Genomic DNA, 255,807 nt, shown 5'->3' with positions numbered 1-255,807 from the left:
ATGATATACACACACATACACACATACAGCCATATAAAATAGACTCGTGCACTGTCAAGCACATGGTGCACACACAGTCATAAAATAAAGTGTCATGCATTGTCAAGCACATGGTACACATACAGCAATATAGAATAAACTTGTATTCACTGTCCAACACATTGTACACACACAACCACGAACTTGTGCACATTCAAGCAATTGGTACACACTGTCATAAAGAATAAATTCATACAGTGGCAATGACATGGTAATTTTGCAACTATATACACACAGTCACATAGAATAAAGTGTCATACACTGTTGAGCACATGTTATGCAACTGTACATAGTCATATGAAATAAAGTCTCATTCACTGGTGAGCACATGATAATTATGCATCTGTACACAGACGGCCATAGAGGAAAGTTCATGCACTGTTGAGCACATGGTAATTATGTAACTACACAGTCATACAGAATAAACTGTCATACACATGGTAATTATACAACTATATGCAGACAGCCATTATTGTGCACTGTCAATGACATGGTAATTATGCAACAACATACAGCCATAGAATAAAGTCTTGTGCACTGTTGAACATGTTGATTATGTTGACTACACATTCATACATAAACTTTTGTGCATTGTTGAGCACATGTTAATTATGTAACTACACAGTCATACAGAATAAACAGTTGTGCATTGTTGAGCACATGGTGATTATGTAAATACACAGTTATACAGAATAAACAGTTGTGCATTGTTGAGCACATGGTGATTATGTAACTATATGTACACAGCCATTATTGTGCACTGTCAAGAACATGGTCATTATGGAACTGTGCAAAAACAATCATCATATAGAATAAAGTGTCATGCACTGTCAGGCATATGATAATTATGCAAATAAATGCACAGTCATTATTGTGCACTGTCAAGAACATGGTAATTATGCAACTGTACAAACACAGCCATATCTATCACTACAGTAAAACCTGTCTTGATAGACCACCTATTTCCAGAGACCAAGATCGCCATGCACTGATTTATTGATTATATAATTTGTGACCTGTTATGAAAGATAACCTGTTTTGAGAGACCATTATTTTTTGGCAAAAGGGCTGGTCTTTCAAAACAGGTTCTATGTTATTGTTTGCCAGTTAGGTCTGCCTACCTGATCAAATGTGTTGAGTTATGTGATCACATTGCACAAGTGGATTCATTATCATGTGCTGTAAATAGCTACATTTCCATAAATATCACCCTTGGCATTGTTTTTATTTATGCTGGCTTTTTAATAATATCAAGTGTAATCACAGTGTAGATATCATATTAGACTTTGTCTTACAGTTTGTTTTGAATTCAGTACAAACAATATTATGATACTCTTAATGTTGGGAGGATAGTTTTAAGTTGAACATGCCTGGACATACGGCCTAAGATGGTGGAAATGAAATAAACCTGCTGTTAACAATGGCGAAGTGTTTCCAATGAACCATGTATCATTATTAAAAGACATTTGACCAAATGAAAAATTAAAGTGGGTGTTCACTTTTGTGGATGAAAAGATATGTTTAAGGTGTGAGAATGTTTGTGTGTGGCAGTCACAAGCCCGCACAATTTGGATCTGGTCGGCTTCAACACCCTAGCTCAAAGATTTTCAGACTGTGGTATATGGTGGTCCACAAGCTCCATTCAGGGGTCTACTGAAAGTTTGCAGACCAGTCAAGAACCTGAATTTTGCTATAAAAACAACAAACATGCATCACTTTAGAATGGAAAGACTAATGATATTAACATGAGTTGTGTGCTTTTATTTGTAGAACTAAAGATGTTTTTTATTTTTTATGTGTAGCACTTTTATACACAATGTTTTGCAGCAGTTGGCTGTGAAACATTAGGAAAGATCATTAAGTGGTCTGCTGACCCTCAGCAGTTTTCAGGTGTTTCACGAAGCTCATTTAAACCACGTTTTTAAGCCCTAGCAAAATGTCTGTCAGTACATCAAACCGAGGTTTTTCTGAATTAATTTGATCAGTAGACTGGGTGCCTGAGCTGTTGTGTGTGTCCTCTATGTGTGCATACACATGCTGCATAAATAATGTAAATAAATGTGCATTTTCCTATGCAGACAATAAGGAATCATACTATAATCTTGCTAACCATATGAATATGTCAATATTTCCATTGCATCTGCCAATTCTACATCCATTCAAAGTGTAAGGCTGAATAAGATGGAAAAGATAAAAGCCTCCTGTTAAAGGTTTCTGGTTATTGAAAGCAAATGGATATCAAATTTACAGTCTCTTTTGTGTGCAGTCAAGTTTAAAGGGCTCCCTATGAAACAAGTAATGGCATTAAAAGTTGTCTTGTTGAATGAAGGTGGTTTTCATTTTCATTTATAAAGAAAGGCATATTTAAAGCATTTGTTTTCCACTCCATGCTTGCCAGAATTTGTCTTATTTTTTGGTTCTTTTAACTGGCAAAAAACCTTTTCTTGTCAGCACCCATTTCCTGTAATTATTCTTAAAAAATTGATCTCAGTATTTAAATGCTGCATTTTCTTAGCCCTTACTGGCTATCGAAGTAGGTTTAAATGGCAGTAATTAACATTGCTTGTAGTAGCATTTATACAAACCAAGTTAACCTGTATCACAATGACTACATCTTGTTTATATTTGCCTTAAAGTGGAAACTACAAGCAGACTTTCTTGTGCACAATAAGGGAACAAGGAAGGGGAATGATATAGGTCATTCATTTTATTACATGCACAATGGGCTGTTAAATAAACATAGATATTTAATAGTTTAGTGATCGGTAAAAATATTTGTAACTAATGCATTTTTATTTTGCAAATAGCATCAAGTTATGACACATACTCACTTGTAAGTCATGTCCTACTGCAAATGCACAGAACCCGAATTGTCATCGCATAATGTGCCAGCAGATCTGTGTCTTTGCAGTTTGTTTGGAGTAATCAGTCAAACAAACAACAAGACCTTGATGTGCCAGCACATTGTGCAATGGCAGAACATGATGTATGTTGTTTGCAGTTCGACTTGACTTATAAGTATTGATGCAAGTTAGGATATCATTTCCAGCATTAATGGTTCATCTTTACAGTCTAATTGCTTCAAATATAATTATGTATAATTTTGTCTTCTTAAATATAATGAAATAAAACAAATCTTCACATGAATATTTTACTGTGACAACTAGATTAACACTGAGAACAGTTTCAGCTGCTGAGTACTTATGATCTAAATTAGGCTAATATTAGAACCAGTCTAAACTGCGAAATATTTTTGATAGAATGATTTAGGTGATAGCTCATTTAGGATAGAGGTTAAAAAAAAGTGGCATACTAAGGGTAAATGGCGCTCATTCTGATGATGGCCCAAAGGGATTTTGGCCCAAAGACCTCTGGCACCAATGGTTTTGGTGACCAAGACCTCTGGCACCTGGGGCACCTGCCCTGTCTGACCCCCGCCCATTAGTACACTACTGAGGTTAACCAATATTTATATTAAATCAATGAAAACATTCCGTTAGGTGCTTTTTAAAAATGATGTTATTGTTGACGAGAACATTAGGATGCTGGTATATATTTGGTCACTGCGTTCCAGTCTAGAAATTGTTTTTCTTCACAATATTTACTGTATATACTTGCTTCTAAGTTAAGTCAAATTGAACACAACAAAAATCTTGATCTGCCATATCATAATGCACCTGCAGATTAGGATCTATATTGTTTTGGTCTACTGATTACTTCTAATAAACTAAACAGAACCATATCTGCCAGCACATGCATTGGCAGATCTGGGTCTTTGCAGTTTGCAGTTGAACTCATAAGCTAATATATATGGTAGGTATCTTTGAAAATTATTTAATTTATTAAATGAAAATAAAAATGCCTGGACCAGAGGAGACTAGACTACACCAGCAGATGGGAGGGACCACCTGCACATTTCTTCAGATTGTACTTTTTACTCGTCTATTTAGTGAATTTAGAAATGCATTAGATATGATGACTCTCAGAATGCACACAAAAGTTTGTAGTTTTAAAGAAATATATATATATGTAGATAGAAAGATATTTCACACTCTTTTTCTTTTTGTTGATTTTAACAGCACTTTTCACACATTATTGGTTATAATATGCTGATGAAATGGGTGCCAAGTGCCTTTCCCAAACACATTAAGGCAGCTGTCCTAAAACCCTTGGATTATGAAACCATTGTATCATCTGATCTAATACAGCTCCTTTTGCATATATAATCATCTTTATTTATCACTGTACATTATTGCATATAGAATTATCCTTATATTTTCATGTACATTTTTGCATATTGGATCAACCTTGTATATCCCTGCAGAATTTTGCATATAGAATGATCCTTATGTTTCCCTGTGCAATTTTGCATATTGGGTCAACTCTATGCATCCTGCACATTATTGTATATAGAATTATCTTTATTTATTCCTGCACCTTTTTGCATATAGAATCATCCTTGCATATAGAATCAAACATATAGACCTGCACAGTTTTACATATATAATTATCCTTGTATATCCCTGCATATATTTGCATCCTGCTTCATCTACACTAATTTTAAAATGTCATATTTGTGCTTCAAAAACTTATGACTAGATATTCAATTAAGCTAATGAATGCTTCTGTCATGGCATTGCACTAAGTACAAAATGAAACATTATGCAGTACAGTGCAGTGTGCCAGAAAAACAAGCCAAGCAATTTTGATATCTATGGATCCGTTTTCAAGGCAGACAACGCAAACAAATAATTATCACAAACAAAAAGTATAGAGTGAAAAAGGATAGAAATAGATGATAGTTTCGGCATTTTATTTGAATTACCAGTGATTTCCACTATTCAGTTAAATGTATGTCAGAGAGATCAAACAGGTCCAATATCCCTGGAATATACCCTGCTCAAGAGAAGAGAGAAACTGACATGTGCTGCAAACCAACTGACTCTCACCAGTGCCTGGTCTCAACCAACTGCCACCCCATACATGTAGTAAAAAATCTTCCTTATAGCCAATGTATTTGGACCAAACACATCTGCTCCAACCCAGCCACCCTTGAAAGAGATTTAGAGATCATTGAATACTTAGGAAGAATATGATACAGACATTGACATGGCTATGAACGAAGCTATTACCCTTTATCAAAATACCCACTTGAAATATTAAACCAAGAAAGCTAACAAATGCATCCCTTTAATGGTTATCAGACCCTGATGCCCCAAACTTCACAGCACATCATTGGAAGCCCTGGCACCAGATCATTTCTTCCATACATCTGAAAAGCCTGCATGTATCTGCCATAAATGGTATTAAAGTTACCAGTAATTGAATTATGTATTTTTCAATGAAAATTAAAAGCAGTGAAACCAAAAATTTAGATTACTGTTGCACAACCACTGTTGGGAACACAACTATCTTGTATGTTGGAGGGGTTAGCTGTATTTCAAGAAGTTCCAGTTGTTCTCAGAGACCATCTAGTATATACCATGGTTACTTTTGACAGGACCACAGATGCAGGCACATACAATTGTAAATACAAGTGCTGCATAATCTGCAAGCATATGATGGAGTCAAAACTAATCTGCAAGCATATGCCCGAGTCAAAGCTGTAATCTGCAAGCATATGCCAGAGCCAAAGCTGTAATCAATCTCATTACATGCAAAATGTGTGCCATCTATTGTAATATGATGGTGGAGTTATTTGACTTCGGAAAACAAAAAATCACAAGAGTCATATTTGCTGGACTCTCAGTACAGCCCCTCAAGACGCTACTGGCAGATCTAACCAAGGGTGTTGTGTTATTGGGAGAATTGATCTGAGTTGTCTCCCCATCAACAATTGTGCTGATGAGAACCTGATACCAACAGCAGTGGCTCGATACTCTAATATGCCTATAAGTGCTTCTCTACCATCAGCTTTTGCTTTTGAGAGAATTCTCTTTACAGTTTGAACTGTTTTCTCCGCTAGGCCTTTCAACTGAGGGTATGTGGGACACTGTAACATATTTTAAAGTCCCATTCTTTCACGCAGCTTGCAAACTCTCAGGATGTATAGCATATTTGACTGTTGCTAGCAATGACATCTGGTATTCTGAAGCATGCGAATATGCTTTTCATGGGATTGATAACAGTGTAACTTTTTGAGCTTTCGAGTGCCTTAACTTTAAAGTAGTAACTGAAATAATCTACTACAACAATATACTCTTTATTATCCCGTGTAAATAGGTCTATAGCAGCTCTTTGCAATGGGTATCCCGGTATGTCATGGGGGAGGAGAGGTTCAGTTTGGTTAGAATTTCTGCACTCCAAGCAGATAGAGCATTATGACACTGAATCAGAAATATCAACTGAGATTCTTGGCCAAAACAAGATATCTCTAGATCTTTTCAGACACTTCTCAATACCTAAATGTCCTGAATGTACAGTTTCTAGCATTTTCTGCCTGAGGACTTGTGGTATGACTATTATTTGACCTTTCAAGATTAACCCATCTACAATTGAAAGTGTATCACTATAATTCCAATAGTCAATTATCTCTGATTGACAGCTTGACCTCTTTCCAGGCCAACCTTCAATTATGACCTGTTTCAGTATGACCAGCTGGGGGTCATGTTCAGTAAGTTAAGTTGGTCAGTTTGAACATGTACCTTTCTCATGTATACATATTGATGGAACCATTTGCATCCAAACAGTATAGCGAACATTTCTTTCTCTATCTGAGCATAATTAATTTCAGCTGTAGTCAGTGTATTTGATGCATAAGCCACGGTCTTATCTTGCATTACAGGGGCACTGAGCCCATATTTTGACGTGTCAACCTGCAAAGTCAGAGGTTTTTTAGGGTCAAAATAGGACAGAACAGGTCCCGGGTTTATAGTAATTGTGTCTTTGACCTTTTGAAATGGGTCTATTTGCAGAGAATCACATGAAAACTCTACATCTTTTGCTAACAGTTGTCTTAATGGACTGGTGACCTCAGCTGCCAAATTTGGGGCAAATTTGGGCAAGGTAAGATAGTTAACCATGCCAAGAATGGTTTCTAACTCCATGCAGTTACGAGGGGGTTCCATTTCTCTGATCACTGCTACTTTGGCAGAGTCAGGTTTGAGACCTTCTGCTGACAGAATGCGCCCAAAATACTGTACTTCTGTGACACCCTACTTCTAGTTTTTCCTCATTTAGCCAGATTCATTTTTAAAGGGAACATTTGATAACATTTCTCAAATTTGCATCATGTTCATCGCGCGTGCATCCAAAAACTAGTATATCAGAGCACACCTCCCCACTGTTCTGTACCCTACACTGGCTATCCATTCAATCCAGAATCAAACACAAAATTTGTTCTCTGTGCTACGTTTCACTGTCGGATTCTAGTCCAACATACCTATCCAACCTCACCCATGTGTACACAACAGCAAGATACTTGCGCTCCTCCTCTGACAATCGTATACTCATTATTCCCACTATGAAAACAAAGTCATATGGACAGCATTCTTTTGCATACCAGGGCCCAGCAACATGGAATGATTTGCCCACTGAACAGACAGTGATTACATTCAAGAGGGCTCTCAAAACTCACTTATTTCGACTGCAAGAACAAACTTAAAGACCTAATAATGTTTCCTACCTTAAATATTGTCAGCATGTTTTTTAATGTTTTCTAATTTCATGGTATTTGTTTTTGTAATCATATCATGATATCTTTTTTATCTTGTAGGTGTTGTCTAATGTTGTAAAGCGCTTAGAGCTTCTAAAGATTAGGAGCTATACAAAGTCCTCATTATTATTATTATTATTACATGTATTATTATTATACCATTGCAAATCGAAACGATACCTTAAACCTTCAAAACTCTCATTGATCTGCCTTTGGAATTCATCCTGAGATAATTTCAAACCAAATGGGAGATGCAAGAAACAGTAACAGCTGTAAGGGGTGTTGAAAGTTAAAGGTATAAAGAGTCGTGTATCAGTTTTATTGCCCAATATCCTGTCTGTGCATCCAGTTTTGTGAAGTCTTTTGTACCTGTTGATTGGTATAGGATATTGTCTAATGTGTGCTTAGGGTAATAAGAGATAATTTATTAAGATCTTGTGGGTCAAGACATACCCTTAGTTTACCCGATAACTTTTCTACAACAACCATAGAATTTACCCATGCTTTAGGTGATGTAACCGTGGCAATGATATTTTCATTTTCCATGCGACCAAGTTCAGTTTTGAGTCTGTTTTGAAGTGCGACAGGTACTCACCGCAGAGGGTGTACTACAGGTATAGCCTTGGTGTCGACGTGTATTGTACATTCACCTGGGAAAAGACCTATGCCATTGAAGACTTCAGAATATTCCTTGAGAACAGCTGCCTTTGTGAGGGGTGTACTCTTGTTACATCATAAATTTGACATCTGTGTCTGAACACAGGTTTTTGTTTTTATAAGTTGTTTCTCAGCTGGACTAACAGCTTGATTAACTTGAAACATTGGGAAACAGTTCACACACACACACAACCATGTACGTCCGTGCTTGTGTGTGTGTGTGTGTGTGTGTGATATCCTTTCATGAGATTTCATGTAATCTATTGTAAATTGCAATGATCTAGATTTAAGTTATGTAAAGCTGGTATCATGTTTGATCAGTAATAGTAAATCCATCCAATCAAGTGTGTTTGAATGGAAAATTAAAACTTACCGTTTTCAGACCATAAACAGAGCAAATTGCAACAGTTGTAGTTGTGTTCTTTGCTTTATACCTCTCAATAGAATTATCTATCATTTACAAATTTAACTTCTGTAATGGAAGACCTATTTTCTTTTGTTATGCAGCCTTAATTGTTTTTTTCACAAATGTATCTCAGTGACCTTGATTTTTTTATCAACGCATACTGTCTTGAACTCAGCTTACAGTGCAGAAACCGTTATTTTCTTATTAGATTTACCTTAACCTTTGACCTTTTCACTCCAGAATCTATAGGGTTTTTTCTTACCCAAAGTGTAAGTAATTCCCCCAAAATTTGGTCAAGGAACTTTATGAAGAACAAATGTTACTATTTTTAAAGTCACAATGACCTTGATATTTTACCTTTTGACCACAAAATCAAAGGTTCTCTTCCTTGAGTGCAGATCCTACACAAACTTGGGTCAAGGCACTTGACTAAAGTTATTCTGTAAATGCCATTTTTCTTCAGTTACAGTGACCTTGATCTTGAGCTTTTATACTGAAAATCAATGGGATTATTATTTACTCGGAGTTTAAGTCAGCCACAAACCCAGATGAAAGCATATCGTCCGGAACTTAAAGTTATATGCAGAAACTTTTTTTAATTTTGACCCCAAAATTGATAGGTGATTTTCTTATCTCAAATGCAAGCCATCCACTTAGTTTGATAGGTTAGTTTTAGGAGCAGTAGTAATAGTAGTGTTTAATGGCATGTCAGCACAAAGCTGGCTATGTCGTGCCAATAGAAGTCAAGGTCTAAAAATATAAAGGTACAAATGTAAGTATAATGACTTTGACAAACAATTTGGAAGATATTGTTGTCCAAATCAGGAAAAATAGACTCATGAAGATGAGACTCCAACTGTCTGGAAAAAGATGTGCAACTATTGTCAGTGCCTGTTTCCCACAATGGCCAATCAAATGAGATAAGGGACACATTTTTTAAAGACCTGGAGTCTCTTATTGTTGAAGTGCTGAACGTAGACAAGCTTATTGTCCTTGATTAACATCATCAGCAAAATGGCTTTGGTAAATGCAACTATAATATTCTCGTCCTACTGAGGAAATGCAATTAACACAACTTCCTAATCACCAACAGTTATTTGCTTGCCAAGCCACAAAAAGACATCTTGAATGCATCCTCTCTCCAAGAACTGGCATCGAACTATGTCATCAACAGGAGAAGAAACCAGCAAGATGTCCAAGTAACAAAAGTCATGAGTAGTGCAGAATGCTGGACAGACCACAAGCTCATTGTCTCCAAGCTCTTTCTTCGGAAGCAGCCTGACAGACAACCACAAGGCAAAATATCCCTCCAAAAGCACCATGTCTCCAAATTAAAACTGGAAAATTTGAAATTGGTCATTTGTTGCAGAACTATGCAGTCAACTAATAACAACTGATGTGAACTCGGAGAATATCAAGGAAAACTAGGTATCCTTCAGAGAATCTGTCTACTCAGCCGCATTGAAAATCTGCCACATGTAAACACTGGTTTGCTGAGAACAATGCTGACAAATGGAGAGTATTGAACAAGAAGCACTCCAAAAAGCATGTTTAGAAGGTAGCACTTCATCTATGAAGGCAGCTAGCCTTCTATAACATCAAGAGGACTGAGCAACAAGACAGATGAGATTTAGGAATGACATGACGAACTTCAGTGATGATTTGAAGGTACTCTATGGGCCACTGCCATGATTTGGAACATGTCCAGTACTATATTGATGTCACCACACTGCTATCTGACAAATATCTGCTATCGGACACTGCTTGAGACAATGGCCATTTCAAAGCCCTGAGTGGCCGAGTGGTCTAAGGCACTCACCATTACAGATCCCATCTCACTTCTAACTGTGCATTTGAATCTCAAGCTCGGCCAACGTGGCTATATGTCAGAAAGCTTGCTGGTAGCTTCCTGTGGGTTGATTGTTCTTCCTTTAACATATATGCTAGCTGCCATGTATAATAGCCCATCATGTGTTTAAGAATAGCACTAAGCCCACAACACCAGGCCATTTCAAATTCAGCATAAATGTTGTTCAGTAATGCCGAAAGTCCTTATTTTATAAAATCTTAGTCCACTCATAATTCAAAATTGAATCATATTTCCCTCTCCTCCATTGAGTTGCATTTTCAGCTCTTCTAAAAAGTTAGAACTCAAAAACTTAAAATTGTTAAAATTGTCTTACAGAATTTAAAATTATCTCACTTTAAATAGCAGACTTTTAAAAAAAATAATTTAATCACAATTCCGTTGGAAATTTGATCATAACCAAACCATGCCATGCTTAATATTGAAAGATATCAATAGCAATAGCTTTGAGAGGGCTAGAAAAGATATATCCTTGATGCCTATTGATCGTCGTTTTGTTTTACAGGATGTATGTATACAATTGATATAGATTACCATATAGACTGACTACATAGTTATCAGTGTCCTTAAATGTTACTGATAACAAAGGCTACTGTACCCATTGGTTCATAGTTCATATGAGCCACCACCATTTTTGACTTACTTACCATTACAGTAAATATTGTCATGTGCCTTTGGAGATAAATAGCATTTCAATTATCAACTTTAAGGTATGGTTTTGTTTCTTGTCTTCTTGGAGTAAATGTTTAAACCCCATGTAGCTCAGCAAGATATTTGTGGGATAACTTATATCAAGTAAAATGTATATGATTATGTTCTAGAATATTGTTATTATTTATAATCAGTATGTCAGCTGTTAGCATATACATGGTTGTAGTATGGTTACACCTGACACTTTGGTTGATTTCAAATTCATTATTTTACTATTGAAATTTAATTTTGGAAAGTGTTTTAAATTTAAAGTTGCAAGAAAGTTAATATACTCTGTTATGTTTTGACAAAATAATTTGTAAAGTTTGAAAAAATAATTAAAATTAGTTCAAAATAATGTAACTATTTAATGTGAGCCACAGGCAGTTACATCAAACCTATAAGTTGAGTCCTTCTGCAAAATGCACAGACTCAGATTTGTTCTTGCATTATGTGATGGCAGAATTGGGTCTGTGCAGTTTGATGGGAGTAATCATTAGAACAAGCAACATAGACCCTGATCTGCAGGTGCATTATGCTATGGCACATCAGGATCTTTGTTATTTGCAGTTTGGCACAACTTATAATCGAGTAGATATTTTATCCATTGGCTTGTTGTGCAAGTGAAGTACCAACGTACCTTTACTAAGAGTTGAATGATACCAAGTTACCTTTGATTAATAAAGTTTGGTTTCACTCATTATTACTTCAGTGCCAATGAATTTGTACTTCCAGACCAGAATGACCTATCTGAGATTGTTGGTCTTGTCAATTGCCGTTGTGTATGTTCCTGTCATTGAAGGAGACCTAGATAAAACAATCTGTGACCCAACAAAACCTATAGCTGGTATGTACCAACTTAATGTCTTGATAGTTCATTTACCTATCTACTTACCTACCTACCGTTTCTACATATCCATCTGTGTGCCTACTTAGTTACCTTTCCACCTACTCACCAACCAATTTAGCCACACAACCACCTATCAACTAACTCCTGATTCTGAGTATGTATGTATGTGATGTGATTTTGATTTTTAACGTAGCTTTAACAATTTTTCAGTCATATCACTTCAATGTCTGCAATTTGGCAGTTTATAGTGATGTCTAGCACTGGGGCATCATGTCGCAGACATGTAGCATGATGTCCCACCCAGTCACATTATCCTGACACCAGGCCGACCAGTCCTAACACTAACCTCTTAATGCTCAACACCAAGCGAGGCAGCTGTTAGTACCATTTTTGTAAGTCTCTGGTATGACTCTGCTGGGGATTGAACCCATGACCTTCCGCATCTGAGGCGGATGCTCTAACCACAAGGCCACCAGAGCGGTCATATGTGTGTATGTATGTAGGTAGGTAGGCATGTAACTGCTTCTTGATTCAGAGTATGTATATAGGTAGGTAGGTAGGTAGGCATGTAACTGCTTATGTATATATGAATGTATGTATGACAACAACTATCAAAAACAACAATAAATACTTTATTTGATAGTGATTACTCAGGTACAATATACTATTCTACCCTGAGGCCCTTATGATGAACAAACTATTGTAAATACAAACAACAGCAACAGAAAAAGAGAAAAATATAAGAAGAAAAAAATAGTAGAGCATGCCTAATTAACTAGACTGTAAAGCATGCCTAATCAACTAGACTGTAAAGCATGCCTAATCAACAAGACTGTAAAGCATGCCTAATTAACAAGACTGTAAAGCATGCCTAATTAACAAGACTGTAAAGCATGCCTAATTAACTAGACTGTAAAGCATGCCTAATTGCTTTAAATATAAAAAGCACATAATATATATGATGTGCATTAACAGAATAAACTGGAGTACATGCATTTCAATAATTACAATGAAAATTCCTTTCAAGATAATGGTCATATTATTTTGTTTTGGATATATTCAGATTTGTTTCTGATCTATTTATTTCTTTGGATAGTTCATTCCATTAAATAGCACCAGAATAAGTGAATTATTATTTTTAAAAGTATTTGTTTTGGAATTAGTGTTCTGCAAAATGATCTTTTTTAATCGGTCTTTATACAGTAGGTCTTGGTGTTGTTCTTCTGACTTAAAATGAGACATACCATGCCAATATTGTGGTCAGCATTAATTCTTTACTTTGCACATTATTATGGATTTGGGGTAGACTAATCTGTATTCAGATTTCAATTCTGGGAGTAGAATTTAAATTGTGTTTATCACAATATCTGTGTGTGTTTGTGTGTGTGTTTGTGTTGTTGTTGTCATCAATCTGTCCTAACAATAGTTCATTGTTGTTCACCATTATACAACATGACACTTACAGTCTGGTCTTGATAATCAAATCAAACTGTGCAGAGCAAAAATGATAGATGAAAACGACTGTTGGATGGACAGGCTTACTAAACTGTTATTATTCTATCAAATTCCTGACATCATTTTAAACATATGGATGGGTGAGTATTTGTTGCATTAAATTAGACTAGACTGTGATCATTATTCTTTGTCAACTTACAATTTGTTAATTTTTATGTTTATCTGGGGTATTCATTGTATACTTGCAGTCTTGGTTTTGTGTGTATTGTATTCCAAGTTTACAATTAGAATGCAAAAGTGTGTTTGTAATCTTTGTAGGTCTATTATTTTTTGTGTGAGTGGGTTTCTTTATAGACTTACAATTTGTTGAAGTGTGTATGGTGGTCAGGGCCGGCGCCAGACTTAGCCAGACTATCTGGTGCCCTAGGCAAGGTTAGATTCTGGTGCCCCCCCCCCCCCCGGAAAATATCTATTTCAAAATTTATAAACAATACTTTTTTTTTTAAAAAAATGCGCCCCCTGAAATCAGCGCCCTAGGTGGCTGCCTAGTTTGCCTATATGGTAGTGCCGGCCCTGATGGTGGTATTCATTGTAGGTTTACAATATATTACAATATGTGGGGTATTTATGGACTATCAGTGTGTTAAAGTGTATGTGTATGGGAGGTTTTCTTAGATTTACAATGCATTATAATGATTGTAGAGGTATTCTTTGTAGACTTAGAATACATGTTAAAGTGGAAGTGTGTGGGTGTATTCTTTGTAGACCTACAATGTATTAAAGTTTGTGGTGGTATCCTTTGTAGACTTACAGTCTGTGTGTGTGTGTGTGTGTGTGTGTGTGTATTTGACCATGCATTGGTTTGATAAAGTGGCACATCATGCATTACTTTGACATTCAATTCATGCATAGGTTTGTTACAGTCTATAGTTGATGTTCATTTCATGCATATAGGTTTGTTACAGTCTGTAGTTGATGTTCAATTGATGCATATGTTTGTTACAGTCTGTAGTTGATGTTCAATTCATTCTAAGGTTTCTTACAGTCTGTAGTTGATGTTCAATTCATGCCTAGGTTTGTTAGTCTGTAGTTGATGTTCAATTCATTCATAGGTTTGTTACAGTCTATAGTTGATGTTCAATTCATTCATAGGTTTGTTACAGTCTATAGTTGATATTCAATTCATTCTAAGGTTTGTTACAGTCTGTAGTTGATGTTCAATTCATGCATATGTTTGTTACAGTCTAGTTGATGTTCAGTTGATGCATGGGTTTGTTACAGTCTATAGTTAATGTTCAATTCTTGCATAGGTTTATTACAGTCTATAGTTGATGTTCAATTGATGCATTGGTTTGTTACAATCTAGTTGATGTTCAGTTCATGCATAGGATTGTTACAGTCTGTAGCTGATGTTCAGTTGATGCATTGGTTTGTTACAGTCTGTAGTTGATGTTCAATTCATGCATAGGTTTATTACAGTCTGTAGTTGATGTTCAATTCATGCATAGGTTTGTTACAATCAATAGTTGATGTTCAATTCATGCATCTGTTTGTTACAGTCTAGTTGATGTTCAGTTCATGCATTGGTTTGTTGCAATCAATAGTTGATGTTCAGTTCATGCATAGGTTTGTTACAATCAATAGTTGATGTTCAATTCACACATAGGATTGTTACAGTCTGTAGTTGATGTTCAGTTCATGCATATGTTTATTACAGTCTATAGTTGATGTTCAATTCATGCATAGGTTTGTTGCAATCAATAGTTGATGTTCAGTTCATGCATAGGTTTGTTACAATCAATAGTTGATGTTCAATTCATTCTAAGGTTTGTTACAGTCTGTAGTTGATGTTCAATTCATGCATCTGTTTGATACAGTCTAGTTGATGTTCAGTTCATGCATGGGTTTGTTACAGTCTATAGTTGATGTTCAATTGATGCATTTGTTTGTTACAATCAAGTTGATGTTCAGTTCATGCGTAGGATTGTTACAGTCTGTAGTTGATGTTCAATTCATGCATAGGTTTATTACAGTCTATAGTTGATGTTCAATTCGTGCATAGGTTTGTTACAATCAATAGTTGATGTTCAGTTCATGCATAGGTTTATTACAGTCTATAGTTGATGTTCAGTTGATGCCTAGGATTGTTACAGTCTATAGTTGATGTTCAGTTGATGCCTAGGATTGTTACAGTCTATAGTTGATGTTCAGTTCATGCATAGGTGTGTTACAGTCTATAGTTGATGTTCAATTCATGCATAGGTGTGTTACAGTCTATAGTTGATGTTCAATTCATGCGTGGGTTTGTTACAATCAATAGTTGATGTTCAGTTCATGCATAGGTTTATTACAGTCTATAGTTGATGTTCAGTTGATGCCTAAGTGTGTTACAGTCTATAGTTGATCTTCAGTTGATGCCTAGGATTGTTACAGTCTATAGTTGATGTTCAATTCATGCATAGGTGTGTTACGGTCTATAGTTGATGTTCAGTTCATACATGGGAGGATTGTTTCAGTCTATACTTGACATTCAATCCATGCATAGGTTTATTACAGTCTGTAGTTGATGTTCAGTTCATGCATAGGTTTATTACAGTCTATACTTGACATTCAATCCATGCATAGGTTTATTACAGTCTGTAGTTGATGTTCAGTTCATGCATAGGATTGTTACAGTCTATACTTGACATTCAATTCATGCATAGGTTTATTACAGTCTGTAGTTGATGTTCAATTCATGCATAGGATTGTTACAATCTATACTTGACATTCAATTCATGCATAGGTTTATTACAGTCTGTAGTTGATGTTCAGTTCATGCATAGGTTTATTACAGTCTATACTCAACATTCTGTTCATGCATTGGTTTATTACAGTCTATACTTGACATTCAATTCATGCATAGGTTTATTACAGTCTGTAGTTGATGTTCAGTTCATGCATAGGTTTATTACAGTCTATAGGTGATGTTCAGTTCATGCATAGGTTTATTACAGTCTATACTTGACATTCAATTCATGCATTGGTTTATTACAGTCTATAGTTGATGTTCATTAAATCTGAGGATTGGAGGTTAGAGATTTGACTTTTGTTTTTGCAAAGGATTAATTTGTCTGTAGTCTAGGCTGTTAGCTGCCTTGTGTATTTTCAAATATTTAGTATATCACTCGAGAAATTGTTAATTTCCTATTGGCTGTCTATATGATTTTATTTAGAAAAGGATGTTTTTGCTTTGACCTTGAATTACTATATTTGACTATGTTCCAGCTGATACTATTGCCATTCACTAAATTTGACATCCTACATATATTTTTGTCTTTTACCTTTCTGTTTTAAATTGTTTTCTGGATGAATAGAATGCCGTCAAGAGAACTACAGTATATATGAATATTCTAATAACATTGATCTTATGATAATGTGATGGCAGATCTGGATCTTTGTTTTTCATTCTACTTATAATTATTAGTGACACAATAAAGAAGATCCTGACCTTATGATAATGTGATGGCAAATCTGTGTCTATGCTTTCCTAAATGTGCATGCTTTGCTCTTTCTTCTTTTTAAGCATTACAAATAAATGATACTGCTTACATGTGGATTTCAGTGTGTGTATATGTGTATAATGCCACTAAACTCCACTTACATCAGTGAAGATAAAGACTTAAATGTACAGCATACAATTTCAATGTTTTATAATTTTTTTATAAATTTGCAGAATAATAATCATACAGAAGTGTGGAAACATTTTGCTTTTCAGCACTGTTTCAGATTTATTAGTGAAAAATGAACATGTCTGAAATTAATTTTCAGATCCTGGCCTTCCATCCCCTCAGTTGTCGATATCCTTCTCCACATTCATAGAATGGAAAATTCTACACCTCAACAGTACAGTGAATATCCATGAGTATAATGATGGTATCAACCAAATTGGCAGTCAAATTGTCTATATAGAAGGACAACGCCTGCAAATTCTGTATGATTACCAGATGCAGCAGTATATTCTTGTTGATAGCAGTAAGTACAGTTATGAATGTGTACCACTTGTGAGCAAGCAATTGCCACATGTTAGTCACCAGATGTTTCATGTAAATTTTGGGTGAGCAAATTACAGTGTAACGTCATTTTTCAGACTTTATTTGTTTATGGTAAATTAGTACATTTTTTTTGTAGATTTCTTTTCATGATTGGGTCTAATATGGATTATATTGATTTTTTTGTTTCAAACCTGTTATAAAGATTACCTCATTTAAGCAATCACTTGTTTTTAGTAGCTTGATCATGATACATATTTGCTTCTACTGTATTAAGTAGACACATGTCCTAAGAAACCATTTTATCTACTTTTAAGTTGTGGTTTTTCACTGTATTTGAATTTTCATTGTCTTGTATTTGTTTACTTGTGTGCTTTCATAATGCTGTTACCATATGTACTTGCTTTTAAGTAAAGTCCAACTGCAATCTGAACAGACCCTGATCAACCATCGCATAATGTGCCAACAGATCTGGGTCTGTGCAGTTTGTTTGGAGTAATCAGTAGAACAAACAGTATAGACCCTGATCTGCAGGTACATTATAATATGGCAGATCAGGATCTTTGTTGTTTGCAGTTTAATTGGACTTATAAGTAAATACAGATGGTACTTGCAGGTGTGAATTACATGGAGAAAACCACAATTATATATTTGTCATGAAATTTCAGAGTATATATTGAGGCATAATAGGTTATAGATCTTATCAGAAATTTGCAAAGCATCTTGGGTAGAATAAATTGGAAGACAACATGATTCTATTTTTTATTTGTATATTCTATGACAAGCAGGTGTAATAAGCAATTTAAATCTTATATGCACTCAATTTTATGTTTTTTTATTTTCTTTGTTTTCTTAAATTATTATATCAGTAAAGACATGAAAGGATTATAATGTTTTTCTACAAATTGATACTGTGGGTAAAATGTTTGATATCACTTTGGATAATGCTAATTATGTATGTACCTGACTTAAGCTTATATCCTGAAGGGTGAAGCTGGACCAGAATGTGTTCCCTGCCAATGTCCTCTGACAGTAGAACACATTCTTGTAAAGTCAACTTCCACCCTGTGAGATAGAAGTTTTTTTGTGAACTCTTTATTTGTGGACACCTCACAGTTCTGCACCAGCAACTTTTTACTTGTTGAATCATGTCCTACATTGTCCAAAAATATAAAGGCTATTATGTCTGTTTTCCCTCTTCCATCCCAGGGTTTATTGTTTGTTGGGTTTTCCCTCTTCTATCCCATGCTTTCTTGTTTACTGAGTTTTCCCTCTTCCATCCCAGTGTTTCTTGTTTATTGAGTTTTCCCTGTTCCATCCCATGGTTTCTTGTTTATTGAGTTTTCCCTCTTTCATCCCATGGTTTCTTGTTTATTTAGTTTTCCCTCTTCCATCCCATGGTTTTTTGTTTATTGAGTTTTCCATAAAGAATACAAAGCAGACATTTTGAAAACAGAGTTTTGATTGATCATTTTTCCGTTCTAATTGTCATGATAAACTTAGTTGGGTTAACTTCCCCAACTTTCCTATCTAGATATGTTTTGTAAAATTTTTGAATTTTTGGGCTTGTACACCCCCACACCCTTATAGGATATAATCCCCTTGGGCGAGTTTCCTTGCCCCATATTTTTGTGCGTCTCTTCTCTTACTTTCATTTGCTCTGATAGCAACCTCTTCTTCCTACTGAAGAGCACAGCCTGCTATCATCCTTTTCAAGTGGTTGACACTAATTTTTTTTTCTGCAACTTTTGTCTTTACAGTGTGTTTTGCAATATTGATATTCCTTTTGTGCGTGGTGTTATTCTGCGTGTGTTTGTTGTTTGCATTTTTACTCTGTGTTGTTGTCACAGGACTGGCACTTAAAAAGGATTAGATTATTTAAAGTTGTATATTGATTTAAGATGAGGAAAGGAAAGGGTGAGACCGGTGATTTTTTTTAACTGTGGTGCACATGATAGTTCATTTAATGGGATATGCTTCTTAGTATAGCTGCCACAGCAGCCATGTTAAAAATTGTCTTATCTCTTCTTCTGAATGACTGCTCATATCAACATGGGGTTTCCACTAAAATATTTCCTATGATGTCTAGTTGGTTCTAAATAAAAAGCTGCTGATCTCCTGTCAAATATATCCACCATGGCACCCAACTTGAAAATCTTGTTATCACACTACTGTGTGATCCCATTTATCTGACCTCCTTCACAGATACAAATGATGATGTCACACTACTGTGTAATCCCATTTATCTGACCTCCATCACAGACACAAATGATGATGTCACACTACTGTGTAGTCCCATTTTTCTGACCTCCTTCACAGACACAAATGATGATGTCATACTACTTTGTGGTCCCATTTATCTGACCTCCTTCACAGACACAAATGATGATGTCACACTACTGTGTGATCCCATTTATCTGACCTCCTTCACAGACACAAATGATGATGTCACACTACTGTGTGATCCCATTTATCTGACCTCCTTCACAGACACAAATGATGATGTCACACTACTATGTAATCTCATTTATCTGACTGCCTTCATAGACACAAATGATGATGTCACACTACTGTGTAATCTCATTTATCTAACCTCCTTCACAGACACAAATGAAGATGTCACACTAATGTGTACTCTCATTTATCTGACCTCCTTCACAGACACAAATGATGATGTCACACTACTGTGTACTCTCATTTATCTGACTGTCTTCATAGACACAAATGATGATATCACAAGGCCTTTTTCAGATTTTTTCTAGAAACAGTATTTAACAAAAATTTTTATACAAAATCTGTACCTGTGTATAACATATATATGGTTTGTGTAAACCAGCGGTTCTCAAACTTGTTCGGGCCACTGCCCCTTTGGTTATCATCAGCATCAGCACACCCCCCTTCAGTAATCCCACTACCCACTTTGGTAACCACTGGTGTAAACCAACAACCAGGTCATGAATTTGGACAAATGAGGTTTGCATGTAATTGTTGGGGGTTTTGAGGGGGGGTATTTTCATAACATCACAACATGTCGACTTACAAAAATATGGAACTAACAGCTGCCTCACTTGGCGCTCAGCATCAAGAGGTTAGTGTTAGGACTGATCGGCCTGGTGTCAGGATATTGTGACTGGGTGGGACATCATGCTACATGTCTGCGGCATGATGCCCCAGTGCTAGACATCACTATAAACTGTCACACTGCAGACATCGTAGCAATATGATTGAAAAATTGTTAAAGCTACATTAAAATCCAAATCACACACACACACACACACACACACACACACACACACACACACACACACACACACACACACACACACACACACACACACACACAACTTGTCAGAATTGTTCACTAGATTGCAACTAATTGACTACATTGATACACCTTCAAGCTAAGATAGCCAACCAAATCATCCAAATTGCCTTATAGTGTCAAAATTTACACCCTTTTTCATCAAATTGCCATGAATTAAGGATCAAGACCATTAATCCTAGGTATCAGTAAGTAGGCAACTAGAATCTGTGCCAATGGTAATGCATCCAGTTTACGTCAGCACACACACTGGTTTGATATCAGGTTCTTACATGGTTTAAGAATGATTTCTGGTGAAATGTTGGTGCATTTATATTACATTTAAAGATTCAAATTATCAACAAATTTGGAAAACTGTACAGGTTGGTGTGCATTTTCTTGTGCTACACTTAGTTAAAATAATAGCAGAATGAGTTTTTAAAATTTGAACAGGTTGAAGTCAGAGATTCATGTAATCTAATATTAAGTTTATTATGGTGAGACAATTTTGTCATTACAATTCAGTTGTTGATATCAAAGTGGAAGTCTGATACAGAAAGGATGTACAGTTAATTTATGGCAGGTCACAAATGGCTTATGGTTCTCCAATGTGTTGTATGCTTTTTCTTTTACTGTCATTTTAAAAACTGTATATGCATTTTTATTTTTAATTACTCAGTAAGATTTGGTAATTGCAATCACACCTGCTAATCTCTTATTTCATAGTACTATGATACACTGAGTAACAAGTGCCATTATATCATAGACATTATGTAATGATCACATCATTTTGAACTGCGTTGTAAACATTGATTTTATAAGAGTGTTTGTCCTTGAGAGTATGTTATTGCCAGTCTGAGGATGAACTCTTGATTAAAATGGTAAAGGTTCAAACCCTTCCATCAGATTAGCCTGGACTAGTTACCATGGTGTGTCCTTGAGAAAGGCACTTTGCTCAGATTAGCCTGGAGTAGTTACCATGGTGTGTCCTTGAGAAAGAAACTTTGCTCAGATTAGCCTGGACTAGTTACAATGGTGTGACCTTAAGAAAGGCACTATGCTCAGATTAGCCTGAACTAGTTACAATGTTGTGTCCTTGAGAAAGGCACTTTGCTCAGATTAGCCTGAACTAGTTACAATGGTGTGTCCTTGAGAAAGGCACTTTGCTAATATTGCCTCAGCACTAAATAACCTACTTGTGTGACTGTGCACTGTCATAGAATGTTGACCCAAACCAATGCTGGTGAGTTCTTCTGGGTTGTCTGATTCTTCCACCTCAAATCCAGCATTTGTGCCATCAAGAATACCTTGCATTACATCTTAGAATTTTTAAGTCCAGTCAGCATAAAATAAAATGAATAAAAGTTCACACCATTAATCATGTGGGTATGAGCATCACAACCGAGTCCTCTTCAGTATCCAGCAAACACTTTTATCATTACTATATTTTCCAGTAAAATATCAAGCTTATTATTTTAAGAATTGCTATTTCTATTGTGTAATAAATACCATCTATACATGCATATAAGTCAACCCCATCTGCAAACTTCACAGATTCGGATTTGCCTTTCTATAATGCACTAGCATAATGCAGATCTGGCTCTATGCAGTTTGTTGGGAGTAATCACGTGAACTAACAACATAGACCGTAATCTGCCAGCACATTGTGTGATGACATGTCAGTGTCTGTGTTGTTTGAAGTTGGACTTAACAGTGTATATATACCAGGTACCATGAAAACAACTTAGTTACAATTTTATATATACATGTATTTGATACAGATGTTAAAAATACCATCTTCTGTCATGAAATATTGATATATAGAAATTGATCCAATTTATACTTTCTATTTATCACAGGGTTTATTGCAAGATTCACACTAATTTCTAAAAAATTGCGTGGATAAATCAATAAAATGTGTGAAAATCACATCTGATACTTTTTGATCCCTACATATATATCCAGTGAATCACTCCTATATTTAGAAAATGTGCACTTTTGTAAGTGGAGGAATTTTTTCTGCTAAATCTCTTTGATAACTGCAAATATGAATATTTTTATACAGATGGATGCACTACGAGGGGGCTAAGCAGTCTGGAGTTTTACCAGGATATGTTTTGGATTACCTCAACCAAAATTCTCTACAATACCATACAAAATGCACGTGTGGTAAGTTGACCATTCATAGTCGCACAGATGAATTTAACCACACTTGCATGCCCCTGTATTTTTCTCAATATGTCTTCACACATGACTACTGCATGTAGTCCCTTTAATCCCACCCCAGGGGTACATACAAATCTAAGCACCATTCTTCACATGTATAAAATGCATGCTTTTAATTTTCTTAATTTGCAACCGTTACATCATTTTAAGCTGAAAGGCTCTCCAACAGCTTCATTGAATTTGTCACTGTAAATATTTCAGTCAGTGAATTGATTTGTTCACTGAAACTGATACAAGAAATTCATAAATCTACAGTTTAATGAACTAAAATATCAGAATTAGTTCTTCATATGTAGAATGAGTTGTTTGAAATATGTGTTCAAAGAAAGAAGAGTGTATTGCAATTTTTTTAGCTCTACTGGTTAGTTGATCTTAAATAAAAATGGCGCCACTCAGATATTCAACATGTCCACCACTGTGGCCGGTTTGAAAATCTCATTATTGCTACACCTCCTGAATGGAAGTCATGTTGACATGGTTTTTTTTACCAGCAAGCATCTTATTTTATCTAATTGGTCCTGAATGAAAATGGTGCCACTCACAAATCCAGTATGGCTAACACTGCTGCCATCTTGAGAATCTTGTTGTCACTACTCCTCCTGAATGGATGATCATATCAACTTGTAATTTTCACTTAAAGACTTCTTATGATCTCTTGTTGGTCCTACCTGAAAATGATGCCACTCAGACATCAAATACTGCCACCACACTAGCCATCTTGAACATCACAGGTTCTCCTTAACAAATGATTATATCATCAGGGTGTTTTCACTGAAAGAACGTTTATGATATCTGGTTGTTTATAAATGAAAATGGTTGCCATTAATTCATGTATGTGTGCTACAATGGACATCATTAAAATCCTATATGGTTGGTTATATGAACATTTTGCTTTCATGAGAAGACTTTTTATAATGTCTAATTGGTTATTAATGGAAATGGTATGGATCCAGTAATGTTGCTGTTGCTTATCCAAAATGGCAAGTGATATCAATATGGGGTTTTCCTTGCTATAAAGTCTTGTTAGTCCTAAATTAAACTTGTGTTGATGTGATGTCCAATATGGCCACCATGGTGGCCATCTTGGAAATCTTGTTATTGCTACTCCGGTTAAATTGAAATTTATTTTGAAATTGGGGTTTTAGTAATAATAATTATAATAATTATAAGAATAAATTATTTAGAGAAGGTAACTCAATTAGTTAGAAGTAATCTATCTTGAGGTCTTCTGGCTGTTATGTACAACACATACAGCATATACAACATGATGTGAAAAATCAGGTTTGACACTAAATCAAAATATCAAGCCAGGAAATCAGAAGTCTTATTTGGTGTCTAGCTGGTCCTAAAAGAAAACAATGCCGACTGACCCTCAAAAATATTATCACCATGGTGGCCATTCTTGAAAATATTGTTATACCTACTCCACACAAATGGAGGGTTACATCAACATGAAATTCTTGCAAATAGATTTCATATGATACCTTGCTGATCCTAAATGAAAATGGTATAAATTGTACATCCAGTATGGTTACCATGATGGCTGTCTTGAACATCTTGCTGTTATATTGACATGGTTTTTTCACCAAAGGATTTTAAATGATGTCTCCTTGGTCCTAAATGAAAATAATACTAATTTGAAAATCTTGTTATCTTGTTATCTCTAAAGAATATGACTGTTGGATTCAACTCTCAGCTATTAAAAGAAAAAAATGGCCTTATCTTGAATTCCTGAAGCTTCTTTTCACTCAGTAGGGACTCTTTTTTTTTTTCCAAATTTAATTATTAAAAAATATGAAAAACAATAAAAGTATAGGACCTGATGGTATAACTTGCAAATTGTATGGACTCTTAGTCAGATATAAGAAATTATCTGGAAATTTGCAGAATCTTTCAATTTTTGTTTTCAGAGGGGTGAAATAAAACATTTGGACATTATTTCATTGATATTGAACAAGAATACAAATCTTACAGTAAAGCCATCACATTAAGAAGACACAGTCATTATCAAAAGCACATTTATGAAAGTCAAACTGGATTTATTAAAGGTTATTGTATTAGATAAACTATGGAGTTTTTACTTATTAACATTGAGATGGTAGAAGATAAGGATTCACCCACCCCTTTATTTTTTGCAGACTTCAAAATTGCTTTTGACAGTTTCAATCATCCATATGTTTAAAATTCTAGATTTTCTCAATTTTGGTACTGAAATCAGCATTTTCTAGAAAAATGCAAAATGGTGTGTATCAAACAATTGATATTTATCTGAATTGTTTCCACTGAACAAAGGTGTTTAACAAGAATATCCTTTATTACCATATCTGTTCTGTACTTTTTTCATTAAAAAGAATCCAGAATCGTAAGAATTGGATCTTGGAATAAAACTAATATATTCTTATAATAAAAGATTTAGCTGGACCCCTTCAAGGATGAACACTTTGGGAATCACTTTTCATTCAATTTCAGAACTCACCCATGAACCCACTTTTTCTCAAAAAATTAAAAAGAATGCATTTCTTGTTTGGAAAAATGCAAATGTAGGAATTTAATAATATTAGAAAGAAGTTGAGTTTTACAGATTTTTTACCAAAATTGATACTGCCATTAACTGTTTTACCCAATTGCAAAACTGAAACTCTCTAGGAAAAAGACATATTTATTACAATATTTATGGAAGGGGAAAAAGGACAAAATGACTTTATAGAAATATAGCAAAATATTACTGTGTAAGGGAGTTAAAACGATTGACATCACAACTGTCATGCATTCCTTAAAAATATAAATAAAGGAATTATTTATATATATATATATATATATATATATATATATATATATATATATATATATATATATATATATATATATATAGATATATAGATACTATTTTTTATCTTTAGATGAATGTAAATAAAAATTTGACAAAGACAAACAAGTCTTAATACAATACCATGTTTTAAATCTTCATTTTGAATATGTTGAGTTATAATGATCAAAGAAGAACAAAATGAATTAAAGGGTGCTCAATGTCAGATACATAATGGCCAAGGAGAACTACAACTACCTCACAAATCCAGCCCTCACAGGCTAAAACATTTGTGCTAAAAGGCTAAAAGTTATCGGCCCAGCTAGGTGGCAGTTAGAGTAAATTGGTACCAATTCCTATGAACTCTTCAGTTACTACTTCCACTTGTGCCAAGTAGCATGCTATCTACAGACAGAGAGGCCTTGCATAGTGTTGCTGGGCATTTCCTGCATACTGTGTCCAGCTTGGTGCCTCAGTGTCCAAGATAGTTTTCTTCACTTGTCCTCAAGCCTTTGCCAACCAAAGGAAGCCTATTCTTGGTGACAGCTTGAAAGTGACAGGACTTCATTTGTGATGTACTGTGAGCGTAGTGAGCCACCATTCTCAACTTTCTTCCCCAGCTATTTTGCAAGTAGCACAAGAATCATCAGCTTCACTATCTTTATTATAAGATGACAAAAACTTGCTCATTGGTTCCTTCATTATCGTTAGATCTAACTATGATGCTTGAAAACTAAGACTTACAGGCTTGGACTGAAGAAGTTTTCCACTTACTCCCATTGGAGTTATGTCTTCCTCTTTCCTCTACAACACCTGCATTGTCTATAGTTCCAACATCAGGTGATCATTGACTAAGAAAGAACTTACTTTCAGTTACTCCTACAGTCTGGCACAGTTACTGAAATTTTTGTCTGCTAACATCATCAGCTACAAGTCTCAAGCATCTATCAATGGTTTTGCTCGAAGACTCCTTCCCTCAAATGTAGTTGGCAGTTCTACATGCCCCACACACTAGTTTTCCATTTGGATGCCCAGCAATTGATGCCTAACATTGTGGCTGTCAGCTCAGTATTGGAATAGTATCAATGGTGATCTTTCAACAGGCCAAACACAGCTAAACTTCCTCCACCCTGAATCTCACTGACTCACTGACATTTGTGGGAGTCTGTTCTTGAACTGCCTACATCTTAAAAATAATAGCCCAACATACTCTGGTCAAGGCTGCAGCTGGTGAAATGGGATGTAGTGCTCTCTATTTCACCCTTTCTTAATGACCTAATTCATAAGGCAAAGCTACACTTGCAACCGTAAGCTTTTAATATCTTCTTTAATGATCGGGCTGATTGAATCTGCAAACTAGCTACCAAGGATACCTTCTTTCCCTTCCTCACAGTATCAGCAACAGCAGAGGGATTTGCAAGGCAGTCAACAAAAGATTACAGGGATGTCCCTGGAACACAGGACACTGGGAAGCAGTCCCACTGAATTCACAAATATCAGAAACCTCACCTATACTTAACTAAAGTGGACAAGAATCAGATGGTGAACATTTTTTCCAGCATTTATCTCCCCCATCGCAAACAATATTGATTCCAGTAGGAGAAATGAACTGATCGTTTGCTACCAAATGGGCAAGATTTACCATGACAATACATGAATCTAACGTCTGGTTTCTTATGGACTCGGTATCACTTTCAGTGCACCTCTTCCTTTGCCTAGAGTTCCCTCTTCTTCAAACATGGCACACTTAACTCAGTTGTCAAAATAATCACCATCGATCAATTCATTTTTACTGTTAGGTTCACAATGGAAAAAAAATCAACTGGTTCTAGATGCTGTCCATTAGGGAGACTACGCTATCAGCATGGATCTGCAAGATGTGTAACTTCATGTCCCCACTCACATGGCTTCCAGAAGTCTAGTAGCTTGGCTGCAAAAACAATAGGCTACAAAACAGCAGGCTAGTCATATCTTGGAGCAAGACATGGTATCACCTGTTACCCTCCTTCTCATTCTTAGTTTGCTTGTCAACAATGACATCTCTCACCTTTTTACTCCTTCAAGATTTCAGTCAACTAGGTCTGGAACTCAGCATTAAGGTAAACAGAGTATAACTCCCCCAGGAATAAAAATTCAATGCAATGGGGGAAACCTTGCCTTTACAAAACATTCCATCCACTAGAGAATTCTTTTGCCTGCTGGGTTTGCTCAGTGTGGCAGCAGACATTTAGTCCCATATTGCCTTCTTGGGATTCCATTACAATAATTCTGCACTCCAAATTTAGGTCAAACCTCAAACCTTTGACCATTGGACCAACTTTGACAATCTGCACAATATGAGGTTTCATCTTGAAGATAGGGAAACCTCAATGGGACTTGCATCAGGGATACCTCTGTATGTACAACCTCAGGCAAGGCCGATCTATATGGATGTGAACACACAGTGGGTGGGATTGCAAGTTTTCTATCATTACCAGATGCCAGTGGAATGTGTCCCCTTTTGGATCACTATTTACATATTAACATTCTTGAGATGAAAACTGTTCCAAAAGTCTTTCATTGGTGGCTGGAGAACCTACATGGTAATGAAGTTCTTATCCTGTCTCAAATGGCAAAGAGGAACCAAGGTCCCCAAACCCCCCTGTTTGGTGTTTTCTGAAATGGTGTCCTCAACAACAAATCCGCATCCAAGTTTGACATATCCTAGGCTGGCTAATATACAGCACTGTCCTGTAAGAACCAGCTACATGTACTACAAATAGAATGGTCTCTTCATCATTCAGTTTTCACTCAGTAGGTGCCCAGTGTAATCAACTTATGATGGACCTATTGACAACAAGGTGGAATGCCAAAATTCAGTCATTTTTCTTACCAGTCCCATATCCAAAGGTATGGATAAGCAAGGCTCTTATTACAGATTGGAACAGCAAAAGGTATACACCTTTTCTGCAACACCTCATGTTCCAAAGGTGATAAAGAAAGCAAAAGAATTGGATTGTCTTCTCATCCTGAGTACTCTCCTCAAATAGGAAATCTTGGATCAACTTCATCAATCTCACAACAGAATTGCCAGGAAATTGATATATTCCCTCATCTGCTTTCAGCAACCACAATGGAAGGTGTTTCATACCAACCCAGAGTTCCTGAACTTGTACATCGTTTCTTATTAAAATATGCTTTCATGAACAAACAGTTCTCAAAACCAGTGGTGGAGGAATCCCTCAAGTGTGATGGCCCCTCCACCTTAAACCTCTATGAATGCAATGGAATATATTCTCACAGTGGTGCACAGCAGAACACTTGATACCACTGCAGGCATCCATACCTTGATAGCTAACTTTGTATGGCTCTTCTGTGAGAAATGGCACCAATCATAATTAAAAACTACTATTCCACGATCACTGGTACACTGCATTATCCTTGAATATAGGAAATCAGACAAACCAAAGACCTATCCAATCAGCAATTCATTTGGCTGACAAAAAAGTGTATTTGGATTACATGTATCCAATGACATTGGATCATTGCCCAAGTGGAATGTATCATGGGTACTAACCTGGCTGAACAAGACACCATCTAATCTGCTCTCAAGAAGTTCATTGTTTCACCTTTAGTATAAGTCCTGCCTCCTTAAATCAATGGGGGAAAGGCTGGCAGAATTAGCAAAGACATGTCATATTGATGTATATGTCTACATGCAGTTCCAACAAGATATGTTAGTATCACTCTTGATGGCCCATGTTCATAATCAGACTTGGTAATAATACCTGTCTACTCTGGACACTTTGTCTCAAGGTCATCTACAGTACCCAGTGTGAACTCCAAAGTGGTTCATAAGAAAGACTGAGTGGTTCGAGGGAGATCACATAGGGAAAGGACAGTATATCAGCACAGACATTTCATCCTGGATAAAGTGGGTGTCTCATTCAGGATAGTAGAAACAATCCCACACCAGTGAATTTGCTTTGCACCTCAGCTCACAAAACTCACAAACATTGCATATGAGTGAAAGTGTTCCATTATAATCTATGCTTTGGGATGGAAATCTAGTGTTTTATCTCCGATGTTTGATCCTAAATGGCTCAACTTGATCTGGTGGGACCTATGGCTGTGGCACAAAAGGTTACTGTCAGAGGTTGTTTGACAGCTTCATAAGAACACAGCTTCATGACTTGCATTGAATTGCAGGAATTAAACATTTTCCATATTGAAGCTACACTTAACATATTGAGTTTATTTTCCAGTTGGGTTATCTAGAAGCTCTCTCATATACCTTAGGGGACTGGAGATGGTCCCTCCGGAATAAGGGGATTTTCTCCCTCCACCTCCTACCGATTATGTTTTGCTGAAGTCTTTTAATTTGGCAGGGCTCGATTTGCATGGTAGTAGTAGTTCTCGTGTATTATGATCAGGTATTTTCAAAGAAACATATTTTACTAGAAGAAATTAGTTTCTCTCTGCCTTACGCAGCAATAGGCATGCATCTACAGTGACTACAGTCTTTGCAAGCTAAATTTTTCCCTGATGAGAAAGGAATATCATGGGAATCAATAAGCAAACATTTTTTTTATCTTGTTTGTACTCACATCTCCAGTCACATTGTCAATATAACTCAAAATTGTGAATATGTCAAATTCAGAAGTGAGACAATTTTACCACTAGGGTAGTGGGTTGAAGCCATTCACTTGCTGGATGGTGGGAAAAGAAGTCCTGTTGTCAGAGCAAATATGAAAGTCACCTTTTGTGCTAGTGTGATAGGTGTAGCTTGCTAGTTTCATTTTTTTTGCCCTTGAATTCAAGTTTTTGTTAAAGTCAAAAGATTGTCTTTGAGAAGAGATATGAATTACATCCCTTTTCATTGAGGCCAGGGGCTATTTGGTATTTAAAAATTGTATGTAAAAACAGAACATTTTGGGGTTCTTGAGTAAAAAAAAATAACCATGTACATCTAATTTTTTGGTTCTCTATTCATCACAGGCTTTTCCCATCAGCTGACTGTCTTTTGATCTTGGCAAGTTGAGCAACTGGCTTATCCATATATTCTTTTTAAATCATGTACAGCTGTTTTAAAGTGAAACTTCACACGCCGGCTGACCAAAGAGTCAGTGCTCAGTTTTACAGTCATGTTTATGTAAGTTGTCAATCAGGTGAAATTATTGTTTTGTCATGATGCACAAAATGAAGATTGGTGATTACATTAAGTCAATGATGAATTAATATAATGGATTGATTAAAGTGATTACAATCCAATAATCATGAGTGAAACAAATTTGGGTGTAAAAACACATACACACATTTTATGATTATGTTTTTTAGTATAAAGAAATCTCACTACAGGTCAGTTTCACATATAATGCTATACACTGTTAACATTAAACAGAGTTGTTTTAAAGAATGATCACTGTAATTGTGACTTTTGCTGTAGCAAGGAACTACTTTGTCTAAATGTTATGATTCTCTCTGATTGTCTTACAGGTATATATTGGTGAAGATAAAATACGGTTTACCAATGTTAACCACTGGAACACCTGTATCTACCTATATCAGTGGGACACAACAATCAAAATTGACATCTACTTTTCCAGTAAGTTTGATATAGTCAAGGACAGGTACAGATATATATATATATATATATATATATATATATATATATATATATATATATATAGTGATACCCTGCATAAAGAAATTTGCCATGTATCAAAAGCTGATGTAGCTTTGTTTTATAAATTTCATATCTATATCAATCAAGAATTTATCCAAAATAGTTTTTACCTCATTTGACCAACAGTCCAAGTGAGCTTATTATCTTGCAGCTATGTGTTGTCCTTCATCAATTGCTATTTTTAACTTCTTAACTTCTAGTCAAAGACCACTGGACTAGTTTGAACTATACTTTACAGAGATGATATTGAAATAAAGTCCTTTCAAATTCATACTTTACAGAGATGATATTGAAATAAAGTCCTTTCAAATTCATACTTTACAGAGATGATATTGAAATAAAGTCCTTTCAAATTTGTACTTTACAGAGATATTGAAATAAAGTCCTTTCAAATTCGTACTTTACAGAGATGATATTGAAATAAAGTCCTTTCAAATTCGTACTTTACAGAGATGATATTGAAATAAAGTCCTTTCAAATGATGCTGATCAGCCATCAAATATGGGCTACTGAAATTAGAACTTTTCAACAGTTGCTTCACAAAAATAGTTCAGCTCAATTTAACAAAATTTTACAGCATTCTGGCTTAGTGGCTTTTCAGATTTGTACAAATGATGCCAATATACCATACAAATATGGCTGCCATTGCTAAAAGAGAGGAACCTTTAAACAACTTCTCAAAAACTGCTGAACAGAAATTTACTTTCACATAAATGCATTTTAAATCCATACAAATTGTGTTGATCACCATCTGATATGGACACCGTTGATGTGAATAGAAATATCTTTAAATGTCTTCTTCATAAAAACTATTGAATTTCAATTGTACCAAATTTTACAAAAAAGAAATTCTGGCATTCAAGACTTTTCACTTTTATATAAATGATGCCAATCTGCTGTCAAATGTTGTGAACTTTACTAAAATTAGAAACAAAAATTAATAATCTGTCATCAACTAAGGCCACTGTAATGAAAAACAGAAAAATCTTCAAATACAATGTAGTTCTTCCTGGAAACTTTGCAACAGTCTTTGACCTGATTTCACAGAAAACATTCAGATATGTGCAAACAATAACAATATGCTATAAAATATTTAAGAGATAAGTAAATATATAGAAGCTTTGCAACTTAAAACTGCTGGATAGAATTTTATAGGATTTGAAAGGAGACATTCTGGCAAGAATGCCTTTTCAATATTTTACAGATAATATGGATGTGTCATCAATTATGGCTGTTGTTACTAAAAACAGAAAAACTTTAGACAACTTCTTCAAAATTATTTTAATTTGCAGAATTAGACTAAATTTGACAAAAAGCATGATTGCATAAGAGCCTTTTAATTTTAGTTCACCTTTCCATCATGCCAAATTAGAGTACAGTCCTGCATTTGATGTGCCTTTGAATTTTAGTTCACCTGTCCATAATGCCAAATTAGAGTACAGTCCTGCATTTGATGTGCCTTTTAATTTTAGTTCACCTTTCCATAATGCCAAAATACGGTACAGTCCTGCATTTGATGTGTCTTTTAATTTTAGTTCACCTTTCCATAATGCCAAAATACGGTACAGTCCTGCATTTGATGTGCCTTTTAATTTTAGTTCACCTGTCCATAATGCCAAAATACGGTACAGTCCTGCATCCAGTGTGTGTTGTCTGTCATATGTCATCCATCAACAATTGCTATTTTTAGTTTCTTTTAAAGAACACTACTGTAAAAAACAAGCATGGCAGAAAGCATGAGTGATATTTATGTTTGTATAAAAAAAAATTATGCCAGTTCTCCATTAAATATATCCTCCATTAACAAAAATAGAAGAAAAAAATACTTAATGTCTTCTCAAACTTTGCCAACATAATTGAACAATTTAGACATCTGAGTTGCTATTTATGTACTTTTGACTGATTTTTTTAATGAAAATTTCCTTAGTAATGCATGCTATAATTCAATGCATTGATTTTATGTGCTGGGTCTTTATCCACAATAATGTAGCATGGAATCACACCAATCATTAAAGTGGTTGGTGTTTCTTTAAAACAAAATCCAGATTGTGGAGTGACAGAGTGAAGATTTCACTGTTGGTTATGGCAGACCTTTTTCTGGAGTCATGTTGAATTATGGACAAACGAACATTCAAATATCTAATTTCATTATTATCTTGATTGAAGGATTAGATAATTATCCTGTTATAAAAATTCGTTCTTTGAATTCTCACCTGAAATCAACAGAGCTGGTTGGTATGGAAGGTGTGTGTGTGTGTTTTGTTATTGTAGGCTAGGCATTTATGCTTGTACATCGATATTTTAAGATTACTATAAAACTGTTCATATTGGATACCACAATTAGAAACAGATAAGAAAGCTGGCATAGTAGTTAGTATAGAACCAATTCAAGAAAGGGAAACTTTGGCATGTTAATGAAAAATCTTATTTTGGAGCAGAGATATTCAATAGATAATATTCTGGAAAATTGTACATAACAACCATAAAGAACAATTTGGCTGGGTAAGCTACCTGTGCATATATTCTTTCATATAGCAAACTGTAGAAGGGGGTTCCCAGCACAGAACAATATTTATATACAGATTAGGAACAACAAACCATCAACAATCTAAAGCTTATAAAATATAGCGGGAACATCTTTTGAGTATTTTGATTTCAATATAGCTCTAACAAAGTAGAGCAGGAAGAAAGAGACATGGATATTTAAGTGTTAGGTACATATTGAACTATCAACACCCCCACCCCCACTTTTATTTTCTACTCTCCCCTTATTTTGTAACAATGGGGGAGTTCCTCTCTTTAGATAAATTCCCCGCAGCATCTCTGGATTTTTGGCAATTAATGTTGTGTCAAGCAATCATACTAATGTGTTCAGCATTGTTTCAGATGGTTGGGCAATGGCAGAATCAACCCCTACATTAATGATCCCAGTGAGGATAGAGATGCTGGGTCGCAAGTTCAATGGTACTGCAAATACCACATTCCATGTGGTGGGTGATTTCTTGGAGTTTCGACCACAGCCAGACTTTCCCCAGACAAATTTACAGGTTTGTTGTTCATATTAATGTGCTGCCCTCTCCACCTGTAATTACCTGTAATTAACTTTCTCTATGCAAGAAAAAAGTTAATTTATCACCTCATAATTAGGGCTCTGAATCAAGATACTGGAGTCCTATATCAATATCAATTTTTTCTGCCTGTATTATCTGTCCATCCATTCAGATTGATGAAAACGTGAGTTAGTTTGATTTCCAGCATTCCACAGCGGCAATTGTAGAAGTTTTTTCCCCGATTGCCCATTCTCCTGACTTTAGTCTGCACAGCATAAATTTACTACCAGTAAGCCTTGCAGAATTTCATCAAAATTTGGCATGCAGCTTCATGCTGATGAGATCTTGAATGAGTTTAATTCCATATGCTTCACATTATCATTCAGAAGAGTTATGGCCCCTGATTGTCCATTCCCCTGAATTTATTTTGTTAGGAATGTTGCCAATCAGCCAACATTATTTTACACCTTTGTACTGATTTAGACCTTGAATAATTTGATCTCCAGAAATCCATGTCATCATATAGAAGAGTTATGGCCCCTGAATGCCTATCTTCTCCAAAGTTTGATTTTCCGATAGAAGTTCTTCTATTTAACGTCCAGTTGAGCAATGTATAGACAGAAGGGCCTTTTGTGATGCCTGGCAAAGAGCTCAAGTTTAAAAAACCTCACATGATTAATTCCTTTTGCAAGAAAATTGTGAATATCAGCATTTTTTTGACTCATCAGTTAATAATAATTTAATTTGGTATATATGTTTGAACAGGTCATTGTTCTAACTCTGTTTCATAACCTTGCACATTGTTCAGAATCCAAGCATATGAAATAATATTCTGCAAACATTCAAATAATTCCCGGCGACAAAATTGTCAGGTGTATTGTTCATACAAGAAACATCATATGTACTTGCATTATGCTGCATACTTATAGCCTAGAAAGATCATACTGATCCTTTAATGTTTGGAAACCCCAGTTCATTGTTTCTGAACTTTTTTGAAGCCCTGCTTCCAGTGATGGTTGGGCTGCCACTGACAATTCCAGTTTTGGGAGTGTCTGCCCCATTAATAGGATCGTTCTGAAAAAGAGGCACTCTGCTTTTAAATTTCGGCCACTTGTCATTTTGCTGCTTTCTGTTGTCTTTTTTTGCAGCCTTTCGAGATTCACTAAGCCCAAAAAGCCAGTTAGTGATGCGGTTTGATGCAGTGCAGATGGGCTGATACATGTCAGCTCTGGTCTTATGAGCTCCTAGTGCTTAAAACTGAAGTTGTTGAACAGAAAGGATGACATTTTATAATTGTCTATGGCAAAATCTGTGACTGAATCCAGTGGTAATTCTCACACATTGTTTTTATTCTTCTTAAACAGTACCATTGCCCTCAAGGAGGAGACCAACATTTGCCCCAAACGAGTTTGCAGCTTTTGCAAAGATTTATCAAGAGTTTTGACATTGCATTCCAGACCTCAATATTAACTTGGGGCACCTTTAAAGTGTCACAATTTCCTGGCCTCAGATACTTCTCCTCCCATGGTTTGTCATGAGTTAACACTGAACATAGGCCTTTATTGTTCTAGGAAAAAACTTAAATCATCATCATTGACCTTGGCGGAATCTGAATCTGTCATAGTTAGCCCTGTGACATCCACCATCCAAGTCCATGTTCCCTTCTTTATGCATAGCGATAAATCCTTGTCAAAGTGACCAAGGGTTTGCCGTTCCTGCAGAAACTGCAGCTGATGTGCTTGGCATTTGGTTTTTACTAGCAACACTGGCCATGATCTCTTCCATTTTTATCAACGCACATGCATTTTAGACACATTATCTGCATTTTGTGTCTGCAACTGACACTGCATGGTTAATTCTTTATCCAGGGTAGCCATATTGGTGCTTTGGGCTGAAATCATGTGACTTGCACCAGTAGAGACAGATAATGATGTCACATTCTGTTGTTTTTGTAATGGCTGACTTAATGTCGCCTGTGCAGAAAACATGTGCCTCACATGGTTTTGCATGTATGGAGGCAGTTGCTGATGGCAAACACGCTCATTTCCTCATCAAAACCATAGCAAAAAATGTACTAATATCATCTGTGATGCCTTCCTTGTGTTTCCGACAATTTTTGAGCATTCACTCACCCCTCTAGGATCTGCTTGGGCAGTTTGCTCCCTTCGTTGTTCCAGTGAAAAGTCGTAAAATATGTGCAACCCAATTTGCAGAAATTACTGCTCCCGAATGCCAAAAAACAAAAACTGCAACAATTTTGTGCAGAAATCATAAATTATGCTGTTTGATTTTTTTCTTCTTTTATGATCTTGCTCACAACTGATACTTCCAATCAGCCTTGGTTCTGATCAGCCATGTGACCAGTGTCATCTCATAGGATCATGAGGCACTTATGGGGGAAGTGAAATTCATGTTTACCGTATTTGCCATATGTTTTCAGACACCATTTGTTTTCAGACACTGTTTTTGTGGGGGAAATATAATATTTAAATGCCTTGTAAGTTTTCAGACGTTGTTCCTCTATAATTTTTTCTACAATTTATGTTTTCGGACACAGTCTAGGAAGATCTGCTGTGTCGTTTTCATGTAAAATTCACAGCATGTTTGCCATTAATTTAACTGATACAAACTTTGCTTCATTTGTTCACCAATTATTTAATGTGATCATGAAGATAAATATTGATTGTGGGTGCTAAATGTTTGGTACATCGTGTGCTCTTTTAATGAAATCCAGATGGCTGCCTTTAATTTCCGAACTTATCCATCAAAATTATTACAGTACTAACAGTAGGCGAATCCGACCTTACTGAAAGATAAAAATTCGTCTTTCTCTGTCTATATTAATAGACTAAGATCAATAACTCTTACACATTGCCTCCCCTTGATGCCATCAGGTGTTGCCAGCTTTTAGCTGAATGAGATACTAATGAAGATGCTCACATAGCGGGGTGGTTGTGAGGGTTTTTAAGTAATGAGATTTACTTTAAAAATTTGCTTTTTTATCTCATCTTTTCTATAAGCATTAGACATTTGGTAGTAATAATAGACCACAAGACAGGGACTTTGTATTTCTGTTGAGGCAGCTTGTTAACTTAAATGATGTCAATATAAGTGGGTAGGACTGTAACCCTTATCAACTCTTGTGTTATAATTTTGCATTAGATGGGTCATCTTCACTCATCAGCTTGTGTGTTAAGTTATCATAAACAATGTAATGTATGATCTCATTTGGAGGAAAATTGTTTAAATATTTGTGAGACTGGGACAGATCATTATGTTAATCTTCAATACTTGCTGGTAAATCCCAATTTTTTTTGCACAATGACTGGAAGAATTGTGAGCAAAAAAGATTTAAGAATAGGTGACTCTTCAGCCCAGATGAATTAATGTAATATAAAATTGCATTATGAATTTTTGTTTCAGTTTTCTGAAATACCTGTTATATTTTCAGCCACCAGTAGGTGTATTTTGTCCAGGGCGTAATAATCGACAACCTATCAACAACATTCCTGAGAGCTTTGGAGCCACACTAGAGATCATTGACCAGGACTTTAAAACAATCAGATATGAAAATGTAAGTACATTGAAGTCTCACTGTAAAGACCCTTATTATATTTCTCACCCATTATAAAGCAGGTATGTCCACAGATTCTTTTAAATTGTTTGAATTTTATTTAGTCAGTGCTAATTAAATTATTTAATTTTATTTTAGTTATTGGCTTATGAAAACCAATTCTATTATGACTTCATGACTTCATTAAATATCCTAATTCTGTGATTTTGAATGCATCATTATAACATACCTTGTTGAAACATCCCTTAGTGTAAGGTTCCCTTATGACTAGCATGAACAGTGTGATAAATAAAGAGAAAACACTGACTCAAAGTTACCCAAATGGGACACCCTTTCCCCACCTCACTTTCCCCCATCCCCCAAATGAGAATAAGATAGATGCATTTTGTTTGCTGTTATATAAGACATTGGCAGATGAGGTCAATGCTTTTCACCTGATATCATATTCTACATTGCCAGATCAGGGTCAGTGCTATTCACCTGATATCATATTCTACATTGCCAGATCAGGGTCAGTGCTATTCACCTGATATCATATTCTACATTGCCAGATCAGGGTCAGTGCTATTCACCGGATATCATATTCTACATTGCCAGATCAGGGTCAGTGCTATTCACCTGATATCATATTCTACATTGCCAGATCAGGGTCAATGATATTCACCTGATATCATATTCTACATTGCCAGATCAGGGTCAATGCTATTCACCCGATATTATATTCAGAACAAATAACATTGACTCTGATCTAACAACTTTTGACAGCCAATCTGGGTTGATAATGTTGATAAAGGTGTATATTATATATTAGCATTTATTTTATACTCCAATATTTTTTCACCTAAGCAGTATACATAATTTTTAATGCATTATGTGTGCCATGGCTTTGTGGTATGATTCAATATTCACCGATACTGCCAAGCTGTCGGATTGTGGGTTTCATGCGGTAACACAGCATCTAAAGCATTGGTGGAAAGTTCACACAGATTATTTGCAGTTCCCGAAGTTTGCTGTACCCAGTGCACACTGGCTTTTATTTCTTTCTTTCTTTTTTTCTTTCAACACAAAAATTCAATATAAAGGTTTGTTAAATTAAGTCTTGGTCATCCGTTTTGTCAGTGATCTCAGTCAAACTATACTAAGGTAGATTTAATGTTTGAATACAAATATCTGTGTGACTGAGATCTGCTGAAGTTTTTGCACAGACTATCCAAGTGTTATGATTAATTGTCTCCTTGAGGAAAATTATATAACAGAAATGTATCGAGTGTAACAAGCAGCATGTTTTATGACTTGTCAAAATGAAAGATAATTGATTTCTTTATGGTATAATTGTCTGCTACAGTCAGTACTATAGAACAAGACGAAAGCTCTCATGTTCTGATGTGAACTGAAGATTTCACACAAACTGATGACACAGAAATAGTAGACACTTCATCCACAGCACATGTGGAATGGGAACTGGATACTGAAAGAAAGAGAAAAAAGGAAATGAAACTCCAAGACAACTGGTTGAGTACCTACAACTGGTTAAGGAAAGAACAAGAATGGGGATGTTGTCTCTTTTGTGTCGAGAATATAAGAAAGACAATCCATGTACTACTAACAGAAATGTTTGTACAAAGTTTCTAACTTTGACATGGTATATGGAATAAGCAGATCTTGTTTAAGTCCTTTGGGAAAGTGAAATGCCGAAATAATTCCAGTCTGCAGCAATAATCGTAGTTTCAAAAATGGCATTTAAAAGTGATGCTATCATTTTTTGAAAATTATGTTTTGAATATCAGGAGGACCAGTTCCCTAAATTGTTTTAAACTGAACAAAATTGCAGTGGTTCTCCCACAACAGCAGATTTTGAGAGGGGATTTAGTTCACAAATCAATTCACACTGCTCCGAGGAATGGGTTAGCATCAGAAACAGTGAATAACTGATGACTGTTCAGATATATATAGACAATTTCCCAATTTCAGAGTCTATGAAGAATTTACTAATAAAAAGCAGAGAAGAATATTTACCAATTCAGCGAACTAAATTTGGTATGCAGATACCTTATATATTTGTTGTCAAAGAAGTGATATAGAGTCTAAATTAAATGCTTGTCTTCAATTAGGTATGCATATACCTTATAATAATGTCACCAATCAGCTACTACTCTGCATTGTTACCCCCTTATTCCACCATTCTCTGTAGGTCATTATAGGGGCCATAACACTGTTAAGAAAATTTCTGGCAGCATCTTTGAATATTTTTTACATTATGGCATCATCCAACTCATCCGATATACTCATGCCTGTCGTGAATGAAATTATAAATGAAGTTGATTAAAAAACAAAATATCACAGCATAATTAATAAATATTTTAAATTTTCTCTAACAGTAATATCAGAGATCTGGTAACTGATGCTAATTATGAATAAATAAGAGGGTATAAGAAGTTATTGTTTGCATACTGTCAGATATGTCATGTGGACTCATTTTTGGTGTGGCTTATCAGCCACATTCTGAAACAACTTGTTCACCTGACATACCTGATAGAACACATGTCAATACAACTTGTCCACCTGACATATCAGACAGTTCACATGCCAAAATAACTTGTCTACTTGAAATATGAGACAATATACATACATAACAACCTTGCCAACTGACAGACAGTACACAAGCCAAAACAACTTGTCCATCTGACTATTAGTGCATTTGCCAAAACAATTTATCCACCTGACTTATCGTAAGTACTCATGACAAAAGAACTTGTCCACACAGCATATCAGATAAACAAATAAAACAACTTGTCCATCTGACAGCAGACATTACACATGTCAAGACAATTTGTCCATCTGACATATCAGTACAGATGCCAAAACAACTTGACAGTATGCACATAAAAAAACTTGTTGGCCAAACATATCAGACAGTACACATGCAAAACAACTTGTCTCCCCAGCATATCAGACAGTGTACATACAAAACAACTTGTCCACTGAGCATATCAGACAGTACACACATAAAACAACTCATCCACTGAACATGTCAGACAGTACGCATGCCAAACAATTTATCTGCCCAGCATATCAGACAGTGCACATACAAAACAACTTGTCCACTGAACACATCAGACAGTAAACAAATAAAACAACTTGTCTATTTGACATCAGATATTATACATGTCAAGACAAGTCGTCCATCTGATATATCGGTATAGATGCCAAAACGTATCAGTTACTATGCATATAAAATTTGTCAATCAAACATATCAGACAGTGCATGAACAAAAAAACTTGTTGACTGAATGTATCAGACAGTATGCATACAAACAGCTTGTCTACCCAACATATCAGACAGTGCAAATACAAAGCAATTTTACCACTGAACATATCAGTATGCATTCAAAACAACTTGTCCACTGAATATATCAGACAGTATGCATGCAAAACAACTTGTCTGCACAATATATCAGACAGTGCACATTCAAAACAACTTGTCCACCCAACATATCACACAGCGCACATACAAAACAACTTTACCACTGAGCATATCAGACAGCACACATACAAAACAACTTTTCCACCCAACATATCAGATAGTATGCATACAAAGCAACTTGTCCACCAACATATCAGACAGAACACATACAATAACAAATAAATATGATTCATTGTAACCTTTCTGTCAAGAACAGTTAAGGGACAAGATAAATTTAATATTTTATGGACAGGTGACTTTTGTATGACAGAAACTTCTGAAACTTTCATTTTATTTGTATTTTAGTAATTTTATTCAGAAAAATAATTACTAGACTTTACAATTGAAGTCTAATAACAATTAATATTAGTATTAATAATAACTATGTCCTATAATGTTTCCAGTCAGAGACAAAATTTATGAATTAAGACAAAGGCAATATGATATAAATCTGCATGCATTTCACACTTGATTATTATGGCACCTTCATGCTTTTGTAGATTTGGTTTAATGCTGAGAAAAAGCTTGTCCGGAGGGATTACAAACTGGCCCAGGGGACAGATCCTGACCCATCATCAGAGATCTATGATTTCAATCTTGGTAAATTTCAGTTACTGTTCATTTTAAACAGTAGTCCTTTTACATTAATGTTTGCTGGTAATATACATTAATTATCTGTATTGATTACAGCTAAGTTTTTATCTACAATTTTTTTCCCTATTAACAGCCTCATCCCCTCGGTCATGTCAGAAAGATGATAGTTTTCTCCTACAGACCAAAATCTAGGCCAATATAAGTACATGTACATATAATGTATAAACAACAACTATTCATTCTTATGCTACTGATACAATGAATATAGTGAATTATTTAGTGACACATATATGTTGACAATGGAATATAGATCAAATTAGGACTAGCATTAGTTATATTCATGTTATTTGTGTTTTCTAATGGGATGGGACTGATACACAAATACTTAAAGCAGGTATGGTAAAATATTCTGTTTGAAAACTAAATTTGCATCCAGTAGTACCCATAGAACGACTGCAAAAAAATGAAAATAGTTTTAGGTTTAAGCATACCATTGCATACTGTTACCCATATTTATGCTTCTTCTGAAACAAAATTGCTTTATTTTTTGTCCATAATTGTTTTCAGACAATCAGTGACCTTCTTCTTTTATATACAGCATTTAATATTCCATAATGTATAGGTTTCATAGCTAAGAAAGTGTTTAGTTGTCTCTCATTTATGGGTGAGAAATTGGTATTACATTCCAATGATAAAGGCAGCAGGAAGGATAAAAATGTAAATATCTCTCTTATGGTTTTAGAAAGTCATACACATCATGTATACTTTGTCTAGCATCTGTTGCAGACAAGACATAGGTTCCACAGAATCTGCAATCCATCTGACAACCACTCAACATGTGTAGTTTTCTCTGGTTGTCATTCCTTGAATACATGTCAGACTTGCATATTATGGACAGAAGTCAATGTGCAGCAATTCTTTGGGCACTAAAGGGAAGCGGAACCTTAAGGGACAAAAAATCAATTTGCACACAAGAGGGTTTGAGACCATATAATTTCCTGGGGTGCAAGATGAAGAGCAACAACAGCCTCAGTTACAGTCTCGGATATGAGAGCTACACACTGGCTACATGGATCAGTATCCAAGAACCCACTTTGTGAAACGAGTTATACAGCTGTTGAGCACTTCCTGCAGATGACACAAGTATATACAGGCACTCCCATAGAACAGTTTAACCTGTATAGTGCTATCAGGCACTTCCTGTGGATGATGTCCAGTTTATTAATGCACTCATGGATCAGTCTAACCCTCATAGTACCTCTGGTCACTTCCAGTGTACAATCTCCACCTTGGTGACACCTTGGAAGTAATAGGATTTAATTCATAATGTACTGCAAGTGTAGTGAGCCATTATCCACGACATTTTTTTCACAGCTACTTCACAGGTAGCACAAGCGACATCAGCTTCACTACCTTAATCCAAAAATGATGAAAACTGGCCCACAGGTTCCCATGTTGTTATTATACCATAGTGAAATTCCGCTTTGCAGGCTTGGACTGTAGAAGTTTTCCACCCACTTCTATTGGAGTTCTGTTATCCTCTTTCCTGTAATTCACCTGCCAGGTTTACATTTCCAGCATCAGTTGGCCATTGTCTATGGGAGAAGATACTTTCAGTTGCTTCCACAATCGGAAAAGTTACTAACATTTTGGGACTACTTTATTGTCAGTTACAAGTTCCATGTGTCTGTGGACATTTGTTTTATGACAAATGCCTTCTCTGTTGTCCATTTGTATACCCATGAGTTGATTCATATAGTTGTAACAGCAGGATCAACATTTCATCTAATATCTATAGCAAACTTTAATAGGCGGAACACAACTTACCTTCTTTGACCTTGAATCCCTACAGAATGCATGGGAGCATGTTTATAAAATGGTCCACTTCATAACATAGAGGCCCAACATAGTATGGCCATGGTCATAACAACAGCTATTAACATACAGCAGGTGGAACAAGATGCAATCCTCTCTACCTCCTCCTTTCTTAAATAAAGGTCATCATAGGCCAAGCTACACTCACAATCTTCATCATCTGATCTCTTTAATGATCAGGTTGATGGAATTTACAATAAGCCACCAAAGATGCCTTCTTTCCATCCCTCAGTCTCAGCTACAGTAAATGGATTTGCAAGACAACCAACAAAAGGGTCACAGAGATGTCCCTAGAACATGTGCCACTGTGAAGCAATCCTACTGAATCTCTAACCATCAAAAAGCACAGTTCTCCTGAACTAAGTGGAAAAGTCAAAGGTAGGTCAATTGTGTTTGCCAGCATTCCATGAGACTCTCCCTATATCAAATGACATACATCCAGTCCTCCCTTATGACAGGCCCCAGTAGGGAGAAGGTTCTAATATTTCATTTCAAATGGGGAAGATTTATCATGATGACATGTGAAGCAGAAAAATGGTTTCCTGGAAACTTGGTATTATGTTCTGTGAACCTCCTAAGCCCTTGCACAGAGTTCTGATACAAAGCAGCACTTATGACTTGATCATCAGCCTAAGTGCATTCAATTAACTCTGTTACGTTCTTTTGTTTTAATGTTGTTCATTGTGGAGACTGCACAATCAATGTGGACTTGCAAGAGGCATGAATTCACATCCCCACTCACATGACTTCGCGAAGTTCTGTGATTCAAATTCAACAGGCTACAAAGCAGCCAGCTAGTTATATTATGGAGCAATACATAATTTCATATGTTACCCTCCTATTTCATTCTCAATTTCCTTGTCAACATGACATCTCCGACCATGTATCCTTTCAAGATTCAGTCAGCTTGGTCTGGAATCAATTCAATAAAAAGAATGTTTACCCTAGGAAGGAGAACTGAATTCATGCAATGGTAGATTCCCTGTCATATACAGAGTGATCCATCTGCTAGAGAATTCCTTTCCCTGCCATATGTGGCAGCATATAGTCCTTGGTCTCTTTTTTGGGCTCCCATAGCAGTGATAATATGGTCCAAACAGTGGCCGAACCTTTGACTATTGGACCAACTTTCACATTCTGCACAATACAAGTTTGCATCTCGAAGGCAGGGAAACCATCCTGGACTTGTCCTGTAATCACAATCTCTATGGATGTGAATACAGATGACTATGGGGAGTAAATCTCCTACCATTTCAGGATTTCATTGGAGTTTTGGCCCCCTCAGGATCATTATTACATTTCAACATTCTTGAGATGAAAACCATTTTGGAAGCTTTTCATTGGTGGCTGGAGAACCTACATGGGAATGGAGTTTTCAATCTGTCTAGCAGCAATTCCACTGAGTTGATTTATCTCAAACTGCAAAGTGAAACCAAGTACCCAGACATTTGTATTATTCGTTTGTGATATTCTAACATGCTTTCCTCAACAAGAAATCTACATTTGAGTTTTCCATATCCTAGACTGGCTAATGTATAGGTGGTCTCTGTCTCTTCATCCCTCAGTTTTCACTCAATAGATAGTGGGTTAGACCCATGATGGACCTATGCCAAAAATCCTAACCTTTATTTCACCAGTCCAGGATCCAAAAGGCTTTCTTAATCAATGCTCTTTCTATAGATTAGAATGATCAAATGTATACACTTTTCTAACACCTCAGGTTCTGAAGGTGATACAGGAATCTGATCAGAGTGTTTCCTCATCCTGATTACTCCACTCAAATGGAAAATCTTGGACCAGCCTCATCAATCTTGCAACAGAATCACCAGGAATTGAGATATTCCATAATCCCACAATGGCGGGCATTTAATTGCAATCCAGAGTTATGGAACTTGCACATCTGGATCTTGTTAAATTTGCCCTTAAGAACAAACAGATCTAACAACAAATGGTGGAGAATCACTCAAGTGAGATGGCCATCCAACTTTGAGGCATGTGAAGGCAATGGAACATATTCTCACTGGATCGCACATTAGCACTTTATATCAATGTAGGCATCCATAAGTCAATAGCTGACTTCCTATGGTTCTTCGATGAGAAATTGTTAGCACTAATCACAATTAAACCTACCATTCAGTGATGTCTGGCACACTGTGTTATCATGGAAGAGAGGATATCAGATAAACCAAAGACTTATCTGATCTTCTGTTCATCAGAGGTCTCGAAAACGTTTAGTCAAGTATTTGGATGCCAAAAAAATTCTGGGACACAGAAAATTACTTAGGCGGGAGTCATCTGTATGCATGTAATAGGTGGGTGACAAAATTCAAAGACTTGCCAGACTTGTTTTAGCCATGTGTTGATCAATTAGCTGTGCTGATACTTACAATGACAGTTTTCAGTGGCTCAATGAGTCACTGATGTATATGTTTCCATTATAAGAATGCATCAAAAAAGAACATGATGCAGTAGCTGGGCAGCAAGTTCAAAGCCTTTGACTGGCAGCTGGGTGTAAAATGTGCTGATATTTACAGTGATTGAATTCAGAGGCAGAAAGACCCAGAGATGAACATGTGGTCATTTATAAGAGTACATCAAATGAACATAATACACTAACTGGACAGCCAGTTCTGGCTGCTGGGTGTGAAAATGTGCTGATATTTATTGATTGAATTTAGAGGCAGTAAGAGTGAGTAAGTAGTAGACCAACAACATTAGTACCAGTTATGTCAAAAAAAAGGAAGTGGAGACTTACTTGTTGGTCTACATTAGTAGTGCATGTGACAAGAGATGTTGAGATTTAGACAAAATGACATTTGTTAATTTGGATAAGTATTTTGGGGTTAAATGGCAAACTGGCAAAAACTGTAATGAGTTTCAGAAGAGTGCTTAAGTTGCTAGAACTGATACTTTGGATGGGACATTGCCAAGTATAAGGCAGTGTGTGATGCCTGGCTTAGTGCTTGGAATAAGACCTTTCCTTGGATTGACAAAATTCAGTCACACTTTGATTGACAAACAAGAGCTATATGTCAGTGTGATAAAGAATGTGGTAATTAAATTCAGTGACAACCAATAGTTTTTCTAATCTGCAAAGATCTTTTGGGGAGGGGACTGCAACTTTTGATGGTGGTACTCCAAGTTTCACCCAAATGGGAGCCCTGTACTCCTAGTTTTAAAATCCTAGTGTGACCTCTGGTTCATTTTGGAGTTCACCTGGCAAATGACAATGCATCATTGCCAAAGTGGATTTTGCCATGGGTATTTGCTTTTCTGAACAAGGCACCAATTGAACTGCTCTCAAGCGCTTAATTATTTCACCTCTCATATAAGTCCTGCCTTCTCACTGCTTTGGTGATTGTCAGACGAAACCAGCAAATGTATTTCCTATTGGTGGACCAGTCTACTTGCAGTTCTGACAAGATGAGTCAGTACCAATCATGAATCCCTCTGCTTTCATTACCAAGAACAGGCAACCATTCATTAAAAATTCCTGTCTATTCTGGACATTTTATTTCAAGGTTATCTACAGGACCCAGTGTGAGCTCTGTTATTCAGGAAGACTGAGCCATTGAACTAGGGAGATCAGGCCTTATTTTACATTACAAAGAGGGGAAGGATTCATCCTGAATAAAGTGGGCTATCAGTTCTGTATATCAGACTAAACCCACACCAATGAATTTGCTTCACATATTGGCTCACAAAGTTAGAAGAACAGTTGCCAGAAAAACTGCTTATGAGTGAAACTGTTCTCTAACTGTAATTGTCCATGTTGTGGGATGGAGATCCAAGTACACTTTTCCAGTTTTATCAGAGGTCTTTTATCCAAAAAGGCTCAATTTGAGCGGGAGGAGCCTTTACCCATGGTGCAAAAGGATACATTTACAGGTCATTTGACTTTTTGCTTCATAAAGATATGACTTCATGACTTCCACTGGCTTTTCAGGAGGGAAAATTCTCCCTCTTGAAGCTGCTCCCTGACATATGGAGTCAGGTTATCTAGAAGCTGTCTTGCATACTTTAAGGGACCAGAGATGGTGTATCCGGGGTAAGAGGATGTTATCTCCCTCCACCTCTTACCTATTCTCATAAGGTATTATGATTGGGTAACATATTTTGAAGAAGAAACCAATCTTTTGCTTGCAAAATATTTTTTTTCAATAATACTTCTCTAAGCATAATATGCATACACCCTCCCAGCCTCCCCGCAGTTAATCCATACAGAGAACATGCCTTCCTCTCTAGTAGTAACTGATGATTTGACTGGATTCTTGGTATCAAAGGGAAATGCCTCTATCTAACTGCTACCTGGGTGGGCGGATAACATTTAGCTCTTTAGCTAATACGTTTTAAGCTGGGAGGGCTGGATTTGCGAGGTAGTAGTAGTTCTCCTGAGGTATTATGATTGAAAAGTATTATGGAAGAAACATATTTTCCTAGATAAATAATTGGTTTCTCTAATTTTATAGGTATCCATTACTCCATAGACCCGTACACTGGAAGCTGTGTAGGTCCTTCTCTATCTAATATTGGAGACCTATTTGTGGATGACACATTGGGAAAGGATCTCATCAGGATGCAGTCTGCAGAGAGTTATTTCCACATTCAAGGAGCTCAAATACAATATGTTGGGAAGGTCTGTATTTTGTTACCTCATTCATAAATCAAGTCGTACTGCAAAAACAAGCATCCCGACCTGACATAACATATTGCACCTATAGATCAAGGTCTGTGTTGTTCATTCTACTCCTAACAAGCTGCACAGGCCCAGATCAGCCTGTGCATTATGTGACAGCAAATCTGGGTCTGTGCAGTTTGCAGTTGGACTAAACTTATAAGCGAATACATACGGTACATACCTTTAATCATCTAAAGATCAGCATCTCAAATCTGATTTTTCAAGCAAATTCAGTTAAATTTTACTTGACTCTTTTACTGATATTGCAGTTTATTTATTGAATTTTTCCTTGATAGATGACAAAAATGATTCTGTAAATAAAACCCAAGCAGTAACCTCCATACCATAGTCCCCTGCTCATAACGATTGTGTTCATTTGGTCCCTTCATATTGTTTGCTCTGTAAAAAAAATTTCTTGTTTGTAGAAGCCACCTGCTCCATATGGTTGGTTATTTGTGCTGAGGTGTGTATGAGAGGATAACAACAGTAAGGAGAAAAGTAAGGAGGAAAATAAGAATTTGAGCATAACGAATAACGCTGGAAAATGATTTGTTGATGCAGGCCATATAAGCGACAATTTTATTGAAAATAATATTATGATCTAACATGCATAAAAGTTATTTACAAAACTACATTAGCATAGTATGTGATAAACTACTTAGTTGAAATTCAGACCTGAATGTAAATTTATAAACCAGCTAAATATACAACCCATATCTCCAAGAATCCTTTTGCAAGTGACACTAAGAATGTTAGCCCATATATTCGTTCACCTTAAAACTATATTCTATTGGCTGAACGAATCACGTGACCCCATTCCTTGGTTTGGTTGGCCCTTGAGGGTCTATATTGCATTGTTTACAGTGCCCAACAAGACCCATTCACCCCACATAACAAATATCCTTGTACTAGCGCAAATAGTTATATATATATGCACTGTTGCCTAACAAAGCTCTCTGGTTGAACTTCAGTTTTCATAACTAGTTCTATTTCAACTGACAATACCACCTGCATTTCATTGTAATTCAGCTGGCAATACCACTAACATTACACTGTATTTCAGCTGGCAATACCACTTGCTTTACACTGTAATTCAGCTGGCAATGCCATTTGCATTTCACTGTAATTTAATTGGCAAAACCACTAACATTACACTGAATTCAGCTGGCAATACCACTTGCTTTGCACTGTAATTTGACTGGCAATGTCACTTGCATTTCACTGTAATTCAGCTGGCAATACCACTAACATTACACTGCAATTCAGCTGGCAATACCACTTGCTTTGCACTGTAATTTGACTGGCAATGTCACTTGCATTTCACTGTAATTCAGTTGGCAATACCACTAACATTACATTGTATTTCAGCTGGCAATACCACTTGCTTTACACTGTAATTCAGCTGTCAATATCATTGCTTTACACTGTAATTCAGCTGCTTTGATGTTTGCATTACACAAAGATTTTAAAAGTTTAATTATTAAAGGATGAGCAACTAGGTTTAGAAAGTAAATTCTCTTCTGATATGAAATTAAAAAAAACAGTTTTAGACTGCTTAATGTAATTGGAACTTTATCAGATTGTTAGAAGAGGTCAAATGATACAATATGTTATAAAGAGGTCAAATAAAACCATATATTAAAAAAGAGGTCAAATCTTTGCAAGACCCCCAGCATGTCATTCAGTTAGCTATAGATGACCCTACCCAATTTGCAGGTTTAGAAAAAATAATGATACAGGTTTGCAGATAGTGCAAACCAAAATTAGCTATATAAGTTTGTTCTTGTTTTGTTGAGAAGTTGCTGTTTATAGTAGAAGTAATAGTTGTTGTTATGTTCTTTGGTTTACAAAAAATTGGCCTTTTAAAACAAGTCCTAATTATGAGGGAGCAAATCTGCAGTCAACAAAGGTATTTGTTAATTCATTTAACATAATATAAACTTTGGCTGAATTATAATGATTATATGTTTTACCAACATGTGTTATTTGAAAAAAGGCTCTATAAATATTTCATATCTTTTGTTAGTCTCTCACATTAAATTTTGTTCTATTCTAATTAATAGGAATATTGTGAAGCATATTTAATCAGTTAGATCTAAGTCAATAAACTAGAATATTTAACACTATTATAAACTATACACAGATCTAAGTCAATAAACTAGAATATTTAACACTATTATAAACTATAGGTAGATCTAAGTCAATAAACTAGAATATTTAACACTTCAACATCACTGCTGCTTGAGTGCTTAGATCCAGTATTGCCTTCACTAACTGATGTTATTAATACCTTTCTCTCATTAGGGGAATTCCCATCATTTTTCAAAACTGCCATTGTAAAGCCTCTGCTGAAGAAACCAACACTAGACCATAATGATTTAAAGAACTACTGCCCAGTTTCTAATCTCCCATTCATTTCAAAAATCTTAGAAAAGGTTGTTCTATCCCAGCTTGTATCTCATCTAAATTCAAACAGTCTTTTTAGCAATTTACAATCTGCATATTGCCCTTGCCACAGTACTGAAACTACTCTTCTAAAAGTTAATGACATTCTCTCTGCGTTGGATAGCGGAAAGATTACAGTCCTCACCCTCCTTGATTTGTCTGCAGCATTTGACACAATAGACCATGATATATTACTTCACTGTCTCCAGCATGTTTTTGGCATTCATGATACAGCCTTACTGTGGTTCAAGTCCTACTTGGTCAACAGGACACAAATTGCATCTGAAACGGAATACACTCCAGCCCAGTTGATCTATGTTGTGGTGTTCCACAGGGGTCTGTTCTTGGACCGTTCTCTTCATTCTGTACACTCAGTCGCTCTCAAGTGTCATAGATCATCATCCAGTGTCTCACCAATTGTACACTGATGACACCCAAATATACAAATCTAGCCACCCAACTGAAGTTGATGCTACCATCCAAGGTGTAGAGAGGTGCATTTCTGATGTGAAATCATGGATGACTTGTAACAAGCTGCAGATGAATGATGATAAAACTGAGGCCATTCTGATCACAACACAAAGACTTTCTCATTCACATCCTTTACCTCAAACAATAAATATCAGCAACGCCAACATTAAATTCACACAATCAGTATGAAACCAAGGTGTTACACTGGACAGTACTCTCAAATTGCACCAACATGTCATGAACATATGCAAGGCTGCATATCTTGAGCTGAGATGCATCAGCTCAATTCGCAAATATCTTTCAGTTGATACCACTAAAACACTTGTATGTTCATTAGTACTTTCAAGACTGGACTATTGTAACTCAATTCTGTCTTGTTCATCTCAATATCTACTCCAGAAACTTCAAAAAGTTCAAAACACAGCAGCTCAGATCATACTTAGAGTACCACGATCAGAGCACACCTACCCGCTGCTCTGTACCTTACACTGGCTATCCATTCGATCCAGAATCAAACACAAAATTTGTTCTCTGTGCTACGTTTCACTGTCGGACTCTAGTCCAACATACATATTATACCTCACCCATGTGTACACACCAGCAAGATACTTACCCTCCTCTTCTGACAATCGTATACTCATTATTCCCACTATGAAAACAAAGTCATATGGACAGCGTTCTTTTGCATACCAGGGCCCAGCAACGTGGAATGAATTGCCCACTGAACTTAGACACAAAGACACAGTGATCACATTCAAGAGGGCTCTCAAAACTCACTTATTTTGACTGCAAGAACAAACTTAAAGACCTAATAATGTTTCCTACCTGAAATATTCTCAGCATGATTTTTATTTTTTAATGTTTTTCTAATTTCATGTTGTTTGTTTTTGTAATAATATTATTATGTTTTTTTATCTTATAGGTGTTATCTAATGTTGTAAAGCGCTTAGAGCTTCTAAAGATTAGGAGCTATACAAAGTCCTCATTGTTATTATAATTATAAACTATAGGTAGACCTAAGTCAATAAACTAGAATATTTAACACTATTATAAACTATACACAGACCTAAGTCAATAAACTAGAATATTTAACACTATTGTAAACTATAGGTAGACCTAATTCAGTAAACTAGAATATTTAACTCTATTATAAACTATAGGTAGACCTAAGTCAATAAACTAGAATATTTAACACTATTATAAACTATACACAGATCTAAGTCAATAAACTAGAATATTTAACACTATTATAAACTATACACAGATCTAAGTCAGTGAACCAGAATATTTAACACTATTATAAACTATAGGTAGACCTAAGTCAATAAACTAGAATATTTAACACTATTATAAACTATAGGTAGACCTAAGTCAATAAACTAGAATATTTAACACTATTATAAACTATACACAGATCTAAGTCAATAAACTAGAATATTTAACACTATTATAAACTATAGGTAGACCTAAGTCAATAAACTAGAATATTTAACACTATTATAAACTATAGGTAGACCTAAGTCAATAAACTAGAATATTTAACACTATTATAAACTATACACAGACCTAAGTCAATAAACTAGAATATTTAACACTATTGTAAACTATAGGTAGACCTAATTCAGTAAACTAGAATATTTAACTCTATTATAAACTATAGGTAGACCTAAGTCAATAAACTAGAATATTTAACACTATTATAAACTATACACAGATCTAAGTCAATAAACTAGAATATTTAACACTATTATAAACTATACACAGATCTAAGTCAATGAACCAGAATATTTAACACTATTATAAACTATAGGTAGACCTAAGTCAATAAACTAGAATATTTAACACTATTATAAACTATAGGTAGACCTAAGTCAATAAACTAGAATATTTAACACTATTATAAACTATACACAGATCTAAGTCAATAAACTAGAATATTTAACACTATTATAAACTATAGGTAGACCTAAGTCAATAAACTAGAATATTTAACACTATTATAAACTATAGGTAGACCTAAGTCAATAAACTAGAATATTTAACACTATTATAAACTATACACAGACCTAAGTCAATAAACTAGAATATTTAACACTATTATAAACTATACACAGATCTAAGTCAATAAACTAGAATATTTAACACTATTATAAACTATAGGTAGACCTAAGTCAATAAACTAGAATATTTAACACTATTATAAACTATACACAGATCTAAGTCAATAAACTAGAATATTTAACACTATTATAAACTATACACAGATCTAAGTCAATAAACTAGAATATTTAACACTATTATAAACTATAGGTAGACCTAAGTCAATAAACTAGAATATTTAACACTATTGTAAACTATAGGTAGACCTAATTCAGTAAACTAGAATATTTAACTCTATTATAAACTATAGGTAGACCTAAGTCAATAAACTAGAATATTTAACACTATTATAAACTATACACAGACCTAAGTCAATAAACTAGAATATTTAACACTATTATAAACTATAGGTAGACCTAAGTCAATAAACTAGAATATTTAACACTATTATAAACTATACACAGATCTAAGTCAATAAACTAGAATATTTAACACTATTATAAACTATACACAGATCTAAGTCAATAAACTAGAATATTTAACACTATTATAAACTATAGGTAGACCTAAGTCAATAAACTAGAATATTTAACACTATTATAAACTATAGGTAGACCTAAGTCAATAAACTAGAATATTTAACACTATTATAAACTATACACAGATCTAAGTCAATAAACTAGAATATTTAACACTATTATAAACTATAGGTAGACCTAAGTCAATAAACTAGAATATTTAACACTATTATAAACTATACACAGATCTAAGTCAATAAACTAGAATATTTAACACTATTATAAACTATACACAGATCTAAGTCAATAAACTAGAATATTTAACACTATTATAAACTATACACAGACCTAAGTCAATAAACTAGAATATTTAACACTATTATAAACTATAGATAGACCTAAGTCAATAAACTAGAATATTTAACACTATTATAAACTATACACAGATCTAAGTCAATAAACTAGAATATTTAACACTATTATAAACTATACACAGATCTAAGTCAATAAACTAGAATATTTAACACTATTATAAACTATAGGTAGACCTAAGTCAATAAACTAGAATATTTAACACTATTATAAACTATACACAGACCTAAGTCAATAAACTAGAATATTTAACACTATTATAAACTATACACAGATCTAAGTCAATAAACTAGAATATTTAACACTATTATAAACTATAGGTAGACCTAAGTCAATAAACTAGAATATTTAACACTATTGTAAACTATAGGTAGACCTAATTCAGTAAACTAGAATATTTAACTCTATTATAAACTATAGGTAGACCTAAGTCAATAAACTAGAATATTTAACACTATTATAAACTATACACAGATCTAAGTCAATAAACTAGAATATTTAACACTATTATAAACTATACACAGATCTAAGTCAATAAACTAGAATATTTAACACTATTATAAACTATAGGTAGACCTAAGTCAATAAACTAGAATATTTAACACTATTATAAACTATACACAGACCTAAGTCAATAAACTAGAATATTTAACACTATTATAAACTATAGATAGACCTAAGTCAATAAACTAGAATATTTAACACTATTATAAACTATACACAGATCTAAGTCAATAAACTAGAATATTTAACACTATTATAAACTATAGGTAGACCTAAGTCAATAAACTAGAATATTTAACACTATTATAAACTATAGGTAGACCTAAGTCAATAAACTAGAATATTTAACACTATTATAAACTATAGGTAGACCTAAGTCAATAAACTAGAATATTTAACACTATTATAAACTATACACAGATCTAAGTCAATAAACTAGAATATTTAACACTATTATAAACTATACACAGACCTAAGTCAATGAACTAGAATATTTAACACTATTATAAACTATAGGTAGACCTAAGTCAATAAACTAGAATATTTAACACTATTATAAACTATACACAGATCTAAGTCAATAAACTAGAATATTTAACACTATTATAAACTATACACAGATCTAAGTCAATAAACTAGAATATTTAACACTATTATAAACTATACACAGATCTAAGTCAATAAACTAGAATATTTAACACTATTATAAACTATAGGTAGACCTAAGTCAATAAACTAGAATATTTAACACTATTATAAACTATACACAGATCTAAGTCAATAAACTAGAATATTTAACACTATTATAAACTATACACAGATCTAAGTCAATAAACTAGAATATTTAACACTATTATAAACTATAGGTAGACCTAAGTCAATAAACTAGAATATTTAACACTATTATAAACTATACACAGATCTAAGTCAATAAACTAGAATATTTAACACTATTATAAACTATAGGTAGACCTAAGTCAATAAACTAGAATATTTAACACTATTATAAACTATACACAGATCTAAGTCAATAAACTAGAATATTTAACACTATTATAAACTATAGGTAGACCTAAGTCAATAAACTAGAATATTTAACACTATTATAAACTATACACAGATCTAAGTCAATAAACTAGAATATTTAACACTATTATAAACTATACACAGATCTAAGTCAATAAACTAGAATATTTAACACTATTATAAACTATACACAGATCTAAGTCAATAAACTAGAATATTTAACACTATTATAAACAATACACAGACCTAAGTCAATAAACTAGAATATTTAACACTATTATAAACTATACACAGATCTAAGTCAATAAACTAGAATATTTAACACTATTATAAACTATACACAGATCTAAGTCAATAAACTAGAATATTTAACACTATTATAAACTATACACAGATCTAAGTCAATAAACTAGAATATTTAACACTATTATAAACTATACACAGATCTAAGTCAATAAACTAGAATATTTAACACTATTATAAACTATACACAGATCTAAGTCAATAAACTAGAATATTTAACACTATTATAAACTATACACAGATCTAAGTCAATAAACTAGAATATTTAACACTATTATAAACTATAGGTAGACCTAAGTCAATAAACTAGAATATTTAACACTATTATAAACTATAGGTAGACCTAAGTCAATAAACTAGAATATTTAACACTATTATAAACTATAGGTAGACCTAAGTCAATAAACTAGAATATTTAACACTATTATAAACTATACACAGACCTAAGTCAATAAACTAGAATATTTAACACTATTATAAACTATAGATAGACCTAAGTCAATAAACTAGAATATTTAACACTATTATAAACTATACACAGATCTAAGTCAATAAACTAGAATATTTAACACTATTATAAACTATAGGTAGACCTAAGTCAATAAACTAGAATATTTAACACTATTATAAACTATAGGTAGACCTAAGTCAATAAACTAGAATATTTAACACTATTATAAACTATAGGTAGACCTAAGTCAATAAACTAGAATATTTAACACTATTATAAACTATACACAGATCTAAGTCAATAAACTAGAATATTTAACACTATTATAAACTATAGGTAGACCTAAGTCAATAAACTAGAATATTTAACACTATTATAAACTATAGGTAGACCTAAGTCAATAAACTAGAATATTTAACACTATTATAAACTATACACAGATCTAAGTCAATAAACTAGAATATTTAACACTATTATAAACTATACACAGACCTAAGTCAATAAACTAGAATATTTAACACTATTATAAACTATACACAGATCTAAGTCAATAAACTAGAATATTTAACACTATTATAAACTATAGGTAGACCTAAGTCAATAAACTAGAATATTTAATACTATTATAAACTATACACAGATCTAAGTCAATAAACTAGAATATTTAACACTATTATAAACTATAGGTAGACCTAAGTCAATAAACTAGAATATTTAACACTATTATAAACTATAGGTAGACCTAAGTCAATAAACTAGAATATTTAACACTATTATAAACTATAGGTAGACCTAAGTCAATAAACTAGAATATTTAACACTATTATAAACTATACACAGATCTAAGTCAATAAACTAGAATATTTAACACTATTATAAACTATACACAGACCTAAGTCAATGAACTAGAATATTTAACACTATTATAAACTATAGGTAGACCTAAGTCAATAAACTAGAATATTTAACACTATTATAAACTATACACAGATCTAAGTCAATAAACTAGAATATTTAATGCTATTATAAACTATAGGTAGACCTAAGTCAATAAACTAGAATATTTAACACTATTATAAACTATACACAGATCTAAGTCAATAAACTAGAATATTTAACACTATTATAAACTATACACAGATCTAAGTCAATGAACCAGAATATTTAACACTATTATAAACTATACACAGATCTAAGTCAATAAACTAGAATATTTAATGCTATTATAAACTATAGGTAGACCTAAGTCAATAAACTAGAATATTTAACACTATTATAAACTATACACAGATCTAAGTCAATAAACTAGAATATTTAATGCTATTATAAACTATAGGTAGACCTAAGTCAATAAACTAGAATATTTAACAATATTATAAACTATACACAGATCTAAGTCAATAAACTAGAATATTTAATGCTATTATAAACTATAGGTAGACCTAAGTCAATAAACTAGAATATTTAACACTATTATAAACTATACACAGATCTAAGTCAATAAACTAGAATATTTAACACTATTATAAACTATGCACAGATCTAAGTCAATAAACTAGAATATTTAATGCTATTATAAACTATAGGTAGACCTAAGTCAATAAACTAGAATATTTAACACTATTATGAACTATAAGTTGACCTAAGTCAATAAACCAGAATATTTAACACTATTATAAACAATAGGTAGACCTAAGTCAATAAACTAGAATATTTAACACTATTATAAACTATACACAGATCTAAGTCAATAAACTAGAATATTTAACACTATTATAAACTATAGGTAGACCTAAGTCAATAAACTAGAATATTTAACACTATTATAAACTATAGGTAGACCTAAGTCAATAAACCAGAATATTTAACACTATTATAAACTATAGGTAGACCTAAGTCAATAAACTAGAATAATTCCAATTTTTATAAATTGACTACATTTACTACGTTTTGATTGGATGTAAACGGTCATGTGATACTGATCTGGAATTTTTTACACATCAATAAATTCTGCGGACTACTTTTGGTTCCCTGTTACCAGATCATTTGATGTGAAGTTTTATCTATATCAACACCTTACACCCTAATAATATAAACAACAAGTTCCCACCCACCCTCTCCTGTGATTTCTGATAAAAAATGACAAGCCACGTCTTAAAATCGACCATTAGAAGTTAAAACAATGTAATTGCACAGGCAACCTTTTGATAATAGTGTGCCAAAGTAGGATTTCTAATTCATTCAGCGTGCCAACAACCTATATTCCTATAAGTCTACCTGCTCTACCATATTTTTATATATTATATAAGTACTTGTATATATGAAACTAATATTAAAACAAATAAAGTTGATCTTGAATTTATTATATTGATGTTTAATTAAAGAAATTGAACATAAAAACTTCAACTGAATGTAATTAATCTGTATCTCAATCAATGTGAGCCTTGTCCTTGCATGCTGTTGGTTAATTGTTCAATATCAGGTACATATTTGGTCACTTTCAGCTTCACACAGGCTTCTGAGTGTTCAGGTGTTAGGTGACTTCTTTGTGGACTTAAAACAGCTTTCATGTGAGAGAAAATCTGTTCACAAGTATAAGTTGAACCAAAAGCTGAAAGTAGAGCAATGCAACTTTCTTCAAACAGATGAATGCTTCAGGGAGGGATGTCCAGCAGTTGAGAATAGCAGCTGACTTTTCTAAGCAGTTTCCTTCCAGAGATTTCCGCAATTCGGCAAATTTTTATGTCCATAATTCTGCTGTCTTAAATTCGACATGCTGCATTTCAAAATCGTCAATATCAATCCACCTAAAAAGATCCAGATCTAATTGGGTACTAGTCAGATCAAGCAAGTCAGGCTTGATGAGGTATGAAAATATGGGTGCATGAATTTGAAAGTCTTGACTTTGTTTAGCAAACTCCACTTTGAGTGCTTCAGTGTACTTCTGAAGCTCATCTGTATTCACTGTAAATCGATCTGAATGAGCCTTCACATTTGGAAAGTACTTGAATGTTTTGGCATTGATATCATGGCAAAATATGTCCAGTTTCAACGCAAATCCTTTCCAGTAGCCAAAAAGTTCAAGTACTGTTTGACCCTGTCCTTGTAAATGCAAGTTCAACTCATTTAAATGTGTCTTTATGTCTGTCATAAACATCAACTACAACAGCCAGTCCTCATCATTCAATTCCGGAAAATGTTGTTCTTTTTCATCAAGAAACACCTTAATTGCTTCCAGACAAGAAAATAATTTTTTCAAGACTTTACCTCGACTAAGCCAGCGAACATTGCTGTACAACAGGAGATCTGCATATTCACTCTCAATTTCTTGTAGAAGAGACTTGAATTGCCTGTGAATCAATGAAGAGCGGGAAACTATAAAGTTGACTATCTTAACAACAGTTGCCATCACAGAGTGCAAGTCCAATGATGAGATCTTTGCACACAAACTCTGTATAATGCAATGGAAGTTTAATAGTCGACATCCAACGTGATTCTCAAGAAGTGTGACAAATCCTTTCTTTTTGCCAACCATTGCAGCAGCACCATCAGTTGTTACACAGAATAATTTATTCAACTCGATGTTCTGATTTTTGAAATAGCTTACGAATGCAGTCAGAATGTCCTCTGCTTTGGTTGTATCATAAAGAGCTAACCAGCAACACAACTCTTCATAAATACGATTATTTTCACAATATCGTGCGACTACAGCTAGGCGTGAGAAGTCATTCAAGTCAACGCTTTCATCAAGAGCGACACTAAAAATACAATAGCTTGATTTAATCCAGTCATTTGTTTAACTGTTAAATTTTCAGCCAAATCGGTTATGCGCCTGTCAATTGATGTTGCAGAAGCTGGTATTTCTCGAATCCGAGACAGTATAGTTTCTTTATTTGGTAAATCACTGAACAGAATTTCAGCACTGCTCAAAAAAAGTTTCATTGATGTACTCTCCATCTGTAAAAGGTTTGCCTTTCTAAGCCACACACTGAGCAATTTTGTAACTACATTCAGTAGCTTTATTCTTCATTCCAACTGCTTGACTCAAAATACCAGTTTGTTTTTTGAAACCAGAAGTAGCCCTTTTGATGGCTTCACGTTTCTCTTCAGATGTTTTAAACTTGGATTGATGTTTGGTTTCATAGTGTCTTTGTACACTAGACGTACGACACACAACACTTTCACAACAGAAAGCACAAACAGCACGATCCTTTTGTTGTATAAATCCATATTCTTTTGTCCAATTTAATTGAAATGGGCGTTGATCAAGTTTTTTGCCTTTTTTCGGCCATTTTAGGGGTACTGTATTTAATACAAGAACATAAGAAATAGCAATAAAACTATAAACGTTTAACACGTTGGCCGCATCCCTCAGTAGCGGCAGCATGCAGTGACTGGTGTGGTGCCGAAGGCGCCACACTAATATAGCCTGCTGCTGGCCAGTGAAAGCAGACATGTGGGGACACCTAGCTAATGCAAGAAATAATAAGAAAATGATATGGCGCCGTCCAGTGCACGCAGCAGCCATTATGCTGACGTATGTTGTTTTGACTTGCATTGAAAAACATCTTTTTTTCCCACTTATTACCTTTGTGGGGGGTCTTCCGCATGCCATTGAAAATCACTCTGCGTGCCAAGTGTGGCACGCATGCCATAGGTTGCCGACCCCTGGCACAGACCTTCCTGCACTCCAACACTCACCCCTTTTGCCAAAGAAGGCATATGGCAGGCTTTAGAAGCTAATCTTTGGAAATTATTGCATTTCACCTCGACAGCATGTTACAGCAGCGGTTATTAAAGGTCAGGGTCATGTGTCAACCAAGGGATGTCACTAAAAATGGACATGATTTTGCTTTTGAAAGATCAAAATGGGGCGAAAGTAACAAAGGCGTTGCTATGACACCACGTGCCATACGCAAGCATAATTTTCCCAAAAAAGAAATATTCCTAGTTTAACCATAACAACAGTTGTTTATATATTAAAATAATGATCATAACAATGTTTCACTGGTATGACCCACTATGACATTCTACCCTGTATCACTGTATAAAGAATCAATGAATCTTTGCTAGTGAAGATAGGGCTATGTATTCTGTTGCAGTTAAGAGGCTAATGAAAGAAAACTTCGATGTACACAAAAGTGAATGTTTCTTTGATTAAATCTGCTGATCTGATGTTATAAAGGAAGTAAATAGGAATTGTGAGGATTAAATGATCATGGTTGGGTATTTATCGATGTGTAAATTTTGCCTAATCATTTACAAAGTTTACATAAAGTCCTTTGGATTTTATTTACTTTGCAAGTGATTAGGTAAAATTGACACATCGATAAATACCCAACCATGATCATTTAATCCTGTAGTGGTTTAAATCATAAAATGCATGTATCTGTCCTTAGCCAACTTGCATTGTCAAGTATCACGATAGCTAGTAAAATGTATCTGTCTTTACCAGTATGTACTGTCAAGTATCCAAATAGCTAGTAAAATGTATCAGTCTTTACCAGTATGTATTGTCAAGTATCCAGATATCTAGTAAAATTGTATGTAGCTGTCCTTACCAGTGTATCTAAATACATGTAGCTAGTAAAAATGTGTATCTGTCTTTACCAGTATGTATGGTCATGTATCTAGATAGCTTGTTGAATGTATGTATCTGTCCTTATCAGCATATATTGTCAAGTATACAAATACATGTTGCTAGTTAAAATGTATGTCTTTACCAGTATCTATTGTCAAGTATCCAGATAGCTAATAAAAAATGTGTCTGTCCTTACCAGTATATATTGTCAAGTATCCAAATGTCTAATTCAAATGTGTGTCTGTCCTTACCAGTATGTATTGTCAAGTATTCAAATAGCTAGTAAAATGTATCTGTCTTTAACAGTATGTATTGTCAAGTATCCAGATGTAGCTGTCCTTACCAGTATGTACTATCAAGTATCCAGATATCTACTAATATTGTATATAGCTGTCCTTACCAGTGTATCTAAATAGCTAGTAATGTGTATCTGTCTTTACCAGTATGTATGGTCATGTATCTAAATAGCTTGTTGAATGTATGTATCTGTACTTATCAGCATATATTGTCAAGTATACAAATACATATTGCTAGTTAAAATGTATGTCTTTACCAGTATCTATTGTCAAGTATCCAGATAGTTAATAAAAAATATGTCTGTCCTTACCAGTATATATTGTCAAGTATCCAAATGGCTAGTAAAAATGTGTGTATCTGTCTTTAGCAGTATGTATGGTCAAGTATCCAGATAGGTAGTAAAAATGTATCTGACCTAACCAGTGTGTACTGTCAAGTATCCAGATATCTAGTAAGCATGTGTTTATCTGTCCTTACCAGCATGTCCAAATAGATAGTAAAAATGTTTCTATCTGTCTTTACCAGTATGTATTGTCAAATATCCAAATAGCTAGTAAGATGTGTGTGTCTGTCCCTACCAATATATTGAGATAGCTTGTAAAAAGAATGTTCTTATCAAGGAAGGAATACATATCCATTGCTTTGAAAATAGAGTTGTCTGCTCACTTCTCAGCTCTTCAACAATGCACATACATTGAAGAATCTGAACACTTATCATGTCAGAAATGGACATAACAAATAATGTCAAGCTTTTGTGTGATCAAGATGATTTATAGTAGGGAAAAAAGTTAAACTGATGTTTCTGATCAAGTAAAATACATTACATATATGAATGGAATGAAGAAAAAATACTGCAAGCTAAATTTTCAAACTTTCTTCTGGGATATTTCAAAGTAAAAAACAGGCATCCACCAACAGAAATTGGGGTCACCAGGCTGTCCTAATAAATACAGCAGAAAAAAGTATCCCAGTATTACGGAGTTCATAAAGTTTTCATTGTGGCTTGGTGGTGGTGGTGGTGGTGATGATGATGATGATGATGATGATGATGATGATGGTGGTGGTGGTGGTGGTGGTCAATAAATACCAAAGTAGACAAAGAAAGATAAATTGGTTTGATACACTTATTAACATTGATGAATATTCAAATCTGAATATATTCAATGAATATTCCAATAATAATATTTTTTTCCCAGCTCTATCTTTTATTATGTAATATCAGTTTCTAAAGAAAGACACTGTATCACTGAGTAGCAGGAATGAAATAGTTCTAATATAAATTTTATAAGCTGCCTCAGAATAAAAGCAGTGTTTACTTGTTTATTGCAGCGCTGGACTCGTGGTGTGGTATGTGACGTATGGTCTGGAATTTACTTGGATCCAGATGCAGGTAGAAATGTCACAGCTGAATGGTACTTCACAGAGGTGTGGAAAGAAACATTGATAGTTTATACTTAATTTGTGTCAATAGTATGACAAGTTATTGTAACCTATGCCACATTCTAGAAGTGCAAAATTGGTAGCCATGTACTTTCTGGAAAACCCCTCAAACCATATGTAGCAAAAAGCTGGCAACCATCAAAACGTCCATTCTTTTAAGTAAATCAAAAGTTGCTTGGTAAATATAATTTTAGTGAGACAGAAAAATGTTTGAATACACAACTTTGCTAGAAATTTAATTCTGTATCACAAAATCCAGGATTCCCATACTTCAAAGAAAACTAAAAAAATTTAAATAAGAATCGGTTTGTTCCTGACCTGGAAAAGCTTTTTTTTTTTTAATGAGTCATAGTCATGGAAAGGTAAGGACTTTTCAGAAGCAGCTTTTAATTGATCTGTTGCAGACAAAAAAGTTTAAAATTGTAATTTAACTATTTGCAAATTTAGTTGGTTGAGTTAAATTAATGTAATTTTTCATAGTTGCTGAACTCCTCAGACAGTTGCTTTATAAAGTTATGTATGCAATGCTCAAGCAGCACAATGTCCAGTCAACCAAGTCCTATACATTTTGGAAACTGCACAGAAGTACTTCTAAGACACTATGTCCAGTCAGTGGTACCTCTAAGACACCATGTCCATTCAGTGGTACCTTTAAGACAACATGTCCAGTCAACCAAGTCCTATACATTTTGGAAACTGCACAGAAGTACTTCTAAGACACCATGTCCAGTTAATTAAGTCCAATACATTTTGGAAACTGCACAGAAGTACTTCTAATACACCATGTCCAGTTAATTAAGTCCCATACATTTTGGAAACTGCACAGAAGTACTTCTAAGACATCATGTCCAGTTAATTAAGTCCCATACATTTTGGAAACTGCACAGAATTACCTCTAAGACACCATATCCAGTTAATTAAGTCCCATGCATTTTAGAAACTGCGCAGAAGTACTTCTAAGACACCATATCCAGTCAATTAAGTCCCATACATTTTGGAAACTGCACAGAATTACCTCTAAGACACAATGTCCAGTCAGTGGTACCTCTAAGACACCATGTCCAGTCAATTAAGTCCCATACATTTTGGAAACTGCACAGAAGTACTTCTAAGACACCATATCCAGTCAATTAAGTCCCATACATTTTGGAAATTGCACAGAATTACCTCTAAGACACAATGTCCAGTCAGTGGTACTTCTAAAACACCATGTCCAGTGAGTTAGGTCCCATACATTTTGGAAACTGCACAGAAGTACCTCTAAGACAGCATGTCCAGTCAGTGGTACCTCTAAGACACCACGTCCAGTTAATTAAGTCCGTACATTTTGAAAACTGCACAGTATTACCTCTAAGACACAATGTCCAGTCAGTGGTACCCCTAAGACACCATGTCCAGTCAATTAAACCCCATACATTTTGGAAACTGCACAGAAGTACCTCTAAGACACCATGTCCAGTCAATTAAGTCCCACACATTTTGGAAACTGCATAGAAGTACTTCTAAGACACCATGTCCAGTTAATTATGTCCCATACATTTTGGAAACTGCACAAAATTACCTCTAAGACACAATGTCCAGTCAGTGGTACCTCTAAAACACCATGTCCAGTCAATTAGGTCCCATACATTTTGGAAACTGCACAGAAGTACCTCTAAGACACCATGTCCAGTCAGTGGTACCTCTAAGACACCATATCCAGTTAATTAGGTCCAATACATTTTGGAAACTGTACAGAAGTACCTCTAATACACCATGTCCAGTCAATTAAGTCCCATACATTTTGGAAACTGCACAGAAGTACTTCTAAGACACCATGTCCAGTTAATTAAGTCCCATACATTTTGGAAACTTCACAAAAATATCCATAAGACACCATATCCAGTCAATCAAGTCCCATACATTTTGGAAAAACTACACAGAAGTACCTCTATGACACAATATACAGTCAATTAAGTCCAATATATTTTGGAAACTGCACAAAAGTATCCATAAGACACCATGTCCAGTCAACTTAAGTCCCATACATAAAGATAAAGTACATTATTTTATTATAATTATTAGTAGTTACAAAGTACTTTTTATTACATTTGTATAAGTATACAAGTATAATATGTTCATAATAACACTTTATTACATCCTATATTTTGGCCATATGACATTAAATGATGACATCCAGTATTTTGGCCACATGACATCAAATGATGACATGCTGTATTTTGGTGGTTGTTGTTGTTGTTGTTGTTGTGGGGTTTAACGCCATTTTTCAGCACACGATAGGCTATACATGGCGGCCAGTATTAATGGTGGAGGAAGAACCCGAGAAAACCCCGGAAAGAACCACCGACCCACGAGAAGCTACTGGCAAGCTTTCTCACATACCCACATTGGCTGAATCCTAGACTCGAACCGCCGCAGACAGAGGTGAGATGGCAGTGATCCGTAACGAAGAGCGCTTTAGACCACTCGGCCACTCGGGGCCCCCTGTATTTTGGCAACATGACATTAAATGATGACATCCAGTATTTTGGCCATATGACATTAAATGATGACATCCTGTATTCTGGCAGCATGACATTAAATGATGACATCCTGTATTCTGGCAGCATGACATCAAATGATGACATCCTGTATTTTGGCAACATGACATCAAATGATGACATCCTGTATTTTGGCCACATGACATTAAATGACGACATCCTGTATTTTGGCAACATGACATCAAATGATGACATCCTGTATTTTGGCAACATGACTTTCAGCAGTGACATCATTGTATTTTGGGTTTATGCAATACTGAACTTTAATAAAGCAAGCAGCCAGACTTTAAAAAAAAATCTTTTATAACATGATTCAGAATGAAGCTATTTCAGTTGAAATAAAGTATCAATATTGTTAGAATTTGTATGTGTGTCCTAAAGTGCATAATAAAAATAATATTTTTTTTTAGAGGAAGATAATTTGTCAGATATTATTTTGGCATCACAAAGAATTCCACTAAATTATTAATTTATCTGCATAAATGATTTTTTAAAATTCATATAAACATTTTTGGCTGAGTAAGAATTGCATGCAGAATTGACAGAGTGTGCTTCTATCACTATCTTTTCATTATGTCTAACATATGAAATATATGGCCTGTTTACAAAATGCTAGGTTTTCAACATGCCTAAAATATGAAATATAGCATGTTTACAAAATGCCATATCTCCAGTATTTCTAAAATATGAAATAAGACCTGTTCACATAATCCCTTATCTTCAACATGCCTAGAATATGAAATATAGCCTGCTTACATAATGCCATATCTCCAGTATGCCTAGAATATGAAATACAGCCTGCTTACATAATGCCATATCTCCAGTATGCCTAGAATATGAAATATAGCCTGCTTACATAATGCCATATCTCCAGTATGCCTAGAATATGAAATATAGCCTGCTTACATAATGCCATATCTCCAGTATGAATAAAATATGAAATATGGCCTGTTTACAAAAGTCCATATCTTCAGTATGCCTAGAATATGAAATATGACCTGTTTACAAAATGACAGAGACCTTATTGCCTTATGAGCTTTTTTGATGTTCATTTTATGTGGGCAAGAACAAAATTCAATAAATGCACATGTACTTTATTTACAGGGTCCCAACACTTTAAAACCAATAATTCATGGTATTTTCTAGGCGTTTCTTTGTTGAATTTACTATTTCTTTTAAGGCCACAAATACATACATCATTTGAATTGTACAGGATAAATATGCTATCTGGTACAGTTTAAATATGTTATCTTGTTGATGACAAACAAGTTATTTTGCACAGGATAAATGTGTTACCTTGTTCAGGATAAATATGTTACCTTGTACATGATAAATATTACCTTATACATGATAAATGATACTGTGTACATGATAGATGTTACCTTGTAAAGGATAAAGATGTTACCTTGTGCAGGATATGTTATCTTGTACAGGATAAATATGTTATCTTATACAGGAGAATTATGTTAGATTTGTACAGGATAAATATGCTATCTTGTACAGGGTATAATATCTTGTACAGAATAAATATGTCACATTGTACAGGATAAATATGATATCTTGTACAGAAAAAATATGTTACATTGTACAGGATAAATATGATATCTTGTACAGAATAAATAAGATAAAATTGTGTACAGGATAAATGTCTTGTAAAGGATAAATGTTACCTTGTACAGGATAAATATGTTCTGTGGATTAACTTGTTATCTTTTACAGGATAAATATGTTACTTTGTACAGAATAAATGTTACCTTTAATGATGAGGAAATTAGAATGATCAGTCATAAATCAAGACAGCAACATAAGCAACTAGAAGGAACTTGTTTTTCAATGCATTGGGCCATAACATCAGTTTAACCAAGCTGAAGTCCGTGGTCGAGAAATATGCATACAGCTAAACTGCAAAATTAATTTTCATTTCTTTGATAGTTATGCCCACATTCTTCAATGTCAGAATATGGGTAGAGTACTACTTCAGTATGCTTAGCAACTTAAAATTACTCTATACATGTATACCTGAATATATAAATATATAAAGTATGAAAATAACTCTACACTACTTCAAGTCAAATTTGTACATGAAATTAACTCAACACTACTTTAGACCAAATTACTACTTCAGGCCAAATTTGCACATGAAAATAACTCTACACTACTTTAGACCAAATTAGAACAAGAAATTAGCTTACACTACTTCAGGCCATATTAGAACATGAAATTAGCTCTACACTACATCAGGCCAAATTAGAAGATGAAAATAACTCTACACTAATTTAGACCAAATTAGAACATGAAAATAACTGCACACTACTTTTGGTCAAATTAGAACATGAAAATAACTCTACACTACTTTAGACCAAATTAGAACATGAAAATAACTGTACACTACTTTTAGCCAAATTAGAACATGAAAATAGCTGTACACTCATTTTGGACAAACTAGAACATGAAAATAACTGTACACTACTTTAGGCCAAATTAAAACAAAAATTACACTACTTTAGACCAAATTAGCACAGAAACATAACTCTATATTACTTTAGGAACAAATTAACACATGAAAATAACTATACACTACTTCAGACCCAATTAGCACTTTAGGCCAAATTAGCACATGAAAATAACTATACATTACTTCAGACCCAATTAGCACATTAGGCCAAATTAGCACATGAAAATAACTGTACACTACTTCAGACCAAATTAGCACATGAAAATAACTCTACATTACTTTAGTCCTAGTTTTAGCACATGAAAATAACTACACTACTTTCAGCCAAATTAGCAAATGAAAATAACTGTACACTACTTTAGGTTAAATTAGCACAGTTAACACATGTAAATAACTCTACACTACTTTACGCCAAATTAGCACAGAAAAAACTGCTCAGAAATATCTGTACTTATGAAATTTCATTAAGATAGACAATCTTATGAGTCTGATATCAAGTGGTCAAAAACAAAATACAGAGTGTCAAGGATGGGGAAACAAATGACAAGGGACATTATCACCAGATTACATCAAAAATTACTTATAAATTTAATAATGGAAAACATTTTAAATCTTATAAATGGGAAGCATTAACAGTTCTTGAGAAAATGTATATGAGGCCTGGACAGATTTTTAGTATATATATACTCTTAATGAATCATTTTCAAAAACCAGGAAAGAAAAGGAATCTTACTGGATATGCTGCCTTAGAACATTGAAACCAAGTGGTTTATACCAAGAAGACTAGAAAAAGACAGACATTCACAAATAAAATTACCTTTTTGCAGCTGGCATGTTCTCTTTTCAGTGATTCTCTAAATCTGCTTATTAGTCACCCAATAACCTATAATTATAACAATGAAATATCTGGGATATAATTTGCGCATACATAAATTTACATAAAATAACAGATGACGCTATGGCTCATCGATTTCTAGGTCAATATAAAATATCTTTCAGCATCTGCAACAAGTCATAGTTATGTATAGTTTTACAAAGACAACGGTTTGTCTGCTTTATTTGTTTGTCTTGTCTATGGTTTGTATTTGTCTTTAAAAAAGACTCATTAGGAGTCAAAAGCACTTAGGCTAGCTAGATACTAGTTTTGCACTGTTCATAGTCAGTTTATTACATTTGTTTCAACTCCTACCATACCTTATAGTAGATTAGAATGTCTTATTGACACTCATACTATATCTTATAGTGGATCATAATGTCTTGTTGACACTCATGCCATATTTAATACTGGATTACAATGACTTGTTGACACTCATGCTATATCTTATAGTGGATTACAATGTCTTGTTGACACTCATACCAGTGATCTTACTAATTGTGTCATATTGATAAAAATACATTAACCAAATTACGCTGTTCTTTGTTTACCTGATATGAGGAGTCTATGATTTTCAGCTGGTGCAAATTTGCTTATTCAGCTTTAATTTTAGTGACAGGTACTTTTATCATTACTGTTTTACATAATGACCCTTACTTGGGGATTCATTAACAAGAAAATGCAAAAAAAATTATTGTGATTTTGGATTTCTTATACCCTTAGCTATGTAAATATTGGGTGAAAAATAACATGTTAAATACCCCAACATTTCACAAGTAATATTTAAATATGGGACAATATGGTACCAAGGGTGCAACACAAAATACAAGGGATGTAATGTCATGAAAAATGCATCATGTACATAGATGATGTAGTTTCAAAAAACTGTTATGCCAACCCAAATATTATATTTTCATAGACTTTAAATGTCCCTTATAATGCAGACTGTTTTATCAACTGAGCTATGTGTAACAGACAACATGATCTAACAAATCCATAGATTTGGCTCCCATGCAGCTCACTATATATGCTATTGAATTTACACAGATTTTTGAAGCCCACATTATTGGACAATTAACTACCCACTAGACAATGACCATTTTTCAGTAGGTCTCATGATATAAAAAGTTAAGTTAGCATTGATTTAATAACTGACATGATCTTGCTTCAATCAGATCAAAAAGAATACAGTTATCAATCATAATGGCCATGGTACTGATAAACCAAATGACAGCTCTAAATATCTTGCAAACTGAATGGTTCTTCAGTGAGTATGGGTAATTTTGTGCTGACCTTTGACCCTTAGATAATGATTATTGCATTTTAATTAATTTTTTGTCATTTAAATTTAAAAATTATTTCTTGATGACCAGGATTAAAAATCATACTAGATTTTAGTTCATTAACATTTTTAATACAATTTTTGGCTAATTTATAACTTACCATGCATTTCATTCTTCAGTTTTAATGCTTCTGGATTCTGACATTTTCAGTGCTGGATTTTCATTCTTATTCAGTGTAATTGTTCAGTAAATTTTATAAGAAGGAATTTTGATATCCCAAAGAACATCAACTTTTTGGCTGTTTGAGCTATAAAGCAGATTGAAGATACTGGTTGTCAATATTAAGAACACCTTTCTGTAAAGAACAGTTTTGTCATTTGCTTTCATTGTCATTTATATACAGGTTTGACTGTATTTTAAAATGGATGGGAAAGTAAGAGATGGTATTGCATAAAGCAAACTTGTATCACACAGGCTGCATGCAAAAGATTTGTTTGACCTGGGGCAAATGTTTCAATTATTCGATTCTCCACTATATTTCAGAATGGCTGGATTGAGGCTGTTGACCTGGTCTTACAGCCAGGATCTCTATTCAGGATGGATCTGTGGCTGGTGGGTCATTTTATTCATCAAATATGACTGTGCATTTGTATACCTCTACATATATATACATGTGTATCGTCATCAAAGTGGCTTCTTTTATAAACTTTCTGCCAGTTAAGCACAGGTTAAAAATTTTTTTTTCTTTCTGGCATTGTCTTTGGCACTTGCATCAGCAATGTATTACAAGTTTAAAACCTACTGAAACCTAAATTCCCAAAGTAAATAAGGAATTATTTTTAAAAAGTTTCCAATACTCTGGAACTTTGCTCTGGAATAGTATTCCAGTTGAGATCAGAAATGCCCACTCTATTTCCTTTTTCCAAACTCAATATATCCAGTGTCTTCAGAGATGCAGCAGCAAAATAAATAAATTCCTTTGTATGAGGGCCTCAAGGTTCTTCAACTAATTGTGTTACCTCTTTAAAGAAAGTCATTATTATTAATTATTATTATTATCATTATTATTATTACTTTGCATACAGCCGCAAAAAGTAAAGTGCATTCATTCTGAGAATCAGTGATCGCTGCTTCCAAAAATGGTCAGAGGGATTTTTGTTTTCACATGCCATTAAATATTATTAGTTATTGCATTTATCTCCATTTCTCAGATCAGATTATAAAGCTGTTCTCTTCTTTGTATGTGTCTCCACTTCTTGGATCAGATTATACAGATGTTCTCTTCTTTGTATGTGTCTCCGTTTCTCAGATCAGATTATAAAAGATGTTCTCTTCTTTGTATGTGTCTCCACTTCTTGGATCAGATTATAAAGATGTTCTCATTTTTGCATTTACCATATTTCATGTATTTTTTCGTAACCTTTAATTTTGTGTATGCAATCCAGTTATCAAAATGATAATTATTTAAATTATCATAATTTTTTGTACATATCACATTGTATTTTTCGAATAAATCCATTAAATTATTGGACATAAAATTACTACAAAGAAGATTTACATTTGCAAAAAAGATTGAATATAGCATATTGCCATTTTGTTTTTACAAAAATTAATACTTAATTGTTGGTGAGAAAATACAATAATTGATGCACAAGCGTGGGCGCCCACAGCCTAGGTCAAGGGGATCATGTGCCCCCCCCAAATCATACTGCAAATTCTGATAAGTTTAATCATGCAAATGAAGCTGAAAATGTGTCAAAAGATTCTGTTCAAAATGCTTAGTAAATATTAGCTTTAGTTTCAGATAGCTTACTATACTAACTATCTTGGCTGTGACTGACTGCCCCCCCCCACATAAAATCATGCAGGTGCCCAAGTGCATAAGCTCTCTTTTTGTCATTACAATATCTACTGCTGCTTATTAACAAATTGACAAAAGACTTCAAAGATCATTCCTTTAAATATTATCTTTAGTTTTCCTTATTAAGTCTGTCACCGTAACAAAACGCCACATGCATTTTAAAATGAGTTCGGAAGACCTTTGATGTTTTCTTATCCAACAAAAACTACATCTCAGTACATGCTAAAGTGAAGACCACAGGCCATTGGTCAGTTAGTCTTATTGTTTCATTATATTCATACAAACATTAAATATAAAAACCTAGTCATTTTCTATCATAAATATGAAAGTCATGGACTCCGTTAATTCCAGTTGTATAAATACATATACTATCTTTTAAGTACTTGTTCTGTTTTGACTTGGATATGATTAACATTTTATTGCAAATCTATTCTGAGATACACCCCACTATTATCTTTATTGGTGAGTTCGAATAACAAGTAATGCATATGATTGCTTGTCATTATAATATCTGCTGTATGGACAACAGCTTCAATAGCACATTGACAGATTTTCATTTCCCTTTTTCATTTAACTGGAATATACCAAAGTGCTAAGCATGTTTAATTACCTTGTAAATAACACTGCATAGCCATGTGGTTGATGTGACAATATATATCGTAATTAAAACAAGAATGAATTGTTGATTTAGCGGTGTTTATTGATAATGGAATAAAGGCCATAATACATGAGGATTATCACAATCATCAGGTTACAGTCTTTTTTTTCTTTGCAAACACAACAAATAAAAACCATCCTGAATAAATAAGGTCTTGTACACTGACACAATTCTGTTTCCTCTCTCTCATACGCGCACAGACTCTCGCTCATTTACTAAAACTTGATTTCAAGTTCTTTATTTTTTATTGCAATTTGATAATGAGATTATTGCTGCTGTAAAAATACTAGTTGCACTTAATTTCTTGAGAATGTGTACTCGTATCGTTGTGTACAATTTACCAATAAATAATACCCATAACTAATACATGTTCAAACCATCTTAATCATTCTGCCAACATTACTCAACATAACAGCTACATATGCTCTAAATGCAGACAAGCTTGCACACAGAAACATAATCCTCTCTCTCTCGTTCACTAATAACAACAAAAATCTTTTTTATTTTTATTACAATTAGATTCTTGAGTTGAGAGCAGAATGAGACAGAAAATATATGTTTACTTTGTATGTTTGTACCGTTAGGTTGTCAAGTAGCATGTGTTCAGTAGAACATGTTCAGGTACAATTTCGTACATGGTCAGTACCACCAAATGATAATTATTTTTTTTACATATAATGTTTTGTATACTGAAGTTAATAATTATTATCTCATATACGAAAAATAACATGAAATATGGTATCTCCATTTCTTAGATCAGATTATTAAGATGTTTTTTTGTTTGTTGTATGTATCTCCACTTCTTAGATCAGATTATAAAGATGTTCTCATTTTTGCATTTATCTCCATTTCTCAGATCAGCTCATAAAGATGTTCTCTTTGTATGTGTCTCCACTTCTTGGATCAGATTATAAAGATGTCCTCATTTTTGCATTTATCTCCATTTCTCAGATCAGCTCATAAAGATGTTCTCTTTGTATGTGTCTCCACTTCTTGGATTAGATTATAAAGATGTTCTCATTTTTGCATTTATCTCCATTTCTCAGATCAGCTCATAAAAATGTTCTCTTTGCATGTGTCTCCACTTCTTGGATCAGATTATAAAGATGTTCTCATTTTTGCATTTATCTCCATTTCTCAGATCAGCTCATAAAGATGTTCTCTTTGTATGTGTCTCCACTTCTTGGATTAGATTATAAAGATGTTCTCATTTTTGCATTTATCTCCATTTCTCAGATCAGATTATAAAGATCTTCTCTCTTTTTTTCAGGGAGGCTCTACCAATGCTCAAATCAGCAATGTACTGCAGTTTAACTCGTATTCACCACCTCAGTCCATCTTTAATGTTGCTCCATGCTATCAGTCACAGAACAAAACGCGGGTTTTATTTCATTTTGTTGGTAAAATATCTCATTTGTGTTTAATTTTGTATCCTTTCCATTGAAAATTCTCAATCATTTTTTAAGTTATGCTTATGATTTAATCCATATACAGTGTGACCCCTCTGTAACACAATGGTTGGGGTCCATAGAACCCAACCTTGTTATAGACCAAATCATCTTATAACCAACCAAGTCAGTTAGCTAAAGAAAATTATGCATGTACTAATAAAAATGGCTGGGGTGGGGCATGGGAAGAAAATCTGGTGCAAAAATACGTGCTTTTAATTAAATGAAGACAAAACTAGTCTGAAGTACACTTGTCTACTGACAACTTACATTTGTGTAGTTCAGTCCATAATACATTAATTAATGTACATGTATATGAAAAATCCATGAATTCAAGTATAGATCACATTTTATAAAATTCATGTATCAGTCACATCTCAACAGTTTTATAGTGATGGGAAGTTGTGTATATATATCAAAATAACAGTATTATAGTGGTTGGAATCAGTATAGAAAAAACAATTTTAGAGTGATAGAAAACTACAATATTATAGTGATGGACAGTTCTGTATGTATAGAGATAACAGTATTATAGTGATGTCTGAGAGTGAGAAATTGTTATTTCACAAAATTGCTGAATTTACTAAATATTATAGTAATTAATAGATGCTAAAATTCATCAGTTGGTAGTCTTTGCTGTAAAAGAAAACAAAAGATTTTTTATTGCTTTCAAAAATTAATTTGTTTAAATTAAATTCATTTATTAATTTGCTTAAAGCTATTTAAAAGATGAATGATTTGACTAATTTCAGTATATGGCAATAAAACTGACCTGGATCAAGTCAGCCGAGAGTTTCTGATGGAGAAGCTTCATACTGAGATTATCAAAACAGCTTTCCTTCACCCACTGAGACTCACAGAAGCTTTGGTAAGACATGTTTCTTTGTCTGCCTGTCTATCATTGGATATTTTATTCTGTTTTTATTTATTTATTTATTTATCTGTTTTTCATCAAAATTTATTTCTGTTTCCCTGTCATACTTGCAAATTTGATAAAAAGATAGTGTTTGTTAGTGTGTTCTTTTAAGGGTTAGTATTGGTTTCATGTGTTTGTATTATTTGTTAATAAATTTTTCCCTCCACTCAAAACAAACTTTCTTTTGAAGGTCATGTGTATAAGATCCTTAAGTTAGGTTAAGTGTATATGATCCTTAAGTTTAGGTCAAGTGTATATGCTCCTTAAGTTTAGTCAAGTGTATATGATCCTTAAGTTTAGGTCAAGTGTATATGAAACTTAAGTTTAGGTTAAGTGTATATGATCCTTAAGTTTAGGTCAAGTGTATATGATCCTTAAGTTTAGGACAATTGTATGTGATCCTTAGGTTTAGGTCAAGTGTATATGATCCTTAAGTTTAGGTTAGGTGTATATGATACTTAGGTTTAGGTCAAGTGTATATGATACTTAAGTTTAGGTCAAGTGTATACTTAGGTTTAGGTCAAGTGTATATGATCCTTAAATTTAGGTTAGGTGTATGTGATACTTAAGTTTAGGTCAAGTGTATATGATCCTTAAGTTTAGGTTAGGTGTATATGCTACTTAGGTTTAGGTCAAGTGTATATGATATGTTTAGGTCAAGTGTATATGATCCTTAAGTTTAGGTTAGGTGTATATGATACTCAGGTTTAGGTCAAGTGTATATGATCCTTAGGTTTAGGTTAGGTTTATATGATACTTAGGTTTAGGTCAAGTGTATATGATACTTAAGTTTAGGTTAAGTGTATATGATACTTAGGTTTAAAGACATATATAGATTTTTTAAGACCCATCTTATCATTCCTGTCTTGAGTGTCATAATGATTCCAATGCCCACCTTGTTTCTCATTATCTCTATCTTTCTTTGCCACATATAAGCACATATAAGTTGAATCCAACTGGAAACTGCATTGACCCATATCTGTCATTACACAATGTACTGGCATATCTATAAGCAAGTGTGATATTTGTAGTTTTTGGTTTATGTACAGGTGCAGATAGTAGGACAGAATGATGTGTATTTTGCTGCCACCTTGCTTGACCAGTCACCAGTTGTCAATTCTAAAACGTATTATCCCACTGGAGAACAGCACTCCCTTAATCTAGCATTCGACTTTCTTAAGGCCACAATGGAAGGAGATTGGACAGTGACTGTGGTTAATACTTTGAATGAGGTATACCCATCATATATTGACATACTTATGAATGCCCTAAATGAATTGTACCTATTGTAGACACATTTATGAATGCCCTGAATGAAGTATGCCCATTATAGATAGACACATAAGCACCCTAAAAGAGGTATGCCCATCATTGATAGACACACCTATGAATGCCCTGAATGAGGTATGCCCAACATAGACATATGAATACCCTGAAAGAGGTATGCCCATCATAGATAGACACTTATGAATGCCCTGAAAGAGGTATGCCTATCATAGATAGACACACTTACGAATGCCCTGAATAAGGTATGACCATCATAGATAGACACACGAATGCCCTGAATAAGGTATGCCCATCATAGATAGACACACTTACGAATGCCCTGAATAAGGTATGCCCATCATAGATAGACACACCTAAGAATGCTCTGAATGAGGTATGACCATCATAGATAGATACACTTACGAATGCCCGGAATAAGGTATGCTCGTCATAGATAGACACACCTAAGAATGCTCTGAATGAGGTATGCCTATCATAGATAGACACATTTATTAATTCCCTGAATTAGGTATGCCCATTGTAGATAGACACCTATGAATACCCTGAATGAGATATGCCTATCATGGATAGACTCACCTATGAATGCAAGGTTTCTATAATAAAGAAAGATGTGTGCTATTGTCTTGACTAAAAAAAATTTTTTACCAAGAAACTGAGATAAAGTGTTTATATCACTGTAGCTGCTGCCTAAGTAAAAATTACTATTTTTATTGTTTTGGGCGTTTTATTTGTTCCAAATGAATCCTAATTCTTTTTATGGAAAAAAATATTAAATCCATGTTAAGTTTCACTGCATCTTGATCTGCACTTCACATCAGTTCGAAAATGTTGATCACTTTAATCTGTATTATATTGTAGTAAATTAATTATGAAATATTTTGCAGTTTATTCAGTTGTTCAAACACCATTGCTTTAGACACATTTTTTTTGTTGTAAAAACAGAACTTGCAATCATAAACTTCTGGATCTTTTTTTCCATAAATTGTTCAGTTATTTGTATTATATGAGAAAGAATACACTTTTCTTTTTTTTCATTTTTATTTTTATTTTTGACTGTGTAGATAGTTAGGAGTAAACCATATTAATTAAAATTTCCAGTTGATTGATTTTTATGTACAAAATATCTGCAGAAAGTCTTATTAGAATACAATGTTCTCTGAAAAAAAATTGTACAAGGCAAAGAGATCATTATGATATGATAGATTTTGTTGTGCCAAAGATTAGAGAATGCCAAATATGATAGACACAACTGGGTAATTCACAGTTCCATTTAGCTATACACTTTACTTGGAAGAAAACTGTTACTTCTAGGAGCTTGTACTTAAGTAACAACATCATTGAAAACCAAACAAGCATTCAAGTTTCTCCTTTGAATACATTCCCCAATCACATTACGTTGCACTACCATGCAAATCCAGTCCTACTAAAAGACAAAAATCATCTCATTGTTTATTTTTTAGATAGACAAAGGGCAGTAACTCTTGCCCATTACCTCCCTTAGATATCACCAGGTGTTGCCAGTTTTTAGCATTACTGTGTCCTGAGACATACCTAGTGTAATAGCCTCTGACAGTCCAGCCATTTTTTTATGTTCCTATGGACCCATCCAATGTTCATTTTGCATTTATAATGCAGATTTATCGATCTACTGCAGGTTTTCTAGTTTATTTTACAATTTCTGCCAATATTTTGAGAGATTTGTTACTTGTCAGGACTTTGTCTTGTAAGACCACCATCCCACCATGCTATCATTTGCTTTACACAAGGTTATTACAGGTTAGCAATTACATTTGACTTTATTCATGTACTCTGTCCACTACAGAACTCATTATTGTGAATTCTGAAGTGCTGCTTCATAATTATGCTTAATTTATTCCTATTTCATGCTGTTTTGATAGAATTATTATTAACCAAGTATGTAGGATAAGTTCTAAACAGGGCCATAGGCTTCTGCTATGACACTTCACTAATCTGTTAGTTACAATACTGTTTTTAGTGACTTAGTAATTTCCCACATTACTAGTTTCTGCTTTAGTTTATGTGTCTTGTGTCATTTTGGCATCTATCAATTAAACGTTCTACAGGCCACTTCAGAACATGGAAGTTTACCATGACTCCTGTTTTGTTTATGTTATGCATACATGGTTTCTGTTATGCAATATCCATAAACATGTGGTCATGACTGTTTTCTTTCAGCGACCTAGTAATTTCAACATATTACTAGTTTCTACTTAGCTGTGTTTCTTGTATCAGAACATGGTAGCCTACCATGACTCTGATAAAGTTTATAGTATGTACACATTGCCCCTTCTCTATTTACTTTGCATTGTGCTTAAGCTTAATATAGGACATACATTTATGATGCGACACGTTTACGGTTCTGTTCATTACAGCAGTGTTTTAGTGACCAAGTAATTTCAACCCTTTACTAGATTCTGCTTTAGTTTGTTGTGTTCTTTCCACAGAATATTTATTTAATCGATCTATATGCAATTTTGAAGCATGGAAGTCCGCCATGACTCCTGCTTTGTTATGTTATGTATACATTGTTTCTGATATACAGCATCTATATTATGTAATTTGGGCTACCGAGTTAGATGACACCGGCAGTCACCCTGACATTACCAGCAGTCCAGCTGTCCCAGCATGGAGACCTCATGACCAGAATGGGGCAACTACACAATGTTTATGGGGATCTCAGTGATACATTTGTCCATCTGGGTAGTCAGCAACATATCATTATTTCACCAGATATTTTGATGTGAAATCTGCTTAATCAGCCACAAATTTGGAGCTGCCAGCACATGTGCATGCTGGACCGACATGTACGCAGCAACAGTGCTGGAAAGGCTGGCAGTGCTGTACAGGCTTGTAGAGTGGCAATTCCAACAGTACGAGATACCGGCAGCGCTGGAAAGGCTTTCAGTTCAAGAAAGGCCGGAGATGCAGGCAGTGCTAGAAAGGCTGGCAGTGTAGCGATACAGGCAGTGCTGTCTTTACTGACAATGCCGGATATTAGAATACTCATGGTTTATACTCAAGGGATAGCTTGTGTCTTGCACAGATACAACCGAGCAGAGTCATCAAGGCTACCGGGCATGACTTACGCAGAGCTTTAAGTCAGGATGAGAACCCAATGCGCAGTAAGGGTGATGAGTCATCAACAGTCACACGTGCACCCACATCGACTCCTATCATGCAATCGTACAGTGGCTGTATGAAACCGATTTGAGCTCACTGGACCTCCCTGTTCCCTCTCGGGGGGAGGGGGTGCTGATCCAGTTCAGGTTTCATTCATCAACAATCCCCTCCACATGACAGGTACACCATCAGATTGGGAGATGGATGCTTTTTGATAACAGAGGATATGGTCATAAAAGATGAGGGAGCTTATGCTAAGGACACATTCCCCAATGAGTTACTCAAGACTTGCTTTTGGCATGCAAACAAAAGGTGGAGGCCCGTTATCAACTGGAGTCTTCTCACAATATTCAAGACAGGGAAGATGATGTCATTCCACCTTTCCATCAGATGGGACAAGTATCTGTTAGTCTTGATCTGACAGATGTATACTTCCACGTCCCTATCCACCCCATCTATTGCTAGTTTCCACGTTTACCACAACAGTGTTATCAACTCACCATTCTCTTTGGCCCTCATCAACCCCTGGGCTTTCTGTCACACTAGGGACTCGGCCATCTCCCCATTCTGGGTGTCTTTGTCTACATCAGTGGCAGCATATCTGGGCAGCATCTTAAAGAAACACAAGGTAAGTTCTATCCTTCCCCAAGGCAAAACAATCTCCCTTCTCTCTTTGATCATCCAGGCCTTTTCATGAACTAGGAAATTCAGACCTCCATACATCCCAGAATTTTACCATTTGGGCATGGACTTCTTAACCAACCAGTATCTGGCACGTACCCTTGTGTTCGTGCTTCCAGAATCATCGAGCTCATTTCCATCAAGACTTGGATTTCATTAAGAGTTCTTTTAACTTCTTGGCTATTATATGGCAGTGAACTTGACGCTACTTGGCCATTTAATTATGCGGGCCTTGCCAGCATATTGGCACCCCATTTTACATCCTCTTAATCAATCAGTCATGATAACACCTGAAATTCAATCATTCCCACATCAGTGGGGCAATCCAGGCTGGCTGACCATTTGAATCCCACTGAAGATCCCCAGGTGGAAATAGCAGAAAGTACTGCCGCTATTGCAAATGGTGGGAGTACCAAACTGTTGCTGACCATCACTACCATTTGTGACACCTGGGGAATGTCCTCTATGAATCAGTATCTTAGGCTGTCATCAGTACCTTTCATTTCTGTAAGGACTGATCCTGGGGGCAAAATGGACCTCTTTTGATCCGAACACACTGTGGTGGTGACCTATATCCTCAAATGGAGGAATCAGACCACTAGTCCAGTGTTCTGATTTGTAATTTATTTACTTGGGTGCAACAATCTCCATATCAACGTACAATTCAGACACCTGGCTGCATCAGTTGCTTTGCCAAGAATCAATCCATGAAGGGGTCATGTACTTAAAACAGAATGTCCCCTCCATCAGTTGGTCATCACTTGGATTCACACACTTCAAGGCATCCGATGATTGACCGCTTGGTGATAAGATGGAATCAACAGCTTAATCCACCTTCGTCCCCCCAGTTTCAGACCCAGCAGATTGGGCCATGAGATGCACTGTCAGCCATCTGGGAGGGGTTGTGGGCCTGTGCTATCCCTCCTACGGGGCTACAATTATGGGGTCAGAATGGCAGGATGAGGCACAAGCCCTGTTTCACCAGTCTATTTTTCCCAACGATAATACACCCAGGAAGATTCTGACCAACCTGAATCGACTGCCCTCTTCTTCTACATGCTCAGCTTCTACCAGTACAGCCTTGTGAATTAGATGATTCAAACCTTCCTTCGTGGAGAGAATCTCAAGAGTAACCATCTGTATTGCCCATCTGCGTGCCTCTATCCCTCAACTGGCTGACTTGCTCTGGTTCTGTTCTTGGAGGAGAAACAGTTGGACCCCAGTTATTACTAAAGGCTGCTCTAGTGGCCTAGTAGTTATAGCGTTCGCTTTGGATGCAGGAGGTCATGGGTTTGATCCCTGGCCAAGTCATACCAAAGACTTACAAAAATGGTACCTACAGCTGCCTCGCGTAGCGCTCAGCATTAAGAAGTTAGTGTTAGGACTAGTCGGCTTGGTGTCAGGATAATGTGACCGGGTGAGACATCATGCTACATGTCTGCGACATGATGCCCCAGTGCTAGACATCACTATAAATTGTCACATTGCAGATATTGTAGCAATATGACTGAAAAATTGTTAAAAGCTACGTTAAAAATCCAAATCACACACACACACATTACTAAAGTCTTTCTGCATCATGGCAGCATACTTGTGCGGGATAGAGACGTATTGGATCTTTTAGACAATATTGGTCTCCTTGACTAATTTTCCTTAATTGTCTCCAAAGAGATCCAATCAGGGTTTTTTAACATAGCTAGATTCAAACCCCTTCGAACTTCTAGCCTACACATCACTAAAGTCACTATCACACAGACCATGTTTACTGATAACTGTAGCTTCAGCATGCAGGATAAAAGGGCTGCATCCCTCTTGATGTTCACTGGAATTCTGTTCAGTTCAGATCAGAGGGTTCGGTGGTTCTAAAGATATCATCAGGATTCATAGCCCAGAACAGATTACCATCTGTTGGTTGTCAACCAGTGTCCCTGCTTGCTTTCTTCCATAGCCAGGTCAAGAACAGCGGCTATGCAAGATTCTGTTTGCACCCTCAGGGATCAATAATCTTCGACACATTCCAATTTCATGGCAGATGTGACATTGGGCATGATAAAGATCTCCAGCAACCAAATTCCATAACACTGTTTTGAAAATGGAATATGTCTTGAGTTCTTACTTGGTTAAACTCATGCAAGTTTGAACCTCTCACTCATGCTTTGCTAAAGTTCCTACCATACAAGACATGCTTCCTGATAGCTTTAGCTTTCACATGCAGGATCAGTGAGCTGTATGCCCTTTCAGTCTACCCAAACTATCATCTGTTCAGTTTGGATTGTTTGGTAGTCCTCCTTACACAATCAGGCCTAGTTGCCAAGAATCAGTAGCTGTCCGTAGGTAACCAGTAAGTCATCATTTGTCCTCTCTTTTCCATAGACAAGTCTGGAGAGCATTGCAAGATCATTTCTGCACCCTCAAGCAATACTTGAGATACACATAGACAAGTCTAGAGAAGCAGCCAAGCAAGATCCTTTCTGCACCCTCAAGCAATACTTGAGACACACATAGACAAGTCTAGAGAGGCAGCCATGCAAGATCCTTTCTGCACCCTCAAGCAATACCTGAGACACATATAACCAAGTCTTAGCATGAGCAACGTCTCTTCTCATGTGACTTACTGCTCTGAAGTTCAAGCAGTCTCAGTGAGACAGAACACATGATATCACGCTTCACACACTTTATTCCTGGCTGAAGCGGGTCAATCAGCCTTGTTATGATTTAAAATCTTACGATGAAGTGTACATGTATTTTACTATAATGCTAATTAGCCAATGAATTAATGAATTTAAAATATAACTATTATCACCTCAAATGGCTTAAATAAAACATGTATTGTAAATTCAAAAGATGATACACAGATCTGTAACAAAACAATGTCAGCTTTTAACAAAACAATGTCAGTGTTTAACAAAACAATGTCAGCTTTTAACAAACCAATGTCAGCTTTTAACAAAACAATGTCAGCTTTAGGTAGTTACCAATAGATGCAGTTTATGCTTTTGCTGTAATTATTTTGGGATCCAAGTTGCAATATGTTACAGATTAAATTTAGTTACAATTTTATGCCTTTCTGACTTGAGTATATTGTATGTATAAATTTTATGCCTTTCTGACTTGAGTATATTGTATGTATAATGGAATAGTTTTATGAGGAAACAATCCCAAGTATTTAACCTAATTTGTGATTTTACCTCTTTGCAGAATATTACACTACACAGCCAAGAGTTAAGAAGGATCGACTATTCCAATGAGTTTACCAAAACCACTCCTCAAACAACTACCCCACTAGCTCCTTTTATACCATCATTTCCTAGTAAAATACCTACACCACCCATGCTCACTACCACACCAGAGTTAACACCCCCTCCTCCTGATAATCCAACAGTGACTCCCAATTTGACTCCTCCCCCTCCTGGTAAATCCACATCTGCTACATCCAACTCCCCACTCCCCACATTTACATCTATACCCACAACATCAAAATCTACACTCACTACAACACAAGCTCCTTCCATGTCATCAAAATCTACATTCAAATCCCCACTCTACTTAACAAGCTCCACCTCTAACACTGGGAAGTTAACAGTTCAAACTTCAACTCCAAGTAAGTCATCTTGTAACACACATTAAAAATGAAATAAATAAACTTGTTATTATATCAATATAATAACATGTGAATAAAGAAAGTCAAAAGTATTTCTTGTCTTGGATGTAATATGTAAGCAAAATGCCACCAATACCTGTTTTCTTCCAATTCTAAATGTTATACATCCACCATAATGGTGCAATATATTGTATTATGATGTTGTCCATCTGTCTATAAGCTACCAATATTGTTCCTGCACAATAATTCAAGATGATCACTGTCTACAATTATCAAGCTTTATGTATGGCTTCCACTTGGGGTAAGGAAGAATCTATGGATTTGGGATCAAAAGGTTAATGGTCAAGGTCATTGTAACTGAAAGAAGAAATTTGGTTTCTGTGCAGTAACTCTCCAGCAGGTATAATTACCAAACTTTGTAGATAGCTTTTACTTGGAGCAATGAAGAACCCTACTGATTTGGGGTCAGGAGGTGAAAGGCCACTAGCTGAAAGAAGAAAAATATCTTCCACACAATAACTTTAGTTTTTGCAGTTGGGGTAAGGAAGAATCCTACTGATTTTAGAGTTAGAACTCAGAGGTCAGAGTTACTGTAAGTGAAAGAATAAAATATATATTTTGACACAATAACATTAGTTTGCATTATTCTCATTACTTGAATATGATAAATTCAGAACACATGTACCATTGTGTGATTCCAACATTACTACAGGAATTCAGCAGATGATAGGATTTCTGTCAACATTTCAACCATTGATCCAAACCATTTTTTTCCACAATAAGTTTTCACTTGATTGCTAGGGGCACCAAGTCTGGAAACATTCAGACATTGATACTAGAGTTTATTTATCATTAGCATTGTAGATGACGACTGTTACATCTGAAAAATCATCCATAATTAACATGCAAGCATTTGTGGGTACATGTAATATTTTTGTGAACAATGTGATTCATTTAAAGACTGTTGGAACTGAATTTCTACCAAAGGACTCAAGTTGGACATGCACTGAAACCTAGAATCTGGCAGTTTGATTGGATGAAATTTAAATTACCTTTCACCAATGAATTGTCTTGAGTATAGAATTAATCTGCTATACATATTGGAGAAACCAGGACCAGAATTTTGACAAATTAATACAAAATGCTAAAGCTTGATCAACAATGTAGAAAGGGGCAATTTTGACATTGTTTATGAGTATAAATTTGAATTTATCTTGTATCTGTTCAAATGTATAAGAAGTTTTTGTAACTTAATCTTGTTTTAATATTAAAGGTCGTACAACATGTGTACCATGTCCACAGACAACATCATGTCCAAATGTAATTACACCTACATGTCCACCTTGCCCAAAGCTGACATTATGTCCAACATTACTATCAAAAACAGCATCAAAGATAACCCGTCCTACAATACCAACACATTCAGGAACAGTGGGGACATCATTGCAGTCAACAGGTTCTTCCTCCACATCAACAAATTCAGTCAAAGATCCACAAGATCAGCAGCAAAAGAGTGGTAGCAGCTCAGGGATAAGTGGAGGTAATGTATTAAGCTTTCAAGTGGCTCTATTTTTCCCCACCTTTCCTACTTTCTCTACTTTTTCATTCCCCCCCCCCCATTTTGCTACTTTTCTTCAAATCGACCCTAATATCCCTATTCTACCAAAACTTTTTGCAGACATTAATTAATCCATTTACTATTTACTAACTGTCATAAAAGATTCCTTGCCTCTCAGAGTTCATTTGCCAGTCATTCCGTGCAGATTTAAAGGAATGTCTGATGCTTTAATGTGATGAATTTGCCTAGGCAGACTGGTCCTCTGTTTGTTGTGCTTCATGAATAAGAGAGTCAGTATATCAACCGTGTATGAACTGCAGTTTCAGGTAAAGGTTCACTGGTACAATGGGGATCTTGTTTATTCCTGAAGAAGAAAAAAACTTTTCAGGATTAGGATCAGGCACATGTACAGAGATTTGAGTAGAGATATGCATTTGAGTAGAGATATGCATATAGTAGGTGAACTGTATGATTATGCATTACTTTCCTCACTGATATTTCCTGTTTTTCCCTTCTTTCAAAAATAACCAGGGATTCACTAATTTTCTAAAAGTCAGCTTGCCCCAGGCAAACTGACTGGAAAATTGAACACACCCTTGGGAAAATTGTGCTTGCCCCAAATATGGTCAGGTAGAAAATAGTTTCAGAATAGCTTGATTTTTAAATGAGATAGAGAAAAAAATTGAAAGAATCAATAAGAAAAATAATGAAAACTAGATTCTTTGTAATGCTTAATTTTTAATTGCAACTGAAAGATTTGTGACACTGATTTTATCAATATACTTCACAATTATCATCTAGTCAGTTTCAGATCACCAACATGCATCAACATTTTGGACAAGCTAACATTTGAGAATTGAGAAAACTTATTTGTATCCATTTAATTGTTTGCCAAGATGTATTTATTTATCAGTCTCCTGTTAATTGCCACATCAACAATGGATCATACACACAGCTTGAGTGTGTTACATTTTCATTTCATCGATCATGCTTTGAATAAAACTGGTGGTTAATATTTAATGATGAGTGCCTTTTATTTCCAAACACACCTGACAATGAAATCTCGGAAGTTATATCATTAACAATTAGCACCTAACTCACCTTAAGATGGAGATGCATCAGAAGAATCTTTATACTCCACTAGCTATCAGACTTCCCAAGGTTAGCTGAGGTTAAGGGACCTGAATGTCAGCTAATCCTGGATATGTACAAATATTACTATTAAAATGTAACTAATAATTTAGACTAGCAGTATTTATTCCTTATTTTTCAACACTGGCTTCAGTTAGTAATGGAACACTAACAAACCCCAACTCAATTTTTGGGACTTGCCCATGGGAACTTAATTGGAAATTTGAGCCTGCCTGAGCTGAATTTGAGCTTGTCCTGGGAGTTGGGCAAGTTGATTTGTAAATCCATGAAATAACCCTTTTATATCTAAAATTTTCACAAAAGCCAGTACTTGGAAGCTTTATTATGAACAAATTTTGCAATAATGGTAATAAGAAAGCACATACTATGAAATAAAATGTAAAAGCACAGTTCATTTGGGATTTGAACATTGTACTATTGCATGACAGGTTGACATCCTTGTAACCACTGTATTATAACAGATGAAATTCTTCGACCATAATGTTACTGATGTCTCTTGAAAGTTACTGAGTAGAAAAATAAAACTAATAATTCACTCCAATGAATTATCAAAATTATTTCCCTTGGAAAATTCACAAATTTATGGACTTAGCATATTATGTATATAAGGTATAAAACATGACACATGGAGCTAATCTTTAGTAATGAAATAACACAAATATTATTGTAATTCATCACCCATTAGTGCCTCCTTTAGGAACAATCAATAATTGAAATATATAAACCTTGAAATAAGAATTTTATTTACTGTAATAAAAATATGCTCCTAAGCCATTCATTGTCAAGGATTTTTGCAAAAGTTAACATATCAAACAAAATTTAAAGGATTAGCAAGGACTTTGGTGCAGATGGGTAACATTCATTTTGTAGCTATGTAGTCCCAAAGTAATATCCATGGTTCAGGAATGAGTAGTAATCATTATTGATATGGGCAAGTTATTTTCCATCCAGGGTTACTAATTGTCTTCCTCAAATATGTTTTCTATTATAATGTATTAGTAGTATATCCACAACCAGACAGTCCATATCTGCCAAGCTAAAAAAGACATTACACAGTTCTTTTGGCTTGTTTAAGCAACAGAAGTGTTAAAAATTAATCTGTTTGCCACTATCATCTGTTACTTTTTCCATTCCTGCATGGATGTACACTCTTTCTTGAGGCCTTGCAAATACCAGATTTATTTATGCCGTTTCAACAGATGATGAATACTTTGATTCTCTCACAGGGAAATATACTCTAGCTATCTTGCAATTTCTTATTTTGCACATCATTTGTGTTATAACCTTGTCATAAGATAAGCATATGGGTGCCATTTTAATTGTTTTCCCCAGGTCAAGTACTTTCAGTTCAGCTCAGTACTTGACCGTTTTTAGAAATTCTGTTTAGTAGATGCTGTAATATTACACTGTCTAAGGTTATGTATATAATTTTCACCAGCATTTGGGGGAGTTATATATACTCCATATGCTAAATTTAATAAGACAATTCAATATTTCATCTGTGTATTCCAATGTTCTGCTCTCTCTCTCTCTCTCTCTTTACAGACATAAAAAAATTCAAAAGCCTTTGTAGATCATACCTTCCTAACACTCCAGAAAATGTTTCTAAAGTTTATACTCTTCAGATTGGACTGAGTGATTACCATGCTATTCTCCTTACATGAGAATCAAGCAACAGAAGTAATAAAAAGCATACCCACAAATCAGTTTCTTCAGATCTTTTCAAAATTATAACAACACCTACTTTCTGATGGACTTTGATCAGATTCAATGGGATACTATGTCAATATTTGCAGACATAGATGATATCTTAGATACCTGGACAGACTTGTTTTTGAATGTAGTCAATCAACATGCACCATTAAAAATGCATAGAATTTAACATGTTCATCAACAAGGCTAGATTCAGAGTGCAAATTTGCCACTGGTCTGATGCAGCTCATTTAACTATGGACTGGCACAAAAATTAGTAGCCAGCCCATCTTGCCAGTTTGATATTTAGGTACACTGAGAAAATGTAATCTGTAAATTGTATATTTTATCATATTGATAGAAATAATAAACCATGTGAAAAATAAGAAACAGCAGATTGTTTCAGATAATGATTTGCCCAATTTAGAGCATGGCAATGAGATCTGCCAGGTGAGATAAAAAGGAAAATATCTCACATCCAATCTATGCACAATAGATGCTTACAACTCCAGTTAAAAACTCTTCTGCATCTATTTGACGTCCAGTAACATATAACATCAATATATGGAATTATTTAGATGCTTAAAATTTCATAGAGTTGATCCTGTTGCTACCAGACTGTAGTGCTGTGCTTGGGAGAGGCTTGCCTCAAATGATGTCATAATAAACGACTAGGATGCATGCTAAGACCAAGATAATGATATTAACTGTTCGGGTGCATCATGATCATATGGGTGTATTTTGATCCAGTTCAAGCAACTCACTGCTGGAACTATTTTTCCACCGATTGAATTTCGTGGACATCTATAATTTAGAAATCATAGCATCATCTTTGGAGGCTGAGTCTAAGTTCTGATGCTGTCATTGATGAAAAGTCAGTGGATAAGGATCTTTAATCACATTCTGTGATTCAGATTGGTCATCAATGGCAGCATCAGATTCTTATGTCCAGCTTCAAGATGAGGTAGACAGTTAGGAGCATCATCTCGGTCTGTAAACAGTGTCTGTGTTATGTTGAGTTTAATAAATTTTAATAAATTTGATATATTATATAAATATCTTATTTTGAGTTTTTCTTTATTTTTCTGTTTCTCATTAAGTGGATAACCTGTTCATATCTACCAGCATTCACAGTTGAGTCACTGACTACATTTGGTCCTTTCATATCCTGAAATGTCAGATGATTTGGTTGTAAACAAGACCAGTAGCAGTTTGAGGTTACTGGTCTTGTGTGCTTGCTGAGTTTTTGGCAAGATTCACAAACTGGCTGGATTGCTTCAGAAATATTGGATGCGGTCAGAACAAGAGAATACATGAAAGCATCAGGTTATGAAGAGCATAAAATGTGGAAAAATAAAGCAAAAAGATTAGAACTGCAAAAAGGACACATGATCAAAAGGTTATTGATGAAACTAAGTTCAACCCAAAAACAATTTGGAAACTAATGAATTAGGAGTTGGTGAATCCAAGAAGACTAATATTCCATCTCTGAACATTACACTGAAGACCCTTTAGAAACGGAAACTGTTTTCAAATACTTTTTTGTCAATGTTGTCTCTAAGCTTGAAGAACCTAAAATTGTATCAGGTCTCTCATGTCTCAGAAGATTTTTTTGATCAAAGGTTATTATTAGACAAATTATTTAAAATTTCTAAAACAAGTTTAACTTTAGTTTTAAAATATTTACAAAGCATTAACATTATTACCACAGGACTTTACATAATAGTCCAGAGGCTTTGAAACATAGCAGCACCTGCTATTGCCATGACAATTGCATTCAAAATATAACCATAGACTGAAGACTGGTAAATCTCCACAATTATGGAAAACTGCAAACATAGCTCCACTCTACAAGGTGGGGGAAAAATATTACTTTAAATATTTTCAGACAATTTCTATCTTACCAACTCTTTCAAAATTAACTGAGAAATATGTGCACATGTCATTTATGACTTAGCTCAGTAACCAAAAACTTCTCCATGATATAGTCAATCTGGTTTTATGCACAATGGTTCCTGTGAAATGGCACTAATATCAATGGTTTACACATGGCTGCTGGCTTTAGATGAGGAAAAATTAGTTAAAGAGTTAGGATTGAGCTTCTAGAAGAAATCAAGATCTACCAATGTAGTGTAACAGTTCACAAGTTGTTTGCTTTATACTTGAATGACAAGAGTTAAAAAAGTGACTTTAAAAATGGACATGTATCTGAAAATTGTTATGTGCATCTGATTTAATTCATATTTATTTTAATTTAATTGTTTGTCAGTTTTAAATTTTTTATTCTTATATATGCTATTATAATGTAAATTTATTCACTAGAGATGATACTTTTTCAGAAAATTGTTTGACCTTGACTGTTAGTTTATAAACACCAGGTGTTGATCTAAATTCTGACCTTGTTTCAGAACTTGTAGCTACCTTTGTAAACAAGTTCTATTTTATTTTAAAATGATTGGTTGTTTCCAAGGTCATGATGGGACTACATGATTTAAGATGTAAACAATTTTTTTATTTTTTATTTCTTGGAGTAAAATGATTGGCTATTGTCAGGGTCATTTTTGGTGTACGTGACATAAGCATGATCATGTGACCCCCCCTTTCAATTTCACAATTCTGGTGTTTCCATTATGCGCATTTGTTAGTTTTAATAGAGATGCTTTGAGAGAGATTTCTCAGTTTGGGGCTTTTTATGCTGATGTCAAGTTATTTTGTTGTAACCAGATTTTAAGTTATAATTTTCTTCAGATCAGTTGGATTTCAAAAGGATTAATTCTTTTTCTCTGGAAATTATTTGAGGAGTGCTCACACAAAAATTTTGGAAAGATAATTGCTTACAAGTTTAATTTGGATTCCCAACACCGAAGTGCCATAATTTGTGTTTCTACAAGGAACTGTAGATAAGCACAGTACTGACTACAGCATACATCATCGTCATCCATCTTGGATTTTCCATCAGGATTCGAACTTGAAATTATTAGAACATTTATTACTAGGACTTTTGCAATTTAATTCATGGATTATTCTTAGATTTTTTTTGGACTTGATTCTTGAAACCATAAGGTCTTCTCCTTTTATAATTTTTACAGAATTTTTCCAGGAAAATAAATTATTTGTTAAATTTTAAAAAGCTTGTTGTTTTCACTCTTTCTGTGTTACTGTTTATTCGAGCCTAAACACGTAACAAAGTAAAAGAATAAACTGTGGTGTGCCACAAGGACCTATATTCTGACCATTTTTATTTGTTATTTTCATAAACAATCTTCCTGTACATATTGGAAGTACAGTTCATCATCTGATCTGTGTGCTGATGATACTACTTTCACTAATGAACACAGCTGAAGATTGTTAAATTGTAGAAGTGTATATTCCATACTGTGTGAATTATAGTCTTCTTGTTAAATTGTAGAAGTATAGTGGATGCTGTCAGCAATTTCTTTTTTTTTCTGGTTGAAGCAATTATCTGTGGCTGCAGTTTTGCATCTGCAGGAAGTACAATGTGAAGGATTTAATTGTTAGTCATCTCCACTCCCTCACTTTGACTTTTGTAGATAAAATTTCCTTTGCACAAGGAAATTGCACTTTTCTTCTTTTTTATTGACTTCCAGTTTAAGTGAAGACATGATGTTGGTGATGTTTTAAAAACATTCATGCAGTGCAAAACAAAGGGCATGGTAACCACTCCCACACTTTGAATTTTGTACATAACATTTCCTTTGCACAAATGGAGCAGCCTGCATGAAATGACCTTAAGAGTTTTAATATAATCACTGACACCTAACAGGGAATCTTGTTTGGAAGTACTTTTTATGTCTTGTGAGGGGTGAGAATAGCATATAAACATATGACAAGGCTATGTCTGTCTGTACTCTGCTTACCAGAAAGACAGTATGTCACAATATATTAAATAGCATCACCCCACTACTAAAGATGAAAAGACCATCCAGTTTGATAGGTGTATAGGTTGTACATCATGAATTTATCAGTGTGCATTAGAAGTGTATCATTTCACCCCTACACCCAACTATACAGGCTTTCATTGCAAAATGATAAGGCACTTCTAGGTTAAAGTGGTGAATACTACTGTTTATGAGAGTTTGAGCAAAAGCTGTTTGAACCATCCAGAGATTTAAACCGAATCAGGTGAAGGAGTAATATCTTCTATGTCTCTAATATTTATATTCAATGATTATTAGTATTCTTTTTTAAGCAAATGAACATCAGGTGCTATATCTTTGACTATAGTTACAGTTGCAAGCTATCAACTCAATATTCAAGGGATTTGGTGTTATAACTGGTGTTAAATAAGCTAATAGCTATTGCCATAATTAGTACAGTAGATTTATGAAAATATTAAGTTAGTGTAAGTGAAATTTAATAGCACATTATCAGCTATTCAAGAGAATTTTGGAAACCTGTTCAGAACAAAGGATTTTAGGTAATCCAAGATGGCTACCTAAGTCGATTAAGTTATATCTGAACTTTAGATGATATATCTTTTACTGCACTGGCACAGAATGAAAGAAATCAATCAATATTAACATCAGCCTATAAATATATGGATTCAAAATGGAGGATCTCTTTTCTTGTGTTTCATTACATTCAGCCCAATTTTGCTTGAAATATGATAACAGATCTGAAAGAAATAACACTTTTAAATTTTTACCACGGAAGATTCTTAAATGTATTGTGTTTGATTCAAGATACCTCACAAGAAGGCAGCAGCTTCTTCGGATTCTCTGAGAGAATTTACACTACTCCCACAAAACATTTGTCAAATGATGATGGTCATGATAATTTCTAAAGTACAACACAAACTCTCTAACTGTTTGTAATATAAAGCTTATATCAGAATGGCAGAACAAGCTGACCTCAAGATATGGTCAAGGAACTGATAATAAGCATAATGGCCTGATCTTAATTCTGAATTCACCAGAAAATCTGCAGTCCTACTAAGTTGTAGTGACTCTTTATAGTTCCACAGATACTTTACTTATTCAGGGGCCTAACTATCAATAATGGAACAGAAACTAATTTTCACCTCCTCACTGCAGAAATTTATTCTGAAACAAGGTATCATGGAAACAATCAGAATATTTTTGCATGCCAGTAGCACCCCAAACCAGTCTTTGCTAACCTCTCATGGGTCTGCTGTTCATTTAACAGAGGGTCATGTACAACTTTACCCTATTGGGAATTCAGACACAGAAATAAGTGCTGTTACACCAATTAACTCTCTGAAATTCACCTAAAGTCCACCCTTCCAGAAACTGAAAACCACAGTGGTGAGGAAGTTTCTAGCTGAGCTAGTTAGAGAAAGCAATAGTTTTGAATTGCTCCCCATGGCCAAAGGCAAAGACTGATGTCCAGTCAGATAGAGTTTATGAGATAGAGTTTCTGAATGGCAGGGTGAAAAATATGACAGCCCTAATGAGGCAAAACAAATTGCTACAACAGGAACTTGCACAAATGACAGCAAAGGTCAGTAAACTATCAAAGAAATGAGAGTCTTAAAAAACCAAACAGGAGTCTGCAAGGTATAAACATGAAAAATTTGAAGAACAGCTATCAGATTTCAAGACAGAATTTATAAGCCTTGAAAAAAACAAATAAAACCATCAGATGTGACCTAAGTAAGACATCAAGCCATAGCCTTATTCTGGAAGAGGACAACACAGAAATGAAAGAGGATGTAAAACATTTAAATAAAGACAAAGATTCGCTACTGTCAGAAATTATGAAGCTTAAATATGGTTATGCTGCTTCAAACAGCATGCGTCCTGATATTTTAGCAGCAGTGCAGGAAGACATTGTAAACATGAAAACAGAAATTGTCAGTACTCTCAAACAAGAATCACCAAAGCTCATCAGGGAAGTAAGTCAGCTTATGAAAATAAAAGTAAATACCCATAGATAAAATAATAATTTCAAACCCACCCAGAATATAGGGAAAACCCCTATAGTCCCTCAAGCTATAGTGGAAAACTGAGGCTCTACCACACAATGTCACAAACAGCAAGAAAAGTTCTTCATATCTCAGACATAACACCTTTAGATTTCATGATACACTGGATTCTATGAAAGACAAAGAAGAAAATATCAAAGAACATGATAATTCCAGAAAAGACACTCATAATTGGAGACTCCATTATTAAATATGTAAATGAAAGAGGTCTGAAACCTTGGGTTCAAGTTAAGTGCTTACCTGGGGAAGAAACTGGTCATATATTTGATGCTATGAGAAACTTACCTTTCTCAATTTGACACCATTGTAATCAGTGTTGGTGCAATGATGTAAGTAACAATGTTCATATTGACCAGATTTAAACCAACTTTTATACCATCCTAAACAACCTGTACAATCCTAATTGGTCAGTCTTCTTATGCAGTGCATGCCCAAGAATTGACACAGACATTCATGAGTTGAATGCTCTAATTGAATATCTATGTCAGGGGTGAAAATGATAGACATTGAACATGGATTTATGACCAAGTCTGGATTAGTTCTGGAATACTTAATAGCGAAAGACAAAATCCAACTAAATAAGAAGTGTTTATCCCACTTTCTCAATGCAGTAAATGAGATTTTGCCAATACTAAAGGACAGCACTGATGCCTCTAATAGAAATGTAGATCACAAACATAATTGGGACCATGCAAACTCTTTGAACCATCATCAGAAATCAATGAGATGTTTCTACTGTTTTGTATAAGGGCATGGGGGCCGTCCATTTAGTATGCATGCATGGAGGGGGAGAGGGGTTAACCCAAATGCATACACTTGCATATGGGGGGTGGGGTCTACTGATAATGTATGTATGCATTGGAAATGGGTGGGTGGGGGGACTCAATAATGATTTGTCTAATAAGTAACCTGTTTGACTGGATTCAGTCAGTGTTTGAATTTTAGCAGACACTAGACAAACTTTTTAAAGTTATGCAGCTTATTTCTTTGATGCAGTCAGACATTCAATGTTGGTGGACAATCTATTTACTAAACACCTTAATATTATTAATCCTTGATCGTTTCTGTGTGGATTAAATAGAGGCCATTCTATAGAATTTGGGAGGGGGGTGTCAAGCATACGTACGCAGGTGGAGGGGTGTAAAAATGTATGCATGTGTACGGGGGGGGGAGGGGTCAAGCTTTGCCAGATTTGTGCGTACATACTAAATGGATGGCCCCATAATGTACAGTCATGCAGACACACAAGCAAAATACAGTGTCATGACTGTCTACAATATGGGAATAAGGCAAAACACTGAAATGTTCCACTCAAATATTCAGTATTAGGAAAATGGCAATGAAGATGGGGTCATAAATTTAACAACCAAACACATTTTCCCAGAAACTTCAAAACATTCTATAAGATCTGCTAAGTGTAATTCTCCCTGTGATGACAGAAAACAAATTTCAAATACCCCACTGAGTGATGGAATTACCTCATGTGCAATCACATTAAGTGCCTCAATCACTGAAAGTGACCATAATGTGCTAACTGCTACTGACATAACTGTTGACTGTGCTCATGTTTCAAGAGTCATTGAAAAATCTTCTGAAACAAACAGTTGATAGTCATGATTTAGGATAATGTATAAAAGAAAGTTCGTACAACATGTGTACCATATTGATATGGAAAATATTAATTCAAGCAGCAAAATCAACCAAATTGGATTACACATGATATACTGAATGCTATTAAGACAAGGGGTAGATTTCATAAAATGAAAGATACTGACAATTACAGATTATGGAGAAACAGAGTCAAGTCAGTAATTCAAAAGGAAAAGAACACTTATTATTCCACTGAAATATTACAAAAAATAATCCTAGAAAACTCTGGAAAACCTTCATTGGTTTGATAGGCAAATCTGTCAATAACATGCTATTAACATGTTCTGTATTAGTTATGAATATGGTGATATTCAACAAGAACCTCTTGAAATTGCATAATATGCACTCAATGATTACTTTTTGAATATAAACAAAAACCTTGTTGATCTCATAGCTCGTAAAATATACTTCAGTGATGAATTAAATGAACATGTTTCTTTAAAACTTTGCAAAGAAGAGTTCTTCAAAATACTTAAAATAAGTCTTGAATTGATTTTAAATGAGTTAGACCAACTTGATGTCACAACAGCAACAGGCCTAGATAATATAAAAGCTAAATTCCTAAAACTTTCATCTCAGTTGATTGCACCTTCACTTGTGTAATTATCTTCAATCTAAATATTTCCACAGGTATTATTCTAAACAGGCTAAAACTAGCAAAAGTAGCTCCAATACATAAGAAGGGAGATCTTTCTGATATGAATAACTATTCACCTATATCAGTTTTATCATCACTTTCAAAGATATTAGAAAGGCATGTTTGTAATGAATTTATAAATGACCTGGAATCATTCACAATATCAGTAATCAGGCTTCCAGACTACACCAACTAGAATGGTGGATGATTGGTTAACAGCAATATATCAAGGTAACCTTGTAGGCACAGTGTTTCTTGACCGTAGAAAGACTTTTGACCTTGTAAATCACAAAATCCTGCTGAAAAATCTCAGCATATATCATGTTAACCATGAAAGCTTAACTTGGTTTTGATCCTGTCTTGAAGACAGGCAACAGGTTTCTTTTTTAAATAAACTTTCAGATAAGAAACTGATAAAGTCAGGTGTTCCACAGGGATCAGTTCTTGGACCATTACTCTTTCTGCTGTGCCTCAGTGATTTACCATATTACATTGAGCTATCCACCACCAACATGTCTGCAGATAATACAACATTATATAACATTGGATGAACAGGCCATGAGATCAGTATAAATTAAATAAAGATTTGATAAAAATAGATAACTGGTGTGAACACAATGGTATGAAGATAAATACAGCCAAATCAAAAGCCATCATCATAGGTAGTCAAGCAAAAGTAAAAGCTGAGAAAAATTATTTCAAAGTAATGATAAAAGGAATGGATATACAACAGTCTGAAAATGAAAAAGTACTTGGCATTATGATAGATAATATTGTGCTGGAAAATACAAGTTGATATGGTAATTAAAAAGGTTAACTCACTGCTTTATCTCTTGAACAGAATAAAATCTTATTTCCCTCAACAACAGAAATGTATTCTACAATTTATATGTCATGCCACACCTAGAATATTGTTGTTCTATTTGGGGTTATAGTAGTACAGAAAATCAAGAAAAATTACTGAAATTTCAAAAAAGAGCAGCTAGAGTTATTCTTGATGCTGATTTCAATATAGCATCAATAAATCTTGTTAAAATCCTAAAGTGGCTTCCATTTCAGCAGAGAACTCAATTTCAGAAGGATTTTATAGTCTATGGATACTTACATGGCTTGGCTTCTGATTATTTTAAATGTAATTTTAAATTTGTTAAAAATGTACATATGTATGAACTCAGATCCATCTTAAACAACAATTTATATTTACCTAAACCAAATTCAGAGTTTTATATGAAGAGTTTTGCTTTTTCTGGAGCCAAACTATGGAATTCCATGCAACCTTATATAAAGTCAGTTGACTCATGCCAAGCTATTAAAAAGCTTCTTTGTCAACATCTAAAGAAACAATAATTTGTATGATTTTGTTTATTTCAGTACTACTACTTTTTGCAGCATTGTTATCATGTACTAACCTATAATGTTTTCTGGATGTTGGCTACTGCTATTTTATGAATCCTGTATGTGCTCATCCTTGAAGCCTTATACATATTTTATTGTAGCAGTAGATCAGTTGTCTAGTTTTTAACAGTACTTGTTGTCTACAGACACCTCATCTTGTAAAAAGTGTGCATTATATATATATATATATATATATATATATATATATATATATATATATATATATATATATATATATATATATATATATATATATATATATACACAAATGTCACTACAGAAGGCCTCATGGAAGGTTGATCAGTTGATCACTGAGCCTCTTAAATTAAATTCATTATTATTATTATTATTATTATTATTATTATCATTATTATTATTCTGATGGATGTCAAGGCGGTTTGAGCAATCCCTGTTGTTACACCAAACTGGTATGATCTTTTGGACTTTCACTATAATCTTCTTCTTCTTCTTACTGTTATTATTAATTATTATTTTTCTTCTTCTTCTTCTTATTATTATTATTAGTAGTAGTAGTATTTTTATTATTACTATTATTATTATTTTCAGGTGAAGCTGCAGGAATCGCGATAGGAAGTTTGATTATAGGACTAATTTTAGGAGCTGTAATGATGATTGTTGTGAAATGGAAGAAAGGAGCATTGGGTAACCCCAAGACAAACCTACTCAGTAACTATTTTGATGATAACAACAAATACTGAAAACTGCTACACTGTTGTCATGGAAATATGTTCAGTTTTCTGTGAAGAAATACACGATCTAATGAACTGGTACTAGTGTCAAAACATCAGTGTAAAGAATATCTGTGAACCAGACAGTGGATCAGATGTGACCCTTGTTGATGAAATGATGCAATACCATCAATACCTTAATTAGCACTGTGTACATATATCACACTAACAAAGTTTTATCTCTTTACTGATTGGTCAGGGTTTGAAAACATTATTTTCTATTTCATATTCCAATGCACTCTGTGGTCATTTTTTAAAAAAGTAATGCAATATCCATGGTATCATGTGATTCAGCTAATAAGCGTAAACAATTTTCCATGTGTCCTGTAAACTTAATGTGTAGTGAGCTTGAGCAAAATAGAGGACATTGATAACATGGAGTCATACCTGTCAGCTTTTCAAAAGTCAAGTAGGGAGATTTAATTAAAATTGGGAAGTTTTTTGCAGCATTTTTAAGCCTCATTTTCACTAAATATTGACTGATCTTCCGGGTCTAAAACGTGAAATTCTCAAAGGATGTGTCATTTCTTCCTGTGATGAACCTTATTTTCCCCGAGGACATGTCCTTTTTTCATATTCTGGTCAGCTGTGGCCAAACTACAGTACCTTAAGGTTAGTCTCATGGAAATAAGCAAGAAAGCCATTGTGACTGATTGACAGTTAATCCTTATCATTGTAATTATTTTGTGAAATTGACTGACCCTCAGACATGATGCAAGGAAACCATGTTCTTCAGTGTGTTATGTAAGCACCAACAGTTGATTAGCAAATAAGTGATGCCCTATTTTGTTGTAACTAGCAATGCCTAAATACACAGTCTTGAGCTACCGTACTTGTGGCAACTATTTTTTCTTTGTTTTATATCCCACCTTATTTCCTTATTCTCAACTTGAAAGGCATTTAACTTTGTTTACTAAATAACATATACTCTGAATTAGGTTTTTGAGGGCACAAAAGAAGTGTGGTATGTTTCTTCATTCCTTTTTTTAATTTTATGATGGTAATTAACATTTATAGACATGGTAAAATAATGCCAGGTGTTCACTCGTGTAAGTTTCTTTGGTGGGATTGGATTTGGATTTTTTTTAACATAGCTTTTAAAAAAATTCAGTCATATTGCTATGATGTCTGCAGTGTAGCAGTTTATAGTGATGTCTAGCACTGGTGCATAATGCTGAAGACATGTAGCATGATGTCCCACCCAGTCACATTATTCTGACACCAGGCCGACCAGTCCTAACACTAACCTCTTGATGCTGAGCGATAAGTGAGGCAGCTGTTAGTACCATTTTTATAAGTCCTTGGTATGACTCAGCCGGGGATCAAACCCATGACCTCCTGCATCTGAGGCAGATGCTCTAACCACTAGACCACCAGAGCGGTCAGTGGGATTGGAGATGATACTGCATTCACTGTGATCATTCTTGGGATTGAAACTAACTGCTGACAATTTTATGGCTGTTTTTTTGTTTGTTGTGTTTTTTTCTTCTGATTTTAGTATTGTAGTAGGGTTAGAAACAATTTATAAACTGACATGAATAATGTTTAAACTTAAAATTCTATTTACTGATGAAAAAATTCCTTGTACTTTAATAATAATTATTATGTAACAACAGCATTCACTGGTGATAAAATAGAACATGAGTTCTGTGGATTGCACAAGTTATATCTGTTTAAGTAGGCTTTTTTTAAGCAGAAATGAAAATCAACAGACATAATGTAATAGCTGGGAGTTCTCTAAAACAATTGGATGGAACATGGCATGGAACATCCCCCCAAATCAGGGCTTTTTTTCTCCCAGTATGAGAGTTGACAGGTATGTGAAGTTTTAAAAGATATTTTTTAGATGATTCTGATCAAGAGATTTAGACAATAAATATTTATGAGACAAAATGTGTTACGCCTTAATTTGGCGAGAAGATTATTTTTGTTTAGCTTAAGTTGTATTTTGCTACTTTCATGTTAAAAATGTCATATAACAATTACGTCACTGTCACTTTACTAAATGCCATTTAAAGTTTGTTTGCAGCTTCAGTCAATACTGGTTCTCTTTATTCTAGAAAATTTCACATTGCTTTCAGCAAAGAGTCATAACTGTATATTATTACATGCTCATTTTTTTCCCTGTTAACTTTACATTCTCAGAATCGTTCAATATTCCCCGATACTGAATGCGTGCGACAATACACATATAGCATTCACGTGAATAAAGGAACTACTTTCTATTGTAAACAAATAATGACGCAGACGCCAGCACTTTTGATTTGTAAACAAGTCATATACACTCATGTAAGAGGCTCTTTATGCTGTGGTTGTTTAAATTTGTTTCTGAATGAACTAAAACATGTTTCGTGGACTGCAAAAAAACCCAGCTGTTTTGGCACATTCCGCGTTGATACAATGTTACGGATTTAGGCTAGCTACATTATATAAAAGACGGAAGATTAGGTCCTTACAAATAACATACAAGTGACAAGGCATATACTGTCTTCTTTATCTGGTGATAAGAATGGCAAAATAAAATACACTTACAGTTTTACATCCTGAATTTCCTCAAAATGTTTTTTCTTAATTCTGCAAATCCGTTTTACATGAGCCACATCATAGGTTTTCAGTCTGGATTACCCATTTCAAAATTGTGCTGTAATTTCGATGATAAGTGCAATTGCATCCTCCTTACTGCACTCAAAATGAAATAAGCATTAAGTTCCATAGCATCTTTTTGATAATTGCAATTGAAAGACTCCATATTTTTCCCACATTATGATTTCAAACATTCATTGACAAACAGAAACACATTTGCAGACGTAAACACACTTCTCCCGCGCCACTTCAATCCAATGTATTTCATGTATAATTTGCACAGATGAATCCAGAGCAAAATCACAAACTTTCATCGAATCGAAACAAAATACCAAAATATATTCATTCCAGATCAAATGGAAAAGTTGTTGCAATGTGCATTCATTCACAATATGACTGCAAATTTCAATTTTAACTAGACACGCCATTTTCTTTCAAAAGTTATGTCGAGCGTGCGACTAAGTTCATATTTATCTGGGCAGAGTTATGTGCGCATTAATAATGATGTCATTGTGTAATGACAAATCTGCGCTTGTGTATTTAGTTTGGAATATGGCATTCATTCATTTACGTTGTTTCTTGTAGTGTATTTTGTTTACATAATTAAACCTTAGGTAGAATAAAAAAATGAGCATATAATAAAAAGGTTACTGCATTTGTATGGGAAAATATGAAGTCGTTTTGTCAGAAGGATATACTGCACTCACAAGTTCGTGCAGTATTCCAGCCCAAAACTCGTTCATATTTTCCCATACAAATGCAGTAACCTATAAGTCTCAAATTCAGTTTTCAAGTCCAAATATTGACCAGATTAAATGAAAATGTGCAATACTTGTATAGGAATGTAGACAAGATTAAAATTATTCACAGATTATGATCATTATATCTCATTTTTTTATGTATCTGTCTGTCTTTCTGTCTAAAGTGAAACTTAACTAGCTGTTTGGACAAATTGTTTGCTGTTTTTAGGAGGTGGCCAGTATTTAGAGGTTCAGTTAGAACTAATACAGTCACCATGCAACAATTATATTTGGCCATCTGCATATAAGGCCTTTGTGTGTGTGTGTGTGTGCACAGCTGTCAAAAACAGCCACCCCATGGAAAAAGGCAAAACATGCCTTTGTACACAGGTTAACACTTCAAATTCATTGTTACAAAAATACCATGCATCAAATATCATCATTATCATTATTATTATTATTATTATTATTATTATATCAAGAATGTTTTATGTTCACTATTGAACAAAATCATTCAATATGAGTACACGTTTATGTTCCACACAAGATTTCTGTATCCTGCATCCTGCTCACTTTAATCCATCCTATAAATTAAATCATCTGTCTTAGAATGTTCACATATCTTAATTTGTTTTGTGCACCACAACAAAACAGTAATTTAACTACTGATTGACGGCTTACATATGACTGTAAAAAGAGGACCAGCTCTTTGGTTGTCCAACTTGTATAAATTAGGCTTGGAAACCAGAAACCAATGGAAATATATAATAATAATAATACAAGCACTATAGAAGAAAACCTTATTCTGAAGTATCATCTGTGACGTTATGCCAATATTTAAATATTGGCATATCTTCTAGGAGCTGAATTTCCATGACCTCATATGCAAAATTTCTGCACCTGTTTGGTTACTTTTCGGATGTGACATCATAGTAGCAACTCCAGAATTCCAACTGGGAGTTGCCAGAGTAAAAGACAATGCCATTTTGCGTTGCTTATGGGTGTAATAGCACATTAAGAAAATCCTGTGGACAACATTTTGTTTTCTTTTCCAAAAGATAAAGGCATAAAGAAAGTATGGATACATTATTACAAGCAAGTCGATTTCAAAGCAACATACAGCACTTTGTGCTCATTACATTTCTCAAAGGAATGTTACAAGAGGGATCCTGAAAAAATGGCAGCTCTAGGATATGCAAATGCTAGGCCTAGACTAAACGTTGGCGCTGTTCTAGACATACTGTTGGACATTTTAAATCCTGGGGAAAAGTGTAAAACGTGTGAGTTACGAAAATAGGCAGAAGGCTGAGTAAGTGACCACAAAATGCAACAATCAATTCACAGATCTTTTATCTACACCTGTAGTCCTAAAAAAATCTGATAGCTCAACACCTGGGGCCCCTCTGATTTTAGTTCGGGCCCATCCTGTATTCAGAGTGAAGTGTTTGTCGGGCTTGTTGAAACAAAAATTTTTTGCCTAAGGAAACTTTGATCATGCTGGTGAAATGAGTATATGTATTTACAAGATGTTGATATACATGCCTTAACACAGCAGAATTTAAATCAAATCCACCTCTGTCCTAGGTAAAATTGAGATCTGATTTTAATTAAATGGAAGTTTTGCTAAAAATAAGATTCTAAACCTGTCATGTTTCAATAAAACACAATTTTCAGTAATCTTTAAAAAAAAAAAAAAAACACCAAAAACTTTAATGCTATGCTGTTACATGTAGTATGTATAAACAGTAATCTGTAATGATTGGAACTGATACAAAACTATCCCTTGGGCAGTTTAAATAGCAGCAATTAAATGAAAAGAGGTCATGTATAAAATCAAAGTTTCACATTAATTGGCTGACAATAGAGATTGGGGAGGAGGCAAATATTGACCCCACTCCCTTGCCCCAATGTGCAAGCGCCCATGGGACGCGCCATTTCTCCCTGTGATATGCCTTATTATCCTCCAGGACAAGCCCCTTTTTTCATATTCTGGTCAACTGTAGCTAAACTGCAAAATAGCAAGTTTTGATTTAAGTACACAAACAATAAAGCCAGTGTGACTAATTAACAGTTAATCCTTATCTTTGATTTATCGTATGAAAAGGACTGCCCTTCAGACATACTTCGAAGAAACCATATTCAACGGAGTGTGTATGTAAGCACCAGCAATTGATTGGCAAATAAACGATGTTATGATGTGCTGTAGCGGACAAAAGCTAGTCCAATGAGAAAGTTGCAATTGAATTTTCGATAATGTAAGTCGATAAATCCAATATCACATGTTGGATCAAATTGCATGTCTTTAAAGTTCCATTTTCAAGATCGAGATTTTAGATTTTATATTTTGAATTATACAGTGGTGGTTTAAAGTTCTATTTCCTATGTCAATGTTATATAGTGTATATTTTGAATTACACCATGGTAGTTGAAATTTCAATATCATATGTTGAGAATACCTATTTCACATGTATGTAACTGTTTGTGATGAAAGTTTCATTTCATATGGCGAGTATTTAGATTTCATCTGTTGAATTTCACAGCAATGATAAGCAACCTCCTTGTTTAAAAATAATGCAGTCCCTTCACGAGAGCAACGTCTAATGGAGAAATTCATAGTAATTCTGGACATGTAAATAGTAACTTTCAAACTGTAAATGCATAAAATGTAATGGTGCCTCATAATTGAATACACGAATAATCTATCTTAATACTCTATATTATTTTGAATTGTTAAAGTGGACATTGTGTAATGTTACTTTTAACACTAACACATCATTTCACCATATAAAAATAACAGTTCTGATGAGCACAATAAAATGTCAAGTCACCACTGTGTAATTCAACAGATACAATATAAAAACTTAACATACAAAATGGAACTTTCAGCACAATCAGTATGACTCAACATGTTGAATTGAAACTCTCGACTTATACCAAAATTTCAAAAACTACCGTGTAACTCAGAAGATACAATCTAAAAACTTGCCATTGGACAGAATTTTCAACCAGCACTGTGTAATTCAACAGATGAAATCTAAATACTCAACATATGAAATGGAACTTTCAACATAAACTCGTTGAACCAATATGTAAATTAGGAATTCTCTATGTATGTCATTGAAATTTTAACCACCTCCGTGTAATTCAAATAACACAATCTAAAATCTTGACATAGAAAATATAACTTTGATCCACTAGTGTTTAATTCAACAGATACATTCTAAAATCTTGACCTAGATAATGGAACTTTAAGGACAAGCATTTCTGATATAACAAGTGAAATTGGAATTCTGGACTTATGACAGTAAAATTTCAACGGCAGCATTCTGACTGGACCAGCTTTTGTCCGCTATGGCGCCTCATAAAATGTCCTATTTTGTTGTAACTTACGATACCTATGACTTAATTTTAACAGTTCAAATCTGCAGTCACATGTTACCATACATTTGGCAACTGTTTTTCCCACATTTTATATCCCACCTTATTTCCTTAGTTTTAACTCTTGGGCATTTAAAACTGTTTACTGAATAAAATATTTATTCTGAATTATTTCTTTGGGAGCACATATACTGCATGGTATATTTTGTTTTATTCCTTCTGTTAATTTAATCATGGTAATTAAACTTTTCATATATGGTAGAGGAATTTCAGGTGTTAATTGGCCGAGTTTCTTTGGTGGAAATGGAGATGTGACTTTGTTTGCAGAGAAAATTACAGAGCATTCACAGTGATTATTCATAGGGTTGAAGCTAATTAGTGACAATTTTATTTCTTTAATATTTTTTTTTACTACAGTACTGTTGTAGTGGTTAAAAAAATCTGAAATTTATGTGAATAATGTTTAATCTTAACATTCTATTTACTGAAGAAAAAAAACCCTGTTGTGTGATATTAATTATTTCATCATTTCAGTATTCACAAGTGATAAAATAGAATATGACATCCGTGGATTGCATAAGTTATATCTATTTATGTATGTTTTTTTTCTTCTTCTGAGAAATGAAAATTGACAGACATAAAGTAATAATCATGAGTTTTCTGCAAAAAATCAGGAGATATCATGAGATCGGGAGGTAGGTGTGAACACCTCCCAAAATCAGGAGGTTTTTCTCCCGGCTTGAAAGTTGACAGGTATGAACTGTCCGGGCTTGTGGAATTTCAGTCAGGGCTAGTGAGTTTATTTAAGTCACCACCCTGGGGCCTGTGCCTAAAAACAAATTTCTTTGAGCACTGACCAGTACAATACATAAACTATTTATACCAGACATTTATATATTATCAGATTTGTCAATACACCAACTGTAGCCTGCATGTAAAATACACTGTAATTGAATCCTAAGAAGGAAGCTTCTTAATGTTTAAATTAATTACTTATGATTTCTGCTTTGCAGATTTATTTGTGGGGAGATGGGGGGGGGCTGTTGTTCTGAAAAATGAATGCATAAGTTATGACCAATGAAAACCGTTCTCAATGCCTTTTACACATACCCCATAATGGATATTGTTTCACAAAGTCTGTCCCCATTCTAGTCTCTTTGCTCAGAATTCAGTATTATCTCTCAGTGTTTCATGTATATTATCAAGATGTTAGTCCTTGGGGGGGTATGTGTGTGTTGGGGGTAGGTAATGAATATGTCATTTACATATAATACGATTGAACCTCATCCTTCTTATTTGAATTTATTGCATTGTGGCAAATTTTTAATTTTTCCACTGGGCACCATCACTTAATCCTTATCACATTTTTGCACAGCACACAATGCATAACTATTTATTTTAAAATTACATTTGCTTTTTTCAAATTCCAAAATATGAAATATGAACACCTTCTTACTGTTGTACTTTTCTGCTGTCAGGTCTTAAACACATTGTTAACACACAATTCAACAGATATAATTATGAGCATATCTCGGAAGCAGATTCAACTTTTGAATGTGCAACCCAAATCTGGTCTCTTTCTGTCTGTCTCGCTCGCCATGATTCTGTTTGTATTTGTAGTATTGCGTCACAGGACCACATGATCTGTTGTCATCAAAACTTGGAAAAACTTGGCAATTTACAGAATTGTGGTATCTTTCACGCAATATAATCACTACACACCTACGATATTTAATTTATAAACATTACAGTCTACTTAAAATTTGTAAAGAATTACATACATAAAAGGAAAAGTTTTATTTCTGGTCTCCTTTAATAATACCTTAAGTCAGAGTTCACCAAACTCACATTTCTGCTGTGACAGCTTGACTTCTTTATTTGCTGTGCAGCCAATCAAAATTGGTACATCCCTCTCCTGTAAGGATGCATACTGCCATCCATTCAGACCCAATATATTGACATGGGCTGACAGTGTGACTGGAGCATGTTGAGTACAAGCAAGATATGAAATGTTTACACATCAATTCACATGACATGCCTTTTCTAAACAATGCCTTGCTTATCAAACAAAACGTTTCTTTTGCATACTTATGGCAGTCACTGTTGATAGCTCCATAATCGACCACTGACTGCTTAAGGCAGGGAGAAACCACTATTTGTTTCATAACAACTGACCACAGAGGGCAGGTGACCGTTACATGCAGGATATTGATGTAGAAAATTTTTAAGGGGAAATTAGAATGACTTGTGATCAGGTGACATGTTAGGACAGGTTTGACTCTATATTTATACACCAAAATCAGTTATATATATTTAGTCACAACACATTGTAGTCGAACGTAGCCATTTTGAGATATCCCCTTGTACAATACAAGATTTTAAAATTAAATTACCTGCACAGATATTTGAAGATGAGAATAATATATTCAGGTAGGTTTGTCATGACTAATCATATTGTCTAATATTATGTTAAATTAGAAGAATTAAAACACGGAGTTGTGTGTATTACTGTCATGAGGTCAGGTTCCATCAGCATGGTCAATTTGGATTGGCCAATCAATTGCAATACCCACCAATTTATGCTTTTTTGTTTATCAGAATGCTTACACTTGCCAAACTTGTATATAAACAGCATCGTTGTTCCAAGTCAGAGACAGATGTGGGTAGGAAGATAAGGGGGCAGACGGAGAAAGGATAGAGGAAAGGACTGGTCAAGATTAAGTCCTAGAATAAAGATTTGAGAAAAAGATTGATTAAATCAGGAAAATTGAGAGAGGTCATTTTTAAAAAAGGAAAATTTTTAATTATAATTCAGAACTTAGATTTTGAACTACTAGTTTTCATAAGCAGACAAATTTTCTGCACACAAATTTCTGAATCCAAATTTTGATTCCGAAATTCAAAACTTATTTCAAACAACATAATTTGCCCACATTATATTTTTAACACTCAGGCTTATGGTTCTGTCCACTGTTATACTTCTATATGTAAAATTTGAATCTGTAAACTGGTACAAAGGGTGTATTTTTTTACAGATGAGAAATTACTGAATAAATCTGTCCTAAATTTGTAATCTTTCATTGTTGTTGTTTTATATCTATTGCTAGAGTCAGTTGAACCCTGGTAGCTTCAAGGTCTGAAAAAGAAAGCTAAAATCCTAAGTAATTTTCCAGACTCTTGAGGTTACAATATTATATATATATATTTATATACACCAAATCAGTTATTTTTGCATAGGAAGTGGATTCTGCCTGTGATAAAAGGAAATTTAAAACATCTTCCTGAATAAAATAAATTAAAATTCTATATTTAGTACCATTCTGACACCCAACAAAAAGGTAAAACATTTTTTTGACAAATGAAAGGAAGACTTTCATGGCTCAATTTCAAACAATAAGGTATAATTCTTACATTTTACATAACTATCTGCTTAGACATAAGTAATGGTGGCTAGAAGGAAATAGCACTTAATTACTCATTGGTTTGTACATAAGTATGAATTCGAAACCAACCAGGCACATCAGAAATAGTCAACTGTTCATTTTCATGACACTTTTGCAATCTTTAAAATTCAAATTTTTTCATTTATGGAGTTTCGGGGAGCCCACTAAACTATACATATTTTACAAACAAAAATTTAATCTACATTTTTTCTCTCAAACTTTGTATCCCATATTAAAAAGTAGTCACAGCTTATGAATTAGAACTACAAGCAAAATAACAACAGTATTTAAAGAGGTGTTAAGATGATACAATTTGGCACACAGAATTCAACAAGTTCCTCAAAGACTACATCTGCTTTTAATGGCAATCTACTTGAGTCTACTGCCAGTTCAAGTATTTTCCATTTATTTTCAAAATGTTGATGAGTTGGTCAATTATTTTTACTGTATGTATTCATGTATAAGTCGGGTCCAACTGCGAACAGCACAGACCCAGATATGCTGGCACATTATGCAATGGCAAACCCCGAGTCTACGCAGTTTATAGCTGGATATACAAGTAAATATGGCACATGTATCTCGACATTTATCTATTCATGTGACAATTTTGACCTGGGCAGTCATTCAGGTTCAATTGGCAGCTTCTATTAGGAAATTTCTTTCATTTTACAAGGAGAGTTTTTAGCTTTTACATTCTTTTTTGATTGCCTATTGAATTTCTTGTGCAAAATATTTGTACAACTCCCAATTAAAGCTTTGCCATTTTAAACTATTACATAAGGAACTCCAGGTGGCTGAGTGGTCTAAAGTGCTCCCCTTTACTGATCACTGCCATCTCACCTCAGTCCACGTGGGTTTGAGTCTTGGGGTTTGGCCAATGTCGGTAAGTGAGAAAGCTGCCAGTTAGCTTCCTGTGGTCAGTGTTTCTTATTGGGTTTCACCTGGGTTATTCCTCCACCAGTTATACTAGTCACCTTGTATAGCCTATCTTGAACTGAGAAAAGGCATTCAACTCCAAAACGAGAAGAAGAACAGGACACAATTAAATAGCAGAGTGACCTGCTAAAACTGCACATAATCAACTTGCAATAATGAACTCGGGTGGGTGCATCACTAAAGGAAGTTTATATCTCTGGGTTTTGATGTTAAAAATAGTGTGACTGACCATCCATCTGTTTATTACCATATCTCCTTCTAAACCACTTAGGGAAACTCACCAATATTGACTTCTTGTCCAAATGGTAAGCATGCATTATTCTTGGTTCCCTCTGCTGGAATCCTTAGAAGGGACTAAAATGTCAGCTGTACAAAAACTTATAATATTACAGCGAGATTTTAAAATATTTTTTTCACCAAATTTGGTCAGTGCAGTCCTAACAGGAAGACATCATATATGCAACAGATGACCAACTGTGTCACTGGTCAGGGCAGGGTGGGTGGAGGGGATGAGGAATTAGAAGGTCTACATCATTAATGTTTCAAATTGGGAATTATATCAATAAAAAGCATCCTGATTTGCTACAGCAAGCCATTTTTCTTCCATTTATATATCAATCATTTGTTGTGCACTTCCTCAGAAAGTTTAAATGCATGTGTATTTCACAAAAGTAGACACTTAATGTCTCCTTCATGGTATGTTATTCCACTTGACACATTTAAGGAAATGCAAGGTTGTTGTACATGAAATTTGTTTTTTTTTTACTACATTTCTCCAAAATAATGTCCTTAATTTACATTGTTTTATAACTTTAAAGAGTCATCTCATAATTATAATATCAATTACATTATACCAAGGCCAAAGAAGGAATTGTTTAAAAAAAGTTTTCAATATACTGGTCCACTGGTATGGAACAACATTCCCAGTGACATAAGGCAGGCTCCTAGCATTTCATCTTTTCACAATCAATGTCTTAAATGGATGAAATCTTTAGAAAATTGAACAGTTCTAGTACAAAAAATACTGCCTGCTTTTCTGTAATTTTACATCATTTTCATAGCTGAATTTTTCAATGCAGGATTATATTTTATGTTTTATATATGTTTATGTTTTCACCGATGCCTGTGAATGTGTTCCAGGCTTGATACTTTGAATTTTAAAATTACTTAATTATTTAGTGTCAAGCCAGACTCTTCACATCATGTTGTATATATTGTACATAACAGACAGAAGGCCTCAAGGTAGATTAGTTCTGTAACTAATTGAGTTACCTTCTCTAAATAAAGTCTTTATTATTATTATTATTATTATTATTATTGTTATTATTATTATTATAATATCATCATTATCAATAAAAACAAACTAGTCATATACTCAAAGATTTTTATTTTATTTTAAGGAAGACGGATATACACTATGCTCAGGACTAATTTTCTTTTTGTTATTTTGGGGGACTGCCACAATAATGGCATTCTGCTTCTTGTAGGGATCTTTACATGAACTAAATCTAAAACAATGACGTCTATACACAGCACTGAAAATATGGTTTGAAAACAGGATATGTATTACAGTGAAGTACAAACTTACTCAAGTTATACATGTACCATAATGTAAAATAAAAGTTTATCCCTTTGCCAAGTTGTGAAAAAATAGATAAACAAAAAATAAAAATAACAGATGGCAAATCAGCACATCTTAAACTATTTCCTACCATCTGCCTATGAAAAAAATGTTAATATATGAGAACCAAGTCTAGAATAAAAAACGAAATAAAACTGGGGGGGGGGGGCGGAAATGACCATTAACAAAATTACCACTGACAGTAACACATCCAAAACCGTATAAAAATTCTGTAACAAGTTTTTCAGTCCAAAATAAGACTGTTTTATCACTGAAGTGAAGCAAATGAGTGATGTGTTCTGAATTTGATTATGATGAAAGCTACTGATGACAAAGAACCTGCATTTAAAGAAACAAAAGTTCATCCATGGAATTGATGCTCTTCCAGCCTAAAAAATTTCCAGGAACCCAAAAGAAGGCTGTTTTTTCTGTCCTTATAATCTTGTTCCAAGAAATGAAACAAACTCTGGTATTCTTAAGACATTCCAATGTATCAAATTTGGTAACAAAAATATTTTCTTAAGTTTACTTGTTCTCATGATAAGTGCACTACAGAAATCTTTGTCACTGTCTTTGACCTTAATGGATATCATGGATAGAAATCACTGAACTTGTCTCGGACAATGTCAAGATATGACCACATGCTATGTTTGGTTGAATCTATATTTAATATTTGGGAAAAAACAAAGTTATTTCAGTGGTATCATTAATGTATTTGTTGAATACATCCATAAACTGGGTTTCATTAAAATTCATTAATACTTGTTTGTCTTATGCTCACAACCCAGTACAGCTAAAAACAGGAGTCAAAACCTTTGACCTTAAAATGTTCATCAAAATGAAGACTTTCAACTTGTTCATTGGAATTCAACTAAATACAAAGTTTGATCAATACTCACTTGTATAGTTACAAGTCACTGTGTTCACAGGCTCAAAGATGGACAAAAAATGCAAGCATGTCTAGCTTTCAAAACTCCACAAAAGTGGGGGTATATTAGTTGTTAGATCTGCTAAAGTTTCATTCAGAACGAATTCAATATTACAGTATATCAATCATATAAAAGGTGATACAAAAATGTTCAAGATGACCACCAGTGTCATGATGGATATCAGATTTGTACCATTTTCATTCTGATCAGCAACACATTACTTTATCTTGGGCAACCATTTTGGAGGTTAATTCAGCATCATTTTAATAAAGGAGTAGCTAAATACTGCATTAAAGATGGGGTTACATGTTGCTATGGCCATTCTATTAATGGTAGCTGCTGGAAGATTTGTCTAATTTGGAAAGGTCACATTGGCATCTTTTTCATTTAGGACCAACTACAAAACCACATGTTAATACTTCCATCCCTTTAAAAGAAGTAGTGATAACAAGATTTTCAAGATGACCATTATTCTTCAGGACCATTTTTAGATGGAACCATCTTGATATCAAAAGACATTTCTCAGCAAAACCTTTCATGTCTATTAAACCATCTGCTCTGAAGTAGCTACAACATGGTTTTAAATAATGCTACCATAACTGCCATGCTGTACATCTTATTGGCACCATTATCATTTAGAACCAACAATGCATTAGAATGCTTTGAGTGAAAACCTTGTGTTACTACAACTATCAATCTGGAGAAGTATTGATAATAATATTTAAAAGATGGCCATGACAATGTACAATTTTCCTTCATGGTAAACTAGACTTAAGTTTATAGAAAGTCTTACTGGAGGACTGAGTGGCAATATTTTCATACATGGCCAGCTAGACATCATAAATTTTTTTACTGGATGACTGAATGGCAATATTTTCATATATGACTAGCTAGACATCATAAAAAATCTTACTGGATGACTGAGTGGCAATATTTTCATATATGACTAGCTAGACATCAAGCCAAATCTTACTGGATGACTGAATGGCAATATTTTCATATATGGCTAGCTAGACATCATAAAAAAATCTTACTGGGTGACTGAGTGGCAATATTTTCATATATGACTAGCTAGACATCAAGCCAAATCTTACTGGATGACTGAGTGGCAATATTTTCATATATGACTAGCTAGACATCAAACCAAATCTTACTGGATGACTGAGTGGCAATATTTTCATATATGACCAGCTAGACATCATAAGAAGACTTGTAATGAAAACCTAATGATCAGCCATTCTTAAGTAGTGGCTTGAACAAGATTTTCAAGATGGAAACCATACTGGATGTCAGATTGACATCATTTTTTATGTAGGACCAACAAGACATAAGCAGTCTCACTGGATGCCTGATGGGCAACATATTTGTATCAAGATCAACCAGACAGTATATTAAGTTATACTGTGAAAAGCTTGTGTAACCACCAATACCAAGAGGAGTAGCTTTAATAAGATTTTCAAAATGGTGGATTTATTGGATGTCTCATGGGCACCATTTTAATTTTGGACCAACCAGACATCATAGGATGCCTTGTAGTGAAAATCCCATGTGAGTACAACCATTCACTCATGAAGGGTAGCAATAACAAGATGGCCACCATGCTGGCCACAATGAATGCGAGATCTGTACAGCTTTCAATTAGAACCAAGTAGACACTGTAAGAAATCTTTTGGTGGAAACCCCATGCCATTCATTAGAAGGGGCAGTTATAACAATATTTTCAAGATAGTCACTGTGGTGATCATATCATTTAAATTCAACTTCATGATACAACCATTCATTCAAAAGAAGTACCAATAAAAAGATTTTCAAGATGGCCACTGTGGCACAATGGATGTCAGAGCAAAATCATTTTATTCTAGGACCAACTTGACCTTGCTATGAATGTGTGTTCAGTTTCACAGCAATCTTCTGTGTAGTTCTTGCAGATAACACACTTGTGTTAATGGACAGACAGTGGACAACAGGCCACTGAATAAGGTCATCTAGTTCAGCTAAAATAATGGGGGGGGGTAGTAAAATTTAAGTACAGTTACACTGAATTAATTTGCATATTTTAAAATAAAATGGACATTCTCAGATTACTTTGCAGAAAATTCTTTTTTCAACTTGGCATGATCTGTTCTCTGACTGAAACAAAATAATGAAATCTTGTATTTATAAACACAGACTGCATTGTATGTATTTTAAAGAATAAACTGTAAAACTGCATGTACAGAATTAACTTGTGGTACACATGATCCACATGTGTATCCTCAATACCCTATAACATCAAATACATGTATGTATAGATGGCAATACTTAATACACAAAAATACAAATATAGCAATACTTAATATACAAATATTCCAAAATAAGTACAAATGTAATGAAAAGATGAGGGACATAACATAATATTGTATACAGTTTGAACTGATCAATGAAAATATTCATCAGGTTTTACTATAACAATAATGAGAAAATTGTAACCTGTATAAAAAAATGTTAATTTATGCATTAATGTGTTTTGAAGTACAAATGTAATTTGCTTTTTTGTGTAAATTTTATGAAATTATTATCCAACTGGAGTATGAAAAGGCTAAAGGCTAAGAAGTGGCTGGGACTGGATTTGTGTGTGTGTGAGTGTATGTATATATATATATATATATATATATATATATATATATATATATATATATATATATTATTTTTTTACTACATTATTGTTTGAGAAACCTGTCTAACATGGCAATAGTTTGTTATTCCTCAGCCAAATCATCTGTATAAAATATATTCACAGGAGTGAAAAAAATCCATACTCCTGGACCAATGTATATTTACATGTATGAATAATGATTAAAAAATGGCACAAATTTCACAACAGCAAAGGGTCATTCAATATAAAATTGCCAATGTTTTTATACAGGGAAGAATACAGATAAAATCCAAGATAATTCAATATAGTCCAAATACAAAAAATTATAGAAAACTAACATACATATAGCTAGTTATTTAAAGATTACTACCATGACTGTTGAACGCCTATTATGAAAGTGTTTTCAAGGACAAAATGTCAATATTCCACAAACAAATCTCCATCAATGAAAAAAAAGACAAGTTGATATTGCAAAGTTTTATCCTAAAACAAGCTGCTGGGTTTGATGAAAATTAAATTTGATTTAAATTCAAGATATATCTCTCAGCAGTACCATACATATTTGATTACAAGTCCAACCACAAACAACACAGACCATAATCCACCAGTAGGGTCTATGTTGTTTGTTCTATTGATTACAAACTGCACAGACCCAGATCTGCAACTGAATAATCAGTCTGTGCAGTTTGAAGCTGGATTTGTAAGCTAGGTTTATGTGTAAAAGGCATATTAAATATCCATTTGGCTGTTATGTACACCTTGCATTATATACACCCTGAAAATAATCATCTGGTAATATCTAATATCACAGCAAATTATCCAGAGGAATATCCAGTTTTCATAATACATTATTCAATTACTCATTACATCCTAGTCCAAGACAGCAAATTTTGAACAGCGCTGTACCATTTTTCTGAAAATCAGTTGAGAAGTTACAATGTCTTTTTAACTTGCTTTGAAATTGCTACAACAGGTGGAACAATGCTGTATCAGGCAATCAGAGAGTCTGACTGTCAGGGTATGCCTGTTTTAAGTGCAAGTAGTCATAAGAAATTTATGTGCAAAACAATGTTCTACATCAATGGTTTAGCCATTGCAATAACTGACTTTTTATGGCTTAAAGTTCAAAGTCATCAAAATGTAGACCAACAAAACCTGCCAACATATAAGAATGAAGGGATGTTAATTTTCAAGGCACAACAATAAAAATGAATTGTATTATCACATCAGTAACACACACACATATATATAAATGCCCCACATAATAATTATGAACACTACAACAATAATGTGACCTGAGTATGCATTAAAAAATAAATTGGAGTGATGATGCTCTTCGCTGTACCCTTTACTTCCATGCATCTACTCTTCTGTCCATTATCCACCCATAGAAATGTATTCAAGACAAATTTTTATTTTTAAAAAGAAAGTATAATTTACCTAGCAAGTATTAAACAAGGCCAGGGTCTGTATGTCAAACCCATGATCAAAGCACTGGCTAAAACTCTGACCATGACCAGTCGTCAACAATGGAAGAATGAGCATGGTACAAAATGAGTTGTCTTAGATTCATAAATAATTATCCCAAGTAAGACCCAGTTCCATCAATTGGTTTATAAAACATTAAGAAGGTAAAAATTTAAACCAAAACCATAACACAAAGTTTCATTTCTATAACCTTGATTCTTGGTCAAAATTTATTTTAGCTTTGTAATGATTTATCCTAAGAATAAAACAGATCCATCAAGGGGTTGAGGAAATATAAATGAAAAAAACTTAATCAAAACCTTAATGCAAATCTTCTATGAGTGTGACTTTGACTCAAGGTCATCGAAGTGAGAAAGCATGATGTAAAATTAACTGTCTTCACTTCAAAATGATTCCAAGTATTATGAGACTACCAATGAAATATTACCAAATGAAAAACTTTAACCAAACCGTTAGCACACGTTTCTTTTCTGACTGGGACCTGAGCCCAAGGTAAATTGGGTAAGGAAGCATGTCATTATCTTAACTTCATAATGATCAATTCCAAGTATGATGAGAATTTATCATGGGCTTTGTCAAATATATGCAGATGAAAAACTTGAACTAAAACTTAACAAGCTATTGATGACAATACCATCACTGTTGTCTAAAATGTAACTCCTGTATCACTTCCCATTTATGTGGGTTCAACAAAACTTTTAAATTTCACTTCATTTTCAATTCATACTGAAGGAGAAAGCAATATGATAAATATTTTTTTAACTTAGGATAAATGGACTGAAGGGAAGTAACTCCAAAAGTCTAGAGCAAGGAAAACTTGACCATAAAAAATAAAACAAAACATTAACAAAAAGAACAAATAGTATTAAACCAATCACACAAAATAAGGTAAGGCGAAGAAATAATAAAAGTAAAATATCTGTATACAAAAGTAGCACTTTGAATTAAATGCTCAATTTATATGCATACATCTATATATTTCATCAATGTTTATTATTAGCTATTTATTAAATTGCTACAACAAAAAAATCGCATACTAGTAGTCGAACTCACACACCATTAGTCAAACAAAAAGTCTTTATTTTGCATGCACAACATAAGACTGTTTCAGTCCCCTTATGAACTTTTCAGAAAAGAGGGACAAAAGGTGACCTGGAGCAAATTTAAGATTGCTCTAAATGTATGCCTCTGACTTCTTGTATTGCTGGCAAGGTAAACATCTTTACTTTCACTCAGTGTGTTTCAAATGGTCTGTGAATACTCTTCATTTATCAGGAAGGAGTCTTTAAACATACAGAAAGCATTTACTTTATTCATTCCTTTAAGATCCCCCCCCCCATTGCTTTTGTTTTATTCACTTAATATTGGGCAATAAAATATAGCCAATTACACATTCTAAATTCTTCATTGCAGCACCACATTCAATCCACAATCACATACTGAAAGCAGTCACTCTCCAGGCATAACTGAAAGTCAAATGCAATTAAAAAATCCTGTTCAAACTATGGCACAAGTATGAACACACGATGTGACATATTCCTGATTGGAATAAATGTGCACAATTAGTTCTAACTAAGAGAGATTTCCCCTGTAATGCTTTGTAAATGAATGCTAGTTTAGATCTGGTACAAGGTCAGAGGTTTCTTTTTAGCTGACCCCAATGGAGAGATATTTTTTTGTCTACCTACAATGCTGAAGGTCATTTTCCAGAGCACATGTTCAATAACTGAAGAAATGCTGTAGTGACCTATTAAGTTATGGTCCATTCTTCCTATAACTATCTTTAGAAAAAGATGAATCACAAACTGCTGGATCAGATGTCACTTTATTTGTTACCATTTCATGATGCAGATGGTCAAAGGTCATTTGTCTATAAAAAAGCTGCATGGCTGCCAAAAAATCTTTGCAATGAGCTCTTTATGTCAAAGTTCACAGCACTGGTAGATTTTATGTTGATTGTAGATTTTACGTTGATTATAGCCATGATAGTCCTAACTGCAAATCACTTTTTGGTTGATCTTCTTTTAATAAATGGATGCTGATGCAGTTCTGTAGCTGTGGGTCTCAAACTCTGATTCCTGAAGTGGAAATAAAGTGGATACATTTAAAATAGAACTGTTGTACTTAAGTACACCTCTCCCTCGATAACTCACGCACAACGGGGTCCACAAACATAGACCACACTATAAGTGAGGGACCTCCAAAACTTGAGAAAAAAAATCACTTTGACAGTTTAAGAATTCTCTGAAACTTGCTTGTCCACAATGGTCCGAATCTGTGAAATCAAACTCTTTATGTTATGAAGTATTCATTTCGCTTGGCTGCCTTGTTATCTTTGATCACAGTTATGAAAGAGTTGGTTAATTTAAGGCAGTTTATGTTACATAAACAATAACATTTAGAAGTGTTCAATTGATCAAATGAAGTTGAGTTCACCCGACATACGACTGGGGCCGCTAGATTTTAAGTTTGTAGGATTTTTGTGCCTTTTAACTTTTCTTTATTCCACCTCCTTTATTTGACATAATTAATGTGACAATACAAAGGAGGCCAGCTTTTAATTCACTGCAACAATACAATAAATACTTCCGCAAGTCAGTTATCAAAACACGGTCGGCACTTAATTAGGTTCTCTGAGAAACGCTCGCAGACATAGCTGTTATGGTAGATTGATGCATTTTACATTTAATTACAAGAGGACACATTGCATTTATGACGATTACACTTAAAAGAAACTAAAAGATAGAACCAGAACACAAATTTCAATTGATAAAAAAATTATTTAATTTTTATTTATTTATTAAAGTATGCCTTGACTCAGCGTGACATTTTTATTAATCAGAATTTCCTTAGATATCGTTAATTGCGGTGTATTAGGAATGTCATTTGGAATAAAAATGTAAAAAAATCGTATGACCTATTTTAAAATTTGATATTTCATAGTGTTGATTAAAATTTCCAGGTCCTATCTACCGTTTTTGACGATAAAACAAGCGATACATCAAACTTTCCATTACCAATTTTGATCACGATTTTCTTCAAGTTCAACAAATACGGATCAATTTTTGGGGTATTTTCTGGTTTAAAAAATGGGATCCACGCCTGACCCCACGTTATAAGCAAGTTCATGAATTATCAGGGGGCAAGTTATCGAGGGAGTGGTGTAATCTGAAAAATAAGGGTAAATAACAAAATCAGGCCATCTGCAACATATTCCCTAGCAAAAACGTTTTTAGCATATTTAATAATACTGGAAAATATCAAAGATGATACAGCCATTAAATTATTAAAGGTGCATAGAATAAGGAAGGAAGATTTTATTCAATGGTGGAGCAACAGTATATTTTGGCTTATTTTGTTTTATATTACACTGTGTCCTGTTTGTTTCTTTTCCAATACTCAAATTCAAAAATCTACCCAATTAAATTCACACAACTAATACTTTAACATCTCTGTTAAATTGCTGCATTACTAATTAAACAGTAGGTCAAAACAACCTACTTAGGATCGAAGGTAAGTAATACCATGTAAGATAAGTTTCTTCACTGTGACCTATTTATAAAACTCATTAAAATCTGCGTGATCTTCGACAAAGTTTGTGCAGGGGTCAGACAAATTTCTAGTGGGTCATTTTCAGATCTTTTACATCTGGAGCACAATTTTATTGGACCTGGACACTCTAGTGGCTAAACCACTTTGCCACTCTGCAGTTCTTGGTTACCTATGACCAGCAATTTTCTCCAGATTTCTTGGTTCTGCAGTCTTGGGCACCACCTAAATTCATTTCCCAAGAAAAGATTGAGTTTTTAGAGGGGGAAATTAGGATAATCTTGGACATCACACAAGAATGGACATTTCTTGTGAAATCATGCAAGAAACCATTGTTTACAATTTCCTGTAACCCGTGAGTGACAATGCAGCTAACGACCATAAACCTCAATCATTTTCTTAAGTCCCTATGTCTAGTTAAAGAAGTTCCAGATAGCTCATAGTGATTTGCTAACAGACCGTCTCCCTTCTCAAGTTTTGTCTAACTTCTGCCTTTCAAAGATATATTTTCATAACATATGATTAATTAAACTTTCAGCTCTTGAAGATCTGGCAAAGAAAGAGGGCTAATTAAGATGTTTCATTAATATTATTATCATATCTGCATACATGATTATTTAAAGCTGGGCAAACAAAATTACCTGACAGGTTTTTGTAGATATATAAATTAAACTGGTTGCACCCAAAGTATCTAATATATATCTGAGGAAATTATGCTTGCTTAATTCATAAGATGAAGTATGCAAATTATGCATCAGAGTTAGATGGATGCTTCTATTCAATCTCAAGAGCATCTAGTAAGAAAGACCAACATGAAAAGTCAAGTCAAACTGCAAACAATCATCCTGATCTGCCATAGCATAATGCACCTGCAGATCAAGGTCTATGATGTTTGCTCCACTAACTACACCTAACAAACTGCACAGACCCAGATCTGCCATAACATAATGTGCCAGCTGACCTGGGTCTGTGCAGTTTGCAGATGGACTCATCTTAAAAGTGAATATATACATATATTTTGTACGATATATGCTGTATAAACAATTACCTTGTAAGGCAGGTATTGACAAAATCCCTGGCCTCATGAGAAAACCTTTCTGGCAACTGAGGTATGGGCTTGTCAGATCCAATGGCAAAGATGGCTGCCATAGGGTTCATATCAGCCCTGGAAAGTAAAACAAACATGATATTATTACTGTGAGAGCTAAATTTTCTTTTGAACGATGATCTCATGTCACAAGATATATGATATAGTTACATATCATAATGACTGTGTCATTATTACTTTTTAAAATAAATGAAATTGCAACTTTTTCAATTAAATTATGTAACAAAAGAATTACAGGCCTTCGTTTCCAATAATATTAAGTTTAACAAGCTAGTCGACCCATCAAACTGATCCACTACACATTAAGACAATGTATACTGGTTTGTAAAACTTTATATTCACCTAAGAAAAGGTTGATAACTGTATAATAACATTACAAGGAAACCTGTTAATCATGAGGTTTGTTAAAAACGTTTTTGGGACACAGGCAAAGTATTAATTTAAGTCCAAATGATCATAAAATCCATTATTTTTCCACATTTGACAAAATTAAATTTTGATGAACAAATGTAAATGGTACCTTGGTGTTAGTTACAAGCAGGTTCCACTGTATTTGCAAATCAACAAAGAAAAAAAAAAACCTGATCAATTAATAACTTCACGAAGTAAAACAATGAAGTAATAATTTACATATTATGTACTACAATTTTGGATTCTGTCTTACTGAATATTTTCAAGCTGCACACTGTCAAATCAGCTCATTTTCTAAGTAGGTACAGCTCTCTTTCATTATAACAAAGTAGATGGTGTCCATAACCACCAGATATTGTAAAGATACTCAATTTGAAAATCTAGAAATAATTCCATAAATATTTGAAATTAAGCTGACTATGAAAAGTAAGCCTTCGTATAAAAACAAGTGGTTTTAATCTGAACATTTTTCAAAACTAAGACAGAAAAAAAATTCAGAGTGCAAAGTAATTTTCTTTAAATGGTTTAGGAACACACTGGAAGAGACAGAACCAATTTTGAGTGACTAAGAGGTAGAGAGCTTATTATGTGTCAGTTGAGAAAAAGAGACATGTATTTTTAACTTGTACACAATTTAATTAGTGATCTTTATAATGCTGAAAGTATCAATTCCTAAAAATTGTTTACTGGTATTCAAAAGATTGTCTAGAGAGTCTGTTTGATTTGTTTGGTTCATCTGTCACCACAAATATAGTTTTTCTCAATAAATATAAGTGAATCTATTTGTAAATGTATATCAGGTAGCCAATCTCAGTGAAATAAACCCAAACTTAAAATCAAATTTTACTAAAAAATTGTCTTATTTTTTTTCTTCCTCTATGTTTATCATTAAAAATAACGGTTCTAAGAATATGGTGTCTCACCTGTAATAAAAATTATTGTGAAAACATTTCTACTCGTGCAGGTGAGACAGGGAAACTATATGCAGGTGAAATGGGCGAACCCCAACATATCAGATGATAAACTTAAGGCATGTAGTAATACAGCAATGGATGTCGAGGAAACAAAATTTTAATAACTTGCAAAAAATTAATTACAGAATCTTAACATCGTTGATGTTGCCGCTGAAAAAAAGTGATACATACATCTCACAACTGTTATGTAAATTTAATTTATATTGTGTACTTGACCTTTGTCTGTGACTGAGGTTAGAGTTTTTGCCTACCTAATTTTTGTCATGATTCTAAGAAGTAAACAAGATGTTTACTTGAATTTAAGTTCAAGATCTGACCATGTTTATGATTTAGTGAATTTTTCCATTAGAGATGGACAGTTTACAGAACATTCTGTTGCATCATAGGTCAGGTGACAGTTTGTATATAAACAGGTTTTGTAAATAAAGTCTTCATTCCTGTTTTATATCAGTGAGAATCTATGATCAGAGTTAGAAGGTTGTGTTCAGCTATAATTAAAGAAGATTTATTTAAATTATTCATTGAAATTAAAAAGTGCTCATTTACAGTTTTGACTGAAACACTACTTTGGGACTATTGATGACTCATTCAAAGACATTCTGGATTATATCATTCAAGACTTTTGGAATTCATTTGGAGCATTCTTTGGACTTGTGAGAGGAAATTTAGGAACATTTGAGATACAATACTAAAGTACCTCTCAAATTTTACTTTGTAACTTTGTGACTTTGTAACTTTGTAACTTTGTGAAAAAAAGTTGTTGAATTTTACTTAAATTGTTGGTTTCACTTCCTTTCTGTTACATTTTTTAAGACCATAGAGTTGCAACACTATTTACAATGAAGACGAATATGAAGCCTAATATTGCTACGTACCATGGAGGCTTCCTTGTTGCCATCTCAAACACTGTACATCCGATGCTCCTAAAATATACATACATAAAAATTATGACACATACAGACTAAGCAAACCTGCAGGCCAAAAACAAGCCCAATACAAAGACTGACTCCTAATAAATCAATATTTCATGGAATATTAGAAATTAGTCTATATGATATGGATAAAGTTCAACATCAAACAGAGTCTATAAGCACCATCAAATTTTGTCATAAAATAGTGAAATAAAATTTAAGCTAGGTATTTTTAAGGTAAAGTATCAAAAAAGTAATTAGCTTTTTAATTTATGAAATCCTTCCAAAAACTGACTGCAAACAAAATTCATGATGGACATGACATTATGTTATGGATAAACATGGACAACATTATATTCATGATTGATTTGACAAGACAAGAAATATGGATGAATATGGGCAACTATATTCATGACCGATCTGACAAGACAAGACAATATGGATGAACATGGGCAACATTATATTCATGATTTATTTGACAAGACAAGAAATATGGATGAATATGGGCAACACTACAGTCATGACTGATTTGACAAGACAAGACATTATGGATGAATATGGGCAACACTACAGTCATGACTGATTTGACAAGACATTATGGATGAACATGGACAACATTATATTCATGATTGATTTGACAAGACAAGACATTATGGATGAATATGGGCAACACTATATTCATGACCGATTTGACAAGACAAGACATTATGGATGAATATGGGCAACACTACAGTCATGACTGATTTGACAAGACAAGACATTATAGATGAACACAGGCAACACTATAGTTATGACTGATTTGACAAGACAAGACATTATAGATGAACATGGGCAACACTATAATCATGATGGATTTGACAAGACAAGACATTATGAATGAACATGGGCAACATTATATTCATGATGGATTTGACAAGACAAGGCATCATGGATGAACATAGGCAACATAATATTCATGATGGATTTGACAAGACAAGGCATCATGGATGAATATGGGCAACAATATATTCATGATGGATTTGACAAGACATTATGGATGAACATAGGCAACATAATATTCACGATGGATTTGACAAGACAAGGCATCATGGATGAACATGGGCAACATTATATTCATGATGGATTTGACAAGACAAGACATTATGAATGAACATGGGCAACATTATATTCATAACGGATTTGACAAGACAAGACATTATGGATAAACATAGGCAACACTGTAGTCATGACTGATTCGACAAGACAAGACAGTATGGATGAACACTGGCAATAATATATTCATGATGGATTTCACAAGACATTATGGATGAACATGGGTAACATTATGTTCATGATGGAAAGAGTAGATATAACACAGTTTTCAAAATAGCTGCAGTGGTTGGCATACTGGACATCAGATTGACACCAATATCATCTAGGGCAAACTAAACAATACAAAAAGTCTTTTAGTGAAACTCACATGTTGATATGACCATCCATGTGGGAGGAGTATAATAACACAATTTTAAAGATGGCTGCTGTGGTGGCCATATTGTATGTCAGATTGGCACCCTTTTCATTTAAGACCAACTGGAAATCGTAATAAGATTTTTTAGTGAAAATCCCATTCTGATATGATCTATTCAGGAGGAATAGCAATAACAAGTTTTTCAAGATGGCCACCGTGGCTGCCATACTGGACATCAGACCAGTGCAATTTTCATTTAGGACCAACAAGACATCATAAGAAGTCTTTTAGTGAAAACTCCAAATCGACATGACCATCCATACAGGAGAAGTAGCAATTTACAAAATGGCTGCTGTGGCAACAATACTGAATGTCAGCACCATTTTCATTTAGAAATAAGATCATGAATGTATCTGTTAAGTTTCAAGGCAATTCTCCAAGTAGTTTAGGAAAAGCAGTGATAACAAACTTGTGCTAATATGGATTGACTACACATAATGGACAACAGACCACCACATAAGCTGTTCTATCACCAGTAAGGCTAAAAATAAACAAAATGTCCACACAAAAAAGTAAAGGAATAAGTGGCAAAAGAGGGTTTCTGAAATGACCCAAATGAAGAAAAACAGAATAGCACTGTGGCCTACAACAGTCAAAAAATATTCTTATATTTTATATTTACTGAGAACTATTGTGATAAATTCATCTTTATTAACAGCAAATAATTAAGATAACAGAAAGAAAAAATTCCTTTCTTTATCATAACTAAAGTAATCCATCGAATATTTTATCCAAAAAGAAAAAAATACCATATATCTGATTTCTTGCCATGTCCACTCTCGTTGACAACTTCAGGGGCCATCCAATATGGAGTACCCTTCATGGACTTGAGAATCTGGGACTGACCCATACTTAAGTTGATGCACAGTCTCTTGGCACAGCCAAAGTCTATCAGCTTGATTATCCCATTAGGCATCAACATAACATTACCTCCCTTGATATCCCTGCAAAGGGCGACAAAGATGGATAAAAGTATTTCATAACCATTCAAGACGGAAATTAGCAAAACATTCTAACACTGTTGTGTACATGTAAGAGGAAAGAAAATATATATTACTAAATACCATTATCATACTGCCATCCTTGATATCCCTTCATGGTGGACATTAGTATATTCTTACTAAGATGGTATCATCTTTATATAACCTACTTAATGTTTCCATAAAAAATGAAAATCTAAACTATACAAATATCACATTACCTATTATGATGTACCTGTAACAAAGCACAATGGACTATTTCCAAAAACTGGCTAAGAATTATGTATTGGTTAACATACTCTAAATGACAACATGCAAGTAATTCAACTAAACCACATCAAGTTATCAAGCCTGAGTGACATAAAGCCTCATTTTGGGACAATATATAATTATAATTTTCAAATTAAAAAGATCATCCACTGAAACTTAAGCTGGTATTTCAATTCCTATTAAATAGAGCTTTATTATAATCCCATTCATTATAACATGACTCTTGGTAAAACAAGGTCAAGTCACAGACCCCACTACAAATGTATAATAATAAAAAAATTCCAATATTTATTTGCTCGGAAATTTGTACAATTTTTTATTAAAGCTTTGCATTACCAAAACTTGATGTTCCAAATATTGCCTTTTCTATAATTAGTCACTATATTCGATGAGTGTCAAATACTTTATTTCTTCCTAGCTAAAAGAAAAACTCCCAATAGCATGAATCAAAGGTGACAAATCAGGATGCTGGCTAATAAAGCTGTGCATCCATAATATGCGAATTTCCAATGATGCGTTAGTTAACCTCCATGTGTTGTGGAGCAAGCCAATTGGCAATAAACAAAATGCATATTAGATAAGCATGTGTATAACTTGTTTAACCATCTATAAAAACTAGCTGTTAAAGGTTTCCAATACAACCTACATTATTCAGTCACCAGAGAGAAAATGATCTTTGCATGATGTACCCAGAAATTAAATGTCCATCAGCCATTTTGGGTCCAAAATCCAGTACTTGTTGCTGATACATGAAAAAGGCTACCAGTAACAAGGGCCTGCCAGTACCTGTTGCTGATACATGACAAAAGCTACCAGTAGCAAGGGCCTGCCAGTACATGTGGCTGATACATGACAAAAGCTACCAGTAACATGGGCCTGCCAGTACCTGTTGCTGATACATGACAAAGGCTACCAGTATCAAGGGCCTGCCAGTACCTGTTGCCAATACATGACAAAAGCTACAAGTAACAAGGGCCTGCTAGTATTTGTGGCTGATACACAACAAAGGCTACCAGTAACAAGGGCCTGCCAGTACCTGTTGCTGATACATGACAAAAGCTACCAGTAACAAGGGCCTGCCAGTACATGTGGCTGATACATGACAAAGGCTACCAGTAACAAGGGCCTGCCAGTACATGTGGCTGATACATGACAAAATCTACAAGTAACAAGGGCCTGCCAGTACTTGTGGCTGATACATGACAAAGGCTACCAGTAACAACATACTTCAAGTACTTGTGTCTGATACACAACAAAAACTACCAGTAACAAGGGCCTGGCAGTACTTGTGGCTGATACATGACAAAGGCTACCAGTAACAAGGGCCTGCCAGTACCTGTTGCTGATACATGACAAAAGCTACCAGTAACAAGGGCCTGCCAGTACATGTGGCTGATACATGACAAAGGCTACCAGTAACAAGGGACTGCCAGTACCTGTTGCTGATACATGACAAAGGCTACAAGTAACAAGGGCCTGCCAGTACATGTGGCTGATACATGACAAAATCTACAAGTAACAAAGGCCTGCCAGTACTTGTGGCTGATACATGACAAAGGCTACCAGTAACAAGGGCCTGCCAGTACCTGTTGCTGATACATGACAAAAGCTACCAGTAACAAGGGCCTGCCAGTACTTGTGGCCGATACACGACAAAGGCTACCAGTAATGAGGACCTGCTTGTACTTGTGTCTGATACACAAGAAAGGCTACCAGTAACAAGGGCCTGCCAGTACTTGTGGCTGATGCATGACAAAGGCTACCAGTAACAAGGGCCTGCCAGTACTTGTGGCTGACGTGTGACAAAGGCTACCAGTAACAAGGGCCTGCCAGTACTTGTGGCTGATGCATGACAAAGGCTACCAGTAACAAGGGCCTGCCAGTACTTGTGGCTGACGTGTGACAAAGGCTACCAGTAATGAGGACCTGCTTGTACTTGTGTCTGATACACAAGAAAGGCTACCAGTAACAAGGGCCTGCCAGTACTTGTGGCTGATGCATGACAAAGGCTACCAGTAACAAGGGCCTGCCAGTACTTGTGGCTGACGTGTGACAAAGGCTACCAGTAACAAGGGCCTGCCAGTACTTGTGGCTGACGTGTGACAAAGGCTACCAGTAACAAGGGCCTGCCAGTACTTGTGGCTGATGCATGAGAAAGACTACTAGTAACAAGGGCCTGCCAGTACTTGTGGCTGACGTGTGACAAAGGCTACCAGTAACAAGGGCCTGCCAGTACTTGTGGCTGACGTGTGACAAAGGCTACCAGTAACAAGGGCCTGCCAGTACTTGTGGCTGATGCATGAGAAAGACTACTAGTAACAAGGGCCTGCCAGTACTTGTGGCTGACGTGTGACAAAGGCTACCAGTAACAAGGGCCTGCCAGTACTTGTGGCTGACGTGTGACAAAGGCTACCAGTAACAAGGGCCTGCCAGTACTTGTGGCTGACGTGTGACAAAGGCTACCAGTAACAAGGGCCTGCCAGTACTTGTGGCTGACGTGTGACAAAGGCTACCAGTAACAAGGGCCTGCCAGAGTGGTATTATTATACCTCACTACCATACTGATTATTCCTCCATTGCAGCACAGCAAACACAGGTAGTAATGTCAGTTCAGTACAGCATCCTGAGTTCCACATGAATGGAATTTTCTGTTAATGAAATCCTGAGATCACGAGGCCATCATAACTTCAAAAGATGTAAATGTGATTCTTGCATTGCCTAAGTGCAATCATTAAAGTGAAGAAACATATGGAAAAAAGTCTTTTTTGAGTAATATAAATCCTATAGGACTTTTACTGACCTAATGAAGGGCAAGGACTGAGATATTTATGAAAACAAGGTGTCCCAGTTTTGAATTTAGATGTAAATACACCAAACACATAAGAAGAAAAGTTGCATATTGCAGTAATAATTCTATCTTTCACATGATGGCTTTATGCTTAACTTACCATCTATACTTGCTTATAGGTTGAGTCAAACTGCAAACAACATAGATCCTGATCTGCCATCACATAATGTACATGCAGATCAGGGTCTATGTTGTTTGTTCTACTGATTACTCATAACAAAATGTATAGACCCAGATCTGCCAATGGATTATGCAATAGCAAACCTAAGTCTGTAAAGTTTGCAGTCGGACTCATCTTATAAGCAAGCACATATGGTGGATTCAAAACAATTTGCTGAGTTGCAATCTTTGTCCAGACTGGCCTAAATAACTGCTTATCTCATTGAAAGGTTCCTACAACCATTATCTAATAGCATCTTTCTTTTGTACCAGCCAGCTTACTTTTGACCAGTCTAAATGTGCTCCTTGTGGTGAGCTGATTCATGTTTACAAGTGAACACCTTGCTAAAAATGCATATCAAGTTTGCTGAAGAGTGAACAGTATTTCCTTTACAATCAGTAGATCAAAATTAAGGCCCTTAAAGAGTATAAATAATGTATGAACATGCATACAGTCCCTAAACAATGCCCTCATTAAGACCCACAAAGGGTATAAATACTGTATGGACATACATACAGTCCATGAACAAGGCTCTGAAAGGGTTTAAATAATGAATGAACATACATCCAGTCTCTGAATAATACCCTCATTAAGGCCCCCAAAGGGTATAAGTAATGTATAAACATACATACAGTCCCTGAACAATTACCTCATTAAGGCCCCCAAAGGGTATAAATAATGTATGAACATGCATACAGTAGCTGAACAATTACCTCATTAAGGCCTCCAAAGGGTATAAATAATGTAAGAGAATACATACAGTCTCTGAACAATGCCCTCAAAAACGGCCCCCAAAAGTATTTTAATGATGTACAAACATATATACAGTCTCTGATCTAAAATGCATGTCACTGAGTGAAATATAATTTTATACAGTCACTGCATGGATTACAATTAATTTGCAAGTTTGACTTTATCTGAGTGCACTAATGAACCTGTCAGCTTAAGTATGAAATTGTACACTTGTTGCCCTGGTGATGTCAACAAAACTTTACAGATGGGAATTGAACTAACATATTTTATTGACAGACAAATATTTTTAAATTACTGAAATACTGCATTTATGATTAAAAAATATTTTGAAAAGATATCACAAAATGGAGTCAACAGAAAATGAAAAACAATTTGGGAGACCAATCATCAACAGCAAAGAGGGTGATCATGTACTATTATTTCATCTTCTTCATCACAATCTTTGGCAATCCAAGACAATCATTCTAGGACATGAGTGGATTTTTGTAATGATTCCATCAGTGGAAATGTTCCTAAAAGCAATGTCAAATGAAGATCAGAGAGTTTACGATCAGCAGATGCACTGATAGGTTGCAAACTGTTATTTCCCATCATGCATCATGAATTTTATGGCATAAAGAGAGGCATAACAAAAAAGATACTCTACGTTAATTTCCGAATTGGGAATTATCTTCCAAGAGTGACTATCAGGAAGACAACTGTCCAGCTCATGATGCTAGGATGAAAACACCATGGAAAATTGATAAAAATACTGATTCCACAACCTACCCATCACAGGCCACTGACCTCCATATTTCTAATAATGAATCTCAGATAATTAAATACAAGCTTAAATAAAATCTACATAAAATTAAACCTTGGGCTTATCTCATTCAAGTATGTTCTAAAACTGTAAAGATAAAAGAATTGTAAAAAAAAATAGTGAGACCATACACCCTCCTAATAAATGTGAACATGTAGTACAACAAGATGAAAGACAAATAATTAAGACTGGCCACAACAGACCCTGAGCCTAAACATTTTTTAGAATATAAGACAACTGGAAAAAGACTTCCTGATATAAAATCTTGAGGTGATCTTATTCATATTGCATTTGGCATCTGGGTCTCTCTCAGTCCTACACCATATAATCTTGTGACTTCACACCTAAGCAATTACAAGATTTGATAAGATCCAAAAGTTGAATTACCATTGATCAGATGTGTAGGTACCATTTTCTTTAACGTGTTTGTCAGTATATTCTTTAGAAATAATAACATCATTAGTTTTTCTAACTATTTATGACCAAGTACAATAACTTAAGAGAAAACAAACTGACAGTTGTGCAGTGTGTTGTTTCACCTGGTCCACTGCTGCATGGATCTAAAAACTTTCATATAGTCAAGCAAGAAAAGTAAGTTACTGCACCTACTTTTAAGAGTATAATAAATATTAGCCATTAAAAATATGCCTTTAAACTTATGTAATTACAAGCAACAAAATCAGAGATAAGAGGCTGCATGCATGGATTCCCACTTTACAGCAACAACAATAATGCCACATATGTTCTACACCAACAACAATAATGCCACATATAACTCACACGTTCTTTTAACAAGTGACACAATTTATAAAAAATGATGAAAATGTGTTCTGATCTTTACCTGTGGATGACATCATTAACATGAAGGTATTCAACACCATCCAGCATTTGTTTGGTGTATCGCCTGAAGACAGCCTCGTCCAGGGCCCCAAATCGAGCCAGTATGCTGGCAATGGAACCGCCAGGTACAAACTGCATGAAGATGTTCACCACACTCTCACCCTCATCTAGACTGGTACCAAGATATCTGCAAAAGGAGATATATGGAGCTCTAAGAAGCAAATCTTTGTGAAATGTTATCCCCCATCTACCATGGTGAAGTCACATAAGTTCACTATAATAAGATAAGAATTCAAATCTTTATTTCAGACTGCATGGTTGGTCCAGCCATCTAAATTAAAATATGTATGTATTTTAAACATTACAGATCACAAGCGTCCTTAGTACAAATAAACAAACACAAATACAACTACAGAATATGTTAGTCATTGTTGAAATTAAGTAAGACATTTAAAGACATTTGTTCCATCTGCCTATACTGCAGAAATTAGAATGATTATCATAGTTCCATAGAGCTTCCAATATATAATTCTTACTATTAGATATTCTTATCATCAATGAAAGCACGTACTTTCTCATTAATTCTTAAAACCTAACTAAATTATAAATTTAAAAAATTTGGCTTGATGGCAATCAACTATTAACTAATTTTCTTTTCATACACTGACTAAAATTTTTCCACAGAGGTACACCTGTGGCAATAAGATTTGAATAATTTAATTTTGATATTCAAAGAACATTCTCTAAATTATGTAAAAGCATTCTTGTTTGTAAAAATCTGTGACACCATCATAATCATCTGACAGAGTGGATTTTAAAATAAGACCAAATAAAGAATATTTGTTGACATATGCAAGAGCATAGCCATTAATAAGTACAGAAGAAGCAGATGGTATTCTGAAAGATGTTGACTGTAAAACCATGCATATTGATTTGTGTATATTATATATATATCATATCATTCTAAAATGCACAAAGTTCACATATCTTTAATAATTTCCTTAAGCCTGAGATAGAAGGACTTATCAATGACATATCATCAGGAAAACTAAAATTGTCAGGAAATAAATTATTTGGTTTTAAATGTAGCCCCATCTGACAGTGATCCAAACTATAATTTAAAACATCTAAGTAAATATTAAATAACAAAGGCAAAAGAATATCTCCCTGCATCATTCCATTAATTACATGGAAGGAACTGAATACAGCACTTCCCCAAGGTAAATTGTACAACTGTTTGTCATACTAGTTAAATAAAGTATAAACTATGTAGACAGGTATTTGATTGTTGAGCAACATTTTAGAAAGATTTCAGTGCTTGACACTATCAAATGCCTTACTAGCACCTAAAAATCATGCAAACATTGGGCTACCATGTTCTACTTAATAGTTAACAGTTTGCTTAATGGCATAATGGTATATGTTTGTGCCTTGTATTGTTGGAGATGTAGAGTAGGTCAAATGTACCACACTATGTCAGAGAGGTGACTTTTTGCCCTGGAATGCATCCTGTATGTCAATGAGGTAACTAAAAAAGGCAAACGTTTTACCCCAAGATGCAGTGTCACAGAAGTGACTAATAAAGGTAACATTTTTGCCCTGAGATACGTCCTGTATGTCAATGAGGTGATTAATAAAGGCAACCTTTTTGCTCTGGGATGCATCCTGTGTGTCATAGAGGTGATTAATAAAGGCAACCTTTTTGCCCTGAGATGCATCCCGTGTGTCACAGAGGTGACTAATAAAGGCAACCATTTGCCCTGGAATGCATCCTGTGTGTCATAGAGGTGACTAATATAGGCAATCTTTTTGTCCTGGAATGCATCCTGTATGTCATAGAGGTGAATAATAAAGGCAACTGTTTGCCCTGGAATGCATCCTGAGTGTCACAGAGTTGACTAATAAAGGCAATCATTTGCCCTGGGATGCATCCTATGTAGATGTTCTCATTGAAAAGGACTGAGCTGATATGCCATTAAACCCAGTGGTGTCACTAAATCATAGTATCATTTGCATGAAGTCCCCTTCCATAACAGACAATAATTTTTTTTTTATAGACAGTCATTTTGGTGTCACCCCCTTTGATGGTGTCACCAAGTGTGGTCAGCAACCCCGCCACACACCCCTTAGTGACGCCACTGATTAAAACCTATACATACATTCATACCTTCAAGATGCAAAAGTCTGAGAGGAAGAAGCATGGACAGAGAGGAGGTGGCAAGGATTAATAGCTAGTTGGAACAAAGGAAGTGCTAAACTAGTTGAAAAGGCTTGCATGTCCGATCTAAATCACACACTAATACCCCAAGATGACAACCTACCCAACAATATTCTTGTGATTGAGTGTCTTTAGAAGTTCTACCTCCTCTTGCACCTTCTCATATTCCTTCTTTGCTTTCTCTTTGCTGGTTGTGTTCAGCTCAATCTGTTTGACTGCAATCAACTGACCCTCACTAGTCAGCCCACACCATACCTGTATAAGTATGAAGAATACTGTTACTGTTATAATACTGGTGGTGTTAGCTCTATTTGTTTGACTTAAGACACCATGCCTACATGTGTGTGACATTTTTAAAAACATGCATTCATAAACATGACACTAGTACAGGAAAAGAATCGACTACAAAACATGTAAGCTCAAAGAACAACTTCAAAGATAGGGTGTGTGTGTATGTGATATGAATTTTTAACATAGCTTTAACAATTTTATTCATACTGTTATGATCTCTGCGGTGTGGCAGTTTATAGTGATGTCTAACACTGGGGCATCAAGCTGCAGACATGTAACATCATGTCCCATCCAGCCACATTATCCTGACACCAGGCAGGCCAGTCCTAACACTAACCCACAATGCTGAGTGCCAAGCAGCTGCTTGTATCATTTATATAAGTCTTTGATATGACTTGGTCAGGGTTCAAACCCACTACCCCCACATCTGAGGCAGATGCTCTAACCACTTAGGACAAGGAGCAGTTGAAAGATAAGTGAAATTCCTTTGGCAGAATAACTAACATGGGAAGTAGGAGATGCTAACTGTATTTTCTGAATAAATGTACTTTGCAAATTAAAATATGCATTAAATAAAGGATATTTGCAGTTCCTCCCAAACATATTCATCAGCTAAGTCTACTCTGAACTTCCTCTATTTACAATTTCTGCATCTGTTTTTCTGCTACAATGCAATAGATTTACCTGGTCTAACTTTCTTTTGCTCTGTAATAGTAGCTATTTGTGCAGGTACTGGAGACCATACTGAATTCCAAATTATCAAGGATTAAGAAAGAAATACAGCTCTAGCCACAAAAAGATTTTCTATTTTTGGGGTAAATATAAAAGTGTTTGTAAACTAAAGAATGACAGGTTTTCCATATGGCTGCTATGGAAACATCACAACTGCTAAACATCCTCCTTTTAAACAAAGCATATCCTAAAAAACACTCTTACCAAACTTAATCAGAACTGGTTCTGCCATTCTTGACAAGAAGCTGGAAAAAGGTTTTCCACCTGGTTGATGAGGAAGTGATACCATTACTACAGTATCCATCTCTGATAATATTTTGATATAGCAAATCCTGAAAAACATTTCAACCAAGTTTGATAAAGCTGACTTGGCAGTTCTGGAGAAGATGCTGACAACAGGATAACCATAGGGTCACTATGAAAATCACACCACTGCCATGGGAGCCATTCTGAACATAATTGTGGTATAGCATGTCCTGAAATACATACCTACCAAGTCTGACAGTAATTGGCCCAGTGTTGTTTATTTAGTAGATGTTTAAAATAGTAAATGACTGTTGATGGATAGGACAAAAGACACCTGTTGGGTGCAGGCCATACCAAAACTGATTTTGGTATCCCCGTGTGACTGTCATCACACCATACTGGTATTTTCAAGAAAATAACAGGTTGAAAGAACACCTCACATTTCAGAAATACATGCATACTATGGACTTACAATTCCGAATGCGCCTTTGCCAAGGATGTTTCCTTTTTTCCACTGAATTGTCTCCTCTGTAACAGAGTGTGTTGAACTGACGGAGGTACATGCACTGCCTGCCCTCCCAAAGCTGTCTATACAACTATACACAGTCTCATTGTCAGGAGTTGTGGCTCGTATGGCAGCTGCAAGCTCTTCAAACTGCTCAGACCCTTGCATACTTTCTGGCTCGGATGTCACAAAATCACCCTTGGGTTTGATTGCAATATCCTATGGACAAAGACAGATATAATTCATATAAATGATAAAGATAACTTCTCATTTCACATGGAGCTGTGCCAGGTTACAGGTTATATATGTATGTGTCACATCTCACATGGAACTGAGCCACATTATAGGTTTTACATGCATTTGTCATCATATCTCACGTGGATCTAAGCCACAGCACAGGTTTTACATGCAATGGCATCACATCTCACATGGAGCTGTGCCACAATACAGGTTATACGTATACACATCACATCTCATATGGAACTGAGCCACAGTAGTGGTTATACACGTACAGGAATTACATCTCACGTGGAGATGTGCCATATTACAGGTTATACATCTATAGGAATTACATCTCTAATGTATATGTGCCACATTATAGGATATACATGTGCAGGTACTTTTTGTCAAAATGTCAAACATTTTCCTTTTTCTTACAGGTTATACATATATGTGTCACATCTATATTATTGTATAGTTGATCATCTTGCAATTGAAAATCTTTAAAGTTTCACTTTATATGACACACTGATCATGTAAGCAATGATAGCTATATACCCAAAAGAGAAAGAAATATTTACAGTTACTTTTGTGACTGTTTAGCTTATACAATTTTAAAATTGGCATCAAACTGATGTATGTATATTACACATCAAGGAAGATCTGCAAGATCCACAGAAAATATTCACAGAAATATTGTCAAAAGTCAAGGTAAATTCATTAATAATTTGCCAAGACAACTTAATGGATATGAAACACTATAGAACAAATATATTAAACAGTGTAGGAAAAGCAGTACAAGGTGACCCTTCATTGAATAGCACAATACTGGTTTCTGTTGTACATGGCAATGTTGTATGGCAAATTTGTAGTAGATGAGACACCACAGTGTCGAGTTAAAACACAGGTTTTCAACACAACATTGACTAGTGCAATAGAAATCATCATTACAAAATCAATAAACAATTAGTTTAACGATGGTGCTACCTATCCAGCAGTATTGACAGTGGTTAACAAAAATTCAACACTTCCCTATGTGTTAATCATGTGCCCGCAATCAATGAACTGCTTCTGGCTACGGTTTTAAAAAAATAACCACTGGAACCTCAAATGCTACCCATGTCATAATCTGATGCCCACCTGAGGCTAACAGTGACATTAACCCCTTCTACCTCACATCAGTACTGCATAATCAACTGACAATACCCTGATAATAATCTTGGTGCACACGACACATTTTCAGATTTTCAGAAATGTTTATAAAGTCTGTAAATCCTTTGTTGAGTTTTTTTAAGCATGTCAAAATTTGTTTATGTATGGAAGTTTGTTTATGGTTCATTCAACTGATAAAAGCTACATGACTAAGGACTGGAATGTGACAAACAGGCCATTGCATGGAAATTAAATGATTATGATGTCTCTGCATCAGTATTATTATTTGCATCTGCAATATCTTTTATGGCTTTCAAATGCATATCGACTGCAATAAAACACTTATAAATAATGATCAAAATAATATCACCCACCCCCAAAACTGGATTTTTCATTTTTTTTATTTCTAAACTAAAAAAATTATGCATTTTTTATTTTTTGGGGAAGTTGTTCTGATAAAATTATTTTATATAAAGATATGGTGAAGGTTTCAAAGATTTTTTTCCAGGTTAATTCACAACAAAGATTTTTCCTGATACTAAAACAATGAAGAATTTTATACTGTATACTTTTCCATTCGATTTATTTTTCTGACATGATATACCAAGTGCATATAACCAAGTTTTTGCAATGTCTTTGCTGTCTAAGAAATTTTTTGCAGTTTTCCTATTAATAAAAAGGAAAAATAAATGAATATGTGACCAGTCTTTGACCAGCTAATGCTCACTACAGAACCACAAACGCAAAACAAATATGGCATTAGTTAAATTTCACATGTTCATTATGTTTCTCTGATTTGAATTGTAGGACATACTTAAATCTCAACTCACTGAATATTTCTTAATTAGCATGGACTGTCAGTGTCAACAAATACTAGTGATGCAGCTGATGACATCAGGATCTCAAAACAAGGTCATAAGAAACATGGCAAACAAATCAAAAATGGATAAGAAGTTAGGATGGTTGACAAAAGTGGAATATTTTCTTAAGATATTTCTGTATGTAAAATAAATGGCATATCTGCATAACACGGTATACCTTTTCAAATTCTTTTAACAAACAGCATACAGTAATGTAAAACTTTATAACAGAAATGAACATCCCTTTCTATACGGCTTTAGAGGACAAAAGAAATTATATTTGTCAATATTACTTTAATAGATAATGCATAGAATTAATTAAAAAAATAATTAAACAATTAATAATGAATAGATGATGCATTGATTTGAGCAGTATTGTAATAAAATCAAACCAATACAAGTTTTGATATAGATTTTTTTTAGTTCAATAGAAATAGGTTTCTGAGCAAGGCTTTACAAAATACAGATTTTTCTTGTACAGTCACATTGTGTCAAACTGAGAATTTCATTTGATTCAAATTTTAGATGTATAATAATAGTAATTATCACATAATAATCATTGTCATCATCAGTATCACTATACCACAACCACCACCACCATTATCATCATCACCAGCATAACCAAGACCACCAGTGCCATCACTATATTCATGATCATCATCATATGAAATGTATTAACGTACCTTAGGCATTGTTGGACTTGATGATCTTTGTGCCTGTGGAGCTGGACGGTTCTGGCTGTCCTTGATTTCTGTGAATCGCCCTGACTTCATCCTACTCCCTGCACCAGCAGAACTAGGTCTCCCTGATGGCGGTTTGTGATTGGATGAACTTGACTCCTGAAGTTCTTGAACCTGCTGACTCAGATCTTTTCTAGGGGTCTCCTTCCTAGATCCCTTTGAACTTCCTTGTCCAGGCCCTGCATACAGTTCCATCTGCTTAAAACTGTGCATGATTTTCAGCAACTGCTTTGCTTCCGTATCTGCAGCCATCATCGCCTTGACCTTTGACTCAGTGGCACCAGCATTCATCATGGCCTTGACCTTGTGACCAAGGTCAAATTTTTCAGCATGAAGTACCTTCAGAAAATCTGGATTAGTTTCCTGTATTGGGCCACATTCCTCATAAGATTCGGATACTCTGACAGTAGAACTTTTGGCGTGGAATGGAGAGGCCTCTTGTCTTTTGTTAAGACGGAGTAGCACATTTCTATCTATTTCTGGAAGTGTGCTGCTGAGAGCTCTAGCAGGAGATTCTTGTCTGGCCTTCAGTATTGATGATGAGGAAGGGAAGGTGCTATTTAGGATTTCATCCACAACACTATCCAAATCCTCTTCTGTTTCCTCAACTTTAGTCTCAGAATATTTCCTTTCACGCCTAGGTGTTTTTTTCTCAGTAAAGTCCTCATCACCAAGGTTTTCTTTCTTGTGTTCTTTCTCAGGTTCTGATAATAATTTAGGAAAATCATGTTCTTGTTTACACTTGGGTGTTGGTTCACTGCTAGCACAAGTTACCTGATCTGAAGAAAGCTTTTCATTTTCACTGTTGATGGATGGCTCAGTTTGAGACAGGATGTTGGTTGTGCTAACATTCACATTACTAGGTCTTTTAGAAGCTTCCCTCTTCCTTTTTAATGAAGTAGATCTCCTTAAACTGGACTGATTTTCATTACTCTGCAATGTTCCAGTTTCATTTGTGGTTGTTTGGACAGATATCGGACCACACTGATTGCCTGTCAGATTTTCCAGGGAAGTTTTTACCTCTGAAGCTGTCTGTAAATTTTTAGTTTCTTCAGCTTGTAATTCAAACTGCTGTGGATTTCTGTTTTTATCCTCAGCACTAGGGTTTCGTGAATCAAGGGACCTTGTGGAGGAATGATCACCAGAAGTGCTCTTCCTGGCACAGCTTGGACCAGACCTTGGTGCCTCATTTCTGGAAGTATGAGGACAATCCTCTTTCTTATCAGCTTTATTTAAGTCATTATCAGGGTCCTCACTTTCAGATTTTTTGGCTCCCGAGTTTTGTCTCTGAACTTTTCCTTTCTCTTTTCCAGAAGACTGCACTGGGGACTGATGAAACTTTCTGACAGACCCACTGTTCTGCATTGAATTATTTCGACTTTTGGGTATACAATTTTGAGTATTATAAACCTGTGAATTCGATTTGGAATTCACAATATTTTTGGCACATTGCGGAGATTCTGACAAGTGACTAGACTCTGCCCCTCTTGGGGTTATTCCTAGAAGTTTATTTAGGTCCTCTTCTTTTACACTGGCTTCAAAATTTTTGATGGCTGCAATAGTCTTGGGAATGAGACCAAGCTGAGTACTTGTGTGTGTAGCTGATGGAGACTCTGGAATGGGAGTTAGTTTCCTGATGAGAATCTCTTTAAGAAGGGCTGCTGTATGCTCATCAGTTCCCAATGGTGACACAAAATTCTCTTCATCCATTTCTTCATTCATCTGCCCTTGCTCGTCCTTCAAAAAAGCAAGAATGTTATTTATGTCATCAGCCACCAATTCACTTCTATAAGTACTGTCGTGAGTGGGTGGTATTTCCATATGTTTATGAGAGTTGGCTGCTGTGTTTTTAGTCATATCAAGATTCATAGGCTGGAAGCCATCATCTTCCATTACGGGCAGACCTGTCTGCCCATCAGTGTTTCCCCTGACCTCCAAGAAGCGGGGAGATGAAACAGCTGAGGAACTATCTCCAGCCTTGATGATCTGCAGGTGAAGTGTGTTCCGACTAGGTCTTCTGGAGGAGTTTAGCGCACTACTTTCCTCATCTGATGAATCACTAGAATCTAATGCTCTCACCACCACAGCATCAGATTTATCAATACAGCTAGTTGCTACATGCCATCCAATACCAGAAATTATAGCCACATCGGACTGCTCTGCCTGTTTGCTAAGGGATGAATCTGGGGAAGCCAGACGCTTCTTCCTTCTTCCCTTTTTGTTAGATTTAGGTCTAGCAACAGCATCCTCTGTTGAGATCTCTTTGCTACTGGCACCACGTCTTCTGCCCTTTCCACTTTTTTGTCGAGAAGGTCCTGCAGATTTAGGTTTTCTATCTTTTCCTGGCACTGATTTTTTGGCACTCTTGATATTTCTCTGTTTTAAAGAAGGCTGAGTTTTAGACCTCTCTGTGGTTGGCTTTTCAACTATAAATCCAAACTGAGTGGCCGGGATGCCTTTCCCTTTAAGACCATGGGTTTGGTATACTTCTGACTCCCTATAGTGCTCAAACTCCTCAAAAGGGTTGACAATTACTGGAGTTGTAACTGTTGCATGAACCTCTTCATGTCTGGGTCTTCTTATCCTTGGAGTTCCATCAGGGACAATCTCCACCAATGGTGGCTTTCCTGCACTGGCTGGTTTGTATTTGAACTGACGAGGGGAATCATCATCATTTGTGGCAGCTGCAGCAGCAGCATTTATATCTTTAGCTCCATCACTAGAAGACATCCTACTGGTCTGCAGATTGACATCCTCATCCTTGGCAGAGTCTTTTGATTTAGAATCCTGGAAGGTTGACATTGATGCAGATCTTGGAAGACATGGGCCTTCTTTCCTGGTTGCAGAGATTCTTATGGAATCTGCTTCTTTTTCAGATGATTTCTTTTGTGAAGTACTTGAGGCTAAACTTTTGTCTTTTCTTACATCCAATCTAGCTGTTGCTGAAGTCATTGGGGAGATAAGAGTGTTCCTGCCTTGTGCAAGTGAAATTTCCATCTGAGGTGGAGAGGCAGATTTTGCTTTTGAATTGCTATGTTTTGTTCCTGCACTCATCGTAGTGCTGTTCATGTTGTAAGATTTTTGTAATGAAGCAGATTTTGACACCCCTAAACTCATCTGAAGATCAGTGCCTTCCACTACTGATATATTTCCCTCAGAAGAATTCAAATTGCAAATATTTTGGGTAGGAACTTCAGATGATTTGAAAGCATATTTTACCACCTCAACTTCAGAGGGATTATCAGATTTATTGACAATTTCACCGTTACTATTCTTACTAGCAACATTGCTGTGAGACACTTTACTTATGTCACCTGATGCATTCTTCATTTTCTGCTCAAATACTTTGGACAACTGTTTTACATGACCCACACTCTTTGAACCTTCAACATTTTCTGCATTCATGGACTGATTTACAATTTTATTTCCAGGTTGAACAAATTCAGACCGACTCCCTGTCTTGCTAACTTGAGGATTTTTTATTCCTGTTGATTTTCCTAAAAGATTTTTAATTCCACCTGAATGATTGACAACATTCTGTTTAACCACTGAGGAATTATCTGCACCAGTCTTTGATGAGGTAGCAGATGACACGGATCCAGCTTGCAGTCCTGAATTTGACGAATTCTGCCTGCTAGTATTTCTTTCAGGTGCTAAAGCAGCTGTTCCAACATTAGAACAAATGTCCTTTGTGCTATTCCCCGCCTGACTGGCAGCTGGTGTATTTAAAGACTCTGACAGTTTATCTGAAGTAGGTACTGAAGCAGTCTGCATTTTGGAAGAAGCAGATGAAATATTTGTTGAAGAGGTAGGAGCAGCTGTAACATTAGTAATCAGCTTTGTTGGTGTGACACGCCATGGGTCTTTTGAAGACTTCTGTATGATTGAGGATTTGTCACTTTTGCTCTGCAATGGCACATTTACACTGGAATTTGTAGCATTTTTGGAGGTCTTGTTTTTATCACTGGTTTCAGTCTTTTGCTGTGTATTGTGCTTATTAACTGACCTATTTTGAGTATCTTTTATATTTCTAGCACAAGTGTCAGATGCAAGATTATCATTAAGTAGATCTGAGTGCATTGTGATCACATCCAATTTATGCTCTTGAGGTTTGTCAAAACCACTACTAGGCATAATTCCCATTTTATTCACCACAGGTTTGCAACTTACTTTTCCCATTGAGGAAGGCACCCTCTCACTTGTACTTGCTGCAGTTCCTGGCAAAGCTGTTTTTAACACAGAGCTATGTTTCTGTATTCCTATACACCTTCTGCCACCTGTGGCACTCTTTGATGCCTGAGCTGATGCTCTGTTCTGAAAATTCAGTTTAGTTTGGCTGGTTATCTGACTTTGTCTTTGTGTATTTAACTGAGACTGGTTTACTGTTTCTCTTGGTGTAGAACCATGGCTGCTGCTACTTGAGGAAAAAGTGTCACTACCCGAGGAATGCATGAATGGGTCTTTTGGCCTACTTTCTTCAAGAACAAATTCCTCCTTCAACAAGGACCGACTTCGTAGAAGTTCCATAGGATTTTCAAAGGCTAGCTTTAGCTGCTCTGGTTTATTTCCATATGCATCATCTAGTTCAGGAGAATTCACCTGTAATGGTAAGAGAAATTAAATGATTAACATAATCTAAACTTCACTCCATGGGTTGCATTGTAAAACTTCTGCTAATTTATAACTCTTTGGTCGTCTTCTTGTGAACACAAAACACATATCTGGTGGCAGAATTTCTTAATTTATTCCAGTTATTACATTTCTAATGTGTTGAACAAATGATGCTTGTATACATTTGTCTTGTCTGATAAAAAGGGGCCTGGATTCAATAGATATGTTTCCCATTCGAAAGGAGCAACATGCTGCTTGCTTGAAGTAGATTTTTTTTCAGCAGAAACGTTTTAAGCATTAAATAAAACAGTGTAAAGTACTGGAATGATTTACAATTTTACCTTTGCATTCTCAAAGCCAAAATCAGAGAATGATGGATCCAGTCCTGTATGGTTCTGAGTAATGAATGCAGGGATGAAAGGTGACTGCCCACTCTTCACTCCTTGACCTGAAATTGAACAATTTTAAATTCAGTCAAATATTCCAATCCTTTGCAGTTATATTTTCAACTGTGTAAATCTAGTGTGTCAAAATATAAATCTGCCCAATCATTTTATTCTCACTACTCTACGTCCCTAATACTTTATGGAACTATTAGGGTTGTATATTTTTGTTTGGACAGTATCATTTTTTTATGATTTCCCAAACTGTAAAGCATAGTGATCTGCACTTTAACTCATTAACCCCTGGCACCTCGTTTATGCGTCAGGAGGCAGTAGCCTATTTCCGAGCTCTTTAGCATCAAGGTCATTTAAGATACACTAAAGTGGGTGGTATTATAGAAAGGTAGATAGATGTAGCTCTACAATGATACCAAATAATCTGGACTTTCTAGTTGCACTACAAAATTCAGAGGAAAAAACATAATTTTTTTGCCTGGATTTTTTTCCACTAAATATTTGCTCATGGTCAGAATCCAATTTTGTGTCTGGATTTTAGACTTTTTGGTCTTAGATCTCTGGCAGATTGGTCTCAACTGTGCACAGACTGGTGAAACTTGCCAAAAGTAAGACAAGATGGGCATTTGCAATAAAAAGTGGTCTGGATAAGAAAATGATGGTTCCATTAAGCTGAATTTTTTATTTTAAAAAATCTAACTTCTACACTTCTGCTTACGAGCGAGTGAAATAGCCAATGAAAAATGATGTTTCTAACACAACTAGGCATTAGGTTAACTGGAAATCTCCTGGAAGTTGATGTATTAGGATGTATTCAGAAATAGCCCCCAAAACGTGTTTCCTACTTGCACTTCAGGCAAAAATGACAAAATCCTTCATGGGTTAATGAGTTAAATGATGCAACACCTAATAAAGGACATATAGGTACATCAAAAGATGTGCATATATGCCTTTCCATCTATCTGTCCACATCATGGACATTCATGATGGCAATAATGTTTATGGAAGACTGTTGTAAAAATGCTGAAAAGTCTTGCATAGACTCAAAACAGTTATGGACATTTATGATGGAAACAATGTATTTGGAAGATCTTGTTGTAAAACACTGAAAAGGTTTTGTATAGACTCAGTACAGTTATGGAAGCAAATAAAATTTGCAACAAGCATATATAATTTCCCAATACATAGCACTGAATGGAAAATATAAAAGCCATCATAATAGAATAGAATACCTATTATAAATGAAATAACATAATAAATGTAATTACTTGATATAAAATGCTATAAAGGAGTAAAGGTAATCACTTGATAGAAATGTTATAAAGAAATAAAGGTAATTACCCGAAATAAAATACTACAAAGAAATTTCCATCACCAACAGTTAACATTTCCCAAGGAAATCATACAAGTATATATTAACATGTAAAACAAAACATTATGATAACAAATGAGGTTAGGTATGTTTGTTTACTTTGTAAATATTTCCTAAAGTTAGTCTGTTAAATGATCCTGGTCACACAAGGTCAATGTAAGGATAATGGCATCAGAAACTGGGAAAATAATATGATATGGTCAAAAGCTGGCTGGGACATATTCAATATGGAAAGAAATTTGTACAGGCTTCAGACACAACAGTAATGACCTTTGTGATCTTGGATGCGATTGTAAAATGTCTCTGTCATGGAAAATACAGAATAAAGAGGATAGAGAAATAAGTGCAAATTTAGAAGTATACGTCAGATAAGGGAATCCATACTAAGATCTCAAACAGACTGCATGCTACACAATGCACTTTTGTGACACAAACTTAAAATGTTTGTGAAATAACTATTATTTCATCTTTAAACCCCAAAATAAGCTGCAGAATGTTAAATTTAGAAGTTTGAAATCTTAACTTGCTGTAGTACCAGATGAGTTTTGTTTTTATGGTCGCTGACTGTAGAAAAGCTCTGTAACATCTGCTGTACAGTGGATTCCAGTTAACTGGGACACATCAGGACTTGAATACTTTGGCCCAATTAAGCAGCTGCTCCAGTTAGGAGTTAAAAAGGTATACATGTATTATGTCCTTTAAGATTTGTCCCAAACAAATGGCTGCCCTGATTAAATGATGGCCCAATTAATTTACTGTGGCTACTATGACCATATGACAAGTTCAACTGTAAAGCCAAACAAATAATGATTTTATTACAAAATTAAAAGAAAACAATTTTCATTATATACAGATCTCACTTGTCAGACTGGTTACTAATTTATATCATCAATTTGCAAAATATGTCAGAATTTAGACAACACATTCTAATTCACTGCTCCCTCATTTTATTATTCCTGGACATCTCACAAACCTGCTTATAACATGGGGACAAGTATGGATCCAATTTGTTCATCTAGAAAATATCCCCAAAATGGGCCCCAATTGCTGAACATAAGCAAAACTGATCAAACTTGTCAACGAAACCTTGATATATCACTTACTGAATTAATGAAAATCAGCAGTTAGTGCATAGAAATCTGGAGTCAACATCGTGGATTTTGTAACGTTTAATAAACAGTCATACATCTTGTCAAAATTTGTTTTAAAAACAAATTCTAAATACACCATATATAACAATATACAACAAAATATCAATGAAATGCTGATAATGCCGACTAGAGGACATTGGAGGCAACATGTTTTGTAAAAAAAACAAAATAATTAAATTAGTCTCATGAAGTGATATTTTTGTTACAGATATTGGTTTCAGTGTCTTCATCATTTATGTGACGTAAACTCTTTGTATTCAAACATGAAAAGTGTCAATCGACTGTCAATGTGATGCATACAGGTGTTTCCAGGTGAACCTAAAAAAGTGCCATGTTTTGATATGTGACTTGCTGATGTATTTGTTGCATTTGATAAAATCAATTTAACACAGACCTGTTTTGGTATTACTGATATTAAAATGCTATTTATTCACAAGAATTCCCAACGTAAATATAAAATGAGTCTTTAAATACTGATCCATCGCAAACATCCTTTTCACTTTCAATATCTGTCACTTTCTTCCTTTTTCTGAGGTAACTCTGTAACTTGCCCCCGTACATATGCTGCAGTCTTTATTTTTGGACCATGTTCTGCAGGAGTTATTGAAGGCGAGGTGTATAATGATACACCTGCCATTTTGGAAGGTCTATCACCTCACTGGTACTAACTTATGACTACTATACGAACGGCTTCATTAGAATATTTATTACAGATTGGTTGTGTTTATGTCTTAAATGATGACTCATACTTTCTTGTAATCTGCAAACACCAAGTCATAACACATAAAAACTGCTTAAGGCAATTTGGGTGATCTGTCAAGTCATAACACATTAAAAATACTTTGGGCAAATTTTGGCAATCAATCAAGTCAAAATACACTAAAATTACTTAGGGCAATTTGTGTGAACATTCAAGTGAGATTTGACTAAACACACAAACAAAAAAACAAAAAAGTTACCTATGTTGATAATTCTGGGAGAGCTGGGTGTATTGGTGGACATTCGGCTCTCAGAACGGTATGAACACATACTTATGAGAGTCATCTCCCTTTCAAGGGGAGTGCGGATGGGTGTGAGATGGGATATTTCAGCTGGGTTTTCTGTTAGTGGGTTAGTTGTCACAGACACAGACCGGCCTGTTGGTTAGAAACAGAATTGAACATCATTAGTAGTGTAAATCTGTCAAAAGCTAGTTGTTAGCAAAACAAAGCAATATTTAGATAAAATCATTATTTTCTTTTCAAATAAACCCAAACTAAAATACCATATATACTCGCTTAAAAGCCAAGTCAAATCACAATCAACAAAGATCCTGATCTGCTGCATCATAATGCACCTGCAGATTAAGGTCAATGTTGTTTGTTCAACTGATTACCCCTAACAACTGCACATGACCAGATCTGCTGGCACAATATGCGATGGCAGATCTGGGTCTGTGCAGTTTGCAACTTGACTCATAAGTGATTGTATACGGTATACAATCAGACTTAACAATTTTGTTCATATTAAACTCCTGTTACAACTAAAGGTTTAGAGTCTTCCTGATTTCAGTAATTCTAGTTGAGGATGGATATTTACAGTCTGGCCAAGTTGTATGGATTTTTTGTTTCTTAAGATTTGGGTCTACTTCAAAAATTTGCATTCCAGCTCATAATTAATGATGCAACTTTCAGTCAGTACTAGATGCTGCCACTCTCAAAATTCATTTGAAACCATCTTAGGCAAACATTTCACCAAAGGAACTTTTATCTGGACTTAAATATAATAAATAAATTAAATAAATATACATTAAGGAATTCAAAATGGATGAAATCTTTGTTAGATTTTAGGTTGTTCATTAATTCACCAAAAGGTAACAAGGTCAAATTTGATCAAGTTTCATATTTCACAAACTTATATTAGCCATGTAATCAAATGGAATTAAAGGGTACATTATAAATGTATAGTACAATAAAATATTAAATTAACAAACTTAAGAATTTCAAGAATCTGTTGCAAAATAAAATTCTGGGGCCCCAAGTGGCCGAGTGGTCTAAAGCGCTCTCTGTTACGGATCACTGCCATCTCACCTCTGTCTGTGTGGGTTCGAGTCTTGGATTCAGCCAATGTGGGTATGTGAGAAAGCTTGCCAGTAGCTTCTCATGGGTTGGTGGTTCTTTCCAGGGTTTTCCCGAGTTCTTCCTCCACCATTAATACTGGCCGCCATGTATAGCCTATCGTGTGCTGAAAAATGGCATCAAACCCCACAACAACAACAACAACAACAACAAAAAGCAAAATAAAATTAGGATACAAAATCAAATTCTATTGATAAAATCAACTTCTACTGATACAAAATCAACTTCTATTGATACAAAGTAGAATTCTACTTCTACTGATAAAAAATAAAGTCCTGTGAATTCATTTATTTTCATGGATATCAATTTTCATGGTTTTGGTTTTATGAAAAATTGACTTTTTTGTTGGTACTTCAATTTGTGGTAAGGAAGAAGCAGCTCTCTTGTTTCTAAAAAATCTGTTAGGTTTTTAAATTTGTGGAAATAAACAGAAATTAGTCCCTTGCAAAAAATAGTGATTTCAGAGTATTTTCAAAAAAAGGATTTCCTTCATATTGTTATAAAATGTATATTTTACACAAATCTTTCCATGAGAATTGAACACAGAAGTCGAGTTGAAAACATTCACCCTAAACAGACAGACTAGCAGCACCGATTTTAAATAAATCAAGTTAAATGAAAAAACAATAAGATGTCAAAATTTCAACAAAGAAATAAACATGGTAAATGGACTGCTCCAGTGGCCTAGTGGTTGGAGGATCCGCCTCAGATGCGGAAGGTCGCAGGTTCCAACCCCAGCCAAGTCATATCAAAAAGACCTATAAAAATGGTGTTTACAGCTGCCTTGCTAGGCGCTCAGCATTAAGAGGTTAGTGTTAGGACTGGTCAGCCTGGTGTCAGGATAATGTGACTGGGTAGGACATCATGCTACATGTCTGCAGCATGATACCCCAGTGCTAGACATCACTAAAAACTGCCACACTGCAGACATAGTAGCGAAATGACTGAAAAGTTTTTAAAGCTACATTAAAAATCCAAATCACACACACACACAAATGGTAAACTGTAATTATCACTAATCTGATACTTCCACATTATTGCATATTTTGGTAAAAATGTGGTAAGCCATTGTTGTACTTATATATTACTGTATTGTTTTTGAAAATGTAGTTGAAGGATATAGCTGCTGGAAGTCTGACTTTTTGAAGTTTAATATAAAATCATTAAAAGAAGGTACAGCAGGTAATACAAAAGAACAGCAACATTACTATATTTATTTATTAAATGTACTAGAAAATGGGCCATTTTCACATCAGGTTACTGGATCAGATCTTAAAACATAATGTTTGAGGATGATTATAAAAGCTAGATGATGCTGTTAGTATCTTCTATCTAGGCTAAACATATTTTGTTCCAAAGGTCTTGTATGTTATGACACACTGCCACACAACAGAACTAAGAACAAATGGGGATTGATTGAATGCTGATTGTACAAAACCTGCCGCAAGCTTCTGACAAGTCCATGAGATAAGCTTTGCTTGTCTTGAGTTTTGTGGCTATATATTGTTTAAAGAACTGGGAAAACATAATGACTATTCCCTTGCTCAGGATAAATATATATCCAAGGTCTGACATATTAAGTCAACAAACAGGCATTAGAGCTCACTGTCAGTCATGTCATGATCCCCGGCATATCTCCTAAAATCACTGTGTCTGGCACAAGGTTTTGACTGGCACATACTCAGAGTAACCAGGCAACTCTTAAATAATCACCTTAACAAAGTAAAATTTAAAGGCCACTACTTTAGTTTACAGATTGAATTTTTGTTCAACAATCAAAAGAAGTGTTGCTCACTAAGCTTAATTCAAAGATGACTAGGTCTAATTGAATCACATTTCTCTTGCCTTACAAAAATAGCAGTCCTGACTAAACTTAGTTCAAAGATGACTAGGTCCAGTTGAAACACAGTTCCCTTGCTGTACAAAAATAGCAGTCCTGACTAAACTTGGCTCAAAGATGACTAGGTCTAGTTGAAACAATTCATTTGCTGTACCAAAAATAGCAGTCCTGACTGAACTTAGTTCAAAGATGACTAGGTCTAGTTCAAACACAATTCCTTTGATGTACAGCAAATTAGAGTCTTGACTGTCTGTTTAGTCATTATGTTTGTCAGGTGAAGTTATATAGTATTTTCTTTTGAAAGTAAAAATTTATAAATAAAAAATGATTTTGAGAGCAAACAGTGAATCACTAATACTAAAGCAGCAGCAAATCTGGATCCAAAACTTACACAATTTCTGATTCATTTAAATGTATCAATGTTTTCCTTTCTGTCACAACTTGTCATATCCCCCTTTCAATCTTTTTATATTAAATTCCACGAATATAATGTTGTCACATTACTTTTTACGAGTAAATGTCCAGCAAGAGTTATCAGCATTTCAGAATTCCAGATCCCAGATACATGGACAGTGTGTTATTTTCTTTTCAAAGCTGAGTTACATATGGAGTGCAATATAAGCATACTGTGCACATACTCAAAAAAGTATACACAAGTTTACACAGATATGTATTTAGTCTTATTTGAAAACATACATGTGCACTGTGTCATAATTTAGATATGCCACAAAACACAGCATGTTGCTGACATATGTAAGTAATCAAAGTAGAAGAAGAACTGAATAAACATAATTCACACAAATTTGATAATTATCATAGTCATTACTGTATTTTGCAAACAGTAAGAGTTATTCACCTTCCAAGAAATGAATGTAGATTAAGAAGTACCAGATATAGTAAAGACATACAGGTCATGCATGTACATTAACTCAAATTAAGTATAAATTGTTGTTTTAAAATAATATACTAATTTTTGCTTTAAGCAAAGTCTATTCAGTCCTGATTATTGAATGATTTGCACCTTAACTATTGTCAAGAAACTTCCAGATGAAAATTATTGATTGCCATGTGGACTTTTCAATGGTGGCCTTGTATTAAACTGTGTCAAGACAAGAGCACATTGAGTCTAAATGTCACAATGTAGGGTAATAACAAATTTGTTTATCAACATGTGGCATCACAGCACACTACATTCAAAACATATTATACTGGATCACACCTTCAAGTTGATATTGTCATAAAGGTTCACATACATTAACATTGATTTTGCTGCAGGTACTAATCAGGGCATGCTCAAAAATATGGATATATGAGAATTCAAATAAAGTGGATAACTGCCATGTAAAGATGTGTAGAATGAAATTCTAAAATAAAAATATAAATATTGACCAAAATATAAAAGTTTTGATGCATCGACGATAATCATTATGTTTAACTGAAAAAATTTGTAAAGTATGTGTAGACTTTATTTACCACTAGTAAAGTTGCACAAACACTAGTTCCAAACCTTATGCAGCTCAATGGCTTGTTGCTATTTCTCAACTTGATCTATTTCTTGGAAATTCTTTTCCATTTCACATGACGATGGTGATCATATCTCCCGCCACAAGACATACTCAAATTAGCAGTTCAATAAACGTAATTGTGTCCTTTCCAGCTTTTATTCACAAGAATCTGAATACTCCTTTTTATTCTTCTGTGTTGATTATTAACACTTTTCTAGATGCTTATTTTCCATTTTGTCTCAAACATGCATTGCTTTCTGGACACCATTTTTAAAAATTCTATAATCAACAGTTTGATCATGCAGACGCTTTGCATGAACAAATTGGTGCAGTTTAAAGAATCTGGGGTGCTGTTGCAAAGTTAGTCTGGTTCCCTGACTAATTTCATTAATTCTAAGATGAAACCCGGATCCAAATAAAACACGGATGAACCAATTATCCGGATTTTTTGGCAATGATCATTTTTCCATAGGTTTTGCTAGTATGCTGTAAGTCCATATTTTAAGGGTAATTTTCATAAAACTTACAGCAAAACTGTAAGAGTTGGCAGGTCTGGATCATCATATATAATATCAGCAGTGACCACTGTGTGGGTAACAAAGCAAATGTGAACTAGTCCTACAAATTACCTCTTTTAGTGAGATATGGATCACATGCACCAGCAATGTCCCCGATATTTGGCGAACCAGATGCAGGATCAGAGCCAGCACGGCGATGATGATTTCTGTTGCTATGGCGACTTGGTGTCGGGGATGGTCCAGGAGTCATTCTGAATGATGCAAAATTTAATAAATAGTACAAAATCAAACCGTGCTGCATGGGTTTGCCCAATTTAGAAATACAAATTGTATGAATCATAAAATTTATGTGACAAAATCAATTTACTGAATCAATGTGCAGAGAAAGGTTGTGCATAAATGTATATGAATTTTATCACCATGTGAGTTATAAGAACCACAATAAAAATGTTGACAGAGTTCAGCTATTAGGCCAATTTAATATGCAATTAAAAAATTCATGAAACATGCTGAATAATTTCAGTGTTTTGAATAAGGCTTAACAAGGAATGAAATTATTCACCAAGTGTAATAAACTTCACCTGAAACCTGCACTTCACCAAGTGTAATAAACTTCACATGAAACCATCATTTCACCAGTGTTATAAACTTCACATAAAACTAGCATTTTACCAAGTGTAATAAACTCAACATGAAACCAGTACTTCACCAAGTGTAATAAACTTCACATAAAACCAGCATTTCACCAAGTGTAATAAATTCCACATGAAACCAGCACTTCACCAAATGTAATAAACTTTCACAAAAAAAGCATAAATCTGATTCATGACATAAAAAAATTTGCTGATAGAAGTGTTCAATAGCATGCCTTGAACTATATTTGACACCTTTGAAGCCACGTATATATATTTCAGCTTGTCATCTCAGACAAATTTTAATATCACATTCAATCAGTGAATGAAGATTCTTAGTGGCTGTAACATCTTTATACTATCATACCAAGATGCTTTTTAGAAAAGTGGGTCTGTTTATATTTTTGAAATCACATACAACTTCTGAACACCATGTCAAACATTGTTATATGCATTATGGGATGGAGACCTAAATTACTGAATAAAGCATTCCACAGCCATTGAACATATAAATGTGAAAAATAAAAACAAATATAAAACTGTTTTATGAACTGTCATGCCAGTAAATGATCTCTTTGCAGCCATGTGGAGCAAGGTTGATTCTCATTTCCAACATGTGCCCATCCAATGCTGGTGGTTTTCTTTTGTGTCTCCAATTCCTGCCATTTCAATGACAGCCTAAAGTCAACATCATAGATACTACGAATATGAAGTACAAATTGATATAACTTATTGTTCAACTGCTTTAAAAGTTTAACAAATTTTTTCTTTAAGATGTTTATCAACATGGCCCACAGTGACAAATGTCCATGTTTGAATTGTTAATGAGCTATTTCTGTAAATTAAGTTTTGTCTTTATTATCATTGATAATGTGAACAATTATATTTGAAAAGCATTACAACAAGACAAATTTGAATTTTTAGACTGGTTCTTCCTTTGTACCTGTTGTCAAAGTCCTCCCCAACTGTTGTAATGGGCAGACTGGTCTCAATGACTGTTAATGGAGAAGCTCTCCTTCCTTTATCTGAGCCTTGTGTTGCACCTAAAATATGAAATATATATTGATCTATTCATGGTTCATACAAAACTGGTGTAGGTTTTTTGTTCTTGATGAACTTTAAGCATTTCCTAACTTTGTTAGAAAGCATTGTTTCCTAAAGAAACTGATGTTTCTATCTACTTTACTTATTTAAACACTTTGTGATACTGGTAGCTACACCCACCAGTACAAGAAAAACGTCACTAAGCTTAATAACTAACTTAATGATTCTATGAATTAAATTTATCCAAAAAATAAAAACACTTACTAAGGTTAAAAATTTTGCAGTTCAATACAATTCACTAAGTTATGGGAACAAGCAAAGATTTTTAAAAAATAAAAATATCAAGGATTTTTCGAAGATAAAACCCCACTTTTTGGTAATTGAAGGACTGGTCAGGCATAATACTTTTAGGTCTTTTCAAGGGTGCATAAACTACATCTATATTCCCAGTGTTGTGTGTTGAGGATAAGTTGCAGGATTTCTTCAATGTTGTGTAAAATTTCCCCAAAAGTTTGATGCATTAGAACTGAATGACTTTGTGCAATATCAGATTGCAAGCTTTACATGAATTTTTTTCAATTAAGCATCTCATAGATTACTTTGGAAGTAATTATTTTAAGTATCTGGCAAGGTGTGATGGCCATTAACGTAAACGGCATTTTATTCTACTGGTTAAAATCAAAGTGTTGATGTGGTCCTTCATCTGTCATGTAATCATCTGTCATCTGTTAACAATTGTTTGTTATTGCTACTAATTTTTAGCTACCAGAAGAAAGTCATGAAACATATTATTTTATCCTAAAGTCTAGTCAGTTTCAAATGACAATGGTGTCTCTTTAATTTCCAGTATGGAAGATTTTTTATTCTGCACTTATCTTGTGACCATGGTAACTCAAATATAAGAAAAAATATTTTTTACCCAATTTGCTTTCTTAGAGTTGATTAAAATATTTAAAATGATTTCAATTTTCCTAGTTAGAACAGATGAAAGGAGGGGAAAAGCACACTTCTTGTGAATTCCTACAAATTTGTTTTAGCCATTAAAATATCAGTCCCTTTTGGGGCATCAATCCTTTTTGAGGTATCAGTAGCTTTTGAAGTATCAGTCCCTTTTGAGGTATCAGTCCCTTTAGGGGCATCAATCCCTTTTGGGGTATCAGTCCCTTTTGAGGTATCAGCCCCTTTTGGGGTATCAGTCCCTTTTGGGGCATCAATCCCTTTTGGGGTATCTGCCCCTTTTGGGGTATCAGTCCATTTTGGGGTTCAAAGTTACTTGGAAATGAACAATGTTTTGCTGCAGGTATAGGTCCCACCAAGTCAAACTGAACCCTTTTGGGATTAAAGGTCTTTGAAGTAAACTCTTGAGAAGGCAATCATTCAATGGCTTGGATGATGTTCTTGAATGCTATGCTAGAGGCATTTTCCCAAATGCAAGGAGCCAATATGTGTAATAAATTAGCTGGACTTGGGTCAGTTCCTTGAAGTTTGAGTAGATAACCCATCATATACTGGATAATAGTCTGAGTGGAAATATCAAGCAAGATTGTCTGATGATTGGCTGAAATGGTTTCAATGAAGACAGCTCAGTCAAGACAAATGGCTAATTTCCTATTAGTGGGAGCCTGTTCTTCGTGTCCATAAGGGGCAGTAATAATAGTTCAGGTCAACAAACAAGGCCTGTATCTACAATGATTCTGCCAGCTGTAAGTTAAGATGAACTGGAAAGCTAAGGTATTGAATGAGAATTAAGTCAAGAAGGTTCTGGAATGTGGTTCAAATGGTACCTTGATCATCCATGCCAGAACTAAAAGAAGATTCCACTTTAGAGAAAGGACCACAATCTTTGATCAAGAAAGGTCAAAATTCACAAGAGTGTTGACAAGTGAAGAGATTTTTGCTCTGGGTTATATCCTCCCTTCTATGAGGCCCAAGCATAAAACAGATTATGGAACAGTAGCTGTTGATCATAATGGAAGATAACTTCTCTCCTCAAATCATAGGACAATGCTTTTTGTCAGTACTGAGTGTTTAAAAAGGAGATGTGCTCTCAAGTGGTAGGTGATCTTGTTCAAGCAATTTTGGCTCCAACATGTTCTGTGAAAATGTTACTTCCAGAGATTTAGGAAGATTGTAATCCATCATGTTTTCAGCTTGAGGTTGAGTCATCAAATCGTCCCTCTGATTCCCTTATTTTCTACAAAACTTTGGAAATTGAAGACATAACAGGAATACATGTTTAGCGAGATTGTTCCAGTTATGAAAAGGACTCTGGCGACCCAGGCTATGGATCTGAAGCAGGAAAGATAAGGGTCAGGAGCCTGACATTCCACTCATAACAAGGATGATTGCAAAGGGTAACCCCAGTGAATACAGATTAAAATAAGATGGAAAGGTGCAAAATCAATGGATGAGGAGTTTGACAGGAACTTGAACACTGCTCTGATGAGTTGGAATTAAATGTGGATTTGTCTAAGAGGACACCACCTGAGAAATTCACAAATGGGAAGACAGAGGCCTGGGGACAGGTTTTTTCTCTTGCCTTCTGAAATTATAGCCAACATTTGAGATGATGGGAAGAATGAGAGCTCTGATTCCAGAAAAGATCTGCTGCAATCAAAAGACATTCTCTATAACCTTCATCTCCAGAAGGTTAATATGTATGGAGTACTCATGAACAGGTTAAACACCACTTATTTCACAGGAGGGCAAGAAATGGGCACCACAGCCAGTCATGACTCTCCAAGGGGAGGAGGACACCATGGAGGTGATAAACAAGGAATGTCCAAGCAAGAGACAAACTCAAAGCCAAAAGGAACTTTTGGACCCCATGACTAGATGAACGAAGAGCTGGGACTGAATAAGATAGAATCAATCCTTGCCGATAAGGAATCTGAGACAAAGCAAGAGTGAAAGAAAGGAGTTCATCTTTAGCTACAAATGGGAGTTTATTATGTGCTTTTGGCCAGTGAGGTCCCCCATCCAAATGGCATTAGAAACCGTTATCAGAGTATCCATGCTGAACTTGGGTGCCCGAAGATGTTGGCTGAGACAACTACAATCCAGCAATGGCCTTGATTAAGATCATGATGGTGATGTTGGCAAGGAACCTGGCCACTCTTTTCATGAAAAGAATGTATATTTGGGTAACATCCACTGATCATCAAAGCTGGGTGTCTCATATTCTGTCGTGTGAGGCGAAGACTTCCCGCACCAACTATATGAGAAAAAGGGTAACATGGACATGGCATCCTTTTCTGTAAATACATGAAGCTGAGTTAAAACTATGCATACCCCTCCCCTCCAATGTTATGTACTGGTCAGTGCAAGGTTTGCCCCTTGGGTGGCCATGAAGACAGAAGATGTGATCTGAGGATTTGTGATCATCTTTTAGCACATGGACACTGATAGAGTTACATCTCTTTCCACAAGCTAGAGTTTAATGAAAATAGCTATAACTTCTAAAAGCAAGCGTTGAGCTACTGCCTACTGATAATGCAAGGTGCAAGTGAGACTGACTCCCAGATATAAAAGGGTCTATGTTTAGGCTACTGACATATACCAATCATGACCTTGGGAAGCATGAAGCCAGCAGTTACAATGTTGGGAACCAGTAGCTCCATGTCGAAAAAGGTTTAAGTCCATGCACAAAGAAAAAGGTTTTGACAATAGATGCAACTTCAGTGTAAAAAATCGGCATTTGCGTCCTGTGAAAGATGGGTTAGAGTTTTATGGCAGTTGTTGTTGCAAAAGAGGGTCTTTTGATGCCTTAGGTCTTGAAGTTGCCTTTCCAACGTGAGCATAGCATTAGCAAGTCAACATTACCACAGAAGCTGTTTTTAAAAAAGTTTTTCCTTTCGTTTTAAGAGATCAATAACTTTATGAGTTATTGAGATGACTGACAGAGCAGGAGGAGATAGAGGCTGTAAGATTCTTTTGGTCTATCCACAGAAGGCTAGGTCTTCCCTAGACAACATTAGATCAAGGAAGGAAGCTGATGTTTGTGAGTGCATGTTCTCATGCAAAGGAAGTGATAAATAAACTGGGGAAGCAGCTATTGGGGATGGTGATTGAAACTGGGAATGCATCTATACTGTGACATGGTAATCTCCAGGCATTCGTCTGAGTGTCACCAAAACGTTTAAGGTAGGTACCAGGTGTCCAGTAATTGGAATTCACCATAGCTAGTACTGGTAGCCAATACTGAATGATGACATAGCTGGGATCAGTGATGGTTTACCAAATCTGGTGCTGGTTATGTTTGATGTCCAAAACAAAGCCAGGACTGGACAAGGCATAACCTGGTGCTGGAAGCTGTCTGCATTTTGGGATTGGAACTGGGTTTACAAGTAAGTTCTTGTGGTAGATGGCATAGGTAAAGGTTGTGCTAGAATTGTAGACCTGGTCTGGGGCCAACTGATTTCTGATGCCCAAGTCCAGTACTGGCTATTAAGGAAATTGCCAGTGCCAGGATATGTACAAGGTGATGGAAAAGCCAGGAGTGGTTCAGGTAGGCCACCATACCATACTGGAATTGAAGCCAGAACTGGATGTACAAAGAAATGTGATCACTGTACTATGTCCTGGAAGTCAAAATTTTAGGTCTGTGCTGAGCCAGAGCTGGTGTGGTCTGTGGACAGATGGTGTCTTGTGACAAGGTCCAGTACTGGCTATCCCAAGAATGATAACCACTACTATTTTCCACATGAGTCATATTGGTTGGTAAGTAGTGACAAGAAGATCTGTTCTGTTTACGGTGTTGATGGCAATGGTGGTGTTGGTGCAGTGGGAGATACCTGTGATAGTGGGGATTGCTAAGGCAATGGTGCAGTAGGAGATACCTGTGATAGTGGGGATTGCTAAGGCAATGGCGATGTTGGTGCAGTGGGAGATGCCTGTGATAGTGGAGATTGCTAAGGCAATGGTGATGTTGGTGCAGTGGGAGATACCTGTGATAGTGGGGATTGCGAAGGCAATGGTGATGTTGGTGCAGTGGGAGATGCCTGTGATAGTGGGGATTGCTAAGGCAATGGTGATGTTGGTGCAGTGGAAGATGCCTGTGATAGTGGGGATTGCGAAGGCAATGGTGATGTTGGTGCAGTGGGAGATGCCTGTGATAGTGGGGATTGCAAAGGCAATGGTGATGTTGGTGCAGTGGGAGATGCCTGTGATAGTGGGGATTGCTAAATTCTCTTCTGAATTAGTAACTTTTCCCACTTCAGTCAAAAGGAAACTGGAGATGGAGTTGGCATTGGTACCAGGACTGATGGTGTCCACATTCTTAATCATGATTTTCAAAGATCTCTCATTTCCATGAGTTGCCTTAATAGCAGTAATGGCTGCCCATACATCCCCAAATAAATTTAAACCTGTCACATCTATGACCTGAACAAAACCCCATACAATTCATACACTCAGGTAAAGTGACTGTATTCAGCCACCTTGAAAAAGCTTACATCCATGCAAATTATCCTGCCAATTTTGCTTACACCTGTATATAAATAGAAGTACAACACTATACACAGGTGAAATCAGCCATGTATCACACTGAACTTATAGTAAATAAAGAAAAATCTAAGGGAAATTACAGGAAATATCTAATAAAATCAGATCAGATATCTGACAGAATTCCTAAGTAGTAAGTTGAACTGAAAGTGCTACAATCTACAGTCATATGAGCAAAATGAAGTGCAAAGTATTTGTATGTAACGAAGATGGTTGTTTGGTTTATAATGGCAGTTTAAACACCTTATAGGCTATATCATGCTAAGATCAAGGTAGTTATTTGCCATCCCAAAGCTCACAGGGCAGTCCATGGCAGGTAAAGAATCTACAACCATTGGATTACAAGTCCAAACCACTTAGCAACCAGTTACTTTTCATGAGGACAGAGTAAAAAATAGTCAGAACATGAGTCTAGTAAACAGCACATTATATTCCTGTTCAGTCTTCTGTACTCCTCTAATCAGGTACTAGCGGGTATGGTGGACTCTGGGGACTACTGACCAAAGGGACTCAATAATCTTGGCCTTAAATTAAAGTAAATGTCCATACCGAACTACTATAACACTCAACATTACGGATTACTGCCATCTCACTTCTGTCTGCATGGGTTCGAGTCTTGGGCTTGGCCAATGTGGTATGTGAGAAAGCTTGCCAGTAACTTCTCATGGGTCAGTGGTTCTTTCTAGGGATTTTCTGGGTTCTTCTACCACCATTTTTACTGGCTGCTACTTATAGCCTATCTTGTGCTGAAAAATGGCATTAAACCCTATAACAACAACAACATACCTAACTAGCTATTTCCTAACTCTGTAAAAACTCCAAAGAACCACTCAACTGATGAATCGGCACACATGAACTAGGTATATGTCGCCAAGCTGCTATAAAAAAGCAACAGTAACTGCTGGTTAACAGGACATGAACACTCTTGCCTGGGGCCCCGAGTGGCTGAGTGGTCTAAAGCGTTCTCCATTACGGATCACTGCCATCTCACCTCTGTCTGCATGGGTTCGAGTCTAGGATTCGGCCAATGTGGGTACATGAGAAAGCATGCCAGTAGCTTCTCGTGCATCAGTGGTTCTTCCTCCACCATTAATACTGGCCGCCATGCATAGCCTATCATGTGCTGAAAAATGGTGTTAAACCCCACAACAACAACAACACTTTAGCCAAACTTCTACCTTGGCCAAAAGACGAACATTTAGCAATGATTTGGCTAAAACAAAGCACAGTATATGGTGAATGTCCTTGTTTGCCAAGAGGTTGTGGATTTACTCCTAACATAACATATTAAGATCAGGTAAGTATTTGAAGAAGAAACATGATATAATGTTTGCAAATATATCTACATATGTATAAACCTGGACATGTATACATGAACATTAAACGTCTACGTGTTTATATTAAGTCATGCATGCATGAACAGTGATTAAATCTTAACACCATGCAATCTACCTTTAGCTTGTTTACCATATGGAATTGGAGAGTCATGATTATGGTTGAAAGACAGAGGTGACTGTCTATTGCGATCACTACCAAAGCGGTCAGGGCTTATGGCAGGTAATCTCTCCATACTTCGTGAGCTGGTCTTGGGAAGTGGAGTAGGCTTGTTATGTTGACCTCTCACTAACCCCAGTCTCCTTACTCCATTCCTGAGGAAAACAAATAAATACAATAATTTTTTATATACCCTGCAAATACATGAAACTAGTGCTAAATTCTGAGCACAAATGTAATGTATATGTAAATACATGTAAATGTATATGTAAATATACATTTACAGAACAAAGCTTGCAGTCATGATCTTTCTTTATTCTTGTAACTTATTCCTTAAATATATGTCTTTGTTCTAATTACTCTTCAACTGGTAACCAACTTACTCTTCCACCCACAATAATCAGGATCAAACCTGGGACCACAAATATGCAAAGCATCCACCTTATTGTTATACTCCTAATGTGTAAAATTATTGCTTACTTAACATAAGGAGAAGGTGTAAAGTTGCCGTTCTCAATGTCCTTTGTCATTGTCTCCTCTGCTATATTTGCCTTTTCCTGTAGACTCAAATGACGGGTTAATCCTTTTCCATCTACAATAAGGGAGATAAGAAAAAGAAATCACTTAAAATATCTGTTCATTTTGGACATTTCTTTAACTGAAAACCAAGAAGCATTTACAGGTAACAAGCTTATGAAAAAATTAATCAAATCTGTCTTAAGCAGACACCTCAGGTAAGTGAATGAAATGGCTTCTATAAACAGCTGGTTACATAAGAGAGGTTCATTTCTGCAGTAAAGCAGCTTATAGGACCATAACAAAGTGGCTGTTTAAGACAGATGACTGCTTAGTACAAGTGACCTTTAAGGCAGGTTTGAACATAAATCATAAACCAAATTTGACAAGATTTACTTTCATATCAACAATCTATGTTCTAGGTTTGTAACAGAATAAGAAATTAGTTGTGGCATTTTATTTTTATCCCATATCACATCCAAAACATGGAGTGTGGGAAATAGTTAAAAAGTTCATTTTTTTACACAATAAAACCCAATTAAACTTACAGACCTTCTAAATATTCTCCATATTTTTTATTTTAAAAAAATACAATGTTAAAAAGTACTAGTGTTGTAGCTTTAACTTACTTTTATTTTTTCCATCCCCTCTTGCTGATGGAAATGGATTATCAGGTATACCCTGCAAAATGAAGTTTATTTTGTCACTTAATTGCAATTGTTTATTTTACTGTATAATGCCAGAACACATGATTTCCAAGGTTTTTTTTTACTTCAAGAAGATACATGTAGCAAAGAGTTAAAACATATATATATATATTTTCAAGTACTTGCCAAGTCACCAAAATGGCTACACGTGGGTACCTTATTCAGCCAGAACTGATCAACTGTGTTTTAAATTAGACATTATAAATTACACATTACAGAACAAACTTAACTCCTATTGATTAAACATTCATAACTTATTTGACTGAGGCAAATGTCAGGGGTAGGATACTCATAATTAATCACCAGGGTAGGCATACAAACTGCTGTAAAATTTGATGCAACTCAAAGTGTGAACATAAACTAGACTGAGTATCTATTAAATTTTACAAAACAATACCCAACAAGACTAAAACTTTGAGAATATAATAAAATCTGATGACCAGTCTCATCCAATTTCAAAAAAAATACATAATATAGTCATAAAACACACACATGCACACAAACTGCACCGAATTTTTTTTTAACTTAAGAAAACACAATAGATGAAACAGATGTACTTGTTGAAACTAAATCAATAACCCTTAAATAAGTAAAAATAGCAAAACATTAGCAACTAGATTTTTGCTTGTAAAACAATTATACCCTCAATGCAGACTTACCTACTTCAAAAATTAAATTTTTTAGAAAACTAGTTGTAAATACAGCTATAACTTCATTAAAATCTACTCATGTTATGTACACATGCATAACAAATTCTGTCTTGTTTCATTGTGCAAATGAGAATTTTTGTTCTTCATAAAGTACAAAAAGCTCACAAATGTGCAAACAATTAAAAATTGCTGTAATTAGCTGAAACTGAATCAGATCATCTACATATAACCCAATTTCATTTCTCTACCTCAGGTGATTTTACTTTATTGTGACAACAAACTATTAAATAATTTAAGAGATTGGAATAATTGCTGAATGGCCCAGAAATCTCAACACACTTGGCAAAATTCATCCTGTTTACTTCTAGTGCTTTCTGTGCAATCTTGCCAACAAGCTTCACAGGATAGATAGAAGGATGTATGGATGAACATAAGTAAAGGACCACCTCAAGATGCCACCTCATCTCACCTCTCACCCACAAAGCAATGGAGGTTTGGTGGGGATAATACTGTGAAACACATTGTTTTCGTGGGTTTTGAATTTCATGGTTTTGTTAAACAGCACATATCTGTGAGTGCCTAATTTTGTGGATCTATCATTTAGCAAATAAACAAATGGATGAATATGTTTCTGTAACATATACAGTAAAACCTGTACCGAGAGACCACTGCTATGAACAACCACATGTCTTGCAAGACCACATTCTCTATATACAGATTTGCTGACTATATAGTGTTATGACCTGTCATGAGACCATCTGTCCTGAGAGACCATTATTTTTTGGCAGAAGGGGTGGTTTTTCAAGAAGGGTTCTATTGTATCAGCATTCAATTCCAAGCAATTGTGAGCAAACACATGTCATGTGTACTGCAGTTATTAAGTTCATTAACTGAGTGGAATCAGGTCTCGGTTAACGCAACATCATCTACCCCTATGCCAATCCACATCATCTACCCCTATGCCAATCCACATCATCTACCCCTATGCCAATCCACAGCATCTACCCCTATGCCAATCCACATCATCTACCCCTATGCCAATCCACAGCATCTACCCCTATGCCAATCCACACTAAGTGACTGATCTGCACACAGGATGAAGTAGCACTTTGGAGAGGCCTGATTAATATGAGCTTTCAGAAAGCTGGACAAACAAATCTGCTGATTGTTTATTTAAGTTAAATGATATGTGCAAAATGTATATATACATATATATATATATATATAACTGGGAATAATATGTACCTTGGAAAATAAAGAAGGACACGGACAGCAAGTAAATCTGCAATTATTACTATACATCAGGTTGAGTCACTAAAACCTTAAATGATTTTTCATGCTGATGAAATTTTGCAAACAAATTAAACTGTATTACATTAGTTCCAGTTTTTTCATCATTCATGTACTTATCCTAATGCATATTTCACATTCTTAGCACTAAAGATAGTCAGGATCAGCTTGGTCAATATTTCATTGTATCTTAACTTCACGGTCTAGCTCACCAGTAAAAACCATGCAATCCCATACAAAGTGTTTCACAGTAAACACATAGATTCAGTTTTCTGACAAAGAATTAGTAGAGTACACTTCCTAAAATTGCCATAAAGGTGAACAGTACCATATGAAATCTAACACAACCCAAGCCATTTCTCAGGTGTTTATTCTTATTCCAGACTTCCTTCTAAATTCAAAGCAAAAGTGCTATCATTATATGTTATTGTCAGATCTGAGAAAGATATAAACTAAAAGCTGTCTACTACAGAAAAACAAGTATTTACAACTAATCATTGTCAATCAAAAAAGACTAGTTCAGTGAAAGATGAAGTGTTAGTCTGATTGGTTCCAAGTGCTAAAAATGTTTTAAAGCAAATGGTAAAGATTTAGCTTTACTGGAAAGACAAGCTAAAAAGGACAGCATTATAGTAAAACATCCACCAAAGTTTCTAATCTTAATTCTCTTTTAACAATAATACTTCTAAAAATAACAAATCAGTCATAAATATTAAGTCTGGGTGAACTCATTATTGATCTAAATTCCACTGCTACAAACATATTATTAATGACCTTTCCTTTATAACTTCTACTTTTACACACTACCTGTGTTGACAATTTAAACTGCTGGACCAAACGCTGGAATAGATTAAAAGTATCCATTTAAAGCTGAACTAATAAAATACATCAATCAAATGCTCTAAATTTAGAACCAAATTCATTATTCAGCGACTGATTTTAGAATCAAAGACAATGAAGCCATACTAGAGACAATCAATAATCCTGGAGAATCAATTTCACACACAAATTCAATTTCATCTGATATTTTTTTTAAAGCAAATAACAATGCTGCTGATTCTATTTTTAGTCATTGGTGAAACTGATTACTACAACTGGGTTCTGAAGTAAAGGAGTATGGCAACCAAACTGAATTGTTGGTGATTTCGAGTCTAATGTCATACAATGCTTAATGCCAACCATTTCTTCTTTTTGTGAAAACTGATGTCTTCTGATCCCTTCTTGCTGTAGAATTAATGGAAGACGCCATAGGTCACCACCTTGCCATCTATATCTATACTTGGATCATAAATGTAAATATGCAGATCACCACTCTTCAACCAATATTTGAGTTTTCTAATCAAACCATTGTCAGACATAAAAGGAAACTGACCAATGACATTTTCTTACAAATCTTTCTTAAATCATCTATGTTTTTTATGCAAAAGTGGGGAGAAACTTCTTAGAAAAAGCTTTATGTTCATTCAAAAATAAATTCATCAATATGCAAATTTAAAAGCAAAAATAAAACAGAAAAAAGCCTGTAATTTTTATATTTTGTAGAAAATAGTAAATGCAGTATAGAATATTGCCTTAAGCTGACTATACCAATGAGCAGAGAACATATTCAGAATCTACTGGCAAAGAAAGAGACATGTAAGCTTATTTCTTTTGCAAAACTTTGGAATATTTATTATTGTAATGTCTGTTCAGCAGATAGTATCAAAATCTACATGAAAATACTCACATCAAATATGACTTCTCCTTTCCGTTTCCTCTCTTCTATAGATAATCTTGTATCTTCTCGACTGGGCGCTCGTACTGGTCCCAGACTGGTTGCTGATTTTCTGTTATTAGCAGCCTCTTCCCAGGCGACCTTCAATATATTCCTGATCTTCTTAGATTTGGCAAAATCCAAGGCTGTGAGTCCACGGTCATCAGTAATTGTGACATCTGCTCCATTTTCAAGAAGAACACTGGTGGCTCTATCATGGTTATTGTAAGCCTGCAAAAAGTTTTTATTCTATTATTATTGTTGCATGTACAAAGAAATAGGAATCAAGCATGAAAAACATCACTGATTGTTTGTGCTTCTTCAAGACCACAGTTTTTCTTTGAATGAAACATTTCTTTGCCAATAATTTACTTTTTTCTGCATGCTTCATTGGTCAAAAACACCACAGTGACTTCTGACTGAATCAAAATCCTGAAATAAGTACATTTAACAAGAACTGGTTTGGTATTTATGGCACAGCAATACAAATAGGTTATTTAGTGCCAAGGCAATTAGTGTTAAGTGTGTTGCCAAGAACGCTGCCTGAGCTGATGGTAGGATTTGAACATGCATTGTTTATCAGTCTGGCATGCCAATCACTGAGCTTGAACAATAAGAAACTTAACTGTATAGATAGTTGGATGGACCATGGTACCACTCTATGTACTTACCTCACTAGTAGCAGAAGATAAATGCTAAATTTAAACTTTCATCTATTTTTTCACTATACACATTTTATGATGACTTACTGTAATATGCAGTGGTGTGGACCCTGCAAAGCCCCTGGAGTTAACACTGGAACCCCCTTCCAGCAGAGCCATTATACACTGAACATTTCCTGACAATGAGGCACAGTGGATTGGCATGAAGCACCGCTTGTCTCGACAATCTGAAATACAACATTAAGTCCCATTTGCATTACAATTTTAAAAATGTAGTCTGGTTCAAGCAACCTATCACAAAACTCTAATCAGTACATTACTGTGAATAAATGATTAAGGTTCAGTCAAACTGTACACAAACACAGTGCACAAAATATATCCATCTAATGAACTAATGAATCAGTTTTACTCATTACGATTTTTAAAACTTTTTGTCAAATCTTTTGATAAATTAATAAATATGTAAACATTTGCATGAATCATACTCCATCATTCTGATCCCTGAAGTCATTGAAAATTAATATATGAAATTAAATCATTAATTTTAACTGTTGCATAAATATTTACAGCAGTAAAAATAGCCTTTTCTACACTAACATCGTCTCACCAGTCAATAAAATCATTGTTCTATGTTTTAAATTTGTAGAAGGCCTTGATCTGCACTGAAGGCTTTGAACTGCATTAAAGGCCTTGATCTGCACTGAAGGCCTTGAACTGCATTAAAGGCCTTGATCTGCACTGAAGGCCTTGAACTGCATTAAAGGCCTTGATCTGCACTGAAGGCCTTGAACTGCATTAAAGGCCTTGATCTGCAATATCAAGAGAACTTTATCTTTAAATAAGACTTATTCCACATAGATCTCTTACAGTCATGTACGAGTCTTGCTGGGCAAAACAATTACAATTAATTATGTCAAGAAGTACATAGCACTGGAATTTAAAGTCAAAATGACTGCAATCTTTGTAACTGTTTGGAATCAGAAAAATATGCTATGTAATGTGGAGTGTTAGTCCATCAAACAAATTTCAAACTTGGAGATGATGCTAGGACAAGTACTTAGGAACCATAATTTTACTACAGCTGATTAATTACAAGTATCGTTTTGCATGGCCTGAAACTGAGGTCTTCCAGACTTTTTACTGTGGACTATTTGTTAATATAGTTCAGGTAATTCCTAGTCATACGAACAAAAATAGTTAACTAATAGTATGATACAAAATGAGACCAAAAGCTTATGCATGTTTATAACTGTAGCCATGCAATACCATAAATACTCACTTTTAAGTTGAGTTCAATTACAAAGACCTAGATCTGCTGTCACATAATACACCAGCAGATCTGTGTCTATGCAGTTTGTTAATCAGCAGAACAAACAGCATAGACCCTGATCTGCCAGCACATTATGTGATAGCAGATCAGTGACTATGTTGTTTGTCAACTTACAAGTGAGTACAGACAGCAAATAAAGTCTCACAACAATCATTATTACAGAGAGACATGTATGGGAGGGAGACAACCCTTCTGATAACAAAAAGTGGTCTCCCATGATGGGTGCCATTATTCTCAGTCAGTGATGCACATGAGTGGTCAGATTTTGCATCAACAGAAGTCCCTCTAGTTAAACAGTAAACAGCTCAAATTAGTTATGTTGAAGTATTCATATTTATGTGGTTTAAATGCGCAAGTTTTTGTAAGTATGCAAAATGAGGCATGAATGTCTATTTGATTGGTGCTATGTATATTTGATCTAATTTATATCTGATTTACTTGTTTGTAAGTTCTAAAATCTTTTTATTTTTTAATTTCATTATATGTCAAAATAATGTAGTTCTGTTTACTAGGAACTCATACTTTTTCCAGAAAACAGTTTGACCTTGACTGTTCATTTTAGTAAACATTTGAGGCTGACAAGTTCTTTTTTTAAATTATTTTTATTGTGGGAATAATAAGAGTGAGATCGAGGCTGCATTGAATACATGACCATAGGTTTGTAAATAGCTGTAGTGAAGTAAACAACATTTTTTTTGGAGTAAAATGATTGGTTTTTATCAAGGTCATAGTGGGGCTATGTGATTTTTTATATGTAAACATAAGCACATGATCATATATTTTGCAATTAGGCATTTCCAAAATTGTGCATTACTTAGTTTAAATAGTGATGTTTAGAGACAGATCTCACAGTCTGGGCTTGAAAATGCTTGATGTCAAGTCATTTCCTTCTGTTGTAGCCAGTTTTTGAGTTATACGTTAATTTTTCTTTAGATTATTTGGATTCTAAAAGATTAATTCGTTTCTCTGGAAATATTTTAGTGCTCATACAGAATTCTTGAAAATTTTATCTGAATTTCCAAAACCAGAGGATTATTTCTTGCATTTCTACAAGGAACTGAAGACAACAACATTGAACAGGCTACAGCATACATCATCACCTTCCATCTTGGATTCTTCAATGGGACTTGAACTTGAAATCATTAGAACATTTCATTATTAGGACTTCTAAAATTTTATTCGTGGATTATTCTCGGATTATTTTTGGATTTCATTCTTGAAATGTAAGTTCTTATTTTTTTTTCATTTTTACAGTATTTTTCCAAGGAAAAAAAATGTGTTAAATTTTTCAAAGCTTGTTCTTTTCACTCTTTCTTGTGTTACTGTTTATTCAAGCCTAAAAACGTAACATAAGAATTGAGTAGCTCATCCCGAATTTTGAATTTTGACTAGAATATTTCAGAAAACTTTTTTCTGAAATTTGAATTCCCCATATTTTTGAAATCTTTAGTGAAATCGGCAAGCTTTTTCTAAAATGTCATCAAAAGTGAAAATGTTTCTTTCAAATCCTACCCAGGAACAATTAGATCTTTTCAAAAAAGATGAATTGATTCAACTTGCCAGAAAATACAATCTTCCTGAGGAAAAGGCTTCCTTAACGAAACAAGAAATAAGAAATATTTTTGCTCAGTATTTGGTAGAAAAGAATGTTTTGGATAAAAGTGCTTTGGTTTTGATCAGTAAATCTGTATCAGACTCTGAAATTAAAGTGAAGGAATTAGAATTAAAATACAAGACGGAATTGGAGTTGAAGAAGCTGGAGCTTCGGAAAGAAGAAAAAGAAAAACAAATGCATTTACAAGCAGAAGAAAAAAGAGAAAGAAAGACAAATGCAGTTACAAGAAAAATAAATGCAGGTGCAATATGAGAAAGAGGAGATAGAGACAGGCAAGAGAGAAAGAAAAACAAATGCATTTACAAGCAGAAGAAGAAGAGAAAGTCAAATGCAATTACAAAAAGAACAAATGCAAAAGGAAGAAAGAGAGAGAGATGCAAATGCAAAGAAAGAAGGAAGAGAGGGAATATCAATATAGAATAAAAGAAATGGAGCTGGCAAGTGAAAAACATTTCCACTTGAAATACAAATTTAAGTTTTGATCTTGCAAAGAAAATTAGATTAGTGCCCCCTTTCAGATAAAAAGAAGTAGACAAATATTTTACTCGTTTTGAAAAAGTTGCTGAAAATTTAAAAGGACCAAGGGAGCATTGGACTCAGTTATTACAATGTGTACTCACTGGTAAGGCTAGTGATATTTACAATTTTTGTAAAGGTTGTGGTTAATCCACTTGTAAATGGCAAGCCTTGCTTGGATCAGAAAGTAGAACCAACTGAAAAAGAATTCCCTGATTTATTCCCAGTTTGTGCAGTTACCAGAGCTATGGCAAAGAAAGCTCTTGAAAATGATGTTGATAAGGAAAGTATTCCTTTAGCTGACACATGTTTTGGTCAGGCTTTTGATTATTTGGATTCTAAAAGATTACTTTGTTTCCCTGGAAATATTTTTGTGCTCATAAAGAATTCTTGAACAAAGACATTTCTTTAATTTTATATTGATTTCCAAAATCGGAGGATTATTTCTTGTGTTTCTACAAAGAACTGTAGACAACAACAATCAACAGGATACAGCATACATCATCGCCTTCCATCTTGGATTCTTTGTCATGACTCGAACTTGAAATCATTAGAACATTTCATTATTAGGACTTCTAAAATTGTATTCGTGGATTATTCTTGGATTATTTTTGGATTTGATTCTTGAAACTAAGTTCTTATTGTTTTTCATTTTTACAGTAATTTTACAGGGAAATACAAATTTGTTAAATTTTTCAAAGCTTCTTGTTTCCACTCTTTCTTGTGCTACTGTATATTTGGGCCTAAACACATAACATAAGAATAGGGATAACAATGTGTTTATAAATACCCATGTCCGGTCCTCCTGATATGATGGCCTGTACAATACTTTTGGCTATCTGGGCTCGGGAATGGGAAGCATGGTGCAAGCAGCTCTTGCCATCACCATCTAGTGCATGGACATCTCTGAAACAGCATAGAATACACCACTCCCTTAATCCATACCTGGGTAACTCCCGAACTTGCTCAAAAAGTGATAAGGTCTAAAGATCCCATATTTTAAAAGTTAGCAACAAGTCAAAATAAATGAACAAATCTGTTTTACAAAAGTTCAATTATACAGAATGTCTAATAGATACACATTTAAACTGTTAAGACATCTAAACATTTGTCCATATTTATGAATGGGGAATAAATGAGAAATATATGAACCTAGCATAAACACATTAAAACTGATACAAACTTGTTTAGCATCATGTCGAATGACTATGGCATCAAAACATTGAGAAATCAAAAGGATAAGAAAGCTGATTAACAAATTAATTGCCTCCAGCCATTTACGTTATGTGAAAAGTGCCATCAATGACATCCAGGTGTAGGGTCAGCCTATTTTCTTCAAATTGCATGCTGTAGACAAGTTTTTCCCACACTATAGACAATTTTTTTTGCTTTGGCAAATCTGTAGATCAGTGGTTCCTAACCCCTAGGTCATGACCCAAATCAGGGTCATCAGAACGTTCTAGAGGGTCATAGGAAAGTGTGGCAAAGCTTATCAAAATGTGGAAACAGAGTTGTGAGACTCAAAAGAAAAAAATACTTTTTAGGGTTGTGGACAAAAAAGGCTGGGAACCATTGTTGTAAATTGTTCTTTAAATTAAACTGAGATGTTTAAAAATAACATGGAAGTTCTAATCAACACACATTTTGTTGTCTTTTTTCCCTTCTTCAACAGTCAATTTCTTTCCTATCCAGATGTGCTTTTTTGGGATTGTGTGAATGCCACATGCTGTTTATTAGTACAACTGTACTCAGAGATTGCCTTGTGCTATCAACAAAAAGTGTATGCCAACATTTAAAATAATAATAATAATAATAATAATAATAATAATGCTTTATTTATAGATGTTGACTCATTAGTCAAGGACTATTCTCCCCTGATGCCCTCTTAAGGAGAGTATAACAATGCACATTATATGAAGATAGCAATAATTGCTGTTTAACATTTTTAGTATTAAAATATGAAATTCCATTATCTATTAGAAATGCATACATGCTCATGATACCTCTTCTTAAATACTCTAATATTTTCAGCAGATTTTACATACAGTGACAGCTTGTTCCACAGAAATGTGCCAGAGTATTGGACACTTTTTATAAATTGTTCTGTTTTTGGTTTTGGAGCTAGAAGGTTTCCATGTGATATTGATCTCAACTGGTATGGTGTAGAAAAAGGCCTGAATAAGTCCCAAAGATACTCTGGTGCAGTTCCATGTAGACATTTATATAAAAGAACTGCCTTGTGAAAATCTATCCTTTCATATATTGTGTACCATTTGAGTTCTGTAAATAATGCTTTTGAGGGATGATCAACAGATGCATCCAAAATTATGCGTACTGCTCATTTCTGAAGTTTATAAATCCTGCCAAGCTCAGATTTCCCCATACATATGAACAATAATCCATTGTTGGAAGAATATATGACTTGCAGTATAGATTGCGAGTTTTCAAAGGGTAAATATTTCTTGATTCTGCTGAGTAGGACAATTTTGGATGACAGTGTTTTACAAAGCTTATCATTATGGTCATTCCATAATAAATTATTACCTGTGGACACACCTACAAGCCTTTCATGTTTGACATTTTCTAACGGATGATTATTTATTGCAAGATTTTTTTGTTGTTGTGGGGTTTAACGCCATTTTTCAGCACATGATAGGCTATGCATGGCGGGCAGTATTAATGGTGGAGGAAGAACCCGGGAAAACCCCAGGAAGAACCACCGACCCACGAGAAGCTACTGGCAAGCTTTCTCACATACCCACATTAGCCAAATCCTAGACTCGAACCCATGCAGACAGAGGTGAGATGGCAGTGATCCATAATGGAGAGCGCTTTAGACCACTCGGCCACTCAGGGCCCTGATTTATTGCAAGAGATAGTTCTGGGTTTCCTGACTTGTGTAGTTTTTGTGATGTCCCCAAAATCATACATTTTGTTTTACCTTCATTAATTACCATCCTATTTTGTTGTGCCCAGTTTTAGACACTAACAAGGTCTGAGTTTAATCTTGTTTGGATAACTTCAGTATCAGAACTAGATGTATACAAGGTTGCATCGTCTGCAAACAAATCTGTATTTGTGGATTCATTATTTAATGGTAGATCATTGATACAGATATTTAGAGGAGAGGGCCTAAAACTGAGCCTTGAGGGACCCCTGAATGAACAGTGCAGGTCTGAGAGCTACTATTGCCAATGCTTACTTGTTGAGACCTTTGGTTTAGGTATGATCTAAACCAGTTTAAAGAAGGATTGTCAAACCTGTAACAGTTCAACTTTTGCAGCAGAATTTCATAATCAACAAGATCAAAGGTTTTCTTGAAGTCAAGGAAAACAATCTCAGTCATATGTCCATTATCCATTTCCTTCAGCCAAAGATCAATTAATTTGGTAAGTTCTGTTTGGCACAAGTGGTACTTTCTAAATCCTGATTGTGCTTTATGAAAGAGAGAGGATGTTTCCAAAAATGTATAGACCTGAATGGCTACATGCTTTTCAAATAATTTTGACAATACAGGTAGAATTGATATTGGTCTGTAATTCCCTGGATCCTCCTTTTCTCCTTTCTTAAAGATAAGTGTAACCTTTGTATATCTCAGTTCTGGAAAATTACCACTCATTATACTTAAGTTTATGATATGCGTTAGTGACTTTGTTATTACTGGTGCAACAATTTTAAGAATTCATGGATCAGTATCATCCAATCCAGAGGATTTATTAATATTCACCTTAATTAGCATATCAAAAACATCAGCTTCACTAACATTAGCTACTGAACAATAATCATCATCAGGAATTTTAGCTCTTATAAATGATAGAAGAGCATCATGTTCAATTGGGATGTTAGTCTGGTTCTGAATACTGTTACTGGAGATGCTTATGAAGAAATTGTTGAACATTTCCACAATGTCTTGTACAGATGTTGCTATATCATCATTTTGCTTAAGTCTAGGGGGAAGACAACTGTTCCTGGGTGGGTTCAGCTCTTTTAGATGCTTCCACAATGTCTTGGTACTCTTACTTTCATCAATAGCCTGTTTATAGTAGTTCTCTTTTGCCTTATCTATCAGGTGATTAGTTTTCTTCCTCCACTATAGCTTTTCATGTCTTTTTTATTGTGGAAATTATCTCATTAATCTGAGGGGTAATCCACTTGGGTGTGATATGGTGTTTAACCCTTTTTTTTAAATTGGGGCATGCTTGTCTAAGGCTGCATTGAACATCTGATGCCATTTGTCAAAGGCAGTGTTGAAATCAGCTATATTGCAGACTGATTGGAAGGGTTGGAAGGGTTTTGCAAATTAAATCATTTAAGAACATTTCCTCATCAAACTGTTTAAAGTCCCTATATTGTATTTCAATGTGTTGACCATTTTTAGATGACTTCGGAACATGTCTAGTTATACAGACTGGGTAGTGGTCACTCAGTGCATACACTGGCACATTAATTTCACTTATGTTTTCAGGTTTATTAGTATAGAGATGATCAATGATAGTAGCACTTTTATCTGTTACTCTAGTTGGGGTGTTAATTAATTGAGTAAAGTTGTAAGTTTCAAAGTTAATTATCCATGTTAATGGTGGAGTTTTCATGTAGTCAATGTTGAAATCACCTAATATGATAGTTTCTAAATCTTCCTTTAGTAATGCTTTTTGAATTTGCACTTCAAATCTATCAATCCAATCAGCTGTGGAACTAGGTGGCCTTTAAACTGAACATAAGAGTATTGGCTCTGATTGAGCAAGGGTTACTTCGATCCAGATACTCTCTACCCCAATAGTCTCTAGATCAACATGTCTTTTATAACTAATGGAACTGTCTACATAGAGAAGAATACCACCACCACTCGTGGATTCCCTATCTTTTCTTTCAAAGTTGAACCCCTATATTTGGAGAGCCAAATCATCAGTACCATCAGAAAGAAAGGTTTCACATAGACCTAGAATACCGACTGATCTAGTTTGCTGTAATATTAACTTTGTCTCATTCAGTTTAGGGAAGATGTGTTGAATATAATTAGGCTGATTACTTGCAGACCTCTTTTGAGGAGGCCAAAGACATGACAATTTTGATCAGAGGATTGATTTTTCAGAAAAGGTAGTATGCAATGTATTGTTTTTAGACTTGACAGATTTCTTTTCATTGCCTTGATTATTTACATAAACACATGAAGAAGATAACATACAAGATCCATCTGTTGTACCATGACCACATGTAGTGGATACATCATCATCATCATAGAATGTTCAATATGAGACTGACTTACATACCTACAAGAAGACATTGATATATTAGACACTTGAGGAACCTCAGAGGGAGGAGTAACTTGAACAGTATCACATAGTCGTTTATTTATTAAAAAGTTGCACTTTGTGCACAAATCAGATAGTGCCTGAAACCTGTTTATAGAATTATAATTATTACATTGAAAAGTATACACATACTCTAACGCATTTTGTTGCTGGATATGTGTTGCGTAGGCCTGTACATCATTGCCTTCTACCTACTGGTGTGTGCACAAATTTTGCTTATGTCCGAGTTCGTTGCAAAGATGGCACTGAATCTGTTTTCCATGCAGACACTGCTGTGTTACATGACTCTTAAGGAAGTATCCAATGCAAATGTATTGATGGTTTCAGCACCAGCAGTATTTTTAGTGTAATTCTAGGTGGAAGTTTTAATTTGTTTGTATTTGTTGATAATTAATACATATATGCTAATTTTGAAGGAGACAAATCCAACTTTCCTAATACATGACGCGAGTACTGCTTGTAAACCTGACTTGTAACCTGTCAACAATTTACTGATTTTAATTTGTTTCTTAAGATCTAATAACCATTTAAATTTAATTCCACCAGTTGATTTGTGTAGGACAATCATCTCAAACTATAATTCTCATTGATCAATGACAGTTTCTGTCATCCCAAGCACCCCTTTCACCCTAAATGGCATCTTCCTCAGTATGTAAAAATCTTGCTTATGCCACAGCAGATGTTTAAGGTCCTCATGAGTTATTCAGGAACAGGTATATTCTAGAAACCCACATCATCTAACAAAATCCATGACTATAAAACCATTTTCTGATTGGCCAATTAAAATAGAAATGATAAGACATGGTAATGGCATGGCGTAGTGTTGTTTTGCATCACAGAATTAAATCTGACCAAATGTTTTTTTACATTTGAAATTGTGTGTACCATATATACTCATAGGTCGAGTCAAACTGCAAACAACAAATATCCTGATCTGCCATAGCATAATATGTTTGTTCTACTGATTACACCTAACAAACTGCATGGACCCAGACCTGCCAACACATTATGCACTGGCAGATCTAGGTCTGTACAATTTGCAGTTGGACTCATAAGTGAGTACATACAGTAACATTTTGTATTTGAGGACTTGAAGAAATTAATAACAGTTTGTTTTTACTGTTTTAAATAGCTAGCTCAATTCCAAATGTGTCAGCAGTAATATCATCTCACAAAAGAACCACATAATAAATAATAACTGCATTAAAATGTCCCTAATATTCTAACTTACGCTCTGTGTGACAGCAACTCATCAACAACCTCTACTGGGCTGTAAGTTCTGTTTAGCTGTATAGCGAGTCTTTCAAAAAGTAGGATGTCCCGTGTCACCAGCAGAAGTGGAGTCAGGCCATCAGCGTTCAGACAGTTTATGTCCTTGACCTTATTGTCCCCCTGAATTCAAAAGAAAGAATGCAAGTTTTACTAAAAACAAAATGATACGATATACCACCATTGTATCGGACTTGCAAAACCTTTAGCAATTCAGACTCGGAAAGTTAACGATGCCATCAGAAATAATTCCTATGTTGGTGCAACAATAATATAAAGAAAATGCTCAAAAGTATCATCAACAAGATTTTAGATATGCTTCTATGAATGAATATGGTGTTTGTAATAGAATTTTTTAAATCTATACAATTTACACAAATATTGTTGAAAACATATTAGGCCAATCAAAAACGTTCACAAGTTTTATGTGGATTATGCAGATCTCACTTGTTTTAGTCCACATTCTTATAGTATGATTTTGGATACAACATGGTATCGTTATGGTCTCTATGAGCAAAATTATATAAATTAATCAAAAATCTATGAATAATAAAGTTGGAAAGAAAACAAGATGAAACTCAGTATTACATCTTTATTTTCTGTTTAAAATAATAACTGACACATTTTGCAGTTTAGTACACAGGTGGTTTTCACTGTACTGCAGTTTTCTACATGATGCTGTTCTTGCTATGTATTGTGGTTCGGTACATAACATGGGCAGCAGTGATGGACCCCAACAATCATACTATAACAAGGGGAAGCTATACTGTCATATGTAAAAAATAAAAAAATCTAGATGCAAAAAGTGTACATGGAGATATAACAATGCATTATACAACAGCAAGATTTTCAGTACATGCTAAAGAAATCGGAATTGATGGATACAGGCATTTCAAGAAGACCAAGTCATCATGGAGGTGGTGTTTTATTATATGTTATGGAAAACCTTGATATAAATAATAAGGAAATCTCAATTCCAGACTCAAAAATAGTTGCCTTGGAGTAAAACCAGCAAACATATGTTGCTAGTTAGATGTTCATGCCCACCAATTCCTGTACAGAATGGTATGAAACTTTCTGAATCAGCAATGGAAGAGTGTAATACAAAAAATGGCAATCTAAATGTGATGGGAGTGATTTCAATATTGATGAAATTAAACTGTACAAATTAAAAAGACATGATGAATACTTATGGGATTTATAAATTAATTACAAAGATAACTCATGAAATGAAGAACATAAGCATATTAATTGACCATATAAATGTCTGACATCAATCTGCACATTGATTGTGGAGTTATTCCCCTTGGTATATTGAGTTTAAACGAGGAACAAGATTGAGCAAATCACATTTATGTGTGTGTGTATGTGTGTGTGTGTGTGTGTGTGTATATATATATATATATATATATATATATATATATATATATATATATATATATGCCAAGATTTCAAAATCCTAGATGAATGAAAAGTTCATGAAAAATTTTCTGGATAACAAAACTAGATAAAATTCTGAGAAGTGGATAAATGATGTTATCTTACTGTCCATACATTCCTAGGATTTCCTACAGAGCAAGAAAAAGTAAATGTAAAATTGACTGGAAAATTACTGGGCTCCTAGAAATAAGGTACTTGTGAAAATTAGAGTTGTAAAAAGTCAATTAACAAAAAGAATGATGAAAGATTTGACCAATTTTCTACCGTCATCAAAATATCATTCTTGTACTGATCTTCCCAATGTTGATGAGGAAGTCAGTACTCACCAATCTGACTGATGACTGGTTAATGAATACTGACAGGAAATTAACTGGAGCTTTATTCTTTGAGCTGTGTAAAGTTTTTGATCTGCTAATCATAAAGTTTTACTACATAAATTATCACCATATACATGTAGTGTCAAAAAGCCATTTTCATGTTGTCTTCCTCCTGCCTAAATAGCAGATTACAAGCTGCATGTTGGAGAAGTACTATTGCAGATTTTAAAGAAATTTTAAATGCAGTACCACAGGGATCAATTTTAGGCCTTCTCTTTTTCATTTTAAATAAAAATTATTTTCCAATTTTTTTTAAAGATTCTACTGTGTCTGTGTGTGCAGATAATAAATCATACTATATTAGTGGAAAAGATATAAGCACTGATGAGAGAAAACTCCATGAAGATTTACAATGTGCTATGAAATCGATATATAACAATAAAATTAGATTACTTAAATTGACAGAAAATTCAGTTAATGCATACCTGCTCAGAACAACAGGCAGCCAAATGTAGTGGTTTGGCTTGGTTGGATTGGTGTTAATGACACTTTTAAGACATTATAGGTTATATCATGATGGGAAAATGGGAACTAAGTGCCTTTCTCAATGAAACACTCGACTGCCAATCTGGGCAGGCCAGGGTAGATATCAAACCTGTGACTCTTGGATCATGTGTTCAGTGCTCTACCAACTAAGTTACCATGGCAGCCAAATGTACAGAATTGTAGCTAGATGTAAATTATTCAAACACCTATACAGTACTGTTAATTGTGCCAAACTCCTATACTGTGAACTGAGCAGACCAGGATCTGTCAATGTATAATTCACACTAAAATATAAACAGAGTAGACCAAGATCTGTCACTGTATAATTCACACAAAATTGTGAACTGAGCAGACCAAGATCTGTCACTGTATAATTCACACTAAAAAGTAAACAGAGTAGACCAAGATCTGTCACTGTATAATTCACACAAAAAATTGTGAACTAAGCAGACCAGGATCTGTCACTGTATAATTCACACTAAAATGTAAACAGAGTAGACCAAGATATGTCACTATACAATTCACACGAAAATGTAAACAGAGTAGACCAAGATCTGTCACTGTATAATTCACACAAAACTGTGAACTGAACAGACCAGGATCTGTTACTGTATAATTCACACAAAATTGTGAACTGAGTAGACCAAGATCTGTCACTATATAATATACACTAAAATGTAAAAAGAGTAGACCAATATCTGTCACTGTTTAATTAACACTAAAATGTAAACAGAGCAGACCAAGATATGTCACTGTATAATTCACACTAAAATGTGTCAAAAGAGCAGACCAGATCTGTCACTGTATAATTCACACAAAATTGTAAACTGTGCAGACCAGGATCTGTCACTGCATAATTCACACTAAAATGTAAACATAGCAGACCAAGATCTGTCACTGTATCATTTACACTAAAATGTAAACAGAACAGATCAAGATATGTCACTGTATCATTTACACTAAAATGTACACACAGTAGACCAAGATTTGTCACTGTATAATTCACACTAAAATGTACACAGAGCAGACCAAGATTTGTCACTGTATAATTCACACTAAAATGTACACAGAGCAGACCAAGATTTGTCACTGTATCATTTACACTAAAATGTAAACAGAGCAGATCAAGATTTGTCACTGTATAATTCACACTAAAATTTGTCAACAGAGCAGACCAAAGATCTGTCACTGTACAATTCACACTAAAATGTGAACAGAGCAGACCAAGATCTGTCACTGTATAATTTACACTCAAATGTAAACAGTGCAGACCAAGATCTGCCACTATATAATATATACTCAACTGTAAACAGTGCAGACCAAGATCTGTCACTATTTAATTTACACTCAACTGTAAACAGTTCATACCAAGATCTGTCACTGTATAATTCACACGAAAATGTAAACAGTACAGACCAAGATCTGCCACTACATAATTCACACTAAATTGTAAACAGTGCAGACCAAGATCTGCCAATATTTAATTTACACTCAACTGTAAACATTGCAGACCAAGATCTGCCACTGCATAATTCACACTCATCTGTAAACAGTACAGACCAAGATCTGCCACTATATAATTTACACTCAACTGTAAACAGTGCAGACCAAGATCTGTCATTGCATAATTTACACTAAAATGTAAACAGAGCAGACCAAGATCTGCCATATCATAATTCACACTCAACTGTAAATAGTGTAGACCAAGATCTGCCACTATTTAATTTACACTCAACTGTAAACTGTGCAGACCAAGATCTGCCACTATATAATTTACACTCAAATGTAAACAGTGCAGACCAAGATCTGCCATTGCATAATTCACACTCAACTGTAAATAGTGTAGACCAAGATCTGCCACTATTTATTTACACTCAACTGTAAACTGTGCAGACCAAGATCTGCCACTATATAATTTACACTCAACTGTAAACAGTTTATACCAAGATCTGTCACTGTATAATTCACACTAAAATGTAAACATTGCAGACCAAGATCTGCCACTGGCATAATTCACACTCAACTGTAAACAGTACAGACCAAGATCTGTCACTGTATAATTCACACTGAACTGTAAACAGTGCAGATCAAGATCTGTCATTGCATAATTTACACTAAAATGTAAACAGAGCAGACCAAGATCTGCCACTATATAATTTACACTCAAATGTAAATAGTGCAGACCAAGATCTGCCACTATTTAATTTACACTCAACTGTAAACAGAGCAGACCAAGATCTGCCACTATATAATTTACACTCAAATGTAAATAGTGCAGACCAAGATCTGCCACTATTAATTTACACTCAACAGTAAACAGTGCAGACCAAGATCTGCCACTAATTAATTTGCACTCAACTGTAAACAGTGCAGACCAAGATCTGTCACTATTTAATTTACACTCAACTGTAAACAGTACAGTGCAAGATCTGTCACTGCATAATATAATTCATACTAAAATGTAAACAGTACAGAACAAGGTCTGTCATTGCATAATTAACACTAAAATGTAAACAGATCAGACCAAGATCTGTCACTGTATAATTCACACTAAATGTAAACAGTGCAGACCAAGATCTGCTACTATATAATTCACACACAGCTTTAAACAGTGCAGACCAAGATCTGTCACTGTATAATTTACATTCAACTGTAAACAGTGCAGACCAAGATATGGCACTACAAATTACACTCATCTGTAAACAGTGCAGACCAAGATCTGCCACTACAATTTACACTCAACTTTAAACAGTACATATCAAGATCTGCCACTGCATAATTCACACTAAACTGTAAACAGTGCAGACCAAGATCTGTCACTGTATAATTCACACTCAACTATAAACAGTACGGACCAAGATCTGTCACTGTATAATTCACACTGAACTGTAAACAGTGCAGACTTGCAATTGTAAACAGCATAGATCCAGATCTGCCATTGTATAAATCCTTAGCAGACAAGGACCTACACTATTTGCTTGAAATTATATGGTAAAGACAGGTAATTTTGGTCACTAACTTTGCAGACGCTCTGACCACTCAGGCTGCCAGAGCATTACAAAGTAAATATTTAATAAAGTGGATAGATAGATAGATAGACAGATAGATACACACACACACACACCGACAAACAGAGAATTTAACACATTTCTTAGGAATGAGAAGGGCAAGAAGATTGAGAAATATATCAGTCCTGCTTAATTTTCACTAGTTCTTCCCACAAAAAAACAATGTCATACACATCTCAAGATTACCAATCCAATGGACTATTGAAGTTATGGAAATACTAGTCCAACATGAAACTTATTATCTTTTGGCTAGCAGACTATCACTAATTTATATATCTATCTATCATATACATATATATATATATATATCCTTCTTCAATTACTTTTGAGAAGCACTTGAACATTCATTTGATTCTTGAAAGCACAAAGCAAATACCCTTTGTCAAGACTGTACTGTAAAATGCCACTAATAATTCATCAATGTTACCAACTAGATATTTCTTGGTTATCAAAGTTATGGCTTTATAATTTGGCACTTGTCTTTTTTTTAACCAGAAGCTGAGAATGTTTACAAAGCAAAACTATCTTTTACTTCATCTCAACAAACAAAGGCTGATACACTAAATCTAGTTTTCTCTCTGGTGAGGTCAGATTTATTTTCCACTCATGAAGGTTTTGTGACATAAAAGGAATTCAATGCAGTCTCAGGACTCCAAGCAATGCAGCCTCTGACTCCAAGATAATAATAATAATAATGAAGACTTTGTAAGGCGCCTAATCTTTAGAAGCTCTAAGCGCTTTACAACATTAGATAACACATATAACATAAAAAACATATATAATGATATGATTTCAAAAAACAAACACCATGAAATTAGAAAACATAAAAAACATGCTGAAAATATTTAAGGTAGGAAACATTATTAGGTCTTTAAGTTTGTTCTTGCAGTCAAAATATGTGAGTTTTAAGAGCACTCTTGAATGGGATCATTGTGTCTTTGTGTCTAAGTTCAGTGGGCAATTCAATCCACGTTGCTGGGCCCTGGTATGCAAAAGAACGTTGTCCATATGACTTTGTTTTCATAGTGGGAACAATGAGTATACGATTGTCAGAAGAGAAGCGTAAGTATCTTGCTGGTGTGTACACGTGGGTGAGGTTGGATAGGTATGTTGGACTGGAGTCCATCAGTGAAACATAGTACAGAGAACAAATTTTGTGTTTGATTCTGGAATGAATGGATAGCCAGTGTAGAGTACAGAGCAGCAGGGAGGTGTGCTCTGATTGTGGTACTCTAAGTATGATCCGAGCAGCTGTGTTTTGAACTTTCTGAAGTTTCTGGAGTAGATATTGAGATGAACCAGACAGAATTGAGTTACAATAGTCCAGCCTTGAAAGTATCAGATCAGAATCTAAACTTGAAAGTCCTTTCTGACATCAATGGCATTGTTTAGAAATGTACAGCAAATAGAACGGAACTAATTCTGAGACTTTAGCATGATACAATCTGTCTAAAGGGCATTCAATGGACTACAATGTGTCGTCCTTTAAAATAATAATAATAATAATAATGTGTGTGTGTGTGTGTGTGTGATTTCGATTTTTAATGTAGCTTTAACAATTTTTCCATCACATCACAAAAATGTCTGCAGTGTGGCAGTTTATAGTGATGTCTAGCACTGAAGCATCATGCCACAGACATATAACATCATGTCCCAGCCAGTCACATTATCCTGACACCAGGCCCACCAGTCATAAGGCTAACCTCTTAAAGCTGAGCGCCAAGCGAGGCAGCTGTCTAGTACCATTTTTTTAAGTCTTTGGTACCACTTTTTGGCCAAGGTTCAAACCCGTGACCTTCCACATCCAAGGCGGATGCACTAAATAATAATATTCACAATAATGATAATAATAATGTCATTATTTAAAGATGATTTGCAGTTTCATGGAGCTAATCTGCCATGTGGTCATCTATTCTTTGCATATTGTCATATATTGTACATAGTTGCTCACAGAAGGTATAGAAAGGCACATAAAAACTCTTAATTCCTTCTAGTGGAAAAAAAAGCAAAATAAAACAGGTTTATACCAAGAACAAAATGACACATGTCCACTATAGTCAGGTAAAGCATGTGACTGCCTTGAGAAAAATGGATTCTAAATGTTAATTATTCTTTCTGAACATGCATCCTGTATAAGAAGGTGACTGGTGAGACAGGTTTCACTGTAATTCTTTTTTTCTTCTGACAAAAGTTCTTGAAAATCAAAACTTTTGAATTTCATGTCTAAGGTAAAAATGCTATGCTTAACATGTTTTGTGACTAAAAGAAAATGTCACTTGTACTTCTCCAGCAGCTACACCTACCAATAACTTCTTGATGATCTTTATGTCGCCTTGCCAGGCAGCCTGCAGAAGCAACCGATGTGATGCCTCTGTTGCCCCACCTATGGAATCCAAAAGAATGGTCTTGATAGCAGGGGAGGCAATCTCCACAGCTGTCTGACCTTCATAGTTCCGTAATGTGACATCTGCACCATGCTTCAGCAGCAACTGTACAATCTGGAAAAGAAACTGAACTGATATGACTGACACATTTTTACATCAGCTTCTGTACACTGATGTGAACTAATATAACTGACACTATTACATCAGATTCTGTACATTGTGTGAACTGATATGACTCACAAATTATTACAACAGCTTCTGTTCATTGTATGAACCAATATGACTCACAAATTATTACAACAGCTTCAGTACTTTGTGTGAACTAATATGACTGACACATTATTGCAACAGCTTTTGTATTTTGAGACATAAAATATGATAAAATAATAAGCATTTATTAAGAACCAGTTCAAAAACTTTTGAACCTCAGAATTTTTCTCAACCTGTTAGAGTGTTTGCAGTTCAATGTAACTGTTTATGGAACCAAACATTTCAAATGTGAACATCATTACCTTTATATTAATTAAGAATGATTATGCAAAAAAATGAAAACAAAATTCATCTGTAAAGAATAAGTTTTAAAAATTCAACCATTAGATTTGCGTAAAATCAACATTTTTTAAAGAGGAATTTTTAAAACTTGTAATATTTAAGCCTATCAAATTTTAAGTACAATAACAAAAACATTTCCAAACTTGTATTGAAAAAAATGGTCCTTCTTAAAGAAACAAGAATTCTACAGTTTACTTAAATCTTCAATTTTGAACTCAAGTGTAGGTAATGCAACCAGAAGCACAATCAATCCTTATCCACATCATCCTTACATGGCATTAAATTCAACATCATCCGTACATGGCATTAAATTCAACACCATCCTTACATGGCATTAAATTCAACATCATCCTTACATGGCATTAAATTCAACATCATCCTTACATGGCATTAAATTCAACATCATCCATACATGGCATTAAATTCAACATCATCCATACATGGCATTAAATTCAACATCATCTGTACATGGCATTAAATTCAACACCATCCTTACATGGCATTAAATTCAACATCATCCATACATGGCATTAAATTCAACATCATCCTTACATGGCATTAAATTCAACATCATCCTTACATGGCATTAAATTCAACATCATCCTTACATGGCATTAAATTCAACATCATCCTTACTTGGCATTAAATTCAACATCATCCTTACATGGCATTAAATTCAACATCATCCTTACATGGCATTAAATTCAACATCATCCATACATGGCATTAAATTCAACATCATCCATACATGGCATTAAATTCAACATCATCCTTACTTGGCATTAAATTCAACATCATCCTTACATGGCATTAAATTCAACATCATCCATACATGTCATTAAATTCAACATCATCCATACATGGCATTAAATTCAACATCATCCTTACATGGCATTAAATTCAACATCATCCTTACATGGCATTAAATTCAACATCATCCTTACATGGCATTAAATTCAACATCATCCTTACATGGCATTAAATTCAACATCATCCTTACATGGCATTAAATTCAACATCATCCATACATGGCATTAAATTCAACATCATCCTTACATGGCATTAAATTCAACATCATCCATACATGGCATTAAATTCAACATCATCCATACATGGCATTAAATTCAACATCATCCATACATGGCATTAAATTGAACATCATCCATACATGGCATTAAATTCAACATCATCCATATATGGCATTAAATTCAACATCATCCATACATGGCATTAAATTCAACATCATCCATACATGGCATTAAATTCAACATCATCCTTACTTGGCATTAAATTCAACACCATCCTTACTTAGCGTTAAATTCAACACCATCCTTACATGGCATTAAATTCAACATCATCCTTATAATTGGCGTTAAATTCAACATCATCCTTACTTGGCATTAAATTCAACATCATCCATACATGGCATTAAATTCAACATCATCCTTACTTGGCATTAAATTCAACACCATCCTTACATGGCATTAAATTCAACACCATCCTTACATGGCATTAAATTCAACATCATCTTTACATGGCATTAAATTCAACACCATCCTTACATGGCATTAAATTCAACACCATCCTTACATGGCATTAAATTCAACACCATCCATACATGGCATTAAATTCAACATCATCCTTACATGGCATTAAATTCAACATCATCCATACATGGCATTAAATTCAACATCATCCTTACATGGCATTAAATTCAACATCATCCATACATGGCATTAAATTCAACATCTTCCATACATGGCATTAAATTCAACATCATCCTTACATGGCATTAAATTCAACATCATCCATACATGGCATTAAATTTAACATCATCCATACATGGCATTAAATTCAACATCATCCATACATGGCATTAAATTCAACATCATCCATACATGGCATTAAATTCAACATCATCCTTACATGGCATTAAATTCAACATCATCCTTACTTGGCATTAAATTCAACACCATCCTTACTTGGCTTTAAATTCAACACCATCCTTACATGGCATTAAATTCAACATCATCCATACATGGCATTAAATTCAACATCATCCTTACATGGCATTAAATTTAACATCATCCATACATGGCATTAAATTCAACATCATCCATACATGGCATTAAATTCAACATCATCCATACATGGCATTAAATTCAACATCATCCATACATGGCATTAAATTTAACATCATCCATACATGGCATTAAATTCAACATCATCAATACATGGCATTAAATTCAACATCATCCATACATGGCATTAAATTCAACATCATCTTTACATGGCATTAAATTCAACATCATCCTTACTTGGCATTAAATTCAACACCATCCTTACTTGGCATTAAATTCAACACCATCCTTACATGGCATTAAATTCAACATCATCCTTACATGGCATTAAATTCAACATCATCCATACATGGCATTAAATTCAACATCACCCTTACATGGCATTAAATTCAACATCATCCATACATGGCATTAAATTCAACATCATCCTTACATGGCATTAAATTCAACATCATCCATACATGGCATTAAATTCAACATCATCCATACATGGCATTAAATTCAACACCATCCTTACATGGCATTAAATTCAACATCATCCATACATGGCATTAAATTCAACACCATCCTTACATGGCACTAAATTCAACATCATCCTTACCTGACATTAAATTCAACATCATCCTTACTTGACATTAAATTCAACATCATCCATACATGGCATTAAATTCAACACCATCCTTACATGGCATTAAATTCAACATCATCCTTACTTGGCATTAAATTCAACATCACCCTTACATGGCATTAAATTCAACATCATCCATACATGGCATTCAAATCTAGTAATGCTAGTTACCGACATTAATCAAATATGATAAACAAAGCTTTTAAATCTATACTAGAATTAAATTATAATCGATTTCTTCAACTTCAGTTGATAATTATATGTCCATATGTAAGTAATCCTGCCTCCAAACTTATATAGTATCTGATCAAATGCCTTGTAGGATTTATAAACAAAAAGCAACCCAAAGAATGGAGACGTGCTCTTTGTTCCCTTGATTAACATGTGTGGCCTTAATATAATCCTCAACACACTTGGCTTATTGACAAATCTGCCTCCATTTGCTTTCTCCAGACCATGCCAATATGGCAGAGTTTATCAATGTGTACTACACTGGTATAACATTGCCTTTGTTACCTGCACAAAGACATACTGGCATATTTTCTCATGACTAGGACACCCATTTCAAACCAATTTTCTACTGTATACAAATACCCATACGTGACTGTGTTCATGCTGTAACTACCTACCCAGCATATGAAAAGAGGCAACAGGGACACTCATGGAAGAAGTTTCAGAGAAAGGTTCTGGGATTCAACTGAATCCACCTTTTCCAGTTAAAAAGCATAATTTTTAAGGCAAACCCCCTACCCAATGAAAATATGTTGTTCATTTTAAGCAAAAGAAGCCAGTCAGTGTAAAAAGAAAATATGTGAATGATGATTGGATGTATGAACAAATGGATGAAAACATTTAAAATATTGAACCTGTACAATGGATAAACACCAATAATCTAATAAACATACCAAATTTTACTGGGACATCTTAATTGGCATGGGATATTCCCCAGAAATTAAAGTGGATAATAGATGGACTGACCACTATTTAGTAAAATATGTATGCACAAAGTATCAGAGATATCTTGAATGGTTTTGGAGTTCTTCGACAAAAAGTGAGACCAATTGATAGCTTGATGAATAAAAGGGTGAAAACATTAGAAATATTAAAACTGAAGAATTAGGAACAGCTGAAGGCACATCAACATATATTGACCTAAATTAAAACAGATACCTTGAAAGGGTTTGTCATTTTGCCCCAGTACTAAAGTATGGATAATAAATCATAGGCAAACATAAATAGATTAAAGCATTAAAGACATGGAAACTGAAGGAAGTGAACAGCAAAAGGTACATCTGGACCACTAGTCTAATGTATGTCCCAAGTTTCAAAAAATACCCTGAGAGCTCTTTGGAGTTTTGCTCACGAAACAAAAGTGTGATGGAGAAAATGATGATTAAATTTGCCAAAAAATATTAAAAATACTGTTTGGTTTTGAAACTGAACAAGTGTAAACAGCAAAAAGGATATCTACACTATTAAACTAAGTACAAAATGTTAGTGAGACATCTTAAACAGTTTTGCCCCAGAAATGAAGAATGGATAATATGGATGGATGGACAGACAAATGGACAACAAAAAACTGTAAAACTGAAGAATTGGGAACAACAAAAGGCACATACATACCACTGGTCTAATATGTGTAACAAGTTTGACTGAGAGATTTGGAACTGTTTAAGAGTTATATTCCAGACAAGAAACTGTTGAAGGTCAAGCAGACATACACATGGACAGACACAGACACAGCAATAGCTTAATATATACCCCCATATCAAATACTTTGGATGGGGGTGGGTGAAAATGTATATTTACCTATCTGTCAAAATGCAAATATTGTGCACTTGTTAGTCTGCTTTTTACAGTTACTGTCACCAATACACATCTGGCTATGGTAGTTCTTCCAGTAGAAAATCTATGTTATGTATTCAGCCCCACAAGTTATTCCCCATACAGCATGAATACTGTCAATATATAATCCTCATGTCTGATTAGTCCTGGATAACAACAAAGGAATAAAGACTGGACTACCTTTCTCTACCCCCAAAGTTTGAAACCAGTCCAAACAAGACAGTTATTTAGTATAGTCGTACATTATATCAATGTTTCCTTCTAAGAGTAGCAGTCCCATACATACTGAGAAAATACCATACAATTAAATTATGCCAAGAATATTTTTCAGAATGAAAACTTCCTTACAAGAACCATTTCTTATGAACCTGTTTTTTTTTTTGCTTCATTCAAGCTGCAGAAAATACTGTATAAAGAATGCTGTATTATCCCATGAACAAAGTTTTTTGAAGTATAATTTGTAACATTAGCAGATATCAATATTTTGATCCATAAACAACAGCAACCATTATTCAGTCAACTTTTTAATAAAAGAAATCTTATTATTGTTTCTTTCTAATTCATTGAAGAATATATACCAGTAAGATGCAAAACTTTTTGAAATTTAATGGAAAGTGGAACAACTCTGAAAACAGTGTCAAAACTGATCTACCCTTCATTTTGCAAAAAAGGTCGTTTGAAGAAAAGAGACAAAAATGGAACCCTTAAGGTCCCTTTTTCAACAAACAATTTATAAAAGGGGGACACTGGATACTTATCACATGTATGAACAGTATCACATGTATCATTATTGATAGTGTTTAAAATTCTATCAGTCACAAAATGTTGTTTATCTACCAGTATCACATTTCAAATCAAAAGAGAACTTACATGATCAAGTTCATAACCAAGCAGGTACAAATATCAAGAATGAGGATAATGATAAAAATGAACTTTTAACCTGAATTTTATTAGCATCTGTCCAATTAATTACAACTCAAAACTATAAATATAATAAAAAAATTGATAAGACCTGAGTACATTCAAAATGCATCTTACCTTTAGTTACATCCTTTGTTGATAAAAATGTACTGCAATGCGTTTAACATCTTCTTTTTATTTTATATAGGTGACTGACCATACCACTAAAAGTCAAGTCAACAAATATTATAATGTAAAGTCAATGTTAACATTTGAACTTAGTCTATAATGATATTAATGGACAATATGACATGTTCGAAATCAGCTGACTAAGGGTGTAAGTTCCAGTTTTCAATAACATCATACCTGTTTGTACCAAGGTGCATGCATTTTGTGAGATAGGTACCAATAAGAGTTGTTTTTAACAGCACTAATAGCACTTTGTCTTGCTATGTCATGCCAAGAGAAAGCTAAGTGCTTTTCCCAAGTACACACTGAGATAGCCGACCTGAGCTGGTCTGGATGGGTATTGTATGTATCCTGGATACTTATAAAAATGTATCTGCAAGCTAGATGTAATAAAACATATCAACAATGGATGCATTCAGTGTTTCGTTAAGATCTGTACAGGCAGAAGAGAAAAAAAGGCAAAAATTGTATTCTTTTTAAGCAGGAGAAAAAATCATTATCAATTGTGAATTCTGCTTTTAAAGAGAACATTGTAAATTGTGCAAATACAAAATGCACTAGGTAACTTTAATTCAAAGTATTTAAAAAATATCTGAAATTTACAATGCTGTACACAAACAAGAATCCCTCGAAGGGACTGACACTCTAATGGCTAAAACAATTTCCACAATTTCAAGATAAAACTATTTCTTCCTTTTAACTGCAGACAATTGAAACCATATTTAATATTCTTTAGCTATTACTAGATTTTCAAATTAGCTGCTGTGGTGGACATATTGGATGTCCACTTGGCACCATTTTTTTTAGGACCAACAAGGCACCATAAGTAGTATTCTAGTGGAAACCCTATGTTGATATGACTTTCTGTTTTGGAGGAGCAATGATAGCAGGAGTTTCAAAATGGATGCTATGGTGGCCATATTCGATATCAGATTGGCACCATTTTTATTTAGCACCAACTAGATAACATAAGAAGATTTTTGGTCAAAACAAAATGTCAATATGACCAACCATCTAGAAGAAGCACTGATGACAATATTTTCCAGATAGCCATTGTGGCAGTCATATTATAAGTCAGATTGGTACCATTATGATGTATGACCAACTAGATATCATTAAAAATCTTTCAGATTTAATGATAAGATTTTCAAGATGGCCACTGTGGCAGGCATACTGAATGTCTGAATGGTACCATTACAACCAACTAGACATCACAAATAGTTGTTTAGTAAAATCCCCATGTTGATATGACCATTCATTCAGGATGTGCAGTGAGAACATGATTTTCATGATGGCCAATGTGGCAACCATTCTGGACATCAAATCAGCACCATTTTCATTTAGGACCACCCAAACATCCTAAGAAGTCTTCTGGTGAAAACCCCATTGCATTGTTACATTTTGTTCAAGAGAAGCAGCCATAACAACATTTTCAAGATGGCCTCTGTTGCAGCCTTATTTAACAATATATTGGCACCATTTTCATTTAGGGCCAACCAGACATTATAAGACGTATTTTAGTTTTAAAAAACCCACACTGATATGGCCACTCGAAAAGAATAAACCACACCCCAAATTATTATACGATGGACTGAATATGTTTGCATCACACTAACATGTAATCAGATTCTCCAACACTCCATGTCTACGTTAACTAGATAGGCTGGATTTAATTGTGGAAAATCCTGTACAGTACATAAAATAAAGCCTATTTTTAAAATAAAATCTGGAATCAAATAAATATGTTGCTTTTATTGTAAAATTGTTTGAAGATATGGCACACCATCTTAAAATCATCTATAAGACTACAAGTACATCATGACTTCTAAGTTGCCAGTACTATATAAATCACCCGTTATCACTAATTATTACACAGCATACTAAGACAAAAAGTGAAGTCACCCAGAACTTGTTCTTCTGGCAATTTACATTGCAAAACATTTTCTTTCTTCACACTCAAGCCAGCTTTGAAAAGGTGATATGCATGGTAAATACATATTATGGTACGAGGAAAATGTTGTTGAAAATTCGTGTGACTCACTAGGTTAGAAATGGGATGTGTATTTTGGACAAAGACTTGGCACACAGTCAAAATCAATCTTGAAAAGATTAATTTTCAGCTCAGCTTTCTCAGCTTAAATACACCTCTGTGACATGGACAAAATAGCAGAACAGACTATCACACAATTTGTTTTCTAATGTATATATAATTGGGTATAATATAATGATACTCTTGAGGAAAAAGGTTATGATCTCTATTTAATCCATGAACACAAAGCCCTCTTTAGTAGGCCCAGAGGATGGCTGAAGATCTGCCTATATAAAGCAAACTAAACTGGTCTGAATGCAAGTTGATTGAGAACAGTAGATTTTCCTGCTATACCATTTCTACTATATTTGAATAATAAAACTGGTCTGAATTCAAACAAGCAGATTCTTTGAAATAAAAGCTTCAGTCATTGTAGTGAGTAAACTTGAAAGAGCTTCCTTTACACTAGTGAGTAAACTTGACAAGATGCTCATTTTTCTTAACAAAGAGCTTGAGTTATGGTTGTGAGTACACTTGACAAAATACTCATTTTTCTTAAATATGAGCTTGAGTTATTCTTGTGAGTAAACTTGATAAAATGCTCATTTTTCTTAAATAAGAGCTCAAGTTCTTGTTTTGAGTAAACTTGATAAAATGCTCATTTTTCTTAGATAAGAGCTCGAGTTCTTGTTGTGAGTAAACTTGATAAAATGCTCATTTTTCTTAAATAAGAGCTTGATTTATAGTTGTGAGTAAACTTGATAAAATGATCATTTTTGTTAAATAAGAGCTGCATTCATTGCAGTCTTTAAACTTGACAAGATGTTCATTTTCTTAAAAAAGAAACAAAATATGCAAGTAGATATAGTCTAATCTTTTTATTCCAACTTTCTTATACTGGAATTTAATATGATACCATTTAAGGGAATAAAATTATCAATGATCAATTCAAACTCAGTTACTTCATTCAACAGCTGTGTAAATTCAGCACTGGAAATTTTTGCATCTGGTTATAAGAGGAACTGACCTCGATCTGCCTTGGTATTTTATGGCAAAAGCAGGTTATTTAGTGCCAAGGTAATCAGAGTAAACTGCCTTGCAAAATAGACATGCCATGGAAGCTGACCTGGGCTGATACAATGGTAGGATTCAAACTTTGACCCTTCTGGTCAGGAGTCCAGCATACTAACCAATGAATCAACATTATAGCTGGCAAATACTGTTTCCTTTGATGAGGGAAGCAGATGAAGTTTTAAATCATAATAAAACACAATAAGTCATATTGTTGTTGGGGGTTGGGGTTGGGGGGGGTTAACACCATTTTTCAGCACACAATAGGCTATACATGGTGGTAAATATAACTGGTGGAAGAGGAACCAGATAAAACTCTGGTAACAAACACTCATGGGAAGCTACTGGCAAGCTTTCTCACATATCCACGCTGGCCGAGATGAGATGGTGGTGATCTGTAAAAGGCAAGCACCTTAGACCGCTTGACCATTTGGAGCTCCTCTAACAAGTCTATTAAGTGTTTCATTATCTGCACAATGACTGAATAAAATTAATTATATTCGAAGGCAACAATAATAAACAAAAAAGAACAATAACGCCACAAAAATTCACTAAGTTTGTAATACTGGAAATAAAGTGTAACATAAGGACTAAGGCAAAAGCAAGAGAAGTTTTTAACATCCCGTCAAGGCCAGTCACACTCAAAACATGAAAAATGTACAAAATGAGAAATCCACACAACTTCAACTTATTAAAGAATTGTCTGTAGCACCTGAGCATCTCCTGCCATTTTTTTTGCTATAAAAAGATTATTTCTAACACATCCAATAATCTAACACATTTCCTGATCAATCTAATGTCAAAATTTAAGATGTTAAATACAGATCCTGTTCTATCAGACAGAACAAAGTTATTACTGGTACAGCTCTTCAGCCATATGGTTTATTTTTTTAAACAGGAATGCATTATAGGAGTCATGGTACTAAATTCAACTCACAGCAACAAAGCTTTCAGGATTCACGGTACTAATTTATCTCTCCCACGTTAAATCTATGCAAACACCAAGATATTAAAAATTTAATAACTTTAAATTAATGAATGCTTATAATTTAACCTATATTTATCAGTAATAACAGCCTTTATGACAGTTTCTGTGTAGAAAAAACCATGAGCCATGTTATATTTTTTTTATCTACATGTGTCTGAAACACAGTTACAATTTTGCACCAAAGATTCAAGTAGTAATTTCAGTAATGACTTTTCCACACTGAAGTCAGTTTGTGTGTGTGTGATTAGGATTTTTAACATAACTTTAACAATTTTTCAGTCATATTGCTACGATGTCTGCAGTCTGACAGTTAATAGTGATGTTTAGCACTGGGTCATCATGCCACAGACATGTAGCATGATGTCCCACCCAGTCACATTATCCTGACACCAGGTCAACCAGTCCTAATACTAACCTCTTAATGCTGAGCACCTAGCGAGGTAGCTGTTAGTACCATTTTTGTAAATTTTTGGTATGAACTGAAGTTAGTAAAAGGACTTAAATTCCATCAATAAAACACTGTACCTGGGGTTTTTTTTTCAGTTACAGATAGGATAAGCTTACAAAAGATTCTTTTTACTAAAATCTTACTTTCATGATCAACTAATCCTGGCCAGCCAAACCAATATATACTCTATTTTATGTTCACCATTTTTAGACTGGTTCCCATTTTTCCATATCATATATACTGTGAGTTCTATAAATTTACTAAGAAAAATGTCCACTTGGGTATACTTTCTTTAAATGAGCAAGAAAATTCTCAGTTAAAAACAGACTGCTACCCAAAGATTTTTCCTGCTGCAAAAGTATTTGGTTCTCAATATATTATACTGATTTTATGTCAACCTATTGCTATGTAGTTGCATGTTCTTAGGCATGTCTCTATGGTTACGGCTCAGTATAATGTACAGATACACATTAATGTGTCACAATGAAAACAGGTTAGCCTGCATCCCATCACAGCAACAGGTACATAACGGATGTACTGGGTCTGACCCAATGTCTGGAAGCAGGCTATTAAAATCCACAATAAACTGTTGTAAAGATTGCTGATGTATTTTCATGCTATGATGATTCAAATGACATAGCACAAGACATAATTATATTTAAGATAATTACCATATATATTATGGTCATTAGCCAGGTCCAACTTTAAACGGTAAATCTGCTGTTGCATAATGTGCCACAGATCTGGGTCTGTGCCATTTGTTAGGAATAATCAATAGCAGAAACAAAAGAACCACACATTGCTGGCACATTATGCAGTGGAAAATCAGGGTCTATGTCGTTTGCAGTTGGACTCTACTCAAAAGTAAGTATGTATGGCAGTTTAAAAATATTTTGGAAAAACAAATTGTTCCAACATGGATACTGATAATTTTAATGATTTCTGAACATTGATAGTGGTGTTACTCTCACAAATATCCCTTTTACTGACTCCATTGATGCCTCACTGGACAACTGGAAAACCACATAACATTCTCAAATCCCCAAATACAAACAGTTCACTCCTAACTGATTCTCACTATAAACAAGAGTTCTGTGTGGTTCCAAATTGAGCCTAATAAAGTAAAGCCCTGGGAAGAAGTAAAAAATAATCTTTATTGTTTAAGTATAAAGCAAACTTTAACCTGGCATGATAGAGCCATTGTTTATACTGATAACAGTGCAATCCCAAATGTCTTGCTTGTATACACAGGACATGAATCTTTCTGTAATAAATTACTAAATACAGTTAAAGTTTTCTAACATGCTTTTGGTTTGCGTTTTTTATTTGTTTTACTGCAGAGAAACACAAGTAGGTTATTTTGTGCTGGGGAAATTCAAGTATAGTGCCATACCCAAGCATCATAGTAGCTGACCCAGGCTGATCCAACAGTAAGATGTGAACCTGTACCATATCGACAGAGGTCGTGGGTTCGATCCCCGGCCGAGTCATACCAAAGACATACAAAAATGGTACTAACAGCTGCTTTGCTTGGCGCTCAGCATTTAGATGTTAGTGTTAGGACTGGTCGGCCTGGTGTCAGGATAATGTGACTCGGTGGGACATCATGCTACATGTCTGCGGCATCATGCCCCAGTGCTAGACATCACTATAAACTGCCACACTGCAAACATCGTAGAGATATATGACTGAAAAATTGTTAACACTACGTTAAAAATCCAAATCACACACACACACACACACATACACATATAGACAAGACTCCAGCATGTAAACCAATGAGCCACTACAACTCTAACCTCAATTAGAAGCAACTGATTGCAACATCCAGGAGGACACATCAGGCCTGCTGGTGGTTCTTAAAACAGATACAAATATGGGACCTTAAAGTTTGGCCATTAAATAAAGTGCAAACGTTTGATCCACAATAGAACAACTGACGCTGGCAAAATTATGTGACCAGTCTGCTGAAGTTACAATGGACTGGTTTATAGAAGTTTCACAGAGTAAAATGCCTATATGTATACAGGACTAGAAATGTCTTGTGCATAAAAGATTCAGTGCTTCATTCATATTAATATAAATTATGCAGTGTATAGTTAAAGCAAGGGACTACTACACTTAAAGTAATTTATCAACATTATGACATAAAGTGAAACAGAAATCCTTTCTTAACCCATTACAGTACAATGATGCATTCTGACAGCAACCGCTTTACATGTACTGAACAACAATAACTTCTGATGCATTTATTGACAGATCTGATTAAGATGCATTATACTACCAAAATAAAGTCTTTACACCTGTAACTGTCACTTGTATCACTATGGGTATGAATCCAAAGTAAAGTCTTTACACCCATAACTGTCACTTGTATCACTAAGAGAATGAGTCCGAAATAAAGTCTTTACATCCATAACTGTCACTTGTATCACTAAAAGAATGAATCCAAAATAAAGTATTTACACCCATAACTGTCACTTTAATTGTATCACTAAGAGAATGAATCCAAAATAAAGTATTTACACTCATAACTGTCACTTGTATCACTAAGAGAATGAATCCAAAATAAAGTATTTACACCCATAACTGTCACTTGTATCACTAAGAGAATGAATCCAAAATAGTCTTTATACCCATAACTGTCATTTGTATCACTAAGAGAATGAATCCAAAATAAAGTATTTACACCTGTAACAGTCACTTGTATCACTAAGAGAATGAATCCAAAATAAAGTATTTACACCCATACCTGAAAACTTGTATCACTAAGAGAATCAATCCAAAGTAAAGAATTTACACCCATAACTGTCACTTGTATCACTAAGAGAATGAATCCAAAATAAAGTATTTACACCCATAACTGTCACTTGTATCAGTAAGAGAATGAATCCAAAATAGTCTTTATACCCATAACTCATTTGTATCACTAAGAGAATGAATCCGAAATAAAGTATTTACACCCATAACTGTCACTTGTATCACCAAGAGAATGAATCCAAAATAAAGTATTTACACCCATAACTGTCACTTGTATCACTAAGAGAACGAATCTAAAAGATAATATGTATCAAATCGTTGATTTAATCACAGGTTTTGAGCAAATGAGCAGTTGAATCCACACTTATCTGTTTGATACAACAGCATGTCCACCATTTGTAAAAATGTGCTCGTTATCACATGGCTGCAATATATTCATCTAGTGTTGACAACGAATTTCCCAATATAAACAAAATTATTATTGCTCAAGAAGTAAATTCAAAAGCGATGCTAATTAATAGATAAAACCTATGCAAATCAGACAATAAGGGATGCTAATTAATGGATAAATCCTATGCAAATCAGGCAGTAAGGGATACTAATTAATAGATAAATCCTATGCAAATCAGGCAGTAAGGGATGCCAATTAATGGACAAATCCTATGCAAATCAGGCAGTAAGGGATGCTAATTAATGGATAAATCCTATGAAAATCAGGCAGTAAGGGATGCTAATTAATGGATAAATCCTACGAAAATCAGGCAGTAAGGGATGCTAATTAATGGATAAATCCTATGAAAATCAGGCAGTAAGGGATGCTAATTAATGGATAAATCCTATGCAAATCAGGCAGTAAGGGATGCTAATTAATGGATAAATCCTATGCAAATCAGGCAGTAAGGGATGCTAATTAATGGATAAATCCTATGCAAATCAGGCAGTTCAAGTTCCAGACTGATGTGCAGTAAAGCGTTCAAGATAGTTATAAATTCTAAATGTAATCCAGAATACAAACTCATTCAAACCCGTTAATATATCTCTGATAAATAGTTATTCCTTTCTATTTTTAATTCAAGCAAATGATTGGGTCATTTCATATCTCTCAGATTTCTTACTTCATTGTTTCCTTTTTCGTTTCTTCTTTCTTTCCTCCTATCTATTTTTCAGAATCATTACTTGAACTAATCATTTTTCTAAATCAATTTAGTTTTTATTGCTCATTTTATCTTTTGTGCAACTAGATAATTATTTTTATCAACTGTACCACAAGAATCAAATTTAAATCTTGACATATCATCTACCAGATGTATTTTCATTCATCAAACCAAGAAAATAGAAACTTACTTTCCACCCGAATCAAAATATAATGATATTAAAACCATGTAAATCTTTAGTTCATTTTCTTGTCAATCTCCATTAAGCACACATGAAAATATCAATTAATCATACATCAACTTCCAGATCTGCAGCCAACAGAGATCAATTTCATGTTCTTTATATTGAAACTACCATGGTCTACTTTTGTACAACAGTTATCAACAAAAAGTATATACAGCTCTTTCAATTTTGATTATAGGCTGGCTATACATGTGAACTGTGAAAAGAACCATATAATCTGCCTGTAAATAAGGGCCCATACATGTAGGCAGCAGTATCAACTGACACAGACTGCATCTAATGTGACAAAAATATATATACCCTTAAGTCTTGGTGGAATAATGTATCAGGGATGATGGCAGTGAACAGTTTTAATTCTTTGGAGTAACTCAACTCATTTTAGGAACCAGTTAATAAAGTGTAAATATTTTGGAGTAACTGATTTTGAAATACAGTACTTGTTACAAAACTGCCCATGAGATAGAGTATATCACAATAAAGTGACACCACTTTAAAATAACATACATTATGTAGTACTCTCTTATTACAGAAAATATCACATTATAGTGATACCACTTTAAAAAGACACACACTATGCAGTAATCCCTTATAATAAACTGTCCATGGGGACCACAGGGAATATCACATTATAGTGACTCCACTTTATAATGATGTACACTATACAGTACTCCCTTATTATAAACTGTCCATGAGGACCACATGAATTATGACATTATAGTAACACCACTTTATAAAGATGTACCCTATAATATGGTACTCCTTCATGAGAATGTTGTACATAGGAACCATAGAGTATACTGCATTCTAGTGCACTATACATATAATTTTACTATTACATAATAAAATGGGATCTATGACCATACCAAGTTTATAACAGAAAATGTTTGAATGAAGGACTCTATACATTTGAATTTGAGGGACTGCTGTATTTTGTTTAGAATTTGGACTAAAGACACTAGGGACTTTGTTTTACACACAGGGGATGCCTTAAAAATCCCTGAGAGTTAAAGGCCATAATTGGTTAAATCTGGTCACAGATCTGAAAATGTCTCAGTGGTTTTTATGCCAGTCTTGTGACTGAAAGGGAACAGGTTTGAATCCTACCACTGGATCAACCTTGGTTATCTACCAATGGTTTGTTCTTGAGTAAAGTACTTACTCATATTATCTTAGCACTAAATAACCTACTTTTATTTCATTGCCATAAAATAGAACTACTAAATTTTAAACTGCATGAGGTTCCTTTAATGCCCAAATGTATGAATATAAATGGGATCACCCATTATTTAAAAGATGTATTGCCCATGCCAGTTAACACTAATAAAAAAATAAGCTATGACAAAACAGTGTAAGACATGAAGATTCTAAGTTCTGTACTCATGACAAATGAGTGCAAGACACAAAGATTCTAGGCTCTGTACTCATGACAAGAGAGTGTAAGATATGAAGATTCTAGACTCTGTACTCCTGACAAACAACACTATAAGACATGAAGATTCTAGACTCTGCACTCATGACAAGAGTATAAGATGTAAAGATTCTAGACTCTGTACTCATGACAAAACACTGTAAGACATGAAGATTCTATACCCTGTACTCATGACAAATGAGTGTAAGACATGAAGATTATATACCCTGTACTCATGACAAAAGAGTGTAAGACATGAAGATTCTATGCTCTGTACTCATGACACAAGAGTGTAAGATGTGAAGATTCTAGACTCTGATCTCATGACAAAACACTGAAAGACATGAAGACTCTAGACCCTGTACTTGACAAAACACTATAAGACATGAAGATTCTAGACTCTGTACTTGACAAAACACTATAAGACATGAAGATTCTAGACTCTGCACTCATGACAAGAGTATAAGATGTAAAGATTCTAGACTCTGTACTCATAACAAAACACTGTAAGACATGAAGATTCTATACCCTGTACTCATGACAAAAGAGTGTAAGACATGAAGATTCTATGCTCTGTACTCATGACACAAGAGTGTAAAATGTGAAGATTCTAGACTCTGATCTCATGACAAAACACTGAAAGACAAGAAGATTCTAGACTCTGTACCTGACAAAACACTATAAGACATGAAGATTCTAGACTCTGTACTCATGACAAGAGTGTAAGATGTAAAGATTCTAGACTCTGTACTCATGACAAAACAATGTAAGACATGAAGATTCTATACCCTGTACTCATGACAAATGAGTGTAAGACATGAAGTTTCTAGACTCTGTACTCATGACAAAAGAGTGTAAGGCATGAAGATTCTAGACTCTGTACTCATGATACAAGAGTGTAAGAGGTGAAGATTCTAGACTCTGTACTCATGACAAAACAATGTAAGAGATAAAGATCAAAACTCTGTACTCAAGACAAGAATGTAAAACAAGATGATTCTAATCCCTGTACTCATGACAAAAGAGTGTAATACATGAAGTTTCTAGACTATGTACTTGTACTCATTCTTTGTGTTTTTAAAAAGAACAGTTTCTTCTCCTTTAAAAATTTCAAATTAAAATGGCCACATATTAGATATAACAAAGTTCAGTAGTGCTGATTCCGACATATTATCTGGATATGGATATGTTATAATAACTCTGTACTAGAGAGAGCTTCAAATAACAGTGACACCTTAGACTGGGACAATGATGGCAAAGAGCCAAGTCATTGTTCAATGGTGAAAACTAAAAGAATCCTTGTAGCAAACTGCTGGACTGTCAATAACTTAATAAGCATCACTGGATTTTTAAGAAAATAATTGCTTTTAATATCTAGTTTCACTGATCTAGTGGTTATTGCTAATTAAGCATTTTTACAAATCTTTATGCCATATCATTTTTGATGTGACATGCAATGAGTGTACTCTAGATCTTCATATTGGTATGCAATGTACCAGAAGATCAAGGTTTACACAGTTCATTCTTTGTATAATTTCAGTAAAGTAGGTTGACTTAGATCTGCTAGCACATATTTCTTCTGTATGGTACACAGACTGGGTCTATGCTGTTTGTGGTTGGATGCTGATACATGCAAATAAATAGGGTAACAAGTGACCTAATAACCTAGTAAACCATATTTACAAAATTCCTCAACTTGCATGCACATTCAGACTCAATTTTTTCACTTGATTATTAAAATCTAGAGATTTAAACACTGCTCTTTACATACATCATGAATGTTGTCAAACTTGCAGAGATATTTTTGGAAAATTTAACAAAATATGTAATCCAAAGAAACTATACTGGAGTTTGAGTGTGCACTCAAGTTCAGAAGATCAATGAATATGGGGTCTGATAAATGGGGGTGGGTGGGAGGTGACATTCAACTCATTCTGTGGCTCCAAGAGAGCTTCACCATACAAAGATCTGGAGAAATAAACAGTTTTTCTCATATTGCTAGATCAACACTTTACCAAATTTGGAAAAGCCATTTCATTGGCTGATAAGATCAGGTGATATCTTACATAACTGTGACGTAGAACTGATGTCATACATCTGCCCCAGCATTTAGTAGAATTTTTAAGCATAACAAAATACATACCTTATTATGCCCCCTTTTTGCTGCCCATATTAAAGGGGTGTTCCCTGTTCGTTTGTCTTTTACATCAATACTGAATATGACATCACTTCGTCGTTGAAATATGTTCTCAATTCTGTCATAGTCTCCATCCTGAAAAGCAAAACAAAGCAGTAATTAACAATGTAATTCATAATGTGTCAAACTATTTTTAAAGTAAGTCACTATCCAATGCAAGGAAGAATTATATAGGTGAATATACATGGAATGAAAATCTCAAAAACTTCTCTTACCCAGTCAAGTAAGTACTAACAATTTCTACTTACCAAGAATAAACTCAACTAGCCGTTATAAAAAGTAGTCATGATGATGATAACAATCTAAATTGACTGTATAAAACACTCTTTTCCTGAATTTAATCTGTGACCCTTCTAAGTTCTAACACCACTTGCGTGTAATTATAAACTGAGTCCAGTCTGATCTACCTCTTGCAAGTGTTTATTAAAATTGAAGAGTGAGAATGAAGTGCTTGCATCAGCTTGATCAAAACAAATGGAAAACAAACTTTTGATAGAAAGTATAAAGTTGCAGTGAGCAAAGTGGACAATACTCTCAACAAAACTTCAACAGAACTTCCTTTTCATCACTGAGAAATACTAGTCAGCCCTGAATAAGAACTGGGCAAGTGACTGGAAAATTTACTTAACCACAAGAAATTTTCATTCTCAATTTCCAGTTGGGCAGTGAATTTTCAACCCCTGATACCCAGTAAAACAGGAATTATCTGCATTCATGCAAATATCTTGATTATAATTAGTTGATTGTTATGATCACTGTTAAGAACAAATTGTATGACTTTTTGACCAAGTTATTCCTGAAAATGGGATGATTTATACCAGCATGAAAATGCAATACCGGTACAACATAAAAAAGGGCGACATACACCATCTAAAGGAGCTACGTCTGTAAGGACTGTTTTAAGAAGAAAAAAAATTGGCATCAATATTTAAAAATTGAATAGATGTCTTAGTAAAGAAGTTTTTCTAAAAACTCAATAAAGACTGGTTCCTTCTCATAACTGGCTAAATTTTGCAAGTTTCATACAAAGGGACCTCAAGTGACATGGAATAGGAAACTATTTTGCATCATCCCGTATGTCTTAATAATATAAGTGTACTTCACTGGTCCTCATTCTACAGTGAAAAGAGATGCAATTGTTGCCAATTCATGCTCCTTGGCTTCCTCCACTAGTATTCAGGTTGCTTCCTTTTGACTGTATTTATCCAATGCTAAGTCCATGCTCAGTAATAGGCCCATACACCTACCATTTTTAAAACATTTGGCAAATTAAAATTTAGTATGGACAGCTTTGCCTAATAGTAAGCCAAATCCACTACTTTTTGACACATTTATTAGCATGGCTCCCTAGTCTTATGACTGAAGAAATACCATGCTTTTTATAACATGATTATATTAAAATGCTATGCAAACTGCAACTTTCCATATGAAGACAAGAACTTGACTGACATGGGACATAAGCCTGTCCAAAATGGAGTAGATGAGAAATTAAACCCATACAAGGTACAGGTAAGTCTATGTGATAATATTCACACTAAAGTCAATCAGAATATTTTGAATGGTTCTTCATGTTGGTTTCAAGCAACATCCAAAAAAATTAACGTAACTTGCAAGGGCCATCACTATTCAAACTGGAGTTGAGACAAAACAAATAAAAGGCACACATGGGTCTATGAAATAATTATGTACCAAATTACATCAGAATGTTCTAATTGTTCCTGATCTATAATGGTTACAAGAGACATTCCACGCGATGATATGAAGTTAACTTTCAAGGGCCATAGCTCATCCAAAAATGGATTTGACAAGATAGGACCCATAAAAGACACATTTAAGTGTGAGAGATAATATTCATATCAAATTGTGTCGGAATATATTGAATGAATCATACAGCAGTGTCAGTAATAAGCAACATCCCAAATGAAGATATGAAGCCAATTTTCAAGGGCCATAACTCTATCCAAAGTGGCATTGAACTGACAAAACCTGCAAATGGCACATCTATGTCTACAAATCAATGTAAACAAATAGGTGTCATGTTCAATGGTTCCTGAATTATAATGGATCTCAAGTTCTGCTGTAGTGGAGACTAAAATGAACTAAACAAGGGCAATGACTAAATCAAAACCAGATATGTAAAAGAGAAACCTTTAAAAGCACAACAAAGCAGTTATTAACAATGTAATTCATAATTTGTCAAACTATGTGTTAATAGTCATCTATGTGCAATAGACAATTCACCTACCATGTGAATAGGTCAATTATGTGTAAGGGTTGCAGAGCTTTTTGATGGATGCAAGAAATTCTGAATGGATGCTCAGCTAGACAATTAGATTGATGAACAGACAAGCAGACAGACAGATAGAAAATGAGATTTCTAAAATGACCCCACATCACAATGCTGGGTCCTAAAAAACTTGAGGGGAATGCAGATCACAGCTCTGAATGCTCAGTCCACAATCTTAGTATTGAAAATAATTATTTCATCAGAAATACAATACACATACTCTTAGAGAAATAAAAATCAATAGATTAAGTGAATCCACTGCCAATTAATGAACTGATTAGAAATTATCTTGGCATGCAGTAAATCTACAATGTCATCTAATCAATTAATTTGAAATCTACAATCTCTTCTAATCAATTCTTTGGAAAATGAGCAGCCAAAAGCATAAAGTACTGAAAAAACAGGTATTGAAAATTTAAGTCTTCAAACAAGGTATTCAAAAAAGTCGAGAACAAAATGGCAAAAAGTACAATGTCTAAAAAATAAACAAGTCACATTATCCTTATACCCTTAAGAGAAGTTCCCAAAGGATCATTTCTTGCATTATGCAAATCTCCAGAAAATATTTAAGTCATAGGTGTCTGCAGCAGGTTCTCGCTGCATTCAATCCATACCCCGCATACATCCAATGTAAATGATTAACTGTGAAGCCTTCTGGTGAGAAATCAGCTGTTGAACTAACTAAAAACATAGTACAGGTAAATATGGCTTTCCTGTCCTTGCATTGTGTGCCACTTGGCATGGTTCCAATCAAGTGAGACAAAATATACATGTACTGAAAATACAAGGTCATGGGTGTATGGAGTAGTGCTATCCAACTACCCAGGGAAAACAGTCAATATACTGCAATATTTACACTTAATTGATTCAATCTGGTGTTCTAATATGTGCCCTCAAAACAAAAATATGTGTATTCAACCTGGGAGTGGAGATAAATCAAGAGTCCTGTGAGGGACAGCTTAGGAGTTGAGCAATGACTTGTAGGTAGTTAGAGGGTTGCTGTTTCAAACCTCATTGTTGATGGGAAGTTTGAAAACCCTTGAGAAATGTAATTAGCTTCTGCTCACCATGTCAGAACCATCTTTCCTGGCAAAAATAGCTGAGAAACAGCTAATGTTACTTGTTGAAAATTAAAAGTCACATTAAATACAAATTAAATGTATTATTAAACTGTGCTGGAATCAATTTTGTAGAGAATGAGATACTTTTTATATATATAATAAGCCATTATTTTCAAGATGCGTTAAGTAATCAAATTAGCAAACAAATTTGATTTCCTCTGATTCAAACGCACTATAAATTCTGAATAATAAAGACACAGTCCATGGCAAATGGTGATCTTAAAAGTGGAGGAATTTAGTGACACTGTCACAAATTGTCAGCATAGTTTATTGTCATCGAATTCATCACAATAACTGTATTGGGTCAAAACTATAAATTGGCTATATCATATTAATTTGAGATACACACACACACACACACACACACACACACAAATCCATCCAATTCACTGCAAATACTAATTTAGTATATTTTTCTCTTCCATAAAAATCAGCCATGACCTCAGCATTACTTAGTTTCAACTGAGATAAGTTTTTCAGATTAAACAGCAACAGTATACACTATACTTTATCAGTGAGGATAAAAAGCACTGGAATTTTCCATGACCTGTAACCTTCGTGTTGGCACTTGGTTTGGCATGTGTCTTCTTTTACCTTTTTGGAAAATTACTAATTGCTACATAAACAGTGACATTATAACAATGCCAGTGTAGCAAGAATCCCTAGAAGAGACTGATACACTCCTGACCAAAAAGAATTTCCAGGAATTAGTTGTGTTTTCTTCTAACTGCTAAGTGTTGAGACTATCTGGTGGCCCTAATAGATGCAAGCCTGGCACCATTTAAACTTTGGACCAACTAGACATCATAAGAAGTCTTTTGATAAAATCTCATGATATGACTATCCATTCAAGACGAATAATTACAAGATTTTCAAGATGGCTGCTATGGTGGCCATATTGCATGTCATATTAGCACCATTTTCACATAGGGCCAACTCAACATCATAATTAATCTTTAGGTGAAAGATTTATGTCAAGGTGACTGTCTATCCAAGGGGAGTAATGATAATAAGGTTTTCAAGTTGGATCCCATGGTGGCCAATTTGGAAGTAAGATTGGCATCATTTTCATTTATGACCAATAAGTCTTTTACTGAAAACTCCATGTCAATATAATATCCAGCCATGAGGATTTTCAAGATGGCTTCCATGGTGGTCGTATTGGAGGTCAAAAAGGCACCATTTTTTATTTAAGACCAACTAGACAACATAAGAAGTCTTTCAGTGAAAACCCCATTTCAATAGAACCACCCATTCAGGGTCAGGATTGATAAAAAAATGTTCAAAATGACCAAAATGGCAGCCATACTGGCTTCAGATCAGCACTATTTTCAATTAGAAACAACTAGATGACAAAATGCCTTGAAGCAAAAGACTCATGTTGCTACGACCATCTGTTTAGGAGTAATAGCTATAATAAGCCTTTTTTTAATGGCTACTGTCACAGCCATACTGACAGTCTCAGGGGCACCATTTTATTAGACCTTGTGATGAATGCGTCTATAAAGTTTGGTGGCAATCCTCATAGTAGTTTAGAAGAAGTATCAATAATAAAATGGTACTTATGGACTAGGGACAATGGACTCAGGACAATGGACTTGGGACAATGGACTCAGAACAATGAACAAAAAGTTGCTACATATGCTCTTTAAGTCTACGAACAGCAGAGCTAAAATTATATAGCAATATCACAGCTCCCAATAACATCCTTGCACGACACCTGAGTATTTATAAAATTACATTAACCATGGATTCCATTGACAAATTTACAACTGAACAAAGCTTCTAATGGCATAACACATTATATTCCCCATGACATATTAAATCCATGTTTTTTAATCTTATTTCTGCTGTTTTTTTAACTGATAAATATAAAATAATTATATCCCCAAATTACTGAGTGAATTGAGACATAAAGAGAAATGATGTTATTGTGTAAGAAAAATGCTTTGCAGAAGCGGATATCCTATCTCTCCAATAAGAAACCAAGATATCTTCACAAAAGGAATAATAGAATGATGAGTAATTTGCTCACATAAATATAGCCCAACCTCTGCTGCATCAAACCCCTACCCCAAGATGGAGATCAAAGTCTATACAAAAAAAAACAACAAAAAATAACTCTTTTAAAAATCCTGTTAGTAAAATGACTGGTTAACATGCATATCTTCTGATGATACAAATAATCTGTACTAAGTTTCACAACAACAGCAGCTGCTGCATTAGCAAAATTCTGCCATACATTTCATCCAGTCATAAGTCAGAAAGGGTAATAACTATTACAAGGGAGCACACAAATTTGCTACTAAATGCAGAATTGTAAGAATACAACCTGTATAAATTTATCTCCTAAATTTTCTATCATGTTGATTTTACCCGTTTTACCATATCCCAATAAAAGTCCCTTCTAGAGGTATGAAAAATATATATGATCTCTTGCACATGATCAAAGTCATCCAAGATCTTGATGATATAAACCTATTTATGTCCTGCTACTGTATAACAAGGATTAATAACAAGTGGTTCTACAGGACACAGGCTGTAACACAGGTCCTACTACTGTCTCACAAGCAAATAACAAACAGTTCAAAAAGATACAGGATACATTATGTCCTGCTACTATATAATAAGAAGTAAAACAAATAATTGTGCAGGACACTTGGTATATATGTCCTACTCTTGTCTCACAAGGAGTAATGTCAAATGGTTTTGTATTACACAGGCTACATTATGCACTCCTACTATCTCACAACAAACAGTTTTGTATGACACAGGCTACATTATATCCTACTATTGTCTAACAAGGAATAATGACAAACAGTTTTGTACGAAACAGGCTACATTATATCCTACTATTGTCTAACAAGGAATAATGATAAACAGTTTTGTATGAAACAGGCTACATTAATTCCATTAGTGTCTAACAAAGAATAATGATAAAATTATTTTTACAACACAGGCTACATTATGTCTTACTACTGTCAAACAAGGAATAATGACAAATGGTTTTTGTATGACACAGGCTACATTATGTCTTACTACTGTCAAACAAGGAATAATGACAAACAGTTTTTGTATGACACAGGCTACATTATGTCTTACTACTGTCAAACAAGGAATAATGACAAACGGTTTTTGTATGACACAGGCAACATTATGTCTTGCTACTGTCAAACAAGGAGTAATAACAAGGTTTTAAATGACAAATGGTTAGACAGGACACAGGATCCATATGTCCTACTAATTGTCTAACAAGGAGTAATAACAAGGTTTTAAATGACAAATGGTTAGACAGGACACAGGATACATATGTCCTACTAATTGTATAACAAGGAGTAATGACAAGGTTTTGAATGACAAATGGTTAGACAGGACACAGGATACATATGTCCTACTATTGTCGAACAATCCAAATTGTCCCTTTAAAGTAATAATAATCAAGGTTTCTACTGACTGAAATTATTTATCACAATTTGTAAGTGCATCAGTACAGTAATAAAAAAAATTAATGACTGCAATAATAGTAGTAATAATATCAATAATAATCAGAAGAAGAAGTAGAATTGTAACATACCCTTGCTGCAGCTATAAACATTTCCTCCAGATCTGAACCATCCTTGCCCAGAAGCTGAGTGGCAATATCATAATATTTATGGCCAGCCGAGGGAACACGCTTCCTGCCTCCCATCCCAACTCCTCCCTGACCCTCTGGGGTCTGTTCTGGTTCAGTGCTAGGGTTCTCAGGCATGTTTTCATGGCATCAGATGTAGCAATATATCCATCTTGGCTATACAGACCCACAATCTGAAATGGTCACATTAGTAATTATTACAATCATGTGATATACACATAATAACTATACATAATTTGAAGCCAATCACAAAACAGCACAGATGTATATCTACCACACATACTGTGGTGGCAAATCTAGGTCTATGCTGTTTATCATGCTAATGATTTCCAGCAAAATGGGTAGGTCCTGATCTGCCACTCTAGAATGGAACAGCAGATCAGGATCTACAGTGCATGCTGTGCATCTCACTGATCCGTTCAAGCATAGAGGGCAGACTATTAAATACCACTATCACATGCAGCAGCATAATGGGTCTATGATGTTCATTCTACTCATTAGTTCAAGCATACACGGAAACCCTAATCTTCCACTGCAATATGTGACATCAGATTAGGATCTATGCTGATGATTCAACTTATTATTTCAATATTACTGGGTAAACCCTGGTCTGACACCACAGTATGCAACAACAGGTCAGAGTCCATTCTGTATAAAATTGTTTACGTTTCTTACAGAAGCAAATGCAGTTAGCTTATTTACAGATGAGATTGTGAAATTCTGGGTGACTTTGATAAATTGTTATCAGTTGTGTTGTTGTAATACAGAAAAAGTAGGATGACCAAATAAGTCAGACTATCAGGACCAGACTGTATTTAAATATATATTACGCTAGAAGTAGTGGTGAAAATTGGTCAAAACTTAAAGGCATGACTGGGTTGTCATAAGCAATCAAGCATCAATTATAATCATCTAAATATATTTTCTATATCTTTTTATAGGCAATAGCATTTTACACATACATGTACTTAGTAAGAGTTAAGATGTCTTTGCCCCATCAAGATGAATGGTTTTACCAGCATATTTCTTGTCAGCCATGTTGTTGGTGCTGTACTAACAACAAATGGTTATATTAACTGGAATCTGTTATTCATATATTTTAAAAATAATTGTTCATATATCTGACTTCAGAAAGCCATAATCAAATATATGGTCATTTGATTTTTTCCAATGAATCTTCAAATACTTTTATTAAACACCACACTAATAACAGTTACTAAATCAACCAATCAATAACATGCTATAAATATTACTAGACTCCAAAGATCTAATTTTAAAATTGAAATTGGAGTACAATAGATGTATCACTCTGAAATGAATATTTAATTCTCTGACCGATTTATATCTTTTGTAATGGATTCCACATTACAAATATTTTATATTTTATGACTGGTATTTTATATATATATATATATATATATATATATATATATATATATATATATATATATATATATATATATATATATATACATATATACATACATACATCTGAAGAAAATATTTCAAATTTGAAAATAAGTCCCTTAAAATATGTACTCTCTGGGTTTATCTAAAAAAATATTCCATTCTTGAAGATGAGCAACTTTATTACTCAGTATATATCTTGTTACATATGTTGTTGTATGTATCAATATATACATACATCAATACATACATACATATTACTCAGTATCTATCTTGTGACATATGTTGTTGTATGTATCAATACATACATACATACATACATACATACATACATACATATTACTCAGTATCTATCTTGTGACATATGTTGTAATTGTATCAATACAAAGGTGGAAAATGAGGCAAGCATGCTATTTACAGAAACACAATTAATTATTCTATTAAACATTTAAAACAGAAAAAAAAACCACAGTGAGTTCATAAATACAAATTCTACAAAATTATATTCACATATCAACACATGCCTTAATAAATGCAAGCCAAAACGGACAAAAATCCCCAACTAACAAACATTCTTGATGTCTCATTGGGGGTAAGCAGCTGTTACAAACTACCTAGAATGTACCACTATACATGTCTAAGTTGTCTCCTTAGCTTTAATGAGTTAAATAAGTCTGTTAAAAAAAAAAAAAAATCAGATCATACATATGAGTTTTGTGGTAATATATGGTATTAACATTCTGTTACTACAAAAGATCTGACAGTTACAGGTCATCTACAGTCAGCACCAGGCCTCACCCTATATGCCTTATGACAGCATTAGCATGAGAAACTAGTGTGCACGTGTTTTCACTGTTGTGGTCAGTTGTTGTTGTGGGGTTTAACACCATTTTTCAGCACACAATAGGATATGCATCCATAATAGTCACTTGTATCACTAAGAGAATGAATCCAAAATAAAGTGTGTGTGTGTGTATGTTGTGTGGTTTAATGCCATTTTTCAGCACACGATAGGCTATACATGGCGGCCAGTATTAATGGTGGAGGATGAACCTGGGAAAACCCTGGGAAGAACCACCGACCCACGAGAAGCTACAGGCAAGCTTTCTCACATACCCACATTGGCTGAATCCTAGACTCAAACCCAAGCAGACTGAGGTGAGATGGCAGTGATCCGTAACGGAGAGCGCTTTAGACCACTCGGCCACTCTGGGTCCCATGGTCTGTTGTAATCTAGCCATTAAAGTAGTTAGACCAAACCATGTTTTGTGTTATTTAGCAAAACATAACACATAACATAACCAATCATATTCAGAGAAATAATCTACCCTGAAAGTGGAGAACCTAAACCAAAACAAAAGTTACATAAATTTGATGGCGACACTGTTTATGATATTGTTTGGTCTGTTTGTTATTATGATGAGCTTACGCCTCATGAAATTTACTCAGAATAATAATTTCTTACATTAAATACTGATATTACTGTACCTAATTCCAACAGCAAACCACATAGATCCTGGTCTGCTATTGCATAATGTGCAAAAAGAAGAAGAAGATTGCACCAACCCAGATATGCCTGTGCATGATACAAAGGGTGATCTTGGGCAGTGTAGTTTGCAGTTGGAATGAACTTATAAGCAAGTATCATATTCATTAACTATTACTGAATGGAAAGGTTATGGATTTTGAATTGTTTTCGGTTCTTGGTTAAATGTAACAGCAGTTTTTAAGCTACTCAACAATCATACTGTGCATCAACAATCATACTGTACATCTGCATTGTCATACTGTACATCTACCCATTTATTTTACTTGATGATTAAAGTCAATCTCGGATATAAGCCTTACTTGATAATAACCCAAACTAAAATTCCTAAAGATTAATATAAACCACAGATTATTTTCCTAATTAAAGGTTTCCATAACACCAGTTCTGCTAAACAATTTGGTTTTAAAACTTAATTTGTGACAGTAAATTCAAAATTAATATTTTCAATTGTGAGAATCTTGTCCCATAAATATAGTCTAACTCCTCCTTCTTCAACTAACCAATCCTTCAGTTACTTGAATAGAATCAAATGAAAAATAATAAATTTATTAAAATTCATGCAAGATTAAACCATATTATCACAAAACAGGATTTATCCGATATAACTGCAGCAACAATTCAAATCACCTGGGCAAGAGTTGACTATATTACAGACGCCCTCAAGTCAAGCTTTGTTGTTCTCATCAGCCACACACAACTTGAGCAGTGAAAAAGCAAAATTATTGGGACAAAAATTCATCCATTTCATGCTATGTTACATGTTTTATTAATCAATGAAACAGTTACAGTGCCGTGGTTTCATTGATTTCATGCTATTGTTAGGTGTTAGCAGGACCTTTATTCTGCCATCGGTCAGGATTTACAATAGACATTCAATGAATATCCACGACATTTGCAGCAACCACTGAACTGATCAGTGAATCATGGGACAGCTACCTTGCTTTTCCACCAGAAAAGAATTATCATTCTCTGTTCATAAAGAGACAGAATAACAAACTGAAGTTTTTGCATGTTACTTGGAAACAAAATATATTTTATTATACATGTAAACCTATAGTTTTCTGGACATTTTTTTTACATACAAGTAAATATTTTCTTTTTAACTGATACACACAATTTCTTGCACAGAAATATAAACAGATTTAGTTGACTATTACCACATCTAATACATTTAGACTGGAAGATAAGACACAAACATATACTCCCTTATAAGTGGAGTCCAAGTGCCAACTCCACTTACCTAGATCTGCTGTTGCATAATGTGCTGGCAGATTTGGGTCTGTGCAGTTGGTTAAGAGTAATCAGTGGAGCTAACAAACACACACCCTGATCTGCATGTTGCTACATATCAGGATCGTTGTTGTTGTTTGCAATTTGACTCCACTTATAAGCAAGTACATATGGTATTCATGTTTATTGATTATAATGTCAAGACATGAAATGAAACTAAAGCAGTACAAAAGGTCAAATAAAGTTCAATCCAAGTTCTTATCTGACCTCTGTAAGGCTATATAACCTACATGTAAATCTGACCATAAAAACTGAGTTGACTGACAGTATGATATTCAGTTCAAAGCAAGAGTTTTGTGTGTGTGTATGTGTGTATATATATATATATATATATATATATATATATATATATATATATATATATATATATATATATATATATATATATATATATATATATATATATATATACCCCAAGTGGCATGACAAAAAAAAAGGGATTAAAAATTAGACAAAACTGAAAAGACCTCCAGAGCCGCATTTGGCAAACAATTGAGGCTTCAGCCACAACCATTTTATTTCTTGATGGACTGCCCCTTCATAGGACCAATCAACAAACACACAGCCAGGCTGTGCAATGAATAGAAGTTTGATGGACTGCCCCTTCATAGGACCAACCAACAAACACACAGCCAGGCTGTGCAATGAATAGAAGTTTGATGGACTGCCCCTTCATAGGACCAACCAACAAACACACAGCCAGGCTGTGTAATGAATAGAAGTTAGATGGACTGCCCCTTCATAGGACCAACCAACAAACACACATCCAGGCTGTGCAATGAATAGAAGTTTGAAAATGGTAAATACCATCAAGCCTCAGCTAATACAGCTGGTAAACCAAACACAAAATTTGTTCTCTGTGCTACATTTCACTGACTGTCTCCAGTACAACATACCTATCCAACCTCACCCATGTGTACACACCAGCAAGATACTTATGCTCCTCTTCTAACACTTGTATTCTCATTATTCCCACTATGAAGATTAAGTCATATGGACAATGTTCTTTTGCATACCAGGGCCCAGCAATGTGGAATGAATTGCCCACTGAACTTTGACACAAAGACACAGTGATCCCATTCAAGAGTGCTCTTAAAACTCACCTATTTTGACTGCATGAACAGACTTAAAGACCTAATAATGTTTCCTTACCTTAAATATTTTCAGTATGTTTTCTGTTTTCTAATTTCATGGTGTTTGTTTTTTAACAATCATATCATTGCACATGTTTTTTTAAGTGATGTCTAATGTTGTAAAGCACTTAGAGCTTCTAAAGATTAGGCGCTATACAAAGTCCTCATTATTATTCATTATTATTATTAAAGAGTTCCAAAGGGGAATTAACCTTGAGGGGAAAAGTTTGTATTTAAAGACAGATTGTATACTGACTATATTTCAGAGAATGATTTGGTCTTTAATTAAAAGATGCAGAGAGAAGGAATTTAGTGTTTAGATGTCTACAAGGTTGTTCATGAATTTAGTATAACATAGCAAACTGTTGTTTGGTTCTCCTGGTTTCCACTGACTGCCGGTCAACTTATTCAATGACCTCACTAACACTGATTCTACTGTGGTATTTTGCACCATCTTAACTTTGCACTTATCCCAGTCTCAACTTTGCACTTATCCTGGTCTCAAATTTGCACTTATCCTGGTCTCAAGTTTGCACTTATCCTGGTCTCAAGTTTGCACTTAACCAAGTTTCAACTTTGCACTTATCACAGTCTCAACTTTGTACTTATCTTGCTCTCAAATTTGCACTTATCCTGGTCTCAGATTTGCACTTATCCTGGTCTCAAATTTGCACTTATTCATTCTGGTTAGTGTATGACTGCAAACAGTAGCACTGTACGCTACACTGGAATGGATTAGTGTAAAAATGCTTTGGCTTATCAACTAAAACTTAAATAGCACCAAAGGAACTGATTTTTTTCAACAAAATGAAAAGGATATCCAGTTGAATGGAACAACATTCCCTGAGACAAATTAGGCTCTTAGCGTTTCTTCTGTTCATAATCAGTGTCTCAAACGGATGAAATCCTTGGACAGTCAAACAATTATAAATTATAAAAATAACTCCTGCCATTTTCTGTTCATAAATTTTTAATACAATATTTTGTATACATGCTTGTGTGCCAACAGATGTTTGCTTGTGCATGTGTTTTGAGCTTGAGTGTTTGATTGATTTTGAAAATAATTTAATAGTGTCAAGCTAAATGCATCATATTGTGTTGCATATCCTGCATATATTATAATCACTTATAGGATGAGTCAAACTACAACTGCACAAACCCAGATCTGTCATCGCATACTGGACTGGCAGAGTATGTGCAGCTTACTAGGAATAGTCAGTAAAACAAAATAACATAGACCCTGATCTGCAGGAGCTTTATGCTAAGGCAGATCATAATCTTTGTTGTTTGCAGTTTGAATTGACTTATAAGAGAGTACATACAGTACTGCACAAAACTGTGGACCTCAGGGTAGCTCAGCTCTCTGACTGATTCATCTTCTTGAAATATACATGCGGTCATCAGTATTATTGATATTATTATTATTATTATTGTCAAGAAATCATCATTCATCAATATGCTTTAGTAAATAAAACAAGTATATACAGTAATTCAAATCAGTTAATATTTTAATCAATGTCAAGTTTGTTGTGCAATGTATCAAGTAACAGTGGCAATGAACTTGATGGGCATAGTAAACTCTTCTCATACTCTCCAACTTACCATATATATTCACTTATAAGTCAAAATATGCTGGCAGATCATATTCTATGTTTTTTGTTCTCCTGATTACTCCAAGAAAATGCACAGACCCAGATCTACTGGCACACTATGCAGTTTGCATTTCAATCTGACTCGTACATGCACATTTTTAAAAAAAAAATGTTGTTCTATATTTCCATGCAAGACATAACAAAAGTATCATAAAAGTATAACTATACAATGACATTACATTGTGGATTTTAGGGTACATTGTGGATTTTAGGGGAAGTTAAACTGAGGTTACATAATACCACACTAAATGCATTAAGCACATTGTGATGTGCTTAAGAATTATCAACTGCACAATGATGATATCAATAAACAGTGTCCCCATAACATGCACATATTAGAAGAGTTAGCTCCTTTTATCTGTCTTGAGTGATCTCCACTTTGGATTCTCTCTCTCTCTCTCTTTCTCACACACACACACACTAAAATGTGCAAGATCGGGGTGGGGGGCAGATAAATATTCATTAAAATCAAACGGTAACCAGCCAAAAGGCATGCATGATGGTACTCTGGTATCCATGGCAGTGGGTACAAATATTTACCATTCTACAAAATCAGTGGAGTTGACATGGTGCCACATTTGTGCCAAATTACTGTACTTCTTTCATGATAACCCCCTAAACCCAGCTGAAACTCACTGAAAAAATTGAGAATGGGTGTACCATTGGAATTACTTTCCTCATATCAAAATTTCAAGTTGGGCTGTCTTGCCATAAAAAAATGGGCCTATCATTGGAGAAATGCAAAAGTTAAAAGAACCTGTAAGCTTCTAGTAAAAGTTGGGGTTTGTACTAGCTGGAAGTTGGACATTTTAAGTAAAGAAGTACAGCAGCCAGGACCTACCAAATATATTACCACAAAACCTGCTGTCCAACCCACGGCTTGATTTTAAATGGCTCACCAGAGCTCGAGCAGCTATACAGTCATTACTTTTCAGTTTTCTGCTGCGTCCCTCGGCTTCAAGAAGAAAAAAAATTCCATGGCCCATGGTATCAAAAAGGTTGGACAGCACTGCCTTAGCCCATATATTATAGGGCTAAATTTAGTTATTTCAGGTGCTATGGTATTTATATTAGTTTTAGAAGAGAAGATATATTTGTGTATAAATTTTCTAAATTCTCTACATAAATTTAATAACAATATAATGTCTATGATAGAGGAGTAACTCTACAGTCACTGTTAGATTTAGAGGCAGAGATTTGGGGTCAATACTATGTTATCAGCAGCTATTCAAATGATATGGTGTCAAGTTACAGTCCAGAGAAATTGAAACAAAGGAGTCAGTAGGACAGTTGGAAGATGTGTTTGTAAAGCTAATTAAAATCAATTATAGCAAGTTTGCCTTAATACTTAAACATTAAAATTAGTGACCAGCTGAACGGAAATTTGAATCTCTTTTAGTAGGTATAAAGTGCTTAAAATAGAGTTGGGTAGTTATAGTTTAATTTTGAATTAAATTGCTCAAAAAGGATTAAGTTTAGAAGTAATTTCATACTCAAAATAATATTTCTGTAAATTCTAACACACAGCATCAGTGGGAAAAGAGTGTGTATGGAGAGTACATATAATGGCTTTATTGGTATTTTGGATTACAAAATTTAGATTCTGTGCATTTTGATATGTAGATTAGAGTTAGATAAAGGGACTGCACCTAACACAATCAGACCAGAAGTTTAGTTTAGAATAGGTCTTCAGGGAATGTTTTCTCTGAAGTCTGCTAGGATTGTTTAAAAAGCCAGGTCAAACATAGTGCAGGTTCTTCTTTTGGTTTATGAAGTCCTCTTTTGACAAAAGCTCTATCCACAAAATCCTAATCTGATCCTCTGATTACCACCATCAAAATTCAAAACCAAAAAAAAAAAACTAACAGGATACAAAAAGTATACAGGGTACCTGATGCCCAGCTGATTGGCACCTTTTCGGAAAAATAAAAGTACACCATGTACACAAAATTCCAATCTTTTGTTAAAAATAATAAAGAAAATTATACAACTCGAACAATTTGGAAAATTACATAGGTGGCTCACATATTATTGGGAAAGTAAGTGTCCAATAGTAAAACTGGAAGAAAATGTTATCGTACGAGTCTCAGCGTTCCAGGGCATACCAGCATCCAATGGCTCACAGCGTCACGGGGGTCCCTTTCCTCTTTGCCTCGCCTAGACATGTCCAAAATCTCAAAATTAAGGAGTGCAACATTGCACATAAAAACGGGGCTGTGGTGGCACAATACCCACAGACCCGACTAATTAAGAATCCTGACCTTCAGGACTTAACTGGTCACAAAAGCACTAGCTGTGCAGGCAGGCGATCTAAATTTATTATCGTATCGTAGTGCAAGGAGTCACCATGAAGAACTAGAGGTAACAGAATTCCATTAAATGCAGAAAAGAAGAAACCCTCTTGCTTTTGACTAATTCCCCATAGCACAGTTACATCAAAAAGACATACATGGAATTTCTTAGTTACGAAATATTGTACTGAAAACTCCTCCAACCCAATGCTGAACTGACAAATAGTCAACAATAATTATTGCAAGAAGTCTTAATATGTCAATAAATGCATGAAAAACTTGAAATACCATATATACTCACTTATAAGATGAGTCTCATATCAAACTGCACTGACCCAGATCTGACACAGTCTAATGCACTGGCAGAAATGGGTTTGTGTAATTTGTTAGGAGTAATCAGTAGAAAAAACAACACAGACCCTGATTGGTAGGCACATTATGCTGCTGAAGATCATGATCTTTGTTGTTTGCAGTTTGACTCAACTTCTGAGTGAGTATATATGGTATAAGTCAGAAGCGAGTCATAAAGGATCAGATAGTTCAGTTAGTAAGCTGGTTCCGCAGTGCAGAGTGAGTCATTTAAGTTTTGGAGTGGAGATAAAGTTGAGTTAAATAACTGAGTTCAGCTCATTAATCTTTAATGAATGACTCATGGTACTACTTCAGTTCCAACAGTAAACTTATGGAAACAATTTTTATTTAAAAATTCAATAAATTTATGCTTCTTAATGCTCATAATTTAACCTATATTTATCAGCCTTGATGACATTTCTTAGGACACACTGATGCAATGATGTCAATGAATTAGCAATAAATTATACTGAATTCATGAGCATTGAATTATCAATACATTATATTGAATTCATTCATTATAATGAATTCATCAACAATGAATTATCAGTACATTATATTGAATTCATGAACACTGAATTATCAATACATTATTCTGAATTCATGAGCATTGAATTATCAATACATTAAAATGAATTCATAAACACTGAATTATCAAATACCATATACTGAATTCATCATCACTGAATTATCAATACATTATACTGAATTCATGAGCACTGAATTACCAATACATTATACCAAATTCATGAATATTTCAAATACGGTACTAAATGCTGTAAAATTTATTCCAGAAATGAAGCATAATGATAAATAGATTTTCTATCAGCCATAATGTTTGTTTTTAAAATGTTTTAAAGCTGATAATAATATATGTGAGTATGTGTGTGTCTGATTTGGATTTTTAATGTTGCTTTAACAATTTTTCAGTCATATTGATATGATGTCTGCAGTGTGACAATTTATAGTGATGTCTAGCACTGGGACATCATGCCTAAGATATGTAGCATGATGTCCCACCCAGTCACATTATCCTGACACCAGGCCAACCAGTCCTAACACTAAAGTCTTAATGCTGAGCGCCAAGCGAGGCAGCTGTTGGTACCATTTTTGTAAGTCTTTGGTATTACTCTGCCTGGGATCGAACCCACGACCTACCACATTGGAGGCCACTGGAGTGGTGAGCACCAAGTGAGGTAGCTGCTACTGTACTACCATTTTTACAAGGCTTTGGTATGACTCGGCTTGGGATTGAACCCGCAGCCTCCTGCATCCAAGGTGGATGCTCTAAACACCTAGACAACTAGACTGGTGTCAGATGATAATACATGATACATCAAAAGATGCACATGATAATACTTGATACATCAAAAAATGCACATGATAATAGATGATACATCAAAAGATGCACATGATATTGCATGATACATTAAAAAATGCACATGATAATACATGATAATATATGATACATCAAAAGAGGCACATGATATTGCATGATACATTAAAAGATGCACATGATAATACATGATAATATATGATACATCAAAAGATGCACATGCACATGACAACACATAATACATCAAAGATGCCCATGATAATACATGATACATTGAAAGATGCACATGATATTACATGATACATTAAATGATGCTTATTATTCGTGTCCACAACGAATACACAATTAATATGTATGTATGTATGTATTCTTTATGCTGCATTTTTAAAATTATTTGTTTACTGTTGCAATCTAACATTCTGAGCATGGCATATATAAAATCCATAATTTTATATGATAAGCATCAGAAATAAAGAGACCAATATGTGTATGTTAAACACCTATCTTGCTCATTACTCATTAAATTTGGAAGGTGCTTACAATAAATGCCAATCTGATTAAAATCTACTTATAATAGGTTCATATGACTCTCGCTCTAATGTCCTGCTGACCTTTGCAATTCCTGGTCCAGGTATACGTTTTGTAACCCATCAGATAAAGCATTGCATTTCATATTAGAGAGACTTACCAAGTATTATTAGAAATAATATTTTCCAAATTAAGTTTTTTACTTTCATCATTTTAAAAGTTTTAATTTGATATTTGAATTGAAAGGTCAATAGATCATGACCTTGTATCATTGTCCATCACATATCTGTTGTGTTGGAGAACAATAAATAATTTAAAAATTATGTTACTCCAAAGAAAATTAGATTTTTTTTATACAATTACTATCTTGTTTATAAGTTAGTTAGTTGATGATTCTGACAGGATCTCATTTATTTAACACAATGACCTATATATCATATTCATTCATTCTCCAAATAAACTGCCAAAGTTGCCTTCAGTCCAATAGTTCTTCCACTACAAAAATGTATATTTTTTGGTAAATTATAAGTTCCATCAACATTTATTATGTATTATCTATATTTGAGAAACATAAACAGAACTACTGCCTTTCATTTTCTTGTTTATTCATGATTTGGCCAAGCTAGATGCAGGATTTAATTTAAATCAATACTTGTTTCCATACCTCTACAAAATGATGAGGTTAAGTACTGGCAATAAGAAAGGAGCCATCACACTAATAATTAATACAAACTCTGCCATATCAGTTAATAATATAATAATGCAATCTCTGAAAACATTAAGGTTGTGACAAAAGATGTTTCTGAAAATACGTATGCGCAAAAACGCAAAATAAACGAAGCCAAATGTAAACAATTTTAAGAAAGCTGATAAAAAATAGTTGGTCTCTTTAATGAATAATGCACGTGTACCTGTTTATTTTGGAATGATTTTTTTCTTCTTCTCCAAAACAGGACTTCATTGATGTGTATGACCAATGAAGGGATACTATAGTTTCATACTGCCTTTGCAAAATTCAACTTGCATATTGCTTTTGCAATATTCAGCATGTTAGTGTATTTGTAAAAAAGTATATAACCACACGTCACCATAACACCTTTCAATTGCATTACATGTTACCATTACTTATGTAAACCATGTTCTCAATTCTGCTACCTGAATTGTCAATAATACTAGCTGGAAGAAAAACAGTTCAATTGATCTGGTTGCTGTCCCTGGAATAAGAAATTCCTTTTCATGTGTCAATTATCATCACACTTGGGAACAGGTGCACATTCATTGTACAAACTATATGCACTGCAGATGGAAGGTCAGTTCTGGGCAAGTCTGTTCCAACTGTCCTATATGCTAGCTTATAAGTCGAGTCCAACTGCAAACAATAAAGATCCCGAACTGATTTAATTTGATGCACCTGCAGATCAGGGTCTATGCTGTTCTACTAGTTACTCCTAACAAACTGCAGGGGCCCAGATCTGCCAGTGCATTATGCAACAGCAGATCTGGTTCGGTCTTTCTTTTACTTGGACTTGACTTATAAGCTAATATAGATGGCATTCATGTAATCGGCTGTAATGGTATCAACCAGTAATCTGGTGTGTATTTTCTAATAATAACTGCAACATTTTACAAAGAGTAAAGTCATGTTCATCCAAGGTGTGTTCTATTCTCTCTCATTTTCATTGAATGCCAATAAATTAGAAGGCATACAAATACCAAACCTAAAAAAAGAATTAAAAATGCTCCAACATGCAGATGATTGCACCAACTTTATAAGACTGGGGAAATGCTATAAGCATCTAGTAGAAGAATTTGAAAAATTTGGTAAAGCGTCGGGTTCCAAAATAAACATCGACAAGACCAAAATCTTAAAAATAGGTAACTGGAGGGGCAACCACCCTAGATTACCCCACCTACTGAGAGACACAGTAAAGGCTCTAGGTGTTTACTTTGGTAAAAAAGAAGCTATAGAAAACTATAAACATATTATCAACAAAATAAGAGAAAATGTGAACATCTGGGCCATGGCGCCATTATGTATCATGGAGCGGGCCCAAGTGGCTAAGACTTATTTATACTCAAATATTAACTATATAATTAAATCCATAGAGATGGATAATAAAATTTTAAACAAAATAGACTATGAAATATTAGATTATATATGGAATCATAAAATGCATTATGTTAAAAAAGAGACATTATATAGGGCCAAAAGAAGAGGGGGCTTGGGGTTGCCGAGCCCCCTACTACTAAAATTAACTAACATAATCAATAGATTAAAAAAATTACAATCAGACCCGGCTACAGCATGGGAAGAACTGTACATCTACTGGTTCGACTTCACCTTGAGAAACCGACCAGAGATATACAAAAATAACAAATTAAAAAAACAGCAAACTTCACCAAACTACATACGATTGCCCAATGTGATAAAACATAATAGGATAATGTTAATAATGGAAATTTGCAAAAAATATAAGTATAACAAAAATGACATTTTATTCATAGAAGTAGACTACGAAAACAAAATCGTTCTAAAAATTATAGACTATATAGTGACTATGATGATATCCTGTGGACAGGTGATAAAGATTTTTAAATAAGATACGTGGTACAAATAAGAATATTAACCACAATACGAACTGTCTACATCTTATGACGAACAGATACTTATGTCAGGCTGACATAACACAATTTATGTTGGAATTGGGGGAGAGAGGGGGAGGGAGGAATCGGTATTACAGACTGAAGGGTCGAGTAGCGCAATTGCAAGCCGATGCCATACCCATACCCCCACCTCTCAACCCACAATAGCCATATTTCAAAGAAAATTATAATTCAAATATTTCAATAAACCCAGATAACCTTTTTAAAAAAAAGAAAAGAAAGAGAAAAGGAAAGAAAGAATTCTTTAATTAATTGTTTAATTTTTTTTTTTTTTTTTTTCTGAAAGAAATTCTAAAGACATATATAGTAAGGGATACAGGGAAACTATATGGGGAAGTAAAAGGCGATAACATCATGGGGCTAAGTCACATGGCGCTACGCGAAGTGGACAGGCTCATGAAAGAGTTTTTGAAAACACCCCATGTAGAACATAAACAGACAAAACAGAGACACAAATACATACTGGATAACACTTAGTTTTAAAACCCTACTAACTTCTTCTATATCTTAAAAACCATACCACTCCCGCACTGTATGGTTGACCACTACACAGTAATGTGGTCTCATAAACAATTTTGGATCTTTCAATAAAGAATAATCAGATAAATTAAATAAAGGAGGCCTAACTCAACCCAGGAGAAACACATAGAGAATAAAGAAGTGTGGACCTTGGATCGAGCGTAACCTACCTATCAGCATCCTTAAAAACTATTACGAGAACGACACATATTATCACTCGAATAATACAATAGGAATTTTTTAAATAACAAAATCTAAATAGTACAGTGTACCGTCGTCAAAATTCAAAAACCATAAAACAATTTAAAAGATAAAATATAACATATCATAATGGATCTTAAATCCAAATTAGGAAGAAATACAACTGGAAAAGATATTTGATCTATACTTGCTGTCTCAAACATACAGAAAATATAACATACACACAATATAGCACCACTACATATAGCAAACACTGAGACCTAGGCGACCTCTAGCAAAGGTCACAACAATTTCAAGGTAAGGAACTTCGAGCAAGGTGAGGGAAACCATGTTCGGACGAACTACCCTTTAGATAACACTAAGGAAACATAAATACCCCATCAAAAATTCTAAAAACTAAATTTTTTATATAAAATTTTGTTTTTAAATAAAACATACAACACATCTGAGGGGGAAACACACAAACATAAAATAATTTTTATTTTTTTGGAAATGGATGGGCATCTGTCTGGTGCCCCCCCCCCCCCCCAAGTAAATTCGAACTTACACAATCATAAAAATGTTTATTTATTCAACTGTTGAATTGGGCAATTTTAATAGTAACAGTTTTGTGTAATGGACATGGATTATGCATTTATGGTTGCACATTTGAAGCATTTATATAGAAATATGGTAGTTCTAAAAGATTTGTATTTACAGCAACTCATGTATAGCTTCCAGAAAAGGACAAAGTTCATAGAAAATTCCATTTTATAACTATACATGGAAGACATTATTTTATGAAAAGAAACAGCTGAACTGGGTTGTTGTTTTTGTTGTTGATGGTGACAGTGATGTTACAAATAATGAATCCAGACTTTCTCTTATGATTATAAAAAAACACAATTCTAAACAATCCAACAGCAGAATCTTACTCAGGAGCAGATTTTGAGAAAGCAATGAAGTTGGAAATCAAGAAAATGTAGCCAAGTTTAGTGAATGATTATGCAGTGAACAAAGGAAACAACAAAATGGAATGAAAGGGTCTGAGTTTACAGCCTATACAACTCCTTGTCTCCATCATGTGACTAAGATGTTATTAGTAGTTTTATTGATAAAAGGGATCATAAGAGAACAAAAAAACCTAATTAATTGTAGATCTGAAAATGAAACCTGCTTTATGGAGCAAATTTTGAAGGGTCAACTGTGAGATGGAGGAACTTTAATACACACACAAAGGGAAAATTTTGGAATGTATGACTCCCTATCATCCCTTTCCTAGCCATCTAGTCTATCTCCAGGCCAGTTGACCTTTATGTTTATTACATAAAAATCCATGTTCCTAAGGAGTTGAAAACATTTTAAACATTTTAGGTAAACAAACAAAGGGGTTATCAGTAATCACAGGGAACAAAGAAATCTAAGTCTTCAGAATTTAAAGTCTCCAGTAACTGATGCATTATTTTCAACAAGCAGAAAGCCAACCTCAACTGTGACTGATAACTTGACAACATTGTTCTGATGGGTATAATGGATTCCTAGCTCAGTGGTTTCTGGTGATAACATATCCAGACATTTACCATCAACATGGGTTTCTAACATAAATAAAAAGCATTATTTTTGATATTATTCACATGCAAGCTTGAATTTCATAAAGAAACTTTGATGGAAACACTTGGATTGCAGGATATGATATACAGGTTGTCCTTGTTGCTGTGGGTTTAATGCCATTTTTCAGAATATAATAGGCTATATATGGTAGACAGTAGATCCAGTGAAGCAAGAACCCCAGAAAAAGGCATGAACCCATGGGAAGTTACTGACAAGCTTTTTCACATACCCGAAGTGGCCAAACCCTGAAAGACCTGAATAAACCCCAACAGAGGTGACATGCCAGTGATCTGTAAAGGCAAGTACATTAGACCACTTGGCCACCTGGTCCATCTGTTATACAGGTAATTAAAGATGAAGTTCACAGAGGGACTGGGTGTCTATCAATAGAAGAAGTCTGAGTTAACTTGTATGGCATTGTTCCAATGAAATAAACCAGACCCCAACCAACCTTGACGTTTGATATGCTGTATAAGTAACTAGCCAATATTCATTAAAGCCTGACAAAAATGTGCTTGCCAGACTGGATTTCTAAGGCATCAAAATAACTTTATCAGTACATCCTAAATACTAATTATATCATGTTACTTAATCTTCATCAGGATTTAGTGCAACTAATAATTAATACCTGAAGCATTAAGACTGCCATCTTTAAACCTGACTCAGACTTAAACATAAGGCTCAAGGCAATTAAGATATCAAATAATAGTGTGTAACATTACAGACAAAAATAATGAAGCAAATCTATTTTTGTTGTTGATGTAAATCAAGAATAAAGCTACCCAAGCTTCATCAAAAAGCAGGAAAATATCAAATGGTCATATTAAGATAAACTTATACTGGTACCATAAATACCAGCTTATAATTCTAACCGCAAACAACATAGACCCTGAACTGCCACAGCATAACATGTTAGCAGATCAGGATCTATATTATTAGTTTTACTGATTAATCTGTCAGAACATTACGTGACAGCAGAGCTGGGTCAGTTTAGTTTGCATCTGGACTCTACTTATGATTAAGTATAGTAGGTATATATGCAAATAAGTTGATGCCCTGCTGATAAAACCTGTCTCATTACCAACATACACAAGAAAAAAAACATTTTTTCCAGGTAACATCAATTAATATCCCAAAACATTATATCAACGCTTCTATAAAGTAGTTTCTTAAATAGGTATCCCTTTTTCAGCATTTAATTGTTAAAAACTTGCATATAATTTAATTAAATCAAAACCATACTACCATAACATGCAGTGCCTTAAAAAGTAAAAAAATCTCTGGAAAAATAGAGAAAAATGTGGATCAAAATATCAACTTAATACATAAATCAGACTTCACTTATAGCCCCCATGTTGGAGGCATGTGTCATAAAACAAGTTATGTTCTCAAAGTTGTTTTTTTCTGAATGGTAAATGCACAGTATAGAGAAGTGAAGAAACTAGGCTCAGTTTTCACCTGCTTTTCTACCATGACATGTTTTAGTTCTTCTAGACAAAGGTGTATGTAGATACTCTAGAAAACAGCATTCAAATGCAGGGGAAATTAATTTTTGGAGAAAGGCCCCAACTTCCTTTTAACAAAATGTCAAGGTCTATAATGACCTTAATTCTGTAGTGAAATAAGTACATGCCAAACCATTTCATATTTTATACGATGAAATGATCAGTTCATCGGTTTGTTCTCAAGAAAATATCCTTGAAGATGCATAACCCTTCAAAAAGATGGCTCTGCATTTTACATCCTACATTTATCAAGACAACACTACTAGTGCATGATCAGTGATTAATGGTGTGAAAATGTAATTAAGCTTGCGACACTTTGCAAAAGTCAGCTACATAATTTTTTCTTCTTTTATCCCAACATATTTTTTTGTTCAGCAAATATGATGGGCAGAATTAGTTCTTTCTTAAATTCTACAAATCAAAGCAGGATTATGTTTTTTTTCCAGCTGTTTGTTGTCAGTACAATATTTTCCAAACAATCTAAAACCACCCCCAAATTAAATGGCCATTCCCTCAAACAGTAAACTTGTAAACAACTGATCTAATAAACAGTCACTGATTATTGAATATAAATGAATTTATAGTGCTAAATAATCCATGCCCTGTCAAAGGTACAGACAGACAGCAGACTGGTTCAGCATAAATCTTATAATAGGCCTTCTAACTTTCTGAATGTGAAATAGATCAATCCAGGTCACATTTATTGTCTGACTTTAATCTGGTCCAGAACAGCTGATTTATACTGGCCTGATGCAAAGACACATGAAAACATGACTGGCAGAAGTTGTCGTCATTGTTATAGGGTTTAACATCATTTGTCAGCACAAGATAGGCTATACATGGAGGCCAATATAATTGGTCAGAGGAAGAACCCTGGAAAACCCCGGAAAGAACCACCGGCCCACAAGAAGCTACTGGCAGGCTTTCTCACGTACCAACGTTAGCTGAGCCTGAGACTCGAACTAGTGCAGACAGAGGTGAGATGGCAGTGATCCGTAACAGTGAGCGCTTTAGACCACTCAGCCACTCGGTGGAAGTGTAACACAAGAAGAATCTAAATCCACATTTTTGTGTTTAGCAATTTTCGGTACTGAACATTGATCATGCATATTTTTCCAGCTGCAAAATTCTTGTTGCATTTGTTGATTTACAATGATGATTTCTAAAACAAAAAAAATGTAAATGCAAGCAAATAAATAAACAATCTTAAAAATAACTCATTCTTCTGGGTAAACTATTAGTTTTATACCTTTGTTGTGAATAATTTTTCATGTATGGCTGTTATTTGTTCATAGGCAACACTTAATCATGTAAAAAATAAATGCAGTAGATGACGATCACTGGTTTTAAACAATGAACTGCTAATATTTCCAAACTGATTCCTCCTCACTTTCATGCTTGCATTATTTTCTCCATATTTAATAATGATCACCCTGCATGCATTTTTGGACATGGTTTACAAGACTATTTTCCTTGGTATTTTCCTTCAAATTTACAGCAAAAAAGCAAATTAGTTATGTATCTATGCAAAAAGTGGACAGTGAATTAACTACATTGTTGAGCAATACTGACAAACGAGTAAAATTAGGTCATGCAACCATAGTTCACTTTTGGAAAATGGTGGGAGACAACGTTTCTAACAATATTATTATTTCAAGTTCCTCATTTACTGAATTACAAGCACCATACTTGGTATCTGGGGTGGTGGCTGGGTAGTTGTTGTGGTTGCTGATGAAATTGTGGGGTTAATGCCATTTTTCAGCACATGACAGGTTATACATTTCAGCCAGTAAAACTGGTTGAGGAAGAACCTGGGAAAACCCAGCAAGAACCACAGACTCACAGTAAGCTACTGGCAAGCTTTTACACACACCCAATGCAACTACAGGACTGTTGATCATACAATGATTGATCAAAACATGTTGATCACAAAGACGAATGATCACAAGTCTATTGATATCACGATAATAATCTTAACAGTTCAATCACTCGATGTATGCAGTAGAAAAGCAATGCCTTGAAGATTTTTTTACCACATCGGCATAACCATAAACTGATAATTGCTCTAACAACTCTTATCATGCAGTGCCATGTATTGTTCTACACAAGTCACTCCTTGAAGAAAAGCTGCTCATTGCTTCATACTGTCATTCATTAAAGTATTCAGGAATTTCCACATGGCTGGATCAGGACAAATTGAAAGAGGGAAAGCAGCATGTAAAGACATACTTCGAGTGTGTTAGTGGTACATGCTAGTCCATCTGCAGCAATTTTTCATTGATTCAATGAAGGAATTGGAAATGTACCCATATCAACAGCAGCATCACATTTATGTTTGTTCACAATAGCTTAAGAATCTTACATGTGTTCAAATGATGGAATCAATTCTACAAGTAAATCAAAAGGCTTCAGGAATATCATCTTTTGATATGTGTGCTAAAACAGTGAGACATCTGACCTAGTCACAAATCATATCATTTATTTTGCACTCCACTTTTATTCCAATTTCACTGACTTTACAACTGATGCTCTGTGACAGATTAAAGTAGCAGTGAGTTATTGTTGTATTCATGAACTCCTCGCTGAAGGCCCCCACTGAAGCTGTTTTGAAGTCAGTCAAATTCAGATTTGGTTCTGCCACTGATACCAAATGTTTGACCTCTTTTAACATAAAGATGTTAATAGCACATATTTAATTGGGCAGAAGACAGTACATGGATGCTGGGTTGATGCCAGTCACAAACTGGAAATGTTTCCTGTAGAGCTCGCTGAACAAATCAGGAATGAACTTGAACGTTCTATCAGCTATCCAGATGGATGCTAAGCAGGGTCAATGTCCAGTTAACTCATGGCATCCCATTATATGTATTATAATATGATTGGGGCATGCACCAGAGTCATACAGCATATTCTTTACAAATTTCTCTGAGATAGTAAACAATATGGAGGAAGCACTCAGTCAGATGCGAATACTTTCTGTTCATAATGACACAGATGTCTGTTCACTGTCTTTGGACATAAGAATACTATCCAGAAGAGTCAATGCTCACCGTCTTTGGACATGAGAATATTATCCAGAAGAGTCAATGCTCACTGTGTTTGGACATGAGAATATTATCCAGAAGAGTCAATGCTCACTGTGTTTCACTTCGACTTGCTAGTTTCTTGGTTAAATACTCATTTATCTCATGGCTCATCAGACAAGTACTGTTGCAACGTTCCCCTAATGTCTGTGCCCTGAGTTGTGTTGCTCAATGATTCGTGTTCTTTCAGATATGATAGTAGCTCTGCACTTACCTATTCAATAGTTACATCAACACCATTGTCCTTCAGTGGTGAGATGGTGATTCCACAATCTGAAGCCTCCTTGTATTAAAATCTTCTTTAGTTACGGCAAAACTCTGTATGTTCCTTCTTCCATTTCTTTAATGAATGTAGTTAATATGGGCTTAACAAAACTCTATTTAAACAAGACAGATTCAGTGTCATACTAACGGCTTCAAAGATAAACAACCATATAAAAATATAAACATGAAAAATGACAACCTACTGTCAAAGCTATGTCCGCAACATTTCTGTAAAGAACCAATTAAGTGCCAACCATGTTTTGATCTCTGACCTGCAAAAGTATTTGTTCTGTTTTTAAACTCAATTTGAAGCAGATCTTCTTTTAATTATTACATTAAATATGTCTTTTGTATCCAATCAAATAAAGGGTTGGAATAAAAATGGTTAATGAGATATGATCAAACATTAAATTACAATCAGTATTCATATGATCAATAACTTTTATGATCAAAAAGGTTATAACCAGATGACCAATGATCTATGATCAAAAAGGTTATAACCAGATGACCTATGATCTATGATCAAAAAGGTTATAACCAGATGACCTATGATCTATGATCAAAAAGGTTATAAACAGATGACCTATGATCAAAAAGGTTATAACCAGATGACCTATTATCAAAAAGGTTATAACCAGATAACCTATGATCAAAAAGGTTATAACCAAATGACCTATGATCAAAAGTCCAAATGCTATTCAAGCTGTTCCTTTCCCATCATGCAGCATCATTTGGGCATTCTGTCCCCATTCCATGCATCTTACAGACATAAATTACTGTATAGTCACTCAGCAGTTCTGCCTTGACAATTCTGTCATTCGGTCATGGTGTCAATTCTGCCTCATAGATACATGCTTCCCTACCATCTTATCACTGCTAACCTCATGCAGCAGAAGGTAAGACCCAAGAAATGCCACTGATACATAAATATATACTATTCAATCATATAACAGTTGTTTTTTTGTCTTTTTTCTTTAAATAAACTACTTCTCGTATATTTCTTCATACACTATAATGTATCTTATGTACAGATCACCTGTCTGTCAGTCCATCAAGCTGTACCTGGGTACTGAAGGAATTATGTACAGTTTACTTGACAGTCCATCTAGCTGTACTTGGATACAGAGTGATTTATGTACAGTTCACCTGTCTGTCAGTCCATCAAGCTGTACCTGGGTACTGAAGGAATGACGTACAGTTCACCTGACAGTCCATCTAGCTGTACTTGGATACAGAGTGAATTATGCACCGTTCACCTGTCTGTAGGTCCATCTAGCTGTACATGGGTTTTCAGTGAATTATGTACAGTTCTTCTGTCTGTCAGTCCATATAGCTGTACATGGGTTTACAGTAAATTATGTACAATTCACCTGTCAGTCCATCTAGCTCGACACATTTGTTGAGTGAATTATTTAGTTTTCATTTCATAGGCCACCTGTCAATCACCCCATCTTTTTAAATTGTGTAAAACCACTATGACTGAGTACATGGTGTGAAGCCTGACAATGGCTCTGAAACACGACAATTCAAACTGCAGGAGAGGGGGGATTCCGGTTGCAATCAAAGCTACCACTGTTTTTGCTGTGCATTATTTTAAAGCCATATTTATGAAATGAAAGGTAATACTCTACTTTGGTTGTACATTAATATAAAGCCCTGAGACAGAATTATCCACTTTTGACACAAATGCACTAGGAAACAAAAACAACAACAAACAACAACAATAATGATAATACATTTATTATTATTTTGTAAACACCAACTACACATTATTTTTTCATCATCATTATGAGCTGCTGCAGCAACAACAAATACATATTAAAATACTTGTAGCTTAAACATTTTTCATGAAATTGCATGCAATTACTCAAAATTAAAACTAATGGGAGAAAAATCTGTCAAAATAAAAGAATGATTTATATGATAAGCTATGCCAATGAGTTGTCAGAAATAATTCAATTTTTAAAAGCCACTGCAGAAAGCAAAAAAGGCTACAGTGAGTATAAATGCAGCTTGAATACCTGTTACTTACCTCTCACACTCACAAATGTATATGCTTCTGAAACCTTCATACCAATTTTGACAACATCTCAGTAAAATACAAGAACCAATTAACAGTCATTACCAGGCTTGATTTTAGGCCAAGACAAGAACCTATCAACACAACATGCAAAACAATAAAAATAATTACCCTTTCATAAGTCTACCATACATGCTCCTATCTAACTATTGTGAAGCTACTGTGAGGAAATTCGTTTTCCTAACAGCTGAGATCATTTGATAATTGATATCTCATAAACTCATTGATGTCTTTGCATATGGCAGTGATGATGCCAGGCTCTCCATCACAAAACTTAACTCCAAATCTTACTAGAACAAATTCAGACCAATTAAAGGGCAATATCGGTACACTCTCTGAGTAAGAGTCCAAAGTCTGAAGTAACAGTTAATACTGAAAATGTTGAGTCAACTTGTATGGTGGAGGTGTCGGAGCAATTGGGGACAAGAAAATCTGAATATTTACTGGCTGCAGATTGGTCATGGGAACACTACATAGTGGCATAGGACAAAAATGGTAAACGATGAGAAGTATGAATTACTGAAATCATTTTCAAACAATTTCCTGCATTTATGGATGAACTTTTGTAACCTTTATTGTTATTCAAGGAAAATAATGTCTTGATGTGAACAAAACACAAACGAAAATGCAGGTGGTTAGTTTTTGTTACTCAAACAATAGAGCCTCCAAAAGAGATGTAATTACTCACTGAATTACCTACTCAACCAGTAACCTTTGGCAGGATATGCGTATTAAGGTCTAAATCTCCTTTGAATAAGTCTTTGTCACTTTGGTACATACACTTGGTCGTACCTTTAATAGCCAAACAAGGGGATTTACAAGTATTTGGAGAGAAAACAAATTAAATAAAGTTCTTCATTATAACATGATTCTGGAGACAACAAGGTAACGCTCTTATTTTAAACAATAAAATGTAAAAAAAAATAAAAATATTATACAAAATTTAGGATTTGTAACATACTGGTGCCTCAGCTGAAAATTTTGGCCAAAACCATCAACCTAAACTGAACATGGTTTCACAATCTGCCTTTGTCTCAAACTGGCCAATATCAAATTCTCTCAGTGTATGATATTGTATTCCTTATATAACTATTGAACAATTGAAACTATCTATGTCTCTAATAAACCACTCGACTGCTCCAGTGGCCTAGTGGTTAAAACGTCTGCCTTGGATGCAGGAGGTAGTGGGTTCGATCCCTGGCCAAATCATACCAAAGACTTATAAAAATGGTACTAACAGCTGCCTTGCTTAGCGCTCAGCATTAAGAGATTAGTGTTAGGACTAGATGGCCTGGTGTCAGGATAATGTGACTGGGTGGGACATCATGCTACATGTCTGTGGCATGATGCCCCAGTGATAGACATCACTATACACTGTCACACTGCAGACATCGTAGTGATATGACTTTTTTTTTTAAAGCTACATTAAAAATCCAAATCACATCACGCACAAATAAACCACTTTGTAACTGACCTGTGTCAGCTGTTTTATATAGTAACAGTACCAAGGACAGTCGAATAAGCCTCTACAGCCACTCCATCAGGTCTCTAATTATAAGCCACTGTAATTGATGTTTCAGCTGTTGTATAGAGTAACAGTACAAAGGACAGTCAAAGCAGCCTAAACAGCCACTCCAACAGGTCATGCAGATACAGCTAAATGCAGCTAATCTCAAATCCCTGTTATATGTTACCATCCATGTGTCATTAAATAATGGCCTACAATAATGATTTTTTTTCTATGTATCCATCATGCAAAACTAGTCACAGGAGTGCTTCAAAGCAGCCCAGATTGCATTATCCAATCACCAAACAAAAAGTGCATGGCAGCCACTCCAAGATGCTCATTTTCATAAAGTAGCTGCTAATAATGTCAATTAAAAAATTACAAGTTATTTAATTGTGAAATTTGCAAGATTCAAGAGCTAATTCAGATAGTGTCAACTGTTTATTTATTACCTAATAATGAAACCATACAGATGTACGAGTGAAATTTGGCATATAAGCCAGGAATAGTCATGCTCTGTGGCTTATTCTCTTTTAGATTAGTAATATTTCAGAACAACTGTATTATTTTTTTTACATCACTTGATTTAAAATGGATTACATTTGTTATTTCTTCTATTGTATTCTTTTGTTTTCAGTGCACTGTGTGACACCATTCAGTGTCATCAATATATTCATCAATATCTTTGTTTGTGCTCCTGGGAAAGAGTGATTTAAATGACAAACATAATTTGACATTACTTGTGACACTTTTCCTTGACAAATATTAAGATGTTCATTAATTTACCTGTGAAATGTGTCCTGATGTAATGAATACAGGACATTGTGATTTTAATTAAAAAGAATAAAGTTCTTAATGTCAGAAAGTGTTGGCCTAAACTTTATAATGACTGGAATTTAATCACATGATTTTCATAATTTTAAATTACTTGATGACAATGAAATAGTAGATTAGAAATGAAGACTGACAGGTATATTTATCAAAGGTATGTGTTACATCATTATTTTAATATAATCCATATCATCCGAGCTGGCGGATGTACGAAAATATAGGTTGAAAAAAAAAGAACATGGGGCTTACTGTTACATATCTTTCTTTCCTTTTAAAACATTACATTATTTAACAAAGTGAAATTATATGTGATTTATATCAACTAAAATTACTACCATACATTTGACTGGCATTTTTTATATTCCACACCCCACCCAACCCCACCCCATCCCCAGAGACAAACACACACATATATTCATCAATTATTCTTGCAATCAAGTGGTTTGGTACATAATGCACTCTGCAGTTATGGACCCCAGCTACCATCATATAATAAGGGAGAGCTGTAAATTTGTACATTTTACTATACCCACCATAAGGCACAACATATTATGATGTGCTGTCTGTCCATCTATCCATTCATTTGTCCCCTATTTTAATTTTGCACAATACCGGTATTGCTTTAATATGATGTCATATGTATCACAATTTATTACAGATCATGGAAATTTAATTTATCCGACAGTCTCCAAAATTATTCAAAGATACAGAAAATGCTATGTAATTTTGTGTCAATCAATTTGTTTTTTTTGTTGTTTTGTTTTGGTTTTTTTAAACAAAAGATGAGGTTTCCATTTGCTCGTAAGTTCTCTACCCCCTCACACATGTGGGTCCATGTGCCCTCTTGCACATCATAAGCAGCAACTAATTTGATGGCAGAAGTCACATTTACTCAATGGTTATAATGCCAAACTGGCACTGAAAGTGTGCAGGTTTGAATCCCACCACTGGATCAACCCAAATCAGCTACCATGGTTTATCCCTGGGCAAGGTACTTGAATATAACTGCCTTGTCTCTCTACCCTAGTTGCACTGCAATGCTATAAAACACCAAATCAAACCAAAGTTCTCTGACATTCCTCTGTTGAGGATGTTGGGCCAAATGTCATCATAGAAAAACATTTTGTTCTTTGTTTTAGCAACCACAAAACCCACCAAAACTAGCACCCTTAAATATTAATTAAATTCACAAACTGCAAACACAGTTATTTTCTTTTAATTGTCCCTAATACACTGTGAAATGTTCTTATGGTAGCAGTTCATTCAGATAAAACTGCACCTGTTGATACAATATTCACAAGGGGCACAAAAAAAATGATGAAGCTACAAGCAAAGCTGCATGGAATTGGCTTTTTAAACCTTGACAAATGCTGCCAACATCTTTGCAATTTGACCACATTTAAAGTTCATGCCTTTAAAAATTAGCAAACACTGATGAAGAAAAAATTCAGAAATCTTATCAAATATTTGATTACCTACCTTTTGGCATGTCACCCATGTTGATCCTCACACTATTATTCTGGTGAGAGATTTAACATCTGTGACCTGAAAACGTGGATCAACAAATGATGTCAGATAAACTGTTATCATTACAGGTGATAATGTAATCAGCAGGTGAGATAAATATATACCTGCCTACTTATCCTTGTGTGCAATGAACCTCTTTCTCAGTTGACAAAACTGATCAAACTGTTCTTCATCTTCATATCCAAAGGTTTATTTATTGTTGTTGTTGTTGTAGGGTTTAACGCCATTTTTCAGCACACGATAGGCTATACATGGCGGCCAGTATTAATAGTGGAGGAAGAACCTGGGAAAGCCCCCGGAAAGAACCACCAACTCACGAGAAGCTACTGACAAGCTTTCTCACATACCCACATTGGCTGAATCTGCGACTTGAAACCCACGCAGACAGAGGTGAGATGCAGTGATCAGTAATAGATATCGCTTTAGACCACTCGGCCACTCGGGGCCTCAAAGGTTTATTTAAAAACCAACTCTACTATAACGACTTAAAAATGAACATGCAATTACTGAAGGCAACACAAAATAAAATATACTTCTAAAGTAAAGCTCATGTAAAATCTAGAAGTACAAAAGACAATATACAAAGAAGATATCATCAAAAATATACATAACTGAAAGATTATATATATATATTAGGACCATGTGCAACTTTCTTGAAATAATTCAGATATTAAAAAGAAATAAGTAATATGTTTTGGTCATTTACTAGCACATGTTAATGTGTATAGTACATACATTCCTTTGTAAGACTGCAATTCATTCCAAGATTTTCACTTGGGCACTTTGTAGGGAAGACCCAGGGGACGCGCTGGTCTAAGGCGCTTGTCTTTATCGCTCACTACTATCTAGTATTAAAAGATCATGTTTTCATGATCTCATCTTCCCAGGTTTCTCCTCTACCTGATAATTTAGCTGCATGATATTATGCATAGCTTATCATGTTTTGACAGATGATATTAAACCCACAACAACAACAACAAAAGAACTTGTTTTCATTTTGAATTTTAAAAAGTTTCTCAAATCCACTGAATATTTTCTCATTTGTTGAGTAAGTGTTTATTATAGTTATTAGCTCACGATGATAAATAGATTGCCCAGGTGTTGGTATCCCACTCAATGTTTCCATGCCTATTATATCAATAGTGTAGGTTGTAAATTGTAGATTTCAATGTCAATGTTTCTATTTTTATCAACAAACTCTCTACTGTCCTCACAATGCCTTTCACAAAGTGTCTGGTATAGTGTAAAATTTATCATCCCAATTAAAATATAGTTTTTAGATTATAACTTATACAACTATTAACATATACATAGCAAATTCATCTGTTATTCGGTGATTTTGTGGTGGTGGTGGGCTGCAAAATTTTTTTGAGCTAAAATTTTCTTCTTTTATCACAGGATAATTTTTTTCTTCAAATAATGCATTGGATATAATATGGAGTTATTCTGCTATATATCAGTATAAAATATTTTTCCACCTATGGACAGAGGGAACATTTTTAAAAAAGAAATGTCAGGCTCCTGTCCCAGAACATCAAATTGTTGGTCCCTAAGTGCAGTATACTGTAGTATGTATTGCTGCAGGTTCAGAAATACCACAGTATACCGTGGTAAAAAAATTCTGTGGTACCAACTCATAGTGTTGGTTAAGTCTAATTCTCTTTAGTGACAAGTCTGACCACTATTACAAGCATGCTCCAGTGTGTATTATGGAGATCATTTCAAAAGCAGTTATTAAAATCAAACAAAAACAGATTTCTATAAAAACCTTGCTTAATAAATGTACCTTTTCCATCTGCATATATAAATCAATGTATGGAAACATGATGAGAATTTCTTATGACAGAGAAGAAAACTTTCTTTAAAACTAAAAATGTATTTAACAGCTGACTTTACCTTTAACATAACCAGGTTCTGTCATGTCCTGAAAACAGGTCAGTTCCTGTTGCAGAACGTTAAACATGAAAAGAATTTATTATGAAGGTAAAGAAAGCAGGTCCATTTCTGGAGCAGAATAGTAAACAATACTGTATGTAGGCCTATAGTGTGTGCTAAGTAAGTGGACTCTCCCACCTTTATTGGGAGCACATTTTGGCAAATTTTCATACAGATGACAAAGAATAATATTTTTGTTATTAATTTATGAAAACATTCAAAACTTATGTGTAGGTACATACTGGCATTAGTACAACCATTATGATCCTTAAATTTTGCTTCACTTAGTGGATTCTAAGAAATAAAAATGGGCAAATATATAGCTGGAATCAAACTCTACCTTCAAAATTTTTACACAGTTGAATAGTGAGGTTAGCAAAACATTCTGTATTTATGACTGCACAATAATAATAATAATAATAATAATAATAATAAAGACCTTATTTAAAGAGGGTAGCACAATTAGCTAAAACCTAATTTACCTTGAGGCCCTCATACAAAGGAATTTATTTTAGCTGCATCTCTGAAGCCACTGGATATTTTGGGTTTGGAAGAAGGAAATAGAGTGGGCATTTCTAATCTTAACTGGAATACTATTCTAGAGCAGGAAATAAATTCCATAAATATTCTTTAGATCATTTAGATGGGTAATTAAGGTCACTGCATACCATTCTTTAAAGTATTCACAATGGTAATTAAGGTCATGGCATACCATTCTTTAAAGTATTCACATCAGTAATTTAGGACATGGCATACCATTCTTTAAAGTATTCACATTGGTAATTAAGGTCATGGCATACCATTCTTTAAAGTATTTACATGGGTAATTAAGGTCATGGCATACCATTCTTTAAAGTATTTACATGGGTAATTTAGGACATGGCATACCATTCTTTAAAGTATTCACATCAGTAATTTAGGACATGGCATACCATTCTTTAAAGTATTCACATTGGTAATTAAGGTCATGGCATACCATTCTTTAAAGTATTTACATGGGTAATTAAGGTCATGGCATACCATTCTTTAAAGTATTTACATGGGTAATTAAGGTCATGGCATACCATTCTTTAAAGTATTTACATGGGTAATTAAGGTCATGGCATACCATTCTTTAAAGTATTTACATGGGTAATTTAGGACATGGCATACCAATCTTTAAAGTATTTACATGGGTAATGTAGGACATGGCATACCATTCTTAAAGTATTTACATGGGTAATGTAGGACATGGCATACCATTCTTTAAAGTATTTACATGGGTAATGTAGGACATGGCATGCCATTCTTTAAAGTATTTACATGGGTAATTAAGGACATGGCATACCATTCTTAAAGTATTTACATGGGTAATTAAGGACATGACATTGCATAGAGCATTGCATACCAAAGAGTCTTTCAGATAGAGGAAGTAAGAGTTCTAAATGGAAGCCATCATATGTAGATAAGAAATTACTAACCACTGCAGGGCCTCTGGTGGCCGAGGGGTCTAAAGTATTCACTTTTATTAACCACGGCCATTGCACCTCTGTCTGTGTCAGTTTGAATCTCAGGCCTGGCCAATGTTGGTATGTGAGAAAGCTTCCCATGAGCCAGTGCATCTTATCAGGGCTTTTATGTGTTCTTACTCCACCAGTTACTCTGCTGCCATGTACAGCCTATCGTGCAATGAGAAATGGCGTTTGACCCAAACAGAACAACCCTTGGACTTATCCGTAACAGAATTTAGTCCAAGACCAAAAATGTAAGAGAGTTTGCCAAAGTAAACCCCTTGATTTGTACTGTAAAACAAAATAAAGCAAACATGTGTCTAAAACATCATCAAAATGGACAGGTTTACTCAGAGCTAAACCTCACTGTAACACTGCACAGGGGACCTAAGTGTGTACTGCATTATAGGTTCGAGTCTCGGATTCAGCCAATGTGGGTATGTGAGAAAGCTTGCCAGTAGCTTCTCATGGGTCGGTGGTTCTTTCCGGGGTTTTCCCGGGTTCTTCCTCCACCATTAATACTGGCCGCCATGTATAGCCTATTGTGTACTGAAAAATGGCGTTAAACCCCACAACAACACATTAATTCTAAATATGGAATCTAATGTCTATATTACATGAGGGGATGAACTATACTGAGATGCCTTACAGTGAAGGACCACTGTACTGTTAAAAAAAATCAACAAACATCAATTTATCTGAATGACGCAAATATGTAATATTACACTTACAAATTTTAGTGCCAATAAATTAAATAAAATGTTAAAAAATATATAGTACTTTATTCACTGTTCCAGAAAATTCTAAACATAACCAACTCCCTGCCATGGTGTCATGAATGAGCTATCTCATTGTGCCCTGGCACAATCTGAATTGGAAATGATCCAAGGTGAAATTGGTCTTTGTAAACATGACCATTCTTGTGTTGTCCTTTAAGTTTCATGGCAGTACTGAATGTGTTTAAGAATCGTAAAGAGTATACTTTGCCAAATATTCATGACCAATTAAGTCTATGTACCTATTTTCACCATTACACCATGTATTTAGGCCTGACGACTTCAAATGAACACAGCAGAAACTATAATTGTAATTAATTATATCTGATAGGAGCACTTATATTACATTATTGTAATGATAAACAGGTCAAAATATTTAATCAGCTGATACCTCATCATCTCAAGCCATGGGTGATAACTCACTGTTCTGCCTGTGCAGTTTTCCTCATTTTAATGAGTACACATTAAACAAAAATATATTATCAACAACACAATGTAACAATCTCCTACACATTATTGAAAGGGACAACTTTACCAACAGATATGTGACTGTGCTTGGAAGAGAAACTTAAACTGGCTCATTACAACAGTGGGTCACAATGGCAAGATAAATCTGTCACACGCACGCAATGATCAGTGATGCAATTTTATGCATATTTATAAGAAATGAGGAAATCTCAACACAGGCGTCTACAGGTGATAAAGAGGCATTGCTGATTACACATATCACCTGTGGCTTCTGACAATGCTGCCACTATAATAAACAATTTAACAATTTGCTTTTTAGATTCCAAAATTTAACCAAAACATTGACTGAATCCAAAACATACACATTAATTTTGCTACTGACCTTTAAACATGTATTTGCAATATGAGGTATCTCACTTGTAATGTTTTTTACTGAAGTTTTTGAAACTAAGCATATATATATATATATATATATATATATATATATATATATATATATATATATATATATATATATATATTAGCTTACTGTAATTTTTTGCTTAAAAATTATCAATTGATTTCTGTAGAACAAAATACATCAAAACACAGTACAAACACTGGCACAACAAATTTACAGGCATTATAAATGTCTATACGGCTGAAATAATGAATACATAACTGAGGCATAACAATTACGGATAGAATGAACTAATGAGGTTCATTACAAACCAGTTTTACTGTAAATATTTATTGATTGATATAATACAATGTGATAAAACAATAGAAAGCAAAAAGAAAAATGATACTTACTCATAAATACCTTCACTGTTAACACATATCAAGATAACATAAAACATTCACCCACCTTATCTTCATGTAAGTATAATTTATTTTATACTGGCTCTTAAACTTAAAATGAAATTTAAATCCCAAGACAGGAAAATTTGTAAATAAACTGTTTCACAAAGGTTTTGGCTTTAAAATAAAATGATGAAATAGTATATTAAAGACTCATGGCTTATCCAACATCTGTTCAACCGTAAATCATTGATACAACTACGCACTATAAGGTTACAAGCTCTGATCTATAATGTTCTTGTAAATTCTGGCACCATTCCAACTGAGTTTCTTTATGTTTAATATGTATACATGATAATAAAAGATACCATACAGTACTTTAATAATATTTGTTCACCTCGCTGGAGACCCATATTCTATAGACTGTCTGGATTACTTCAACGTCATATTTCTTCATATAGATTTGGATAATTATTGTTACACCTGGTATAGTTTTAGCGGGGATGAGGGGAGGGGCAGGGAATGGGAACCTGGAACTGTTATTTTAGGGAAAAGCAAAGACTGAATGGAAACATCATTCTTAAAAGTAAATGGCTAAAATCAGGATTCTAAATGATTTCAAAATATCTTCCACAAAAGAGAATCCCACTGGCCACTAAGGATACCACCACCCCAACACCATAACTCTCTATATCAATTCATTTCAAGTAAAAGTTCTCAACCACCATCACACACATATATTCTTGCATGTTGTTTACACTGATTTAACATCTTTCTAGCAGTCAACAATAATTCTTTTTCCATCAACAAGCTCGATTCCAAATATTTATGTCATCATCAACTGGGTGTAATATCTCAGGGAGGGTATTCATTATGTACAAAACAAGTGACCCGCATTTTAACCTCCACTGATTACATTAGGATTTTGCATTCAGATAAGAATTTATCTGTGTGCATACACCTTTCAAAACAAGGTTTCCAGCATTTCTGTCCTATCTTCAGCATTTTTAATGCTGATGTCCAGTTGATCATTTTTAATGCTGAGGCCCAACTTATAATTTTTAATGATTGTGTCCAAGTTATTATTTTTAATGTCATTATCCAGCTTATCATTTTTAATGCCAATATCCAGGTTATCATTTTTAATGCCAATATCCTGGTTATCATTTTAATGCCAATATCCAGCTTATCATTTTAATGCCAATATCCAGCTTATCACTTTAATGCCAATATCCAGCTTATCAGGTTATCATTTTAATGCCAATATCCAGCTTATCATTTTAATGCCAGTATCTAGCTTATCACTTTAATGCCAATATCCAGCTTATCATTTTTAATGCCAATATCCAGGTTATCATTTTAATGCCAATATCCAGCTTATCATTTTAATGCCAATATCCAGCTTATCACTTTAATGCCAATATCCAGCTTATCATTTTTAATGCCAATATCCAGGTTATCATTTTAATGCCAATATCCAGCTTATCATTTTTAATGCCAATATCCAGCTTATCATTTTAATGCCAATATCCAGCTTATCACTTTAATGCCAATATCCAGCTTATCAGGTTATCATTTTAATGCCAATATCCAGCTTATCATTTTAATGCCAGTATCTAGCTTATCACTTTAATGCCAATATCCAGCTTATCATTTTTAATGCCAATATCCAGTTTATCATTTTTAATGCTGATGTCAAGCTTATCATTTTTAGCTGATCATTTTAATGCTGAGGCCCAGCTTATAATTTTAATGATTGTGTCCAAGTTACCATTTTTAATGCCATTATCCAGCTTATCATTTTTAATGCCAATATCCAGTTTATCATATTAATACCAATATCCAGCTTATCATTTTTAATGCCAATATCCAGCTTATCATTTTTAATGCTGATGTCCAGCTGATCATTTTTAATGCTGATGTCCAGCTGATCACTTTTAATGCTGATGTCCAGCTGATCATTTTTAAGGCTGAGACCCAACTTATAATTTTTAATGATTGTGTCCAAGTTATTTTTTTTAATGCCATTATCCAGCTTATCATTTTTAATGCCAATATCCAGGTTATCATTTTAATGCCAATATCCAGCTTATCATTTTTAATGCCAATATCCAGGTTATCATTTGTAATGCCAATATCCAGCTTATCATTTTAATGCCAATATCCAGCTTATCATTTTTAATGCCAATATCCAGCTTATCATTTTTAATGCCAATATCCAGCTTATCATTTTAATGCCAATATCCAGCTTATCATTTTTAATGCCAATATCCAGCTTATCATTTTTAATGCCAATATCCAGCTTATCATTTTTAATGCCAATATCCAGCTTATCATTTTAATGCCAATATCCAGCTTATCATTTTTAATGCCAATATCCAGCTTATCATTTTTAATGCCAATATCCAGCTTGTTATTTTAATGCCATTATCCAGCTTGTCATTTTTAATGCTGATGTCCAGCTTATCATTTTTAATGCTGATGTCAAGCTTATCATTTTTAATGCTGATGTCCAGCTTATCATTTTTAATGCTGAAGTCAAGCTTATCATTTTTTATGCTGATGTCCAGCTGATTATTTTTAATGCTGAGGCCCAGCTTATAATTTTAATGATTGTGTCCAAGTTATCATTTTTAATGCTAACAGTACAGCTTACCATTTTCAATGCTGATGTCCTGCTTATCATTTCTAATACCGATGTCCAGCTTATCATTTTTCATGCAAATGTCCAGCTTATCATTTTCAATGCCGATGTGTAGCTTATCATTTTTATGCTAATGTCCAGCTGCTTACATCAAGCTTATCATTTCTGAGTTTATCAAATATGTTATCGCATGTCAGCACTTTATTATACTTCAACACCTCCTTGTGACCTGGTGGGGGGTCATAGTATCTCAGTTGTTGGGCATTGTACCCTTAGTTCAAAGTTCATTAGGTCACAGGTGTAGAAAGTGCTGTTAAAAAACAACCAAACAACCAATTTAATCCTTAAGTCTATCAGGTACAAACCATGTTTGCCTTACATGACAGGTACAGTTGTGAACTCACCTTGTGGTTTGTTCACATACATTAACTGCAACAATAATATCAAGGTAATAGGTTCTTTACCCAAAATGAAAAAGATGAACTATAAATCATAGTCAATCAAGTGAAAGATCAAAGTGAGCAAAAATATACTGCACTTCCTTTAACCCAAGGTGGCATATTTTGGAGACAGTTGTCAAAGGTGTTTTTTTTTTACATATCTATATCCCAAATCTATATTCAATATTACACCTTAAAAAAACAAAGACTACTTTGGCCAATCAGAAAAAAAATCATGTTTTTTAAAATAATGTTTAAATTACGAGAGATAAGCTTAACATATGTAACAAATTATGTAAATGTACGTATATTTTTTTTTATCAATTTGAAGATCGGGAAGAAATAAGGTCTTAAAAACTAGAATATGAAAACTGGACATAGGAATGATTAATGATGTTCCATTACAAAATGTCAAAAAAATATACTTGGATTCAATGGATCTTCAGTCATCAAAGAAAGCTTGAAAGTGGAAATGCAAACTGTAAAGCACAATGTAACTCAATTCCATTCCTGGTGGCAGAAAGCCAGCCTTAATTCTATCTTTGGGCTGTTATTGTCCAAAAATCAAGGCAGCCATGAAGATATAGGCACACTAAATAAGACACAAAAGGAGTCCAATTGCTAAGATTGCAGTAACATGGCCTGTTATGTTTGTTTTCCCCCACCTGATCCAATAAACAAACATGATATTTATAATGCCCACACATACTGAATGATACCCTGGTACCGTGTATAATATATTCTGTATAACCCAAGGAAGTTACTATCTCATGCAAAAGAAAAATGCCATCAAAGTTTAGCCAAATAAATCATATGGATACTGACATTCAGAGCATAATATATGTGTCACCTGTAGGCTAATTTAAGCTATATGTTATTATTATTATTATTACACCCTAAATAACTGGGTCATGGGGAGAAAAGAATTAGCAGCATAAACTCATCTGAACATAGACTGAACTTTAAATCAATTATAAACATATGGGAAAAAAATCTAAATTGTGTTAGTCATAATTCTACAATATTTTTTAAAATTATAATCTTGTTCATTTCCAAAATTAACATCTTGTCTGAATTCAAATTTGGGCAACAATAAACATTTAACAGTTAAGTAATCCATATCTTAAAATGCAAGAAATACTAAGAACTTCGGAATAAAGTAATATATACCTATGTCCTTACCTGAATTTCCCAAACATACTGAGAACCAATTGGAGATAATTAGTCAGAAAAATTATAAATAGATTACTGAAATAGCTATTACTTGCAAAAATCAAGTCATGCTCCTGTGACTACAATGTCATTCTGGGAGTAGGCTGTCCATATTGTGTTTCATGGTGACTCTTGAATTTCTTCGCACAGCATAATATTTTATTTCATGAGCAGATAAGTTACACTGACCTTAGTACTACATAAACAAGTTACACTGACCTTAGTACTCCACAAACAAGTCACACTAACCTCAGTACTACACAAACAAGTTACACTAACCACAGTACTACACAAACAAGTTACACTGACTTCAGTACTCAATAAACAAGTCACACTGACCTCAGTACTCCATAAATATGTTATATGATACTATGTTAAAGGGTTGATAAGCCACATATACACCTGAACACTGTAAATCAACTAACTTATTACATTTATACAAAATCAGGTTGTTAAGCCCATTTTTGGAATACATGTAAGACTTTTATGCTCTATCCACCATGTGGATACTGTAAGTTTTACTTACTAATATGTATACATTTTTCACGAAATGGGCTGTTTCACTCAATTTGCAAATATGTATGCTCATAAAAATTATGTGATTTACGTTGTAAAATAATTCACAGATGTTCCACACACAAAACTAGATGGGTTTTGTTCCGAGTAGGCAGTAAGAAGTTTTTCTAAATATGCTATAGTAACAAATGCAAAAGGGAAGTAAGTATAATGGATTAAAGTGTGCTGAATGATGCATTCTGAATGTACTTATTAAAACACATTCACATGTAATTAGTCTTTTCTGATCAAAGTGATTATAAGATGCCAACAAATAATTAAAAGATATTTTAATCTCCTATTTTTTATGATCTTCACCTAATCCCTTTACAATCATTTGGATTATTTGATGACCCACACGCTACATGACTATAGTACAAGTCACACGGGTCATGTAGGCATACAACACCAACTATTTCAGTAATGGGTGTCATTTTTGTAGAATTTGATTATACATACCTTTAAGTGGCAAATATTCACTTCATTTTGATTCATATAAACCTACATTCCTTTGGAAGGTCATTATTTAGATACCGAGAGAGGTGCATATGGCAAAATCAATGTTAAAGTACATATTTTTTTGGGGTGACGAAATGAATCTAAAGGCGTCATCCAGTACAATCTGGATTGAATGTCATGCGCTGTGATGTCATAATGAAAGGTATGCATATTCATAAACAAATTCATACTACCCTTGACTATGACGATTCCACTCAACGTGCTCTTATTTTGATCCAAATTTAGTACATTGCCACCAATGTAAAAATCCATACCAATAGGTAATTTTCGCCTGGAAGTTTCTTGGTGACAGTTAAGGTGCAGAGCATTCAATAATCAGGACTGAAAAGACTTTGGATAAAGAAAATTTGTGTTAAATTCTAGAAGAACAATTTATATTTAATTTAAAATGAGTAAAAATGCGCATACATGACCCATGTGAGTTGTACTATAATACTCTCTTAGCAAAAAAGCAAACAAATAAAAGAAGTTCTCAAAACAAAAACATGTTTAGAACACCTTGCTTTTGTAATTTAAAATTAATTTTTTTTTATATGGATTTTGGCTTTCTGAAGAACTTGCATCATATATTTAGAAAATTCCCTTTCTCAAACAGAGAGAATTCCCCTCTAAAAATTCAGTTACGGAATATACACTATGTACAATTCAGCATCAGTTACGCACATCAGTAGACATGAACATTGTGTAGAAAACAAACTGTGTAGATGATTTATAAATTTATATGAAATATATAGTATACAAAAAGGAATTGCTAAACCAGGTCTGTATCACTGTAAAGTCCAGAAAAAGTGTTGTATGTATATTGCTAATCAATGTTCTACTGTATATTATTTATTATTTTGTGGTTTTCTCTCTGGCTTTTTGGGTGGTTTAAAGCCATTTCTCAGCGCAAGACAGACTATACATGGAATCCAGTATAACTGGTCAAATTAGAACCTGGGGAAAACCCTGGTAAGAACCACTGACCCAAGGGAAGCTACTGGCATTTTTAAACTTTCTCACATACCCACATTAGCAGAGCCAGAGATTTTAACCCACAAAGACTTAGATGAGATGCCAGTCATAGGTAAAAGTGAGACTTGAACCCATGCCAATGGAGGTGAGACTGAAGTCATCAGTAAAGGCAAGCACTTTAGACCACTTGGCCACCCAGGACCCCTTTTTCTCTCTGGTATGATTTTTGATGATGCCAAGAATCATTTGTTTCTTTATAAACTTGATTCCAATGGAAGTGACAGCTGAAAACAAATCTGTCTTACAAAAACTTAATATCTGTTCACAGAATTTCAATCCATGAATTAGTTTGTGAAGCTTAGTTTTACTTGGTTATATTGTAAAGGATCACACCATACAAAACAAAGTATTTTAATGCTCTTTTCATTTTTAATGCAGTACTGATTATGAAGATTTTATTTGTGGTCATGACAGCATTCTATTGGCTTTAACCTGACAATATAAAGAAGAAGAGACCTGCTTCCGACTGCCTAAGTCAAACTGTAAAGGATAAGTAATAATTCTGGCAAAAAACAATCTTCCTTTTTCCCCCCTGGTTTCTAGTGATTCACTGGTAAGTTCATTTCAAAGAGTGCAATTTCAGTATAGTTCATCTTTGCTGCATAAACAGGACATCATACATCAGTGCTCATTTCAAATGAATATTTTATGAAACTTCTTGAATAATTCTGAATTAGTCAACAAGCTTCATGAATTTCACTGAAATGAATGCATGGGTAAGATTCTATTTTCATGGCAAAATATACATCATTTATTAACAAATATTAAAGACTAACCTACAAAAGAAAAGGTATGTGTGTGTGATTTAGATTTTTAACACAGCTTTAATAATTTTTCAGCCATAATGTTATGATGTCTGCAGTGTGGCAGTTTATAATGATGTCTAACATTGGGGCATCATGCTGCAGACATGTAGCATCATGTCCCACTAGTCACATTATCCTGACACCAGGCTGATCAGTCCAAATACCAGCCTCTTAATTACAAGTGCCAAGTGAGACAGCTGCTAGTGCCAATTTTATAAGCTTTTGGTATGACTCAGCTGAGATTCCAATCCACAATCTGCATCCAGGGCAGATATTCTAACCACTTAGGCCTCGAATCAGTTAAAAGAAACAAAAGGTCACATAATGCCAAAATAATCAGTGCAGTATTACAGTGGTGAAAAAGTACACATATGCATTCTGAAATACACTGGTTTTCTAATACCGTTTGTGAGATAAAATACTGTCAGTCAACTTTACATCTGATTTTAATGTACACTGTCTCCTAAGGTTTCATACATTTCATTCGGAAATGTCTATCCAGTCAATGTACTTTTTTCCTTAATAACTATTCAAATTGCTGCTATGTAACCACTGCAGCAAAGACTATCCACAACAGGCAATGGATTAATACATTCAGATGAGTTGGAAATACTACGACTGATCTTGAATCAAATCATCCAATGAACATAGGGGCTCATTACACAAGAAAAAGATGGATTTCAAACCTATATTGATGTAGTTACAAATCTGGACCCTGCCCAATTGTCTATCTATTAATCAACACTCATAAATGTTTTTGCAGTGAGCGCCTGTGAAATGAAGCAGTCTTATACTGTGCCAGTTTTAGCTACAATGACTTGCAAATTTAGCTCATATGATATTCTGGTGGAAACACATTTTTTTTCCAAAGAAGAAAGACAGAAGATACAATTTTTTACAATTTTAATTCAAAAAGTAGAAACTTATTGTCCATCATAAAATTAGACCAAAAAGTAGGTCTCCTCCTTTTTTTGTTTTATTCTGACAAATATCCTTTGCATATCATGTACGTGTAGGAATAGATTTGCGTGAATTATGCTATGCTGTTGGTGAAACCCCATTTTTAAGAACGACAGTCTATACATTTAGTCCTACTATGTAAGATGTATCACATGTTGTTTATGTTTTAGTGCTATGTCTCACTACCTAGATAACGGCCTTGTATTGCATGTTTCAATGTCGGTTGACATCGGAATGAGTATTCAAAGTTTCAGGAATATATCACACACTTGGCAGCCCATATTGACACTCCTCCACAAATTGATATGCAATTAATATACTTGCTGTGCTGTTTTTATCCTAGTGGAATCAAAATCTGACACTAGCAAATGGACGCATTTTCATGTTTTGCTGATGTACATTTGAATTTGGTGCAATGTGATGGTAGTCGATGTATGCCGAAGTATGTTCAAGTAGGTTCCTGTGGGGGATATATTTCTTGAACAAAATGAATCATTGTTTACAGTTCCAATAGGCATAGTACATTTTTATTCATTTCGTTAATGAATAATATTTTGACTTAACCCGATTTCATATCTGCCAACTAAAATGTGGGCCAACGGAACTTGAAAAAAGGTCCATTTCTTTTGTAAGAACTTGAATTTATTAGAGAAAAGATATCAGGGTAAGTAAAGTCTGACATAAACATTATGGCTTTACTTTGTATAAAAGTGTCGTTATTGGTTGTCAGTTGTGTGGAAATTTGACTTTGGTTACGCTATTAGTCGACAGCAAAACACGCTACACAGAACCGTTATTTTGGCAGTGAGACCCATCACCCCACCCCACCCCCCAACAAAAATATCGGGTGATGTGTCTTACGTTGTAGGACTAGCTATACATTGTGGTCAGTAAAACTGGTGGAGGAACAAACCAAGCAAAACAAACCGAAAGAATCAACAACCCCCGGAAAGCTTCTGGCAAGCTTTCTCACATGCCCACATTGACTGAGCCCAAGATTCAAACCCACGCGAAAAGAGCTGCGATGGCGGTGACTGGTAGGGACAGGAAAGCGCTTTAAACAACCCGGCACCGAAGCTTTAAATCACTCTAAAAGGATTCTATTTAACTTTACTATGGTTCTTGACATATTATAGTGTTACACTAACTACTAGTAACAATAAACTCTTACCCGTTAATTAGGACATCCACGGATATCCATCAACACATATCCAGTATCAGTTAATTAATGTTTACCCGGATCCAAGGAAGCAACATTCTTACGGCCATGTTGACAATTTGATCACGTGACTCTCAATTGCACTTCCTGTTTCAACACAAAAACCAACAAAATGCACGAGACAAATATTAAAAGCTGGTGCTCGTAATTATAGCTGGCTTGCTTCCTTATACTTTAAATTCATATTTACTTTTTCTTTTAAATTTAGAAATCATATGGGAGAGATACGTGGGTCCAGAATATCCAGGGGTAGGTCGTAATTTCTCTTGTTCTATCATTTGCCATCAGTAGTGGCATAAAAGCAGTTCGAGACCAGCCGGCCGATTTAGACCAACAAATAGGTCTCCGCTTTTTTTCTTCTTCTGATCCCTAAACCTATTATAAATACCCTGTGACATTTTCCACACTCTGGATTCTCACATACACTTATGCCTGATTGTAACCCGCAGGGCCGGAACATGCCCCACCGCCCAAAAACACGCACACAATCGTAGTCACTTGTTGCTTGAAATTTGACCATAGTTTTATTCTTCCGCACGTTTATTGCGTATTATGCACATTCTGAATAAACAGACACATAGACTTTTGCTTAGTGCCCTTTCAAGGAATGTCAGGGCCCTTATTAAATTTTGTAACCCCCACCCCAACGCTCCAAATGATCGGGCCGTTTACCCGCATGCGTCCCAATTGAAGTTCCCTTGAGGTGCCGCTATATTATAGACAGGGTTGATACACTTGGCCAACATTTGCTCGATTTGTACTGCCTGTAGACCATCCACCTGCTTTAGGTCGCTAACGCCTCAGTTCAGTAGTTGAGCTCGCATACGTCGATGGCTTTCTATTTCGACCAACACCATTTCGAACTCACCCATGCTAACCGTTTTATCTCCAATGGTCGTCGAGTACAGCTTAGTAACTGCGCTAAGACAATGTTGTGTCGCTCCGAGAAGTTCATAATAAATATGTATTCGTGAATGTTAATGGCGTGAAATTATTTTTTAGCGCCGCCAGTCACACAGGATACTATTGATACACCTATGACAATAAATCTGATGCGTGCACCTATGATAGTTGCCGAAGCCGCGATGTATGCCAGGTGAAGACTAACGGTTGTTGCCGCTGAGAGTCCACATATCGTATCCACGATAACACACGCACGTTTATTTTATGTGAGGACAACACTTTTCTCATCGATTTCATCTCTCAGCTGTTGTTCTGCTTCAGTTATTTTTGAGGGTTCCTCGCAGTTCTTCTGTTAATGTGATGGCGATATATAATTACTAGAATGTTAAGCAGTGTTCACGTGAAACGCGTACTTCGAACCAATTACCCTTGTTTACGTTTACAAGTAGTGAATGGGGACGATATAGCCTCAATGGGAATTAGCATTACAGACACCCCCCCCCCCCCCGGACCATATAGCCTCAATGGGAAATTTAACATTATGGAAACCCCTGGGACTATATAGCCTCAAGGGAAATTAACATGGGAATAGATTTTGGGACTGTATAGCCTCAAGTTGAAATTAACATGGGTGGGACTGTATAGCTTCAAAGGAAATTGAACATGGGAATAGATTTTGGGTCTGTATAGCGTCAAAGGAATTTAAACAGGGTGGGACCGTATAGCGTCAAGGGAAATTTAACATGGGATTTTTTTTAAAAAAAAAAAACAAAAAAAACAAAAAATAAAAAAATGGGGTAGGCAATGGAAAGTCAATCTCTTTTCGAGAAATGTGGGTGGCCCTGAAAAGGGCCTTTGGGTTTTTTCTTCTAATTTCTTCTATTTCTCCACCAATTCTTATTTTCTGTCCTACACTCTTTCTCTTCTTTTCTTTCTTTTCTTCCTTTTTTTTCTCTTCTTTCTTCTTCTCCTCCTCTTCTTTCTTCCTCTTCTCATTTTCTTCTTCTTTTTCAATTTTTTCATTCCATTCTCTTATCCTTATCTTTTCCTCTTCATCCTCCTTCTCCTCCTTTATTTCTTTCATCACAGCACTTATCATTTCCTTTACTTTTCTTAAGTTGTTAATCTCCATCTTCACTCTATGTGGGCTATAAGAATAGTGATCCTCGCTTAACCTCACTAACATTTGCTCCATCATACCCAAATTGTCCAGGACGTCTTGCAATGTTTTCATTTTATCAAGCTGGTTCGAAGCCATCTTCTTTTTTAATTCTTTGTAGAATGGTTTGAACGACGAATACTGTGGGCTCTTATAGTGAAAGCGAGGACGTGATGGAAAGCATCCCCCTAAGACATAAAATTGATATTACCTAGATCATGACCAAACAATGTGCGGACGTGAAGGAAAACATCCCCTACTTTTCTCATTTCATATGATCTACTATCCACATACGTGAACCAGCAATAAACAAACCCCAAATCTACTATTTACACACGCAAATCATTAAAATGAAATCCATAATCTACTATCCACACAATCGTACGTTATCTATTACAAAACCCAAACTATATTCTCCACATACGCTAAGAAACAATAAACAAACCCATAATCTACTATTCACACAAACGTACTTGAGCGCTTACAAACACAAACACACAAACACAAACACAAACACATACCCTCACACTAGGAAAAAAGAGTTAGTGTTTATATTCACACTACTCTACCTACACACATTGGCAAATGGATTGTTATTTCTTTTCTAGAGTATTGGGTAGCCCTGAAAAGGGCTGTTTGTTTTTTTTTTTTGTTTGCTATGGCAATCTTTTGGTTTCTAAGAATGCGACGTCCTCTGAGGATAGGCTTTCTGACGATAGGTCTGCTTCTTCGGAAAGAGAAGAAGAACTCTTTGGTTTCGATACGA

General features: G+C 34.7%; 2 protein-coding genes across 3 annotated transcripts; one reads left to right on the top strand and one right to left on the bottom strand.

The window, feature by feature from the left end:
* The first annotated feature begins 11,226 nt into the window (after positions 1-11,226).
* On the top strand, positions 11,227-103,387 carry LOC149785687 (uncharacterized). Of its 2 annotated transcripts, XM_089979525.1 has the most exons (17): positions 11,228-11,333; positions 12,049-12,160; positions 17,429-17,632; positions 23,016-23,119; positions 31,458-31,566; positions 34,534-34,694; positions 38,149-38,271; positions 42,235-42,334; positions 48,673-48,839; positions 64,279-64,374; positions 72,085-72,153; positions 75,331-75,460; positions 76,261-76,376; positions 77,474-77,656; positions 84,732-85,134; positions 86,408-86,674; positions 99,751-103,387. In XM_089979525.1, exons 2-17 carry the CDS (start codon positions 12,055-12,057, stop codon positions 99,900-99,902), a joined length of 2,490 nt encoding a protein of 829 aa, XP_089835651.1. In that variant the 5' UTR covers positions 11,228-11,333; positions 12,049-12,054; the 3' UTR covers positions 99,903-103,387. The 2 variants fall into 2 exon arrangements, with proteins under 2 accessions (XP_089835652.1, XP_089835651.1); XM_089979526.1 differs by lacking the exons at positions 84,732-85,134; positions 99,751-103,387 and having other exon boundaries at positions 11,227-11,333; positions 86,408-86,606.
* An 8,997-nt stretch (positions 103,388-112,384) lies between these two features.
* On the bottom strand, positions 112,385-253,022 carry LOC149785686 (uncharacterized). The gene is made up of 24 exons (XM_089979524.1): positions 252,932-253,022; positions 238,114-238,179; positions 210,797-211,026; positions 203,761-203,889; positions 185,240-185,434; positions 177,528-177,688; positions 171,775-171,890; positions 167,611-167,750; positions 166,835-167,092; positions 163,091-163,142; positions 162,426-162,537; positions 161,904-162,100; positions 154,849-154,948; positions 153,385-153,524; positions 148,253-148,429; positions 144,714-144,820; positions 139,705-144,360; positions 136,758-137,009; positions 135,120-135,271; positions 132,800-132,985; positions 126,895-127,089; positions 124,603-124,650; positions 122,283-122,399; positions 112,385-119,763 (listed from the first exon to the last, which is right to left on the bottom strand). Exons 3-24 carry the CDS (start codon positions 210,968-210,970, stop codon positions 119,688-119,690), a joined length of 7,740 nt encoding a protein of 2,579 aa, XP_089835650.1. The 5' UTR covers positions 210,971-211,026; positions 238,114-238,179; positions 252,932-253,022; the 3' UTR covers positions 112,385-119,687.
* Positions 253,023-255,807: the final 2,785 nt, after the last annotated feature.

The sequence above is a fragment of the Sinohyriopsis cumingii genome, chromosome 13 (assembly GCF_028554795.1).
Source record: "Sinohyriopsis cumingii isolate HCF-2022 chromosome 13, ASM2855479v2, whole genome shotgun sequence".
In the NCBI taxonomy this organism is placed as follows: domain Eukaryota; kingdom Metazoa; phylum Mollusca; class Bivalvia; order Unionida; family Unionidae; genus Sinohyriopsis; species Sinohyriopsis cumingii.
The sequence above is the reverse complement of the archived record's forward strand: the minus strand, read 5'-3'. Positions and strand labels throughout refer to the sequence as shown.

Bases quoted from the DNA above. Each gene is read 5' to 3' on its own strand.
- LOC149785687 (XM_089979525.1), top strand. From the start codon at position 12,055: ATGACCTATCTGAGATTGTTGGTCTTGTCAATTGCCGTTGTGTATGTT. The intron at 38,272-42,234 runs GTAAGTACATTG...ATGCTTTTGTAG, and splicing joins AAACAATCAGATATGAAAAT to ATTTGGTTTAATGCTGAGAA. The intron at 75,461-76,260 runs GTAAAATATCTC...GACTAATTTCAG, and splicing joins GGTTTTATTTCATTTTGTTG to TATATGGCAATAAAACTGAC.
- LOC149785686 (XM_089979524.1), bottom strand. From the start codon at position 210,970: ATGCCTGAGAACCCTAGCACTGAACCAGAACAGACCCCAGAGGGTCAG. The intron at 154,949-161,903 runs GTAGATTGCATG...TTCATATTTTAG, and splicing joins ATATGGTAAACAAGCTAAAG to GTGCAACACAAGGCTCAGAT. The intron at 148,430-153,384 runs GTAATTTGTAGG...TCTAACCAACAG, and splicing joins TCCATATCTCACTAAAAGAG to GCCGGTCTGTGTCTGTGACA.